The sequence below is a fragment of the Chrysemys picta genome, chromosome 6, assembly GCF_011386835.1.
Source record: "Chrysemys picta bellii isolate R12L10 chromosome 6, ASM1138683v2, whole genome shotgun sequence".
Classification (NCBI taxonomy): Eukaryota; Metazoa; Chordata; order Testudines; family Emydidae; genus Chrysemys; species Chrysemys picta.
Window position 1 is genome coordinate 94,233,714 of NC_088796.1, and position 205,297 is coordinate 94,439,010.

The window sequence follows — 205,297 nt, forward strand, 5'->3', positions numbered from 1 at the left end:
TGGTTGCCTCATTCATTCATTCCTGCTTTTAGTCACTTATCCACTCAATAAATTAGTTTATCCTTCATTAGAACACAACCCAGTCTCTGCAATTACTTTGGAATTTTGTGCACTCAAGCTTTAGTGACTTTGCACATTCAGAACTCAGTTCTGTGCATATGAACTATACTTGCATACACAAATTGATAGAATGGAACTATTGTATTTGCATGCACAAAGCAGCTGTAGTTTGTAACACTGCAGGTGGACACTTCTGAAAATCTGGTCTGAAGTATCGAACATCAATTTCATTCCCAAACACACTCACCACAGTATAATTTCAAAGAATTGCAGAGAGGATAGCTAAATAAGACTCCTTCTCCCTTTCTTGTGATAAATTTAGACAATTTCGCCGATGAAATTTGCTTTCTATACTAGGGAAAAAACAATTTTGTTTAACTTTGTTAATGATTTTGCCCTTAGTGTGGACAAAGATAACTTAAGAACCTCAGTTATTGCACAGGGTGAATAATCTTCTCCTTTAGAACAAATTGTGAAGGAAAGAATAATTCACAGAGATAAATGGTAAAGGGAATGTAATGCAACACACATTTTAAAAAGGTAGGTTGATCACACCAGATTAACACGATTATTTAGAGGAAATTATTTAGTGAAATTAGGGAAGAGGCAGATCAGTACAAGCATTGTAAGATGGATAAGGAACAGGCTAAAGGAGAGAAGGCAATCAGTTATGCTGAAAGGTGAATTATCAGACTGGAAGGAGGTTACTAGTGGAGTTCTTCAAGGATCAATCTTGGGGGGGGAAAGCTTGTTTAATATTTTTTTAGTGACCTTGGCACAAAAAGTAGGAGTGTACTAATGAAATCTGCTGCTGATACAAAGTTGGGAGAAATTGTCAATACAGTGGAAGCTTGGAGTTTTACACAAGAAGATCTGGATGACCCTGAAAATGAGTGACAGAAATGGGATGAAATTCAATAGTACAAAGTACAAGGCCATGAACTTAGGGTCTAATAGTAAAAATTTCTACTGCAAACTGGGGGCTCATCAGTTGGAAATGACAGAGGAGGAGAGAGATACTGGGCATGTGAGCTGATCACAGGATGACTGAGCTACCTGTAAAAAAGGCATATGCGATCCTAGGATATATTAGGTGAGGCATTTCCAATAGAGAGAGAGAAGTATAAATGCTGTTGTACAAAGCACTGATAAGACCTCATTTGGAATACTGTGTACAATTCCAGTCACCTATGTTTAAGAAACATTCTACACCAACTCAAAATGCTGCATTAAAATGGAAAATGGATTGAGTAAGCCATTCAGCATCAAGACAGGTGTAAGGCAAGGGTGTGTCCTGTCTCCCTTTTTGTTTACGCTAGTCATCGACTATGAGTTAAAACAATGCAACAGTGATACAAATGGCCTAAAATGGAATGATTCAAGGCTATTTGATCTGGACTTTGCTGACGACATCGCTCTTATCAGTGAAGATGCCAACGGACTACAAAAATGCACAAACCAACTAAAAGAAGTAATGGAGAAGATAGGTTTGAGATACAATGTAAAGTTATGTTAATTGGGATTATAGGGACAGAAATCAAAATTGAAGAGAAACTCGAGAAGATGGACAATTTTACGTATCTTGGAAGTACCATGAGCCAAGATGGCACTAGTTCCGAGGAAATAAAAAGAATTGGGAAGGCAAAGGCTGCATTTGGAAGACTCAAAAACATCTGGCAACTCAAAAACATCTCCCTCAACACAAAACTGAATGTGTACAAAGCAATTGTTATCGCAATCCCAACATATAGCAGTGAGACATGGCAACTTACCAAGAAAGAGATACAAAAGCTGGATGCATTTCATCACAAATGTCTGAAGAATATTGGGAATAATATATAGACAGGAAGACAAATGAAGAAGTCAGAACCCTCTCACAAATAATCTAGAAAAGAAGACATCAGCGGCTGGGATATGTGCTGAGAATGGAAAAAGAATGCTTACCAAATACCGCCCTTGAATGGAAGCCAGAAAACGCAAGAAGAAAGAGAGGAAGACTGCAATCAACATGGAAACGAACAGTTCTGAACAACATCAAGCACCTCAACTTGAAATGGGAAGATTTGGAGAGAAGGGTAGTTGACTATCAAGGATGGCAAATGTGGGTAGCTCAATGTGCAGCAAAGCACGGGGTGGACAAAGATCTAAGGGTATTTAAGAAAAATTATTTTAAACTGGAACAGGTATGGAGAAGAGCTACTAGGATAATCAGGAGACTAGAGGGCCTATTTGATGAGAAATGACAGGACGAGCTTGGCTTGTTTAGTCTAGCAAAAAGAAGGCTGAGAGGAGATATGATTGCTCTCTTTAGATTGTGGGGGGAAAGGAAGAAAATACCAGGGAGGATGAAGAGCTACTTAAGCTAAACAACAATATTGGTATAAGAACATATGGACATAAACTGACCATGAACAAATTCAGGTTGGAAATTAGAAGAAGGTTTCTAACCATCAGAGGGGTGAGGTTCTGGAACAGCATCTGTGGGGACAAACACTTTAATTAGTTGCAAAAGAGAGCTGGACAAATTTGAGTGCACTGTATAATGGGATTACTTGTGACGGTAGGGGGCAGGGCCCAACACCCCCTGGGCTCGTCTCCAGTTTGTCTATGGGTGGTGGGTGACCAGCAGGCCTATATAGGTTAGCCCTTGGCTAGCTCGCCCATTCTGCCTGGGGTCCTGCCCCTTCCTTCCCCCACCTGGGGAAGATGCAGGGTCCGCAACTCCGTGGCGCCTCACACCTGCCCGTGCAGCTCTTACCATGGCCAAGCTGCGACTCCGAGGCCCCACCCCAGCCGGAATCGGCTCGGAAAGAGCTGCGCAGGCAGCTGTGGGGAGCCGGTATGAAGTTGCGGAACCCACACCTGCCCTGGGTGGGCGGGGAGCTTTGGGGGCAGAGACATGGGCTGGGGGCTGCTCTTAGCCCCCCAGGCACATGGAGGGTCCACTGTGGTTCCCCACAGCTGCCCGGGCTCCACTCTGGCCTGGACAGAGGGTAAGGGGTGGGGTCTGTCCTGGTGAAAACTGGGCGGGTCAGGCCAGTCCACTTTCAAGAAGTACCCTGAGTGAGCCAGAGTTAGAAGCAGCAATCAGTCACTACACAGACTCAGAGAACTTAGAAGTAAGGCTGCATGTTGGTCACGGATTCCGTGACTTTACATGATCTCCGTGAATTTTGCAGTGGTCGATGCGGTTGGCTCAGGGGTTGCCCAAACACGAGGGCAGCTCCTAGGCCAGCAGCAGCAACAGTTTGAGTATGGGAGGGGACTCAGGACTGGGTCAGGGGGTTGGGGTGCGGGGTGGCACTTAGCTGGAGAAGGGGGACTCTGAAGCAGCTGGCATGTCCCTGCAGCTCCTGACCGAAGCGGTTCCCAGCCAATGGGAGTTGCGGAGCTGAGGTTAGTAGCGGGGGCAGCATGTGGACCCCCCGTGGCCTTCCCTCTCCCTAGGAGCTTCAGAGACACATGTAGCTGAGTAGGGAGCCTGCCAGCCCCGCCAACCCTCCTCCCCCCCAAGCACCAGCAGGCGTTCCAGGCTGTGCACTGCTGCCTAGCTCCCCCCCCACCAGTGCCAGCAGAAGGCCTGGGCCGCACACCACTGCCCGCCTCCCCTGAGCCCCTGCAGTTGCAGCCCACACTAGCCCCCTTCCCCAGCACCAGAAAGGGTCCTGGGCCAAACGTCACCACTAGATCCTCCCCCTCCCACCCCAGCACCAGTGGGGGTCCTGGGCCATCACCACCCAGACCGCCCCCCCAGAGCATCCGCAGCCCCCTGCCCAAGTTTTAGTTAGGGGTATATAGTACAAGTCATGGACAGATCATGTGCCGTGAATTTTTGTTTACTGCCTGTGCCCTGTGCATGACTTTTACTAAAAATACCGGTGACTAAAACGTAGCCTCACTTAGAAGTATCCAAAGGTGGGGTCCAATAGAGCAGATTGGTAACTGTCCATCGGGGGGGGGGGGGGCACAAAGATTCACCCAGGACTGTAACAAGCTTCTCAAGTGTTACTGTGGAATTCATTATTGTGGGATGTTACTGAGGCCAAAAGCTTCACAAGATTTACAAAGGAACAAGACACATAGGGATAACAAGAATAACTTGATCGGTCTTTAAGTACCTACATGAGAAACTGTGGCAGGGTGCTGGTTGAGAAGCCCTTAATCATCTCCTGCCACTCCAGCCCTAATCAAGGGGAATGGATTGAGGCTGGGTGAATAGCCTGGCTGTACCTGCCAGTCTTATTAGCCCAACACTATAAAGGCTGGGAGGAAGCCAGAGATTGGGGAGGGAAAGAGAAAGATCAGGCACAGAAGGAAGTGGGAACGGGCTCCTTGTAGTCTGTTGCTGGCCAGCCCTGTTGTAGGCAAAGTAGCTGTGAAGCCTGTATATAGTTGGGAACTGGTGGTGGGAAACCTTTTGAGAATAAAGAGCATGGGTTTGCATTAGACTGAAGTGTCCCTGATTCATTGAAGAGGGAGGCCCAGGGGCTGAATACTCAGGGGCACAGTGTGAACCGTGTTACAGAAACAAAATTTGAACAGTCCTCTGCTATCAATCTAGCAGGCAAAAGTATAACAGGATCCAATAGCTAGAAGTTGAAGCTAGACAAATTCAGACTGGAACTAATGTGCAAATTATTAACAATGAGGGTAATTAACTGTTGGAACAATTTACCAAGGCTTGTGGTGGATTTTCCATCACTGGGAATTTTTAAATAAAAATTGGATGGTTTCTCTAAAAGAGATGCTGCAGTTCAAACAGGATTTAATTCAGGCTGTGTTACACAGGAGGTCAAACTAGATGATCAAATGGTTTATATGATTCTGTAGTTTTATAATCTATGAATATCCAGAGTTATCATAAACACTAACCAATTTTTGGAAGAGAGGTTAAACCTCATGTTTCAGAGTTTAATTTCTAACTATCAGGGAATAGAAGGAGCGCAGGGCGAGTGTACATGGGGGAATTAATAAACTATTCTGCTATTGCTGTTCCAGGATATCTATTCCAGTAATTTCCCTGCATAGACAAACTTTTAATGGGAGAGTGGATTATCCCACATCTGCCTAATATGAGATTTCTTGTACCTTTCTCTGAATCCTCTGATACTGGGCACTGTCAGAGACAGAATACTGCACTAATCAGACCACAGGCCTGATCCAGCCTGGCAATTCTTAGGCTTCTTAATTTGATAATCCTCACCTCTAATTGCCTCTGCTCTACTTTATGGTCAGACCTCATGAGATTAAGCTTTCTAGCAAGATTGGTCTGGGAATTCAATAACAGCCTTTCACCATTTACAACGAGGAGTACTTGTGGCACCTTAGAGACTAACAAATTTATTTGGGCATAAGCTTTTGTGGGCTAAAACCCACTTCATCAGATGCATGGAGTGGAAAATATAGTAGGAAGTTATATATATATGTACACACAGTACATGAAAAGATGGGAGTTGCCTTACCAAGTGGAGGGTCAGTTCTAATGAGACAATTCAATTAAAGTGGGCTATTATCAACAGGAGGAAAAATCACTTTTATAGTGGTAATCAGGGTGGCCCATTTCAAACAGTTGACAAGAAAGTGTGAGTAACACTAGTGCAGGGGTCAGCAACCTTTCAGAAGTGGTGTGCCGAGTCTTCATTTATTCACTCTAATTTAAGGTTTCGTATGCCAGTAATACATTTTAACGTTTTTAGAAGGTCTTTCTATAAGTCTATAATATATAACTAAACTATTGTATGTAAAGTAAATAAGGTTTTAAAAATGTTTAAGAAGCTTCATTTAAAATTAAATTAAAATGCAGAGCCCCCCCCCCCCCCCCCCCCCCCCCCCCCCCCCCCCCACCAGTGGCCAGGACCCGGGCAGTGTGAGTGCCACTGAAAATCAGCTCGCGTGCCGCCTTTGGCACGCGTGCCATAGGTTGCCTACCCCTGAACTAGGGGGAAATTAGCATGGGGAAATTAGTTTTTTAGTAACCCATCCACGCCCAGTCTTTATTCAGGCCTAAATTGATGGAGTCCAGTTTGCAAATTAATTCCAGTTCTGCAGTTCCCTGTTGGAGTCTGTTTTTGAAGTTTTTGTGGAAGAATTGCCACTTTTAAGTCTGTTATCGAGTGACCAGGGAGTTTGAAGTGTTTTCCAACTGGTTTTTGAATGTTACAATTCTTGACGTCTGATTTGTGCCATTTATTCTTTTGCGTAGAGCGTGTCCAGTTTGGCCAATGTACATGGCAGAGGGGCATTGCTGGCACATGATGGCATATATCACATTGGTAGATGTGCAGGTAAACAAGCCCCTGATGGTGTGGCTGATGTGGTTAGGTCCTATGATGCCCACTTTAATTGAATTGTCTCGTTAGAACTGACTCCCCCTTGGTAAGGCAACTCCCATCTTTTCATGTACTGTGTGTATATATATCTTCCTATTGTATTTTCCACTCCATGCATCTGATGAAGTGGGTTTTAGTCCACGAAAGTTTATGCCCAAATAAATTTGTTAGTCTCTAAGGTGCCACAAGTACTACTAGTTGTTTTTGCTGATACAGACTAACACGGCTATCCCTCTGAAACCTTTCAGCATATAGATACTTTCACAGTGAGTTAGAACCAGAAAGTGCAGAGGAAGGGAACAAGTGAAACCATTCTCCTCCCCTCCCCTCCCTTCTCATTTTAAAACTTGTTTAAACCTTACAAAAGATTCATTTCAAATTTTGGGTGAAGGCATGCATATATTAGTGTTTTATCCAAACCATCTCTATTCAGCTAAGTACCAGCAGGAAAAAGCCATATAAGCAGACTTGAAAGTATTTGACAGCAGTTCAAACAGGTACAAATATATCACAATGCTTCGGTCCATACAATTTAAAAGAAACATATTGTGCCTGATGTGCTATATGTATGGTATGGGAGTTAATCCAAATGAAGAAAACCATGTTACATTATGTAGATAGGCCAAATTTTAACCTGGTTAGTACAAACAAACAAACAAACCTTAATATAGATTTTTCTATGACTCTACTAGTGAAATGTCAAAACTGCGGCAACTCGTAGCATGTAAATCCATTGACGAATAAAACTCAGGTTTAATCTCCTGAAAAATAGTTTAAAAAGAAGAAAATTATCTTAATTGCTATTTTTTAAAATCATATTTAAGCACAGATTTTTAAAGGTATTTAGGAATTGCACTCGGTATAACAACACATAACTGATTTAGAAACCTAAATATTTTCAAAAGGGATCTAGGATCTGAAGTGATTTAGACTCCTAAGTGCCTAGATCCCTTTTGAAAATATGTAGGTTCCAAAATCACTAAAGCAGTGCAACACTGCATACAGAAAGGCCTACATACCTTTACAAATCTGGGCCTTACTTTTATGAAACACACCCATTTTGTAGGGGTTATTACTGGATTTGCTTATTAAAGGCAAAACCAAAGAGGTGTTAATGCTAACTGCTGTAGTACAGTTACTGTTCAATTTACATTCAAGGGTAACATGAAAGCAATTTGAAAATGCTTAGAAACTTCTAACTACTTAAGTCATTGTGAGGTCTGTCTAGCACTAGGGAGTAGGAAAACCACCCCTTCAGAAGCTGCAGAAACCATCAACTCAGAACTGCTGAAATCATTCTCCATTACTACTAATCTGATGCATTTAACTTCAGCTGTGTCTTGTAAAGTGCCGGTTCATTAACCTGAACATTGTTGACAAGCTCATTATTTACACAGTCTGCTTGATTAGTGCAAGTGCTAACAATGACGGAGGACATTTCATCTACAGGAATTCATTGATACATCTCAAGCAGAGAGAACCCAACATTTCTCAGTCACGGATTGGAATTTACTGAAGATCTCAGGGAAGCGCTACACTACCAATGTACATCGGTGCAGCTCTCCCGTCGGTTTAATAAATCCACCTTCCCGAGAGGCGGTAGCTATCTCGGCAGGAGACACTCTCCCGCCGACATAGCACTGTCTACAAGAGGGATTAAGGTCAATATAACTACGTCGCTGAAGGCAGTGGATTTTTCAAACCTTGAGTAACATAATTATACTGAAGTAAATCGTGTAGACCAAGCCTAAGGTGGGCACAGTGACCAATGGGCGGGTGGAGCAGGGCAAGCTCCCGCATCCCGACCCCATTTCCATGGCAGGAGTGGGGCAGAGGGTGAACTGCAGGCAGAAGGGATGGGGAGAGGCCCCCACTTGCTCTAGCCCAGAGGCCCCACAAAACCCTAATCTGCCCCTGGGTGAACAGACAGAAATGACCACCAAAAAATACAGTGTTAGAGGATGAAACAGAGAATGAAAACTACATCTAAATGTCGCAAATCCTTTATACTGTGTCCCTCATTACCTTTAGCAAAGAGAGGAGAGACAAGAATATAAAAAAGGAGGATTGGGCCATCTTGAACCAAAATGAGTGTGGGATATTTACACTTTGGAATCAAAAGGTAACAGACACACAATAGCACAGAAATGCAAGCACCTCTAGGATGAGAGGTTGGTAATCAGTCAGTGCAGGGAACTCTGGCTGCTAATAGGGTGAGGTGATTTGCTATGGTTATGAAAAGTATGATGAGGTCTTTGATGGCTCCAGCAAACATTGCTTTTTATGGTCTCATTTGAAAGTTTACTGTGTGTTTGTATATCTAGATGGAGCTTATGTTTCTCTCAATCTAATGAGAGAACGTATTTTTCTGAGAAAACGTATTTTTCTGAGAAAACTGTTATATCGGGTTAAGGAAAACAACAAAAGAACAAAAGTAAAGTCTCTATGAAAGAGCATTGTGTGTGTCTTCTCTGTAACATGCAAAATTTTTCTGCTTCATAAAAGTGCAGCTGCCGTCTCTAGACAGCAGACTCCTAGAAATCTAAAGATGCAGTACACAGAAATCAAAATAATAACTTACTGCTGCAACCTCACAGAATTCAGATTTTAGCTGGGACTGTATTACATTTTAAAATGTCACTCTTCGGAAGAAATGGAAATTACACATTTCTCTGTTTTAACAGGGAAGCTCTTTTTGTAGAGGGGATACTTATTTCCATTACACTTTTCCAACGGAAACCCTACTCACTGTCCCCAGTGAGCCTAGTCTATTTTATTTATTTAGATTCAAATAATAAAAGATGCCAGAGTCTTCACCAGGAATTGAAATTAGATGGGGTGTTCAAATCGATGGGGGGAGGAGGGGATGTTGGAAAATGACTAAATTGGCAACTATTTGACCACTGGGGGCAATGTGGGAGTTCAGGGGGATGTAGGGAAATCCATTGCCTGTATGAAACTTCAGGCACTGTCACACATCATTAACAACAGAATAAAATCCTAGCACTATTTCAATCATCAACTCAGCAGGAACTCAGCCGGCCACCTACAAAAACTCCTTTATTACTCCCTCATTGTTCTGGGAAGCATAACCTCAGCCCTTTCCAGAAACCCTATCAAACAGATTTTTATTTTAGTAGATGGGACATCTTGTCTTCCCTTTACTGGATCAGTGTAAGGGCTTTTCTATACAGGGAAATTGCCCAGAATATCTATTGCAGAATAACTCCCTTCATGGATATTATTCCAGAATGAGTCATTTTTTCCCTGGAATAATTATTCCATTTTGTGAGAGCAGTAATTATGCTGGAATAAAGTCACTTTTATTTTGGAATAGTGTCCACATGGGGAGCCTCAGTAGCTATACCAGTTCATTTTCCTGTGAAGATGAGCCTTAAGATTTAAATAGTATGTTACGAACTGCACACTTTTCCCCCCTACCTACCCAATTAAAATCCTGTAGCAGGATATGTATTCTAGTACACACACCCTGCCGCGTCCAGTAGGGGGAAGTGCAAGCTCTCCATCTACTGGACCATTAGTGAAAAAGCTGCTCTGGGGATGGTAAAATAGATCTCTGGTGAGCAGCAGTGTTCATGCTGAAGTCTGATGCAACAGCAATAGATCTTGTTTTTTTGCTCCACAGAGGAACTTCATTTGTTTTCATCTTACTTGCTGTGTTCTGATATTGTGACTGAACTCAGTAGGATCTGGAAAAAATGACATTCAGATTTTTTTTCCTTCAGGGATGTGTATGGTCTTGTTGTGTGATAACATTTGTGAAAGTTCTTCTCATTTACACAGTTGGGTCAACCACAGTTTGTCTTCAACTGGATGGAAGCGTTTGTTCTTAAGAACATTTCACCAGAAATATTTACATAGGGCAACGTTTTTGAAAGTCAATGGGAGTTGTGCTCCTAAGTCACTTTGTACTTTTGAAAATCCCAAACACAATCTACCAGATTCTGGTGTCCTTCAGGGACATGGTATGGTCCAGGTTGGCAGGGCCGGCTTTAGGAAGTGCGGGGCCCAATTCGAACATTTTCGGTGGGTCCCCAGCAGGGATGACTAAAAAAAAAAAAAAAAAGTAAAAAAAAGCCTTTCATTTCTTCCATGTATTATTTACTTTCCATACATATATAAATAATAAAATTATATATTATGTACATTGCGTCATATATGCTGTTGATCGGTTATTAATGAGCTCCGTTTCACATGTGTGGGTCCCTGCCATTCCCTGGGGTGCTGTGCACATGTGTGAGTCCCAGCTTCTCCCTGCCCCCCTCATTGAAGCAGGTGTGCAGGGTTACTGCCCTGGGAACTGCAGGGCACCACTGGACATGGGGCTGGCTGGAGGCAGGGCAGGGGCTGACTGGAGGTAGGGTCTGGCTGCAGGCAGGGCAAGGGGTGTGGGGCTGGCTGGAGACAGGGGTGTGTGGGGTGGGCTGGCTGGCTTCAGGCAGGGTCACAGGGGGGTGTGGCAGGGGTTGGCAGGGCTGGCGACAGAGGAGTGCGGGACTGGCTGGCTTCAGGCAGGGGGGGTGCGGCAGGGGTTGGCTGGAGACTGGGCAGGGGGTGCGGGGCTGGCTGCAGGCAGGGCAGGGGGTGCAGGGCTGGTGCGGGCAGGGGTGTGTGTGGGGCTGGCTGGCTTCGGGCAGGTCCGCAGGGGGGTGCGGCAGGGGTTGGCTGGAGACAGGGCAGAGGGTGCGGCAAGGGTTGGCTATGGGCAGGGGGTGCAGGGCTGGCTGCAGTCAGAGCGGGGGGGGCGGGACTGGTGCGGGCAGGGCAGGGGGTGCAGCAGAGTCAGCTGGAGCCCTGGCCCTTTAAATAACCCCCAGAGCCCCACAGCCCTACCCCAGGGCTCCAGCACTGGGGCTCTGGTGGCAATTTAAAGGGCCTGGGGCTCCAGCCCCCTCTGGGAGTCCCAGGCCCTTTAAATTGCCCCCTGGGGAAGCTGGGCCACGCCGGTACGCCGTACCGGGGCTTGGGCGTGGGGCCCTCTTAGGCGCGGGGCCCGATTCAGGGAAATTGGTTGAATTGGCCTAAAGCCGGCCCTGCAGGTTGGGGTGCTCCCTTTGCCATGTCCATGAAAGCTGGAAGTGTGGTTGAGTGTGGTTATGGCTGTTGGAAGGGGACAGAAGTGATGGAAACCTTTGGAGACTTTTGGTCCTCATAATGTGAGGTACCCAGTAGTTTGATGAGCGCTGGAAGCAGGACAAGGGAAAAAACAGGAGCTGCAGGATCAGCCCTGAGAATACAGACAGGTGGTCCAACAGCTGCTAAGTCTTCTGTTTTAAGTTCTACTTATCGTAATCATACATATTTTCTGTAGCGTTAAAGCTTTTCTGGACTGTCTCTCTCATTATTTCATACTTCTAAAATATGTATATACTTTATTTCAGAAAGGAATGAAATTGAGTACATTCAATTCAACCTGCACTCTTCTGGGTTTAGATGGAAATTTAGCATGTCTAAGCAGTTATCCCAGGTTTCGCTCTCTTGTAGTGAGTGTGCACTGGGCGGTACAACCAGCCTTGAGTCACATGCTGCCCTCTGTCCCCATAAACAGACTTTTCTAAGCCGGGGAGACCTACCTGCCTCCAGAGCTGGCGGAGGTGAGGCTGCCGCTAGCACTGACTAGTCGGAGCCAGAACTAGTAAAGGCAGGGCCTTGGACCGGCAACGTCCCGAGCGCTGAGCTCCGCCGGCCCCCAAAGCACTGAGAGGCCGAGAGCTGCCCGGCTGGGGGGGACACAAGCAGCCCTAGCCGCGGTGCAGCCCCTGCTGGCCCATGACATTGAGTAGGTGGGGCTCTCGGAATAGCCCCCAGTGGCTCTGGCCGCGGCTCTACAAGGGGGCTCGGGGGTCAGGGCGGCAGCGGACAGCCCCCCGCGCCGCTGGAGGGCGGTAGCTGCGGCGCCGGGCCAGTCCCGGGGAGTTGGGCTGACGCGCGCAGAAGCGGCCGCTGCGGGCGGGCTGAGCCGACTCCTCCTCCGGCGGCGGCGGCGGCATGTGGAGGCCGGGGCCGGCGCGCGCTGCGGTCCGGGGCCTGCGCGAGGCCGCGGGGCTCCGGGGGGCGCTCGGGGGACCCGCCGCCTCCTGCCGCCAGCCCGTGAGTAGCGAGCCGCGCGGCGCCCGCGTGACGCGGCTGGGGCAGGCAGAGCGGTGCCCGGCCCGGCCCGGCCCGCGTGTTGGGGGCAGGGAGCCGCTCCCCCCCCTTCCCCGCCCCCGGAGACTCGCCTCTGGCGCCCCTAAGGATTTGCCGGGAGTCTCTATGAGCTGTTTCAAATTCCCTCGTTCCCATTGTCGCTGAGCCCGAGACGGCCAAGCCCCGCTCCTCCCCCTCCCAGCAGGGTTGCGTTCATGCAGCAACGCAGGACGGAGCTGGAGCAGTGGCGCTCCTAGCCCACGTGAATGCAAAGCGCTGCATAGGGGACTGTTGCACTCTTTTAGTAGTTGAGAGGTGGGGAGTGTCAGACTATGTGGCTTTAAATGCTTTGTCATTGTCTTGAAACTGGATCTCTGCCTGCTGCATGAGTGATCGGGAGTCAGGGCTGGAGGTAACAGCATGCAGAGACAGCAGCAGAAAAAAGTGTTAGCAGGAGGTCGAGGAGATGCTGTTGAGGTTCCCCCCCCCGCCCATTGCATCGTTGGGAGGGAGGCTTTTAAACTCTTTATCTGTGTCTTATTTCATGATCTATTATAGTTGAAGAGTTTTATGAAAAACATTCGTGTTCATAGAATCATAGAATATCAGAGTTGGAAGGGACCTCAAGAGGTCATCTAGTCCAACCCCCTGCTCAAAGCAGGACCAATTCCCAGCTAAATCATCCCAGCCAGGGCTTTGTCAAGCCGGGCCTTAAAAACCTCCAAGGAAGGAGACTCCACCACCTCCCTAGGTAACGCATTCCAGTGTTTCACCACCCTCCTAGTGAAATAGTTTTTCCTGATATCCAACCTGGACCTCCCCCACTGCAACTTGAGACCATTGCTCCTTGTTCTGTCATCTGCCACCACTGAGAACAGCCGAGCTCCATCCTCTTTGGAACCCCCTTTCAGGTAGTTGAAGGCTGCTATCAAATCCCCCCTCATTCTTCTCTTCTGGAGACTAAACAATCCCAGTTCTCTCAGCCTCTCCTCATAAGTCATGTGCTCCAGACCCCTAATCATTTTTGTTGCCCTCCGCTGGACTCTTTCCAATTTTTCCACATCCTTCTTGTAGTGTGGGGCCCAAAACTGGACACAGTATTCCAGATGAGGCCTCACCAATGTTGAATAAAGGGGAACGATCACGTTCCTCGATCTGCTGGCAATGCCCCAACTTATACAGCCCAAAATGCCGTTAGCCTTCTTGGCAACATGAGCACACTGTTGACTCATATCCAGCTTCTCGTCCACTGTGACCCCTAGGTCCTTTTCAGCAGAACTGCTACCTAGCCATTCGGTCCCTAGTCTGTAGCAGTGCATGGGATTCTTCCGTCCTAAGTGCAGGACTCTGCACTTGTCCTTGTTGAACCTCATCAGGTTTTTTTCTGCCCAATCCTCTAATTTGTCTAGGTCCCTCTGTATCCGATCCCTACCCTCTAGTGTATCTACCACGCCTCCTAGTTTAGTGTCATCTGCAAACACTAAAAAGTGTTGTCATGTCCTCGTGTTGGTGTGAGACAAGAAACATCAGCAGCACCCAGCAGTCCTCTGAACACAAATTACTCCTTCAGTGACACTCCGAAAACAGAGTCATTATAGTGTTCGATGTGAGATGAATTTAATGTTCAGTCCATTTTCTAGTGGAGTGAAGTCCACAGACATCACCTCCAAAACTGAATACTTTGTCTATAGGGAGGACATTTCCCCAACAATTCAAACCAATTTTCAAACTAATTAACAACTTTCAGAGCGCTCCAGTTAACAGAACTATTCTAGCCCCTAGAACCTTGTCTGTGCTGTGGGTCCAAAAGGTTTTAACTGGTTTGAATTTTTTGCTAAATTTCCCCAGTGTAGACAAGGCCTGATAAGCCCATCTTCAGTAGAGACAACAGGGAGTGGATGCTCAGTATTCAGCATGCTTGGTGGTGGTCTCAGCTTGTCTGAAGACAAGCAGCATGGTGACTGTAATCCCCAACATGTGAAATTGTGAAGATTAGTTTGGGGAATTAGAATATTTCTGTTAGTGTGCTGCCACTTTAGGCAAGTTTCTAGCTTTCTTTTACATAGCTTATTTATAGGCTTTCTATTGTATTATCTGAGTACTTTAGAAACAATATATAGCTGCAACACCCCATTTTACAGGTATGGAAACCGTGATTAAGACCAACATTTTCAAAAGTGACAGTTAATTCGGGGTACTCACCTTGAGATGTTTAGGACTTAATTTTCAAGAGTGATGAACATCTACGGTTCTCATTGATTTCAGCTAGGGTTGTGGGTGCTCAGCACTGGCCATAATCTGACTCCAGGTGCATGAACTCAGGCGCACCAAATTAGTGGACACTTTTGAAAGTGTTGGCCTAGGTGACTTGTCCCAGGTTGCTTAGGAAGTCTGTGACAAACAAAGGAATAGAACTCAGATCTCCTGTTTTCTAGTCTAGTGCCTTAAACACAACATCATTTTTCCTCTTACTAAATCATAGTAAAAGGCAAGTGTGTTCTAAACATGCATTTCTGCCTCAAGAATACTGATAGATGTATGGACTGGGATTTCTGTGATAGTTTTTGCTTCTTTGTTGGTCCTGTAAGATAACAAATGAACCTTTAACTAGGGGGAAAAAAGTGGCTTTGGGATTCTTTTTCTTAAATATGACAAAAATTGACATTTTGTACCATTACTTTTGTTAACATTTAATTTAACTTATTTTTAGGATTCTCATCTGCAACAATTAGACCATGTTCTAAAGGTTAAAAACAGAAGTGTTCAGTTTATTAATTTAAGAAATGCAGGAACTTTGAATGACAAAAGGTAAGTTTTATTCTGAATTATTTATATGAGAATTCTGACAGTGCATACAGATTCCAGAGAAACCATCTGTAGATGTGGCAGCCATGAAAATTAATATAGTGTGATTGTTGATATGAGCTAAGGGAAAAGGCTAGTCTTGTGGGTAAGGAAAGGACTTGGAATGATCACTTCTGAATTCTATTTCTAGGTTTGCCACAGATTTCCTGTGTGAACTTGGGAAATCACTTAACCTCTCATGCCATAGTTTTCCCATCTGTAAGATAGAATAAATGATTCCCCACTGTACCTCAGATAAGTGGCATGAGGCACTCTTGAATGAAAGATGCTATAGAAATTCAAAGTATTAAGTAACTTTGCAGTATTTTATGGTAACTAGTTACTTTGTGTTGCCACATTTGTTTGATACTGAAAACATTTCTCTGAATTGCGTATTGTTATAAATATACATACACAATACCCAGATGCGCAAACTAGGTTAAAGCGCACCACTGAGATGGATTCAAAATTAATCTTTTTTCTGTGAAGCGACCCAGATTTCCAGGTCTGCAGCTGCCTCCATTTCTTTGTTGGTAAAATGGAGGTGTTGAGAGGTTTACCTAATATTTGTAACATGCTTTGAGATTCTTGGAAGAAAACTACTGTAGAAGTGCACAATTATTATTTTATTGGAATGAATGGGGACTTCCAAAAGAGGAAGTCACTTATGGTATGTAGACAGGATGTGTCTGAATGTTGACATCTTTACAACTTTGTTTATACACACAGTTGCTATTTCCTGTATAATATGTGTCTATAAACAACATACTGTATGTTTATAAATATAAATTATTTAGATTTACCTTAAAGATTAAGCAGTACTTGCATGGACAGAGTACTTCTGCAACAATGTTGTATTTTAAAATCTAGAGATCTACCTTCAGTAACCTTCTGGGCACAGAAGTAACTGGGGAAAGAAACATACTTAGTCCAATTAGCTATCTATAATCTCAGGTTTTAAAATTCTACCTCAATTTATAAGGTGCTTTGTGGCATACGGCAATTTGTGACAAATCACCTCCTCCAATCGCATGTGATTATCTCATGGTTAACATGTTCCCAAGATAATATTGTTCTTGTTTTGTATTTAATTTGTAGGAAAGAGTTTCATGCTAAAGTAATACATATTTTCTCCTAGTAATCTCAGATTTGTTTACGTGCCACTGCAGTTCTTTAGATGAGATTACTTACGAAAAACTTGCTGAAGAAACACTGGACTCATTAGCAGACTTCTTTGAGGATCTAGCAGACAAGCCTTTTACACCTGAAGATTATGATGTCTCCTTTGGGGTATATTTTACAGTTTCTATTCTTGCTGTAATTATTCTAGGGTTTTTCCTTGGTGGAAATATCTTCATTCAACTAATCTTTAGTGCAAAAGTTTAAGATTTAAGAAACAGTTCACACTGAATAAATAAGTGAAATATATCTGAAAATCAGGTTTTTAAATTTGATTTTACTCATTGAGGGAGTGGCAGCATTTTTGATGAAAAAATATATAGTACACTGTTTTAAGATTTAAAGAATTGTAATATTTAGTATTTAAATGATTAAGTTCTTTTTATGAGGATTAAACCATTATTACATGAGGCTGGAAATTGGTTTCCAGTATCTTTTATACTGGTCTCTGATACTGGTGTTACACATGTCACTTTTGAATTATCTTGGTGAAAGTGACAGCTGTAGCTAAAAACTATTTTCAAATACCTATCAGTTTATTTACAGTTGGTGGAATCAATCAAATTGTATGCTGTTGTGCTCTGCTTGAGTTGAGGAGAGTAAAATCTAACCCAGGCCACTGGCTGCAACATAGCTTCTGCACTATTCCGGTCTTTGGACTGAAATAATAGCTGCTTCCTGTTTATATCCCCATGTGGAGGTTCCCAACTACTGGCTCCACCAGATTAGGATTTAGGTGCATATAAACGGGCAGCTGGAGCTTGTGTTCTGTGTATAGAGGCCTTTAGTCTTCAGATCTGTCCATATGTGAGCTTTTCTGAGCACTACATTCACTCTTTATCTCACAGAAGTACATACATAATGGGAAAATAACACCTTAGCCTCTTTTTGTATTGGCAAAACTGATAAGTAATTGATCTGGTCAAATATTCAGTTAATATTTTACCTGTAACTTATCCAGTAAATAATAGCAATGTATTATTCAGCTCCTAGTGTTTTGAATAGATATTGAAAAGCTGTGATTATTAGCCGTTCAATATCTATTCAATATAAAGAATATTTTGAAAACTAAATAGAAAAAATAACACCAAAAAGTTTGGTTTTGTGTTTTTTCTTTAGATTAAATATTTTTGATATGCTTCCTCACTTCAATTGCCTTTCTCTCCAGTAACATTTCAATGTAGTGTTTTTGGCATGTACTTACTGAAAGGTTTAGCGGATTTTTATTTACATCAATCTTAATATGTACATTCTGACTGTTTGGATTCAAATTATGAAAATACTAGTAACATGACAAGCCACAGGGTGGCACACTTGGAAAAGAACTGGCAGAGTTGTAATATCTGTTGACCTTTTAAATTTCTCCATTCAGTTAATATGTGGTGTGCTGGAAAAAGTCTCCCTGAAGAGTAATCCTGTTAGCAGAAATTATTAATGTCCATAACAGCATGCAATAGTTTCATACTAGCTATGCACAAAAATGAAAAATTAGTTTTCAAGTGTTGTTTTATATTAAATTAACGTTTAAAAAAGGTTTTAAAATGTATTTTCCAAAGTTTCATGAATAGTACAGAATGAATGTGTGAATGTTTTGATACCAGGGTTTGAAGATAATCTTTCCATAATTTACAATGTGAAAGCAAAGATCATCTCTCTTATGTCTGACACATCATTGGGGCTTCTGATTTTAGCTTTTAACCTATTAAAGCACCCCGATACCAAAAAAAAAGGTGTTTGTCCATTAAACACTGGAAAAACACCAGAAATGATTACTTGTATCTAAGAGCTTGTCTACAGGAAGCAGTAATGCAGACTGCAGGAGTGTGCTTTCTAAGGTACACTAATCTGTTGTGCATTAATTGGTCCATGTAGACCCTGCTGGCATGCACTGAAGGCTTCCTACTGCATTATAACATAGTGCTGTTTGCAATAGTACTACATTAAAGTGCACTAGGAACCATTACATAGAGATTACTGATTACCATATATACTACTGCAATGAGTAACGTCATCATATATGTTATTAATTTACAATATATAGAAAGAGAGCCCCCAAAGCCCCCAATTTTTGGACATCTACATAAAATTCAAAAAATGCTAAAAAATAAAACCGAAAAAACAGAAGCCCCATAATAATGTAAGTGTTGATGTAGTGTTCTTATTAGATCAGTTGAACCCTATTTGGTACTAGTATACTTTAACATACAGCATGCATTATGGGATAATGCTGAACACTTGTGTTTAGCTCTGAACATTAGCTAATAGAATATACTAACATATTTGTGCAAATGATTTAATTGGAATAGTTTGTAGAATCAAAGCTCTCCAAGGTATTCTTGTTTTACTTGTTTCATTTCATTCTGTTCTTAGAACACTGGGAAATAGTAAGGCGTGAGCTCACAATGAGACTGGGAAGAGGTTAGTTTTAATCCTCATGACACATTAGGCTCAAGCAGTACCTAGTTAAAATAAAATAACTGGCAGGGAAATCAAATGACTCTGTATTAATTAGCACCATCAGAGGTGTGTTTTATTCATTTGCACTTCTTTTCCCCCTATACCATAGAATAATCGATCAATCTTTGTTTCTTTACTGAACTTGGACAGTAGCAGGGCTGGGCTTTAGATTAACACATCACTTGTGAAATAGTACAGTAATCAAAAGGGTTGGCTGATGTTGCAGAGGAAGTGGGCTCTAAACTGCTGCTTTTGCTATGAAATTATGTTGAACTTTCAGTAGCTACTCAGTCAAAAGGTAAAATGCTGCTGAAATTTTAAAACAAATTGTTACCTACAGAAAATTAAAACTGATCTAGCAATTGTCTTCTGGATCAGAAAAAGGTAATGCAGGATCGCGAAAGGTGCTGTGAGACAGTATGGGCTGCAGTGCATTTGGGGAGGCTGTCGGGGGAAAAAGAAATGTGCGGCTATCCTAATGCCTGTAGTAGCCCCACAGTACATAATCTACAATACTGCTATTTTTTTTTTAAGTATAATTGAGGTCACTCTCAGGTTTACTCAGTCCAAGTGGAATCTGTCTTATGCCCTTAAAGTTAGGACTCTCCAAAAGAGTTATAGTTGCCCTCCAAAATTACCTTCTGAAAATGTCAGGCCAATGTAAATCTGTAATTCAGAGATGGAAGGAAGGAAGTACAAAGGAAAGAAACACATCCTTGGAAAATGTTCTATAATTGACATAAGTGAATCAAAACAAACCTCAGATAGTTAGAAGTGGAACATTCCTGAGGTATAATCCAGGATCTGGGCACTTCATCACAAGTTATGTGGGAATGTACTTGTCCCACTCATTTGGAGACCATATACAGTTACAGAAAAGTACAGTAAACCTGGATAGCTCGGAGATTCAGTAATGGGACATGGAGCCTCTTGCCTCTGGCCACCTGTTTTAATCGGTTTCAGGTTGTTAGTGAACAAAAATAGTTGCTTTCTGCTAGCTGTTGAATATTCTCTGAAATTAATTGATGGTCTCAATCCAGTTTCTAGTGGACTGAATGCCCACTTCACAATTGAGCACTAATTAGTGCACATGCTGGCAGTCTCAGAAGAGAAGTCAAAGCTAACAGGAGTATTATTTATTTGAGTCCTAACAATGTGGATGGTACTGTACCAACACACAAGTCCAGATCAGGAGAGCTTAGAGTCTAGATCAGACACAAATGATATATGTGTCACCATGGAGACTGACAAGTTTTCATATCTAACGGCGGTCCCACTGGTCATCAGTGAGGCAGAATGGCATAGCAGATGTGGAGGATTTGAATTTCCACTGATGATGCTTAGGCAGATATCTCACAAGTTGCTGTTTTGATCTTTATATCTACAGTGCCTTATAGAAGAAAAATCATAATTCTTATTAAGTAATGGTACATGGATTCTCCTCCCTCTTCCCTCCTCCCCCCTTTATGCTTTAGAATGGAGTTTTAACAGCTAAACTAGGTGGAGACATGGGAACCTATGTAATCAACAGGCAGACACCGAACAAGCAGATTTGGCTGTCCTCTCCTACTAGGTAAGTAATTATCTGTATGCTAGGAAATGTCTGAAAATTCAGAGATTAATTAAAAGCCTGCCTGCTAGCCCCGTGGAGACTATTTAATGCCCTGATCACATATTTTATGCATTTTCTCAACACATACACCCAATAGGATTTTCCCTAGAGGTATAACAACTAGTTGCTGTTTATACTTCAGGTGGTGACCGACAGAAATGGACAGGCTGACCCACAAACTAGTGCAGTAAAATGTATAATGTAATAAAATGTGTTCCATTTTTTAAATGTCAAATTTCACAAGCACTGTGAACGCGACTGTAGCCTATTCATAGAAGACTAAACAGCTGTGACAAAAGAACTGTCTGGAAGAGAAATGAGATTGTTATGGTCTAACACTGTTCTTTATGGATTGACCCTGTAAGCCTGTGTACGAGTTCCTTGTTTTGTTCGTGTGCATGTTTTCTACAGTTTAACTGAGAGATGTTTTTATCGATCTTGGCCAGTTCTTAATGTGGAGGTCTTGATTGCTGTGTCCTCTGCCTTGTCTTCTACAGCAGTTTGATCCATTCCAGGTTTTGCAGTTGGTTCTGACTGGGAGTGAGATGTACAGAATGTGTTGAAAGAATGTCATGAGTGGCCTCACCAAAAGTTTACAATGAAATCTGCCACTCTCCCAGCAGCAGACTGAGGGTGTCTTTCATCTCTCTGGCATTGTTGATGAATGGTTTAGCTAAAAAGGAAAGACAAAGCATAAAGATTCACTGTACATATGCAGGTAGATTTCTTAGAGGTCATTCAAATAGAACATACTAACTATAAAATCAGGAATGGATCAAGCTATTGTGCAGTAGGATTAACATTTTTTAACGTGAAATTTTAGAGAATCATCTTATTTTAAATAGTCCACCTAAGTAATTAAAATATTGCTTAGTGATTTGCCTTTCAGCCTGCTGTAACTGTTTTTGGTGTACACTTAGTTGGTGTACAGCAGTGACTCTCAACCGTTCCAGACTTATTGTGCCCCTTTGGGGAGTCTGATTTGCCTTGCGTACCCCCCAAGGTTCACCTCACGTAAAAACTACTTGCTTACAAAATCAGACATAAATTCAAAGGTGTCACCGCACACTATTAGTGAAAAATTGCTCACTTTCAATTTTTTTCAACATACATTATAAAATACATCAATTGAAACGAATATTATACTTACATTTCGGTGTATAGTATATAGAGCAGTATAAACAAGTAATTGTCTGTATGAAATTTTAGTTTGTACTGACTTTGCTAGTCATTTATATGTAGCCTATTATAAAATTAGGCAAATATCTAGATGAGTTGATGTACCCCTTGGAAGACTTCAGAGTACCCCCCAGGGGTACGAGTACCCTTGGTTGAGAACCACTGGTGTACATTATAGGCAATATGCAAGAAATCAAACGATCCTTTTTATTTATGTCTAGACACTTGCAGACAGTGCCTCAGAATCAAAGTTATGCATAAGATCTTTTTTTTAACCTCAAGCATAAAACACAAGTTCAGATTATATTACGTCCATATCTGGAGATTAAGAAGTCAGAGAGTTTATATTGTATTTGGATCTATTTAATTTTTATGAGCCAATGCTAGCTGAATGAATAAATACATGTTCCTGAATAACAGATTTGTGGAAAATATAAATAGTAGTTTTCATATTCAGTATGTTCAAGGGATAAAGAAAGGAACACCCAAAGAAATAAATAAATAAAAATAGGCTCTGCTAAAAGCTCCTGACCCGGAGAGAGTTTTTCATATGTTTATTTGTCTAAGAAATCTCTTTCCCTTGTAAAGATTTGGTTTTATGTTCATCTGTGTATGGCAAACATTTGTGTATTTCCTGCAAGAAAACACTACATGTTTACTTAGTTTTCCAACTCCTGCTAAGAGATCTTGTAACTTTTATATGCAAACATGTACTGCATATACTATAACTAACGCTCATAACATCTGTGTCCTGGATGTGATGCGCTATGGAGTGGGAGAAGCAAGCAATGCTGCTAATGATAAACAGTATTTGAATATTGTGGTGTTTGCTACCTCAATACAATAAATGTAAAATTGTTGAGTGTTAATGACCACTTTGGCAACAACACCGAGAGAGAGAGATTACGAGGCAAGAAAAGGAAACTACTATTGAATTTCTCTAGCTCCAGGCTGCTGTGCTTTGTTACACACATGCAGGTGAACTAAGCCTGCATTTGTATGGCAATATACAATTGGCACATTCAAAAGAAGGTGTGCCACCTGCACAAAGTGTCTCTTTTGTGCAGCTCCATTAATTAAAGCTTTTAAACGTTGCAAAATGTCTTTAACAAACAAGGCCTAATTATTTTGGTTGTCATGATCTTTTAACGCTTTACAAAATGTATTCATATTCTCGTGTGAGAAATACACTTACTGTATAGACGCTTGGCATTTTGTTAGAATTCAAAAGATCCTTATTAAAAGGTAGTAAATGTACAGCATTTTGAAGGTGTAAAGCACTATACATGTTTATTATTTTATATTTGTTAAATAATAGCACAGTGATTTGATATTTACTAGGTAACATTTCAAAACAGTTCCCATCATTCATCAAAATATTTTGTTTTAGTCCAGTTGCCCTAAACCATATCCCAGTCTAACTTTTTATAGGCTGTCTTCACTTCCAGAATTGCACGTTACAGTGTAACAGTAAAAAGTTACTTCTTTTTGCAAAGGCCACAGCAGTGAGAAACACATAATAAAATAATTGGAGCACATAATCCTGACTCAAAACAGCCATCAGCTCGAATGCAGCAGAAGAGATGTCCCTATAAGATCCCAGTCATTTTGACTTACCTTTGTGTGTTCTTAATATTTTTAGTTCATGTCCTGAAGGTTATTCATTGTGATACTGTGAATAATTTAAATATTGAGGTGTCAAATTTTTTCTGTTAGTTTTTAGACACTGCAGCCTGGCATGCGTGTACAGAACAGCCTGTCTTCTAGCAGAGTTTGTACTGGAATCACCTCTAATCCCAAGGCAATTTGACCGAGAAATATGATTTCAGAGCTAAGAGTTTCAAGACATCCTTGTATTTCATTCTCTGCAGACATTTTTATTCTTTTGTCTCCTTCCCTTCTTACTACTTCACCAAATGCCCTCCATGGCAGACATAGATTTCTGTGTTGACAAGTCAAAACTGCCTTCATTAATAATTAATACTTCTTAAAGATCCTTGCAATTATTCTTCCCATTTTCCAGGTGCATAACTGAGGCAAAGGCAGATGAGCCTGCCTAAGCTTGGTGGCTGAGTCTGGAAAATAGAATCCAGGTCTCCTTACTGTGTTTGTTGTGGGAGTGAAGCATCTCATGACACCAGGAGCTCCAAATGTCAGATTATTTTTTTATTTAGTAATTCAATCCTATTGTGTTTAACTTGAGAGAGAAAATATTCTTTGCTCTGTGCAGTGAAGCATTTTGGACATTTGCACATTATAGCATTGTGTTAGAATGAATACTTTATATTAATACAGCACTTTACAAACAACTCTTATAACACTCTTAGGAGCTAGGTATTCTTACCACAGTTACAAATTGTGGAGAAGGTAAATCAAGTGAAGGAGAGAAGGACCTTAATGGCCTTGATCCAGTGAAGTGTATAAGCAAAAGTACTCCCATTGAAGTCCATAGGACTACTCACATGTTTTAATTTACATGCATGCTTAAGTGCTTTGCTGGATTTAGGCCTTAATGATTTCTTCAAGGCCACGTGTTAGAACCAGTGTGAGAGTTGGAATTAGAATTTGGTGATGATTGGCTTCTAGTCCATGCTGAGACCATGAGCCACACACCTCTTTCTTGCTGAATATTGTTTTACTTCTGGCTGCTTTATTTAACTTAGTAATTCAAATCCTCCTGGTGTTTTTTGGAGATGGCTGAAATTTCAGAAATGTTTGACCTATGCTCTCACAGTATACATGTTCTGTTTTTTAGTGGGCCCAAACGTTACGACTGGACTGGAAGAAAGTGGGTGTATTCTCATGATGGAGTATCCCTTCATGAACTACTAGCAGTGGAACTCTCAGCGGCACTGAAAACTAAAATAGACTTATCTCCCTTAGTATACTCTGGAAAAGGTGATACTTGATCATTGTCTACCTCAAAGAAATCAAAAGACTTTGTCCTGTTGCCCCTCTTTGGTATATAGTTCCTAAGGTTCACACCTTGTTCTACGTTTGTCTTCATATTTTTGTTTCAACTTCATTATGTTGTGTAACAATAATGTGAACATAATATATTTTTCTTAGCTCTGCATGTTTGGGTTTATGTGTTAGTGTGTGGATTTGTGTTTGTTATATGGATTTTTTTTGTGTCACTGCCTCCAAAATTCATAGCTAGGAGTATGGTATTGGACACTGGTTGCCCCAACTACATTCTGACTGGTTGGTTGGTGATTCATCAGTAGTGCACAGATGGGATCTCATTACCAAAGAAAACTCTGCTACTTACCTTAGGCCATATTGTGGAACCCTTACTCAAGTTCCATTGAAATCAATTAGATGAACTGTGGGGAGTAAGGTAATATTCTATATAAGAGTCTATTGTGCTTAAAAGAAAATAAGGAAAGGGAAAATGTTTTTTTCTTTTCTATAACAGGTGTAATAGGGATTTTCTTCTTAAAATATCACAGGATTTAATCTGAAATTCACATTTCTGCCTTAGCTTAAAAGGATAAGTCTGAAGGGGCAAAGCTTCCAGCTACCAGTTCTGCTATCAGCAGGGGTCCAAATGGTACATGGAGCTGAAAAAAGTGTTTGATTTAGTTTAAATGTCTAATGATATATTCATAGTTGTAGAGAAAGAGATTTATAACCTTTTCTCTATTCCTTTTGCTATGAGTGTCTTCATAGCGTAAGCATACATTGCATAAATATATAACTCTTTAATATTATTATTATTATTATTATTAAGCAAAGCGAGGATGTTCTGTTCCAACAGCAATAAGCCATGCCAATTTTTGCATTGGCATAGCTCATGCTGCACTTCTCATGTAGTTGAAATGAGGCCAAAGGCAAAGTGACAATGCAAGGCTCACACTGATGCAAACCTTGTTGTGTTATTGGTACATTCTTAGGACTGAGAAACTGGAGTCTTCGGACTAGCTGAGAAATAAGAAAGGAGGACAAAATAGGTGATTCACTCTACGTATTACACCAAATAACTTGTAAAAATAATTTAATAAGTGACATGAAAATGTGTGATGCTATAAAATTTGCCTTACTGTAACATTACCATTATTTCTTTTCAAAAATTGTATATAAAAAGGGAGCCCAAATTTGCTGTCACATTTGAAAGACTGAGCCACATTTATGTAAGCTTTTAGCATTACATTAAAAGAGGCCTGGTACTGATTTTGAAATGCAACATTTTCTTGGGTTCGGAGTTCCTCAGACAACTTCCTTGTGTTTAGAATGACATGGCTGTCTGCTTGACTAATACTGTTACTGATGTGTCATTGAAAGATATCTAATAAATATACAGTATTCTTAGATGGTATTGTCCATTATTTAGGATTAAAATGGAATTCTTGATACCAACTCTTGGCCGCTATTAATTAAAATATGAAATATCTCATTGGAGCCAGTTCTGGATTAGATTCTGTGCTGTGTATGTTTCAACCAAAGGAAAAAGGGAGTCAGTCACCTGAAACCTTCTCTGCTAAATTACTTCTGAAATCAAGGAAATACAGTGAGGGCTACCACTATGAGTTGGTGAGACCAAAACACACCACTACGCAAAGCAGAGATAAAACTAGAACAGTTGAAATGGATGGGGGTGAGGAGAGAAATACCTCATTTACAGCAAATGGAAATTTAAGATGTAGCTGTTTAAATTTCACCCCTCGACAACTCACAAAGCTAGATTTAGTCAGACATGTATAGACATTAGTGGTATATTCACACAGCATTTTGGCAGCCACAGGAGCAAGTCTTCCAAGCTGGGTGACGGACTTGAGCTAGTTGGATCCATGCTGGCACTGAAACAATAGCTGTATAGACAGCTGAGTGGAGCGCAGGAGCTGGTCCAAGAGGTAACTATAGCCGGAACACTTGGAAATAGTGACCATAATACAATAGCGTTCAACATCCTTGTGGTGGGAAGAACATCTCAACAGCCCAACACTGTGGCATTTAATTTCAAAAGGGGGAACTATGCAAAAATGAGGGAGTTAGTTAAACAGAAGTTAAAAGGTACAGTGACTAAAGTGAAATCCCTGCAAGCTGCATGGGCGCTTTTTAAAGACACCATAATAGAGGCCCAACTTCAATGTATACCCCAAATTAAGAAACACAGTGTAAAAACTAAAAAAGAGCCACCGTGGCTTAACAACCATGTAAAAAAAGCAGTGAGAGATAAAGACTTCCTTTAAAAAGTGGAAGTCAAATCCTAGTGAGGTAAATAATTTGGCAGCGTTTATGCTCCTTTCTAAGTGCAAGAATGTAATAAGAAAAGCCAAAGAGGAGTTTGAAGAACGGCTAGCCAAAAACTCCAAAGGTAATAACAAAATGTTTTTTAAGTACATCAGAAGCAGGAAGCCTGCTAAACAACCAGTGGGGCCCCTTGATGATCGAGATACAAAAGGAGCGCTTAAAGATGATAAAGTCATTGCGGAGAAATTAAATGGATTCTTTGCTTCAGTCTTCACGGCTGAGGATGTTAGGGAGATTCCCAAACCTGAGCTGGCTTTTGTAGGTGACAAATCTGAGGAACTATCACAGATTGAAGTGTCACGAGAGGAGGTTTTAGAATTAATTGATAAACTTAACATTAACAAGTCACCGGGACCAGATAGCATTCACCCAAGAGTTCTGAAAGAACTCAAATGTGAAGTTGCGGAACTGTTAACTAAGGTTTGTAACCTGTCCTTTAAATCTGCTTCTGTACCCAATGACTGGAAGTTAGCTAATGTAATGCCAATATTTAAAAAGGGCTCTAGAGGTGATCCCGGCAATTACAGACCGGTAAGTCTAACGTCTGTACCGGGCAAATTAGTCGAAACAATAGTTAAGAATAAAATTGTCCGACACATAGAAAAACATAAACTGTTGAGCAATAGTCAATATGGTTTCTGTAAAGGGAAATCGTGTCTTACTAATCTATTAGAATTCTTTGAAGGGGTCAACAAACGTGGACAAGTGGGATCCAGTGGACATAGTGTACTTAGATTTCCAGAAAGCCTTTGACAAGGTTCCTTACCAAAGGCTCTTATGTAAATTAAGCTGCCATCGGATAAAAGGGAAGGTCCTTTCATGGATTGAGAACTGGTTAAAAGACAGGGAACAAAGGGTAGGAATAAATGGTAAATTCTCAGAATGGAGAGGGGTAACTAGTGGTGTTCCCCAAGGGTCAGTCCTTGGACCGATCCTATTCAACTTATTCATAAATGATCTGGAGAAAGGGGTAAACAGTGAGGTGGCAAAGTTTGCAGATGATACTAAACTAAAGATAGTTAAGTCCAAAGCAGACTGTGAAGAACTTCAAAAAGATCTCACAAAACTAAGTGATTGGCAACAAAATGGCAAATGAAATTTAATGTGGATAAATGTAAAGTAATGCACATTGGAAAAAATAACCCCAACTATACATACAATATGATGGGGGCTAAGTTAGCTACAACAAGTCAGGAAAAAGATCTGGGAGTCATCGTGGATAGTTCTCTGAAAATTTCCACGCAGTGTGCAGAGGCGGTCAAAAAAGCAAACAGGATGTTAGGAATCATTAAAAAGGGGATAGTGAATAAGACTGAGAATATATTATTGCCCTTATATAAATCGATGGTACGCCCTCATCTCGAATACTGCGTACAGATGTGGTCTCCTCATCTCAAAAAAAGACATACTGGCACTAGAAAAGGTTCAGAAAAGGGCAACTAAAATGATTAAGGGTTTGGAACTGGTCCCATATGAGGAGAGATTAAAGAGGCTAGGACTCTTCAGCTTGGAAAAGAGGAGACTAAGGGGGGATGTGATAGAGGTATATAAAATCATGAGTGATGTGGAGAAAGTGGATAAGGAAAAGTTGTTTCCTTATTCCCGTAATACAAGAACTAGGGGTCATCAAATGAAATTAATAGGCAGGAGGTTTAAAACAAATAAAAGGAAGTTCTTCTTCACGCAGCGCACAGTCAACTTGTGGAACTCCTTACCTGAGAAGGTTGTGAAGGCTAGAACTATAACAGCGTTTAAAAGAGAACTGGATAAATTCATGGTGGTTAAGTCTATTAATGGCTATTAGCCAGGACGGGTAAGGAATGGTGTCCCTAGCCTCTGTCTGTCAGAGGATGGAGATGGATGGCAGGAGAGAGATCACTTGATCATTGCCTGTTAGGTTCACTCCCTCTGGGGCACCTGGCATTGGCCATTGTCGGTAGACAAGATACTGGGCTAGATGGACCTTTGGTCTGACCCGGTACAGCCTTTCTTATGTTCTTATGACAGCGTTTTGAAGTTGCAGCTCAGGCTCTGAAGCTTAGGGAGGGGCAGGTTGGGAATACAGCTACACTTTACGGGGTCCAGCACAAGACTCTTGGGTGAAGAGCATTTCCAGTGCAGAACTACAGTTGTAGAAAATCTTACTAATGGATGTTAGCGTATGACCAACTGTGCAAGTACTAATCTAAGAGCTGGCTCCACTAATGGCCACTTCCCAGGCCCAACTAATAATTGGGAAAGCCCGGAGAAGAAGTAGAAGATTGCTGCACCCTCTGATCTGTCCCTCTGCACTAAGGCCGCAATATGTTTACACAGTTGATGGGTACCATTACCATGAGGATAGATGCTAAAGCTCCTCTTGTCTCTTGCTCACTTTGCTTCAGTTGTGGCATCATGCTCTCAGACAGATGTGCTGAATTCAAAAAGGTTGAAAATAAAAGGTTAAGAAAAGCCCCAATTTATTAGTTCATCATTTCTTTAGGTCCACTAGTTTCACAGAATGAAAAATCCCACCCCGGAGGGGTTTATAATCTAAATAATGGATAAGACTGACAAGTGAGGATATACACAGAAAAGCTGTGTGAATAACAGATTTTTTTTTCATTTTCTGACTGAACCAAAAATTTTTTAAAGACCAGTTTAGGTTGACCCACAACAAAAATTTCAAGGTTTTGGTTAAACAAAAAAGTTGGGAGGGGGGGATTATGGAGGTGTTTTGGGTTTTTTGGTTGAACAAAACATTTCGTTTCAAAGATTTTTTTTAACCTTTTAAAAAAATATTGAAGTAAAAATCAAAATGAAAAGTTTTAAATCTGAACATTTCATTCAGAAAGTGGTGAAATTAAACAGCTTTACTTCAGATTTTTTTTCCTATGTGTGTGTTTCTGTGTTTGTGGGGGTTTTTTTTTTTCCAAAACCATACAGCACATTTGACATGAATTCACAAATTGTTTTGGTCAACCTGCATATGTTTAAAAAAAATGTCAGTTGAAAAATTTGGCCTCACTCTTATAAGCAGAAATAGGGCAGGGAGAGTAATGAAATGGGATAGAGAGATAAAATTGGATTGTTAGTTCAGTTTAGGCATCTGTTTGGGTTAATGGCTCAGTTTTGAGTGTTTGAGCATAAACCACTCAAGTTTGTAGGGTGTTGCAGAAGTGAGTTCTTGGGAATGATGTAGATGTTTAACTATTCAAAGTATAAGGGTCAGCATAGGAAGAGCAGAGAAGTTAAAGGCAGTTGGAGGTGGGCAAGGCAAAAGGGGACATGAAAGAATAGGTCAGTGACATAGGTGCGAGTTGCATGATGTGAGCTTTGCAAGTGAGGACAAGAAGTTTTAAATTTGCTGCACACAAATGGAGCTATTGTGATCTATCATGTGGATGTTCCATAAAGAACAGAAATGATTTGCACACTGCTATTGAGATTTTTTTAAAACTAGTAAGACAAGGAAAAATTGTTCATATCTATGTTCTTATGTCCCAGACTATGCATATGTTACATAATGTTGAATTCCTGGCAGTTACAAAATAAAGTCCTCACGAGCAGAAATTGGAAGGTTCCCTATCCCCTGCAGAGGATGACAGCAGATACCAGAGATGATGGAAAAATAATATACATTGAGTTGGGCACAAAAAAGAAAGATGTTATTTGCACCCCTTTCCTGGGCTTTTTCTGGAAGATTGACAGGCATAATATCTAGAGAAAGAAAATGTTTAAAACAAGCTCCTCAGCAAGGTAGCTAACCTCTCCAAGTTGCTGAATTATTTTATCAGTTTGTCTTTGGGTAATTGTGTAACACTAAGAAATCAAAATGGTACAATTAATGATTTTGTAGATGTTAATTCACTGATCTTGACTCTGCTCCCATTACTAATTAATATTTTCTGTTCCGTTTGCCTTATTCTATATAAAACACTTTGTAGCATTCTTCATCTTCAAAGCACTTAAAAACCATTAACTAATTCCCATGAGAGAGAAATATTGTCCCCATTTTGCAGATAGAAAATTATATATGGAGATAACTTTTATTAAGGAAAAAAAAATCAGATACCAAAAACCATGTGAAGCAAGTAATGCGAAGGGTCAGACAAACTCAGGAAAGCAAGGACAGTCAGAGATTCCACTCCCCCTATCTGAGGCTATGTCTACACTACCGCGGTAAATCAACCTACGCTATGCAACTCCAGCTACATGAATAACGTAGCTGGAATCGATGTACCTGAGGTGGAGTTACCGCGGGGTCTACACCACGGGGGGTTAATGGGAGAAACTCTCCCATCGACTTACATTATTCTTCTCGTCAGGGGTAGAGTACAGGGGTCAACTGAAGAGTGATCTGCTGTCAATTTGGCAGGTCTTCACTAGACCCACTAAATCAACCGCTGGTGGATCGATCTCAGAGCGTTGAAGCCTGAGTGTCAACACCTATATTAACTCTTGTTTGTTTGGAGGGAGGATGTTAGTCCATTAATGTCACTTAAATTTGGGTTAATGATTGATTATACTTAGAAGCAAGACCTTTACAAAAATTTTAATGCAGTGATATGTTGTCTTAATAGAAGCAGGATCCTTCTGTCTGCTGTGCTTAGTTTCCAAGTCAAGTGGTTTCATTAAAAATATTGTTTCTTATTCTTTCTGTTCACTGCATGGCATATTACACCACATTTAATCAAAAAGCAGTTCTGTGAACCCATGCTCTTGGGAATTCTGAGAATTTCTAACCTTTGGCAATTGCTGCAAAGTGACCTGACTAGCAAATGCACTGCAAATTATTAAAAGTGTTCATTAAGCCCTGTACAGGGTAAAGTCCAACGGCTACAATACATTGTCTTATAAAACTGTTGTTGGGGATTAAACTGTTTGATTTGGGAGAAGTTTGCTTAGATGGGAACGGTGAAGCAAACTAGCCAACAGTTGGTGATTTTATTGGTCCTTTATGATGTGTAAATATTACTTCTTTTTTTTTTTTAAACTCATTTTTCACATTAGTACTACCACGTCTTGACTCTCCCTTTTCAGCTGGGGAACTTTAGCAAAGACCTGGAAAGCTGAAATATCTGGAATTACAGCTTGAAGCACAGGCTTATTTGGGAAGTTTAGGTTTCAGGATCATGTCTGGAAGAGCTGGAGGGTTCAATTACACTTTTTAGCTTGCAACTTGAGCTGCTTTGCCTAAGACTGATATCAGAAGTTTCAGCCTAGAGCTATGAGGTCAACACCCAAAGATTGCTCATGTCCCCCAGCAAAACAGAGTAGTCATTCATAATTCTTCTGTAATAAAGGCAGGGATTAAAATACAAACATCTGAGACCAATATTGTATATCCTGAAAGAAGAGCAAAGGAACCAAGCCCTTTTTAAAAACACAACAGTAAAACTGTCCTAAATTAAGAGGTTTTTAATAATTTGTGATCCCAAATTCATAACAGCACATAGCTAGAGCTTTAAAAATATGCAAATACAAGGGATAGAATGGCATCAGGTATTGGTACTGGGATGTGGGCTAGAGACACTCCATCAGTTTTAATCTGTCCTACACCTGAAATAAATGAAAATTTAATGCCATTTAATGGCTGCTGAATGACATGCTATGAGCTGATGCTCTCAGTCCAATTCCTAGAGATCATTTGCTCACAGAGTGGTCTTAACTGGTACCATTAGCAGACTAAACAGAGATCAGTGTGCGACATCCCATTGAGCATGAACTACCTTCAAAGGGGTGAGGAAAGACAATTGCAGGGCAGATCAGGTAAAATTAGCCCACATTCTGCTCTGCAAAGAGTTTCAAGGTGATTTCACAAAACTTGGTGACTGGGCAATAAAATGGCAGATGAAATTCAATGTTGATAAATGCAAAGTAGTGCACTGGAAAACACAATCCCAACTATAAATATAAAATGATGGGGTCTAAATTAGCTGTTACCACTCAAGAAAGAGATCTTGGAGTCATTGCGGATTGTTCTCTGAAAACATCTGGTCAATGTGCAGCAACAGCCAAAAAAGCTAACAAAATGTTAGGAACCATTAGGAAAAAGATATAAATCCATATATAATCCATGGTATGCCCACACCTTGAATATTGTGTGCAGTTCTGGTCACCCCATCTCAAAAAGATACATTAGAATTGGAAAAGGTACAGAGAAGGGCAACAAAAACGATTAGGGGTATGGTACGGCTTCCATATGAGAAGAGATTAAAAAGACGGGGACTTTTCAGCATGGAAAAGAGTTGACTAAGAGGAGATATGATAGATATCTATGAAATCATGAATGGCATGGAGAAGGTGAATAAGGAAGTGCTATTTACTCCTTCACATAACAAGGACCAAGGTCACACAATGAAATTAATAGACAACAGGTTTAAGACAAAAGAAAGTACTTCTTTGCACAACACGCAGTCAATCTGTGAAACTCTTTGCCAGAGGATGTTGTGAAGGCCAAAACTATAATAGGGATCAAAAAAGAACTAGCTAAATTCCTGGAGGATAGGTCCATCAATGGTGACCCTGTACGCTGAGTGTCCCTAGCCTCTGTTTGCCAGAAGCTAGGAGTGGATGACAGGATGGATCACTCCATGAGTGCGTGATCTGTTAATTCCTTCTGAAGCACCTGGCATTGGCTACTGTCGGAAGAAAGGATACTGGGCTAGATGGACAATTGGTCTGACCCAGTATGGCCGTTCTTATGTTCTTGGACTTTTTCTGTGACTAAACAGAGCCAACAGCTGTCAAATCAGCAGTGCTTTTTAAGAGTAGTATGATTTGTAGAGGCTGCAATTGAGATCCCAAGGAGATTGCAATCTACATAGACAAAGGGTGGGAGGGGAAACAGGCACATAGAGGTGATGTGACTTGCCAAAGGTCACACAGTAGACAGTAGCAGAGACTGGATTAGCATTCATCTCTCCTGAATCCCAGGTTCTCCTCCCCATCCTATGGATCACACTGCATCTCAAACATTTCCTAAGGAAAAAGTTATCAAACTTTTACCCTGTAAAGCCAAGTAGTCAAAGATCAGGGAAGACAGGGCTGTTTTTCTGATATTTTGTTTTGAAATTAATATATTTGTGATTTGTAATTTAACGTAGATTTTAGGGGAGGGAGGGACGCCTCACAAACTTTTCCGCTCACTTATGAGGCAAAACTGTCAGCAAGAGGGTGAGTTTCAGGTCAAAACAATGACTGGTTTAGTGGCTCATTAGATATCATACAGTGACTAAGCTCGGAGTGGAGTTGCTTTCCTCATCGCACCTATTGTACCAGGGCTTTGAACCGGTATTTCCTGTTCCACTCTCTCCAGCCAGAGCCAGTCGCGGGGGTGGCCGGAGGGCGAAGCTGCCAGTAAATGTCTGGAAGAGAAGGCACCGAGTCTGGGGTAAGTTAGCAGATCAGCTCCGGCTGCGGCTCTGTGTTTTGGTGTAAGATCAGCTGGAAGCCGAGCTCGTGCTGGAAAGTTCGTGAGAGTTTTCAGGCAGGATCCCTGCACTTCGGGGGCGAGTTGCCCCGCCAGGGGAAGGCCAGGAGCTGGGCTAATCAAACGCAGGCGGAGCGTTAACGCCCAGTGCGCAGGACTCGGGCACAAACCTCGGGCAGGCAGCGCTTCCGTGCACTGGAGCTCCCGGCTCCACCTTCCTTCCCGCTTGCTGGGCAACCAGCGAGGGCAGGGCCGGGCGCGCGTGTCGCCGCCTGGGCATGGGGCGGGGGAGGTGAGACTCGAGCCGCAGGTGCCTGCTGGGCTTTCCGGGGATCGCTCTAAGGGGCTGGGCCCGTTCCCATCCCGGGCCCCCGAGCGGCGCGCTCACCTGCCCTGCGGGAGCCTGCTAGCGCCGCGGCCCCGGATTAAACACCTCCCCCCTCGCTCCTTTTCCCTCTGCCTCCCACAGGAAATAGCCTGACTCAGAAACACACCGCAGCCGCACCCCCTTCCCTAGACGTCCCGGGCTGCGAGTGAGCGCGGGCAGGGGCCGGCGAGCGCCCAGCTCCATACGGTGCGCGGGCTGCTGCAGGGTCCGTCTGCTCCGGACACGTTTCCCCCCCGCTCAGCGCCAGCGCCAGCGCCAGGTACGTCACTTACCTGGGGAGTGGGAGCGGGGCTGAGCCTTTGGACTCCCGTTTGAAGCGGCTTCTCCGCTAAACTTCTGGTTCCAACCCACCCCCTGAGCTTAGTCCTTAGGAGAAACAACGGGGGGTATTGCGAGACATGGGGCCGAAGGATGTAATACCCACGTGTACGCTAGGCACTTCGCCTGTTTTTTAGCTGGGACTCTTCCAGCGTAGATGACGCTGGGAGCAGGAGTGGGGGAGGAATTGTTCCCGTTTGTTTGTTTCTGTTTTGTTCTGTCAAAACCCCTGTTTTGAATTAGTTCCTTGCGCAGAGGTGCGCAAAGCAGCCCCCTGCCTTTTGGGGAGGCTTGGAACTGGACATCCGGCTCCTGGCGCTGAATGGGGCTGAACAAAACTTCTATTCCCCAGCCAGTGAGGAAGTTCTGCTCCGGAGCCCGGCTTCCCTAAACTTTGGGCATATCTCTGATCTGGATCGGGAAGTTGTAGCTCACCCTCATCTCTGCTTTCCTGCCCTTTTGTGTACGTGCGTAAGCCTTGGTTGAGAGAAGCCTGGATTGGGCGTGTGTGGCTGGCTGCACATTGTACTCTGTTTAGCCTCATGTTAAATTGGAGGCAAGCCTCGGCAGGCTGCCTGCCCCTGGCGTCAGGAGGGAGGGGCTCTTCTTCCTGGCTCATACTACCAACCTCTCCTCTAGGGAGTGTGAATAGCGAGAATCTGATTTACAGATGATCTTTTCTTTAACAGGATTATGGGCCTATATGTTTCTGTTCCCACATTAAGTACTTTCAGGGAGAGTATGATACTAGGTGGGAAGAGCTGTCACTGAGGAATCAGATAGGCTTTGTTAGTTTTCTTTCTTGGAGGGTGGGAGAGAAGCACACACCAAAATAATAGGGATTTAGAATGTCTTTGCAATACAAAGAATTCCCAAGATCTTTATGTTGGCACATCCTCACTGAATTCCAGCTATACTTCAAACTTCTGGATCGGGGACATTTCCGGGTGTCAAAAGTATCTTAGAACAAGGTGTGGCAATTCAGGAGTTCAGAAATACTTTTACGACTTTTCTGTTTCTTCAGTCAGTCCTATTAAGTCCTCATTTCCCCTTTTTATTTCTTGCTAGGTTTAAAATATTTGCTAATCTTAAACACAAACATAATATTACACAGTACCAATATTGCTAATCATAGTATTAGATGAAGTTTCAGACAAGATTTAAAAACAGAGATTGTGACAAGGGCTAAGGTAGTATTTGAAACCTCTAAACCCCAAGGTTGGGCCCCCATAGAAGCCACCGCACGTCTACTTTGATTAAACTCTGGATGTGACTGAGCATGGGTACAAGGAGCCCATTGAGATTAACTAGAATGTATTGGTGCAGTGCCTTGTACAGCGGACTTTCATTTTAATGAGCATCACTTATGGTTCGAGAGACAAGATGGGTGAGGTAATATCTTATATTGACCCAACTTCTGTCGGTGAGAGAGACAAGCTCTTGAGCTCAGGGCAAGTCTACACTACAAAATTAAGTCAACCTAAATTATGTCGACTATTTCCATGGCAGTAATTGAATAGTTTTTTACACCTCCACACTATGCTCCTATGCTCCTTGCATTGGTGGTGTGCATCTTCACCAGGAGTCCTTGCACCAATTTAATTGCCAGTGTGAGAAATTGTGGGACCGTTTCTGAAAGGCAGCAAGTCGATGTAAGCAACCCAGTGTCTATGCTGACACTGCGTCGACTTAAGCGTTATGCATCTCATGGAGGTGTAGTATTTAAGGGCTTATCTACACTACAAAATTAAGTCAATTTAAGTTAATTCAGTGTGCAGCCACCACAGTAAAGTAATGGTTCGTGTTCACACTTGCTCTTTGTCGGTGGTGCATATCCTTACCAGGAGCACTTCCAACAACTGAAGTGGGGCATTGTAGGACACTGAAGCTGGAGCCCGGCAGCCCTGGGGCTGACAGCCTCACCTGTAGGCAGGGGGCTCACACCTGCCCCCCCTAGCTGTCAGATGGGTGCTGGTTCACAGCTAGGGGCCCAGACAGCACAAGCTGTCAGCCCAGTGTGGGGTTCACAGATGGAGCCTCCCAGCTTTGGGGCTGACGGCCAAGAGCCCGAGACAAAATGTGAAATAATAGCCCTGAAAATGACAAGAATGTCAATTTCACTGCTGGTAGGCTCCCTGCTGTGAAATTGAACCCTGCTATCAGCCCCAAAGTCCTGGTAGTGGTGGCTCCTGCTGTTAGCCCTGCTGCCAGGACTGACAGCTGGGAGCTCCACTGGTGCCTGCTGGTGAGGGATTGGAGGGGGGGAGTAGAGCTCTAGCCCAAGCTGCAGGTGGGCTCTGTGGTACAGATCAAGCCTTACTCGGTGTAGTGGGCGAGTTATGTTGGTGGGAGCTACATTTTAGTGTAGACGCTTACAGATATAGGTTGACGTAAGCTGCCTTACGGTGCCCTAACTCTATAGTGTAGACCAGGTTACACAGAGCTCTTCTTCAGGTCACTTATGTTGTCGTTTGGCTATGGATCAAAAATAACTATTCAAAAGCCATTTCTAATTGGTGTTGATGTGTTGCTAATTGGTGCTTGTGGTTATTTAGTGTTGGGCATGACACAAAAATAATAACCATGCCTCGCTCTTATTTAGTGCTTTTCATTAATACACTTTAGTTTCTTTTCTGAAGAGTTTACACTCCAAAGCTCCAATCTGCAACAGCTTGCAATATTGGGGTGACAAGAGACAAAGCCAAAATGCACTGTTGCAGAGGTGGGGATGATTTAATAGCCTTTTCTGTTTTTGTTTAACTTTAACAAATTTGTTCTAATGGGGCCTGCAGTTGTAAGGATGAGAAGGGAAGTAATTATTTTCAAAAATGGGAAAGAATTTCATACTTTTTGGTAATTATGTGATTGCAGATAAAGAATGCTACAGCCTGGTTGCTGATCAGAGCTACTTATAAACCTGACCTACCTGTCTCTATCTCACAATGCTTGCTAAAATTGGTCACATCCTTGTAAGGAGGTTTTTCTTCTGTGAATGTATCTGATTTTAGTAAGCTCACTGACTGAGTGATTTGGATATAATCATCTAAGTGGGGGTTGCCAAACTGCCTGTTATAACATGTCATTGTATAGTATATTCAACACAGTGGGCCATATTCTGTCTGTTTGACACCCCGGATAGCCCTGCTAATCCAAGAACTGTTAAATCTAGAATTTGTGCTTAGTACAGGTGTGAAATTAGAGGGCTGTGTGTGTAATATATCTTGAGAGCCTAGCATGGGTGAAAACTGACCATAATATTGTGCACAAAATGCAATCTCTACAGAGCTCCTTCACATAGCCTTTTAAGTTTAAAATAAGCCGTCACAGTAATTGTCTCCCATATCTTTGCTTAATCTCGCCCTTCCCTAGTTCAGTGTCTCATAAGGAGAAGCAGGAGAGATTTCTTTGATTTTAAAATAGTATGTAGCTGCTGACACTGTTACAGAGTTGGACTGGGTTTTGTTTTGTTTGTATCCAAATTTTCATTTAGTTCTATTTTAAATACAAAATTGGCAAAATGTTTGGCACCAGTAGCTTTCATTAACAGCCAGACAGCTCTAAAAGCGCATGACAGAAATATTTCTAGCCAAATATAGAAAGAGATTATTCTTTGGGGGTGGGGGAGTCGCTTTTATATGAATGGTTCAAAACAGAATATTCTGTTACAAATGTGAAATTTTCCCATTTGTGTGGAGTTGTCTTGTGTTTTGTTCTGGAGTGAATAGAAGAGAGCTCTCTAATACGGTATTTTTAAGTCTTTTTTGATAATTTAATCAGCAGAACTCAGCATTTCCATTCTAAGCATCATAACCAATTCAATTTTTAGTAGCCTCTATCTACATCCAATTAATCCCTTTTTAACCATCTGTGAGTATTATCAGTCATTCCAATTAAAAAAAAAAAGTGCACAATTATGGAGGAACAGCTACAGTGTATTGGGCTTGGAATATATATTTTTTCCTGACACATTCATGTTGTTTTAAACAGACATGAAAGTATCAAGTTTAGTTGAGACAGAGTAAATGTAGTCATTCTGACATGGTTATCTTTCATATCAGATAATTGCGTAAAGTCTGTGAGTTTTAATCCCAACATGCACTAGACTTCAGTAAGCCTTTGATGGCTTTTCCAAGACAGTCCAACCAAGCCACCAGTAAAACAAATGCACACAACAACAGGCATACAAGGGCATGTTTTAACATGATGTGTAGTGAATTAGGCCTTGTCTATATTAACAGAACTAGCATCCATGTAACTACTAAATTAATCTGCTCCAGTATAACTGCTGCCTCACATAGCAGCACCACAGCTACATTAGGTTTGCATTGGTGTAACTACATCAATGTAGGGACATCTATCTGTGTATGTTTTCTTAATGTTGACAAGTCCTTAGACTCACAACTAGTGATGGACAAATATTAAAAAATGTTTGAGAATCCATCAGGTTCAGAGTTTTATCCAAGAAATATCTGACCTGCCCTTCCCAAAACAGAACTGTCCAGCCCCAGGCCACTCCCTCTCCCTCAACTAACCTAGCCTCTTCCTCAAAAAGAACAGCTCCAGGACAGATCCCTTGAGTCCAGCCAACTCTACAATATCCTTACTTGTTAACCCTGATGTCTTTAGAGCTTGTTACTACCCTTTTAAGATCAAATCTACCTTACAACTTCATTCATGTCAGGAGACCTGATTATTAGAGCCGTGCAAATCTGCAGATATCTACTTTATATCTGCAGATATCTGCATCTCCAGGTCGTGTTTGTGGATCGCGGATGTATGTGGATCCAAATTTTCTTTGTAGAGCCCTGCAAATCTGTGGATATCCTCTTTATATCTGCAGACCATGTTTGCGGATCGGATGTGGATACAAATTTTGTTTCCACTCAGGGCACTACCGATTATAATGGTGTTCTGCTTTGGAATGTAGATAAGTCCATAACAGTATCAATATGCTGGGCCTTGGATTGTGTGCTATCTTCTTATTAAGGCCTGGAGAGCTTGTATCTTACACTTACATTATTTTTATTTAAACTGTACATAGCTAACACAACAGCAACCAGAGCTTAGTGTTGACTGCAGCCCAGGAACTGGCCTACCAAAATGGAGGATGAGTCTTGACCTTTGGCCTCTGCAGTCCTCACCCAACATCTTTACACATCAGTGACAGCTATTCCACACATCTTTCCCTATTTACTTAAAATAAATGTATTTGACACTTGTTTTTGGAAAGGCATCAGAGTGGGTGGTTCAGATAAATTTTGTCTAAGAATCCAAATCTTGTGGTTACTCCAAACCTTTCCAGATAGCTTTGGAGGGTTCTGTTCAAATCTGAACATGGCTTGTTCTGAAAACATTCTAAAATAGTACTGTATTATAATGGGGCAGGAGGTCTGGGGAGCTCCTGACACAATTCTGGCTGTCAAGTTGATGAGCACCCTCAGGCCTTGGCTACACTGGCAATTCACAGCGCTGCACTTGCTGCGCTCAGGGGTGTGAAAAAACACCCCCCCCCCCCCCCGAGCGCAGCGAGTGCAGCGCTGTAAAGCGCCAGTGTAATCAGCGCCTGCAGCGCTGCACGCTCGCTCACAGCGCTGCAAGCTAGTCCCCTCGGAGAGGTGGAGTACTTGCAGCGCTGCGAGAGAGCTCTCGCAGCGCTGGCGGCGCGACTACACTCGCACTTCACGCGCTGTGAATCCGCGAGTGTAGCCAAGGCCTTAGTGTGAGCTGAGATCTTGTAGGGTTCCTTCACGACTGTGCACGTTATAGCTGCATGTTTTGCTTTTAGGAAGCATGAGAAATCGTAAGATGCTTAGATTTAGGTTAATTGTGGCAAGAAGGTGCAGCTTGGTCTTGTGAGTCATATGTCCTCATACTTTTTAATTGGAGCTATGCAGAAAAATGAACAAATCCGTATTTTTTTAACCAGATTTTTAACACAGTATAGTTTTCATTCAGCTACAGAGGAGTGCAAACTTGTCAGCGCTGGTTTGGATTTTTCCCCATATTAATTCACACATTCCTACTTGTACTTCTCTTAATATGAGTTACTCATCTATATTCTTCACCCACCACAGTAAACAAACTAATTCCAAAAAGTATTTAGACCACATTGTCTTAAAAACTATGTCTGAACTCCAGTAAGGTGTGCATTCCTCTAACAAAGGTTCCACATGCTTATGCTACACAGCCTACATTTGCTCTGGCCTTGGCTACACTCAGGAATTCACAGTGCTGCCGCGGCAGCCCTGTGAAGCGCGAGTGTAGTTGCGCCGCCAGCACTGCAAGAGAGCTCTCGCAGCGCTGTATGTACTCCACCTCTCTGAGGGGAGTAGCTTGCAGCGCTGCGAGCGAGCGTGCAGCGCTGCAGGCTCTGATTACACTGGCACTTTACAGCGCTGCACTCGCGGGGGGGGCGGGGGGGGGCGTTTTCACACCCCTGAGCGCAGCAAGTTGCAGCGCTGTTCAACGTCAGTGTAGCCAAGGCCTCTGCCTACTTCCTGTAGTCATGTTGAAAAGAAAGGTACTTGCTACTCCTTGAGGTCTGACTGGAGAAACCAGCCAAGAAATCTCCCTTCCATGTAGCCATTAGCAGTGATGGTGTGCACAAACAGTGGCTGATTTCTCTCTCTTCCTTCTAGCATCTGCTTCATCAGCTATCTCTGCTTAATAGCCAGCAGATTTGACTTGCTGTGCCATGGTGTGTCTAGCCTCTTTAGTGCAACTTTATATAAGCTGATTCTGAGAATCTCTGGGACCATATGGGCTGTTCAGGCTAGGGACATTCTCTAAGAAGAGGTCAAAAGCATTTCCAATACATGAAATAATTTAAAGAAGTTTTCTGGCCCTCATCTTCTGTTTCAGTGCCTTCCCTGATTTTTGATATGCCCTTTTTTCCCCACATTATTTCAACAGGGTCTAGCTAAATATGATCAGCACTGGGCATATCTTTACAGGAGAGCACCCATGTTGATTTGTAACTATTAAAAAAAACAGAGTTAAAAAGATTCCTTAACATTCTTTTTTAATCGTTATTTGTCTAATACTGAAACAAGTGTGCAGGTGGGCCAGATGTCTTGTTTCTTTGTCACTTCCATGATTAGTGTCTATAATCTGTACATGCTCAAAGTAAAAGCTGTTAATTTTGGGCATGTGAGGAAGTGAATCTTGTCTTGTATCCAAGACACTTTCTGCACTGGGGAAAATAATCTGTGGCTAATATTATCAGTTAGGGTACGTCTTCGCTACCCGCCGGATCAGCGGGTAGCAATCGATCTACCGGGGATCGATTTATCGCGTCTCATCTAGACACAATAAATCGATCCCCGAACGCGCTCCCCATCGACTCCAGAACTCCACCAGGGTGAGAGGCGGAAGCGGAGTCGACGGGGGAGCCGCAGCCATCGATCCTGTGCCATGAGGACGGGAGGGAAGTCGATCTAAGATATGTCGACTTCAGCTACGCTATTCTCATAGTTGAACTTGCGTATCTTAGATCGATTTCCCCCCCTAGTGTAGACCAGCCCCAAGTTATCTCCCTGTCATCTAGGTCAACTGCTACTAAAATGGTTAAGCCGTGACTATGGTTAGTGAAGACGGGGTCAAATTGCACATCACCCTTTATATTGTGTGTTTGACTCATAGTAGTGTGAGGGATCTAGCACATTTTCTATAACAGGTGTTGAATATGGTTTATCCCTATCTGTGGACTAGATCATGCCTAGCCTCTGCATATGAGTCATTCCTTGCCATAATGCTGTATGTACAAGGTGATCCAAAGGAGATGGGGAGAAGAAAAGGCCATGGCCTCTACAGCAGCATTCTTACCCGGGGTCCACCAAGCAGGGCTAGCGTTAGACTTACTGGGGCCCAGGACTGAAGCTCTGGAGCCTCACGGCGACTGGAGCCCCACTGCCCTGCTATATGAGTTGAAGCACAAGCAACTGAGCTTCATGGGACCCTTGGCAATTACCTTGCTTGCTACCTCCTAACACCAGCTCTGGCATTTATATGCAAAAAGACAGTTGTGGCACAGGCAGGCTGTGGAGTTTTTATAGCATATTGGGGGTGGAGGGGCGTGGAAAGAAAAAGGTTGAGAACCTCTGCTCTACAGCACCTTTGAGGAGTGTAACCTTGGTCATGCTCCTCTTATGTGCCAGGAGCTCTGGGAAGCACAATGCCTCCCTGGCCTCCTGCTGGGGTTGATACCTCTTTGCAGTTTCTCTAATCTGGGCCATAGCTGAAAGTCACATGAGAGCTCTCTGAGAGCATGCGTCTGACGAAGTGGGTATTCACCCACGAAAACTTATGCTCCAATACATCTGTTAGTCTTAAAGGTGCCACAGGACTCTCTGTTGCTTTTTACAGATCCAGACTAACACGGCTACCCCTCTGATACATGAGAGCTCTCTGTTTGTCAAACTATTTTCAATCCGGGTTGAACCACAGATAGTTGTCCTAATGTAGACATTGCTCAGACAACCTTCTTTGGCCTTCTCCTTTCCTTCCATGTTGCATTTCTTCCTGCCTTGTTCTAGTTTCTCTCTCTGTTCCTCATCCCAAAGTTGGAGTGCATCTACACTAGGAGATCTTTCCTGGAGCAGGGTCAGATGACATGGTAGCCCCAACAGTAGTGCATAGCCTTCATTAGAACTTACATGATTGGCTGTACCAGGGCAGCACCACTATTGCTGACAAATGACAATAACATTTCTAGCATAGTCAAGGTTTTGGAGTTTCCTCTTTCATAGAAATTATACGTTGAATTGTTTGCAGGCACCTGTAAATAGGTACTGAAACTGGGAATCAATTTTTATTCTGAGGCATAAAATTCACTAGCCACAAGAGTGCTAAACCTGTAGTGTTCTGGAGTTGAGCAAATCCTTTGGATACTCACTGGGAAGGGTTTATTAGATGCGCCCAGGTGAAAGACTGGAAAATCCATTCATTTTCTACCTTGTATGTGTTAAACAGAGGTGGACAAATACTGGATAAAATTTCTATGCAGGTATGTTTGAATTTTTAAATGAATTTGCTTAAGTCATATTCTCACCTGTCTCATGTTTGCTGCTTGCAGCCATTTATGCAATCAAGTTTCACAAATGTGAATAATCCTCGAAGGTAGATTTTTAAGATTACACTATCAGATACTCACAGGAAAACAAATTAAACATCTTCCTGATTACGAGCTCTCTTAGGGAACAGAAATGCTACTGTGTGACTTACTTAACCAAGCCCAACTAAGCAGCACAGCTCAGGCAAGTCACAGAATAAAGCAAATAAGGGGTGGGCTGGGGAAATGTCATCAAATAATTTAAAATAACAAATATATTTGAGAAAATTATGAACTATGCATATGCTCCACAGACAGACATAAGTGAAATTAACCTATAGCAGTGTCAGTTTGGTGGAAATGTACAGAGTGGATTTTTTTGTAAATCAACGTGATTAATTTTGGGCGTCTCTGTTGAAGTTTTCTACGGGAGTATAAATATGTGGATAAACCAGTAAGGGTTTTTCTTTAACTACATCTGAAGCCTGTTTTTTTTTCTCATTGTTTTAGATGATACAGTGCAGGCCATAATCATGTGTTAATCAAACTGCCACAGAGCTTGTATCATAACCGTTTAATGCTTAGATTGTGCTTGTTTTTTTTCAAAGGGACTACAGAATACTTTTCCAGTTAGTAAAGCTAATTCCTTGTTCTTTCCATTATACCTCCAACATTTTTATCCTAAAAAAAAAAGCAACTCCGAGAGGGGAGGACATAGTACTTTTAATCAGGAAACGCTGTCGCTGTATCTCAAACTATGTTACAGAAGGGATTTTTTCTGCAGAGCAAATAAGGAATGTAATAATTGTTTTAGATGCCTATGTCCTTTGCCATTTTTGCCTATAGCTGAAGAATATTTAGTAACATCTGAGTCTGTCTTCTTTATTTGAAATTTGTGTTGCTTACTCATAGGACCAGATACTTAACTATGAGTAAGAAGCAGTTGGAGTAGCTTGTGACCATACTGCCTTGATCCTGGCTGTACACCAGGCCTGTCCTTCAGCTTGCATTCTAACTTGTGCCAGCTGCAAATGTCTCCACCCTGGCTGGATCACAGCCCCTTAGAAGTGGTGCTCCTGTCCATATGCCTATCTTGGCGGCTAGAAGGGATGGGACCAAATCTCCATAGCACTCCTTTACCACCAGAATTTCCCTTTGTAGGTGAAAAAAAATGTGATGGCCAAATATATCCAGCGTAGGGCCATTTTGTGCCAGTGGAATGGCATAAAATAACCACAATACAGACTAATATGAGCCAATAGTAAACCAGGAGGCTGAAGGCTAAATCTTCTGGGCTGAGATGGAGTTTAGACTTCAAAATTTTTTTACACTTTGCTTAGGACTTTGGTTTTTGAAGATTGCTTCTTGGGAACTGTTTGTAATGAAACTTGTTATCCAGAGCATTCTTTAAGTAAAAAGACACTTTCCAATTAAAACTCCATGAATGAAGTCCAAATCCCAATGTCAAAACTCCCATGGACTTCAAATGAGGCATCCGAAGAAGTGGGCTGTAGTCCACGAAAGCTTATGCTCTAATAAATTTGTTAGTCTCTAAGGTGCCACAAGTCCTCCTGTTCTTCTTTTTAGGATTTCATAGAATATCATGGTTGGAAGGGACCTCAGGAGGTTATCTAGTCCAACCCCCTGCTCAAAGCAGGAGCAATCCCCAACTAGCCTCCTCAAGGATTGAACTCACAATCCTGGGTTTAGCAGGCCAATGATCAAACCACTGAGCTATGACTCAGGGCAACAATTTCCCACCTAAACAAGGACAAATGAATACATTTTAATATTACTGTAGACTATACAAACAGAGAGGAGTTCTACAGTTTTGTTTACTTTTCACCATTTATGCTGTTTACTACTTGTATTTCAGTCATTAGGTGGGGCAGTGAAAATAGACTAGTCAGTTTCTAGTCAACTTCGCTTTCTGGTTCTGTCTTAGCTCAATCCTGCCAAAGGCACTAGAGCTGCCAAAGCTACTAGAAGTGCAGGATGCATGCAAACGGCATGGCATTAGCTGTTCTCACAGACTCTAGGAATAGTTCACTTTCCTGATCTTATTAATATTTTGTATACAGATGTTTAAAGTTGTAGTTAAGTGCTTTTTTGGCTATTGGGCATGTAATTCAATTGCCACAGAATCTGTTTGATTCTAGACAAATATACCCATCTAGAGCCTTAAATTTTTTGAAGATTTTGATTTTTAAAACCAAACAGAGCAGCGAAGGGTCTTTATAGAGAAAAAACATTGTTGCAATGTCAATTTCATTTCTATGTTGCTATTTTAATGTTATAAGAAACTTGACTAAAATATTACATATTTTCACACTTCATATTCTCCACATGTGAATGTATTCAGCTGCAATTATAGTGTGGTTATGCATTTATATAGCTAGTTAAGAAAAAAAAATATTGCTTCCGCCTGCCCATTATCTTTAGTAGCCTCTTACTGAACCCCTGGATGTTGAATTTTGTCTTGTTTGTGTGAGACTGATCCAATAATTGCTATCTAATAATGCACCTGAGACTGTGTGCTACCTTAAAACTTCTCTTCAGTATTCAGTTTCTTTGTGTATCTTGTGGTGCTATGACTAAGGCTACCTGATAAAGTCAACATAGCATGACTAGTCTACATGGAGGTGTGATTTCTAAGCACACTAATGGGTCCATGTAGTTGCTGCTAGTGTGCACTAGAACAGTGCTTCTCAAAGTCGGGCCGCCACTTGTTCAGGGAAAGCCCCTGGCAGTCCAGCCCGGTTTGTTTACCTGCTGCATCCACAGGTTTGGCCGATCGCGGCTCCCACTTGCCGCGGTTCGCTGCTCCAGGCCAATGGGGGCTGCGGAAAGGGCGGCCAGCACATCCCTCGGCCCATGCCACTTCCTGCAGCCCCCATTGGCCTGGGATGGCGAACCGCAGCCAGTGCGAGCCACAATCGGCCGAACCTGCGGATGCGGCAGGTAAACAAACCGGCTCGGACTGCCAGGGGCTTTCCCTAAACAAGCGGCAGACCGGCTTTGAGAAGCACTGCACTAGAAGATCCCTAGTGTGTGTTAACACAGTGCACTACATAATGCACGCTAAGGAACTTCTAATACACACCCGCAGGGTCTTCATGGACCAGTTGGTGTGATTTCTAAAGCACACTCTTGTAGTGCACATAACCCTGCTCTGTAGTCATGCCAATAATGCTGGAAATTACTATAATAAGTAGTAAAGACCTTGCAGTGACTATTCAAGGATTTATTATTTAAGATTGAAGGTAGGAGTGGCCGTACAATAAATAATATGAGGTATAAATGTAAGACAATGCTCTCTGTCCTGAAATATCCCAAAGTGCCTTGCAGACCGTATAAATCCAATACCATTGAAATGGAAGCATCTTAAGGACAGAGGGTACTATTAGGCACGACACACTGCATAACAGTGAGAAGAAGGAAGATTTTGGCCCAGGACTTCAGGGCAAACACTTCCCCTCCTCCTATCCCCTTTTTAAAATAAAGATCTAATCACTCTCATGCATACACTCACACTCAAACGCTGTGTGTGTGTCTACACACAGATTAGACTGAATGTTAGAGCCTTAAGTATTTTTGGAATCAAATGTGATTCTTTGATTTCCCCTGGATAATTTTACCTGTAGGCTTTGGCACTACCCCTGATCTAACATGAAACAGTGCCATCATGCCCACTCCACTCTCTCCACCCTTATAACATACCTGAAGGTATTGGTATCTGCAGTAATTTGCCTCGGTTGGAATAATTTCAACAGATGGAAAATGGTTTCCATAGTTGTGTGAGGTGGCACTTGTACTGTGTAGGGTATAAAAGGTGGCATTATAATGGAGTCTCTAGCTTGCTTAATTCTGTACAAGTAACCACCACTTAAGTGAACATTTCTCCCTTGCCTACCAACTTTGTGCTGAATAGACCATACATAAGCTGAATAGAGCCCTCATATTGTGGGGTTGTGTGTGTGAGAGAGAGAGACAGGGTAGGTGCTTCTATTCTGAAGTATCTGAAACAATATCAACTTTTGTGAATACATCTTTACTAGCCCTTGAGTTGATCTGAGAGAGAAATCACCAATACTCTATTAGTACTTGGAAGATTATAAATCTCAGAGATTTAGCTCAGGATTAGTAAATTGGAAAGTGTACGTTATCAGGCGAGGCTTAGAACCATGATTGTCTCTGAATCGTTTTCATTAGTGCTTTATTCAAAGATCGTTTGAATTATGTAACAATGACGTTTCAGGGGAATCTGGCAGGAGTTTATTTTAGTCTCTTCCCCCCCACCCCCTCCCGCACAAAAAAGTTATTTTTATTACTACAGCTTATAACGTGCAGCACGTTTAGAAAGGCAGAAGCTTGGATCTCTGAGAAGAGATGACTTCAGATGTTGCATCCGAACACTGATTGTAACTTAGCTTGGTGGCAGAATGAGGTACAAGAAATATATAACAATTCTAGAAGCTGCAATTGGCATTACCCCCCTTAATAAGAGAGAACTGCTTCCTGAGGGCAGACATGCAAACCTTTGGCAACATCCAGGGTAAGTGTTGAATAGTTGGTCAATGAGGAATTGCGAAAGACTAACATTTACCTTAAAGCTGCACACTGACCTAGAAAGTTGTGTTCTCTGCAGTGACGAGGAATCATTCATACAAAAATAATTTTCTTTTAAAAATACATAGTGTTATGAAGTAAAAGATGCAGAATGTTGTTTCCCTAGGCAAATGTGTATGCTGTCCTTGACTGGCATGGCCATTTTCAGGTAATTTGGAAGTATCCTCAGTAGTAACACTTAATACTCTGTGCAGACTTCTGATTTAAGAACTGAATAGATAAACTGGAGCATACTCTCTACAATAGCAAATTAAATGGATATTTTGCAGCCTGATTATTCCTTGACTACTTTTCTCCTTAAATATTTAAAACACATTTCTTAAGATCTGTGTTGGAAATCTCACAGCTCCTGAAGATGGAAAAGAAAAGCATTAATTTCTTTAGGGAACTTCATTCAGTATTGCTTTGTCTGCTGAATATCAAAGGTCTCTTATGTTTAAGGTAAATAAATTTCCAGGATTGAATTTATTTTTGTTAAATGAACAGTAAAGTAAAATCCTTTAAGTTGCAATGAAAAAATATGATTAAAAATGGTTGCCTATGTAAAGTCTTGAGATCTTTGGACATCAAGGTAGTGAAAACCCTGGATACGTCGATTTGGCACTGGTCGATTAAATACTACATTTTAAAAAAGATGTGTATTACAAATAACACTTGTTAGAGGGCTAAAGCTGAAAGCTTTAAAAAATCTAAGGTCTCCCTGTTCTTGGTATTTGTTTGCTTTTTGCATTTTACTCCATTTCAAGGATGTAAATAGACCAGATAGTTTCAGTTTAGTTTTGTAGTATGTTTCTAGTCAATTATTTTCATGTTCTCCTACACCAGGATGCTGCAATGTTTTTGTTGGAAACACTGTAGGGGAATGTTAACTTGCTTTATATATTAAAAAAAAAAAAAAAAGAAAAAAAGAAAGAAAGAAAAAAGAAAAAGCTTCTGTTAAAGACCAACTTATGGAAACATTCCTGTGGGTCTTAGATATTTTTAAAGTTTGCTGATACAAAACCTAAACCTGAAACCAGAATTGACAAGACAGTCTCTTTTGGCTGTGTCTACACTGAGCCTTTTTTTTTTTTTTTTTTTAATTTCCTACAATTGTCACTCTACTTATAGTACCAGTGGTGGGAGCAGGGCCGGCTCTAGGCACCAGCAAAACAAGCTGGTGCTTGGGGCGGCACATTTTTAGGGGCGGCATGGCCGGCGCCAGAATGCTGCCCCTAAAAATGTGCCCCAGCCGCCCTAGCTCACCTCCGCTGCTGCTGCCACGGTGCGCGAAACAGCTGACTCGCGCGCCGCGGTGGCTCGGGGTCTCCCCCCCCCCCCCCCAGGCTCTCAAACCTGGGAGGGGGGGGGGAAGACTCCGAGTGGCCGCGGCGCGGGCGCCACTTCTCCCCCTCCCTCCCTCCTAGGCTTGAGAGCCTGGGGGGAGGAGGCAGGGCTGGGGATTTGGAGAAGGGGCGGAGTTGAGGCGGGGCCGGGGGTGGGGTAATTAAAGAACGGGGGGGGGCGGCCAAAATTGTTTTTGCTTTGGGCGGCAAAAATCCTAGAGCCGGCCCTGGGTGGGAGGATTAGAGTAGACAAGGCATCCTGTGCACTTTCCATCGTGTCATCTAATCCTACTCAGAGCACGTTTAGGCAACACGGTAATGCTAGCAGATTTCAGCACTTCATCTATACTAGAGGTCCCCATGTTGGAGCTGCAGTGGTGGTATTGCAACAATGGGAAATTGTTATGAAACAGTTAACTGTGGACAAGGCCTTAAAATGGACCCTTAGATACAAGTTACCTACTGGAAGAGTTCCCAAATGCAAATTTCACTCTATTTAGCAACAGTTCCACCCCATTATTATCATTGCACAAACTATAACTTTTCCTCTGTTTCATGGCTGCACCTACATGCTAATCTGTTTGAGTTTTGCAGCCACTCCTTACTTGCTGATAAACAGATTGTGTGGTTTCTCTGAATACCTTGTGGAGCTGTGTTGGAAAGCAATGGCACATTCTTTCTGCATTTTTCTGTCCTCTGAATGTGTGTGTTGCCCAGTGGAACAAACTTGGTTTTACACAGACGTTGGTTGATAGAAAATTAGGCTAATTTAAAAAAAAAAACACTTGTACAACTGATAAATTTTCAAAGATGCAAAAATTGTCTCTATTATCAAACTTCAGCTAGTATCAAACTACAGATGACAATATCCCATCAATCCACTTATTTGCTTTTCTTTCCAGCAGCATTGATCATACATCTTGGCTCTTCTGGTGAGATATTGAGGATGATACATGTATTATATTTTAAGGGGTTTAGAATTTAAAGTGCATGTTCAGATAACAGAAGTGAGTTTACAACATTGTCATTGGTCTTTTTAATAAAAAGCAAAGAAGATCTTAATGAGGTTATAATGTACCTTAGAGTAAAAGGTCAAAAATATCTTGTGCTACAGTCGGGTATGATTAAGAGGCAGGTGGGTTGTTCTGTTTCCAGTGGCATAAGTCTTCAGGTGCTTAAGAACATCTGAATGGCCATACTGGGACAAACCAAAGGTCCATATAGCCCAGTATCCTGTCTTCCAACAGTGGCCAATGCCAGGTGCCCTAGAGGGAATGAACAGAACAAGTAACCATCAAGTGATCCATCCCCTGTCGCCCATTCCCAGCTTCTGGCAAACAGAGGCTAGGGACACCATCCCTGCCCATCCTGGCTAATAGCCATTGATGAACCCATCCTCCACGAATTTATCTAGTTCTTTTTTTGATCCCTGTTATAGTCTTGGCCTTCACAACATCCTCTGGCAAGGAGTTCCACAGGTTGACTGTGCGTTGTGTGAAAAAATATTTCCTTTTGTTTGTTTTAAACCTGCTGCCTATTAATTTGGTGACCCCTAGTTCTTGTGTTATGAGAAGGAGTAAATAACACTTCATTATTTACTTTCTCCACACCAGTCATGATTTATCCCCCCTTAGTCGTCGCTTTTCCAAGCTGAAAAGTCCCAGTCTTACTAATCTCTCCTCATACGGAAGCCATTCCATACGCCTAATCATTTCTGTTGCCCTTTTCTGAACCTTTCCCAATTCCAATATATCTTTTTTGAGATGGGGCAACCACATCTGCACGCAGTATTCAAGATGTGGGCGTACCATGGATTTATATAGAGCCAGTATGATATTTTCTGTCGTCTTATCTATCCCTTTCTTAATGATTCCCAACGTTCTGTTTGCTTTTTTGACTGCCACTGCACATTGAGTGGATGTTTTAGGAGAACTATTCACAATGATTCCAAGATCTCTTTCTTAAGTGGTAACAGCTAATTTAGACCCCATCATTTTATATGTATAGTTGGGATTATGTTTTCCATTGTGCATTACTTTGTATTTATCAACATTGATAAAGGTTTGCTCCAGTTACTGGTTAATATCTGGGTATAAACTCTTGAAATATTAACTTGTTGATCAGTAAACTTCTAATGATATGATCGAGGTACATAGGTAACTAAATCAAACCACAATTTAAAATCAAACAAATTGTTTTCAATTCCCCTCCTGTACATCATTTTCCAGGGGCTAAGGTTCAGTGGAAGGTTATCTCTCCATGCACCAGCTCTAATGAACATTTATCTAGACGGGTTTTCTAATTTTTCCCAACTCTTAATAACTTCTATAGTAAAAATCAACATTGGGATGTATTCTCAATTGCAGCACTACCACGTGGTAGATGGAGAGTTACTGAGAATAAACAAAACGGAAGAATAAAGCTTAATTTGAAAGGAGAATAACCCATGCTATTTTGATCATGCAATTATTTTTATTTAAAGATCAAAGGCACCATCGGATTTATTTTCTTTACCATTTATGTTTGTCATTGTAGAACAATGATGAGATTTAGGTGGCAGTTGAGTATTTATAACTGTTGACCTCTCTATAAGGAGCCAAAATTATGGCCGTGATGATGTTTTAATTTTTAGCCCAATGTATAACTTTCCCGCGGCTTCCTGGAAAATCAGTATTGTGTGTGCAGCCTGTAACAATAAAATTGACACTAATGTTCATAATGTATCTTTCACTGCTCAAAGGACATGCCGCAGTGTCCTTTTGTCCTGCAGCTGCAAAATCGTGCCATGACTAAAACAATCCTATCCCACGCCCTGGGAATGTTCTTGAGCTGAAAGAGACAGCAGGGGAAAAACCACACACCATCAATCAGTTTTCACATCTTGAATTTGGGTTTGGAAAGTGCTTGTTTTAAGAAGTAAAAACAAGTCTAAATAGATTGTTGTCGTAGACATAGCTATGCTCAAACAGAGGGGTGAAAACTAAAATGATAAATAAAATATGGTTTAGAAATTCTTTAGGTAATAAATAATTGAAGAATTTCTTCTGTTGATTATTTCACAATCCGTTTCTTGCTGCTATCTTGTTAACCAGAGGTGGCTGTGGATTATTAAGCAGAAGGATGTATAAATGATGAGTCCATGTACAGGTGGGTCCACCTCCGCCAAATGACTGTAGGACCATATCTTTCGGCTGAGATTGAGCATATCACTTGCATAAGACGTTTTGGAAAGGAAGGCTGGCCTTATTGTCAAGGCATAGGACAGGACTTAGAGAACCTGGGTTGCGTTTTCAGTTCCGCTACAGGCTTCCTATGTGACCGTGGCAAGTCACATCATCAGTACATACTGCTTCAGGATGGGGATGATAATGCTTCCTTTTTACCAATCTGTCTATCTTGCTTGCTTAGATTGTAAACTGTTTAGGCCAGAGACGGTCTCTTGTGTTCGTACAGCACTTCGCATAATGGGGCTGCGAACTTGGTTAGACACTACCATAGCAAATAATAGTAATGCTGAAGATCCCCTTTGGCAGGCAACATTTCCGCTTTACTGCCAGGGACAGTTCAAGCAGCCAAGCTAACTTAGAAGAAATTGCTTTAATTCCCTTTTCTTATGGATGTCACTATTCCAGGCTTCATGATCACCCTTCTGTGATGCTGACAGGCTAGGTGCCAGCTCATTCCAAGGTCCCTTTGTCTCCACTGAACACTGACAAATACATAGCTGGAATCAGTCTGGCTCACCTGTGTGTTAATATTGTTAAAATATGCATTAGAATGATAAGGGTGTGCTTAGTGTTTAGACATTATGGAATGCTTGTGAGTTGCTGCCTGCATTAATCTCACTTATAATATCGGTATCCATATTGTAAGGTAACATTTGAGCATTTCTATTGTAAGCCTCTGTAATTGTGTAAATCACCAGACCAGTGTGAAACGCTGGTCTCCAACAGAAGGTTTTATGTCCTGCCCATCAAGGAAGGCTCCCCGATACTAGATGGATTAGTGTGGAATGTTCGAGGACTAAAGACTTTGTTGTTTACTCTTCCCCCCCCCAACACCTCCATTAAGATGAGTGATGTAAGAGATTTCCTCCCATCAGCTGAGTCTGCAGCTCAAAGCAGAAGGGGGAAGGGAATTAAAAACTCCTAATAAGGAACCATATCTTTATGTGGCTTGGACCCTGGAGGGTGTAAGCAAAAGATCTCCAGTGCTTAGACAAGGTTAGCCCTAAAGGACCTATAGAGCTCACTTATTATTGAAGTTTCTATTATTTTTTGAATTTTAAGATTGGAGCTAACTTGTAGTTATCTATGTTTACCTGCTTTGACCTTGTAAATAACTGTCATTTCCTTTTCGTATATAATAAATCTTTAGATAATTTATTATAGGATTGGCTACAAGTATTATCTTTTGGTGTGAGATCTAAAGTGCAGTTGGCATGGGGTAAATTACTGGTTCTTTGGGACTGAAGTAACCAGAATATTGCTGTGATACTTGGTGTAAGGGACCATCTATCACAAAGGTAGGCTCACCTGGGTGGCAAGATGGGTTGGTGTATCCAAGGGGACTGTCTGTGACTCCAGGTTAAGTCTGTTATAGTGCCTGAGGAGTTTACACTTGATAATTGGTTGGTGAAATCTAAGTATAGAGCTCATAACCATTTGGGATTCTCAACAGTCTGCCCTGCTTTTGGTGCTCATGCCTTGAGCCAGTGCAGGACAGCTTGACACGTTCATTGTGATTATGCTTGACTTAAATGCAATTTTATTTTTCAGGAAACAGAATACTACCCTGCCATCCCCTTGCGAGTGGGACTGGGTGCACAGCTATACCTCAAGCCCAAAACACTTGACCGGAAATAGACAGAGTGTGTCGAAAAGCAGCATTCCTCACCAGGTACTAGTTAACAGATCCATAAGGTCGGTTAGGAAAAAGTCATCAGCCTGAAATCTGTAAAATGTTATAGTTAATGCTTTATGATACGTGACAAATTATCATTATTTCCTTCAACTGTGGTTTTAAATGGATTTATTAGCCTGTACTCTTCAGGTGGTCATGCAGTGATCCAATGTAATTCTATTGGAATTACCTTATAAGTTAGGAGCAATATATACATGCATACTCTAAAGTTTGGTAGCGCATAACATAGGCTCTTTGAAGTAGAGACCTTGTCTGCAAAACATCAAGTACGTTGGTGACAAGTAAATAATGATACACTGGGTTGGATTAGTTCATCTGTTAGATGCTATTTTAGGAGCAAAACGTTAGCTAAGTACTTGTTTAGTTTCATTTGTGTTAATGTCTTCAACCAACATAAATATTTGGTGTGTGTGGAGAAAATCAATTACTTTAAAGCACACAGGGTAAAATGATTGTGAATTACTCAATTACTGAGTCATGGATAGCTTAGAATACCCAGAGAGAGTAGTGTTGTGCCACATATATTTTCTCAGAGTACATCATTAAGGTAAATGTATCTTTTAGGCATCTTAGAATGCCTAAATGCCGTGCAGCAGCGCCCCACCCCAGCTCACCTCTGCTCCACCTCCTCCCCGAGCACGTTGCCCCCACTCTAATTCTCCTCCCCTCCCAGGCTTGTGGCGCCAATCAGCTGTTTGGCACCGCAAGCCTGGGAGGGGAGGAGAATTAGAGCGGGGGCGGCGTGCTTGGGGAGGAGGCGGAGCAGAGGTGAGCTGGGGTGGGGAGCTGCCGGATGGCTCCCCGGGACATGGGGGGGTGGGGAGCTACTGCGGGGGTGCCTCAGGGTGGGGGGGGGAGAGCTGCCGCAGGGCTCCCCACCCCAGCTCACTTCTGCTACGCCCCCTCCCCGAGCACACTATCGCTGCTCCACTTCTTCCACCTCCCAGGCTTGTGGCGCCAATCAGCTGTTTGGCGCTGCAAGCCTGGGAGGGGAGGAGAATTAGAGCGGGGGCAGCGTGCTTGGGGAGGAGGCGGAGCGGAGGTGAGCTGGGGTGGGGAGCTGCTGCACGGCTCCCCGGGGGGGGGGGGAGCTGCCGCGGGGGGGCGCCTCAGGGCTGGGGGGGGGGGAGCTGCTGCTGGGATGGGGGGTGGGGGCTCAAGGTGGAAGTTTCGCCTAGGGCGTGAAACTTCCTTGCACTGGTCCTGCTGACAGTGGAGAGGTAATGGGCAGGAATGCCCTCCTTGCACTTTCCAACAGATGTGTTAAGAACATAATCCTGAAAACACCCGTGGGAAGGAAAGGCATTGTGCACTGCACATCAGGAACCAGACCCTGTTCTGTTTTAACCTGCACCCACCCGGGCAGGCAAAAAAGCAGATTCTGCTTTCCGCTGTAAAGTTCTGTCTACATTATGGAGTTTAGCCTATTGAAAATCCCCTACTGCTGCCATCAGTTCAGCTGAACTGATGGGAGTCCATTGTAGAAAAGGCTCCAATGACCAGACCCATTTTTTCTGCTGGCACACTCATGAAAATGCATCCAGCTACCGAAGCCTGATGTACGTTTGGGCTCCCAGCAGTTCAGATGAACTGGTGATCGTAAGCGAAGGGTGGTTTGTTTAATTCCCTAGTGAGGATGTAGACGAAGTCAGCGGTCTGGGGATAAAAAGGCTGAAACAACACCCCTGCTGCTGCAGAGAAGACAGTTTTATGCTGGGGGGGGTATTAACTCCAAGAGGAGGGCAGGTAATATTTCCTCATCCCCCTGTTTTGGGGGTTATGCAGGGTTAGGTGCCACTATAATTTTTACACTGTGCTTTGGAGAGGATAACAACAGGGATGTGCTGAATCAGCAGGGGTGATGTGATGAGATACAGTAGATAAGGGGGGAGAGAGAGTGATGTGAAGGTGGATTTATGCTGTCAAGGAAGGACTTAGTTAAAGAGCTGCTAAAGCCTGTTGGAACTTTTTTTTCCCCCTTAACTGATGTTTTTTTACAAGCAAAGCTTTTTTTTTTTTTATTGTATGTCATATACTTTCTGTATTTCTCTCCACTTGCCCTTGATAAATATGGTAGTCTCCATGAAAGCAGGATCTTTCTTTCCACCTGGTGTCTGCTTGTTCTGTTTGTGACTTAAACATTGATTATCGTGGAATGTTCTGTTTGTGACTTAAACATTGATTATTGTGGAAAAGATTTTTAATATTAGTGGAACTTGAGTTCATCAACTCCCATTGCCATTTCTCTCGAACTATTAAGAGACAAAGATCTTAATGTCAAACAGATGTGATTAATAATCAAGAACTGTGGAAGAGAAATGAAGAATACAGGAGATGCACAATGGAAACAAAATCATTTTTAAACACAATGTTTTCATGTCATCTATTCTAAAATAGTCCAGGGGAGTTTTGCCTGTGAAATGAGTGCTGAATAGGTCCTCTTTTTAATGAGGTTCTGCAGAGAGAAGAGCATATATTAATTGTGGCTTTAAAATTGCTCCTCTTTTTGTTCAGAATTTTTAGTAGTACAGTGCATTTAATATTGATTAATAATAATAATACTGGTCTTTTAGCTTAATCACTAGATATCAAAGCATTCTACAAAAGAGGTCAGTATCATTAATCCCATTTTAAGATGGGGAAACTGAGGCACAGAATGGTCATCTAAAAGGCCAGTGGCAGAGTCAGGAATAGATCCCAAGTCTCAGTACCAGTTCAGTGCTCTATCCAGTAGACCAGGGGTAGTCAATTATTTTTTGTCAAGGTCCAGACTCCAGAGAAGATAATTAAAAAAATAACGATGATGATGATGATGATAATGATAATAATAAGTAAATAAAAAGATTTGGGGGTCTGTTCAAAAGCATCTGGCAGTCAGGGTTTGGCCTGCGGTCTGCCCATTGTACAGTAGACTGTACTGCCTCTCCCATTTGCTACGGTTCAGAATGCTATTGCATGTATTTCAACATTATACAGTAGGTGAAAATCTATTCAGAGTAAACAGTTGCTTGGCACTGTACTTCTCTGTGCATTTCATCTCTATTTTTGCAGAGATACAGTTCTTCTTGCTTTGGGTGCTCATGATGTTTTGCATTGTATTTTAGCATAAGAAAATTCTGGGCCCACTGCTAAAAATCTTATGCAAACAAAGTAGCCAAAGACTTCTAAACTAGCACTATAAATGAATTGATAGGTTTGGTATCTTGCTCTTTAAAGTATAATGTTGTTCTTAATGTAGTGATCTCTCTGCAGTGGGTTTTTAATTTAGTCTGTCACAGTGGCTGAAATAATTTTTCACTTTGTGAACTGTAATCAAGTGCCAGTCACAATTCATCATAAAGTTTAGCACACTTTCTCACTCTAAGCTTACATTAATCTAAACTCCTTTAAAATTTTCAGTTCCGTTTGTGTTGCATCTCTACACTGAAAGAGAATAACCTGCTTTTCCCAGCAGAGTTGAAAATGTGTAGATATTTGGTGGTGGGTTTTTTGTAGTCATAGAAGCCAGACTAGGGGTAGCCACAAGTGCCCTATGTAGTTCTACAGTGACTGTTATCCCATTGAGACAACCGATTATGATGTGTGATGAACAATATCAAACATTGTACGCTGGGACCTGTAATCTCTGCATTAAAGCTGAGTACAGCTTCAGTATGCTATGTCTTGTAGCTTGTATGTTGCACCTGTTTGGGCATTCCTGCACTAGCTAATCCTCTAAGCAGTGCTGAAGGCTCATTCTACTGTATTTCCTCCACCCCTCAAATCGCTATAAAAGATATTAATGAATCCATTGCTTTCAATCATTAAGGCTAGACAAACTGTTTTATGTGTAACTTGGAATGCAGTTTGCCATCACCTTTAAAAAGCTATGATGTGGGGAAGGGGAGCTTAATAGCATGGTGGTATTAGAAAATCATTGATAGCACCTTTCATTAGAGGATCTTAAATAATATTACTGTGGTATGTGTTAGCCCCATTTTATGGATAGGGGAAACTGAGAGACACAATTGATGTGCCCAAGATTGTATAGGAATCTGTGGAAGAGCTGGGAATAGAACCCAGATCTTCTGGGCTAAGATTTTTAACACTAGATGCCTAAAATTAAGCTCCTAAATCCTTATTTAGGTGCCCGAATAAGTGGTCTAATTCTCACAAGTGCTGAATGTCCAGCTGTGACAGAATACACCCCTGTAGTCACACCCTACGCACTATTGTAATTATCTTTGTACAAAGTATGCCTTGTAAGGTATGATTTGAAAACTCATTAATTGCTGGTCAATATTGTCCTGGTAAAATGTGTGTGTCAACATAGTATATGAAGTTATAAGATCCCCCTGTATGGTGATATTAACACACGTTCCAAACCCCACAGCCCTACCCAAGCAGAAGTTGGCAAACAGGTCTGTCCTAAACAAAGGAATGTGTGCTCTGGTTAATTTACATTTAAGCAGTAAACAAAGTCATCAAGCAGGAAGGGAATACAAAGGAAGTTGAAGCAGGTGAAAAAACAAGCAGGGAATATCCTTCCACATAGACTCTTTGGCTCCTGGTTCTCAGCTGGAAATGTTTTTCAGGAGAGGGACTGAAACTATAAAGAGGAGGAACAAACACCCCTAAGCATCCTTCTCGCTCTCTGCCCTTCGCATTCACTGCACCTAAAGAGACAAATGGGGAGAAGTAATTGGATTCTGATGGAGGAATCCTGACCTAGAGAGTTTGGCCAGTAATCTGCTGGAGATGAGAAAGTTTTATTGCAACTAAGAGAGTTTCTTAAATCAATACTAGTAAGAGTTTTATCTTTTTCTTGTAACCATTTCTGACTTTTATGCATCATTACTTAAAATCTCTCTTTGTAATTAATAAACTTGTTTTGTTGTTTTATCTAATCCAGTGTGTTCAAATTGAAGTGTCTGGGTAACCTCATTTGGGGTAACAAGTTGTGTGCATATTATTCCCTTAAAGGGAATGTATTTGTACTGTCCAGGAGAGGGTTGGGCAGTGTAGGACATGTATGTTCCTGGGGAAAATCTGAGACTGGGAGTGTTTTGGGGTCACCTTGTGGTGATTTTTTTTTTTTAAGGCTGGTAAGAGCTAAAGTGTAGCTGACTGGGTGCAGCACACACAGAAACATAGCTGAGAGCGACTTACATGCTGAAGGCTGTTTGTGAGCAGCAAGGCATTGTAAAGGGCACCTCAGGTTAGAGAGTAGGGGTCACACAGCTACTCATTAGTCTAGATCCGTGGTTCCTAAACGTTAACAGCCCGCGAACCCCTGTCACTAAATTGTGAAATCTCGTGAACTCCCTCCTAAAAATGAATATTTTCAGGGATTTAAGTTTAAATTTCCTCAGTGTGATGGATGCCCCAACTGCCAGCCCCGCTCTTCCTGGGGCTCGGGCTGGGGTTCGGGCTGCTGGCTCCCCCGCTGATGGGGGCAGGGCTCGGGCTGCCAGCCCCAACTGCCCAGCCCCACTCTCCCTGGGGCTCAGGCTGCCAGCCCCCCGTGGAGCGCTGGGGTTTGGGCTGCCGGTTCCCGCGCTGACCACCAGGACTCAGGCTGTCAGCCCCAACTACCCGGCCCCGCTCTCCCTGGGGCTCGGGGTGTCTGCCCTGCAACCTGGTCCCACCTGCTGTCTCCAATATCCGGGGTCCTCTGTCCGCCATTAGTGATTTTTTTTTCTGGCAAACCCCCTGTAATGTTCTGCAAACCCCAGTTTGGGAACCACTGGTCTAGATTGTACCCTGGTATGTCACACTGGCATCTGTCACTGAAGTGTGTTCCTAGTCCCCTGATTTTACCATTATATATCACTGCCTAGTAGTCATGACATTGACATAAATATTACATGTAAAAATGTTTTCAGAAAATCCAGGAAAAAGGCACAATTCAGAAATAATAAAATACAGCCTAATTCATAACACAACAAATAACCACTTGGTTTTGATTAGTATAACCTGGGGTCGGCAACCTTTCAGGAGTGGTGTGCCGAGTCTTCATTTATTCACTCTAATTTAAGGTTTCGCGTGCCAGTCATACATTTTAACGTTTTTAGAAGGTCTCTTTCTATAAGTCTATAATATATAACTAAACTATTGTGGTATGTAAAGTAAATAAGGTTTTTAAAATGTTTAAGAAACTTCATTTAAAATTAAATTAAAATGCAGAGCCCCCCGGACCAGTGGCCAGGATCCAGGCAGTGTGAGTGCCACTGAAAATCAGCTCGCATGCCGCCTTCGGCACATGTGCCATAGATTGCCTACCCCTGGTATAACCAGTCGCCAGTCAATGGGGGATACTTGTGTGTGTGCTGATTACTACAAGATACGAATTAAAACTAATGTTAAAATATTACAGTCTGGAGTGTTCTTGCTGAAGCTGATGGCTGCACAATTCCTTCATTCACAGTAATATTTGATAATTTGCAGAAGTAATAATGGGTTTCTCATGATCATGTGCTCTAGCAAGTCATCTCTCTAAATTGTTGCTGCATAGAATGTAGATTGTTTGCCCGTGGTCAAATTCAATGTCTGCTTTGTGTATTTAAACTAGAGAGCACAATGGGAGATGTGGTTATGGAGAGAGTTGTTTGCACATTTGTCATATAGTTCAGTGATGTTTAATTCTCCCAGGAATGGGATTGATTTTAAAATATCACTCCTTGCAATGCCCCTGTGCACATGGAGTTGCAGCGGTGGCCTCTTGGATTGTGTAAGCTGTGGTTCACAGATATCACTTCTGTCCCCTCTAGAACAGACAACGAGAATGCTTTACTATTATTTTGAAATGGTAGTTCTGCTCTTGCATAACCCTATCCACTGCAGTATTCTGTGGGACAGGCAAGTGTTCCCACTTAATGATTTTCAAAGAGTTAGGTAACATTCCAGCAGGGCATGCTGCTCTGCCTCAGAATATTCTCTCTCGCAGGTCCCCAGGGCACTGAGCCCTGTGAGAGGGAGAATTAACTGTGGTGTTAGGAAGTGAGCAGGAGAAGCCCTACTTGTGCAGCTGACAGTGGCTTATGTTTTGGCTTAGGAGTGGGTGGGTGTGTTAGTTATGATACAGAATGGATCCCATTGTGGCCAGAGAGTCACTTATGGTCCTCCAGGCACTAAATTGGGGCCTTCAAGGGCAATTGTGAGGGATAGACACATTTTCTTCCTATATGTTTAAAATGTGCTCCCTGAGACATGCCCTCAGACCCTGTGGCTTTGCTTCAGCTTTGATTTATCACTATGGGGAGAAGATTGGGAGCACTGCTTGCTCCACTGCTTTCCCTGCTGCCTCCATAGCAGCTTTGTGGTGAGCCAGGAGTGATCTGCGTGGTTGCTGTCCCTTCCCTGCCATTCCAGGTCAGCACATCCCTGGCACTGCAGAAGAGGGAAGAGAATGGTAGCTGTGGCTACTCCATGGTCTGGTTACCAGCCAGGCTAAGGGAGCTAGGGAGAGCAAGGTAGGAGCTTGACTAGCTGTGCCTGAGCTTAGGAGAGCGCCTAACAAGGGATGGCTCCCCTCCCATCTGCTACCCTCCTCCACCCAGAGTAGCCCAAGAGAGGGAAAAGAAGCGACGCTGAGAGCAGCATGGGGTCTTCTCTAACTTGTGCCAGCTGCTATGGTTCCCAAGGGACCACCTGCTGGCTAGGGATAGCTGGAGCATGCTGCATTCCTGCCCTTAACAAGCCCCATGCTCTATGCCTGTTGGGGGTTCTTTACCCTCCCCTTAGCACCCCCACCCCCACCACATAAATTCCTGGCAGGGAACTTGCAGATGATTTCTCTTCTTTTTACAGTACAAAAAATGAGAGATGGGGATGATGGGCCTCCTGAAATAAGTTTGGCCCTCAGGATGAAAAGATTGGACATTGCTTCTATAAAACATTTGGCTGCAATTCTGCTTTGTTGTTCTCCAATGGAACGAGCTGAAGACAAGTGTGTGTTCTGAATTTAAGTCCTCATTACAAATCTTGCCTTTTCAGGGTGCTGCTGCATAGCAGTGCTCTCTGTGAAGGGTAGTTTAGAAAGAAAGGTCTGGAGACTAAACTAGAGAAGAATTGGGTTACAAGGCTTGGTGTACAGCAGCAGTTCTCAGCCGGGGTCCACAGCTTATTGGGGGGTCTGTGAGCCTTTTCAGGGGGTCTGCCAAGCAGGGCCACCCTGAGCCCCAGTACGCGGCGGCTGAAGCTTGGAGTCCTGAGCCCCGCCCTGTGGGGCTAAAGCCCTGACCCTCAGCACTCCCTGCTCCCCCGGACAGAAGGCCTGAGTCCCGGCTCCCTGTGGGGCAGAACCCCAGAGCTCCAGCAGAAGCTGCCCCTTGGGGCTAAAGTCCCAAGCCACCCCCCGCCCGATGGGGCAGAAGCCCCAAGTCCTCGAGACCCCCCTCAGCCCTGTGGGGCAGAAGCTCCCACCTGTAGCTGAAACCCAGAGCCCTTCCACCACCACCACCTGCAGCTTAAGCCTGGAGCCGCCCCTGCCCCTTGCAGGGCGGTGGCGTTTTTACAGTATGTTGTTGGGGGGGATTCGGAAAGAAAAAGGTTGAGAACCCCTGGTGTACAGGAAATCCTTCATTGTTTTCTCTGTAAGCATGTGCATACATCAAACAAAGTAATATGCTGTTTGCACTTTTCTAAAGTGTTATTACATCTGTACGCTCCCTGTATTACTCAGCTGTTGTCTTCTCTTCCCTTATCTCTGCATCTTATATGCACAGGCAGGCCTCTCTGTCTGGGGTAGGCATAGGGGGGAAGCAATTTTTTTGAAGCTTTAGTTCTTTGCAACCAACTCTTGCCCCATCCTCCTGGAGTTGCGTTGCTCTGGTGGTTGAATGATAGAGCTGGAGAGAGAAAATTACAGTCCCTTTTTCTGAATCAAGCAGTGTGATTTCTATCAGACTCCCTCTTTTCAAAGCTTCTGTACATTCCTTTCTAGTTTCAGCAAGTTTCTGAATATACTATCGAGAAAATATGCTCTTTCACTGCAGACCATACCAGCTTTAGCTTTGTGTTCTATAAACATTGCTGATCTACATCCTTCTCATAGGTTCGAAGGCCAGGAGGGACCATTGTGATCATCTGGTCCAATGGTTCTCAATCTTTTTGGGCTCAGGACCCTACTCAGACTGCTTTCGTCGTGACAGCTGGGCCAAACCTGAGTGGTGCAGGGACCCCAGAAGTTGCAGTCCCTGGAGCAGGGAGGTGAGCCCAGACAGCCACATGGGACAAGAGTTGCCACGCAGTGCTATAACTAGGCATGGTATGATACTGCCACCCTTACTTCTGCGCTGCTGGTGGTGGCAGCACTGCCTTCAGAGCTGGGTGGCCAGAGAGTGGAGGCTGCTGGCCGGGAGCCCAGCTCTGAAAGCAGTGCTGCTGCCAGCAGCAGGACAGAAGTAAGGGTGGCAATACTATGCTTGCTGCAGGGCTTTTATCTTCTACAATTTTTTTCATATTTTTGTCTGTCTGTCTCTCTCTTCCCCCTCCTATCCGCCCCCCTCCCCTGCTTTGCGCCCTGGGTGGCTGGCCAGCTCACCCTGCCCAGGTTATGGCCCTGCTGCCACATGACCCTTCGAAATATTCTGGCAACCCAATTTTGGGTCCCAACACATGGGTTGAGAAACCTGTGACTTCCTGTGTAACATAGGCCATAGAACTTCCCCATAATTATTTCTAACGCTAACCTTTTAGAAAAAATACAATCTTGATTTAAAAATTGTTGGTGATGGAGAATCCACCACAATCCTTGGTAAATAGTTCCAATGGCTAATTTACCTTCACTGTTAAAAGTTTGCTTTATTTCCAGTCTAAATTTGTCTAGCTTCAACTTCCAGCCATTGGATCATGTTATATCTTTATCTGCTCCATTGAGGAGCCCATTATTAAATATTTGTTCCCCATGTAGATATTTATAAACTGTAATCAAGTCACCCCTTAACCACCTTTTTGTTAAGCTAAATAGATGGAACTCCTTGAGTCTATCACTCTAAGGCATGTTTTCTAATCCTTTTAATCATTTTTCTGGCTCTTCTCTGAACCCTCTCCAATTTATTAACATCCTTCTGGAATTGTGGGCACCAGAACTGGACACGTTATTCCAGCAATGGTTGCACCAGCGGCAAATATAGAGGCAGTGCCGGTGCTAGCCAACTGGGGACCCGAAGCAGGAATATTTTGCCCCCACCCCAAATACTAATAATTAATAGGTGGCCCCTTTGAATTGCTCAGTGCTCTAAGCAGTTGTTTAGTCTGCTTATGCCTAGCGCCAGTTCTATAATAGAGGTAAAATAATCTTTCTACTCCTACTCTAGATTCCCTTGTTTGTGCATCTAAGGATTGCATTAGCTCTTTTGGCCACATCATCACGCTAAGATGTATTCAGATGTATATAACATGTATTCAGATGATTATCCATCACAATCCCAAAGTCTTTTTCAGAGTCACTGTATTCCAAGATAGAGTCCCCCCCCCCCCCCCATCCTGTAAGTATGGCCTACATTCTTTGTTCCTAGATGTATACATTTACAGTTAGCTGTATTAAAACCCATGTTTGCTCGTGCCCAGTTTACCAAGTGATCTAGATTGCTCTGTATCTGTGACTTGTCCTATTCATTATTTACCACTCTTCCAATTTTTGTGTCATCTGCAAACTTTATCAGTGAGAATTTGATGTTCCCTTTCAGGTCATTGATTGATAATGTTAAATAGTATAAGGGGCCAAGAACAGATCCTTGTGGGACCGCACAGGAAATACACCTGCTCAATAATGATTCCCCATTTACCATTACAATTTGAAACCTATCAGCTAGCTAGTTTTTAATCCATTTCATGTGTGCCATGTTAATTTTATGTTGTCTGAGTTTTTTAGTCACAATATCGTGTGATACCAAGTCAAATGGCTTAAAGACTTCCAAATATATTATGTCAACACTATTACCTTTATCGACCAAAATTGTAATCTCATAAAAAAAATACCAAGTTAGTTTGACAGGATTTATTTTCCATAAACCCAGGTTGATTTGCATTAATTACATTACCCTCTTTTAATTCTTCATTAATTGAGTCCTGTATCAGCCGCTCCATTATCTTGTCCAGGATCAATGTCAGGCTGACAGGCCTATCATTACCCAGGTCATTCCTTTTGCCCTTTAAAAAAAAAAAAAAAAAAGTACTTCAAGACTTATTGAAAATCCACATTAATGGTTCAGTGAGATCCTCAGCCAGCTCTTTTAAAATCTTGGATGCAAGTTATCTGGACCTGCTGATTTTAAAATGTCTAACTTTAGTAGCTTCTGTTTAACATCCTATTGAGATACTAGTGGAATTAACAGTGTTCTCATCAGCATGTGATGAGATTATATTATCTGTTCCCCCACCCAATGCAGAACAGAGAAGTGTTCAATAAATATTTGGAGGTTTTTTCTGTATTATTATTGGGAATTCTACCATTCCCATCTACTAATGGACCAATACCATTCTTGGGATTCTTAAAACTCCTTATTTGTCCTGTGACATAGTGCAGCGGGTGAACTGGTGAGCCTGCACTCTAATCATTCAGATGTGAATTAGTTCCCCTTGAGAAAGCTGATGGGGGTAATCAGACAATCGGGGCTGGCCAGCTAAATGGGAGAAGGAGCCAATTACCCCATCAGACCAAGGCTGATAAAGAGACAGGAAGGACATGCCAAAGAGGAGAGAGGGGATCAGGGCTAGTTGAGCTCAGCAATTTGGAGGCCTCAAGAGTGGGAGACCTCTGTTCCCCTCAGGTCTTAGGGAGAGGGCCAAAAAGCACAGTTGGTTAGGGTTACCATATTTCCACAAACAAAAAAGAGGACACTGGGGGGGGGGGAAGCCCCGCCCTAGCCCCGCCCCATCCACTCCCTCCCACTTCCCACCCCCTGACTGCTCCCCTCAGAACCCCAACCCCCCCTGCTTCTTGTCCCCTGACTGTCCCCTGCTGAGAACCCCCTACCCTAACTGCCCCCCCCCCCCAGGACCCTACCTGTTCCCTGACTGCCCTGATCCTTATCCACTCGCATGGGTGGCAGGGTTGTAGAAATTTTGGTGGTGCCCAGAACCCCCCACCCCACCTGCCTAAGGCTCTGGGAGGGGGTTTGGGTGGGGGGAGGAGGTCTGGGGTGCAGGTCCTGGGCTGGGGATTAGGGTGCAGGAGGGGTGCAGGTTCTGGGATAGAGTTTGGGTGCTGGGTGCAGGCTCCGGGCTGGGGCAGGGGGTGGGTGTGCAGGAGGGGGTGAGGGGTGCAGGCTCTGGGATGGAGTTTGGGGGTGAGAGGTGGTGCAAAGGGAGGGGGTGCAGGCTTTAGGAGGAAGTTTGAGGGCAGGAGGGGGTGTGTGGGAAGAGGGAGGGGGATTGGGAGGGAGTTTGGGGATAGGAGGGGATGCAGGGGTGAGGGCTGTGGGTCTGGGGATGAGGGGTTCATGATGCAGGAGGGGGCTCAGGGATGGAGCAGAGGATTAGGGTGTGTGGGGATGAAGGCTGGGGGGTTTGGGGGGTTGGAGAGGCTCAGGGCTAGGGTGGAAGGGCAGGGTAAGGGCAGCCTGTCTTCCCATTAGTGGATGGGGGCACTAGGACCCAGGGGCAGCAGACAGCAGTTGTCTGCATGTACTGCCGAGCCAGCAGGCAGACAGGAATGGGGGACCCACCGAGGGGGGGATGCACGGAGGGGGGGTGGCAGGTGGAGGCTGGGGACCCATCCAACACTCCCCCGCTCCCTAACTGCGCACCCCCACTCCCCTTACCATTCTGGCTCCACGTGGGTCTGTTTGTGTGTTACAGAGGACTACAGAGAGAGGGAGGGGGGAGCAGGGGAGGGCTCTGGCTGCTGGAGGCCAATGGGAGTGGGTCAATCGGCCTAGCCGCCCAATCAGCAGCCACACTCTGCATGGAAGGGAGGGAGGGAGGCGAGGGAGAAAAAAACCCGGACATTTTAACCTTGTTACCAATTCCTCCCGGACGGCTATTTAGAGACGCAAAAGCCGGACATGTCCGGGGAAATACGGACGGATGGTAACCCTACAGTTGGTGCTGTAAATAGATTGTTCACAGGGGCTGTTGTAGAAATGGTGGAGGGAAATAAATAAAATAAAAGGGTATGGTGAATGCACAACCACTGGAGTCCATACAGTTTCTGCAGGGAAGAAGGCAGGAGTGGAGCCATGCCCTGTGACAGTTCTGAATTCTGCTAGCCATAGATTTCTCCTTGCTTGCTTTTCTTATCCTTGTACTAGCCCATTCAATTTCTGAACTAATGTAAAAGTTTACATATAAAACAGCTGCCCATGAGCAAAGCATTTTGTTTTGTTCTATTTGTGTTTGTTCTGGATGGGGAGAGAAGTAACATTTTTAGATGATAAACTTTATTAGGAAGAAAAATCAAACTTTCTACACTTAAGCAGGCATAACATATCTGTGTTTGGCATGAAAACTATAATGTTGAGATCTCTGCTGTTGCAAGATATTACTTTGTGGAAAGTGGGGTAACAGTGAATTATTCAGAAATTGTCTAAAACATGTATAATAAAAGATTAGACACTATTGCAGGAATGCTATTACCCATCTAAAAGTCACTGTCTTCCCATTTAGATCTTAAATACATAATAGCTTTTTTCCCTTTTAATAAAAAGTATTAATCTTTTACTAGAAAAGGATATATCAGATGCTAGCCACTGGGGATATAAATGGGTTGCTCAAAAATGAAGTTTTACCAGATAGGGAGGTATAATGATCCAAATCAGGAAAACAGAAATCCCCAGACCAGGAATACCCTGATGTGGAAGGGGAGAGGAATAAATTTAATTACAGTCAGTGGATGCTATTTATGACTACTCAAAGTGAGCTTTGGGCAATGGGAAGGAAGTCCTGGAAACAATGAGTTTTTCAGGGAGGCAGAGATGGGGAAATGTTTTTATAGACTAGAGATGTGCCGAAACTTTTGAGTGACTTAGTCATTTAAAAAAAAACACCCATAAGCTATAAATAACCAATCAAATTTAGATTAGGCTTTTCATATGGTGAGTGTAAATATTCTGCTAAAAATAGGGCCACAAACTTCCCTTTTGATCTTTGGCAAGCCTTTTACATCTCTGTACCTGTTTCCACATCTGTGAAGTAGGCATGACAATACTTCCCTACCCAGTGGGAATGAAAATACTTCCTTACTTCCCAGCGTCATTGTAAGGCTTAATTGGTTAATGTTTGTGAAATGCTCTCAGGTCATTTTTTGGGGTGGCTCTAATAGTACAAAGTCCTATTATTGGCATGGGATTTCATGAGTAGCTTCTCTGTCTCTGACTCAGCTATTCTTCTTGCTTCAGTGTGTGACAGGGGCCAGGGCTTGATGGACAGTATGTCTCTGTGCGCAGCAGTCTAATTACTTTGCAAACTTCCTTAGAAATGGGGTCACCTGATCTGAAAGCGGGCAGCATTTCTGGAGCTAGTGCATTGAATGGATAATTCATTCCCCCCTCCCATCGTGTGAGGCGTAAAGCGAACAATTAATTCCCCGCAGGCGGCTCTCTCTGAACTTCCAAGGGGAAGAAGAAATGTTACAATGGGAGCTGCACAGGGTTCCACCAGGAGCAAACCAATTGGACCAGCAGGGGGGAGGGAACAGGTTTGTAACAAATATCCTCAACCCATCCCTACTTCCCTTCCTGCCTGATTTCCATTCAGCTCAGGGAGGCTTCTTTTGTCCACTTCCCCGTAGAGTAAAGCTGCTGTGAAACAGGGAGATGTATGTGGTTAAGCGACACCCCTGCACAGAAAATGGTAGCGACGTACAGTACAGTGTGTTGCCCCAGGGTGGTCGCACTTGGCGATGGAAGGGTTAGTTACAGTTGCATCGTGGATCTGGGATTAACAGTCCCAGGGGAGGGTGGGGGTGCGGGGGGTTCTGGGGGTGGGATCTCGAGGAAATTATGGCCCAAAGAGCCTAAATTTGTTTAGAGTAGCAAAGTGCAGCTAAGAGACAAGCCACTCCAAAAGGGGGTGGGGTGGGGGTGGGGTGTGTCTGCATCTCCCCTCCCAAGTGCGATACCCCAGAGATGCTGGCCAGAGGAGGAGATCACTTGCTGTACCCTGGGCGGGAGCTCTCAGCATGGCTCGGGGTAAGTGTGCTCTGTTTTGGCATAATTTCTCTCTCTCCCTCCCCCTCTCGTTTAAGGGGGTTCTGTGAAGCTGGAAGGAGTTCAGGGGACTACAGCAGAGATGCTGATCTGCTCAACCCTGCTGTAGCTGGAACTTTCTCAGTTGGCAGGCACTGTTACATCTATAGCAATAAGCCTTTCAATGAATAAAAAGCTGACTATAAAGTTACTTGACTGTTGACAATGGTAATTTTTGTAACAACAATATCCTGCCTTTGTTGACATAAATGCTGCCCTGGTCCTGTTTTCCTCCCCCATTGGTGGTGAAACTCTCTTTGGGATGCATTTGCTTTGTTAATTTCATAGCACTATATGTTTGCATGGTGCTTTAAACAATACAAACAGAGGAATTGTGGATATGAGGAAAAAAAAGTTTCCAGTTATTATGGGCCTGAGTTAGGCTGATTTGTTCTGCTCCAGCAATCGTAGATCTATTTTCTAATTCTTTAGCAGCAGTATGGGTTAATGCTGAAGGATTATGAAACTCCTGGATTTTCAGTTAAATCAAACCCTAATGAGCTTTGTTGTAATTAACATCCTTCCTGGAATGCTCTAAAATATGTTATGGTTTGTTTGTTTTTTTGGTCTGAGATTCAACTTCAATTGCTTGACTTCATGCATTCTATATTTTTAAACATATTATTTGTGCTCTGGACAAAGATAGTTCTTACTGGGAGTAGAGAACTACTGTACATGTAAGCCATTAACTTTATTTTTTTTAAAGAAAATAATTTGCACATTTCATGCAAAAGTATTTGCTTTTTTTGCACTCTCCCAAACTAAAATAACTGACTTAAGTGTTGTACAATTAAATTTCTTTTTTGTTTTTAGTATACATGGATTGTGGGACTTGGGGGGCTCAGGTGATTATTAGTGTGAAATACAGTTTCTTATCTCTAGTTCCCCAGTTAAAATATGACCAACAGCCACAGTAAATAAAAAGTAACTTGTTTAGTGATTTGTGGAATCAGTTGGTAGTCTCAGACCATTTCCTGTATGTTTTGTGGTAGGATTTTTGTATTTTGTTTTTAATAAGTATATAATATGTTAGTATAGTAATGTGGACACACATCAGCTGTCACATAAACTATAATTGTTTTCTTTCCTGTTTTAAAAAAATAAAATAAAAAACACCCTTGAAACATTCAAATTATATACATAAGTAATCTGTGTAATGCTGTGCTCCCATTACTGTTACCCTATTCTCCCCATCCTACTCTCTTTGTTGTCGTCTGCACCCACCTGTTTCAACTTTCAAAATCAAGTTTGTAGTTTTGGGAGAAGAGATGATCTTTCACAATATGTCTGTACAGCACCTAGCACAATCTTGATGTGGAGTCTCTGGGGGCCACTGTAGCAGAAATAACTACAGTTACCTCTGCTGCTAGACTGAATATAGACATATAAGCCCTTGTGAAAACCGACTGATTATCTTATCCCTAGGAGTGGTCCCTCTAGGCTCAATTGTGTCCCTCTAGGCTCGATTTGAGCTACACAGATCAAGGTGAGTGTTGAAGCTTGACCTTGCACAGCCACAGTGTCTGTTCTGGTAGCTCTGGGATCTGAAATCTAGAGATTGGTACTGTGCACAACGATTGCTTTCTCACTTAAAATAAATAAAACAATTGTGCATATTTTCAGTGTCAAAAATGAAGTTATTCCTGGAATAAGACATTCTATGATGAGATTCAGCTCAATAGCCCACTCTTAAATCTCAGAAAAAAGTTCTGTGATGGAAAACTTTGATTAACTGCTGTAGAGCAGTTCTGAAAGCACAGCTATGATTCAGCCTGTGAGAATTCAGATTTTTGATTTTTTTTTTTTTCATTTTAGGAAACCATTTTTCTACATGAATTATTTTACCTAATAATACCACATGTTCAAGGTGTTAAGGGGGCCTGTGGAGTTCTGCATTAATTTAGGGAATCATGGAACAGTTTCTCTCTTTTCCAGCCATTTCAAACTATTTAGATGGCAGAATGTGGCCCTAACTGGCCAACCGAGAATTTCTCTAGAGCAGATTGCAGAAGAGTTCTCAGCTGGCATAAACCCCACATACCCAACTACCACACCAACTTCCCCCAAGCTGTGGTGTAGGACACAAGTTAGGGGAGGGGCAGACCGCATCTGTGCTACACCATTTCATAACTGGCATGGTCCCTTAGAGATCATCACCAACAGGGGTAAGTTAGAGCAGCCCCAAAACTGTTCTAATTTACATGGATGGGCTGTGGCTGGAGCAAATGCATCACGAGAATCAAGGATGTGTGAAACTTGCTCCCTTATGCCCATCCCACACTCAACCAAGAGAGGATGTCAGCACAAGGAGGAAACTGTGCCTATATTTGTAGAAAGACTACATGTACATTGGTGACGCTTATTTAACTTCTGGTGAAATTCTTCAACACTGATTAGCTGTAACTGACCAGAGTTCAGGGAGGACCAAATCCACTTCCGTTGTCCTCATATTTTCAGAGCTCAGCATGTACGAAGCTAGACTAGTGATTTTTAGTGTAATTGTGAGATTTACTGTCAAACTAGTGTTTGATGGGAGAGAAAGATTAAGAGTTTAATAAAATGGATACAAATTTTATTACTGCTTTCAGTGGTGTGAGTAGAATTCTGGAGCTGTTGAATTCTGTGGCAAAACTTCCATTGACTTAAGTGGCACCAGGATTTCACCCTTTGTCTTTATTTGCACTGTGCCACAAACTTTCTTTGCCTTCAGTATCTGATGTGGAGTCAACATCAGAGGAAATTTTGATACTGTCAGGTATCCATTGAATGAAGAGGCTGTTTGAAATAGTTATGATTTAGAAAGCCAGTCACTCTTTGAATACACTGCACTCTCTCTTTGTTTTATATATAGCAGGAAGGGACTAGATACAAAGTTTCTCATCGTTCCAATCCAGCACAGCACCATAATGACTTATGGCAGACACTAAGTAATGGTGGTTGGTCTCAGTCCAGCCGCAGGTTCCCATGTCACCAAACTATCGTTATAACTGGCAGAAAGAATGGAAGGATTGAGCTACTCTCTTGCCCATTAAGGTGATTCTTTTAAAATATGTTCAGAGGCTTGTGTTTCTGTTGTCCCATTTTGTGGACAGAGAATAAAACTTAAGTCTCCAGTGCAATCAATCTGACACCTTTCATGAGCATATTAACTTATGATATTTTAAAAACTCATTGTTAATTATGTTCCTCATATGCTGGCTATTAATGGACACAATAACTTTTCTCTTAGAAAAAAAGGCATCTTAGGCATCATCTTTCCATTTTGTGTTCTTTAAAATAATCTAAAAATGTATCTGAAATTTTCTTTTCGTAGTTTCATGCATATATCTTGTCCTTTGAAGATCTTTATTTAAAAAAGAGAAAAGGTGGCCACAGTTCCCAGGTATTTCTAACTATGAGTCATGAGAAAAGAGAAAACAACGGAGGCACCAGAGCGCTTTTCAAACATATTAAGGTCTTTGTACAACAGTGGTAAGGCAACTTTATTGGGATTTTACGTAAATGATATTGTAGAATTTTTTAAAATTTCCTTTCAGATTAACTGAACTATCTCTTTGAAAAAGTTGTTCAAAATCCTAAATCACTGACAGAATTAATAGGTGGATTTACAATACAAATACATTCATTTTAAAACAGTATTTTGAAAATACTTTCACCCGCCAGACATAAACTCAGAGTTCTGTGTTTTTCCTACCAGCATTGATTACATCTTTCTGTAAATACCTATCATAGAGGAAAATTCTGCTCATGAATTCATGCCCGTAGCTTCCACTGTATGATTTGGTATGTATGAATGATATATATTTATTTAAATTTATAAAATAGCAAGAAGTGCCTTTCTGAATACTCCAGATCCTCTGTCAAATCGTTTAAAAATAAAATAAATAGAGAGGTAATACTAAATAACCAGGCAGCACAAAAATGAGCCAATTTCTTCATCTTCCAAAAACATACCACTATCAATATTTGCTTCATCAGCAGCCCTCCACAATATGTGTGCCTTGCAAGATGTCCTGCTGATATACAGTCAACAGCAACAAAAGAGATTAATGGCAAGATAGTCTTGACCTAATGGTTTCTTGATATAGCTGCAAGAAGTGAGATGCATATATATTATTCAGTTATAGTTTAAATAATGTACATATGCAGTATATGATGTTAGTCTTCCCTTTACTCTCTCTTCTTCAGTCTGTGTTGACAAGGCATTTCAAAGGCTCTTATCTGGTAAAATGTCACTTTTGAAGCTTGAGAAATTTTGAGTGTCTCATGTGCTTGTCAGGGGGTACTTGGGTCATCCAGTTATGCTGTCATACCAGGCTTCACAAAGAGATCTGTGAGAAGTAAATTGTTGGCTTTTTTTTTTTTTTAAGCTGTGCTGCTTGCTTCCAGGCTCAGCAGTTGGCTCAAATTACACCTTGTTCTCTGTTCCAAAGCTGACACTGCAAAATATGTCTGCTATTGTGAAATTATTTGTTGTCGTCTAATGGCCAGGGTTCTTCTGCGTAATTCAGAATATTTATTTGAGATGGACCTATCTCAGGAGACGTGAAATATCTTGGTTCCACCATTAAATGGTTTTATGGATAACCCTCAGTTTCACATGCAATAATCTAGTTGAGTTATTCTAGAGGTAAAAATAGGGACGCTTTTAGATGTTGTGCAATATCAATTTATTTTTAAACAATTATTTATATTATTGCCATGACGATAGCTCAGCAAATCAATAGGGTATGTAACAAGTACAGTCTTGCATTCGGATGCCACTGAAACCTTACATTTCTATAACTAGCTTAACACAAGCATGTGAACTATGTTTATTGTTCAGTTTATCATAATGTTGTTATAGTGATGCTACAGTCCGGGCTGATGCAAGGAAGTTTCGCGCCCTAGGCGAAACTTCCACCTTGCACCACCCCCACCACCCCCACCCAGCTAACCCCGCCCGCCGCAGCAGCTAACCTAGCCCGCGACCCCTCCCACCCGGGGAGCCAGCCATCCCCCCTGCCCAGGGAGCCCTTCCCCCAGGGTAAACACCCCCTCCCCCCGCGGAAGCTAACCCCGCCCAGGGAGCCCGCCCTAGCTCACCTCGGCTCCGCCTCCTCCACTGAGCACGCCGGCGCCGCTCTAATTTTCCTCCCCTCCCAGGCTTGCGGCGCCGATTGGAGGAGAATTAGAGCAGGGCCTGTGTGCTCAGCGCCCCGCATCCCCCCCCCCCCCCCCCCCCCCGCCGCAGCTCACCTCCACTCCACCTACTCACCTGAGCGGGCTTTTAGGCACCCTCAACCACTAAGCGCCCTAGGCGGCCGCTTAGTTCGCCTAGTGGTTGCACCGGCCCTGGCTACAGTCATAGTTGAGAAGACATTTTCATTCTAAACTTCTGTTTTCAAACACTTCTAACTTTCCAAAAATATTACTTAGCATGGAATTATGTATGTTCTTGGCCCAATGTTTAATTTATTTGGCTGCACTTCTGTTGGGCCACTTACTGAGTTATCAGATTTTTGTGTGTGCATTAGCTCAAACAGGATATATTTTTATTTTTATAATCAGCCTTTCTTATCAAGGACTGTTGCATCAGAGATACCCCTCACTGATAATATTCTGCTTCATAGTTCCAGGGGTGGGGTTGAGGCCAGAGGATTATATTCTTCAAAATTGTGTATAAATGCTGTACTTTTTTGGTTTGTCAAATGAAAGGCACTGTGATTTCCACTTTTCCCCTAGTCATGTCATTTTAATATTCTCAGGGCCTGATTTTGGAACCCTAACTCCTGGGGAGCAGTAGTTATTCATGCCAGTAGTCCCATACTACTGATGTGAATAGGTTCTACCCTCTGTAAGTAAGGCTTAGCTAACATTGATTGAAAAGACAGCCCAGAGAAGATGATCAAACAGAAAATAATGTAACATTCCAGTCCAGAGATGGGCAGGATAAAATTCTTGCCATTGGTAGGGAACTTTACCCTCCCTTGCCCTTCTCTCCAATCCCTTGAGAAGGGAGTGGAAAATCCAAGAATTTTCCATTTTGTTACGTTACTCTTATCTCTCTCTGATCCAAAAGCACTAAGGAGGCTGTTGGCAGAGTGAGCATGTAGGTGAGTTGCCCTCACAGCCTCTCACGGAATATTGTCGTAAGCTCACTCAAATGGAGGCAACCTTTTGAAGTAATTTATTTTTTTAGAGTCCTAACATTAAATGTGTGTAAGTTTAAGGATCAACATAATTTTAAATTGGTAAACCGGCTGCTCCTGTGATGCTGTCTCAGAAGATTTAGTTCTTACCTACCCTAAAGGCTCAATATAGGATAGAAATGTGGGTTCACTGCTCCAGGAGGGACCCTGGGGAGGAAATTTAGTTATGGTTCCTTTTCTGCTCCCCTTTGCTCGTGGGGGATAAAGTTAACTTACTACAGCTCTTTATAGGATGTGGTTCACTTAATCCCCCTGCTTCATGGTAGGATAGGAGGTTGGGCAAAATCAAAGCTCCACGCCCTTCATCCTTTCTCTGCCCACCTGCTTGGGAGGAGTGCAAGTACCTGGCATGCAGACCCTGTTTTCCCAAGCCCCCGCACCTATAGCCTTGATGAGGGGTAATGTGATCAAGTATGGGGTGGGCTTGGTCCCAATCTAGCTTTTAGTCAGTATAATCTAAACCTAGTTTGTGTGTGTGTGTGTGTGTGTGTGTGTGTGTAAAACTAGGCTCAACTTTCACCACTTTGGGAATTCTCAATTTGTAAACATGGACCGGTTCATCAGAAGCCAGGTGGATGTTTAAATTGATGAATGACTGAGTCAGGTTCATTGCTGACTCCCCATATGCAATCCCAGTGAAGCATGTGTAGAGCAAGCCCCTGAGACACCTTTGGAGGAAAAGTAGAGCTAACTGAGAGATTTTTTTTGCGGGGGGGGGAGGGGGGTCTGAACTACTGATTTGATGGGCCACAGATCACATAATCCATGTGAGATGAGGCCAAGGAAGAGATGAAAATTCAGGAAGCAGTTAAAGAGCAGCAGAGCGGATAGTTGCAGAATGTGCTGACCAATGGAAACTAGCAGTTTGGTGAAGAGTTTGCTAATGTATCAAACTCACACACTGACACATTCACAATTTTATCTTCTTCCTTTGCCTAGACCTCGCCTGCTGTTGCCAAGATCTAACAATTGCAGCGCAAACAGTTTACAGTGGTTGATACAATAGACAAAGAGGTCAGTGTCTGAATTCTCAAAAATAGCAGAAGTTTTTTGTGGCTATTGCTCTAATTCGCCTCTCTGCGAGGTGACTTAGTGTACTTCCATGGTTCATAATTATTTTAATTGGCCATGTTGAAGTACATATAAAGACATTAACAAATTAATTTAATAGTGTCAGTCAAAATGCCAGAATTATTTTCTTCCAAAGGTATGAATTATTTGAGCAAAAGAGAGAACCTTCAAGTTTGACGAAGTTGAGACTAAAATTTTGTTTTTACCTATGCTATGTGATTGGGGTACTGCCTCGCATGTGGTATGTATATTTTGGAGAGAACAATGTTGTGACCCTAAGTTCTGGGGTGAGTATGTAGTATTGGGGGGAGGGAGGGCGTGGTGGACGTTGGTCTTTGAACACTTTAAAATAAAGACTGTCCAAAGCATATAGAATTTGAGATTGTTCTGTGCGCTTTTATCCTCCAAGAAAAGAGAGCTAAACTGACTGCTTATAATCTGTTTCTTATTGCTACAGAGGAACACTTTTATAACAACAGTAATGCCTGGAAGGGTATGGCCTATCATTCTTCTGTTAATAAAGCTAGAACAAAGGATAAGAGAAATGTTAATGGGAAAAGAGAATCTAATTTGGCTGAGACCAAACTGAAAAACTGACAATTGTTTTGAATTGTCTTATGTTATGACTGGATGATTAGGTATAAATGCTGACCTGCCTGGTTTTTATCCTAGCAATGAATGAGCTAGTGCTGGCTATAGTTTTAGTGCTTAAAGTATTGGATATTGATTTGTTTGGGGAGAGGAAACATTGATTATTTTGTTTATTATTTAAGGCATAATATAATGGTACTCTCATTGTGCAAGAAAATGTAGTTCTGGAGTCGATGATATTCCAATTGAGCAAGAAGAATCTAAACTACTGTTGTGGGTCATGGACACCCATGAGCTATTATATTAACTGAGGCATGTTTGTTTTTATTTATATGCAAGGATAGCATCTGTTTAAAAAACCATGCTCCTGTTTGAACATGTTTACCTGCCCTTGTAACAAGTAACGAATACAATGTCGATGAATAAAATAGTAGAGAGGTGGAAAACTCCTTATTTCTGTCTTAGTTTGTTTACTTTTGTGCACTTATCAGTACTCTGTGCAATCCGTTTTGTTGTTTTCCCTGATCAGTTAGGCCCTGGTCCTGCAAATACATGCCGGGTACTTAACTTTACATCCTGACTACATTCCTACTTGAAGTTAAGCTTGTGTGAAAGTGTTTGCAGGATGGGGGCCTTAAATTATCTTCGCATTTTTTGTGTGTGGGTCTCTTATGCAGCAACAGGGAGAGTAAAACAATGTTAAAAATTAGAAAATATACTTGTGAAACCACAAGAATTGACAGGGAGACACAGGCAGTAACTGAAACTGCTTTTAACATTTGTTTTAATTTAACTAGACTTCAATTTTATGGTGTCCTTTCAATCATGCAACCTTGTTGCAGTACATTTAAAATGAGATTTATACTATACTATTCTGTATAAGTGGTGCAAGATGAGATATAGATAAGGATGAATATCAAGAAAGAGGAAACAGAAATAAAGAAAAAAATCTTAGATCGTCCCCTTTTTTACTTAAGGGGCTTAATTTATTTTCCAACACACATTAGAGTGTATTTAATTTCCAGATCTTTTCAGATATCTTGAAGCTTTGCCCAACTCATCACTATATTCAGAAGGAAAAAAGAGGAAGCCAAGCTATTAATTTTGTCAGATCTTTAGCCATTTGAATATTGTATTACCTGGCATGCCCAAATCTCAAGAAGCAGGCTCTTCATTTTCTGTACAACTGCAACAGCATGATGGGGACATCAATAAACATGCCCAAGATTGTAAAATTACTACTTCCTTCACAGGAGTGATCCTGTACCTCTCAGGATACTTATGACAATCAGTTCCTCCCTTTCTCTCTGATGATAAGCCACCATACACAAAGGAACAAAATTTTGAAAAGGGAATGTTTTAGTTCCCAGAGGCTTATTTCTCAAGAGGAAGAAATGAGCCTCTATAAAAGATAACAAATGTAAAATATTTTGGCTCTATTTTTTAAAACAGGATATAATTTTTTATTGGCTGAAACTGCTGCTTTTTTTTAGTTGAAGTTGTTCCACGTCTAGATTTTGAACAATTTGTTATTTCCTGTTGGGGGAAATAGAGGAACAATTACAGCATGATTCTGTAATGGTTCTTGGTTAGAGTCTTGAAGAAATACAATGTATGAGATATTGAGGGTTGACCTGCCACTGCAACAAACTAAGCCACATTTTTGTCATGGTTTTTTAAAGTTTCTGGTAGGTGTGATCTGTGTCCACCACAGCTATATTTGGATACAACCTGCTCCATTTTTCCAGTGTAAAATAGTTTATTTATATTGACATGGGCATGGGGTATTTGTTGTGCTGGTATGTGATGCACATATACACACAGTAGAATTCTGCTGTTTTGGAAGTAATGTCCATTTTCCAATTCTTTTTGAAATAAAAATCCGACTCAGTCTTTTTTCCCCTTTCTCCTCCAAATTGGGTGCAAGATTGTATGTGAATTTCTTAACTTGAAGAACTACTGCCCAGGTATTGGCTCAGATTTTAAATGCCCAGAGTTCTGTTTTCATTGCTACTTTTTTCTGCCTGCACCCCCAGGTACAAACTCACATTTTCATGGTAAGAATGAAGACCAAGGCCCAAACCCTGTAAGCACTTCAATTCAATGGGACTACTCTCATAGGTAAAGTTATTCCGTGTGTGTAAGTGTTAGTAGGAACAGGGTCTTTTTCAAAAGGTAAAAATTGCTTTACAAGCTTACAGTTAGAAGTAGGAACCCTTTCAGGTCATGGTTTTGTGGTGGGGTGAGGTTTGTTTGTTTGTTTGTTTGTTTTTAATTTGTTTAAAGTATTGAATTTGAGTATTTAGTTTAAATGTAATCCAGAATCCCAGAGCTCAGGCTGCAGCCTGAGGCCCCACTCCCTGAGTCAGCTGACCCAAGCCAGCCGCAGGTTTTTTTATCCCTGTGCAGACTTCCCCTCAGAGCCTGGGTCAACTGACTCAGCCTCATGCTACGGGGCTAAAAATAACTGTGTAGATATTCGGGGTAGAGCCTGGGCTCTGAACCCAGTAAGGGGAGGTTGGGTCTTGGAGTAGGGTTGCCAGGCATCCAGTTTTCAACCGGAATGCCTAGCCAAAAAGGGACCCTGGTGGATCTGGTCAACACAGCTGACTGAGCCATTAAAAGTCTGGTCGGCAGTGCACAGCTCCCAGAAGCAGCAGGCATGTCCGGCTCCTAGGCACAGGGTTGGCCACAGGGGCTCTGCGCGCTGCCCCACTCCATGTGCCAGCTCTGCAGCTCGCATTGGCTGGGAACTGCAGCCAATGGGAGCTGCGGGGGCGGCTGCCTTAGCCCCACTGCATCACCAACTGGGAGCTGAGGTAAGCCCCAGAGCCCGAACCCCATACCCCAGCCCTGAGCCCCCTCGTACACTCCAAACCACTCATCCCCGGCCCCATCCCAGAGCCCTTTCCCCTTCCCGCACCCTTGCCCCAGCCTGGAGCCCCGTCCCATACCCTGAACCCCTCATGTCTCGCCCCACCATGGAGCCCACATCTCAGCCGGAGTCCTCAACCCCCACTCCTACCCCACCCTCACCCCCGTTCCAGCCTGGTGAAAGTGAGTAAGGGTTGGGGAGAGCGAGCAATGGAGGGAGGGGGGATGGAATGAATGGGGGCAGGGCCTTGGAGACTGGGCGGGGCAAGGTTGTTTGGTTTTGTGTGATTAGAAAGTTGGCATCCCTATCTTGGAGCCTGTGCTCCAGCCCAAGCCCGAACATCTACGCTGCTATTTTTAGCCCCATAGCACAAGGCTGAGTCAGTTGACCCATGATCTGAGACTCCCTGCCATGGGTCTTTTTTGCAGTGTAGATGTACCCTGTACAACTCAGGGCCGTCCAAGGGGGGAGGCAAGTGGGGCAATTTGCCCCGGGCCCCACAGGGGCCCCCACGAGAATATAGTATTCTATGGTATTGCAACTTTTTTTTATGGAAGGGGCCCCCGAAATTGCTTTGCCCCAGGCCCACTGAATCCTCTGGGCAGCCCTGGTACGACTTACATATGCATGGCTTAGAGCCTGGGCTCCAGCCATACATAGTATGACAAAGGAGAGATAAATATGGGATTTGAGAGCTTGCTGGATGAAAGCCACTTCAAAAATATAGAGTGGGATTTTCAAAAGTACCAGAGCGATTTAGAAGCACAAGTCCCATTTGTCTACCAGTGGAACTAGTGCTCCTAAATCCTTAGAAGCTTGTGAAAACCTCACCATTAAATTATAGCCACTGTATTTTTGGCCCAAAAATATGTGGCAAAATCTGCAGATTAGTCCAAAAAAGATGACTTTCTATTTATTTTATCTATTCAGATTAAATGTAGTCACGCTCTAGTATTTTACTATCCATTCTAAGTGCTCTTTTATCAACCTGGAAGAATATTAGGTAGAGAAATAAGAAGAAAAGTTCATAGATTGCCCTCTTTTTCTGGAATATAGCTTGAATAATTTTATAATACGCTATTCTCTCAGCTATATTTCGAGTCCACTCTGTTGCAGAGATAATTAAGGAAAGTTATCATTGCACTAGCACCATATAGAGGTATTCTGGCCAAAAATAATATGCAGAAAAATCCAACCAAAGTATGCATTATTCTGCGCCAAATCTGCTTTGTCGTTATCTTCAACGTATTTACCCCCCACACACACATACACACACTTCTAGTTTCCAACATAACTCTGCATATGAGAGAGTCGGTATCCTGACTTGTGTAGTTGTATCATTGCACCATCTAGTGGAATAGGGAGGGTATAATGTACATGCCTTGGATCGGGACACGAAACTGTGCTGATTTATACCTGCTGAGGATCAGGCCCACAGTGTACAGAAGTGAAGTCTAGACAGCTAGTGAACTGTTGGAGGGATTTGGGGGGTTTTATTCTATTTTTGGGTTTTAGCATTTAACTCTATAGTTCCCTTGGTCTCTGAATACACTTCTGTCAATGCATTTAGGTTTCCATGTGAGAGAACATTTCAACTCCTGTTGTTAAATTTTTCACATAATTTTAACATATAGTGTGAGGAACGAGGGAAGGAAATGAGTTGTCTCTTCCATCTAATATTATAGACTTAATTTTATTTTTCCCTTCAGTAATACACATCCCCAGAGATGGAAAATTTTAAGTGAACACCTTTGGAAGGTTAATCCAGGTGGGGTGGGTGGGTGGAGAATGGAAAGGTAAAAGGGGGTGGGTAGAGAGGGTAATTAAGTAATGTAAGAAACGGTGGAACAAGAACTCTGCAAAGAATTTTTTCTGAGTTTTTCAATGTCTCTTAGTGATTTTTGGGTACCAAACTTGAGACATTTTTACATGGATCTGCTTCTCAGCCCCAGGTTTTGAAAATGAGAACTCTTTTGATGTCTCAAGCTGATTGCTCCATATCACTCTTGTAGAGTATCTCGGCCTTCACATTTTTAGATGAAAGTGGGTAAGACTGAAATGTTTTGAACGGGAGTGTCTTACTGGAATCATTTTTTTTTCTTTTTACAAGTTAAGCCGAGATTGGCAACATTTCCATAATATCTTTTATTTACTTATATTTTTCCAAATTGCCCTAATTTTATCACTTCCCAGATAATTATATGCCTGGTCACTAATGTGTTTTATTTAAGGTGTCTTGAGTGGCAGTAAAAAAATAAGTAAAACTATGCCAGGGATATTCCTGAGGGAATTCCGCACCAAAAAATTATGCGCACATTATTTAAAAATTCTGCAAATTTTATTTGTCAATAAATAAATGTGGCTCCAGCATGGCAGTGGGGAGCACAGGCCACTGGCTGCATTGAGATGGGAGATCACCCTGAAGCCCCCACATCCTCTGGTACAGAGACTCGGCAGTGAGGCTGCACCTGACCCCGACACAGTGCAAGGGCTGGGCCTGCCCCAGAAACACCCCGGGACCCTGCCCCTCTGCACCAGATGTGGGTGGACAGGCTCAGCCCAGCAGGATCCAAGAATGGAGGTGCTCAGTGTGAGGGGATCCAGGTGTGGGGTGAGAGGTTTCTGTGTGGGGCAATCTGGGTGCAGGTGGCTCAGTGGGAGATCTGGATGCACAGGGGCTCATTCCAGGGGTCTGGGTGCAGGGTCAATGGGACTCTCCAGGGGATCCAGGTGAAGGTGGTTGGGGCTCAGCGCGGGAGTCTGGGTGGGGGCGTGTAGTGGGTGGGGGGTCCAGGTGCTGGGAGAGTGGGGCTTGATTTGGTGTGGGTCCAAGTGCAGCTGGTTGGGGATCAATGGGGTGGGGGTCAGGGTGTTGGGGGCTTGTCAGAGGGCTCCAGGTGTAGGGGGGTAGACCTGTGTTCTGTTCCTGGTTCTGCCAATGAAATCGGGTATCTCTTCACTAAGCAAAAATGTGTGTCCTTAGTTCTTTATGTCGAGTTAACTAACACAAGGTAAACTCCTAGTGAAGCCAATGCAGTTTTTAGTCTTCACCCATGTTAGCAAGTTGAGTTAGACTATGGGGGAGCCTAGGATTTACCTTGACCTGCTAACTTGTGTGAAAACTATAGGTTACCTTGGAGACACTAAGGTTTTACCTTGTGTTAGTTAACTTGAGCAAGCGAATTCAAAAAGTTAAGGACACACCTTGTTTGTCTCCCTGTGAAGACAAGTCCATCATGGCTAAATCACTCTACCTCCCTATGCCTCAGTGTCTCCGTTGGTAAAATGGGATTTATAAAACTTTATAAAGGAAAAGTGCTTTTCCATGGTGCTATATGAGCCAAGTCTTTAGAAAGATTGTGCACTTGAACAAAACTCTGTGCACCAAATTACTTTCCCTGTGAAAAGCATGCCTTGTTTCTCAAGGACGGCATTCAGTTGCTAAACGAGTGCCATATAGTGGATGTCTATTAATACTTGTATAATAACTAATATTTACTATTTGATTTGGGGTGATATGACATTGACTTTACATTGCAAGTTTGTGTACCCTTGTAATGCATCCATCTGGAGGGAGAGGTAGTTCCTTGCTTTGCTTGAGTGGCAGGTAGCAGCACCAATCATGTTGCATATAGCACTGTGCCGTCATTACTTGCAGTCCTGCCTTGTCGTCTTCCCAGTTTTCTCTGCTTCACTGGGAAGCAGTTGCACACTACTCCTCGTGCTGCTTCTTCTCAACGTCTGTGATGTTAACCAGAATGGACCAGCAAGACAAGAAAGGCAAGAAGTGTTTCCATTGTGATCATCCTTCGCAAGCTACTTTTATGGGTCCAGTTTGTCTCTGTTGTCCAGGAACCTCTGAGCCATTCAGCAATCCGGGACTCTGCTTCTCAATGCCGGTCAGCTGCTCTTTTGAAGGAGTTATTTCAGCAGCACAGAAGTCTGCATGGGAGGTAGGAAATTCTGCTCCTATTCCTCCCTCTGCTCCAAGATTATCTGTGGAAGATGTGACCTTGCCTCCCCCTTTTTTTTGCCAGACCGTGCCTCTCTTATCACTAAGGCATTTGTGAAGGCAAGGGCTCCTTCTGCTTCCCAGGCACTCCCTGTCAAGATTAGCAGACCAATGACTTTACATAGAGCTTTCACAGCTCCACCCTGCACAAAAACAGTTCCTTTTACTTCAGCTCCTAGAGCTCCAAAGGAAGCGAAGATGGATTTCAGAGAGTATAGAAGATTATCAGCCAAAGGGAATTCAGTGCAAGCAATGTCCCTGATTCCTTTCATAAGTGACTCCTTTGAGGAAGGGGAAGTGATGTCCTCTGAGCCTGAGGAAGGGCCATATGAACCACATTCATCCAGCAAATCCCTGATAGAAGTAAAGGGGAGATCCTCTACCAAGGTTACCCAAGTCTCCTCTGACTTCATTGAGGAAGGAGAAGTGGTGTCCTCCGAGCCTGAGGAAACAACTGGTGAAACAGACTCATCTCGAAGATTCCTGATTGAGGATCTACCCTATCTGTGCAAATATTTTATGAAGCAACTCAGGCTAAAACGTTATACCTCACGAAGTGGCTCAAGGAAATTGCCCCATCTTGTGGAGGAGAAGCCAGATGATACCATTCCCCTTCACCCATCCATCAATGCCTTAATTAAAAACATCTGGCAGGCTCCAGATGCTCAGTTTATATTACCTACTCATCTGACTAAGCTTTACAAACTTCCAGCTGGGAAAGGTAACCTGTGGGCCTCTGCACCAAGAGTTGATTCTGCAATAGCATCTCTCTTCACCAAATCTTCACGTCCTGTTGAGGGAGAAACTGTTCTCATGGACCCTTTAGAACGTAAGGTAGATGAGGCTCTTAAGAGTGCCTATGAATTTGCCACTATCCAGCTTTCAGTCTCCATTTACTCCCTGTATGCAGCTAGGTCACTGGTGGAATGGCTAAGGAAATTATTGCCCCACTCTAAGAGGCCTGTTTCTAGGTCATCTCGCAAGGTGTGCACCCTTTGTGATCTGGCATCCCGCTATCTTCATGATGCAGCCCAGGATTCCCTCCACCTGGCTGCCCATAACATAGCAACTCTCACAGTGGCTAGGAGAGCCCTTTGGCTCCGTCCCTTAACAGGTGGGGAACTTTCAGCCAAACTCAAACTTGTTGGCCTTCCTTATGAAGGGGGTCATCTCTTCGGGGAAACCTTAGACCAGGCCTTAAAGGATCTTTCAAAGAGTACAGTTATGCCAGGAGATCAAGAAAAACCTCAGGCCTCTAACTCCTCCCGTGCCTCCAACAGGCTTTACAAGGGTGTCAGGTATCCTCTCTCCTCATATAGACCTGGCAGGTATAGATACAGGTATCTGGTAAACCAGTCTGTTCACTTCTCTGGCTACAGGGGAAGAGGTCGGACCAACAAATACCAGCCTCACCAAGAATTCTGACTCTCTTTCCCCTCAACAGAGGGTGGCAACAAGGAGGAAGCTTTTGGTTTGTCTCAATCAATGGAAAGAAGCAGTCTCCAACAGCAGGCTTCTCTCCTTTATTTTCTGAGACCCTCTAGGTCAAGAACTTCCACCTCTCCCTTATATTTTCCTCTCCTTGCTGCCCCAAATCCTGGGGAAAAGAGACATATTCCTGCTCACTGTGCATCACCTGCAAAACATTCACATCCTCATTCCATTCCACTCAGAGAAGAGGTTCACAAGCATCTAATTTGTTTATTTAGAAGTCCGCAAGGAATCTGGGAGCAACCTTCACATCCTGAAATGGGTAAATCACTTTGTCTCCAAAAAGAGTTCCAAACTAGAATCCACATGAACTGTGGCTCACCAAGATTCTTATCTCCACATGCCATCCACTTCCTAACTGTGGCAATTTTGCCTGGGGAATTATCGCCTGCAGTAATGGACTCCTTCTTTCACCTTTGCCTTGGTCCCAGGTCTCTCTGGCAAGATGAAGAGTGTCTTCACAGCCCACCTGAGAACAGGTGGTGGGGAGCTGTTGATACATCACTTGGAAAGTTGTTTGCTTCAGGGCCCCTTCTTACCAGTGGCTTGGGGAGTTCCAACTGTGAAGATATTAAAATATCTCATTCTGGAGGTGAACAAGTCCAAAAGTCTGCTGTCTCCTACTCAACATATGACTTTGGGTGCCTATTTCCTGATATATGTGGGAAGAGCATCCCTCTGTTTTTCAGCAGAAGCATGAAAAGTTGGGCATTTTGTAGCGATGATTCCGCCAGAGCAAAAAAGCAATCTTTCATCTCTCTTTCCCTCAGTTACTCTGCTGTACAAAAGGTTTGGCAAGACTCAAGCAAACAAGGCCCCCTGTACTGTAATTGCTCCCCCTGGTCCAAGCAGGTGTGGCTTGTAGGTCTGGTTCTATTATTGTTGGATAGATCCTGGTTCCTCCTGCAAGTTTTTAACTTCTCACGGCTAAGCACTGTCAACGTATTTCATTTTTTGTTACATTTTTCCTATTTAGTATTTACTTTGTGTTTGGAACGCTGTGGACACTCAATCTGGGAAAAAGAGGAGAGCCAAGACAGGGCTACCAGTGAGTGCCAAAATCTGTGCTTCTGTGTAATTGTTCCTGCTGCCTGTTGCTTAAATAAAATAAGCAACAAGAAGACATCAGAGATACAGAAACAATATTTACAGGTAAAAAATGTTCTTCTGGGTGGTTTTTTACTTTTGTTTTAAATTCTGTTCCCACAAGCCCTGCCAGATCATTTGTACTTGCCCATTTTACTTTTATTTAACTCATTCTTCTACTTTAATGGGTCTATCCATGCTCTGAATTTGGGTCTCTGATCATTCTGTATTAGTGACGTCAGTCTTTTTACCCATCCCAGACCTGTGCCCTCTCTTTGGATTTCTTGCAACTGACCATTTTTGTTGGTGGTTTTTTTTAATGTAATGTCTGGGGGTGTGGCGGAATATGTGTATTTTACTTGCTTTTGGCCTGTTTTTTTTTTCCTTTTGTTTTGTTTTTTTCAGACTTGCTGAGCATGTACAACTCTTAGGTCTCAAACCTACCAGCTACTGAGCACTCTGTCCCTGATCTAGCAAAGTACATGGCTGCAATGGGACTCCTTGCACGCTTAATATTAAGAGATTTGCCAAGTCAGGCCAGAGAGCCCAGCACCTGCAGGGTGGAGCCCCCATTTTGCTGCACATTATGGGTGAACAGCATTTCTTAAAAGCAGGCCAGCTTTATATTTGCTATGCCACTAGTTGTTTTGGTGGAGGAAAAACTATGAAATTTGAAAACTTTTTTGTGAACTAACTTTTGTTTAAAGTATGAAGTTATTTTTGAGTAACCCCACATTCCTTTGGGATGCAAAGCCCAGCTTGTTAGTCCCAGGTTCCTACAAAACAACTTTATCCTTGTTGGTGCTGAAGGAATGGTCCTTGATGTAGTAGAACGCGTTGTTGGCAGTTATGTCTTGGAAGCTCAGTGTTGTTTCCATTCTAGACCTCCTGGTGAGTGCAGAGAAATATAGGAGATTACATGTGCAAACTTGCAAAGCAAGGCTCTGCATTAAACCTGTCCTGTGGAAAAACGGCCTGATGTTTTCCAATGTTGCATGAATCTTCAACAGTTTACAAATGTGTTCCAACACTGAAAGATGAAATCTACAAGCTATTTTTTGTGTGTGTGAACGTGCTAAACTTGCCACAAATTCCTGTTTCTCTGTGTTTGACGTTTAAGTTAACTCTCTGTGAAGCTTTCTTATATAAAGCCTAGGAGGAAAGATTGTAGGTATAAATCTGCAAAAGTTTACAGCATTCACTGATAATGGACCGATAGTTTATTTTACAGTAAAGTGATCTCTTTAGGGTGTATTGCTAACTTGTTGTCCTGTTTTTATTGATTTAGTATTCAGGAAAAAAACTAAACAGTATTGGCAGTCACTGAGAGATTGGCATGATGTTCCTTTTCAATATTTTGCTCACTTTTTGTTTGCTGGAGCTAAATAAGGCCCTAATCCTGCAAGTATTTATGCATATGAATAATTTTACATACATGAGTAATCACTTGAGTTCAGTGGAATTACTCCCTTGTATAAAGTTAGTCAGGTCCATAAGAATTTGAAGGATTGGGGCCTAGAGTTCAGCTTTAAGATTTATTCTAGTCACAGGTTATTAATATAAAATACTACTAGCATAGTCTGACTTTTTAAATAACCACAAATGCACACCTTGTCTTAAAGTTTCAGGTATACTTATAGGAAAAAATATCATAAGTATTAACTATTTAGAATTAAAAAAAACTCCTGCATATTAATCTGTGTTGAGACATTTAAAATTGTCTTTAATTAAGATTGGTTTTTATGTCTCATAATTGGAGTTTGTTTAGGTATTAGATTTTTCTTCTTTGTGTTTTGATGTGTTACTGTGTGAAATGACAGCAGGATTTGTTGAGTATGTAGGCCACTATTGTATTAGAATTACATAACATTGTTGAGTGGTGGAAACTGATGAAAAGACTGGGATGCACAGAGTCCCCTAACAGATGATATACCCTGCAACAATGAAGACAGCTCAAGCTCTACAGAGAATGTGGGCACATGCAGTGCAAAAGTTGAGGATTTTAAAAGGGCACGTGAGTTGTTTTTACATTATATCTTGTTATAAGCCCTCCCTCAACTTTCATACCCAGGTATTTATTTTTTATTTTTTAAAGTGTGTGTTTGGTAACTCAGTAATAAGAAATTGTATAAATATGTGATAATTATCCGCGAGGGTTGTGTGTTCTGTACACAGTGTAATTTTTATTCTAGCAAACTGTCATTCAAAATTTCCACCGCTGAATAGTTTTGTAATCAAGGGGCTACTGATCCATCTATTCTAGCTATTAATAAGGCATCTGTCACCTTGGTATCTGAGCACCATGAATATTTAAACAAATCCTGATAGTGATATTTTAATTAGAAGTATTGTACTGGCTGAAGTCACTACTGAATTCATATTGGTTAATTATAGTAAGTTTCATTTATATAGAAAACACCACAGTTCTAGTTGAAGGAAAACCTGAAGGAAAACTCGCCAAATAGTTACTTTTAGTAATTTGATAAATAAATAGGATTCATTTCTTTTGCTTGTGCCTCTTGTCAGCAGTTCTTTCTCTGTGTGTGGGTAATGCAGTAACCATTGTGTTCCTGTGAGACTTTTTAAAAGAAACAAAAAACATAGTCTCCCTTTGCATTTCTTTACAGCTAGCCAATGACATGAAAAAGTCTCAAAGATAAAAGGTGCTTTTCTCTTGGTGCATTTAGAGTAGAGACCCATCTTCTGCCTTAGGATAATGATTTCTAACAAAGCAGGAATTTTGTTCTTGTGATAGAGGGTTAAATCCTAGTTCTGATACAGTCAGAGCTCCTCAGCTAGTGATTTATAACATTCGTAGTCTTTCCCTCCCTCTCATTCTCCTTCTTTCCATTAATCTGTCAGTATTGGTTAGCATCTCAGCACTGGCAAGCAGCAGTACATTTTATAATGTTCAAGAGATTATTAGTTGGAGATTTAGGGCAGTGCAGATGTTTTCAGGGCCTGATAGACTACCAAGGATGACCATTCAATACTGTGCATTATATAGCTTGTGTAATTTTATCAGTATTTCAAGAACTAATTCTCCTATCTTGGTAATAGTTTTTTTTCCCCTTAATTTCTTTTCATGACCAGCTAACATATTTCTAAGGGCTGGTCTACACTAGGGGGGGGTCGATCCAAGACACGCAACTTCAGCTACGTGAATAGCGTAGCTGAAGTCGAAGTATCTTGGATCGAATTACCTGGGGTCCACACGGCGCGGGATCGACAGCCGCGGCTCCCCCGTCATCTGCGCTACTGCCGCTCGCTCTGGTGGAGTTCCGGAGTCGACGGTGAGCACGTTCGGGGATCGATATATCACGTCTTAACGAGATGTGATATATCGATCCCGGATAAATCGATTGCTACCCACTGCTACGGCGGGTAGTGAAGGCGTACCCAAAGCATGACTGTCCTTTTCCACTGACACTGATCTGCTCAGGCTCCACTGCTGGCAGTCTACCAGATAGCTGTGAAGAAACCTCGCTGCTGGGTGTTCAGCCTCCAGAGTCTGAACAAAGTCCAGCCACAGTCTCAAGGTGCAGATCCCGTCTAGCACCCTGTCCTGACAGCTGTGACCATGTGGTCCCCAGCCCAGACCCCGAAACCAGTGCTAGCCCCTCCGAATACTGCTGTATCTTTACACACCTTCTCCCAGCACTCTTCCCAAAGTTTACATCTTCAAGGGGCCACATGGTGGGTATAGCATATAACACAGACACTTTGCCCAGAAATCTATCACAGAATTGCTCTTTATTAAATCACGAGACATGTACAGATCTGTTAAAAATAATAATAATTAATAATAAACCCTACGTGCATTTCCCTGCCTCTGTTTCCTCATCACTCTAGAGCATTCTTTGGGCTCGGCTCAGGGTTCGTTCAGAGTCCTTGTGTTGTCATGCATGGCTTGTGTTCTGAAACATGGAGCCTTCTCCCTAGGTCAGCTTGCTTCCTCTGACCTTGGCTAGTCTATTCCTTTCCTCACCATCACTGGACACCTTAATATGCCCAGGGCCGGCCTCAGAATCTTAAGGGGAGGGACAGTAAGACTGTTTGAAATATACACCAAATTTAACTGACTCATTTTACACTAAAAATGTTTTGGCTGTTTGGTGGGAGGAGTCCTTTCAAATTTTACCACTACTAGCCCACAGCCTGTTGCTGCAGAAATTGAGCCCAGCTGCTTGTCCTTCCAATTTTAGAGATCACTTGATATCTGCTCACATTTTTAAGGCTCTCTTCAAGGGAAACTGCTAGATGGAAATGACAGCTGAGATCCCCTGCCCCCAAGCCAGTGCTACATATAGTTTAAAAAACAAACTAGAAAAGCAGAACAGAAGATGCATCAGTTCCCAAGGATTTTTTTCTGTGCAGGATTCTCCCACATGTTGGAATAAGGTAGAGAGAGACAACAAAGTAGCAACTAGCAGCAGCAATTTAACTGTCTAGTTCTACTGGCCAGCTGGTGACATGGGAATAGCTGGAAGCACCATTATTTGATAGATGATGATTTCACTGACCATGTGTTTCAGCAAGTAGGTTAATCTACTCAACCCAGGGCAAGAATGCTTTAATAGTAATGATTTTAACTCCGTAACTCTTTCTCTGTCTGTCTCTGTCATTGTCTCTCTGTCACTAGGCTAGATGAGAAGACAGATATTTAAAAATATTTATTTCTATAGGTTTTAACACTAGCTCCTCTCCTCCATAAAACCTCTTCTTTGACTTTTATAGTGTATTTTTGCTAGCTGTAGTTCTAGATCTTGATTTGTAGGATCTGCTAACTTCTGAATTAGAAAACTTAGATTATCTATCCATTTTTAGAAAGACAGTATTGGTGCATTATTAATATAAATATGCTTGTATTGGTGTATGCTAAGACGTATTTCTGTATTATAAACTGTTTGGGTGTTCCTTAAATAATGTTTGGAGCAGGAACTATAAGCTTTTTTCATCCAGTGACCCCATAGCAAAACATGACCACTTAGTCCCCTTCAAGTGTACCCAGCATCAGCTGTGTGGATTCTTTTCCTGTGACACTTCATGGGGTCTTTGACCATCCAAGAGAACAGAAACAACTGTGTGCTTAATGGTCTGCTTTTGCAATAAAACAACTGTACTGGAAAAATTGGGTACACTTCAAAATAGTTAATTAAGATGGGGATAGTCTAATAGAGGTGGACTTATTGTAGTTAACTGTACTTCTAAAAACACTACACTTACATACTTCCTTCCTTCAGTTCTACCCCTTTCTTGATTAGTTGTCAAAGCTGGTCAAAGTTCTATTTAAATTATTTTTCTATGGAAACTGGGTTTTGTGTAACGGAATTTTTGGCAATTTTTGCTTTCCATGAAACATTCTACTTTCAGTCGAAAAACTGAAGTGAACATCTTTTTTGTTCATAAACAGAAAATTTCCATTCAGAAATGCTACTTTGGTGCCCCACGGGATTGGTAGTTCGGGTACCTCATGCTCCCATTTTTCTCTGTGGGCCAGAGATTACATCTCCTCTGTGCGCAGCAGCCATGTGATTCCTGTGATGCACCACAGCGTCTCAGCAAGAAGGGAAACCGTGGTGCATCTTGGGAGATGTAATCCAGCCAAGTCTGTTACCCTGGCTGTCTAACATCAGTGCTGAGTTTTTCTTATTTTCTTAGGTTTTGGATGCTTTTTTTTCCTTCCTAAAACTTATTGCTGCTAAATTAGCATCTCGGGGAGAGGGTTTCCACTTGTAAATACTCTTTTTAGCACTGGAATCTTATTAACTATGATGTAGAATTCAAAAGTCAGATTTCCAGTCATTGATTAGAAATGTATTCTAAATTGCCCTTGGTCTTGAATTTGCAATATTTTGTCCATTTTCAGAATCCAGACAGTCAATGGCAATATGTTATGATTTTATTTTGTATTGGCCCAGGGAATGTTCACTGCACAGGGTGTTACCAGAGTGTATCTACGTACGTATGTGGGTGCACACACAAAGGTGTGCGTATACATATAACCTGCTAAATTCTAATATATATTCCCTCTCCAATTTTTTTCGGTTAGTCTCATTGTCATTTGACATAAAAACAAATGTGTTCTGTAGCCGACACCATCGAATACTTTAAATAGTTGTTTCAACAGTTTCTGAAATGGGATCTTCCAGATTTTATTTTGGGGTAGTTATTTGTTTATGTTGCTTGTTGGTTAATTGCTTTTTGGTTTTTGTGTAACAGGCCCCAGGCATGGAAGAGCTGATATGGGAACAGTACACTGTGACCTTACAAAAGGTGAGAGCTTGTGTTTATATTTTTAGTTTTCAAATGCTCTATTGCTGCTTTTATTTTAAACGTGTGCTACTACAATTTTTATTAACCTATTTGTGGCTGAAATTTGGTTATTTTTGCTGTCCAAAATGGATATTGCTCATCTTGAGGTTTTTTCAGTGCTGGGTAATCACAAAATTCTCATGATTTTTTTAAATCTATTTTGAAAAGACTCCATTAAAATTCCATCTTTATTACTGTTCAGTTTTGAGTAGTGATGGTCTAAATGCAATATGTACCAGCCAAATAGATAAATATGTAATTGACTAACATAATACAAAAACAGGATAACTCTGTTAGCAGATACAGTTACCAGGAGTACTTCATAATCTCAGATGTGGAGCTGCATTGCAAATACATTGAGAAATCAATGGAAAATGTATACCATTATACTGAAGAGTAGAATCTGATGTAAAAATTATTGTAATCGTGATTAAGGCTGCAATTCTGTCACAGAGGTCATGGAAGTCACAGATTCCATGACTTTCCGTGACCTCCATGACTTCTGCAGCTGCAATGGCCGATGCGGCTGACCCTGGGAAGCGCTCAAGCACCAGCAGTCCCGGGGGCAGCCGGAGCAGCAGCCCCGGGAATCGCCCGAGCATCAGTCCCTGGGGATTGCCTAAGCAGCAGTGGCCCCAGGAGTGGCTGGGGCTGTGGCCCCAGAGGCTGCCAGGAGAGCAGTCCCCAGGGGCCTCAGAGCAGCGGGCCACCAGAGGCAGTCAGCCCCTACCTCTGGAGCAGTGGGGCCCAGGAGCAGAGATTTAGTAATGGGTATTTATAGTAAAAGTCATGGACAGGGCATGACTGTGAATTTTTGTTTATTGCCTGTGACCTGTCCATGACCTTTACTAAAAATACCCATGACTAAATCTTAGTCTTAATCATAATTATCAAATGCATGTGCTGCTATTACATGAGAGAATAGTACAACATGTACAACTCTCATTTTTCCTCTATTAAAGGCAATGTCAGATATTTCTATCTTTTGAAAACAAATTTTATTTCTGTACATTTTGGGGGATTACAAGGATGGTTCTACACACTTTTGCATTGCCTGGATATTCCAGGCCCCGGAGCAAAATCGAGCAGTTCCGATGATGTTCTCTCTCTGTCCTGCCTGACTCTGGCCCCCATAGGCCATTTGGATGGCCAGGGATCAGCTAAAGGTTGCAGCTTACTTATCCTACAATTTATTGCCTGCTCTACTCAAATGAGGGAGAGGTCCTACAGACAACAGCCTCCTTCACAACACAACTCCTAATTCATTCACAGAGCATTATCCCTCCTGTGCCCTGAATAAGGCAAGAGTCTACAAAAATAGCATGTTATCTTGTAATTAAAGATTGTATCATAATACATACACATAAGGGGGGCAAAAATAAGGTTGCACAGGCAGCCTTAATTCTGGTTTCCTAAATTTTGAGTGGTTGGCTTTGCAACCTTAATGTTCTTTTAATGTAATTTTCTGGGGAAATAATGCATCTTACATGCAGTGACCTGCTAGTGTTCATTATCTGCTACAGAAGATGGAGCACACATCTGTATGGCCCCCACAAAGGGAGTGCGTGTAACTTTTCATTTCTTGGAGTTGTAAAGGCAGATTTAAAATCCAGAGGACATTCCCAACTAGATCACCGGTGGTTTCAGTTCTGAAGGGCGGGTGTGTAATGCACATAGACAGATTGACAATGACTTTAGCCTCATTCATGAAAAGGCAGAATAAATTACTCATCTAAATTATTCTTTTCCATGAATATAAATGTAATAATTTTGTGCTAATTATTACAAATGCAAAACCACTTCAAAAACCCACTCTTAAATACAATAGTTAAATTCAGTCAAGAAATGCAAAAGTTGGGGATTGAACAGAAATGTTTACTTGGATGCACTTCACATCCTATGTGCCTTTGATGGTACACATAGGGTGACCAGACGTCCCGATTTTATCGGGATTGTCCCGATATTTCCTTGTTTGTCCCGCGTCCCGACCGACATGCGGTCGGGACACTGGACAAACAAGGAAATGCCCCGGAGCCTAGAGCCCGGAAGTGCTCGCACCCCCCCCCCCGCCCCGACTCCGCCCCCTCCTCCCCCGATTGGCTCCCTCCCCGAATCCCCGCCTCTTCCCCGGGCTCACCATTCCCCCTCCCTCCGCAAGCGCTGGAGGGAGGCCCGGGAGACTCAGAGGAAGCGCGGGGCCGGGGTGAGTAACAGTCCGGCCTGGCCGTAGGGCGAGGAGGGGGGCGGCCCGCGTCACACACACACCCCCCACCCCCACCCCCCCCGCGTCCCGATATTTGTCTTGGGTGATCTGGTCACCCTAGTACACAGTACATTTACACTTTGTTATATCCACACTAAAGTACACATTTAACTGGAAAAACAAGACTAGAAAATACTGTAACACGCAACATGGTTTAGTTAACATTGTTCCCTTGCATTCCCTGATTTGCTGATTAAGTTACTATGCAATCTTAAATTTGCATTTAGCAAAATAAATAAATAAATACATAAATACATAAATGCAAAGGGCCTGATTCTCAGCTTGTGTAAATCAACACAGCTCCATTGGGCCAAGTTGTCAGTTTATACCATCCAAGGCTGCTGCCCAAATGGTCTAGAGCTTGTTGAGATAACAAGCTCCATTAGCTCTGTCAGTGGATCAAGTCTTGATTCTGTGCTGTTTTTAGCCTGAGGCCTCCTGAACCTGGCCAGTGTCAACCAAGGCTCAGTGACTCCAATCAACTTCATACAACTATTTATTGGCCTTCCCCTGCTCCTACTGAGAGAACTGAGTTTTGCCACTGCCGTCAGTGGGAGTATGGCTAGCACAGAAGGGCTGTGAAATACATAAATTAAACCTCTTCTCTAATGTTTCAGTTATAGTGAACTTTGATGTAACAAGTAACTCTAGGTATTTTTTAAACAAACCAGACAGAAATGTGATTTAAATTGTTCCTTTAAATATAGCAGATGCTGCTGGCTCTCCAGCTGTACTAAATGATCAGTCAGAATGTGTACACACACACACACTCTGAGTGTAGAGTGTGCGCGCGCGCACATGTGTATGTGTGTGTCCATATATATATTGCACACTCTGTTGTACTGCTCTGCATTCAGGATTTACTGGTGTTCTGGTTTAGATACAAGTCTTGCTTCCTCTTTCATTGCCCCAGTATTAGGGTTACCATACGTCCTCTTTTTCCCGGGCATGTCCGGCTTTTCTGCAGTCAAACCCCCGTCCGGGGGGAATTGCCAAAAAGCCGAACATGTCTGGGAAAATGGCGGCTCTGCTCCTCCCCTGACTCTTCGGCTCTGTTTAAGAGCCGAGCTGCCCGAGCGCTATGGGCTTCAGGCAGCCCCCTTGCCTCCGGACCCCAGCCGCCGGCCGGGCACTTCCCCTCCCGGGTTTTTGACTTTCACGATGGAAACCTCAAATTGGTTACTTTGTGGATTGTTTTTTCATTCTAGTTTGTGCAACGCTTCATCTGAACTGCATTTTTCTATCTAAAGTGAGTGTTGCTGTGATGACAGTCTGTTGGCTTAATCATAATCTCTGTCTCCATGTTGAAATGTAATAGTGTTCAGTTCTGTTTTATGTATGTGTGTGGGTTTTTTTTTTTTTTTTTAGGATTCAAAAAGAGGGTTTGGGATTGCAGTTTCCGGTGGCAGAGACAATCCTCATTTTGAAAATGGCGAAACGTCCATAGTTATCTCAGATGTCCTCCCAGGTGGCCCAGCAGATGGATTACTTCAGTAAGTGTGCTTCCTTATATCCTCCATGTCTGGAATGTTTTGCAGATAACGGTGCAGGTTTGATTTGAGAGCCTGCCCCAGCAACTTGATCCAGGGTGTTTCTTTCTGTGGACTTGTGTGTCAACTGTCCATATTTTAAATGAAATCATACCTCTTTTTTTATCTCATAAACAAGTTAATCTACTTTAATGGTGGTATATCGTATTGTTCTATACATAGGCATGTCTTCTTTGTGTGTTTTTAAGAAAAAAAACTTTAGCAGGACATTACTTCTCATGGCAGCCTTCTTCACATACATAGTGTCCTTGTTGACAGCTTTCAAATGCTGGCCCTTAACACAACAATATCTGAAGCAATTTCCCTCCACATTTAATATGATTGCATGATGTCTTCATTTAGGCATTGTCTGCACTAAATCTGTTTTCCTGAAACTTTCCATTATTTATGCTGCTTGTGTAGCTCCACCAGCCGTAGGAATGTGGGGATGCTAATGTAGATCAGCCAACAGTGACTGCCTCTGTTTTAGCAACAGTATCATCTAGAATTGCTGTGACCAGGGTCAGACAACACAGAAGTTAAAATGCCAATGGCATTATCTATGCTATGGCGACCTACTTGTGGAGTTGTAGTGGTGAGAAATTTTATAGAAAAAAGGTTGTTCACATCCCCCAGAGATTAATCTTTTTTCCCTGTAAAATTTAGCTAGTTGCTCATATTCACCTAGATTAGCTAGGGGTTAATGTCCAGAGTGTGATTTTTGGCTAGCACGGTTGGTTTACAACAGAAAAATCTTCTTCCAGAGTGGGCAGGAGAACTGTACGATTACCTTGCCAAACAGTTCTTGACAACATTTGTGGAATGTTGTGGCTATAGCAGTTCAAGCTATAGCATCAGGTGGAATAAAGGCTGTAGTTCTAATGTGGCTGTGGAAACCTCTGCTGAAGGTAAAATTCTTAAAATGTGTGTCAAGGTTTAAAAGAATGCACCCATTGATCCTTAACAGATTTTGTAAGTTCTTGTTTACAGTGTTGTAGCCATGTATTCATGGACTGAATAGACGCACTGGATTTATGGCTTATTATAACAATCTATAACACACACACACGTACGTACGTACGTACGTCTTTCCCCTCTATAACTGGAGGGGTGTTAACGGCCATTTGACCTTGAATGGTCCCTTGGAATACAGGTCTGTCGCATCTTACGTGCATTTAACATGCGCGATTTCAGCTTTACACCGTCGGCAAAACCAAAAAAAGAAAAAAAAATAACAATTTTAATACTGTACCTGTAGTGCGGGCGATTTCGCCCGCCATTCAACTCAATGTAATTTTGACTATCCACGGTTTTCGCTTTACGCGCTAACCGCGGAATGGAACCCCCGCATAAGATGAGACTCGCCTGTATATGCTTATGCTAACCAATCTGTTCCACCTTATATTTAGCTGTGACAGTCTGAGTACCCATCCCAGACCTCAAAAAGAGCTCTGTGTAGCTCAAAAACTTGTCTCTCTCACCAACAGAAGTTGGTCCAATAAAAGATCTTACCTCACCCACCTTGTCTTGTAAGTTATTGTCGATCCTGGAATCAGCACATCGATCAATCACACATAGAGGCATTTAAACCAAAAACCACCAACAATTAATGAATTGTTAAAACTGGAAGAAGCATGTGGCCTTATTTAAGCTCTTCCAGTTTATATAAACTAATATGGATGTTTAAGAATAGCTTGTGTTCTGTTTTTTGTTAGTGAATGCACAGGACATTCAGAACAAAAGTGGAATTCAATTTGAAAATTAAAGGATGTCCCTGCTAACCCATCATGTACTTCTTTTGTAGAGAAAATGACCGGGTGGTCATGGTTAATGGGACCCCAATGGAAAATGTTCCCCATTCTTTTGCAGTGCAGCAGTTAAGAAAAAGTGGGAAAGTGGCTGCCATTGTAAGTTAACAATTACTAATTCTTTGCATTATAGTTGTACCTATAACCCCAACCAAGATCAGTACCCGCTGTGCTAGGTTATACACTAGTTCATACACACAGTAAAACCTTCCATGCCTTAGAGCTTGCAATTTAAATAAAAAGCCAAAACTGTATGTGGGGAGAGGAGAATATTATCCCGTTTTATAGATGGAGAACTGAAGCAAGTGGGGAAGGATTAGGTGACGTGTCCAGTGTAACACAAGGAGCCTGTCTATGGCAAAGCAGGAAAATGAGCTCAGATCTCGTGAATCTTAGTGCAGTGTCTTAACCGTATGACCAACCACAGTTAATGTCTCTGTTGTTGCCTATTTATTTATTAATTAATTAATTTAATTAAGATGGAGACAACATGCTGTGCCCTGTACAAGACACACAATGTACAGTTCCTTTCCAAAGAGTTTACATCTAAACAGGTTGAGCACATGTTTCTTACCTCCCTTAAGTAGAGAGTATTGTTTGCTTGGGCACAGCACAGTTTTTAGAAGCTTTAAAAAAAAATTACTTTGTTTATCAACTTATGCCGTTAAAGCAATTTAAAAAAAAACAAACCACTCTTGCTCTGTTTAGATGGATGAAACTAAGGGGATGTTTCTAACAACCGACATAGAATTTTAACCATATCACTTCACAGTGTTTTGAAAACAAAGCTTCTTGAACAATAAGTTGCTTAGAGGCTCTTGCTTTTATGACCTAGCATTTGAGATTTTCAGCATTTGGAATATGATTTAAAATGGATGTTGAGAGAGGTGCTCTTCTTTGTTTTTGTTTTGTGTTTAATACAAACAGGTAGTGAAAAGACCACGGAAAGTGCAGCTCACCGTTCTAAGGAGAAGCCCCTCTCTTGACCATGATGATAGAGCTTTCGATGTACTGGATGACCCAGCAGAGTTTGATGGCAGGAGTGCTCGAAGTGGCTATAGTGATCGGAGCTGGCATAGTGGCCATGGAGGTCGCAGTCAAAGCTGGGGAAACAGCCCTGATAGGAGCTACCGAAGAGATCAAGATAGAGGGCGCAACTACAGGAGAGACCACAGCAGGGAACGCAGCTACAGCCGGGATGGAAGTCGTGGCAGGAGCATCGACAGGGAGAGAAGCTTGGACCGAGAACGCAGAAGAGACCGGAGCAGGGGCAGGAGCATCGACAGGGAGAGAAGCTTGGACCAAGAACGCAGAAGAGACCGGAGCAGGGGCAGGAGCATCGACAGGGATGATGGCTATGAACGTGCCGCTGGTGACTACAGCCCACCCAGGGATTACAGTCACAGACATCAGCCTGACCCTAGATACGACCAGGAAGCAAGGAGTCATAGTCGAGACAGACTGAATTCCCACAGCCCCTTGCTTGAACCACGACGCCAACATGAGTACCCAGGACAACAGGATAGACCTATCAGTGTTCTCCTAACAAAAAGCAAACCAAATGAAGGTAGCTGTGGGGGGGGAGGCAGGAAACGCTTCTGGTGAAGGGATAGATTTAAGGGGAAAATGCTGTTCTCTCCATTGGCTATTGGGTGGGTGGCTTTAATACTCTACGTACAACTGCTTACCTACATTCCTCCTCCACTCCCTTACCGTTGTGTGTGGGTGCCGTCTACTCTTTGTCCTTGGACATGGGATTTCCTCCTTGCCTGTACCATCCACTGCTCTAGTCTCTCTGGGTCACTGTGCACTCTCGTTCATTCCTCCTATGAGCTCACTACCCTTCCAGTTCTGATGGAATCCACGACTTTGATCATGGTTAAATTTACACCAAAGTTAAATTTATACCTGGCACTTACAGATTAAAGAGAACCTGCTGCATCCTGTCTTTTAGTGTTTGGTTTGGCTTAGGTTATTTGCTTTAGTGGAAGGCAGGCGAGGTTTACAAAAGTATAGTTTGGGTGAAATGGGTTCATACATGCCCCTCTAATGGCTCAGGGTTTGGTTCAAACTAGAACTAGTTCATTCATTGTTAGAGTAATTAAAAAGTAAACTTTTAGCAAAACATTGGAGGGTGCCTGTGTGTGTGTGTGTGATGATTTTAATAGCGTCACAAAAATACATATGTCGTGCAACAAAACTACACTTTAGATTGGGTTGTGTCAGCATTTCACTTTATAAATCCTGTTTTCCTGGGATTTATAGAAATCCACTGCGTGGGGGCACTTGGCATATTGTAAATCGTCTCTCCATAGGAGCAAACCTGTTCTTCTAAATCTGGAACACACCACTGCATCTATCTTAATAGCATTGGTGGAAGGGGGAGGCTTATGTTTTGTTTTTTTAAATAAAAATTAATTTTGCACATGACAGGATCACTTTCATTACGAGTTTACAAAAAAAAAAATTATGCTCCCATATGTAAAGATAATGCACACAGAGATACGTACTGTGCATGTAGAGAAAATCTGTTTAACGACTTTGCTTAAGAAGTTTGTACGTAGCTAACAGGTGGTACAAAAACACCATGACCATTCAGAGCTGTAGTAGCCTGTTTTGTATGTGATGGTGTTGAAAATGGGAAAATAGCTTAATTTGACAATTCTAGAACAGGCTTCTTTCAAAACAGATATTTTACTTTTTAAAATAGAATACAGTGGTTTTGGCCCCTCTATGCTGCTGGAGCTGTGCAGGAATCTAGCAACAGCTGTCCTGCTGACAACTCCACTGGCGATGGGACTGTACTGGCATAAAGCCAGAGAGCCAACTCCCTCCCTATCCCCCAATGTAGGGGGTGCATCTGGGGAGGGGAGGGACCATGGCTCCACTTCTCAAATACTGTAGTCTCTTAGGGGCTATGCTAAGTTATCCTAAGTTGGTGCCATGACGAGCCACTACCATTTGAGAGTGGGGGAACCATAAATGCCACCCTAGATGCCCCCACTGCCCTCCCCAGCCTCCTGCACTAGCAGAATATGGCACAGGAGAGAATCTGATCCATTAGGTACAAAAACCTGTCATTTACAAAAGTGAAATGTGAGACCGTTGGCAGTGTAGGACTGATGTCCCGTCCTTGAGTCTCACCATGTTACCTCTGCTTCTTAAGGGGCCTGATTCCCTTTTTACTATAATGTGCTGTGTTGCATGTGATTGTGGTTGATGTGTACACAGCCTAGTTATTAGATGTAAACAATTACTCATTCTGCCAAACTACAGGCTGTGGATTTTTTTTCTTCCTTTTCCAGAGTATGGTCTCCGACTTGGAAGTCAGATTTTCATAAAAGAAATGACCAGTACTGGCCTGGCAACTAAAGATGGTAATCTGTATGAAGGAGACATAATACTCAAGGTGTGTTGTGGACAAAGGCATGCTGAAGCAGCATATATTTATTACAATGCTTCTTTCTGTGCTGAGGTGGTTTTTTTGTTTTGTTTAATTTAAAAACCTAATTAGAACATCTGCTCACTGGAAAGGGGATGAGCAGATTTGATCTTTGACATGACTTCTTATTGCCATTTGTGTTCTTAATTGTTTGCTTATAATAGTACTTCTGCCTTATATGTACAGATTAATGGTACAGTGACAGAGAATATGTCGCTAGCTGATGCCCGAAAATTGATTGAGAAATCACGAGGAAAACTCCAGTTGGTAGTCCTCAGGGACAGAAAACAGACACTGCTCAACATCCCTTCATTGCATGACAGTGACTCAGAAATAGAAGGTGAGGTGTCTTAAGGCCAAAAGGTAATGTCAGTTCTACTCCCTGTATAAACAGAAAGTGAAGCTGTTTATATAAAGTGTTTCTCATAGGATAGTGGTAATGCAAGTACCATATTTGATTGGTACCTATATTGCAGCTATTCTGTAGAAAGACAAAGAAGCAGCAAACTCTTTTCCTTTGGTGTAGGAAGAACCTTCAGTCACTCAGCAGGCCTTGTGTCTTTCAGTGACCTTTCTAGCTGATTCATGAGTAATGTTGACTAAACAAAGCAAAGCCCAACTCACCATGGCCAGAAGGAAAGTCATTTTAATACAAGGCCCGATTCATGACAATGGTGGGATGAGCTCAGTTTTATTTCACTCTAAGGACACTTCCACTCCTTCCAACATTCCAGGGAAGGAGACAGAATTATGGAATCAACAGTCCTGGGGGCTTAGTTTAGCCTCCTCCAAGCAACTTCCTGGATCTTTTTCATATGAATAGTCCCTCTAAGCATAACCTGCATTGGGAAGGGTGCTGGTGCTTCACTGGAAACATGATGCTGTTAATTGATTCAGGAAGTGTGTTTCTGGTATGAGAATATTCAGTGCAGCTTCTTGGAGCTTTTCCTGCTGAGAATGGGTCGTGGCTTGAATTTGTGAGCTACAGGGAAAATTGTTTTTCTCTCTGAAGGACATTTAACAGCTCAGCTTCATGTTGTTTAACAGTGAACCCTCTGGACTTCCAAAGAAGAAATTGGGGAGGGTAATGACAGACAAGCCATTTTCTTTTATTTAATCTTTTACTATGCAAGATTCGGTTTCAGTTCTTCGCAACCACTATCTCTTCATTTTATAGTTCTCTTATTTCTATAACAATAAAGCTAGGCAAGAGCTCAAACCAGTAGGATGTTAATAATAGTTGGGAAAAGTTTACACTTGCTTTTGATGCTCCTTGGAATTTCTTTCTGGATGTTACAAAACCTTCCTGAAATATTTTGTGGGAGACAGAAGCTCTGAGAGGTGCAGGTCACTTCTCTTTCTAGCCCCAGCCACAGTCAAATCTTTTTTCCAGAGCGGGGATAGTTTATAAATACTTCATATTTTCTATCTAGATTATTGCAAGTAAGTAGATGTGGATAAATGTGCAATGAAATTGAAGACCAATATCTTAAACAGACTTACTGTACTGTTCTCTCAATAGATATTTCTGAAATTGAGTCAAACCGATCAAGCTCCCCTCAAGATGACCAAAAATTGCATCACTCTGATTTCGACTCTCATTCCTCCAATGAAAAACTAAAGGAAAAGCCAAAGTAGGAAGTGTTACTCTTCTTTTTCTTACTAAAGAAGACATTTTTAATGTGTACCAAATTTTGTTTTAATGTTCTCAATTTGTTGTTCTTTTTGTTAAGTACAAAAGAGGATCCACCCAACAGGTTGTCCAGGATGGGAGCGATGCCCACGCCTTTTAAATCAACCAGTGATATAGCTGCTGCTGTCATAGTCACCGAGACAAACAAAGAACCAAAATACAAAGATGACCCGCCAGGTCAGAGCTACAAATGTCCCATTTGAGATGTTTTTTTCCTCCAAACAAAACCCATTCGCTGGCGGGAGGAGGGGCGGGGGGTGGGGGGGGGGAGGGAATTCCAAGGGGTATAAACCCTCATGCTTCAGGAATTAAGCCAAACGTGAATTGGAGGGACTTAGGAAGAAACTTTTCCTATGGCTCCCCAGATTATTCCTTAATTGTCGTCTACAGGATTTCTTGCACCTTCCTCACCTGGTACTAGCCACTGTCAGAGATGGGATGCTAGACTAGATGGATTACAGGTCTGATCTGGTATGGCAGTTCCTGTGCAGAGCAGCCTGCAATTCTTCTTATCTATAATAAAGAACTAAATAACCAAGTCTTTATTCCATTGAAAAGAGAGGACAGGAGAGAGCTTAAAGATAAAGCACAAAGGTTAAATGTAGGTTGAGTGCTCTTATCCTCAGAAGTGAATCTATACAATTGTACTGACAAAATCCTGGCTCTGTTATCTCCCAGGAAGGTAGGGTCTGAAGGCATCTCTTATCCACATCTTCCCCAGCTGATTGACAGTTGGCATAAATTGGCTCAAAGGGAATTCACATCCAGCCTTTTTGGCTGGCATAGGCTGACTGGCCTTTGGGGAGACCTTAAAAGAGGACAATTGGAGCAAGAGATTGAATAACAGATTCCTGACAAAAAGAAAATTGTAGGGGGGGAAAAAACCATTTGAAAAGGATTACATAATTGGGAGATGAGCCTGAAATCATAAGTTAATTTACTGCCTTGACATTTGTTCTTTAGTTACTTTTTACTTTTGGACACTGCAGTCAGAGTGCCTTGTGCTTTAGGCTGCAGATCTGCACTCTTTACTGGCATACGTGATGTTGTTGTAACTGCTGCCTGTAACTAAAAACCTTTCATTCTTTTATGTCTTGTTTGTCCAGTTAGATAACTTTATGGTTTTTACACACAGTATTTCAACCAAAAGTAGCCCCAAGAACCTTTCTTCGGCCTAGTCCTGAAGATGAAGCAATATACGGGTATGCTTCTTTCAACACCTGTTTTTTCTCACCATCTATCCATATTGCTTTTTTTGTTTTCTTTGGCTGCTTTCTTCATGCATTCGTAGTGGTTTTCCCCTAAACAGTCCTATGTCAAGAAAAGATAACTTGGGTTCTGTATTAAATAGCTGACTGACAACATTTAGGATGAACTTAGTTTTAAAAAAGGAGGCCTAATGTATATGCACAAGAATGCATGCCCCTATATTTGTATATTCAGTCCCTGATTTCATAGACTGATTGTAAATGCAGATTGCTAGTTAAATACCTACCTTTGCAATTTGCACACACAAACACAATTGCACTTGCAAATGTAGGTATGTATCTTTATGCATGGTCCTTGGACCTCCTCCTCTATTTTAATCTATGGTCTCTAATATCCAAAAATCTAATATGCAGAGAGAAATGTAATCTATAAAAAGGGCATTGATAACTTTGAAAAGGATAAAACTTTAGAGGCTGGATTATCATAAAGTAAGGCCTAAGGTCTGGGTATGGGGGTTTTGTGTGTGTGTGTGTGTGTGTGTGTGTGTGTGTGTGCCTGCTTTTGTACACACCCATTCCACAGTTGTGTATATACAAGCTGGAGATTTTTGCAGCTAAATGTGTATCTTCTCAATCCCTAGTTTGTGTACTGTATGCAGCTGTGTAATCTGCACACTGAAAAGCAGTAACAAAATGTCTGTGGACCTAGGACCTAATTTTTTTTAATCTACCCTCAAGTGAAATGTGATAATGTTGACCTCTAGAACTTTGACTGTCTAGAGTCTAATATTTGAAATCACTAAGGTGCTTTATAGGAATACAACCTGGATACTTTTTTAACATAAATTATTAAATGGGGAAATGGGCTGGTGTTGGGGAGAAAGTAATAAATCAGTTGGAGATTTGGATTAAAGGGGTGATCCCTAAAGAAGGGGAACTGAAGATCTGTTTATTCCATAGTTCCAGTAGATAGTTGGGGTTAAAGATCTGAGAACTGATCAACTTCTGAAAGGCTGTCTCGGGGTCAAGTCCTGTGTATTGCAGATATGGATAATGGGTACAAATTGATATATCAGTGTTTAGTTATGGTTCAGTTGAAGAGAATTTATGGTACAGGCTCTAACTGGTATGTTGAGTGAACGATAACAGAAAGGCAGTGTCCTCCAAGTATGTGAAGGTCATCCAGGCATACAGCATTTCTGGCAGAGAAAAAGCTGAACTTACTCCAGTACTTGCTGTCTCCTTGGAACAAGAGAGGATTGATTCAACTTACCAATTGGGCATTCTTGACACTCTGCCAACAAAAGAAAGTCTGAAGACTTCCATGTTATCTGACTCTCCTATTAATGACCTGGTAGAGTATTACACTGCATTCTGCATAATGTAGAGAGGAGAAAAAAATCTGTGTGTGATTGCTCATAATTCATTTAAACTAGTATATTTTAAAAACAGCTCTCTATGTGAGGCAGATGGCCCAGTGGTTAGGGTTCTAGCTAAGGACTGGGGAGACCTGGGTTCAATTCCCAGTTATGTCACAGACTTTCTCTGTGGCCTTGGGCAAGTCACTTAGCCTCTCTGTACCTCAGTTCCCCATCTGTGCAACAGGGATAATAGCATTACCCTACCTCACAGGGGTATTGTGAGGAGGCATACATGAAAGACTGATAGATGCTCACATAGTACAGTGATGGAGCCATATAAATACCATAGGGGGATTGACAGCAAGCATGCCTAAGTTTACTTCCTACAAATGATGGGTGTCATATGTATAATATTTGGCCTGGCTTTTTCTTTCTGCATTTGAATACTCTAGTCCTAATACAAAGATGGTAAAATTCAAGAAAGGAGACAGTGTGGGTCTGCGGCTGGCAGGTGGGAATGATGTAGGGATATTTGTCGCTGGAATTCAAGAAGGCACCTCAGCTGACCAGGAGGGGCTACAGGAAGGAGATCAGATTCTTAAGGTACCAGTGTAAATGTTCAGCCCTGCAACTAAAACTGCCTGTTCCTTGATACCATGTGAAAGGATTTGCTTTTTGTACTTTTATCAATATGAAAAAAAACATAAATCCATATTACTTTATTCCTAGGGACAAGGTCACTGTTCCTAGAGCATGATTTTTTTTTTATCTGAATTCTTAAATTTTGACTTCTGCTGTTGAAATTGATTAAGACTCAATAGGAGAAGCAGTTGGTAGAAATGTTACACAACACAAATGCCCAAAGATGGAAGTGGATACGCTCACTAGTGACTCTTCCAGTCTCCAGCTGAGAAAACAGACCACAGAGCATGAGACCAGAGTATCTTCCCCTGTCTCCCACGCATCGTTTAGCTGTTGTCCCTCTATGACCTGATTATTTTCTCCCTCCCTTTGCTCACATTTTAGTTAATAAAAGGTGATAGATGTTGTTTTATCAAAACTCCTTAGGTTTCCCTCCTCGTTGTTTTTCTACCCCAAAAATCTCTTCTGAGACTGTGGCTCTCCTTTTTCTGTCTATCATGTCCTCCTCCTGAGTTTTCTCTCCTGTCTAAATCAATTGGGCCTGATCCGAAAGCACTCTGAAGTCAATAAAGATTCTAACTTGATTTCAATGGGGTCTGTCTCAGTCCCCTAGTCCCCTGCTTCTCAGGTTTTCATTTCTCTAATTGGTTGCTGGCCTGAACAGGTTTTGAAATAGTAACTCCTTTTCTGAAGCGTGTTGATTCTCCTTCACTGTCTCATTTTTCTCTCTCAACTTTCCTCCTGCAAATAGACCCTGACTGGCCCAAAGACCTTGCACTGGGAATCACTGCACTCTAGTACAGCTCTTCCCCTAGCGTCTCATAGTTTGTCCAAGGGAGTGGACATCACTTCTATGTCCAAATAAACAGCTGAGACACACATGGAAAAGGGGGTAGGGTGAGTCCAATTGAGAGGCAACCACAAGGATGTGCTCACAACTCTAGGTGACCAGAATGCGTCTGGATGATATTGAAACTAGGGTACAATCCTGTGATGAATTATAACCATCTGGAGCACACCAGTGCATCAGATTACTTGAAGTTCCTTGATTACTTAGCACAACACTATACTTGGAATACGTGGGGTTTTAACTACAGAACAGCATAATATGTGGAAACAGATATATCCTTACCTGGAAATGAACCTTTTCTTATGTACCCTGGCCATCTGTGCCCATGTTCAGGCATTTTGTAGCCCTTCACAAAGTTCCCTTAACAGTAGGGCACTTTCAGGACGTCACTCGTAGTTACAGGTAATCCATTTTCTGCATACCTATAATGTCCATTGGCATAAGCCAATGAACCTCTGTATTGATGATACTTTTTTTTTTTTTTTAACCATAATAAAACAGCCTTTTCCTTTCCTCTTTTAGGGCTTTATTAGACTAACTTTTTCCTAAAACATTTCTTTTGCATCAGGTAAACACGCAGGATTTTAGAGGCATTGTGCGGGAGGATGCTGTTCTCTACCTGTTAGAAATTCCCAAAGGTGAAACTGTGACCATTTTGGCTCAGAGCAAATATGAAGGTAGGCACCTGGCACCAAAGGTGTGACAATGTTTGTTATGATTCAGTATGACAGGCATTGAAAAGAACAGTAGGCCTTTCAACTCAGCTGTGTTTTGCTGGGGACATCACAGATGCTCTTTCTCATTTCTCACTTTTCAAAACACTTTTTAATTGCCCTCATTTTAAGTATTGTAGAAAATTATTGCTTTTGTGTCCAGCTGACTCCCATCCTGGACATGTGGAGGAGGAGAGGTGGGCTGGCCGCTTCACCGTTTAGCTGGTCAAAGAAGAGCCCTGCTCTACTCATCCACCCAGCCTGTAATACGCACCTCTTGCTAGCTCTGAACCTCCGCCATTTAGTTCTTGTCCCCCATGCCCAGTAGCTTGGGCGGCCAAGATGCTGCTCCTTGCTGCCTTCCCCTTCAGCCATGGGATCTGTAGCGGGATTGTTGTCAGCAATGCAGGGCTTTTATCCATGAGGCAATAAGCAAATACAAATGTTTGCTTGGTTTTAGATATTACTCTGTGTGTGTGTGTGTGTGTGTGTGTGTGTGTGTGTGTGTGTGTGTGTGCGCGTGCGCGTGTGTATGTGCTAGAACACTTAGTAATATACAAATTATTTTAAAATTGGAAATATAGGGAGAGAGCTGGGAAAGCTGACAGGACTGCATGAAGAATCAGTTCAAATATCCAGTTCCCTGTGCTGGAAGTGGTTGGGAATGCTATGGATGCAAACCCTGAGGCAGGGAAAACAGTTTTGTGTTGCTCTGCAGTACAACGCACCTCTCACTTCCATTTAGGGTGACCAGACATCCCGATAAAATCAGGACCATCCCGATATTTCAGTGTCTGTCCCAAAGATCGGTCGGGATGCAATTTGTCCCAATATCCGCCGGCAGCACTGTTTGTTTTTGTTTATTTGTTTGTTTTTTTGTTTGTTTTTTTTGCTAGCCGGCAGGACTCAGCCCCGCCACCCCCCCCACCCCCCCATGTGTCCCAATATTTTCTTCCCCTCATCTGGTCACCCTACTTCCATTGGCTGACTAAAGCAATGATGTTGACAACTTCCAGAGCGAATCAGATGGAATGAAGGGCGGGAGATGGGGGAGATTTTAGGGAATAAAAGGGTGGGCAGGCATGGGAACATGCCAGTTCACCTTTTCTTTCCCACCCTGAGGATGAAGAAGAGAAATTTCAAAGTTTTTGGACTAGAATAACAGCTTAATCTCTCCTTCACTAATTTACAGTATTTAAGTTACTGTTGCATCTGAAGAAGTGAGGTTTTTACCCACGAAAGCTTATGCCCAAATAAATCTGTTAGTCTTTAAGGTGCCACCAGACTCCTTGTTGTTTTAGTATTTAAGGTTGTAGGCTTGAAGTGCAGGTGAGTAAAACACCACCCATAGAAGACTGTCACAGCAAGGTATAGGACATCTATTTAGCAAAGTTAAACTAAATGATGTCATGTCTTGTCTTTCAGTGTATAGAGACATAATGGCCTGTGGCAGAGGGGATTCATTTTTCATAAGGAGTCACTTTGAATGTGAGAAGGAATCTCCACAGAGTTTAGCATTCACCAGAGGGGAGATCTTCCGAGTAGTTGATACACTGTACGATGGCAAACTGGGTAACTGGCTGGCTGTGAGAATTGGAAATGAACTGGAAAAGGGCATCATTCCAAATAAAAGCAGGTACATTGATTTCACACCTGCCCACCCAATGTTTAAAATAAGAGATTCCCCTCCCCCCCCCTCCCCCCCCCCTCCCCCCCCCACACACACCTACTTTTTATTCTCACCCTATTCACCATTTGTATAAACCATTTGGGAGAGGAAGAAGGGGAAAAGAGGGATGGATGGTGTCCATGTTCAAGCGATCACATTCATAGCAATAGTGTGTGTAAAATCAACTTTTAAAACTATGGAATTAGTCGGTAACAGCTGAGCAAAGATGGCCTTGTAGCGAAGATACTGCAGTCAGACTTGTGAGATCTGGGTTCTAATCCCAGCTCTGCTGTAGACTTCCTAGGAGATCTTGCACTAGGTGTGTACTTTTTCCATGCCTTAGTTCTCCATCTGACAAATGGGAATAATACTTTCCTACCTCAAATGAGAGAGGAGAGGGTAAGATAAATAGCATATGTGAGGCACTCCAGTATTACAGCGATAAGTGTTATGGAAAAAGCCTCTAATACTTTTCTGTATGCTGCATGTTCTTAGGGAAAGTGTGTTTTCGTGGCTTGACAATTTTAATTGTATTCTATGAAGTACTAAGGGTGACTGTACTGTTGTGAGAATTTTTTTTGCTAAATTTGCTTTTACAAACCCAGTTAATGCAGACATATTTTAAAAAGTAATTGGTTATCTGATAAAAGCAACAGAGGGTCCTGTGGCACCTTTGAGACTAACAGAAGTACTGGGAGCATAAGCTTTCGTGGGTAAGAACCTCACTTCTTCAGATGCAAGTGCATCTGTTAGTCTCAAAGGTGCCACAGGACCCTCTGTTGCTTTTTACAGATTCAGACTAACACGGCTACCCCTCTGATACATGGTTATCTGATGTGCTTTTAATGAAGAATTTCGGAGTGCAGCAAAGTCGTATCTAAGTGATATAACTTTCAATATAGTTGCAGTTTTATTTTAAGAAAAAATCTTCAATTCTCCTACACAAATGTTCCTAAAGTTACTTTTAAAGTGACTTTACAGTGTACTTCCATGCGGTCCTGCTTGGTTTTTCTTTCCTATGTGGTGCACCTTAGTCTATTCCTTGTTATACTGATCTGACCAAGGGGGCTTTACCTTTTGGATTCAATTTAAGATATCTGAGGAAGAGATGATGGACAACAGGAGGTGGTCGTTAGGCAATTTGCCCATCATTTCATGATGGGTTGCTTCCTCTCTTTCCATCTCCACATACACCACCTTTTCCTTGAGCAGCTACTTGGCATGCATTACGTTTGTCATTTGCCTTAGCAGCCAGAGGATTGATTCATGCACAATAAACCTTGCTGCTGAGGCAAGTCAGAGCATCTCTCTGATATTAATTTTGCCTGCTTCATGGCAAGAGTCCCTGGATACCCCTCCACAGATTGCCTACCTGCCGAGTTGTCCACTGTATTTACAAATTCATATCCTGGATTCTGCTGAGGTTCTTCCTTTAGTGTGGCATGTTTTCCCTTTGATTGCATTTTTCAAATGGATTCCATGCTGTTCCTTTCAGAGCTGACCAGATGGCCAGTGTTCAGAATGCCCAAAGAGATGGCTCGAGTGACAGGGCAGATTTCTGGAGAATGCGTGGCCAACGATCTGGAATGAAAAAGAATCTGAGAAAGAGTCGTGAAGATCTGACAGCGATTGCATCTGTTAGCACAAAGTTCCCAGCCTACGAGCGAGTTCTGCTGCGAGAGGGTGAGTGAAACTTTACAGAACTGAACACCTATTCACAGCTTGCTGTTATTGCCCAAGTTTTACTGTCATTTATGTGGCGACTTAATAAGTGTCACCACCCATCTTGGGCTCTAGGCTAAATGTAAAGTATAACAGAAAGTGGTAACATGCTATTCTCCTGGTCAAGATTCTAACTTCTGAGTGCAGCTGTTTTCTGCTCTAAAAAGTGTCACTGCAAACACTGCTTCTTGGAAGTCCATGTTTGTCTCTTCTTTACTTCTACATCAAATTTGCTCACTTCACAAGTAAACAGATGTGTTTTGGTTTTGGTATGTTTTGGCCAGCCTTGCAAACATTACCTGGGATATGAAAGTTTAGTTGTGTTCTTTCTGGCTCATTCATAGACACCTGTAATAATGATTCTTTAGGGCAAATTCAGTCCTCAGTTACACTGGTGTAATCCCATTGCCTTTATTAATAGAGTTGCCTGGATGTAACAGAGGGAAGAATTTTTGTCCCCGTAATAATTCTCCTGATGTTGCATGAGTCAGGATAGTTTCTATTCTCCTGTGCTGTGTTGGTTCTACTGTACTAACAGGAACAAAAAGTAGTAAAAACACTCATGGGGTCACCGAGCACAATATGGCCTTCTCCCACTGGCTTACGAGGACCATTATGTTACTGCGTTGGCCTCAGAATAACAACACTCTCTCATCTCTTTGCCACTGTAAAGTGCTCTGATCCTGCAAATGCTTAAGCATGTTTGTAACTTTAATCATAAGAGTAGTCTCACGGCATTTAGTGTGGCTTCGAGGGCAGTCTGCAGGGCAGACTAGTGAAATTGTACTATACGTGCTCAAATGGCAGAATCATCTCAGCTGTTCTTGATTCTGAATAATGTGAAGGACTATCTAAGCTTTTCTTTTTTTCATTCTTCTCCCTTCCAACTTTTTATAATTGTGTGTGTGGAGGGTGTGTGTGTGAATGACTCACTTTTCCCCATTGGTAAGTCATACATGAAGTCCCTTCGCATTAGGAAGGGTCCTGCATGAATCACTGGGAACCAAAAGGTAGGTAGGTAGGTAGAGGGGTGTGTGTGTGTGTGTGTGTGTGTGTGTGTGTGTGTGTGTGTGTGTGTGTGTGTAGGATATTAGTCTTAAAGATTAAATTGAGCCTTTTCTGCATGCTTGTTTCAATACGTATTGCCATGGTGATTTTATATGTAAAGACCTTCTTTCTCAATATTTTTTTCTTCAGCTGGTTTTAAGAGACCTGTGGTGATATTTGGCCCCATTGCAGATCTAGCGATGGAAAAGCTGTCAAATGACTTGCCTGATCTGTATCAAACTGCCAGTAAGTCATTCATTACTTTTTCTTCAGCAGTTTGGCTCTTCAGCATTGAATTTTGGGGGAAGGGTAATTTGAACACTCATTTCACAACCGAAAAAAAAATCTGTTATCATTGCAGAGACAGAACCCAAAGATGCAGGTTCAGAGAAATCAACTGGTGTGGTGCGTTTGAACACTGTGAGGCAAATTATTGAGCAGGTAAAGTATTTCTGTTTGAAAAATGTTTGCTATCAAAAGCAGATTATTTGTTTGTTTTATTTTATTCCTAAAAACTTGGAGAAAGAATTCTAACATATTAATATGCAAGAAAATAAATGTGTTAATGTGCATTTGAAATGAAGCTGGAACTGTGGGGAAACTGGATCACCAGTCTTACTTGATTTTTGTTTTCTTATTTCATTAATTTCCTGTGAATGTGTACTTCAGAGACAACATTAGAAATGAGCCCACTTATGTTAGCCATGAATTTGGCCCCATATTAATCCAATTAAAATGTTCAGATTTTTAAAAAAGCTATTTGTGGACTTGCCTAAGTTTAAACCACACCAGGATCCAGTGCTTGAACAGAGCTGGAATGTTCCAAAATGTCCTCCTGGCTCTACTGTATCTGTAGGTACATCTACACCGCAAGTGAAGTGTAATTGTAGAACAGGTAGGCATTTTCACGCTAGCTTTAACCTAGTTAGAATGGGTAACAAGAGTAGTGAAGATGTGACGGCCCCAGTACAAACCTGCTGAGGACTCTGGTTATGTACATGAGTTGATAGTCCCGGATAAAGTCTTTGCCGCCACGTCTTCGCAACTGTTGTTAGCCATGCCAACTGGATTAAAGCTAACGGTGGGTTTGCAATACACTTATATCTTTGTTTGTGGTGGAGACATACCCTATAACTGCCAGGGCCACCTTTACCTTCATCCTAAGCTCCAACTGCAGTCATGGCCATTACAAAGTCAATATTTGACAACAGTTACTACCTATGTATTTGAAATAGGAAATAGCTATGGTAACTGTGTGAAATGACTTTTTAAAGATTACCACTGGAGCTCAAGAGTCCAGGGATGGCAACCAGGACGCCTGAGGGAGAGAGAACCCCTGTATGCAAAAGAAATATGTGCTGAGGTGAAAACGTGACCCCATTGAAGTCTATGGCAAAACTCCCATTGACTTAAGTGGGGTCAGGATTTCACCCCAGAAGCCTTTCCCAGAGTGTAGTTTCCATGGGATGTGGCCTACGGAGGATATTTGCTTTAAGTTTTGGCAGTATAGGTATGAGGCTCTAATCAGCAGAAAATGTGAGCTGTGTCCTGGCTATTCACTCAACATGAATAGCAGCCCAAAGACTGAGAAAATAATTCTGGTGATGGAAGATGATGAGTGGGCAGGGGCACACTAAAGAGATGGGGAGGGTGGGGAAAGAAAAGAAAATCTCTGTGACAAGTTGGATCACAGAAACCCCCTTGGGAGCGGCCACCCGATGTGCTAAGACAACTTCTATCCCTGCTTTCCCTGCCAGCTCAGGACTCCAGCACCGTCTTGCTGAGCCAGACACTTCCATCTGCTCCAACACAGACCCAGGGTCTGAATTACTTGCCCCAAAGCTGCAGGTTTACCTGAAAGCAGCTAACAGAAGTGTTCCTGCCTTTAAAACTCCGATGCCCAACTCCCAATGGGGTCTAAACCCAAATCAATCAGTTTTACCCTGTATAAAGCTTATACAGGGTAAACTCATAAATCGTTTGCCCTCTATAACACTGGTAGAGAGATATGCACAGTTGTTTGCTCCCCCAGGTATTAATACGTACTCTGAGTTAATTAATAAGTAAAAAGTGATTTTATTAAATACAGAAAGTAGGGTTTAAGTGGTCTCAAGTAGTAACAGACAGAACAAAGTAAGTCACCGAGCAAAATAAAATAAAATGCGCAAATCTATGTCTAATCAAACTGAATACAGACAATCTCACCCTCAGAGATGCTTCAGTAAGTTTTTTCCTCAGACTGGACACCTTCCAGGCCTGGGCACAATTCTTTCCCTGGTACAGCTCTTGTTCTAGCTCAGGTGGTAGCTAGGGGATTCTTAATGATGGCTCCTCTCCCTCTTTGTTCTGTTCCACCCCTTTATATATCTTTTGCATAAGGTGGGAATCCTTTGTCTCTCTCTGGGTTTCCACCCCCCATCACTAGAAAAGCACCAGGTTAAAGATGGATTCCAGTTCATGTGACATGATCACATGTCACTGTAAGACCCCAAGCCTTCATTCCTCCCAGCCTGACTCACAGGAAGGCTTGCTTGCAAACAGAGCGCCAGTCAATTGTCCTGGTTGATAGGAACCATTAAGATTCCAAACCATCATTAATGGCCCACATGTTGCATAATTACAATAGGCCCTCAGAGTTATATTTCATATTTCTAGTTTTAGATACAAGAGTGGTACATTTATACAAATAGGATGATCACACTCCGTAGATTATAAGGTCTCTTGTAAGGTATCCTTACAAAGCTTTTGCATGAAGCATATTCCAGTTACATTATATTTTTATAAAACCATATAGACTGCACAACATCACAATCTCTATGCAAATAAAAGGAAGATAATGAAAACAAGTGTGAAGGGAATAAAGAAATGGGAAACAGAGTACGAAAGGTGCACACAATGTCAGAGTTAGTATATTTATATCTGAGTCATAGATTCCAAGGACTGAAGGGACCACTGTGATTATGTAGACCAGGGGTCGGCAACGTTTGGCACGCGGCTCGCCAGGGTAAGCACCCTGGCGGGCCAGGCCAGTTTTATTTACCTGCTGACACGGCAGGTTCGGCAGATCGTGGCCCCCACTGGCTGCGGTTCGCCGTCCCGGGCCAATGGGGGCGGCGGGAAGCGGCGCGGGTGAGCGATGTGCTGGCTGCGGCTTCTCAGTGGGGGCCACGATCTGCCGAACCTGCCGTGTCAGCAGGTAAATAGAATTGGCCCGGCCCGCCAGCGTGCTTACCCTGGCAAACCGCGCGCCAAACGTTGCCGACCCCTGATCTAGATTGACTTCCTGTCTTAGGCAGGCCATAGAACTTCCACAAAATATCAGATCTTTTGGATGTTTCTAATCTTGATTTAAAAATGGTCAGTGATGGAGAATCCACCATGACCCTTGGTAAATTGTTCCAGTGGTTAATTACTCTCATTGTTAAAAAGGTATATCTTATATCCAGTCTGAATGTATTTAGCTTTAACTTTCAGCCATTGGATCGTGTTATACCTTTCTCTGCTACATTTAATTGCCCAATATTAAATACTATGTTCATATACTGTTTTATTTGTAAGTCCAAAAACATGTAGGTGAAAGGAGAGGGGAAGGTGCCCATTGTAGTCCCAGCATGTGGTGGGATTTTGGGGAGATTTGGGCCAGTTATGGCCCTGGTTGGGAGGGCCATAACTGGCCTTTTTTGTTTTCTCAGCTCTTTTGTTTTCCAACTACAGCACTGACTTGGGCCTTGCTGCTAATAAAGGCTTTTTACCAGACAACATTCCGGTTGTGCATTCAAATCCGTAGGCTCTACAGCTTTAGTAATTCTAATAATGTCAGACCATCTGCATCATCTCCCCAACAGGAGGTTTTCCATTACTTTCATATCCTCTTCTTGTTAACAGAATAAACATGCTTTGTTGGATGTGACTCCTAAAGCGGTGGATCTGTTGAACTATACCCAGTGGTTCCCAATTGTAGTCTTCTTCAACCCAGACAGTAAACAGGGTGTGAAAACTATGAGACAAAGGCTAAGTCCCACATCTAACAAGAGTTCCCGGAAGCTTTACGATCAAGCAAATAAGCTGAAGAAGACTTGCTCCTATCTTTTTACAGGTAAGCAAGAATCTGTCTCTAATTCCTCTTCCAAAAGAGTGGTGGATGTAGGAGAAAGAATGTGTGTGTTTGAGAAACTAAATTAATACTGTTCAGAGTAAGAGATCATCTTGTACAGTAACCTGTGGTCATGTGAAAACCCTTCCTAGGCAATTAGGAGTTCACTATCTTGATGTATTTCATTATAAAGAAATGTTCATATTGAACTTTACTACTGTAATAAAACTATTTCTGGAAAAAAGTGAATAATGAAAGGGATGGCATTTATTCAGCCTTTTTTCCCCCCCACAAGCCAACAAAAGTGCACACGTTGTCCTTTAGAAAGTGGTCTAGTAAAAATGACCATATAATTTTCTTGCATTACCCAATACCTTGTCACATGGAAAAGGTTGGATAAAGTAGGTGCACTGAGATTTTAGAATGAATAGAAAAAATATATGAAAACACTAATGCATATATTTTTTTAAATGTCTACAGCTACCATCAATTTGAATTCAGCCAATGATAGCTGGTACGGCAGCCTCAAAGATATAATTCAGCAACAGCAAGTTGAAGCAGTATGGGTATCGGAAGGAAAGGTATGTGGTCAAACAGTTCATACTGTACATGCTAAATTGTTTTTCTGTTCTGGGAATAATCCCCCTTCAAAGTGGTCAGATGGCAAACTCATCACCCTAAATACTGAACACATGTATATATTGAAAAGTTATACTAATCTGAAATCTTTGCAGTGGGTAACTAAGAGAGAAAAAATAGTACAGGATAAAAGTTTATTTTTTTTTATAACTTTATCATGTTGCTCCTGTTATTAAAACCAAGGCATATAGCTGCTGCTAGGGCATACATATTAATTTTTTATTGGAGCTATTTTCATGTTCCTGGGAGACCCAGAATTCTTGCAGTTTCATGTGCTTCTGTTTCTTAGGTGTTGCGTACCATAAATGTTACTGCAAACTAAAATGGGGGATGAAGTCAAATCTAATCCTTCCACTTTTATAGATGGAAGGAATGGATGACGACATGGAAGATCGCATGTCATACCTAACAGCTATGGGTGCTGACTACCTGAGCTGTGACAGCCGCTTGATCAGTGACTTGGAAGACACAGATGGAGAAGGAGGTGCATACACGGACAATGAGCTTGATGAGCCATCAGATGAACCAAGTGTTTCCTCTATTAGCCGATCTTCTGAGCCTGTGCAGCATGAGGAGGTAAGATATTGGGACTGTTGGCAAGACAGTGACTTCCTGAAAGTCATGTGCGTCGTAAAATGGTAACAGAAAATGTCCCTTGTAATTGGTGCCTGAGAAAAGTATGATTACAGCTGCAGCATTATGCTAGCTCCAGTACAAAATTATAAAGTCATATTAATTCTAGCATAAAAGTTAAGCTGCTTCCCTGACTCTCTAGTTTCATTGATAGTGTCACCTGGAGTGCAGGTGTTCACTTTTACAGTGATAGTAGTCATGTCATTGCCAGTCATGTGACTACTGGTAATTGGCCCACAAGGCTAGGATTAAAACAAGTCAAGAATTACTTGAATATTCTTGTGATTAACTTCTTATATTTTCGTAGAGTATAAGAAAACCCAGCCCAGAACCAAAAGCTCAAATGAGAAGGGCTGGTAGCAGAGAGATACTTAGAGATCCCAGCCCACCTCCAGCGTTCAAGCCCGAGCCACCTAAGGTAATTTGTGGAAATCAATTTGAAGATAGAGTTCATCTTTCTAAAGAACCCACCTGGTGCTGTACATCGTGGGCTATGTTTCTTCTATTAGGGTAACCTGCTGTTGGAAGCTAAAATGCAAGTTGGGAAGAGGAAGGAAGGGGAATTGACAAAGAAGAGGATTGTGAGCTGTCAAAAGAGCTTGGCAGCTGGTTGGGAAGAGAATTCTTGAGATTTAGAAGTGGTACCATGTGTTTCATTAGAGGGTTTGGTGACTAGCTGGAAAACTACCCATTTCTCTCCTGATCTCTTGCCCAGGGGAATTCTGGCACTCTTGCTCCCTTACCAAGCCCAAAACAAAGATCTTCCTGAATGTCTCAGCTGAGGAGAAGTTCAGACACACTCCTTCTTGATTTTAATAAGCTCTCTGCTGGGAGCTGGTTCAGAATGGCAGTGGAATGGCAGGAAATCCTTTTGGCTTTTTTATTTTTACCTTTTAAGTAGTAGTGCCGAACTGTGCTCCAGGGTCACTTCAAGAAAGGTGTTGCAGCTATTAATGAAATCCTGTGTTCAACCCTCTGACTTTCTTCATGGAGGTGGACACCAACATTGGTCTGCGTTGTGCAAAATACACCTACTAGACAGTTAAACAACCATACTTTCAAATATGCCTTGGCAATAGAGTTTGGGCTGGGTAGCAGTACACGTAAGTGAAATGATGATTGCAGGGAGAATAGGCGTGTGTCCTGTGTAATAGTTTCAGCTCAGAAGAATATTCTCCATATAATCCAGAAAAACCTCTTGCTCTGGTTCTTCCTGTTCTTTCTCTTTTTCTTTCCAGAAATCTTTTAAGAATTAAATAGACTGGTCAGATTTTACTGCTCATTATAACACTGCATACAATGTAAGACTTTGTCCCTATTCAAGTCAGTGACCAAGCTCCTATATATTTAAATACTCAGTGCTGTGATCCCTTATGAACAAAGATGGGCAATACAAAAATGCACAAGCAATATAACCAATTTCAAATGAAAATATTTATCTAAAGATGCTGAAGTTGCTGCTATGTGTAAACTTCAGTGTGTTCTTAATACCTATAGGGTAAACTACAAAACAAAGAGGATGTATATGACTTTCCCAAGAACTATGACTCCAAACCAAATAGCTCTAGCACTGTCAGCAATGAGACTTCAGCCGTATTATCCAAGGCAGCAGCACCTCCTGTTTCTGTGAAACCTGCCTTTGGGCGTCCTATACTGAAGACCTCTCAGCCAGCAGTTTCAGCCGCAGAGGAGGAGGAAAAGGCAGAGGAAGATGTAGATGGACGAGAGAATGCTCCAAAATCTGTACTGGGGAAAGTTAAAATATTTGAGAAGATGGATCACAAGGCAAGGTTGCAAAGAATACAGGAGCTACAAGAGGCACAGAATGCCAGGGTAGGTAGTAACCTACTTTTTCAGTCTGTCCTGTATATTTGTTTAGATATAGTAATACAAACACACATTCTGTGCTATAAGCACCCTCAATATTGAATTTAAAAAATCATTAAAAACAAAAACAGTAGCACATTTCTCCCTCTCCTTCCAACCTACCATTATACCAACCAGCAGTGAGCATACACATTAGGAATCAAAATTTCCCTCGACATCACATTATTCCTATATTTAAAAAAATATATATATAGAGAGAGAGAGAGTTAGTTAGTTAGTTAGTTATATTTTGGGGAGGAGTAGGTAGGGAGGAAAGGGGATATAAAATATGTTCTATGAAGAGGTTTCCTATAGTAGCTACTATAGGTTAATGGCTTTGTTCTTTTTTTATTTCTGTTATTTTGGCAGTACAGTGTTTTACTTTAAATTAAAAACTATCTCAATGTGGGAGCAGGAAATAAGACCAATCATCCATTTGTATTTTAATTCCTTTACAGAGAAACTGAGCTACATTGCTCAGTCTCAGATCTCCTGACTGTATAAACTGAAAGGCATTTTTTTTTCTTCTGCTCTTTTTAAAGCTGGAAATAGCCCAGAAACACCCAGATATCTATGCTGTCCCAATCAAAACACAGAAGCCAGACCAGAACTGGCCCCAACCCATGAGGTAAGACAGATCCACTTGAAAATACTCCTCTGGTTTATATTTACTACGCCAGCAAGAGCAACTTAATTATGCAGCTCTTACTCATGCAAGTAGTGCCCTGACACTACCAATGATTCCTGAAATTTACACGGTGTCAAAGATGAGAAGCTGTAGGGCTGACCTGCCTTGACAGTAGACGCTTCTGCAAGGCCTTCCTTTCAGAATCTTTCCTTTATCTCTCTTTTTCAGACTGGTCCATACTACTGCACTTGAATTACTCAGAGAGAATTTCACAGATATTGTATATTACTAAGAGATTCGTGGTGCCAGTTCATTTTGTGTCTCATAATTAGATGTACACACAAGATCACTTGTACTTCAACCCTTCAAGGCTTTCCCTTATGTGTCCAAGACTGGATTGTTGTTGTGTTATACTAATCAATATTTGAAAGTGATTTGACAAGTTTCACAGCTTACAGTGGGACTACTTGGGGTATAAGGTAGTACTCAACATCAGTAAGGGTGGTAAAGTCTGATTTTACACAGTCCATTATTATATGCATTTTATGGGTGAGGAAAATGGTGTTAAGTTACTTGCCCAACGGGAGACAGTGAGTCACTACAGAGTCAGGAGAAGAACCATGGGCCTGATCCAAAGTTCACTGATGTTAATGAGAGTGTTTCCATTGAATCTGGTGAGTTATGGATTAGTTCCCAGATATCCAATCTTGGTGCCTTACCCACTCTACTATGCTTATTCACTAGTATGACTTGGACAGTGGCCTAAGCAAAACCTTGCAACAAACAATTTGAAGGATCTGTGTTGATTTTCATTTGGAAATGTTCTAGTTCTCTCACCCTTCTCATTTGTAACTCTTTTGGGTACAGGGAAGGCCTAATGAGTTGTGAGGTTTTTCTTTTATTTTTTTTACAGTCAGCTCCTTTGGTGGATTAAAGTATAATCAAATTGGGAAGGCCCCAAAACAGTCACTGCAGCATTTTCCTGATGAATTTATTATTGCAAAGCTATAGGAATTGTAAGCTTATAGCATCTGTAGTGGTGTTTTTAGGGAGGAGTAAAATATTTAGTTTAGCCAAATATGAAGATAAAAGAAACAAGCAACTGACAATTTAGAATGAGTGTTCGTAGGAAGTGTAATTAAATTGGCTAAATCAACACTATTAAACAGCATCGTTGCTTTATTCTAAGTCATTCAGGATCTTAAAAGAATGTGGGGGGGAAATGCTTCCTCTTGCCAGTGCTCAGTATGGAGTCTAGAATGATAGCTGCTGAAAATCAGTGAAATCCCCCTCCTTTCCTATGTAGAGAATTATTACATGTGCTGTGCAGCGCTGTTTATATTCTATATAAATAGTTAGCTTTATAACCTATACAACTTTTTTCAAACCACTTAACACTAGTTCCCTGTATAAAAGGGCTTACCATCTAACTCTTAGAAATGTTCATGAGGTCTGTGGAGGAGTAGATACCTCTTCGGTGGGGAGATCAATATAGGAAGCCTTCAGGCAAAGAGTAGAAGGCTGTTCGAAGATATGAACCAGCATGAAGGCAAGAGAGGAAGGACACCAAGTAGTCAGTATGGAAAGTAACGGAGTGGAGTAAAAGAGAGAGCGGTGGCAGAGGGGAGAAGGGAGTAGTGGTGTGCAGAGTGCTGAAGGACAGGGTCATGGTTAGCCTTGCTAGCATATAATTGGTGTGTCCTCATATCTTAGTGAACAGGTTGCAGTTGTTTACAGGTTTGTGTTCTTCCACTTTTCAGACCAGAAATTGCTGACATCTTTACTCTTGTTTTTTGCTGTGCTAGTTCCAGACCTCCAGAGCCTCAGAAACCCCCTGCCAGGCCTTACCTAGAAAACCGAGGAAGTTATGGCAGTGACGCAGAGGAGGAAGACTACCGTCGGCAGCTATCAGACAACTCCAAGCGTGGATATTACGGACAGCCATCCAGATATAGGGACACAGAATTATAGACTCAATAGCACATGCATCTATAATGCTCTTTTGAGACTCTTTTCCTTCAACAGCCAAAATGGAGTTCTGGTTAGTTATAAAGTTATATTTTTGTTGGAGGTCATAGGGTGGTCTACGGGAACTTGGACATATCCACACACTGGAACTGGAGGACTTACTTTTTGAGACTATTTTGAGTATCTAAGAAAAGAAATCACTTTTGCCTGAATGTTGTTGCCTGTTTTATAAGGACCAATACCCATTTGAAAACTTGTATTAATTCTTGGTATTTTCATAGTTTAACATTTGTTAAAAAAATTTAAACTTTTTTCTCTTACTTAAAACTGCTTTTTTAGACTGTTCCGCTGTTATGAAAATGTGATCAAAGACATAACACTTTTTAATGCAAGAACTAAATTAAAAAAAGAACTATAAGTGCCTTTAACAAGAAGTGTCTTAAATTGTTCATATTGATATCTGATACTTGTGCAAAGCCATAATTTACTAAAGGGTGTTTTACTCTGTTGCCTAACTTTTGTATCTGTTTCATGGCTATAATTTCCCTGATATGTTATTTTTCTAAGATAATAGATCGGTATACTGCTTTTCATAAATATTGACTGTACAGGGGGAAGGTGTGTACCTTTGTATACTAGCTTGTATGAGGCCAGGAAGGGTTGAAATTGAGAAAATGATGTAGAAATTCAATTAATTATGTCTTTAAATTGATATGGACCACAAAATAATAAATGGATATATTCTAGACAGACATCTCACACCTATCTTTTTTATTTCAAGAAGTAAATATTTTGGTAACGCCTTTTACATTTTTATTAACTATTGCATTTAAGGTGCTTGTTTGGTTTGGCTCTAGTCTTGCACTATTGAAATCAGGGAAGGTTTGCTGTTGATGTCATCGGAAGCAGATTTAGCCCCTATTGGTTTTGCTTAGTGTTCTGAAGCTCCTAATCTTCAACATGCTGAATCTGGAAAAAAGGTAGTGCTACAGTGAGACTTTAAACATGTAGCACTTGAATCTTAGGGCATTTTATTTCTCTCTCCGCTCCACTGAGAAAAAAAATGCTTAGAGGGATAATAGAGAAGTTTCTTCTTTTATAAAATTTTCACTTACCCATAGAAAATGGTCTAATTTAAAACACACCAAAATATAAGTTCCATAGTGTTTTGTTAGGCATGACATTTCACACAGTAGAATTTCACTGCTTTACTAAGGGAATAGATCAAAACAATCTTAGGTGGGTTGGGGGGGAGGGTTACTGTGTAGCTCAAAACTTGAAGGAAAAACAAAATTGCCAAGGGTGAGTTATTAAACTCTTCTGCATAATTAATTCTTCCATTTAAAGATTTGAACTGGTCTAAGCTTTATAACATTCATTGTATCTGAGCATCTTGCATAACTATCCCTTCATTTGTTATAGTCCCTTATATGTTCTAATGTAGTTTAGTCCTCTTTTTATAGGCAGAGGAATCCCATAAATATTAGTGTAGTCATTCTGAGTCTGAAGTCAAAAGGTCTTGGCCCTTTGTTTTATACAGTCTGGGAGACCCCAAAAATGTGGCACCATGTACCTCCCCACACATTACCAGTCCAGCCCAGTTAGTACAGTATTCTTTATATTATTTATATATAATTTACCAAAAAAAAAAAAATTAAAAGAATGTTAAGGCTGCAAAGTCAAGCACTCAAAAGTTAGGATATGTCATTTGCGGTTGCCTGTGCAACCTTAATTCACCTCCCCCTTGTATGTATGTATTATGAGACCATCTTTAATTACATGATTACATACTATTTTTTCCACAGGACTCCTGCCTTAGTCAGTGCACACTGAATGAGTAGTCATTCAATATTTATTTTTATCCTAATCATTCAGTGTGTAGCTCCAGGCCTTGTATGACCCTACCATTTATTTACTTTAATATTGGATTCAATTTAGTTTTGATTGCCTCAGATTCAATGTGCTGTGAATCTTGTATGGATGACCAGTAACTGAGTTGTAGAAGTTGACTGAGGAGCACAGAAGGCCTTCATAGCTGAGTAAGGGTCCATTAAGTCTTTTGGTGCCCAGAAAGATGAGGTAATTTGATGTTTTGGTACCCAGGAGACATTTGAGGGTTAGGTACCAAGCAGGAAATACATTTCCGCTTTCCCTCCCTCCTTTCTTTTCAGCTTGGAAAAGAGATGACTGGGGGTGGAGGGAGGGGGGAATTAATAGAGGTCTATACATTCATGACTGGTATGGAAAAAGTAAATAAGGAAGTGTTATTTACTCCTCATATCACGAGAATTAGGGGTCACCCAATGAAATTAATAGGCAGCAGATTTAAAACAAACAAAAGGAAGTACTACTTCACACAATGCGCAGTCAACCTGTGGAACTATTTTGCCAGAGAATGTTGTGAAGGCCAAAACTATAACAGAATTAAAAAAAGAACTAGATAAGTTCATGGAGGATGGGTCCATCAGTATTAGCCAGGATGGCCAGGGATGTTGTCCCTAGCCTCTGTTTGCCAGAAACTGGGAGTAGATGACAGGGATGGATCACTCAGTTGCCTGTTCTGTTGATTTCCTCTGAAGCAACTGGCACTGGCCACTGTCAGAAGACAGGATACTGGGCTAGATGCACCATGGGTCTGACTCAATGTGGCTGTTCTTATGGAAGGGACAGAGATGGCAGAAAACTTGAGGTATGGATGATAATAGGATTGGAATTAGTTATTCTCCACCCCAGCAATTGGTTGCCCCCCTGCACACCCCACCTCAAGATCTGCCATTGCATCCAGAAACAATGGGTAATCAGATGAGCTTAATGTTTTGGCTAAAATGATCAGCAGTAAAACATTTACTATTGACTTTAAATTGTCGTCAGTCTTTAGTATTAACAATCCATTGAGACGAATAGAGCAGTTCAGACCTCTCGGAGCATTGTTTCAGACACTCTGCAGATTCAGTTTCTACTTTGATCTATCAGTTTCTGCTTGGTTCATGTTCTGAACATTTTTTTTCTGTAACAATGAGGGATAGAGACTTAATTTTTTTAATAACATATTCAGTTCAGGAGCAGAGTTATTCAGCAGGTTAAGCAGCATTGAATTTGGTCCACTAGTTTCAACGGAGGTGGAGTGGGTGTAACTGAGGTCAGAATTTGACTCTCTTTTCAGTTAAAAGCTATTTAGTTCCAGATGTAGGGTTCAGTGAGAGAATATTAATGTAAGAGCTCAACTGTTTGTTGGCACAATGGGGCTCAACTACTGTTTAGATGGAGAGCTTTTGTAAGAATTATGATAGATATTATTGTGAGCCTCAGTATAGTGGATTATCTCTTGTTAAATACATAATTGCTATTTAATTTTGCTTTTCTTTTACTCTAGCCAACATTTAAACTGGAAAATCCTAGCTGTTGCAAACTATGCACCGCTTATCTCTATTATTGTTTTCAGGGTCTTGCTTATCTCAGCAGTTGCTTTAGACTCTAAGAAGGTTAGCGAAATTAAGGGGGAGAGAAGTGTCAAATGATGACCTTGAAAAATCCTGCAATGCCTTCAAAAAAAAGGGTTACAAATTTTTTCTAACCCACATTCCATTTGACACTTTTTTTCCACCTCCCTCTCCAGTTAAGCTATTGGATTGCTAGATTAGTAAATATTATTAAATAGTTACTGATTCATCCTGATCTGTACAAAGGCTTTTAATGGATTTTAATTTATTTTTTAAATTGTTTACCTGAAACTTCTAATAATCAACACATTTTGGCCTGAATAGGTGAAGACTATGTGCTAACTTTGTGGGAATAATTAAGAGAATGCATTAAGAGGAGTCTGAAACAGAAATAGGAAGAATACATGGAAACAGGTATTCCTTTCTTCCAATAAGAATTGCTATTGTTATGGCTCAGATAGTTGCCCTGAATGTATAACTAGACTTTTTTGTACGTCCTGCAACAACAGAATGATTGAGGGCATCATCTTAACTATGCCTTCATATTTTTGTGAGGTGGGGGGGAAGTGTCAATTTTCCTTTAGCATAATCAAGAAGAGAGTTCTCATATTGTCTGCAGGACACTACTCCAGCCAGATGATCCTTATCACAAACAGATATCCTTGGCAGTATGCAGGTAGGTTAACAAGTAATTCTCTTACTATTAACATGGAATGTATAATTGCACTATAGATGAGTTTGAAGATGGTGCTTTAATTCTAAACCGCAAATTTTAATTTATTTCTGAGTTACTCAGAAATTACCCTTTAGAGGTAGTTTCACATGCCTGATAAACATCCATTATTTAAAAAGGGGAGGAGGGGAACAATTTAACACAGCTTTTATAAGGAGGCAACTGTGCTCAGAAAGCACTCCATCGGATTATGGCTGCTTCGAATAGGCAGCCAACTAAGTCTGCATTCTTAGGGTTACCATATTTCAGCAAGCAAAAAAGAGGACAGGAGGAGCCCCGCCCTAGCCCCTCCCACTTCCCGCCCCCCCAGAACCCCCAACCCTCCCCCCGTTCCTTGTCCCCTGACTGCCCCCTCCTGGGACCCCTGCCCCTAACTGCCCCCCAGGACTCCACTCCCTATCTAAGCCTCCCTGCCTCTTGTCCCCTGACTGCCCCAACCCTTATCCACACCCCCACCCCCAGACAGACCTCTGGGACTCCCACACCCCATCCAACCACTCCCCACCCCCTGACAGCCCCCCCAGAACTCCCAACCCATCTAAACCCCTCTGCTCCCTGTCCCCTGACTGCTCCGATCCCTCTCCCCACTCCTGCCCCCTGACAGCTCCCCCCCAGAACTCCCAGCCCCCCACCCCCCCGCTCCTTGTCCCCTGACTGCCCCCTCCTGGGACCCCTGCTCCTAACTGCCCTCCAGAACCCCACCCCCTACCTAAGCCTCCCTGTTCCTTGTCCCCTAACTGCCCCCTCCTAAGACCCCCCAACTGCCCCCCAGGACCCTACCCCCTACCTGTACCCTGACTGCCCAAAACTTTCTCCACTCCCCCCAAAAAGCCCCCCCCCCGTTTCTTGACTGCCCCCTCCAGAACCTCCCTGCCCCTTCTCCTGCCCCCTGGCCCCCTTACCCTGCTGCTCAGAACAGGGTGTTGGGCTCTGTGCCAGCCGGACACGCGGCTGCGCTCCCCAGCACAACAAAACCCGGTCCCTGGCCCTGCACAGTGCTGCCGGACCAGGCTGCAGGGGAGAGCTGCCCTTGTATCAGCACAAAGTGCTCTCCCTCCCGTTTTGCTACGCTGCATGGCAGAAACCGCTCCCAGTTGCAAAAGGGGAGGGCTGCACTTTGTGCTGATACACTTGCTCAGAATGCAGGGCGGAGCTCCTCTACAGCTGCTCCTGAGTCCAGCCCGGGACTTTCCTGTAGCCCTCCCAGCCCCTCGCTCTGCTCTGCCGGGGGAGGGGGGAAATCCCGGACATTTTGAGTGCTTTACAAATTCCCCCCGGACGCTATTTTTAGCACAAAAAGGAGGACATGTCGGGGTAAATCCGGACGAATGGTAACCCTAGCATTCTGCCTCAGCCCCCAGCTTCATGAGCAGAAGCCATGGGGTCCCCTTAAGCAAGGATGTCCCAGGTTTCCTTGTAAAACCTACCTAGGTGAAACACAGACTGGTTCAACTGCCAATTTTTAGCTGGGTGCTCAAATTTTGCAATCGGCCTTTTGATTCCCTGGTTGTCTCTGCTGCAGCCACATTTTTTGGCCAGCTGCTATGTTTAGCCAACAGGCAGCTAATCTTGTACCCCCCACTATGAGACCTCTCACAGAGGGGGTAAGGGAGGAGTTCAGGGCAGGGAACACTGATAACTAAGCCAGGAGGGGAAGGAGAGAGGGGAGTAGGGTGAGAGAGTCACTTTATCACTTATACCACAACTTCTGAGCAGGGAGCACAGCCCAGTCTGTGAGAGAGGTTATTGGGAAGGCAGGAGGAGAACTGGAAGCATGGATGGATGGGGGAGGGGATAGAGGGAGAAATGAAGGGCTGAGGGAGAGGAAAGAGACTTAGGGGGAATTTGGGAAACTAAGGGCTAGTCTACATTACCGGGGGAGGGAAATGGATCTAAGTTATGCAACTTCAACTACGTGAATAACGTAGCTGAAGTCGACGTACTTAGATCTACTTACCGTGGTGTGTCAACAGGAGACGCTCTCCCGTCGATTCCTCTTGCGCTTCTCATTGAGGTGGAGTACCAGAGTTGACGCTAAAGTGATCTGCGGTTGATTGATCAACCCCTGCTGGATTGATCACTGCCCGTCAATCCGGCCGGTAGCGTACACAAGCCCTAACACACCGGGGAAGGAAAGAATTAATGAGAAAGGAAACACTGACTCGGAGAGGAGGGAGGGGAAAGGGGAGAAATGACAGAATGGCAGGAAGAGTTATAAATTTATCTGGGGGTAATTGGCCCTTTAAATTTTGCATTAAAATCATACATAAATGTATGCATTTTTCCAGGCTTTTAGTTGCACCATTGTAGGCAGATCTAGTGGCTTCGCAGACTTCCATAAAATGATTAATGGCTCAGGGTTTAAGGCTAAGCCATTTCAAGGGATGTCCTTGCTGATCATTTCCTCCAAGAGATAATCAATATCATCCTGTTTGGGTAGAGAAGCACACTTGGTTCAGGGCTTCGTTCAGGAGCAGTGGTAGCAGAAAGAATTAAAGAGGAGTATGAAATGGCTGGAAACTGGAGCCTTCTGACTTCCTCCCCAGGCCTTGCATATGGACCTATGACACCACTGCATGTTGTGACAGATAATACACTTGTATGTTTTGTGCACAAGATTACCTGTTTGCACATAAATATTTTGCAAGTCAAACTTGGACACCAGTGTTCCAAATTTAGTCCACATATTACAGATATGATTGGATGTTGTTTGCTCCATTTGCTAAAAACAGCAGGGTTAAGGGACAAGTTAAGCACTCCTTTCTCAGGTGAAATTCCCATTGTAGTGAATTACGAGTCTTATGAACTGAATAGGGCTGTAATCATAAAGTTGAACCCTGCAGACCAACTACAGGCTGAAGAAGGCCCTGAATGTAACAGAAGTGGTGCAGTCTATTACTAGATGCAGTGCCTTGCACAGCAAGGGTCTTTTGGGAAGGGGAGGAAGGGGTGGGAAGAATGTATTCAAAATCTGCTAATTCACTAGGAAGAGGATTGTCTCTGAGACCATTTGGATTACTGTATATTTTGCTCAATATAACAAATGGACTTTGAGGCCTCTGCTGTCTCAAAAGTATTAAAACATCTTGAAAAAATAGACACCTCTGCTTTTCAGAATAGTAGAAAGTAAATTTAAAAAGTTGGGTTTTGTTTTAATAATTAACCACACTTTCTGCAGACAGAACAAAGGTGTCCCACTTCTCCCTTCTTTCTCCCCCTGCCCCCCCCCTTTTTTTGGACGGCATATATCCAAGTATGGAAAGTGAATTAATTAGCCTGAAAAACATTAGTTGTGCCAATGAAGATAAAAGTAAGCATCTGAGACTGAGTGAAATGGTTTATCAGATTAATAGTGGAAAAACTAAAACTAGATGCACCAGAACAGCTGCATAATACTAGTGAGCCTTATTTAATTATATTTATTTGTTTGGCAGAGTGGAATCACATAATTATTAAATAAATAAATAAAACTCAGTCACAGACACACTAACTGGAAGTGCTATTCTGTAATAATCAGACTGGATATGATATTTAAGGCCCAATCTGCAAACCCTTACTACTGGGCCTAGCACGTAGTGCTGTGAGTAACCCATTGAAATTAGTGGGATGATCCACTTTAGTAAGCACTGTGCCTGATTGTCTTTGTAGTGTCAGATGCTAAGATGATAAATGGTATAGATGTATCAGGATTTATCTATAATAGATATCAAGGATCTGATCGAGAGCATTCCCAAATCTCACTGAAGTCAAGCACTACACAAAAATAACTGTTTATAGGATTTTGAAATCAATGGGAGTTGTGTGGCCTTGAAGGGTTACCCTTGATAAGAGCCTGTTTTTCTCCTAGCTATACTAGACAGTTGTGACAGTAGGCAATCCTGTATTCACACCCTGCACACTGTTGTAATACTCTTTGTGCAAAATATGCCTGGTTAGGTATCATTGGAAAACTAGCAACAGAGGGTCCTGTGGCACCTTTGAGACTAACAGAAGTACTGGGAGCATAAGCTTTCGTGGGTAAGAACCTCACTTCTTCAGATGCAAGTGGAAAACTAATTCACTAATAATTTTCTTTCATGATGTATGTATGTGGTGGGTATTAAGAGTTATGAATATATGCTGGAATTATGACTAAAGTGTGTCTAAAGCGGGTATGTCTAAGTAATGGTTCAACAGGTCTGTCCTACACAGAGGAATGTGTGTTTATCTCAATTTTCAAATTAGCAATAATCAGGATCATCAAGACAGCAAGGAGAGATGGCAGGAAACTGAAAAGTTTGCATTTCAGCAAATGCAAGGAGAAAGAGCATGGAGCTTCCTTCACCACCAGACTCCATGCCACCTTCCTGACAGCTTGAATAAACTTTACTTTGAGGGGTACTCTCAGAAGAATCCATTTCAAAGATTTGCTGGTCTACTGCTCTGAACCTCAAGTGATAATACAATATTACTGTATTATAAGAGTACATAGAATCAGGTCTTTTCTGAAAGCTAATGATCCACTGCTGATTATACATACATTTCACAATTATACCAAACATTATATGAGGTAATATGGATACTTAATTATATTGTGTTTTAAAGTCTGTGGCCACATAGGGAGGAACAGCTTTCCTCCCAGAGAGGAGGGAAGCTAGCTATTGATAGGTCTGCTGTGGAAATTAAGCATGGTGCAATCAAAACAATGGAAGCCCTATTTAAATACAAGGGGATGGGAAGACCAGCATGAGGTCATCCTGCCTCTTGAAACAAAGTCAATGAACTTTGCAAAATACAAGCAAAGACAGAAGCCATCTTTGGCACCCATTACTAGACAATCACAAGGAAACAGCTCTTGTAAGCTGAGAAAGATGGGTCCTTCAACAAAGGACAGGTCAAAGTCTCTGAAAACTGAAGGTAAATGAGAAACCATTTTAAACAATGCCTGTACCTTGCTAAATTAAGTTTTATATGCATGTTTTCACTTTTATTTGCTTGTAACCATTTCTAACGTTATTCTCCTTTCTTGAGATCACTTAACCTAAGTCCTATTGGTAATAAATTTGTTTTATTTTTACTATAAGCCAACTCCGTGCTGTACTTAAATGAAAGGGTGTATTTACCCCAGTTAAGTCAATAAGCTGTGATGTGCTTGTGTGTCTTTAGAGGAACAAACAGACCATATCACTTCTCCGAACTGCCCAGGACGGGGCAGGACATTACAGAGCACACAGTTTTGGGGAAATTCAAGACTGGGAGTATGTTGGGGGTCACCTTGCTGGTTATAACCAAGGCTAGTAGAAGCCTCAGTGGGGGTGTAAACAGGCAGCTGGGGTCAGAACTGCTGAACCAGGGCTGTCTAGCACACACATACTGTGTGACTTGTATGCTTGTTGACTAGCTGTGAGCTACAGCAGCAAAGCATTGCTAAGCACCCAGGCTTGCAGGGCAAGTGGTAACACAATGCCTCACTGGTCTGGATTGTATCCAACACTGTCACAGCAGTGATGCAGCATTTTTCATCTTCAAAGGACTTTACAATCACTTAAAATGATCATCCTTAAGAATCATACCTAGTATGAAAATTAATTCTTTTCTCTCCAGGGCATGCCCCTGAGCTCACAAGATCTCCCTGCTTTTTTTCTTTTACTCCCCGTTAAAGCTATTGCATTGCAATAATTATGGAAGTCTGGCTGTCACTCCCTCTAGAGCAGTGGTTCTCAATCTATTTACCATTATGGGCCGCGTATGCAGCTCTCTCTGGGTTATGTGGGCCACATCCACACAATATATATACTCAGCGGTACCAGATGACAAAACAAGGAGTAATGGTCTCAAGTTGCAGTGGGGGAGGTTTGAGTTGGATATTAGGAAAAACTTTTTCACTGGGAGGGTGGTAAAGCACTGGAATGGGAGGTGGTGGGATCTCTTTTCTTAAAGGTTTTTAAGGTCAGGTTTGACGAAGCCCTGGCTGGGATGATTTAGTTGGGGATTGATCCTGCTTTGAGCAGAGGGTTGGGCTAGATGACCTCCTGAGGTCCCTTCCAACCCTGATATTCTATAATTCTACCTCTATGGTCCTTAGGATGTCACATGGGCCACAACTGTGTGCTGATTGGACCACAAGTGGCCCATGGGTTGAAAGTACTGCTCTAGAGCCTATACATGATGCTCTGCAAATTGCCCAGGGAATCACTGTGGATGCTTATAAAAGTTCTTGAAGGTAAAGTTGAATTCAGTGTAGTAGAACTATCTATTTCAGTCAGGGCCGGCTCCCGGGCTTTTGCCGCCCCAAGCGGCAAAAAAAAAAAAAAAAAAAAGCCGCGATCGTGATCTGCAGCGGCAATTCAGCGGAAGGCCCTTCGCTCCAAGTGGGAGTGAGGGACCGTCCGCCGAATTGCCGCCGAATAGCTGGATGTGCCGCCCCAAGCACCTGCTTGGCAAGCTGGTGCCTGGAGCCAGCCCTGGTTTCAGTCTTATGGCCCAATCATGCAAGTAGACTTCTGTGCCCATGTGGAGTCATGACCAATCTACAGACGCAAACACTTATTAAACCAAAGTTCTGATTCTAAGAATGAAGGCCAAGATTAAGAACATAAGAACAGCCATCCTGGGTCACATCTGCACAAAGTATTCAAGATGTGGGCATACCATGAATTTATATAGAGGCAATATGATATTTTCTATCTTCTTATCTATCTTAATAAATCCCAACCTTCTGTTTGCTTTTTTGACTGCCACTGCACAGTGAGTGGATGTTTCAAGAGAACTATTCACAAGGACTTCAAGATCTCTTTCTTGAGTGGTAACAGCTAATTTAGACCCCATCCCTTTATATGCATAGTTGGGATTATGTTTTCCAATGTGCGTTACTTTGCATTATCAAAATTGAATTTCATCTGCCGTTTTGTGAGATCCTTTTGTAACTCTTCGCAGTCTGCCTGGGGCTTCACTATCTTGAGTAGTTTTGTATAGGCTGCAAATTTTGCCACCTCACTGTTTACCCCTTTTTGCAGATCATTTATAAATGCTGAATAGGACTGGTCCCAGTACAGACTCCTGGGGGGACACCACTATTTACCTCTCTCCATTCTGAGAGCAGACCATTTATTCCTACCCTTTGTTTCCTGAGAGGACCTTCCCTCTTATTCCATGACTGCTTACTTTGCTTCAGAGCCTTTTGTGAGGGATCTTGTCAAAGGCTTTCTGAAAATCTAAGTACAATCTAAGATTTTTAAAAGTGAAATTGTATTTTGGGTACCTCACTTTTGCAGTTCCCAACTTGACACCTTAAAGAGCCCTGAATTTCAGTAAGTGCTGAGCATCCACCCTCTGAAAATTAGGCCCCTTTAAGGTGTTTCATATTGGGCACCCAAAAATGAAGGCACTTACATATGTTGTATCTTATTTAGTTTTGAGATATGCTATCCCCAGGGCCTCCTGAGATCAGTCGTCACTACTATGGTATCTGACCTAAGTTTCCTTTGTGGACTCAATTTCTGGACTAAAAGAGAACAGAGATGCTCCAAAGGTACATGTAGGCACAAGGTTTTGCCCATCCAGAAAAACTTGCAAGATTGGGGTCTAAGACGATACTCAGTGAACTATTATCCCACTTCTTAGATAGAGAAACTGAGGCACAAAAGTCAGATGATTTGTCCAAACTCACACAGCAGATGTCTTGATTTTCAAATACTTTTTTTACAAGTCCCTAGATGCTGCTTATTTCCTATATATTATGTCAGTTGTCATTTTGTTTTCAATTTTTAAAAAAGGGGGAAAAAGTCATCTGCTTTTAGAAAAGCCTCAAATCCAGGCAGGGTCTCTCTGAAACGGTTCCATGCTTATATTTGATTTACGTCAGGAATAGTAACGAAGCAATGTTAGATCCTGTTAATGAAGTTTTATATCTTAATTTTTTTATACAGAGCCAAAGTTGTTCTTGCTTTAGAAATGTTTAATGTGTATGTTCTAATGTGGTATTATGAAGGGATATATTTAATGGTTTACTTATTATGAGCATGATGCTTTATGTAAAATGTTATGCTTGCTTTAATTGCATAGTAAGGGTGCCAGAATCTGGTCATGTTGAAATAAATCTGCTCGAGAGAGAGATTATATCAGCATGTAACTCTTAATGTAGGTGTACCTTTTGTCTCAAGAAAAAGTATCATGGCAGATTGACCTAACTCAGTTCTTTTTAAAGGAAGAAGATATATTGGTTTAAGTTGAACAAACTCTGTTTGTTCTAGGACTTACATTTAGCCATAATATTAGGTCTTCTCAACAAATCCTCCCTCAATTTCTCTGGAAAAGATGTTTTCCCCAACTTCAATGTGAGTTTAAAAGTCTAGGAAAAAGTTGATTAAACAATTACTTCTATACAAACTCTAAGAGTTAAATATTTTTAAGCAGAGTATTAAAAATGAGGAAATATTTGTAAAATGTATTAGTGTTTACTGTCAACTAATGCCTTTATTTAGAGGTGAAAACTTCTTGTTCTTATCCTTAATAATTAGCACAAACTTGTGCGTTTTTTTCTTTATGTTTTCTAAGTTGCTTATTTTTTTAACTGCAAATATTTCACTTCTCACTGTAAACATTCTTCAATTACTTGGTGTTATTTCAACAACTACACTGGCTAGAAACCTAGAACCAAAGATGTTATAACTATTAATACTTTCTTCATTTGATACTTGAGAAACTGTTTGTATAGACACCTTTAAGTAAGGAATTGGGGGGAGGGGGAATACTTCTACATCTTACTCCACAAGACTTAGAAAGATGCAAGATGTATCCTGAAGAACAGTTTAAAAGAAAAGCCTACCCTTTTTGAGAGACTACATCAGTAAAATAAGCTTCTAAAGTACTATACTGTATCTAAAGATCCAAATGATAGTATGCTTATACCATCTATCTATCTAGGGCACTTGCATAGCCCCATTACTGTAGTATCTGAGTACCTCCCAATCTTTAATATACTTATCCTCTCAACATTCTGTGTGGTAGGGAAATACTGTTATTCCCATTTTACAGATGGGGAACTGATGCACTGAAAGACTCGGAGTATGTGTACACTGCAAAGAAAAATCCGTGGTACCAAGTCTCAGATCCCAGGTCAATTGGCTTGAACTCAGGCTGTGGAGATAAAAAAAAAAGCAATGTAGACATTCCTGCTTGGTTTGGAACCCAGCCTCTGAAAACTGGTAAAGGGGGAGGGTCTTGGAGCATGGGTGGGAATGTCTGCACTGCTATTTTTAGCCCTGCAGCCCTAGCCCTGCAAGCCCCAGTCAATTCACCAGGGCTCCAAGACTCGGTACCATGGGTTTTTCTTTGTCGTGCAGACATACACGAAGGAACCTGCCCAGAGTTACAGGAAGTCTGGTGGAGCTGGAAATTTAATCCAGGCTAGAACTCTAACCACTGGGCCATCCTTATTTTCTTTTTATATTTATTCAAAATTGCTCATTGCTTGCTCAAATGAGTGTAGAATTGAAATTATATTTCAAAAAACGAACTAAATAAGAGTTTTAAAGGTAAAACCTTAGTGGTTGCAAGAGCCATCTCTGGCCAGGACAGAAGGTCGTACATTTTCTTTGCCAATAAATGTATTAATCCTTTTGCATACACATTTGTTCCAATTCAGCAAAACATTTAAGCAGGTGCTTTGCTAGGGCTATCTTCACTAACTGAAGAAATTATTGAAACCAGACCATAAGACTTGCCAATGAGAAAGTGTAAGTTTGCATGGGCCCTTCCTCGAAGTCCTGTTAGTAGAGGCTGCTGAGGGGTGTGCTAAATCAGCACATCCTAGCCACTCTTGCCTCCCCACCAGTACTGTTTATTTTGGAAGCAATGCTAATGTGGTCTGTGTAATAAAGGAGGAAGTTATAGATACTTATACCTCTATAACTCCTTTCTCAGAAAGACCTTCTGCTCATCAGGGCACTTCTGCCAAGCAGAAACTGGTGCAGACCTGTGTGAATTTAGCCTACCAGATGTGCTGAAGCTCAATTTAGAATATACATACCTTGCTGATTATGGCAGCTATAAGTAATGCAACTGCCCCATCATCTGATAATAAATCGAGTGTGGTAGTGGTTGGTGGGGGTGTTTTCTAAATTACACAAGTATGTCAAGCTAGGGACCTATCTTTATTGTTCTTCAATATGACAAACTCACTTGTAATGCTGTATAGATAAATAGCTAATGACACCAGAAAGTTTGATAATCAACTCTGTGTCAGCAAGGCAACTTAACCTCCTGACTCATAGTCATTCCAATTGTACACATTTTTTGCTTAGTTAACACTCACACAATAGTCTCACAACAAAGCAAAGCAGCATATAAATGTCTTCCTTCATTACCCATCAACACATTACACTGGAATATGGGCATAGTGAGGTTTCCACTGTAAAGAAACCACTACCATCTCTTCTATTTTCCACTGCAAAAAATGCATAGTCATATTCATCATTGTCTAGCTATAGCCTCCATCATAAACAAAGTTATTTCTCTTTTGGTAATAATGTACTGTGGTCATCTGAAGAACACAGCGGTATAATGCTTGTTCTCTGGAGGTAATTACTTGATAAATGTTAGAACAGAGATTAAACAGTGCAATATCTATCCCACCTGCAACTGAATCTCTTGGTTATCTTCCAAGTAGGGAGACAACACACTGACATTTCTAGGGTTTAGTGTTTGGGGTAATAGATAATTTGCTTCCATGATAAGAAACTGTAGCAATCATTTCCTCATTTGGTGTAGGAGTTTTTAAAATGTAAGTACTAATGATGCGCAATTTAGTGCAGCCCGATCAAAGCTTTGCACAAACTCCTCCCACCACCCACTATTATGATGTATAAAAAGGAGACAAAGTAATCCTAAAAATATTATGCCATTATATGTCTGGCATCTAGAATATTGTCTTCAGTTCTGGTCCCATTTCTGTAGCAGAAAAAAAACTGAACTAGAAATGGGTGACAAAAATGATTAAAGGGATAGAATGACTTTCATACCATAAAGAGACTGAAAAGAGTGGGGGTGTTTAGAGAGGGTTTGGACTGGAATTTGCTAGTTGGGGACCCTGCAGAATTCTGCTCTCTTAGGCGTTGAAAGCCATACTGGGGTGGTGGGACTAGAGGTGGTGTGGTGGCTGGCACCCTGCTATTCTATTCATTCCCCCAAGACACAGGTAGTGCTGGGAGTATGATCACCCTGCAACCTCTCCCCAAAAATACAAACAAGCATGTTAGCACATCACTACCACTATCCTGAGTAACAGAGGCAGGGATAGAGAAGACTTCAAAAGCCATAAAGGGGGAATAAGACAGAAAGATCCTCATTCCAAGTTGACTAAAGCTCCTGCCTAACTCTCTCATGGGACCAAAGATACCGAGTTGCCATTACCCCAAAACTGCTGGGAGGAGAGGGGGAAGAATCATAAACTTTGTACCTTCTGTAGGCCAAGCTCATTGCACACACCAAGGGCTCCTTGCATTCTTTCACATACTCCAAGCTCCTGGTGTGCCACCCACCCTGTTCCCTTCTAAGATGAAGGATATTATGCTGAAAGGTGTTAACAACTGTGACCAACTAACAGTTACAAATCTCGTTGAAACCGGTAGCTCTGCTAAGTAGATGCCAGGGTTCTGTGTGTCCTCTATTGCCACCTTTAGTTTTCCCCCAATTTCCCCCCAAATCAGTAGTGTTCTGGCCACTGATGCCTAAAATATTCCCTTACATTTTTGAATTAATTTGCTGTGATGTACAAATGTTATTACATTACATCCAAACAGAGAAACATCATCAAGTTGAGTGTAAGGCCTCGAAAACTCAGCCAATGGACTGACTCCCTCTCCTACCTGCCAAACCCCACCTGACCACCTAAATTGCAACTCTCTCTTATCCCCACCAAATGGTTGTGGCCACATAAAATAAATGTTAAAACAGAGGTTTTGATTGTATCAGTAGTTTATTAACCTCCCCACTGCCCTTTTGGCATTTTCTATTGTCACCAAATGTTCTGTTTTTGTTGCAAAATCTAGCGTTGGCGTATTTCAGAAATCAGGGCTCCTTTACCCAGAATTACTGGTCCTCTGCCTTCCATTTACTCTGTCTGGAGTAGCATCCAGCCCAGCTAGGCCAGGAGGACAGTAGCTATGTTTTTACTGTTATTTCTTCCCTACCCCACCTCACAACATAGGCACTTTGAATTCCTAGTTTAAAACTTTAGATATGTCTAACACAGAGGCAAGATTTTAGTTGCATATTAAACTACTGCCATCCATCCAGTTTTCATCACCGTGGTATCAAACACTGGTCACAGAGTGGGCAGGTAAAGCCATTTTAAATCAGTACATTATGATCTTTACATGCGGCTGTTAATTGGCTTTGTTGCAACATTTAGAAGTTTATTTTGCCTACCTACTTTCAGATGAACCCAATTTCAACTGCAGTTACTCTACCTCTTTAAATGAATCCCAGTTAAATAGTCACCTGACCTCTCCAGGGCTCTTAGGTGCTGGATACATTTAGAAATGGAGATAAAACCATAACGGCCAAGCAGAACCACTCTTTCGATCTTGGGAACAGAGTCCATATCACTTACAAGGTTTGCATCAGTTTATAATTGCTGGTTTTTGCTTTGTTACTCTTTGCTCTATACCTGGTTTTCCTGCTCTGTCCCTTGATAAAATGCCAAGTAGAAACAAAATATTTTTGCAATGCTGCCAACAACTTCTGTTCCCTGCTCTATTCCCGTGCAACCATTCAGTCTCTCCTAACAAAAACAAAAAACAAACAACCACAGGAGTGAGGAAAGGAAAGAGATTAAGCTATTCAAACTTTAGTGAGAGTCCTTGAGACATCTTCTCCTCTCTCTTGCACTGATGAAAATCTGGAGTAACTCAACTGACGTCATGGGAGTGTCTCCAGATTTACACTGATCAGAGAACAGATTTGGCCCAGGCTTGTGGGTCAAAAGCAAGAGCTGATAGTTGATGATGGCAACAACATTTCAAGACAGGAAAAAAGACTGGTGGCTGGGTCTGTAATGTCATACCATAACGACTTGGGCAGCACAGAGGCCTACAACTGTATGTGGAGGGCATGGATGGGGCAGCAGCAGGGAATGTGACTTCCTCAAACTATTTTTAAAGAGCTATTTAGAAGGGTGTTGATTTTAAGACCCTGCCTACCCTACAAAATAACAGTTATGGCGAAGTGTGTTCTAGCATGGCTTACTCATTGACACCAGGGTTTAAACATGGTTATAAACTATTGGGGAGGGAGGGTGTTATAACCCGTGTATACAGAAAAACAATTTTATCAAATTGTTTGATCACAAACATGTTACATAACTTTGTGAGGATGGGGAAGCAATTCCTACCAAAGGTGATGTGGGGAAGAAATAGGTGACTCCATCCTGAAAGGAAACTTTCAGGGTCTTCCACAATTCTTAAGGTTTTCTCCTCCACAGCTTTTGTGTTTAATTTTATTCATAAGGTGTGGAGAATACTGAATATTTATGACTCAAAATTTCAATACATCAGTAAAGATTGAGGGAGGGGGGGGGAAATCAACCAGTGATTCTGCCACTGACTCACCATTGACAGCAGAGAAGCTAATCCAGAGTTCTACTGCATGGGAGGGCTGGTGCAGCTTCCAGTATCTGTTAGGGTGATAATTATGATTGCAGTGAATTAGTAGCAATGAGTTTTTCTAGCTCCTTTCATTAGTCAGTATTCAGTCCTTCCAAAATTGACACCTGAAGAGGAGGAAAGAAGCAGAACAAATAAGATATTAAATAAACACACTTCTGACATGAGTCAACAGAAGTCTATTGTGAGAGAGCCTTCAACAATGCAGCAGTTGATCAATGAATGTTACAGCAGAAAAGTTCAGTGTGAACCTAAGTGATGTGGAATAAAAACAGAGATGAAAGAAATGGTGCTGCTTTTGCACACTTAAAAAATTTCATCTGTTCACTAGCAGCAATTCTTTAATGGGCAACAATGTATTTTTCACCCTGGGTACAATCTTTTTGTTATTTTACTTGCCATTTTCTTTAGATTGTCCACCAATGTAAATTCCCCCCCCTTAGCATTCCCCCCTCCTTTTTCCCTCCACACCTATAAGTACTCTCTCTCTCTCACACACACACACACACACACACACACACACACACACGCTCTGCACTTGGTTTTTAAATTGTTGCTCAGATCTACTTGGTAATTAAGGATTTGTTATTAGATGAATTTTTATTGTACATTAGCACTTATACAGTAGAAAACACTTTCAAAGTATTGTACAAACACTGGGCTAGATCCCCAATGGGTGTGAATCAGCACAGCTCCATGAGGTTCTACTGAGGATCTAGCTTCTTAACTAATCAATCCACCTGACATCCTGTAAGAGCGGTAAGTGATTGTTATTCTCCAGATAGGGGGAAAAAAGAAAGGTGAAGCTGTTCATACAATAAGTCAGTAGCAGAGCTGGAATTGGAACTTTGAATCTGCTGATTCCCACTCCTCTGCTTGTACCGCATCACCACAGTGCCTCAACAGTAAAATAACCTGAATCTTAGTCACTGCATTACAGCAGTAAAATATGAAATATTTAATGTACCAAAAAAACCCAGAGTGTAAGAAGTAATTTTAAATCTCTTAAGTATCCTGAAAAATAACCACAGAACAGCATGACAGGCTGTCCCATTAGAAATAAAAGCAACAAGCATGGCACTTCTAACCAGGGCCAGCTCCAGGCACCAGGCAACCAAGCACATGCTTGGGGCGGCACCTGGTAAGGGGTGGCCAATCTTGGAGTGGTGGGTGGCAGCAGGGCGTGGCATTCCGTGGGGGGGGGCACTCTGGCGGTGCGGGGTGTGGCGCTGGGGGGGGGTTCCGGTGGCTCGGCGGGGGAGGGGGAGTGGGCTCCGGTGGCGCGGCGCTCGGGGGGGGGTGTGTGTTTCCGGCTGCGTGGCACTCGGCGGGGGGGGGTAGTTCCGGCGGCGTGGCGCTTTTTTTTGCTGCTTGGGGCAGCAAAAAAGTTAGAGCTGGCCCTGCTTCTAACGTTAGCTCTTCTAGTGCCTGCTGCTAATCATTAGAAAGTGTTACTAGAATTTGACATCTATCACTGATAACAGGAACAAAGAAACTGCTGTGCTAGATCAGACTCATGGTCCATCTAGTCCAGTAACATGTCTTCAAGTGGCCTGCACTAGAGGCTTCAGAGGAAGGTGCAAGAAACCTCACAATAGGTAGATGTGGGATAATCTGCTCTACTAGTTAGAGGTTGGCTTAAAGCCTGAAGCTTGCAGACAAGGTCTGTCTCTTTGACAGACAAGACAATTCAAGCTCTAGGATTAATTAAAAAATTAATTAATTAATGGAGATATCCCATCTCCTAGAACTGGAAGGGACCTTGAAGGTCATTGAGTCCAGCCCCCTGCCTTCACTAGCAGGACCAAGTACTGATTTTGCCCCAGATCCCTAAGTGGCCCCCTCAAGGATTGAACTCACAACCCTGGGTTTAAGCAGGCCAATGCGCAAACCACTGAGCTATCCCTCCCCCCCAAGGATGTAACAGAAGCGACAGTGGTAGAGTTGAACTGCCTGATTTAAGGGCCAGGATTTTAAAAATGGGCGCCTAAATGTAGTCTCTTAATTCTTGTATTTAGGAATCTAAATAAGCTGCTTGACTTTCAAAGGTGCTGAATACCCAGTGGTTTCCAATTGTTAATTTTGCTCAACATTTTTGAAAACTAGGCCACTTATTTAGGTGTGTAAATATGCACTAAGGAGATGAAATTAGACACCCATTTAAAAAAAAAATCTTACCCAAGTCAAGAAAATGATGAATCAAAGGTCTTGTTTACTTTTTGTATATTTGTAAAGGCACTTAGATGTCACAGGGATGACTGTGGTATATCTATTATCAGGGGGCAGCCGTGTTAGTCTGTATCCACAGAAACAACAAGGAGTTCGGTGGTACCTTAAAGACTAACAGATGTATTTGGGGATAAACTTTCATGGGTAAAAAAACAACTTCTTCAGATGCACCTGAAGAAGTGGGTTTTTTACCCACAAAAGCTTATGCCCAAATACATCTGTTTGTCTTTAAGGTGCCACCGGACTCCTTTGTTTTTGTGGTATATCTAGAGAGATTAGACAGCATAATTCTGAAGAGTTTGGATTGCAAATGTAACCCCAACCAAAATCACCTTGATTGTGTTAGTTATCCGTTCATCTGCTCTTCCATGAGGTGCCATATTGTTGAACTAAAATGGAGAATGTAGCTGTAAAGATAAACTTAGGCAGCTAGCTTCCCCTCCCAAAGTTGGTGGTGAGACAGAAAGAAAGGCTGCTCAGAGGATTCTCAGAGAGATGGGTGTGTAATAGCTTTGGGCCTAGAAACTGAGGCAGAATTGGTGTGTTTGGGTTTGGATGAGCTGCAGTGGTTGAAGTTTTCTGTGTGTATGGAGAAGTAAACTATGGGTTAGACCAAAAAGTAATTTTCTGTTTTAACCTATATTTTGAGTATATAGACTGTTGTAATTATGCCACTATGATCCTGTTATCTTTGGTATGGTTTTGTGTGTGATTATGCCATGGATTATGTGGGCACTAAGATTAACCTATCTAGACCCCATTGCAGTAAGGTTATAATGTACTCTTTTCAAGAAGTGCTAGGAGATCTTTAATTTCCAGCTGGACAACCCACAGAAAGAAGCAGAAAAGGCTCTCATCCAAAGGGCACTGCCTCTAATGCTGCAGCTCCTCCCCTCTTTGCTACTACATTGCAGTGTCAGCATCAGGTCTGCACTAAAGTCCTAGTTGAGTGTTGAACCTACAATCTTCTTCTACAAAGGGGTAAGTGCTGCCAAAAGAACCAATGACACCTTTATAGTGGTATGTTTTCCTAGCTAGCTAACACCTATATTTTTCATGACTGAGATTATCTATTTTTCTAAGTCATGTTCAGACATTCCCAACATGTTCAAACTGTAGTGACTGAACTGGAACAGCAGCACACAGGCCTAAGCCTACTCTCATCTAACATTTCAACAAGTTGAACAGAAGAACAAACATAGCCTGAGCAATGGCACACTGAAGGTCCGACACACAAATGAGATACTGAAGGTACTTCACTTGAAAGATAAATTCCCCTGCCCTGATCCGTATTCAGGCAGAATTGCATTTGGTGTGTGTGTGTGTGTGTGTGTGTGTGCGCACGCACGCGCGTGCACACACACACACACACACACACACACTGCCAAACCTTCTCCTCCTGGGAAGAAAGCCAACAATGCGAAATGCAATCCAGTTGCTTCCCCCATCCCTCCTCCCAAGGGGAGTTATTTTAAAACTTCAAGCTCAATGTGTAACAACACTGACCAAAGGAAAAAAAGAGCAAGGGCCTGGGGGGTTCAACACAGAAACAAGGAGGAAAAAAATAAAGGAGAAGAAATAATTGTGGACAATAAAAAGGAAAGGCTAATGCTAACCAGTGATCAGTGTCACTGCACAGAAGCAGAGTGGTTTAGTGGGAGGAGGATTGGTTAGGAAAGGGGTTGCAAGCAGTAGCAGTAAATGGGTTAGTTTGAGAGGAAGCAGACAGTAGAGATTGAACCTCTCTAATCCGGCACTCCCTGGTCCGGCAACATCTGTGGGCAGGAATAGGTGCCGACTCCATGGATGCTCTGGGGCTGAAGCACCCATGGGGAAAAGTTAGTGGGTGCAGAGCATCCACCAGCACCAAGCTCTCCCCCCATGCCTCTCGCACGTAGGGTGACCAGATGTCCCGATTTTATAGGGACGGTCCTGGTTTTGGGGTCTTTTTCTTACATAGACTCCTATTACCCCCCACCTACTGTCCCGATTTTTCACACTTGCTGTCTGGTCACCCTACTCGCACGCCGGCAGCCCCGCACTTACCAACTCCTCCTCCTCTCTCCCAGTGCCTCCGGAGTGCCGCGAACAGCTGATTCATGGTGTTCAATCTCCGGAAGGGAAAGGGAGGACCTGGCACTGGCGACTGGGACCCCAGGCGAGTGGCCAGCAGCTAGGACCTGGGGCCAGCATTGGAGCCCCCAGGTGGGGGGCCAGCGGCCAGGACTCTGGGTGGCAGTGGGGCCCCTGGGCAAGGGACCATGCTGGGCACAAAGCCTGGGGGTACTACACCTATGGAGACCTGCATCCACTGGCACTCTGCTTTGACCTCCCGTGGTTTGGCACCCATCAGGTCCAGAGGGTCAACTAGAGAGGTTCAACCTGTAGTAGAAGGTAAGGGGCAGGCTAGAGATGGGGATGGCTGAAGTGGCAGCCGAGTGATTGGAGAAGAGAGTAAGGAAGGACTTGGCACCAGCAGCTGAACGTGGTTTGGTACACTATTAAAGAGGAGTTTGGTGGTCAGGTGGGGTTTGGCAGTGGCAGCGGAATGCTTTCTTTGGTAGAGAGTGTTTGGCATGGCAGAGTGGAGAGGGACAGGTTAAGCGCTGGCCAGAGGCGTAGCGAGCGCCCTCCGTACCCTCCGACCGGAGGGGGCCCCGCAAGGAAGGGGGTCCCCTAAAAGTGGCAAAAAAATGTAAGGGGCCCTGCCCGGACATATGTTCGGAGGGGGCCATGTTCTTTGTTGCTACGGCCCTGGTGCTGGCAGCAGGGAATAGGTTGGGGGTGGGGGCTAGGGAGAGATTTGACACTAGCAGGAGAGTGGTTAAGCCTGAGGAGTGGGTTGGCATAGGCATTTGGTGGAGGGGCTGGCACAGGGATTTAAGAGAAATTAAGGGGGTGGCATGGCACAGGGGGCTAGCCTAGGAGGTTTGAGGGGTTTTGGGAGGGCTAGCATGGAAAGTTTAAGGGGGTTGCACAGAATGTGTACCACAGAGGGATTAAGGGGGGTTAGCATGGGGATTAAGGAGGTGTTTGAGGGTGGCTCAGGGAGTGGCATGGGGGGCTAGCCCTGGGTGGTTAAGGGAGCAGCGGGAGGTTAAAGGGACATTTGGGGGCTAGTCCAGGGCGAATAAGGGGACGGTGTGGGGGGTAAGGGTTTTGGGGGGCTAGCTCAGTGTGGTTAAGGGGATGGCAGAGGTGGGTTAAGGGGGCATTTGGGGACTAGCCCGGGAGGGTTAAGGGGGCGGCAGGTAGGAGGGTTAAAGTGACGTTTGGGGGCTAGCCTGGGTAGATAAGGCAGTGGTGGAGCGGGATTAAGGGAATGTTTGGGGGCTAGTCCAGGGTGGTTAAGGGGGAAGTGTGGGAATATTAAGGGCGCTTTGGGGGCCAGCCCGAGGCAATTCAGGGGATATTTGGGGACCAGCCCAGGGTAGTTAAGGGAGCAGTGGGGGCAAAGGGAGCAGTGTGGGGGCTAGGAGTAGCAAGGGGTATTAAGGGAGCATTTTGGGGGCAGCGGGTATTAAGGGGGCATTTGGGGGCTAGCCTGGGAGGGCTAGGGGGGCAGTGTGTGGGCTAAAGGGGCAGTGTGGGGGTATTAAAGGGGCATTTGGGGGCCAGCCTGGGGCAGTTAAGGGGATGTTTGGGGGCCAATCCAGGACGGTTAAGGGAGTGGGGAGTATTAAGGGGACATTTGGCTAGCTTGGGAGGGTAAAGGGGGCAGTGTGGGGGCTAAAGGGGCACGGTGGGCATCAGCCCAGGGTGGTTAAGGGGGCATTTGGGGGCCAGGCGGAGGGGTATTAAGGGGGCATTTGGGGCCTAGCCCTGGGTGGTTAAGGGGGTGTTTGGGGGCCAGCTTGGGGCGATTAAGGGGGTGGCCCTTGTCGGTTAAGGTGGCAGGGGGTATTAAGAGGGTGTTTGGGGGCAAGCCCGGGGCGGTTAAGGGGGCAGTGTGGGGGCCAGACCGGGGTGGTTAAGGGGGCAGTGTGGGGGCCAACCTTGTGGGGTACTAAGGGGGGGCTTGGGGGTCAGCCCGGGGGTGGTTAAGGGGACAGGGGCTATTAAGGGGGGGTTTGGGGGCCAGCCCGGGGGTGGTTGAGGGGACGGGGGGTATTGGGGACCAGCCCGGGGCGGTTGAGGGGACAGGGGGGGGTTTAAGGAGGGGTTGGGGGCCAGCTCAGGGGCGGTTAAGGGGGCAGTGGGTATTAAGGGGGGGTTTGGGGGCCAGCCCGGAGCGGTTGAGGGAACAGGGGGGTATTAGGGGGCCAGCCCAGGGTGGTTGAGGGGACGGGGGGGTATTAATGGGGGGTTTGGGGGCCAGCCTGGGGTGGTTGAGAGAACAGGGGGGTATTAGGGGGCCAGCCCGGGGCAGTTGAGGGGACAGGGGGGTATTAATGGGTAGCGTTGGGGGTCAGCCCGGGACGGTTGAGGGAACGGGAGGGGTACAAAGGGGGGGGGGGGTTGGGGGCCAGCCCGGGGCGGTTGAGGGGACGGGAGGGGTACAAAGGGGGGGGTTGGGGGCCAGCCCGGGGCGGTTAGGGATTGGCCCGGGGGAGCCTGGGCACTGGCAGCAGCAGCAGCGCGCTGTGGGGAAGGGCTTGGCAGCGGCAGCGGGGAGGCAGCCCGCGGTGCCTGCCCAGCGCCGCCCGCTGCCGGCGGAGCGCCCACACTCCGCTCCTGCCCTCGGAGCGGAGCGGCCGCCGCCCCCCTCCCATGTCGCTGCCTGTGGTGCTGCCGGGCTCCTGCTGCCCCATGGCCGGGCTCTCCGCTGCGCTTCAGGCAGCGGCTCCCGGCCCCGCCACCTCTCCGGCCCCGCCGCTGCCGCCTCTCCGGCGCTTCCAGCACTATCGGCCTCCCCCGGCGGCGCTCTCCCCTCTGTCCGCCCGCCGGGCCGCCGCCGCCGGGGCCCACGGGCTGCTGCCGGCCAGACCGCTGCTGTCCCTGGGGCTGCTGCAGCTCATCCTGGGCTGCTGCATGGTGGCGCTGAGCTTCGGGGCGCTGTCCCTCAGCGGCTCCCCGCAGGTGAAGAACTCCTGCCCCTTCTGGGCTGGCTCCTCGGTAAGTGGCCCGGGGAGCTGGGGGCGGCCGGGCAGCAACAGCTGCTACTGACACAGCCATGGGACTGGACACGGAAGCCTGGATCGTCCTTAGGCCGACTAGTCTGTCATCTCATATAGTGTCTGATGCCTGCTTGCCTGCTCTGTCTATAGCTACCTATGCCACCTAGCCAATCGATTAGCTATCACATGTCTGTTCAATCTAATCTGTTATCAATCTAGCCAATCTATTAGCCATCACATCTCTAATCTGTTATGTATCAGATCCATCTAGCTATCTATTAGCTACCACATTTGATCAATCTAGCTAATCTCTTAGCTATTACATGTCAGAACAATCTAAGCAATCTATTCTCTAACTAGCTAATCTATTAGCTAATATATTTTTGGGGAGATGCTATGGCCTGTGTTATACAGGAGGTCAGACTAGATCACAATGGTCCCTTCCCGTCTTGGAATCTATGAATCTATATATCTCTCTAATGTATCTAGGTAGCTCTCTATGGCAGAGACGGTGTCTTCTAGTTGTTTGTAAAGTGCCTCAGACATTTTAGGCACTGCATACATAATAATAATAAATTGTCTGTTGCTGCTAACATTCACAGGGTGTTAGGCTTTTCAGCATAAATTTTGGATTTAAGGGATTAGCTCCTCTCTTTTATTGTAGAAGATTTACTGAATTTAACAAGACTTGCAAAGTCTGATCTCAGGCCCTAATCCTACAAGGAGCTTTACACAGCCAGACCCTTGCAATGCCATTGACGTTCCAAATGGGAGCAGGGATCTTCCAACACAGAGCTCCTTGAAAGATTGGGGCCTAGGTGATTAGAGCAGGGGAAAGGGAAATGGTAGTCAGGATGCTTGGGTTCTATTCTAGTTCTGCTTCTGATTTGCAGTGTGACATTCAGCAAGCCACTTAACCTCACTGTGTGTCAGTTTCCCTGTCTGTAAAATAGGAAGATTAATAATTCCTTACCTCAGAGGTATGTCATCAAGAGTGTTCATTAATGTTTGTAAAACACATTGAAATCTTCAGGTAAAAGGTGCTATATATATGTTAAGTATAAAATTACTTTTATAACAAATTACACCCTTCTTTGCCAATTTACAATTCAGTTATCAGAAGCTATATATTGTTATTTGTTCAGTAAAGAAGCTAGAACACAATTTTGTCCTGCAGAAATAATAAATAGTAATATAAATAATATTTTAGACTGTTGTCTATTGGTCTTACTTCAGTAGCAGCACATACTGTAACAAATAGATTATTACAGAAGAATAAACAAATATAAAGAGGAGGCCAAATTGACATTTTATAGCTGATTATTTTAAATGTTTTTCCTTATAAAATCTTAATCAGTCTATCAAACCTTGTATACAATAAGAAACAACACTTCCCACCTATAGTAGTATATGCACATATTGCATGCAGCATTTTACTGCATTTTAACACTGCTACTCTGACAAGACTGGATAAATAAATAGTGATATTCCTACAAAAACTGTAAGGGGGAGGGAATTAGGATTTTATTATGGACAGTAAGGCAAGTTATTACTGCTGCTGATTTCTATTTAAACTTCACTTTTTCTGTGCAAGTGATTTTACATAGCAATTTGTACTAGGGAATGAAAGCCCATATTATAAGTCTTACATATAAAGGAACAGAGACAAGTTTACTGTGGAAACCTGATGAAGATCCCTTCAACTCTAACCTTCCCAAATACATGTATGCGTAGTCTTTCACATATTTACCGCTGCAGGTATTCACAGCCTTAGACCCTGAAGTAAGGAAACAAATGCACTGTCGAAGCTCACTATACCTCCTTTTAAACACTGTAACTTTATTAATATAGTTCAAAACCAGATTGCTTCAAATATGGCTAAAACAGTGTCCCATTTAGGACTGCATACAAACCAAGCTTGCACTTATGCAACAAATTAGATTTTAAATTACTCGAGTGCAGAATAAATATGTGATCCGTTGCTCAGTGGAAAATGCCTTTTCCCTCGTGTTCCTGCAGTTCCAAAATAACATTACATTCGACTATGAAATTTACCAAAATCATTGTATGTATTTACATGGGGAAGATGGACCAGAGCCCTCCAGGAACTAAAAATATTGGCAACAAATTCGCTCGGTTTGTAACATCTCCCGAGAGGTACAACCACCTGGAAAGGTTTGCATATAGGGATTCAAACTGGATTCTCTAGAGAAAGGACTTTCTCTACTATGCTTTCACCTTGAGAATAAATGTGCTTGCTTAGGAAACGCTGTGTGATGCCTTATAACTGTGGGCAATTATGCTGTTCGTAGCATCTGAAGAGAAAAGCAAAACAGGCATACTTAGGCAGTCTGACTCGCTGGGAAATTCACAGTGGAGGCAGGGAACCATGCAGCCTCGAAATACTCCAGTCAGAAGGGAATGAGATGTGTGTCTCCGCCTGAGAGAGATGATGGCCGGGGAACCAGGACCCTAAAAGTAGATGCTCTTATACAATCATAGAATATCAGGGTTGGAAGGGACCTCACTAGGTCATCTAGTCCAACCCCCTGCTCAAAGCAGGACCAATCCCCAACTAAATCTAAATTTAATCTGGCTGGACCACCGATGGTAATACGGTTCAGTTGCCCTGAACTGTGACAGACATCAGTGATGCGCTTTAATTATAACATCACATGATTATCTTGCACTTAGATAATTCACAAACTATTTTGTTACGAAACTGCAAAGTTATGTATGTAGTTTTGAAAGAGGAATGGTAATGTCAATGGATGTTTTGGCCAAATCATGTATGCACATGTGCTAGGCCAGATTCATCACCAGTCCAGAAGTCATTGGAGTTATAGAAGGTATTTACTTATTTAAAAATGCTAATGGGTGCCGATCCATTTGCTCTAGCCTACCCTTTTCTGGTGCAGGCTATAATCTTGAAGTTCTATGTTCATTAACCTAATCACATTGGCCCAGATCCTCAAAGGAATTTAGGCTTCTAGCTTCCATTGATTTCAATAGGAGTTAGGAGCCTAAATTACTTTGAAGATATGGGCCATTAACTGTAAATTGCAGCGAGTTTCTGTTATCTACAGGGCACAGCCGAAAATCTGTTCTGCCCTGCCTAGCTTTCCCCCACACACATATATCACGCCCCCAATAATATGTCAATAAAATGTGTTGTCCTTTCAATTCTACAGCAGGATTTATTCCTGATCTGACTGAATGGAACAAGTTATGTACGTATGTGTCTATAAATTTTAGCCATAGTTCCTTCAGAGTTGTTCTCTTGATTGAAATACTGAATTAAGTGGTAAAATAAGGCAACATAATACAAACATTTCTTTGTCTTTTGGCTTCCCTCCAGCAAAACGATTGAACATGACCATAACTTTGAAGTTAATGGGATTACCCACATATTTAAAATTATACATGTGTGTAAGAGGTTTGCTGGATAGGGGTCTAAGTTAGTAGAAACGTTGCTTTGTAGTCAGCTGAGGAGGTTGAGTTTACTGAAAAATTAGGAAAAAATGTGTACATTTCTGGAAAGTTGTGTATATGGACTAAAAAGTAACAAGAAGGACAATGAGAAAAAATCTGATTATGTTATTAGGTAAGACATCATAAGTGAAGTGTCTTATCAACATTGGCTCTGATTCTCCATTTATGGCAAGGTTACACTGGTATATTTCTTCTGAAGACAGTGGAGTTATTCCTATCTGAGAGGACAGTCAGACCCACTCTCTTAAACAAGGAGTTCCTTCTAGAACTCTAAAGTTAACAGTTTCTTTCAATGTATTAGTGTTGGGTGATGAGGACTGTAATGGGGCTCTGCGCTTCAGTCCTGCATAATCGTTTTTTTGCTCTTTCAGGTGATCTTGTCCGGAATCATAGGATTAACTACGTGGAAGAGACCAGTGGTACTTTTGGTATGTATCTGCTAAAATGTGTTCTAAGGGAAATGTCCCAAGATGCTCTTGATATAACAGAGATACTGGTAAAGAGGTTAATTTCCTTCCCCTTTAAAAAATGCTGGAATTATTGAATGCTCTATCAATGCACACAAAGGGGTATATTCTTCTCTCTGTGCACACAGCTCTTGTTAGCAGTAATAGGAGTTACGGGACTATACTGAGAGGAAGCAATACTATTGTAATTTTCACAGAGCTTTTCACATTCATGTAGATATTTCCTAATAAGAAATTATAGGTATAGAATAACCATTCAAATCTTTGTATCCTGTGTTGTTTCCTGGCCCTACGTTTTTTCCATTCTGCTTTGTCAGCACGCCAGCAGAGTATATAATTTGTCATTTGGGGATAATGCTATTGAAGTTTCCATAAAGGGAGTGGTTTCAGGACTGATCCCTCAGCTGTAATATACCAGTGCCTACTAGTACAGCGGAGAGGTCACCCTAAATACGACTGTCTTATATAATTTGACTTTGTTCTGTCACAGATATTTAAGAAATTAAGATATCACACTCCTTAGACAGAAGTAAATAAATGTACAGGGTATGTATCTAGATATAAACTAACTCAAGAGCTCTTTGTGTCTCTGGGTCTTGACGTTTCAGGGGACTGGAAATAGGATATGAAGCCTTTCATCACTAGATCGCTGTTTCAGCTCTGTTCCAGGACAAGAGTAACCAAAAGTGCCATATGACACTTTTTTGGCGGGCTGTGTAAACTGGGGTGGTCTCAATCCAGCTCCAATAGTTGTCTAGGAAGACAGGCTAAGGACTGACTAGGTATGTAGAGCGAGTTACTTTCTCACATTGGTGGGACAGTGTGTAATTTGCTCTGCTACTGTCTATGTCGTTCCAGTTCTGTGAATAAATAGAGAAGTTCAGTATCTAGGGCTTTCAATCTGGCAGTTTACACAAGCACTAAATTTCTTTAAAAATAAATATAAATGCCATCTGTCTTTAAGAATTTCAACCCTGTAAGGAGCTTGGTCTTTCTGTATCTGAAAAAAATGATTACACCAATTGCTGTCTACTACTGTTCCTTATTATCTCCTTCTCTTCTACTGTCTAATCCTTCTTTCATATCCTCCTTTCTATAGCTTACATGGATCATTTCTTGTTGTACCTGAGCACTGAATCAGCACATTTACCCTTTTATTTACATTCATAACAAGTATGGCTTTTCAGGATTTTTCATTTTTGTACGTGTGTATGTTTTATTGAAGTGTGATTAACACCCCCACTCCACCCAGATCCAGGACAGAAAGTTAATGGTTCAAAAAGCATCAACATTCATACCACATGGGTTCCTTAGTGCAGATGGATTGATTTCATACATTTTCAGTTTTCAAGACTTCTGTAGAATTTAGATATTTTTTGAATTGGACACCAGTGCCATTCCAGAAATCTGAGAAATCAGGACGGTATCAGGTATATGCTTTGAATTGCCAGGGGTTGTATTGCATCACAGTTTGTTAGCATTTGCACCATCTATGTGAAGAGATTTGGGACAGTGTGGAATAGTTATAACATTAGTTGTTGTTGGGTTAATGATGATCATTATTCTTTCTTCTATAGTTGTGACAACATGAAAACCCTCTCTCATGCTCATAAGATAAAAGCTTATTATCATCTTTCTTTTTATGCATAACTATGCTTTGAGCTGCTGTTTCTTCAGATAATTCTCTACTATTTTAAGTGCTTTTAAAATTCTCTCTGGTTCCTGAAAAACAAGTGCTGCAGTTGTCTTGAAGCTTCCAAACCAAATGTTAAAGGTGATGAAATTGTTTAATTTGATGTAGATTAGAAGCTCTCAAATATAGTAATTAAAAATTGTCCAAAGAGCTATTTGGGCTTATTCTTTTCATATTAATAAAATAAATCTTTATTTCCTACTGATTGCTTGAATTATTCTGCTTCTGAAGTTAGTTATCACCTAGCAATATTTAGGCAATCTTATAAAGGAGCACACATTTTTCTTAACTCTCCTTTCTATTCACATGTTTAGGTAAATGTCACTGCCTCAGTGTTTTATTTGTATGTCACCAAATGAGGATAAATTTGACACAGCTTTTTTAGGCCCCATCTATACTATAAACAGAACTGTGAGGGGGACCCAGTGTGACAGGGTGGCTTGTCCTAGGGGCTGGAAAGCCTGGTGCTAAGCCAACTTGATCACAGAATGAGTCCCACCTGAGGGAAATCAGGCAACTTGCCACAAAGAACAGAAGGTGAATACAGTAATGGGAAGGAGAGCCTGGCTTAAGTGATGATAAAGAGCTGGAGTGAGAGCCAGGTAGGAAACTTGGAGCAGGAAGAAAAGCTTTCCAGGAAGGGAGGCCTGGGAAGAGACCCTGACTAACCAGAGAAGTGACTGCGAGACCTGGAAGAGATCTTAAGAGGCTGGGTAGGAAGTAGCCCAGGTTAAAACTGCAGCACAGGTAAAGGAGCACACCTACCTGGTCAGTACAGGGCCCTGGACTAGAATCCAGCATAGAAGGTGGTACTGTGTTTCCCTAACAGCCCCAAGGAAGGAGGTGTACAAGCCCCCTGCAAAGGATATGGAGCCCATCAAGGGAGCTAAAGGCTAAGCCAAAGACAGGCTGAGGAATTGCTCAGATTGGGTGGAAGGATTTTGTTTCTGTTAAAGACATTTTTAGACTTTTAAGTTTGGACAATGGTGACCCCAGAATGGGTAGACTTAAGATGGTAACCTGGCTGGAGGGCCGAGTTACTGACCGAGAAACTGCCACTGTGCTGGAGTGACCATTGGCAGGGGGTGCTGACCTAGGGAGAGAGATGCTATGCCATGCCTGGCCCTGAGGGAATGCCTAGTGCTGAGTGAACTGATTTACACTCAGTTACAAATTTGCAGCACAGTTGTCCCGTCCCCCTCCCACATTCCTCTGTTTAGATGGGAGCTGCTTGTGATCCTGAATCATGGAAATCGTGATGCAACCCAGGCTTTAGCACAGATGGGGAACATAGTAAAAAAATAAATAAAAAGGTAGCTCTTATATACACTACACCTATGTTGTAACTGCGTTCCTGGAGATGGGCCTATTTGTAGAGTAGGCAAGGCCTTCCATGGTGTATCAGTGTGGATGCTTTGGCAGTCTGAAACATACTGTGATTTTAGCTTTGAGTCTTTCAGTTCTTAGGCTCAGTCACCAAACATCTTTGCAATTCAGTTTTTAGCATTTGACGAGTAGTTTTCCTGTTTTTTTGGGTGTGTGTGTGGGGGGGGAGTATTTCCCCCAAAGCTGGCTGGAGATGTTGGCTTCCACAGTACTGAGTTAGGCATCGCTCACCTCTTTATGGAAACTATTCCTTCCTGTCATGAGCTCCTTCCTGCCATGAGCTCTTACATTTGACCTTTAACTGAAGTGTTCCTTTCTAAAATCACATCAGTGGCTCAACTGGTTGGGTAACAGACAAGCAATGTGGTCAACACCCATCTCTAACGCGTCACATTGGTCGCAGCAAGATCCTCAGTCCTTATGTGTGGTCTCTCTTGCTCTCTCTTTCCTGCTTGTGTTTAGCCAGTGGTTTTTCATCTATGGCCCATACACCACTGGGGCTTCATGCAGCACTTTCAAATGATCCCTGTAGCTGTCTGTGTCCTATTGGTGAAAGCATCTATCCATTTTCAAGCAGTGATGCATAGTGTTAGTTGCAGTCCTGTTCAGGATGCTTTCTAAAACTTTTCCTTGGCTTGTCGAGCAACTACAATAAACTGCTAAAATCACACACATCTCTGCATACTCTGTGGCTGCTTTGTAACTCTTATTGTTTAAATTTTCTCTCAAGGAAAAAACAAGCCTGTCTTCAAATATATGGATGACGCTGCAATTGGAGGGATTGCAGACACATGAGAGGACAGAACCAAACTGTTAAGTGACCTGGAAAGATTAAAGCTGAAGGCAATGGAGGGAGATTCAGTAAAAATAAATAAAAAGTCCTATGCCCAGGGAGAAGAAATTAACAGTATAGATACAAACTGGGTGGCTATAACTGCTCCAGGCAACTCCACCAAACACATTACGGTTCTTCTAAAAAGTGATTGTAAAAATGGCATTGCATGCTTCTGTATGCAGTGCCAGTCAGTGATTTCCATTTCAAATGTGCTCAGCTTTAGAGGTCCTTGATTCCCTACTCGCTCACCTGCTGGGGCAGGGGCTGCTGGAGACCTAGGGTTCCCAGGGTCTGGGGCTGTAGGGCAGCTCCTCCCTGGGGACTGCTCTGGTTCACTACTCTGGAACAGCCCTGCCATGTGGACTGTCCTGGGGCTGGGGACCTTGAATTCCAGAGAGCTGGGAGTTAGGTAGCCTTGGGAGCTAGCTGGCCTGGGAGTCTGAAAGCCCTGAGATCGTATATATGGCAGAGCTGTCCTGGAGCTGCAGACCTTGGCAGCTTCTGACTGAATTTGACATTCTTCTTGTCAATGTCAGTTTCACTCAACAGCTGCCAGTCTCAGTTAGCATATTTCATTTTGGAAACAGCATGTCAGTGTTTTTGGAGCACTTTCTGGGGGGAATTACAGTTTTAGAAACATTTGGTCTCAGTCCAATTTGGAATGCAACAAAATTTCAAAATATCAAAACGTCTTACGAACTGGAAATCTCAAATTTTGGCCAACTCTAGTCAGCATACAAGTAACAAAAGATATTTTTCTAACTATTTACCCTGCAACCTCAGTCTGGGTTCTGAAAGTCAACCTGGGTTCTTTCCAACTTTTGCAGTGTAACTAATAATTTGGAGCAGTTTGAAATTTTTTGTTCAAAACATTTTCAATTAAAAATGTTTTTTCCCGTCAAAATAGAAATCTCTGCAAGAAATTTTTGCTTTTAATTACATTTTCCAAGTTTGTGTTTGAAAAAAAAACAGAACTGAAACACTTTGGGGTTTGGGTATTTTTATGAAAACCTGAAAAATTTTGAAGAAAAGCTTTGATGAAATGTGTTTGAAATATTTCACAGGAACAAATATTATTTCCTGACTAGCTTTTATAATAAAGATTCTGCAGGGCAAACAATGTTCTTAGTGACATCTGTGTATCTTCATTGCCTTGAAGAGATTTGAACCAGAGGAACAGAGTGGAATTAAATAAACAATTCTGTTTATTTGATATAGACTCCACCTTTCTTACTCTTATCTATGTAGGCGCTGTGCTAACTGGAGGGAGAAGCAGTGAAAATGGAAGCTATGGACACAGGCCCCAATCCTGCAAATGCCTATGCAAGCACTTAACTTTTAAGCACATAAGTAGGAGCTCAGACTTAAGCATATGTGTAAATATTTGTAGTATTGCGGGACAGGGTGAAGTGTTTTTGTGCTCTGTGCTCATCTGGATTTAGGAAGTAAATAACTGAAAATATTACTAAATTAGTTAAGTATAAATCTGACTCCTTCCTCCTCTGCCATCCAGAATGCCTATTGATATCAAAGGGAGTTGGGTTCATATAAAAGCTGCAGGATTGATTCCTATATGCAATAATAAATATAATTTAGATCTATGACACACTAAAGTATTTTACATGTAGTTTGAACTAATTTTTATATATTCAAATTATTCCACACTTAAAAAAAAAATACCCTTCACCAATGGATTTTAGGAGTCTGGCTACTGCATCTAAAATATGGCATAATATTGCTTTTGAAAGAAATTATTTATTTGATACTTCTAAATTAGTATATTTTGTCTTGAGCTTTATCACAAATCTCTGTAAAATCTCTCATAGTTCCCATGGCTAATGGGAAAATTAGCAAGATTATAATATTAGTGTTTGCTATTGCAGCTGTGTATCTAAAAGAAAATGAATACATTGACTTGTTTTCTTTAGAAGGATGTTTGTTTACACTGGTATAATATTTAATGATTATGAAAGAAGCATTTTTATTTCATTTACTATCAAAGTGCTTGTTTGGGCCCTGATCCAGCAATATGTTGTGTGTGTGAAAGTCAGTTCAGCTCTATGCCGGTACAGCAGGCTACCTGTGCATGGTGAATTGCCAGGTTATGGCCTTATCTTGTAAGTTATTTCTGTCACTTGGGCTGTTCCTGCTCTTGTTGAAGTCAGTGGCCAAACTCTCATTGAGAGCTTCAGTGAGAGCAGGACCGGCCTCATTGACTGAGAGCATTTAGATCCATCCTGTGTGTATAAGTTCTTTTTTGCTGGAAAAATCATTCAACCAAGACTTTAATATAATATTTTATTTTCATATAGTCTAATTCATACAAAAGTACCACAACACTCTTCACAGCTTTGTACAATCCATACATATCTAGTACTAAAAGGATTAAGGGCAGTAGGCCAAACTGGGCATGCAGCGGATGCCAGAATTTGGCCTGCTTCTATTTTTATCACTGCAGTTCAAACTTGGTCCCATGTATTTTGACTTTTAAAATAGCTTGTTTATCTTCACTAGTGTCTTCCATATGTTAACTCTCCTTTATTCAAATAAATTTGCCTTATCTGACTGCAGAGAAAGTGGTGCTACCTGGGTTTGATGCATAGCCCTACTTATCCTTGTGTACTGAGATCCAGGGTCCAATTAGCCCATATAAAGGTCTTCTTTTTTCCTTGGGTATCTGCATAGTCCAAGTTAAATTTAGCAGTAAACAGTCATAGAATAATTTGCTTGAAAATTGTAATCAATTAGCTAAGTGTCTTGACACTTTCAAAAATTTGCTCCAACCCACCTTTAACCCAAGTCAAGTTATGGTCATGTACTAAGCCAAGAAATACTAAGAAGTGAGGGTATTTCAAATGTCTTTCTGGAACTTATCAATCAAACTTCACTATCTTCAAGTTTAAACTGCTTCCTGATGCTTCTTCTCACCAAGAGATGCTCATTCATCTCCAAAAAAAAAAAAATCTTGGACACTTGGACACAGCTTTTTGTTGTGGTGTTTTAATGCTTGCAAAATGAATGGAGCATTACAGTGGGTAATATACACCAAGCTGTGCAGAGAGCAGGAGGAAGTGAATGGATTTGCTTCCTCTCTGGACCACCTTTGATAAACTCTTATTTCTACACGCAGGTGATTGTTAGTGAACATCATAGTTGAACTTCCAGCCATTGTAAACAGAACGCTTCACTGTCAGATTGGATATAGTAGCTAGTTTCTATAGTCATAAGAAGATTCTATGCATGTAACAAAACCCAGACCAGAGCTGTCTCCATGTAAACTAGGATTTATTGAGAAGACTTTCCAAAGTACTTGCTGGTATACTTTTTTTGTACATGTGACAGAGTAAGATTTCTCTCTTTGACTGATCCTTAATTATTGGTTTTTAACTTCTGAATTTCATTACTCCTTCTGAAACTGGAAACCTGCATTTGAAACTAGGAGGAAAGGGTTAAGCTTTTACTGACTAAGATATGATGGCTCAGTTGGATTCCATGCAGAATAAGCAATTGAGTACTAATGTATCCTTGGCATTGTCTGTGTTGAAGTTAAGGTCACTGAAGACAATGAATCCTGGCGGATTCCAGTACCATGCTGAACAGTCGGTCCATTAGTTGCTCCAGGAAATTGGCATGGTTTTCATCTGAGACCTGTAGATCACTGGGAATGTTTTTGTTTGTGGGGTGGAATATCTTTTGTGTCTGAGCTTGAAGGAGGAAATGAATACTGTTTCACCTTCTCTTTTCTCCTTTTGACCTTGTTCTGAGGTCTTTCATGGCTTGTCACCATGGGCAAGTAACGTCACCCCTCAGTGCCTCAGTTTCCCCATCTATTACAAGGGAATAATGATACTTGCCCCCCTTTGTAAAGTGTCTTGAGATTTATGACTGAAAAGTGCTACTTAAGAGCTAACTATTATTATTTCTTTAAGAAACCTTAATTCTTGATTATTTTTTTTAGACTTTTCCTTGAAGTGTATGTCATTTGTTTCTTTTTATTTTAATAAAGGCAATAGAATCTGAATGACCTCACTTTAGATGGACACATTTCACAAAAAGGGTCTTAAGTGACACAGCTTAAAAAAAAAAAGACTTCCACTTTTTTTAACTTGCTATAGATAACCCCATTTTAAGGGATAGTTTTATTTGGCATTTCCCCCCCCCCTTTGTGTGTGTGTGTGTGTGTATTTGGCAGCACTCTGGGTTAGATGCACAAAGGGGATTTAGACTCAGTGTTGTAATGCTTAACTTTTAGGTGCCCTGCTGCCTAGTGAAATCTGCAGTCCTGAGTGAGATGCCCAGGCTGCCTAGAGAATGCATGGGGAGAGTTAGCTGCCTAAGAATGGGATTCAAAGAAGCCGATGAGCTGGGTGTGGGTTCGCCTAAGGTAGCCAATAGGAAATGCTGAAGAGAGGAGTGTCCCTAAGGGCCTGAGGTACCTAAATCCAGGCTGGAGTGAGACACCTATCTCCGCTTGAGATTCACAGCCATGAAGCCTCTCCTGGAGTAAGGTGCCTAAACCCTTTCTTGCTAAAAACAATGGGGGGTGGTGCCCTCCCCCTTGTAACTTTTAGCCCAATGGTCAGGGTACTGACCCACAATGTGCAAGACCCAGACAGACCTGCCCCAGAACACCCTATAGCACTGTGGTTAGGGCATTCACCTGAGAAGTGGAAGACCTGTGTTTAAATCCCTATTCCACATCAGGCAGAGAGGGAAACCAAATACGTGTCTCCCACATCCTGGGTAAATGCTCTAACCACTGGGTTAAAGGTTATAAGTGGAGTGGCAGCAGCACCACCACCACCTCCTCTGGCTGTTTTGTTAGGGGCCTGATTTGTTAGGCAGCTTTTGAGCATGTCTACTGTATCAGGCCTTGCAAATGAGGTAGGTGAGGCAATGCCTAGTTTGAGGATCCTATAGGGGCTTAGGTGGGAGCGAGGTGCCTGGATTGAGGTGGCTGTGCTTATGTCCCAGGGTCAATTTTTTTTTTAGGTGCTTAAGGGATTTTATTCCTAGAAACTTAAGAGCTTAGGGACTTTAGGAGCTTACAGGGTTAGGTGGCAGCAGAGCAGGGATTTTGAGGGTCTAAATATTGGATTTAGGCACCTAAAATGGCATTAGGTACCTAAATTCTTTTTTGGAACAAGGCATTTTTTGTAGAGTCACTTTGTTTTCTCAGTGTAGTGAGTCAGTTTTGCTTGGTGTCTGTGTGTGTTTCACATGGCAACAGTGGAGTGAAAATAGGAAAATTCAAATATAATATTATAAAAATTGGCAGGAGGTCTCAAGGACAGGTATATTACATGGAACTACTTTTAACTCATTTATTAAATTGGCTAGGTTTCCAGTGTTCCTGTAGCAAATGGAGTTTAAAAGCATATTTTATATAAGATGTCTATGTGTTCTTTTATGTTCTCTGATTCAGTTTTGAGTTGAGGTAATTCAGGTAACCTTGATGAATGTATAGGAAGTGGGCATTGATTCAGTGCAGCTCTTAGCATGAATTAGCTACAAGAAATGTTTAAATCAATTCAGTATTGGGGTGGAAAACAAATAGATGATTTTTTCTTATGTTCTTATGATGGTTTTGCAGATCAGAAGCATTGTCTGTTACATGAATGGAGGGATTCTCATTCTGGTAGCAGAAGGGAAATAAAATATTAGAATTGAAACTCTTTTAATATGTCTGTTTTCTAGTTGTATTACGTCAGATACTTTGAAGTATTTGCCCTGCAAAACAGTTTTGAAAATTGCCTGTGTTGAATAAATGGTGCTGCAAGATGTTTCCGCCTCAAATTTCCTAATGAGCCAGTTGTGTTGAGAGGCTAATCTAAAATGGAAGTTGGGAACTCTACAAATCACTCTTTGCACCTGCAGGATCATCTTTCAACTAGTCTGGATGCTGGCCTTCTAGGGCTTTTAGACAATTTGCAGGAATCTACTGAAAATCTCTGTCTCCCACCAGTAGAAAAATAACCTTTTAAAAACTGGTTCAAAAGCTCCTTCAGCTCTTTTAAACTGCACTAAACTAGGGTTACCATATTTCCACAATCAAAAAAGAGGACTCTTGGTGGGGGGGAAGTCCTGCCCTAGCCCCGCCCCCGCCCTGCCCCCATCCACTCCCTCCCACTTCCCACCCCCGACTGCCCCCCTCAGAACCCCAATCCCCCCTGCTTCTTGTCCCCTGACTGCCCCGACCCTTATCCACTCGCATGGGTGGCAGGGTTGTAGAAATTTTGGTGGTGCCCAGAACCCACCCCCCCACCTGCCTAAGGCTCTGGGAGGGGGGTTGGGTGTGGGGAGGAGGTCTGGGGTGCAGGTCCTGGGCTGGGGATTAGGGTGCAGGAGGGGTGCAGAGTGCAGGCTCTGGGATAGAGTTTGGGTGCTGGGTGCAGGCTCCGGGCTGGGGTAGGGGGTGGGTGTCCAGGAGGGGGTGAGGGGTGCAGGCTCTGGGATGGAGTTTGGGGGTGGGAGGCAGTGCAAAGGGAGGGGGTGCAGGCTTTGGGAGGGAGTTTGAGGACAGGAGGGGGTGTGTGGGAAGGGGAGAGGGGGTTTGGGAGGGAGTTTGGGGATAGGAGGGGATGCAGGGGTGAGGGCTGTGGGTCTGAGGATGAGGGGTTCATGATGCAGGAGGGGGCTCAGGGATGGAGCAGAGGATTAGGGTATGGGGGATGAGGGCTCTGGCTGAGGCTGAGGGGTTCATGATGCAGGAAGAGGCTCAGGGCTGGGACAGAGGATTAGGGTGCAGGGGGATGAGGGCTGGGGCTGAGGGGTTTGGGGCATTGGAGAGGCTCAGGGCTAGGGTGGAAGGGCAGGGTAAGGACAGCCTGTCTTCCCATTAGTGGATGGGGGACGCTAGGACCCGGGGGCAGCAGACAGCAGTTGCTGCTGGCTCTGGCAGTACAAGCAGGCAAGGGAGAGGCAGGCAGGGAGGGGTGGGTCCACGGGGGGGGGGGGGGTGAGCAGAGGGGGGTTGGCAGGTGAAGGCCGGGGACCCATCCAACCCTCCCCTGCTCCTTGACTGCTTCCCCTGGGCTCCTCTTACCATTCTGGCTCCACAAGTAGGCAAAACACGCTGCCCGGTGGGTCGGTTTGTGTGTTACACAGGGCTGCAGACAGAGGGAGGGGGGGCAGGGGAGGGCTCTGGCTGCTGGAGGTCAATGGGAGCGACTCAATCGGCCCAGCCACCCAATCAGCAGCCGCACTCTGCATGGAAGGGAGGGAGGGAGGCGAGGGAGAAAAAAAACCCAGACATTTTAACCTTGTTACCAATTCCTCCCAGACGGCTATTTAGAGACGCAAAAGCCAGACATGTCCGGGGAAATACGGACAGATGGTAACCCTAACTAAACACCAAAGTAACCAACTATTTCTTGCAGTGCTAATAAGAGAATATTACTGTACCTATAGGTCTCTGTACTTGACCTGCAGGGCATATAGTCTGCTGCTGTACAGACTCTGAGGAAAAAGGGGTAGACAACAAGTTTTGCACAAAGTTCATGTCCAAAATAATTGACAAGGTCAGTCCTTTTTGATGAGATACCAGGGATGAAATCCTAGCCCCATTGAAGTCAATGGGAGTTTTGCCCTTGACTTCAATATAGCCAGGATTAGTTCACTTATTAGTGCACTATAGTTCACTTCATTATCTTTTTTCCATTGCTGTTAACTATGTTTTTCTGTTTCAGGTTAACCTGTTTGTTTTGCTGTCTGTTGTCTGTGTTCTTTTGAACCTGGCTGGATTTATCCTAGGATGTCAAGGTGCTCAGTTTGTGTCCAGTGTACCAAGATGTGACCTGGTGAGCAGACTTGGTAACTCCGTGTTCTTCTTGACTACATGTCAAGTACTGCAACTGGCATTGCTGGGTTCCTAAGTGTGATTAATCTATGCAGCAAATCAAGATGTTGTGAAGTGCAACCACAGAATAGCAAAAATAAAAATAATACATATTGATTTTGGCTTCGATTCAGCAAAACACTTAAACATATGCTTAACTTTAAGCATGTGACATATTTCCTTATAGCATGGAATAAAGCCATTACAAGTAAGATTAATGCATGCAGCAACTTACAAGCATTTCACAGAGTCTAAACACTAAATACATTCTTATAAAACGTACCTATTTTGACCAAATCTAACATACAGGTGAGCTGGTGTGGTTTCCAGCTGCGAATTTGTCAGTTCTTAGCCAGCACCTATGGCCTCGGCCAGAGCTGGCACTTGGTTTACGAGTGTCACAATATCACTGGGTAGCGCTCTTTAAAACAAGTTTAAAATAAATAAAATTGGCTATTGAAAAGTGTCAGACACAAATCTTAATAACTATAGGACTAGGGGAAATATTATTTTAAAGTGTGTTATTGAAACAGTCATTGCATTGGCCACATCAGGAGCTTCCATGCATGCATACAGGGCTGGCTCCAGGCACCAGCCGACCAAGCACATGCTTGGGGCGGCACCTTGTAAGGGGCGGCGCGCGGTTTTGTTTGTTTGTTTGTTTGTTTTGTTTCGGTGGGGCGGTGCTTGGGGTATTTTGTTGTTGTTTTTGGTTCAGGAGGATGCTGCTGGGGAGGTTGTTTTTGGTTCGGCGGGGTAGCGCTGGGGTTTTTTGTTTTTGGTTCGGCGGGGCAGTGCTGGGGTTTTTTTTGTTTGTTTGTTTGTTTTTGGTTTGGCGGGGCGGCGCTGGGGTCTTTATTTGTTTTTGGTTCGGCGGAGTTGTGCTGGAGGGGGTTGTTTTTGGTTCGGCGGGGCAGCGCTGGGGTTTTTTTTTTTTGTTTCGGTGGGGCGGCTCTCGGGGGGGGGGTCGTTTTTGGTTCAGCAGGGCGGCACTGAGGGGGGGTTCTTACGGCGGGTTTTTTTTTTTTTTTTGCTTGGGGCAGCAAAAAACGTTAGAGCCGGCCCTGTATGCATATGATCCAAGTTCGGGCTGTTGGTTCCTGCTGGTCGTGCTGAGGAGGCACTGTGCTCAGTCCTTAGGCAATAGGATGCCCCTTGCTCTTTAGCAAACCTCTGTGGCTGGCCCAGAAGTGGCTTTCTTGGACACAGTAGGAGCCATGTCCTGCCTTTCACAGCCTGAAGTACAAGTTGATTCAACATGGAGCTGGTCAGTCACATTTAGAAGAGAATGTGGGACGGAATCCCAGAGATACCTCTGCCTCCGAAATGTTGGTGAACAGAATCCTGACAGGCTGATATACTGATTTCATATAGTGGATAACAGCATGATTGTGATAAAGGGTTTGTTTTATTATCTGGAGAGGATAAGCAGTCCGAGAAGCATGAAAGAGCAATCAGGCCTAATTCTTATAAACTAGGAAAATCATATTTAATTAAGATGACTTACAAGACAGCGTTCTTTTTTCAGTCCATTACACTTAGTAGAACTCATGAAAATAAAATATTAAAAGGTGCGACCAAATAAACTACATATTAATAATTGACTTGTTTTACCAGATATTCAGAACAATGACTATAAAAGGGGGGAGCATTCTGTAGAAAAAGGGGGAGAAGGCAAAAGAGTTCTCAGTAATGTAAAGAAACAGCAAAATGATTTAAACTAAACTGAAGTGTATAGGATAGTGGAGATCCCACAGATTTGATAGGTGTTGATATGTTGGGGCTTATAAAGTCTTTGATTCCCCATCCCCTAGATTTTATTATTAACATATAATCCTTTGCTTCACAGGAAGCCAATGCAGCTTCCAGAACATATCAGTTGGAGTAATGGTATCGGATTCTGGTGCTTACAAGCAGTTTGGCGGTCAAAGTCTGCACAAGCCCCAACCTATTGAGAGATATATTGCAGAGGAGAATAATAATTCAGACAAGAAATTTTAAATGCTTTATTGAGAATCTCAGTGCTCATCTCTTCAAGAAACCATAGGCTGCAGCTCAGAAAAGTCCTGGACATATGATAACTATATGATCTGGTACACATGGGGAAATACCTCCAAAGTTGTGACTGGGGAGAGTTAATCAGTTAATTAAAAGCATTGAAGAGACCTGCCTCTTCTACTTGGAAATTGAGGTGATAACATGAACCTGAAAGTTCCAAACACAATTATGGAGCATAGGTATAGTCTTACCGGGTTGTCAAGGAAAGAAATATTGTTCTGGGTGGCAGAAATATTTATTATTGGTGTAGTATTGTGCTAAAGACCGCCCAATGGGAGCATATACTACAGATACAAAATATGGTACATGTTACATGTTAGGTAAAAAAAGGCTAGCTGCTCCAAAAGTAAACCTGCTAGTGTAGAATCAAAGGGGATCATTTCACTCTATGCATCTGAAGAAGTGAGGTTTTTACTCACGAAAGCTTATGCCCAAATAAATCTGTTAGTCTTTAAGGTGCCACCAGACTCCTTGTTGTTTTTGTAGATACAGACTAACACGGCTACCCCCTGATACTTGACATTCAGATATTGATGTCATTGTGAAGAATAAGACTGTGATTAAATATAAAGTAAATTCAAAAGACTTCATTGATAAATTCAAAGATTCGTTTAGATAAGAGAGAAACAAATATATCTAATGTGACGGTAATGGAACAGATAAATCACTGGCATACTGAACTATGCAAATTTGATTTTGTATACATATGATTAGATCAGTCAGATATATTGTAGAGCATATCCAGCTGTGTATTAGACATCAAGATCTGTTGTGTGAAATTGCTCTATAAATTAAATCATAATTCACATTATTTTTTTTCCTGTTAAAGGTGGACCTAGGTGAAAGCAAGATTTGTTTCTGCTGTGAAGAGTTTCACCCAGCCAAATGCACAGAGAAAGAGAATGCATTGAAGCTGTACCCAGTCCAGTCATGTAGCGCTGTTCACCTTCTACTCAAGGTACTGTGAAAGCAACACCAAAGAGCTAATGCTTTGAGAATCTTTACATCACAGGGAGAAAATACAGTATTAAAGTGTGTTGCTCTTTGCCATGCAGCAATTCCCATTGACTTCTAGCCCATTTCCTTGCCCAGAAACTGCTTCTGGCTCCAGTGTAGTTTGTTCTTGATCTGCAGACCATGCTGCTGACAAGTACCTCCTCTAGGGTTACCATATCTATTAAATAAAAAAAGAGGACCCTCCACGGGCCCTGGCCCCACCCATTTCCCCACCCCCAGCCCAGCCCCAACTCCGCCCCTTCCCCACCCTAACTCCGCCCCTCCTCCCTCCCACTCCCAGCCACGGGGAAAGGGCTGCCCGAGCGATACCGGCTTCACGGTTTGCCAGGCAGCCCCCAGACCCTGCGCCCCCGGCCGGCGCTTGCCCAGCGCAGCTGGAGCCCAGGAGGGGAAGCGCCCAGCCGGGGGCGCAGGGTCTGGAGGCTGCCCGGCAAACCGTGAAGCCGGTAGTGCTTGGGCTTCGGGCAGCCCCCTTGCCTCCGGACCCTGCGCCCCCAGCCAGGCACTTCCCCTCCCGGGCTCCGGCAGCACAGGGTCCGGAGGCATGGGGGCTGCCCGAAGCCGGTAGTGCTCGGGCAGCCCGGCTCTGTTTAAGAGCCGGGCTGCCCGAGCGCTACCGGCTTCGGGCAGCCCCCATGCCCGGCTCTTAAACAGAGCCGAAGAGTCAGGGGAGGAGCAGAGCCGCGGAGGCTCTGCTCCTCCCCTGACTCTTCGGCTCTGTTTAAGAGCCGAGCTGCCCCAGCGCTACCGGCTTCGGGCAGCCCCCGTGCCTCCGGACCCTGCGACGCCGGAGCCCGGGAGGGGAAGTGCCAGGCCGGCGGCTGGGGTCCGGAGGCAAGGGGGCTGCCTGAAGCCCATAGCGCTCGGGCAGCTCGGCTCTTAAACAGAGCCGAAGAGTCAGGGGAGGAGCAGAGCCGCGGAGGCTCTGCTCCTCCCCTGACTCTTCGGCTCTGTTTAAGAGCCGAGCTGCACCAGCGCTACCGGCTTCGGGCAGCCCCCATGCCTCCGGACCCTGCGACGCCGGAGCCCGGGAGGGGAAGTGCCAGGCCGGCGGCTGGGGTCCGGAGGCACGGGGGCTGCCTGAAGCCCATAGCGCTCAGGCAGCTCGGCTCTTAAACAGAGCCGAAGAGTCAGGGGAGGAGCAGAGCCGCCATTTTCCCGGACATGTTCGGCTTTTTGGCAATTCCCCCCGGACGGGGGTTTGACTGCCGAAAAGCCGGACATGTCCGGGGAAAAAGAGGACGTATGGTAACCCTAACCTCCTCCTCTCTCCTGGTTCTTGGCCTAGTTAGGAAAGCATGTGAGTTCCTGGCCCAAGGAATGAGGGAAGGGTTCCCACAGCAAGTTGGTGAGGAGGGTCAGAACTCCTGCTTGGAGAAGATTTGACCCTCTTTTCAGCAACCTGAAACTCCTCTGATTTCCCCCTCTCCTTCATTCTGGGCCCCCCAGTGGATCCTAGGGCTGCTTTCAACTACCTGAAAGGGGATGGATCTAGACTGTTCTCAGTAGTAGCAGATGACAGAACAAGGAGTAATGGTCTCAAGTTGCAGTAGGGGAGGTTTAGGTTGGATATTAGGAAAAACTTTTTCACTAGGAGGGTGGTGAAGCACTGGAATGGGTTGCCTAGGGTGGTGGTGGAATCTCCTTCCTTAGAGGTTTTTAAGGTCAGGCTTGACAAAGCCCAGGCTGGGATGATTTAGTTGGGGATTGGTCCTGCTTTGAGCAAGGGGTTGGACTAGATGACCTCCTGAGGTCCCTTCCAACCTTGATATTCTATGATTCTAATAAACCCTTAAAAATTAGCCAGATCCCACAGATCATCTGGAAGATTGAGTCAAAATATAGATTGTAAAGATTATTACTGTTATCCTCCTCCTTCTCCCTTGCCTTTCGCAGATGTTTGATGTATTACTTTCATAATCTTTTTGCTCTTCAGAAAGTTCTCTTTGCTCTGTGTGCCCTCAATGCTCTGACAACCACGGTATGCTTGGTAGCAGCTGCCCTGCGTTACTTGCAGATATTTGCAACAAGAAGATCCTGCATAGTAAGTGAGTGCAAGGCACTATCTAATAAAATACAGCAGTAATGATCATAGAACTGCAGAACCAGTAGCCAGATCTTCTGTATAATCTAGTCATGCTTATTTGTACATTATACCAGCGTAGAGAAGTTTGTTGGTTAACAGAGATTATGTTTGATTAGGATGAATCTCAGGTGTCTGTAGAGGAAATTGAAGAACAAGGCCGCATTTCTGATCCTGAGGACTTTGTACCACCTGTGCCACCTCCATCATATTTTGCTACGTTCTACTCTTGCACACCCAGAATGAATCGCAGGTAAAAAGCACGAAACCATCGTCTTTTCTACGTGTCTCTTACAGCAGGGGTTCTCGACCTTTTTCTTTCTGAGCCATTCCCCCCCCACCCAAACATGCTATAAAAACTCCAAGGCCCAGCGGAGGGTGAGGGGGCTCAGGGCTCCTGGCTTAAGCCACCAGGTGTGCAGGAGCCTTTGGGCTTCAGCCACAGAGTGGGTGGCTTGGGGTGCCAGACTGCAGGCCATGGGGGAGGGGCATCTCTGGGCTCCGGGCTTCAGCCCCATGGCTCCACTCCCAACTTTAGCCCCGCAGGGAGCCCCATAGCGCTGGGGTTAGGGGCTTTGGGCTTCAGCCACACAGCTCCACTCCTTATTTCAGCCCCACATGAGCAACAGGGCTTAGGGCACTGGTCTTCAGCACCATGCCTCCTCTCCTGGCTTCAGTTTTGCTGGGGCACCAGGGTGCGGAGTTTTAGCCCCGCGGGAAATGCTGAGGCTCGGGCCTTCCCGCGGCTCTGCTCCCAGTTTCAGCCCCATGGGGGCACCGGTGCTTTAGACACACTGGGGCTCAGAGTGCTGGACTTCAACCCTATGGCTCCTCTCATAGCTTCAGCCCCACGGGGAGTGCTGGGGCTTGGGGCTTCAGCCCCGTGGCTCTGGCTTCAGCCCCATTGGGGGCGCTGTGCTCGGGACTCTAGTACCTGGGTTAGCCTAGCCTGGGTGTGAGCTACACTGCAAAGCCCTATCTATGTTACTGGGCCCACACTGGTTCTGCATTCACTTGTTTGTCTCTAGGACTTCTGGGGTGATAGCTCATAGCTTTCAGTGCTGCAGTAAGAAGAATCACTCCATTCTCGCTAATGAATTGTGGGAGAACTTGTCTGTCCTTCTGGGCCCATGGATGGAATTGTGTGAAGGCTTAGGAGGGCTATCAGTGGTTTAGACTGCATCCTCACTGCACAGTGGGCAGTTACCAGCCCCAGTGAAAGCAGCATTTGGGCTTTAGCCTATAGCTTCAGATGAGCCAGCTAGCTCAGAATAAAAGCACCACCAAACTTGGGAGAAAGGGTTTTTTGTGTGGATAGGATGGGGTTAGGGCCAAATCCTGCGTAAGAGCCTAGCTTAACTCTGCTATGAAGACTTACCCTAAATTGACTGGACCAGAGCCTGGCAGCGTAAGGATCAGAGAGTTGCAAAGGTACCAATGTTGCCCCTTTCCCAAGATGTGCCAGGCACCAAATGGACAATCCTGAGGATCTGTGAGGACAGCATGGCCTGAGGCCTACTGTAGGCCATAGAGATAGAGATTAGTCATTTCAGTTCAGTGGAGGGCTTTGCATTTTATTGCCCGCAAAGTACCTTTCCCAAGCACGAAGAGAGGATTTCAGTTTCCAGGGCTGCCAAACTTAGATAAAGAGACAAGGCAGCACGAACACGAGGGAGGGAAGACAGCATAGCAGACAGAGACAGACACACACCTTGTGTGTGGGAGAGAGAGAGAGATGCACACTGCCCCTTTAAGTAAGCTGACCCCAGGGGTGAAAGTAACTTAAAGGACTTACCGGTACACCAGAGTCCTGAGCGGGGGTGTGGCCTCAACCAGAAGAGGCAGGGCATTTCAAGATTTAAAATCCCTGGAGCTCCGGCTGTGGCCGGGAGCACCAGGGCCTTTAAATCACCCCAGAGCTACCAGCTGCAGAGAGGGGTGAATTAAAGGGCACAGAGCTCCGGGCCCTTTAAATCACCGCGGGAGCCCGGCTGCCAGAGCTCTGGCGGGGATTTAAAGGGCCCAGGGTCCCCACAGTGGCAGGAGAACCGGGCCCTGTAAATTCCCGCCCGAATCCGGCTGCCGGAGCTCCGGCGGCGCTTTAAAGGGCCCGGGGCTCCCCGCAGCGGCTGGAGCCCTGGGCCCTTTAAATCACCGCCGCAGAAGCCGGTCCAGTCCGGCAAGGCATACTGGCTCTTGCCGGTACGCCGTGCCGTACCAGACCGGACCAGCTTACTTTCACCTCTGGCTGACCCACTCTGAAGTGCATTGTCTTTTTAAGTGGATCAGGAAGTTGAGACAGCAGCTGCTGCCCCTGTCTCTCTCCGTCCGTGTCCCTTCCTGCTCTATATGGAGAAGGGGTAAGCGGGGTGCAGGAGCAGGGGGGAGGGGGACACCCTGACATTAGCTCCCCCCCTTTCCCCCTCTGCACAGCAAGCAGGAGTCTCTGGGAGCAGCTCCAAGGCAGAGGGCAGGAGCAGCACATGGCAGTGGGGGGAGGGACAGCGGACCTGCCCGGCAATTGATAGCCTGCTGGGCGGCTGCAGCACAGGGAACTTAGGGGAGCGGGGAGCTGATAGGGAGGCTGCCGATCCACCCTGGTTACAAGCCCCCACCACCAAGCTTCAACGGCTGCTCTTCCTGCGAGCAGTGGACAAAGCAGGCGGCTGCCAAACGACATTAGAAGGGAGCATTGCACAACTTTAAACGAGCATGTTCCCTAATTGATCAGCAATGTAACAACAAAACAACGTTAACCGGCACGACTTTAAGTGAGAAGTTACTGTAATAGATATCATAGATGTTTCAAAAAAACCCACCCGTGAATATTTGTAATAGTCACAGATTTAGAATACGGAAGTAATTCCTCACCAAATTACACCAGTTTAAGGTAGGTCACAGTATGGCACTAAAGGATAGAGAACTGCTGGAGATGTTGTCTGTGAGATGATAGATATAACCAAGGCCGTGACCCTTGTAGCTATTAAAGATCCTATGGGATGATCCCATGTACTTTTCACAAGTGTGTGTATATTAACTCTTGTGTCTTAGGCAAAAGCAAACTAGGTTAATTACATTCTGAGAGGAAATTAGGGCAGGCCCTAAAATAGCAGTTTCTGGCACCTGTATTCAGTTGAACACTTCCAGGCAGAGCTTCAGATCCTTCAGTCCCAGAATTGTGAGGTTTTATTTTTTTGTAATTCTACAGTAAGGACTTTCATTAGGTAAATAAAATATTCTTATTGCTATTAATCTGTTCTAGAGATGGGCTTCAGGCTAGCAGAAAATGGAAATGTAATTTCATGACTTGCTGATGAAAAGGGTGATTCTGTGGTGTTACGAGGGCTGTGTTCAGTTATGGTGCATTTTTGATGGTGTAGTGAGCTCAGAAGTAGAAAGCAACAGACAGATTTAATTTCCTCTCTTGGGAGACTGGGAAACATGACTCACCCTAGATCAGATCCACAGTGTCCAGCAGTGTGTGATTTAGATTTGACCTGACCTTTTCTCCTCCATTACCCTGTCCCTCCCCCTGCTTGTGTATTGAATGCCAAGCAGGCTCAGTGACCTGCTTTTCTATCCTGGAACTACAGTGGGTTCAGCTTCCAAAATCAGATCAGCATTGTTCAGAAGTGAATAGATCAGGAGCTACCTCCAGGCGATGGAAATGCCATCAGTGAAGCACATTTGGGGAACTTCCAAAACAGAGATACCTCTAGTATAAAGGAAACATTGCAGAGACCAAAATGCATGCCAAGAACACATTTGGAATGAGCACACATCCTCCTCCACCCTTCAAATTGCAGAGCCAAATCCATTGTTTTTGAAGCCAGTGGATTTTTGTTTGTTTGTACATCCATGCGATGTGCTCTCCCTGAAACCTTTTAAATTTCTTATTTAATGTCAGACACAGACAACAAACTAGTATTACAGATGCGGTATGTTTTACTCCTACCTGTAATCTTGTTGTCTTACAAGGAAGCAGACATAGTAATTAAGTAATTTTTCAAGATTAGCATAATATCAGTAACTGTTCTAGATTAGATGGGACCTTCCATAGGAAGAATATGGTAGAAAGGAAACACCCAGATGATATTTTTCTGGGTGCGCACTTAGGGGCTGGAGGGAGTTCTTGCTCATGAGGCCATTAACTCCATTGATGTTTGGCTTTAAATTTTATTTGGGGGTTGGAGGGATTTCCCACAATGAAGATCAAGTTATTAAAAAAAAAAACCCCATGATATTAAAAACCCGTCATGCATTTTCAAACCTCAGTCCACGTCCTGGTGACTGATGTTGTTTTTATGGTCACTGGACTTGCCACCATCATCAAATCTAAAGAGATTCTGGAAAGTCAATGTCCCAGTGACATGGTTGAACTGAGAGTATGACAACGCCACCCTCAAGTTTGGTTTTGCAGCTCTTGAATCTCCAGCCAGCATGAGTTAAAGGTCACTACAGAGATGACAGTCCCTGGCTTTTTAGAGCAGTGGTTCTCAACCTTTCCAGATTACTGTATCCCTTTCAGGAGTCTGATTTGTCTTGCATACCCCAAGTTTTACCTCACTTAAAAACTACTTGCTTACAAAATCAGACATAAAAATACAAAAGTGTCACAGCACACCATGACTGAAAAATTGCTTACTTTCTCATTTTTACTATATAATTATAAAATACATTGATTGGAATATAAATATTGTACTTACATTTCAGTGTGATACTTGAACCTGTTTTTCACTTGTGAGCCTTGTCTGAAGCCCAAGCCCTGCCACCTGGGGCTAAAGCATGTCACTTAGCTTCGCGTGGCCTCCTGTGGTGTGGGGCCCCGGGCAGTTGCCCTGTTTGCCACTCCCTAATGACAGCCCTGCACTTGTGACGCTCCCCTAAACCCATCCCCATGACCCCTCCTGAGAGCTGCATCCCCAGGTTAAGCAACAGTGATCTAGATAAGTTGAGTACTCCCTGGAAGACCTCTGATTACCCCTGGTTGAGAACCTCTGGCCTATGATGCGTTAGTCAACAGCCATGCTCTAAGAGGAAAGCATATAACCATGGCTGTAGAATCCACAAACTTATAAATGAGGCAAAGAATTGCTTGAAATGGATGGCACTTGGCCACTGCATGAACAATGATGTTCTCCCAGAAGATGAGATGAGACTCATCTTGGAGAAAGCTCAAACATTCAGTGAAGCATTTGAAGATGTGGAGAAGGCACACAGAAAAGAGAATGGAAGCACAGAATGGTCTGGCAGCACCCAGTCACTTGCTTGTAATATGGAACAAGTTGACTCAGTCTCAACTCCCCTCTGTCTTAGTACTAAGGGACTTAGGTGTTATCCTGACATTTGTGCTGCCCCAAAATCATAGTTAAATAAAGTGGAACAGCTCCAACAGGAAAGACTGAGGACACTTCCTGTTCAAATGAAATGCCTTTGCCCACATGTAATTTAGCTTCGCATGGCCCCCTGTGGCATGGGGCCCTGAGCAATTGCTCTGCTTGTCACCCCCTACTGCCAGCACTGCACTTGCAACCCCCATAAACCTAGCCCGTGATTCCTCACTGGAGACTGCAACCCCCAGGTTGAGAAACACTGATCTAGATGAGTTGAGTACCCCCTGGAAGACCTCTGAATTCCCCCAGGGGTACATGTACCCCTGGCTGAGAGCCACTGTTTTAGAGGAAGAAGATGACAAAGGTTCCAAACCTTTTTGCTCTAAAGCCACAACCAATAGAGAACTATGTCATAGTCTGGGAGCAGTGTACCAGCCCTAATGACCATGGGGTTCCCATACAAAAAAAGTGCTGGGGCCAGTACACTATTATTTTTCTACCCTCATGTAGTCCCTACTCAGAAAGCTACCCCAACCCCTGCCTTGTGATTTTTAGCATAAGATTTTACTGCAAATGAACATCTTAATCTGTAAATGTCTTCCACCTTTGATGCGCTCCCTGAGATAGTCTGATGGCTTCTCCACCTCACTAAAATCTTGGGGCAAGTCCTGTGACGACAGGCATTTGTACTGTGATGCAGATGCTGGTAAAGGAGAATAGAAGGAATATCTCTTGATGGACAGGGAAATATTGCCTAGAATAGAAGGTTAGATGAATAGTGATCCTAGTTCCTCACTTAAACTGATACAAATTCCATGAGTCACTACTACCTGAATTCCTCTCACCACCATAAAAATAGAGCATGGAAATAAAAAATCATGAACAAACTAAAAAACAAACACACAGAACCTGCCCCCCAGCATTCATGGGAACTGCTTAGTATTAAACAGAGGAACTCTTTTTTTTTTAAATGCTTTTTTAATCCTATGTCTCCAAGTAAAATTTTACATAATGTTGAATCCAAGACTCTATATTAACAAACAAGGAACACCTTCGCTAAGTAAGATTAGATTAGTTTCAGAATAAAACTGAAAGGTTCAGTAAGGCCTTTCTTTACACAAAATAAATGTACAAGGGACACATGTTCCATTATCATGGGTGATATTAAAACAAACATACCCAGATTCAGTGTACATATGGAATTCCTGAGAATTACCCAGAGATCATGTAAAATGAGTCTAATGACAACTCATTATTTTTAGGGATGGCTGCAGTAGTTTGGTTCAAATGAGAACCAGCTTGAACTTCATGCTTTTCCCCAAAGTGAACTGATCCCAAACTTTTTTAGTTTTATAAAGGTTTGGTGAAGGAGTCACCTTGCTTTTCTTTCCCTGCTTCCCACTCCATCTCCTTGACCACGAACCTTCACCAACTGATTCCTAAATTTCTTTCTCCTCCCATGTTGCAAGCAGCTGACTATGTTCCTCTTTTCCCCTCTGCAATTCTTTTTAAGCATTTCCATTCCTGCTCCAGTTCGTCTGGATTTCCTCAATAATACTTTCACAGACATTTCTCATCCCTCACCTGTTCCACAACCCACTGCCGCCCCACTCCCAACAGGCTCCGAAAATTTAGGGCGAAATGTGTCAAACATACAGAATATTTCTCTGCCATAGACAGCTAAACAGCTCGAGCCACAAAGTTTGGACTGGATCTGGACTAGGGGGCTCTGGTTTTGTTTTAGGCACAAACTCTATTGTCCACACACCATATAGGGGATGCTTGTTGAATTCTTTTTTTTTTTTTTTTTTTTTTTTGGTGAGCTATTGCATGCGATATAAAATTATGTTCCCACAATCTGGAAATAGAAAATGTGAACAGCAGTTGGAGGTCAGTGAAAATGCGGGTTTTAGTGGAGATTTCAAAACCCAGTGACTCTCAAAGTCAGTCCTTGTGAGGAAACCAGCCGTTGAGATGTCAATGACTAGTTTTTGTTTATTCAGACGTTAAATATGGCATGATAATAACATGCAATCAAAAGTAACATTTACAACAACAGACTCAGCAGACATAGAAAACAGAGCTCCACTCCCTTATCCTGGCTTAGATATCTCTAAGGGAAATGTAGGAGGGAAGGGTTGATTGAGATTTCTGTTGTACTTTTGGGTTACTGGGATCTCCTTGCATCAAAGACTCAACAGTGACCTAATAGGATTCATCAATCATATCTGTGTCTACTCACTGACTAAAGTGTTAGGGCCTAACTTTTCAAAAGTAGACTCTAAGCATGGTGCCAGTTTTTGTGTGCCTGTATTTAGACATCTAAGGGTACGTCTATACCCAGCCGCTAGTTCGGCGGCTGGCAATCGAACTTCTGGGTTCGACTTATCGCGTCTTGTCTGGACGCGATAAGTCGAACCCGGAAGTGCTCGCCGTCGACTGCGGTACTCCAGCTCGGCGAGAGGAGTACCGCGGAGTCGACGGGGGAGCCTGCCTGCCACGTGTGGACCGAGGTAAGTTCGAACTAAGGTACTTCGAACTTCAGCTACGTTATTCACGTAGTTGAAGTTGCGTACCTTAGTTCGATTTGGGGGTTTAGTGTAGACCAAGCCTAAGGCATGTGGTCATGAGCTTTAAGAGTTGCTGAACTCCCATTGACTTCAGTTAGAATTAAATTCAGATCACAGATATCTAATTTTGGCTGCCCCCATTTTTGGATGTCCAACCTGAGAGGATTATTTTTGAATGTTTGGACCCAAAACTCTCATATCTGCATGAAGTGGATTCAGTATAAACTGAGCGGGGATTCTCTTGGGGCAGTCTCTTCTTTGGCTGTTTCAAAGTCCTTTTGAAGATTCTGAGACATTAGTTTCCCATTGCATTCTGGAAAAATCTCTTGCTGGTCTCTGAGTTCATTAACTTTCACTGTGAGCCTGCACAGCAGAACCAATGAAATTCTCTAGCTAATCATATCTTTTTGCAGGTATAAAGCTGCATGAAGGAGGAGAATAATACAAAATTATTTTTCCTAGGATGCTTGGATCGGATGTTATTCCATTACCACATATTTATGGAGCTAGAATTAAAGGAGTTGAAGTGTTCTGTCCTTTGGATCCCCCTCCTCCATATGAAGCTGTGGTGAGCCAGATCAGTCGTGAGCAGGTATAGTCCATGGGATTCTAGCAACCTAACTTTTTTTTACTACAGAGATAAGATTGAACTGAGAGCTAGACGAACTGAATTTGTACATCCAGTAGTTCTCTAGTTGAGAACAGCAGGATAGTAACTTTGGGTTACATAATCTTGTATCACTGCAAACATCAGTAGGTAAAGGCTACCAGACTCACTTTTGCAGATAGTGGGAAATCCAGCAGAGACATTTCCCTCATTTGGATTCTTAAGCATTTGTGGGGGTCATTTTTTAAGAGCAAGTAAAACTGGATACAACTTTCAAATGGATCATTCCTAAACATAAATCCATTAGCCTTTCACATATTTCTCCTCATTGCTGTTAGCATATTTGCTAGCGACAGCAGCTGTTTTCATGTAAAGCAGGGTATGCTGCTCACAGCCCTCCTCATCTTATAATAAAATAAAGTCCACATCTTCTTGTAGCTCCTTTTTAGGTCAATATAACTCTGCAGCCATTCGTGGCGGTCTTCTGTAATGTGAGCACCCGGCTAAGGAAAGGATTTGCCTTGTGGAGGAGTGAATTAAACTGATCTTGGAGTGTTGAGCACTAGTAATTGAATATGATTGTTCCTGACACTTGTACCACTACTTGTGCAAAGAGTGATTGGCAAACAGAACTACTGATCCTCTGCTTGTACATGCAAGAAACAGCGAAGTCATGGCTGGAGAGGGGCAGAAGTGGAGGTGGGAGTTTGAGATCTGCTGCATGATCTCACTTCCCCCAGAGCCTTTGGATGCCCTTTCACAGTGTTGTAGCACCATGGGGTTTCTGGGGGGTGGAGTGAGGAGGAGCTGCTCTCCACAACATTCCCTCTCACTAATTAGGGAATACTAATGGTTGCCACTGCTTGAAACAGTAGTAACTCAGGTTCCATACCAGCAACGTTCTCACTAAGGAATTGTATGCACAAGCATGGCAGTATACCCAGAGGAAAGGGGCCTAAAGGGCAGCATGGTGGGACAGCTCCTCAGTGGGAACGGGTAGTCTTTTCCCTGGAGATCCGTGGGGTTGGGAGTCCTCACCCCACAGCCAACATGGGAAACCTCACCTGGCCCGGACACGGAAAGGATTGACAGATTGATAGTTCTATGACTCACTGCTGCCCTAAATTCTTCTCACATGAAAATGTTTCAAGGAAGCTCTGCAAGGTATAATCTAGTCCTAAAACAGCTGTATAATAATATTGTCTGAACTGGACAATGGATGTCATTTGTAGAAATGTATCAGTCTGGTTGTTGCAGAGGAATACATACATACTGTATGTGATTATTTTTATAAAGCATTGCTGTGCACTGTTAAGCTGTTGTGGTTTCACTGTGGTAGATGCTGCTATCTCTACATGGTAAATGTTTGTAAAGTACAAAGGGAACTTTTCAAAGGAAAGAGATTAATAATTTTTACTATTGCTAATTGTGTATGCCAGGGAGGTGCATTCCAAATTCCAGATGTGGCAGAAGCTGTCGTTGGGCCACCAGAACCAAACGATACACAAGTCTCTCAAGGTAACTTAGACTGATAGAACCTTTCTAAGTAATCCAAACTATCCAGCCCAGCGTTTCACAGCAAAACTAATTGAACACAGCCGCAGCAGTATCTTGCTGTGTGCTTATTGCTTTGAGGATGGGCACAGATTTACAAGCCTACCGATATAGAATGGCACATAAAAAATTAATATTCTTTAAAATGCAGGCAAGTTAGCTGTTATCCACACACTAGAGTGTGAGCCAGGATTAGCAATTGAATTAGAGAGCAATGTGGTGGAAAAGCATTTTCCTTTTTTATAAATATCTAGCCTCGATGTTCCCCTGTCTGTGCCATGGCATGGGTGGTGTCCGGATACTGCTGTGGTATGTATAGCCCATTGTGGCTCATTACAGTGCAGTGTCTCTAAACTGGGACTTCCTCTTTGGCTTGGTCTGCACTGGAAAAATTACCCATTGCTGACAATGAGCATGAGCAAGGGGTGCAGTTGAACGTGGCTGGAACAGCAGTATAGGCCAGGACAAGCTCTATTTAACATTGTTTTAGAAAACCAGGGTTGAGAGTTGTTCTAAGTAGGTTTTAATCTTGTTTTACTAAATCTACTCTGGATGTGGTTTGTCTTGGTCTAACTTGCAGTTAAACCACATTCAGTACCAGTTCATCTACACCCCTTGCTGTCATCCATTCAGCAGTGGGAATTAGAGGACTGGAAGGGACCTCGAGAGGTCTTCTAGTCCAGTCCCCTGCACTTAAGGCAGGACTAAGTATTATCTAGACATAAATGTACCAGTCGGTCTGGAACCTCTGAAAACAAGCACTTCTGCTCTTCTAAGACATGCCGTGTAGCAGTGAGCCAAACGGAGAGAAATACAAAAGACTGGTAGTGAATGCATGAGGCTAAATCCTGAGGTACTTACATAGGCAAACACCTATTGCTTCCCAATGGCATGTTGCCTAAGTAAGAACTGAGTGAGGACCTTGGAACTTCATTGCATAATGAGCAACCAAGCTCTGAGAACAGAACACAAGAAGACTATAGTATAGGTAAGGCCAAGATTATGTCATGGAGGTCATGGACGTCACGGAATCCGTGACGTCCAGCGACTTTGTTTCACTGGGGGGCCCCACAGCTGACCAGCTGCTGCCAGCAGCGGGGGACCCCGCAGCAGCCCAGCATCCGTGAGTGGCGGGGGACTCTCCAGCTGCAGATGGCAGGACCCCCACAACTGACTGACTGCCGTCTCCCCTGTCGATCCCTGAGCTGCCTAGCCGCCACTGCTGGCAGGGGTCCCACCTGCAGTGGCTCAGCCGCCGCAGGCAGCCAGGACCCCCCTGCTGCTCCCAGCCAGCGGCAGCAGAGGGACCCCAGAACTGGCAGGGAGCCCCCCTGCAGCTGCTCAGCGACCACGAGCAGCCAGCCCCTCCCCACGGCTCCCAGCCGGCGGCAGCAACAGAGGGGACCCCAGAGCTTTCCAGCAGCTGTGGGGGGGCCCCCCGCATCTCTCCAGTGGCCACTGGCAGTGCCGCCCCTGCAGCTGCTCAGCTGCTGTGAGCAGCTGCCCCCCCCAACCCCCCACAGTTCCCAGCTACCAGAAACTGCAGCAGAGGGACCCTGGAGCTGCTCAGTGGCCAGGGCAGGGGGCCCCCTGCAGCTCCACTGTCATCGCAGGCAGTGGGGGACCCCTCCCAGCCACTGGGCAATAGGGTCCCTGCCCTCCCAGCTGCTGCAGGGGGGGGACAGGATGCTGGACCCTCCTCCCTCCCCATTTTGTCAGGGATGTTTTTAGTAAAAGTCAGGGACAGGTCACGGCTTCCGTGATTTTTTGTTTGTTTGTTTTTTGTTTATTGCCCGTGACCCAGCCATGACTTTTACTAAAAATACTCATGACAAAATCGTAGCCTTAAATATAGGCAATTGTCATACATTACATGAAAGATCATTCTGTGTGTTGCCTGCAATGTCTCCAGAAAATAAGCTGTAATCAACTTCTTGCTAATATTTCAAATCTACTTTGTAAGACCCAGTACATCTGTAGTCACATGCACATGGTCTAATCTGCACGGTTCCATGATTATTGAAGTGTCTTCACCATTTAAACCTCAGAATGTCTGTAAGTTCTGATACTACAGGAAACTGAGGCCCAGATCAAAGGTATTTAGGCACGTAACTCCCATAACTCTGCCTAAATACCACTGAGGATCTGTGCCTGCCTGTCTTGATAAAGAAAGGTGTCAATTCCACGGGCGGGGGCCTGTGCTTTTAGGGTAACGTTTCTTCTCTTTATTGTTGTGCAGATAGAGGAAGATGTAATCTAATGAGCAGGTTTGCTAGTTTCATGAAAGAATCTGAGTGGAATGATTTTGTGTGATCTCTCAGTTGTCGGAGGAGAACAAATAGACATAATGCTGCATTTATGCCTGGTTTACTGTAGCTGCTTCCAGTATAAACTCAGCACAGTCAGAAAAGCGGGTGGTACTGGCAGGGAAGAGGGCCTGGTTAAGGCAGCTGGGGCATGTGCTGATTCAGTGCATTCCTTTGGCGGCAGTCACCAGCGAGACTGATTTCTCCCTTCCCCTTTCAACAATGGAGTCCCTGTTGGAAATAGTTATCTACCCCCAGCAGAGCCTCTGAGGGAGGCAGCAGTGAAGCATCGCCAGATGGTGCAGCAGAGATCCATAGGCCAGCTAGTGTGTATTTGGCCCACAGGGCCTGAGATTTCTCCTTCTGATATAAATGGGAGTTTTCCAACTGATAGCTGCGCAAGCAGGCTCAAGCCCTTTATTGACAGCTGATGACATGTGGCAGTTACCCTTCATCACCATGTAATCCTAGAAGCAAGTATACTTCTGCTGTCATCCCAGCTTCTAGCTACTGTAATCTTTTTACCTTGGGAATTTAGAAGGTTGAAACTAAGATTACAGATAACTAGACATCAGAGAGTCACTAGACCAAATTAATCCCTGCCTTTATTTAAAACACATTTCACCGCAGTAACACTCTTGCAAATTGTAGGATCATTACTGTACTGTAATACTCAAAGGTTAGTGTAACTCCACTGGCTTGAGTTCAGTTACACCAGGGAGGGGCTTGGCTCTTTGATTCTATTCTACCCATTTCCTGATTCCTTGTCTGCTATAGTTTGTTACTGTGTTCCTGGGCTCTGTATCTTAACTAAGGAGAAGATGAAACTAGATTTTAAGACATAGCAAACTGGTGTGCAAATGGCTGGCTTGTTAATACAAATCTGTAAACACAAGTATTGGGTTTTCTGGTTTCCCACAATACATCAAATGCCATCGTACTCAGATATAGCCACTGAAATGCAGGACTTCAGCTAAGTATTTTTTTCTTTCTCTAAGAAGGTTTGAATCTTGGTATCTTCCAGGGGTGCTGACCAGTTTGTTCTGGTCTAAACTTTCAGTTAAACAATTTGGCCACAGTTCAGCTGTGCCCACTGGTGAGTTTGACACTGGTTGTAAGAAGTGGATCATTTTTTGACAAGGCCTATGAGGAAGATTTTTAGAGTTGTACAGGTTTCGGATTTTTTTTTTCTTCAAGCCTTGTAACTTCCACTGAGATCAATGGCAATCGTTAATGTGTCCCTTAAGTGCAAGTTTAATCTGTTATTTGCTGGAGGATATTTCATAACGGATTTATTCTGGTTTGTTTTCCTTCATCTTTACCTGTTATGCAGTAGGTGGGGATATTCCTGACTCTTCCAATAGAGAGAGCCTTTCAACTTCAAATCCGAGCTCAGTGCCTGCAGAACAAAAGCCTGCATGCAAGAGAGCCTTCAACCCTCTGAGGAAGAGATCAAAAAGCGACCCTGTGCTACACGGCTTGCCACCTAGAGGTGATTAATTTTCTATATCAACACTATCATGCATTGCACTCATTTTCTTAAGGCTGTATTTGTCAGACTATGCCAGTGCCTTGAATTTGATATAGTAATCTGGCAGATGTTGAATGTATCATATAGAGCAGGGGTCGGCAACCTTTCAGAAGTGGTGTGCCGAGTCTTCATTTATTCACTCTCATTTAAGGTTTCGCGTGCCAGTCATACATTTTAACGTTTTTAGAAGGTCTCTTTCTATAAGTCTGTAATATATAACTAAACGATTGTTGTAAAGTAAATAAGGTTTTTAAAATGTTTAAGAAGCTTCACTCAAAATTAAATTAAAATGCAGAGCCCCCCGGACCGGTGGCCAGGACACAGGCAGTGTGAGTGCCACTGAAAATCAGCTCGTGTGCCGCCTTTGGCATGCATGCCATAGGTTGCCTACCCCTGATCTAGAGGCTTTGGGGAGACCACAAGAAAACAAGTATATGAGTTAAGAGCAAACATGTACACACCCTTCCAAAGACATGTATTGGCGCTTTTAGCTTCTACATCTGTTTTTTTTTTTTTTTTTTTTTTTGGTATTTGTAGCTACTAGTAAAAAAGGGAAAAATACTGGGTGTTTTTCCCCTTTCAGTGTATTTATTTTTCACTTAAGTGATATTTGCATCTAATGAGCATGTTCTATCTTGCGCACTTTGTTTCACAGGGATGTCAGCAATTTCTGAGCCACCATCTCCTGCCCACTCACCCTTCCCCACCTTGTAACCTCAGTACCCTTTCATTAACAGCATCTACGTTCTCACTGGTCTCAAGCCCAAATCCGGATTTCCACTTAGGCACAGTAGGCACGTGCTGAAGATGCTGTGCCTAGGGGCGCGTAAGGTGTAAATCCAGCCCTGCCCGAACCTAAGGAGACACTACTGTTTCCAAGGACATCTGATGCAGGATTGGGTGCTCTGGGATGTGCTGGCTACAGCTCATTCCCCTTTGCAGTTCTAAAAATCCCCACTAACTACAGCCTCCCAACTTTCAGTCTGGGTTGCTGGAATTCTACCAGGAGCTGCTGATGCGTATTAAATTCTCACAGAATAAGTTATCTGTGGGTTTTAATAACTGATGCTTGCTTAAGATAATAAAATAACTGCAATTTCTGTCTGTCTCTAGCGTTTAAGGAACCTGTCACTGTGTTGTACTTACCAGTCTATATAGCACTCAGCATATTCTCATCTGATCATCTTTCCCCCCCAGGTTCATGTTTTTCTCCTGCATGCATTTTTTCCATTCCATCTTTTTTCCTCCTCCCCTTCTTTCACAGTGCTCCTGAAGCAATGGTTAAATGGCATGAAACAGTCATCTATTAATAGCAGATTAGATATGGTGGAAGCAGGGGATGCTCTGTGCTAACATAAAAGCAGCTTTTAGGCACTTAAAACCACACCATCAGGAACCCAGTTTATAATTGTTTCTATACAGTGTGGCCTTGAACCACCTGAAAGTGAAATACTCAGCTGCTGCAGAGATGGAAGTCAGCTGCCACACTAACTAGGGAAGTCACTTCCATTTAGTTTGAGCTCCCCTGATGAGAGGTATCGGAGTTCCTCCTGGAATTATTGTTATCCCTGGCATAATGCTCGCATTACAGAGCTGCTTTATTAACCTGTGGGTGCTTTTCTCTTAATCAAAACAGTAGTAACAATTTTATTTACACAACATGCCTTGGAATAGATTTTTTTTTCCTGTTAAGTTCTCCCAAAGTCAGTGGGAATGGAATCTTCAGTAAATTAAAAAAACAACAACAGGATGTATGGTTATTTTTAGTTTTTGAACAAAAAATCTGGATTGTTCATAAGCAATCTTTTTGATCAATGATTATTACCCACAGAAGAAACCAAAGAATGCATTAGAACATGAAAGGTACAATATAGCTTGCAGGAGTACACAAAATGAACAAAGGAGCTATGAATGTATTGGCATTAGTTGTCTGTCTGGTTATGTCTGGCCTCAGGTTGCTTTCTTTTCCATACATTTGTCAAAATTAACAGAATACAGTGTGAGTGGGGGAAAAATCAGTGGTACTTAAGGGGAACTACTATTCACAAATTGTGAAAATCACTGTAATTTAGAAGGGATCATACAGGCCCTGAACAGTACCCCATGAAGGACCTTTGGTGTAGAGAATGCAACAGCTTAGTTTAATCTGTGGATTTGTCTACCTGGTAAATTACTGCACGGCAAATGCACCAGCTTGCTGTGCAGTAACCCACCATGTGGACCCTGCTACAGCTACAGCAAGTGCCAGACTACGGCTTAGTATATTACAACTTTCACACCGCTGTAGCAGGGTCCACGCTGGTGAGTTACTGCATGGCAAACTGGTGCACTGTAGATTCACACCTTGGCTTGCCATGCATCTACGCACTGTGCAGACAAGCCTTGTCCCATGATTCCTATGTAGTACAGAGTAGAATTAATGTTAGAAGGATTATAGAAACCCTCTTTCTTTAAAAACAGTCAGAGCTTGTTTCATGTTGACAGGCACAGCCCATTAACATGCTACTCTTGGGGGCATTCTGCCCCCCAAAATTAAAAATTCTGCTCAGAATATTTTAAAATTCTCAAAAATTCTGCAAATTTTATTTGTCAAAATAACAATACATAAACACCCAGTTTCAATTAATTTATTTCAAAATACCTGTCAGCAAGTATGTCTGTAACAATACAGACCGACACAAAATTTCTCCCAGGAGTAGAGAGTTAAAGAAACCCCTGTGACAACCCAGTTCCTATTTCTCTGCTCCCATCCACCCTACCCCCAGAGGCACCTTGTGGGGCCAGACACCCGCACCTCCTCCCCCAGAGCCCACCTGCATGGCCCCCCCCAGCTAATACACCCAAACCCCCCTCCTTCCCAAAGTCCAACCATGGGGGCCCCCCAGCCCAGATACCCACACCTCGTTCCCCCCCTTGCCCAACCACCTGTCCCCCTCCAGTCTCCAGAGCCCAAGGATCCAGAAGGAGAAACAGCCTGATGATCAGTCCCAGGTTGCATAGAGTTTCCTGCGCGCCACCTTCTCCTCTCAAGGCATGGGAACTGTAGCTGCCAGGAACCGTCTAGCTCCCCCCAACAGAGTCTTCTTTGTGCAAGCTGGGCTCTGCCAAGTCCAGTGGCGGCCAGCAGCGCTGCAGCCCATTTCTGTCAGGGAAAGGAAATTCTGTGTGCACACCATTAATTTCTGCAAAATTCTGCATTGCACAGTGGCACAGAATTTCCCCAGGAGTAACATGCAAAAGAGTGGTAACTAGGAGAGAAAAAAGGGGTCTGTAGCCCTAAGAAGATGACAGAAGGACATGACCCACAGGCTGGAGTATGGGCTTGGAGCAGCTACAATGCAGCCCTGATCCCCATCACCTGGTTGCAGGCCCAGAGCTATTTCTTTTTCTTCCCTATGCATGTATAATTTTTCTCTCTCTAATGTGCATTCTCTACCTGGAGTAAATTTGACACAAAGCACAAATATTTATCTGGGGTGGATGGGGGAATTGATGCATGTTACCACTGGTGCTAGCATGACAATTAAATTTCACTGGTTACCATGATGTCACATTGTGCAATGTATCAGTGTTGAATTACTGTCAGTGCTGACATCTCATTTTGACATTGTTTTTTCAACTGCCCAGATAAAGTAAATGGGCTTTGATTATTTTGTTTTTGCCTTCAGGTCCGGTACTAAGCTGTGAAGCTGCAACTCAGACTGAATTAAAACCAAAACTGGCCACTGTCATTTTGCGAAAAGGTTTGAGAGCAAGAGCTTTGAAAGCAAGACCCCGGTCTTTGGTAGACTACAAGTCATACATAGACACTAAGCTGCTTGTGGCAAGGTTCCTAGAGCAGTCCTCCTGCAGTATGACCCCTGACATACATGAACTGGTGGAAAATATCAAATCTGTTTTAAAGTCGGACGAAGAACACATGGAGGAAGCCATCACCAGTGCCAGCTTCCTGGAGCAGGTAGATTATTATTGTAGTTGGGATGAACCGGAGAGCTAAATATTTCCTCACTTTGTTAATTGGCTTCTCTAGCATACAAAACACTAGTACAGTTTACAGCTTCACTCTCTGGATAGCAGCAAGAGTCAGAGTTTGGCCTCTAACAGGGTTTGCTGGTATGTCACGTTGGTTCTGGGAAAGAATGAGAAGCCAAGCAGTGATGTATCTAAAGTACATTTGCAAAACATAGAGCTAACCAAGATTCAGGGGAGGGGAAGTGGAACAAGAAAACATTTCTCAAAATAGTGTGAACACCATGCATACATAAAATTAAGAGGCAGATGAATATTAGCCTCCTCCCCACCCCCAAAAACAGGGCAAAATCCCTTGTGGCAGAAACGGCCTACAAAGAGACATGAGAGTAGGGTTACCATACGTCCGGTTTTTCCCGGACATGTCCGGCTTTTTGGTAATCAAACCCCCGTCCAGGGGGAATTGCCAAAAAGCCAAACATGTCCGGGAAAATACCAGCCAGGCACTTCCCCTCCCGTGGCTGCTCTGCTCCTCCCCTGACTCTTCGGCTCTGTTTAAGAGCCGAGCTGCCCGAGCGCTATCAGCTTCGGGCAGCCCCCTTGCCTCCGGACCCCAGCCGCCGGCCGGGCACTTCCCCTCCCAGGCTCCAGTTGCTCTGCTCCGGCGGCGCAGGGTCCGGAGGCATGGGGGCTGCCTGAAGCCCGAGCGCTACCGGCTTCACGGTTTGCCGGGCAGCCTCCAGACCCTGCGCCCCCGGCTGGGCGCTTCCCCTCCCGAGCTCCAGCTGCGCTGGGGAAGCGCCGGCCGGGGGTGCAGGGTCTGGGGGCTGCCCGTCAAACCATGAAGCCGGTAGCGCTTGGGCAGCCCTTTTCGCGTGGCTGGGAGGGAGGAGGGGGAGTTAGGGCGGGGACTTTGGGGAAGGGGTGGAGTTGGGGCGGGGCCGGGGGTGGGAAAGGGGCGGGGCCCGGGCCCCGTGAAGCATCCTCTTTTTTTATTTTTTAAATATCGTAACCCTACATGAGAATATTATACTTCACACAGAAAAAAGGTTGTAGAAGATTGTAAAACAGGAGTAAATTGAAATTATAATTTATTACCCCATCGCAAAAAAATAAATAAAAAATTCCAGTGTCGTATGTGTCCAGAGCTAATTGAATTTAGTGAAGACACAAAAATGTTAATTACTGCCACCATCTAAGAACATAACTAAAATATCTGTTACCTTCACGTTTTACAAGTTACTGTAAAATAGCTACGCCTCTTGGTTTCTCTATAATCAGTTGTTTCTAGTGCGAACTTTCTGCTACACCTTCCTAAAACTCCAGTGCCATTTTTAAAGCCAATGGGCTAATTCAGTCTTGATCACACTGACTTTATTTGTATTTTACAACTTGGCTGCAAATCACATTATGCAAAAATACGTCTGCATTATAAAAAGAGGCCCAGACTCATCCTTATTTCCCCAAGTCCTCAACCAGGGCTAGAACTGTCAGCAGCTTTCCAAAAGTATTTGTATTTATCTGTATTACCATAGCCCCTAGGAGTCCGAGTCATGTTCCAGGACCCCACTGTGCTAGGTGCCGTACACACACAGAACAAAAAGACAGTCCTGCCCCAAAGAGCTTCCAATCTAAGTGTAAGGCAAGAGACAACAGGTGGATACCGACAGGTGGGGGAGTACAAAGAACAATGAGCCAGTATTGAAAAATTGGGGGGGGGGGGAGAACAGGTGTAAAAATGCACTAATCCTGCACACATGCTGTGAGAAGTGGGGTGGAAGATGTTCCCACCCCCCATGGCCCAAGCCCCATCAGTGATTGGGCCGATGTACGCTTTTCAATGTAGTCCCTGCCACATCATGATATACATTAATGAACTGTCAACAAGTCTGGCATAGAATCAGAACTGGAAGGGACCTCAAGAGGTCATCTAGTCCAGTCTCCTGCACTCAAGGCAGGACCAAGTATTATCTAGACCATCCCTGACAGGTGTTTGTCCAACCTGCTCTTAAATATCCCCAATGATGGAGATTCCACAACCTCCCTAGGCAAGGGCTTAACACCCTGACAGGAAATTTTTCCTAATGTCCAACCTAAACTGCCCTTGCTTCAATTTAACCCCATTGCTTCTTGTCCTATCCTCAGAAATTAAGAACAATTTTTCTCCGTCCTCCTTGTAACAACCTTTTATGTACTTGAAAAGTACATGTGGTTATCCAAGAAATATTACAGAAAGCTACAGCTTGCAGCGTCCTACCCCCAGGAAGTTGGGCCAGGGGTGACTTCAGTAGAATATATTTTTAAAAGCAACAACTGAGAAGCCAAAAGAAATGAAGTTTAACTCTTTTCCATTTCTTTGAAGGTTATGACTCCAGCTCAGCCATCTACATCAAGGACACATACACTCCCATTTAGAAGACACCCTGGGCTGCTGCACCTAGAGAGCTGTGGCGATCTGAGTACTTTCACTACATCAGAAAACCAGGTAGCAGAGAGGAAAACCCAGAGACTAGAGCACGAACGGCCCCATAGTCTCATTGGAGTTGTACGGGAAACTGTGCTCTGACTTGGTCTTGTTGCTTATCTGAGTTCGTGGGTGAGACAAACCAACAGGGCTGGAAAATCATCTCTGACAAGCAGGTTGATGGGAATATCACAAATACATTTTTTCACGCTTTTGGAGCTCCCCACTGGAGACTCTTTGAGAAAGTTAATTCTAGAAAACTTTTCTCTTTGTTGTTCTGGTTCCCAGGTGGCTTTAAAACAAGGATATCCATGTGCAATTAGTTATTCCTGGATCATTGTTTTGGTGCACTGTTGTAGTTTTTCAGTTCTTGGAATTTATTAATTCTTGTTACTAAACCACATGTTGTACAGTGGCTAAAGTTGAATGACTATACCTTGACTTTTGAGATAGGCATGGTTATGCATAAATTCATTCATTTTTGTCTTATGGGGGAGTATAGTCCAAATTCTTCTCTCATGCCTGTATAAATCTGAAATGAAACCATTGAAGTCAATGGAACTGCTCCTCAGTTGAGTTCAGCTGAGGGATGCAAATTTATACCCGCAGCGGCCCTATGGCTTTACTCCATACTAGAGCTATGCAAATACTGCAGAACAGTATGTACTTTCACAAGTAGCCTTGGTGAAAGTGTTTTGTGCTGCCATCTTGAAAACTCTTTGTCAGTCATTTAGTCAGGGAACTGAAACACTATCCTGGGCTTTTGGTGACCTCAGTCACAGAGCACAAATAGTGAATTAGCAACAGCAAATACTCAAAGCACAGTGAACAGTTCGTGAGCAATCCATGAGCTGAAATACACTGGCATCAAATATTTGTCATTTTGAATAATGTACAACTTCATGAGTCAGTCTGTTGTTTGCAGATAATTCATGAGTGGAAAAAGGCACTACATTTGTAAAATTGCTGACTACTAATAGTTTGGCAAATTCTATTGCATTTATGTTGGTAACTAAGAACAGAATTTAGCCCCATTTCTCTATTTTGGAAGGATACAGCTCATGATCAAAAGCCCTCTACAGCCACTGGGAATCTTTCCATTGGCTTTAATGGGCTTTGGATAAGGCTTATTGTTTGTAGCATCAAGGCTATTTATAGCAGCCTACAGCTTCCTGTATTGCAGCAAGATACACGTTGTCCTTTAAGTCGGATGGTTAAATATTCCTGCTGTTATTGAAATGATAAAGCCTTACTTAGGGTAACTATTAAATCACTTTCCTTGGGAAAAACTAAAAGCTTTACACTGTAAGTGCTAATTAAGCTTGATTAGAAGAAGAAAGAGTTGATTCTTGCTTGAAGGAAGAGACATAGTTAATAAACTGTTTAATTTGTATTTCTGGAATCAGTGTTTTTTGTTTTGTTTACACAGCTTGTTCATGGTAATGTTGATCTCTAGCTAGAACCTTCTGCTTGGGGAAAGCAGCTGATGCACTCAGGCAGGTGCCTGCATCCATCTGCAGCTCAGAGCAGAATCAGCACCTACCTTTTTAATAATAATTATCAAGCAGTAAAACTGTGTCCTCGATTTTGCTGTGGGAAGCAATTGTCTAGTGTCAAAGTCAAAGTCATTAATCACTTAACTTTGCCCCAAGCTGTTCACTTGTAAATGATTAGCATCACTCACTGTGGCCTCGGCTACACTTGCAGATGTACAGCGCTGTGAGTTAAACCTGACTTGTGCAGCTGAGTAGGGAAAGCGCTGCAGTCTGTCCACACTGACAGCTGCCCAGCGCACTGTCGTGGCCAAATTTGTGGCAATTGCAGCGCTATTGGGAGTGGTGCATTATGGGCAGCTATCCCACAGAGCACCTCTTCCCATTCTGGCGCCATGGCTTGTGGGAAGGGGGCGTGGGTGCGGGGCATTCTGGGTCCTGTCCCAACACCCCGTGATGCATCGCTTCGCATCCCAGAAATCTCTTTGTTTCCGTCCACCTTTGGCGCCATCTTTCAACGGTTTCTGTGCAGCGCGATCGGTCTACGGGAAATGGAGCCCGAACTGCTGAGACGTATGCTGACTTATCTCGCCAGCACGTCACGTTTGGCTGTCGAACTATTCCTTAAGATCCAGTGACAGTGAGAGTGAGGAGTCCGACGATGCTATCGAGCCGGGTAACGCGTACAACACGAAATTGCTTGTGGCATTCATGGACATGCTCAGCACCGTGGAACGCCGCTTTTGGGCTTGGGAAACGAGCACCGAGTGGTGGGATCACATCATCATGGAAGTCTGGGATGACGAGCAGTGGCTGCAGAACTTTCGGATGAGAAAAGCCACTTTCATGGGACTGTGTGAGGAGCTCGCCCCCACCCTGCGGCGCAAGGACACGAGATTGAGAGCTGCCCTGCCAGTGAAGAAGCGGGTGGCTATTGCAATCTGGAAGCTGGCAACTCCAGACAGCTACCGGTCGGTCGCAAACCAGTTTGGAGTGGGAAAGTCGACTGTTGGAATCGTGTTGATGCAAGTTTGCAAGGCCATTAATCACATCCTACTCAGAAGAACCATGACTCTGGGTAACGTGCAGGACATAGTGGATGGCTTTGCACAAATGGGGTTCCCTAACTGTGGAGGGGCAATAGATGGGACGCACATTCCTATTCTGGCACCACCCCACCTAGGATCCGAGGCGCTTGTGGATCACCGTGGGCATTTCATTGACATTAACACAGGCTGGCCCGGAACTTGGCTGTTCAGGAAGATGCAGGCTGGGACTTTTTTCCCAGAGCGGAAGATCACGGTAGGGGAAGTTCAAATGCCCATTGTGATCCTTGGAGATCCCGCTTGCCCGTTAATGCCGTGGCTCATGAAACCCTACACAGGGAGCCTTGACAGCAGCAAGGAATGGTTCAACTACAGGCTGAGCTGGTGCCGAATGACCGTGGAGTGTGCCTTTGGCCGTTTAAAGGCCCGCTGGCGATCTCTGTATGGGAAGCTGGACTTGGCCGAAAACAGCATCCCCGCGGTTATATCCGCGTGCTGTGCTCTCCATAATATTTGTGAAGGGAAGGGTGAAAGCTTCACTCAGGCATGGACCTCCGAGGTTCAACATCTAGAGGCTGAATTTGCACAGCCAGAGAGCAGGGCTATTACAGGGGCCCAGCGCGGGGCTGCAAGGATTAGGAATGCCTTGAGGGAGCAATTTGAGGCTGAAAACCAGCAGTGATATCTGGTGCCCTGCACGGGAGTGAAGTGCAGTAGTTCCAATCTTTGGGAATCAGTGTTTGCTAAGCAGACAAGCAGACTTGCAGTGCCTGTTTATTTCCTGGGCTAAGGAGTCTTTAAAGAATGCTTTCAAAGCCAAAAAATCCATTTATTGAAAAGGAAAAAAAAATCTTTATTGAAAAGAAACAAGGAGGTGGAGTGGGGAACAGTACAATCACAGATTCGCATATGTCCTATCTGGTGTGCTGTGCAGTGAGTGCTGCACTTCAGGATAGCTATACTGCATGGTGATGGGGGTTGAGTGCAGAGGGTAAGGGTTGTGGTTTTCAGGGTGGGTGGTGAAAATACTGGTGTTGGAGGCAACAGGTGGCGTGAAGAACACGGAAGTTGGGGAATGTGGGTTGGAGGTGACAGTGGGGCACAACGGAAAGAGTTTTGGGACAAGGGCTGTGGGGGAGGTGGCGTTTGCGGTACTGCTCCTCTTTCTGCATGGCTACGAGCTCCTGGATAGCGTCTGCTTGGCGCTCCGGAATGCTTATGAGCCAATCGGTGCTTTGCCGCCGGTGCATGGGTTTTCCTGGTGGATCCTGCTTTCTCTCTCCCTCCAGTTCTGTGCTTTCTCATTCTCTTTAATAGATTGCCACATCACTTCTTGCAGCATGTTTTCTTTGATTTTTCGTGGTCTTTTCCTGGGTCTTTCCAGTCTCTGAGCAGGCAATAAAAGGGACGGCTGAGATCTCAAGGTTGATGCTGCTGTATAGGCAAAATGCAACAGTTAACAGAGGCAGCATTGTTTATACCAGACAGAGTAATGATTCCCCCCACACTTAAGGAGTAGAAAACACACAGGGTCTACACAATTGCATAATTTTCCCATCCAAAACAGAGCAGGGTTTCTGTGCCTTGGGGAGAGCCAACAGCTTCAGGGGGCACTTACACTGAACACTGTCCCAACATTTTCCACAGGAGTTCGTCCTGGACGATATCTCTCTGCTGAGAGTGACCTGGGAAGCAAGGGAGGGTCTTCTACTGCAATGCGGCTTCCCCCCTGGCCCATAATGCAGCTTGCCTGTGTGCAGCAATGGGTCCCCCCGCCCCTCGCGGCACAGTGGCGCAGACACGTTAGCCTGGTTGGGACAAGGACCACGGTGGCTCTCCCGACAAACCTGCGCAAGCGCATTGCACAGGTTCTGGATGAGATATTCAAGGAGATTACCGAGGCCGATTACCGCGATGTGATAAACCACATCAATGCACTATTCTGCATCTAGGCCTGCATGCCTAACCCTCCTCTCCCAAAGAGCCTGCACCGAAAAAAATCCTTCCCGAAAAAAAAAATGCTTACCAGGAACCTGCTCTTCTGTTTGTCCTCCACCAAGTACTGGCCGCTGCGACTGGCTACCTTCCTCCTGGCTCGAGAAGAGCTCCTGGCTGCATGGCTCCAGGGATTCTGAGGTGTCTCCATCTGGCCCAGCACCCTCACTCCCGTTTTCCTCCTCCTTCCCCCCCCCCCACACTGGCTCTGGTCCATGGTGGTGCTCGGAGTGGAGGTGGGGTTAACCCCAAGTATCACATCCAGCTCTTTGTAGAATCGGCAGGTCGCGGGGGGAGCACCCGAGCATCCATTTGCTTCACGGGCTTTGCAGTAGGCACTCCGCAGCTCCTTCACTTTAATCCTGCACTGCAGGGTGTCCCGGTCATGGCCCCTTTCCATCATGTCCTTTGATACCTTCCCGAAGGTATCGTAATTCCTACGGCTGGAGCGCAGCTGGGACTGGACAGCTTCCTCCCCCCAAACACTGATGAGCTCCAGCAACTCACCATTGCTCCAGGCTGGGGCTCGCTTGGCACGTGGAGGCATGGTCACCTGGAAAGATTTGCTGATAGCACTCCACACCACGCCAGGCTGAGCAAACAGGAAGGGGATTTTTTAAAATTCTCGGGAAATGTAAAGGGTGGGTCACATGGTTGCTTACCTGAGGCCAGGGCAGTAGAATTTGAACTGATGACCAGAGTGGCTAGAACAGGCATTGTGGGATACTGCCGAATACTTCTGGAGGCCAGCCACAGCACATTGGGCAGCCACACTGGCACTGCAGTGGCAGCGCACTACACGCTATTCCTCTCGGGGATGTGGAGTACATGCAGCGCTGCAACCACGGAGATACAGCGCTGCAAATGCCTTGCCAGTGTGGATGGGGCGTGAGTTACAGTGCTGGGGGCGGCTTTACAGTGCTGCAACTTGCAAGTGTAGCCAAGGCCTGTGTTTCATAGAGATGTGCATGTACTGGAGCACCTGGGCTTCAAGGGCAATTTCTGATTACCATAAGAGTGCCTTCCAGGAGTAAGACCTTTGATCCATTTTGAATAGAGTATTTTTTTAATAGGCTCTGTTAGGTTCAGTACTGCAAGGTGACAAGGATTGGTAGCATGAAAGGAATTGAGGTAACATCACAAAATGCAGTTTGATAGAAGTGTGGCCTACTTTGTTCAGCCAAAAGAAAATACAATGTAGGTGTGGTGACAATTCACCTCTCATGGTTTATAGCTTCTTTTTTGTGACTTCCTTGTCATATAGCCCAGGGTCAATTCTGCCCTCTTATCCCTTCAGGGAGAGGGGGAATAGAATGGGAAGTCCTTAACACTGCAGAGCTGGCTGAATGAGAGGATAGGAGTAGTTGTCTGAAGAGCAGAAATGGTGCCAGAGAGTATCTACAAATCTACCACCCACCCCCTTTGCATAGGAGTGATGGGAGGAAACAGAATGGAAGCTCCAAGGTGGTTTTGACCATCGTGCACTGCAAGCTGAGAGGAAGAACCTGTCCCCCTGAATACTCCAGAACCTCACTGTGCCAAACTTTGCACAGCGAGCAGAATTTGGCCACCAGTAAATCCCTGAGGGTAATGACTTACAAGACCAATTGTTCTATGCAGTGACATCAAATCCACCTGTGGTAGGGCACATGTGCTGTAGCTTTAAGGACAGATGGGAATCATTCAATGTCTCTCCCATTTCCCTAACTAAAATATGTTTGTCATGGAGAATAAACAAAGGTTTTCACCTCATCTGCCAAAGAGAAATTCGTAGCATGATAAGCAGTGGAATAAGGGCCTTCTTAGGAGAACAAGACATTGAACTGGGGAGTTTTGTATGTAACCAGAGTCTGATGTTCTGGGCATAAATGGTTGATGACAAGCAAGTCAAATATCTTCCAGTCAGTTTTGAGAATGCTGCCCCTTGTTGAGTTTTCATTATCTCATAATGTTGCACATGCTCAGAAGAATTAGGCTAGCACTCTACTAGAGAGAGAGATTTGTCTCAGATTTAATGGCACTTGCTTACTTGGGGCCAGATTAATCTCATTGCTCTGGTGTCCTTGGGGGCTGAATTTGGTTCTCTAGCTGCAGATGCTAGGATTCCCCACATTAATGTTCCACACAGACTGAAGGTTAAAATGTGTGTGCACAAGCTAAAGCGCATGCACATTTCCTGCGAAACCGTCCCTAGGCCTGCAGCAGACTGACCACTCAAGTGTTTTTCAGAAACGTGCTTAGAGAAGTATATTCTTGTCAGTTTGGGAGAAGGGGGAGGGAGGTGAAATCAAAAGCACCTAACTCACAAGCTTTACCGTGACCTTCCTTTTCCAGTCATCCATGTTGGAATCCAGTGACAGTTGGGAGTCAGATATCCTTCCCTGTCTGTGGGATTGAAGTTGGCAATAGCCATGATTCTCAATAATTTCTACAGCAAATGTAGCTTGAAGGCAGAATGGGAGCCTTTGGGCCGTGTGGCAGGAGTAATTTGTCTTGAAACAAAGCTTGTCAGGTTACAGTCCTGATACACCCCTTCCCTGCGGATCAGTCCCTGGCTACAGTGGGCTGGTTCATATTTGGTCATCTTTAATAGCAAGGTAGCGTTGCCAATGCTGGGAAGCAGGTCTCCCTGAACAGGAGTGTCAGCCTTACATAGTATCACATGTCACACCATAATGTGTCAGCCATTGAACAGGAAAGTAAGATTTTAATCCTGATCTCTAGCTTTAGACAACTAAAGTCAGTTACCACAGAGTTAAACTGGTGTAGGTGGGAGCAGGGTCTAGCTCTTCTACAGCAGTCAATACAAAGCGGTTTCACATACAAGCGCCTCCCTGGGCTTCAGGGCCTGAGCCCTAACATTGACTCAGCTCTTTCTGCACTGTAGTCTGAGCACCAGGCTGTAGCCCCAGACTCATCACAGGGGGGTTCTGCTTGCTATGTAGATGTGGCCTGAAGCTAATAAAAGATTGCAGCACAGCCTGTAGCTGGCCCAAGTCAATTGACTCAGGCATGTGAAGGGGGAGGGTCTCGGAGCCTGGGCTCCAGCCTGAGCCTGTATGTCTACACTGTTGTTTTTAACTCCACAGCCCGAGACAACTGACCCAGGCTCTGAGACTCACTGCTACAGGCTTTTTATTGCAGCGTTGATGTCCATTAGGCTATGTCTACATTGCAATTTGAAGGGTGCTGACGGTGAAGAATGATCTGGCCTCTCGGAGCTGGGGCTCTGGTCCTCCTCTGCCAATCCATTTCCTGGTATACCTGAAGAGGGGCTTCTGCTGGGTTAGGGAAAGGGTCATAATTTGTCAGGGTTAGCACTCTCCTTCCATCACTCCATCCTATATCTTCCCAATCTCGGGCATGGAAGCAGCTGGGAATGGCAGTTATATCCTACCAGCAGAAATACTGTACATAAAGATGCTGACAGGTGGAGTTTGTCACTCCATTCAATATTTCTTTGAGCCTCAAGAAACAAGGGACTAGGGCAGAGGAGGTGGCACAGAGAAAACTCTAACAGCCAAATTGAAGTTGAGTTTATGTTTAGATACTATATTATTTAAGTTACCTGTAAAGTCAAACCTCAGGGAATAAGTTTACACACACAGAGCAGGGGCGGGCAAACTTTTTGGCCTGAGGGCTGCATCGGGTTTCGGAAATTGTATGGAGGGCCAGTTAGGGGAGGAGGTTGTGGCCCGGTCCCCACCTCCTATCTGCCCCTGTTCCCTGATGGCCCCTCCCAGGACCTCTACCCCATCCACACACCCCTGCTCCCTGACTGCCCCCGGACTCCTGCCGCCCCATCCAACCCCTCCTCTCATTCTGGACAGCCCCCCCAGGATCCCTACCCCATCCAACCATCCCTTCTCCCTGTCCCCTGACTGACCCTACCACCCCATCCAACCCCCACTTCCTACACCCCGCAGGACCCTGCCTCCATTCAATCCCGTTTTCCCCTGACCACAATCCACACCCCTGCCCACCACCCCAAACTCCCCTGCTCTCTATCCAACCCCCCTGCTCCCTGTCCCGGTACCAGTGGCTGGCGGCGCTACAGACATGCAGCTGGGCCACGCTGCTGCCGCCACCACCACCACGCAGCACAGAGACTGGGTCAGGCCGGGTTCTGCAGCTGCGCTGCCCCAGGAGCTCACAGCCCCGCCACCAGAGCATTGCGCTGGCGGCGGAGCAAGTGAGCTGAGGCTGTGGCCAAGGGCGAGCCTCCCGGGCCAGGAGCTCGGGCCGTAGTTTGCCCATCCCTGTCCTAGCTCCTGATTGCTCTGCAGAGTTAAATAGTATGGCTAGAGAACTAAAATAAAAAAGAAAGAGACAAATTTAAAAAATGGCTTGTGTTAAGATCTGAAACAAGCTGATGAGCTGACAAGGAAGTGTTCAGGCAGGTCACTCCAGATGGCAGAAGCTGCACAGGAAAGGGCATTCATCCACCCAGTAAATAAATATTTACTTGTAGCATGAGTCTTCCATGATGTTCTTTCCAAAAAACCCCCGATAATGTACACAATTAAGAACTAAACCCATTAAAGGGCTTGAGCCGAGTTATTCTTCACCGTTTGTATGTAGATCTATATCCCTGTTTCTATGCACATCATCATGTCTGCCTGGACCAAACAAATTGCCAACTCATGATTTTGTCATGAGTCTCATGATAATTATTATTTTCCTTAAAGCTCCAGCTCCTGGAGTCAAGTGGACATGCTGATTTCAGCCTTCATTCTTAAAGAAAAAGTAAGTTTCTAGCCCTCGTGGCTGTAGAGAAAGCTTCAAAGTGTGACCCCCACGCACCCTAAAGACTCAAAAAGCAGACAGCAAATAAAGACCAAATCTATTATTTTTACATAATCTCGTGATTTTAAAGCCAATCTCATGATATTTAAACATTTGGGATTGGCAATACTGTAATATGTAACTTACTTTATTATTATTTCCATTATGGTAGCACCCCATTAAATGGTGGGGCCCCTTTGCACTAGGTGCTGTACAGACATAAAAAAGGTAATTCATCGTCTCTCAGTCATAGACTTCAAACAAGAAACTCAACACTCCATCGCAAAGTTGATTTTGGTTTAGAATGTTCCCTTCTAGCAGCATCAATGGTATCTTGTGTCTCCTCCATCCGATAAGGCATTAGAACTAATACAGAAATTGGAGCCTGCAATCCTTTCCTTTTTCCTAGATTTGTTTACACGGAGTCTCACACAGACCTAAGCCAGCAGATATTCCATCTGCACAACCGTGAACATTCTTAGCACTTAAACTATGCTATTTACCTTCTACTTCCTTTGCAAATATTAGCTAAAAGTGACTCACCTACCCTTGTTCCAGGGGCGTTCTGAATTATCTGCATTTTCCAAATGGGAAACAGGCACAGAAGTTAAGTGTCTTACCCTAACCTAGAGAGGGATTCAGTATATGAGCTGGAATTGGATACCAGAAGTTCCTGTTTCACAATCCCATGTGCAGAACACTGAGGCTAGGTCCACACTACCCACCCGATTCGGCGGGTAGAGATCGATCTTCTGGGATCGATTTATCGCGTCTCATCTGGACGCGATAAATCAATCCCAGAAGCGCTCCCCCGTCGACAGCGGAACTCCTGCTCGCCGAGAGGAGGAAGCACTGTCGACGGGGGAGCTTGCCTGCGCCGCGTGGACCCGCAGTAAGTAAACTTAGTTCAATCGAGGAAACGTCGACTTCAGCTACGCTATTCTCGTAGCTGAAGTTGCGTTTCCTAGATCGATCCCCCGCCCCAGTGTGGAGCAGCCCTGAAAGATGCCAATCACAATAGTTTAGCTAGGCTATGCCAAAGTCCACTGAAGTTAATGATAAGGAATTGCAGGACTTTCCCCCTAAATAATCAGTACCATATCTTTTCCTCAAATCCTTTGACTACATCCCAAATCGCCATATTTTTTCAGCTATAGTTGCCAGCAGTTTACTAACGTTCATTTCCTAATTCTGTTTACACCTCCTTACCTGCTTTTAATCAAGAGCCAAATTGATTAGGCTTTAATTTCTAATTCTCCACTAGACCCCTTTTTCTCCATTTTGGTTGGAAAAGACAGATTTTTTTTAAAAAGGAAAAACTAAAGACTGCGCTTCCCCAGAACAATCAATACATAGTAAAGCCACCAGATAGCAGAAATCCTACTAAAACAGTGTACATAATTTATGAACTATCAGGGAGAAGAGACTCACTTTTCCAAACTCTCTCTAGCACATTGTTCTGTCCAACATTTATAGATAAATCCTAAAATGGAAGGTCAGGAAACTATAAGAATAGGTTTATTGAGGACCGGCCAGATGATCTAGCATATTAAGAGAAGGTGAAAAAGAGGTGAGCTACAGCTAGAGAGAATAAAGAGTCAAGGGAGACTTGAGATAAGAAGGCTGGATCAGTTGCTTGGTTCTCTCTCTCAGGTTTCGGATGTGACTGTTATTCATTTAACTACCTCTGCAGAAATTCTAAAATACTCATGGATTTCAAGAGCTCCAAACTGTCCAACAGCTAACTTCAATCATACAATTCTACCCCATTGTTAGATGCCAGACTAAATACTAAGGGTAGGTCTACACTTACCTCCGGGTCCGGCGGTAAGCAATCGATCTTCTGGGATCTATTTATCGCATCTTGTCTAGACGCAATAAATCGATCCCAGAAGTGCTCGCCGTCGACGCCGGTACTCCAGCTCGGCAAGAGGAGTATGTGGCATCGACGGGGGAGCCTGCCTGCCACGTCTGGACCCGTGGTAAGTTCAAACTAAGGTACTTCGAATTCAGCTACGTTATTAACGTAGCTGAATTTGTGTACCTTAGTTAGAAGTGGGGGGTTAGTGTGGACCAGGCCTTATAGTAAAAAGAGATCAATGTTTATCATCTTAGATTTTTTTGTATGCTAACTTTATTACTGCATATGGGCTTAGAAGAGGAAACAGACAGTGCAGCTGTTGGCATAGAGAAAAACTTCAGGAAGAGATTCGTTGTTTTGGTTTTTTTTAACTTTTTCCAGACGAGGGTTATACTTGCACATGCTAAATGTCATCTTATTAGTCTGATCTGAATCTGCCAACGCTGCCCTGCTTTAAACTCTCTCAGACCAGGCCTCTGTAATCACAGTTAATAGCTCTTTTGAGTTTAAGAAAGCTAACCTCATACACACATTTTTCTTACACTCTGTTTGAAGCTACAAATGGGCCTCTCTGTGACCACAAGGGGGCATTCATTAAAGTGGTCAGATCAATTACCTTTTCAGAACTGGAGCCGTTCTCAACATTTTTGCTAAATCAAAATGGAAAACAAAACAAAACAAAACAAAACTACAATCCCCCTTCCCTACCTCCCAATAAAATAAAGTTGCAGTTGGAACAATGAGCATTTGTTTGGGTGAGGGTGTAATTGGATGCTATATTTACACAGAGAAACATTTCAGCTAGTCAAGTGGATGTGGCCTCCCCTCCTCCTCCTTCCACCTGAGGGGGTTGGAGAGCTCTAGATTGCCCCTTCTGCCCAGATTTTCCCACTCCCATAAGGAGGAGCAGAAAGCCCGTCAGCACAGGCCCATCCCTGCACTCCACACACAGAGTGAGAATAAATGCAATGGAGGCCATCTTCTCCTCGGCTTCTCCCCTTAGCTGGGGAGGCAGAGGCATTTGCCTCAGTTCCTTAGATGTGAAGGGGGAGTAACAAAATGCCCTTCCCCCCAAGGACTGAAGTGGAGGGAATACAAGGAACATGGAGAGAGAAGGAAAAGAGCAGCAATAAAAGGGATGGGGAGCAAAAGAGCAGAGAAGGAAAAAGAGGGAATGTGGAGAAAGGCCAAAAGGGTACAGCTACAGAGGTAACAGGGAGCATTGGGATGAGAAAGAAGATGGGAACTGGGGAAAAACCGCACACACCTTAACGTTCAGCCACTCGCCGGCGCCATGTGTAACATACCTCACCCGAGGTAGTAACAGCCGTACCTGGCTGTGCGTTAAGGTATCTTAAAGAGAACACAGCTCTTGTATGACGGAGGCCCTGTAGTCAGGCCAAATTGGTGCAGAACTCTGACCTGCTAGTAGCAACCCTGCAACCTACTGTGTATCAGGCGTGCATGACATGGTCAGAAAGAACTGTAGCCTAATGCAACGGTACACCACAGAAAAGCATTGGAACCAAGGGAAACAGAGGGTGTTGAATACAGTGAGAAAGTTTCCCCCAGTTACCTTAGGCAGTAAGGAAAAAAGGGCTAAAGGAGTGAAGGGCCACTAAGGAGCTAACTGTAGCTACACAAATATTAAAAACAGACTACAAAGAATTGTTCTCTTTAGCCCATACACTCCTGCAGCATCGTGACTGCAAGATGCATAACCCATGGGAATTATACCAGCATGTTGGGGTAATCCTGCTGTTTTGATGGACCCCATTTGGGCTTCAGTTAGGGTCTGCTCGAGCCCCACAGAAGTCAGAGTTTGTCCTATTGAGTCCAGTAAGAGCAGGGCCTTATCGCGCCATGCCAGATGCCCCCCAGGAGTTCTGTGGGAGGGCCCTCTTACATCTTCAGGGTTGCCTCTGACCAAGCATAACAGATTACTTCACTTTACTGAGTGAACACTGACAATCTACTCAGCCCCGGTACAAGAAACAAAGAGACAGCGCCTGTCCTGTGAGGATAATGCAAAATGTCAGTACAACTTCCATTTATATTTTACACCCTGCCACCCCCTAGCTTGGGTTGCTGCTACCTGAACAGCCAGTTCAGCAATGCAGCAGCTAGGGGCCAAAAGGTGAAAGCTGCAAGCTAGGCCGTCTATTACAGCCTCTGCTGCACAAGACCAACCTTGCCACAGCACTTTGGAGAGTCCTTAGTGCTACAATAGCCAGATGACATATGGCTCATTCCCTATGTGCATAACAGCATCCCAGCACAATTCAGCTGTACGTGGTAATGACTAATGTGATTAGCACTAGAAAGAGAGAGAGAGAACTGAAGTTAAATTCAGAGAGACCAGGGTAATAAAACATTTTTAATAGCTTTAAAACATCCCAGCATGGGTAAGACAGGAGGAGAACATAAGAGAGTTTTTGTGCTGAAGAAGATATGCTCATTTATTAGCCTGTTCATTTATAAGCCGACCCCCAAGCTAGATAGGTAAAAACAGCAAAAACTGTAGCACCCTTTTATAAGCCGACCCTATATTTCAGTGGTTGGCAAACTTTGGCTCCTGGCCCGTTAGGGTAAGCCACTAGCGGGCCTGGATGTTTTGTTTACCTGGAGCATTCACAGGCACGGAGCCCCTCAGCTCCCAGTGGCCGCAGTTTGCCATTCCCAGCCAATGGGAGCTGCGGGAAGTGGTGCTTCCCACGGCTCCCATTGGCTGGGAATCGTGGCCACAGGCAGCTGAGGGGCTCCATGCCTGCAGACGCTCCAGGTAAACAAAACGACTATGTATTAGATATTCAATTCAATGATTCCATAGAGTTTAAAATAATCAAATTTTGGTGTAGACCCATTTATAAGCCGACCCCCGCTCTTTGATGCGTCACTTTTTTACCAAAAATATTCAGCTTATGAACGAGTATATATGGTAAATAGAAAAAACCCACCCAAAATATTCTTGTTTCGACAAAAGATCTTTCACATATCTGTGTTGCAGCTCAGCAAGGGAGACGGTGTGCTGCAGGAGGTAGTGCATAGGACTGGGTATCAGGGAGTTCCCAGTTCTATACTAACTCTCTGTGTGACCTTGGGGAAATTGCTTCACCTCTCTCTACTGCAATTTCCCCATCTGCAACAAAGTGTCCAGATATGAGTGCAGCATAAAGGTTATTGCAGAGACATTACAGAAATATTAGTACAAATCATTCATACATAGTTTGGCAGAGTCTAAGAAGCAGCATTTTTATAGACATTAGGTTTCACTATTCCAAATGAGCAATTCAGGAGATATGGGTGGTTCCCACAAAAGGAGTTGTATTAGGTCATCAACAAAGCTGATTGAGACGGGGTGTCCACAAAAGACTGAGGAACTGATTTTTTCCATTTGCAGAGTAAAGTATATTATGGAGGCACAAGAGTTAAGGTTGAATTGAGTTTTACACTTAGAGCACCACTGAAACTCTTTATATCTTTCACACATAACAATGCATCTTCCCCCAAGTGTACAGCACTTATGGTCTGTGCATTGAGTGAATTTTCTAAGAATTTACAAGTATAGCTGTTAATGAGTTAAAATGGGTCCTTTTATCTCCTATCAGCCTAGGGCAGTGGTTCTCAAACTTTTTTTTTCGCGGACCACTTGAAAATTGCTGAGGATCTCAGTGGACCACTTAATGATCTTTCCAAATGTTTGTACCGTTAGCTAACTATTGTAAAGCGCTTTGGATAAAAGCACTATATAAAAAAACCCCAATAATAAACAACGTTTTTTTGTTCTACAAATAAAAGCACACAACTCCCAGCTGGGGCTGGGAAGGAGGGGGGGGGTCTCTCCCCCACTGTGGCAGCCCCTGAGCTGGGGCTGGGAAGGACAGGGGGTCTCTCCCTCTCTCCCCCGCTGTGGCAGCCCCCGAGCTGGGGCTGGGAAGGAGAGGGGGGTCTCTCCCTCTCTCCCCCGCTGTGGCAGCCCCCGAGCTGGGGCTGGGAAGGAGGGCTGTCTCTCCCTGGCAGTTGCAGCCCTGGAGCTGGGGAAAGACGCCTCTTTCTCTGGCCACCACAGCTCTGCACATCCCAAATTCCCCCTACCCCCTCGCCCCCGCCAACCTACCCCTTCTTCCCCCC

The 205,297-nt window shown here is 43.4% G+C and overlaps 3 protein-coding genes and 5 long non-coding RNA genes across 37 annotated transcripts; 3 read left to right on the forward strand and 5 right to left on the reverse strand.

Annotated features, from left to right (window-relative positions):
• Positions 1-6,768: 6,768 nt before the first annotated feature.
• On the reverse strand, positions 6,769-12,222 carry LOC122173744 (uncharacterized). Its single transcript, XR_006174489.2, has 2 exons — positions 11,984-12,222; positions 6,769-10,457 (listed from the first exon to the last, which is right to left on the reverse strand). It is a non-coding gene; the product is annotated as an uncharacterized LOC122173744 (long non-coding RNA).
• Positions 12,223-12,353: 131 nt separating this feature from the next.
• FXN (frataxin) lies at positions 12,354-26,118 on the forward strand. Its single transcript, XM_005296911.5, has 5 exons — positions 12,354-12,500; positions 15,247-15,344; positions 16,550-16,670; positions 20,492-20,589; positions 24,563-26,118. Exons 1-5 carry the CDS (start codon positions 12,399-12,401, stop codon positions 24,714-24,716), a joined length of 573 nt encoding a protein of 190 aa, XP_005296968.3. The 5' UTR covers positions 12,354-12,398; the 3' UTR covers positions 24,717-26,118.
• A 6,326-nt stretch (positions 26,119-32,444) lies between these two features.
• On the reverse strand, positions 32,445-35,585 carry LOC135972425 (uncharacterized). Its single transcript, XR_010588876.1, has 2 exons — positions 35,135-35,585; positions 32,445-34,409 (listed from the first exon to the last, which is right to left on the reverse strand). It is a non-coding gene; the product is annotated as an uncharacterized LOC135972425 (long non-coding RNA).
• Positions 34,296-124,436, forward strand: TJP2 (tight junction protein 2). Of its 25 annotated transcripts, none has more exons than XM_065550463.1 (26): positions 34,296-34,435; positions 34,944-35,121; positions 54,962-55,082; positions 77,407-77,825; positions 93,816-93,869; positions 97,540-97,664; positions 99,505-99,607; positions 100,436-101,075; positions 102,814-102,917; positions 103,137-103,290; positions 104,473-104,584; positions 104,684-104,820; positions 105,779-105,845; positions 107,665-107,815; positions 109,273-109,381; positions 110,843-111,053; positions 112,582-112,769; positions 114,006-114,101; positions 114,217-114,296; positions 117,741-117,951; positions 118,429-118,529; positions 118,951-119,163; positions 119,528-119,638; positions 120,718-121,053; positions 121,629-121,714; positions 123,520-124,436. In XM_065550463.1, exons 4-26 carry the CDS (start codon positions 77,775-77,777, stop codon positions 123,683-123,685), a joined length of 3,606 nt encoding a protein of 1,201 aa, XP_065406535.1. In that variant the 5' UTR covers positions 34,296-34,435; positions 34,944-35,121; positions 54,962-55,082; positions 77,407-77,774; the 3' UTR covers positions 123,686-124,436. The 25 variants fall into 25 exon arrangements, with proteins under 25 accessions (XP_065406535.1, XP_065406538.1, XP_065406541.1 ...); XM_065550466.1 differs by having other exon boundaries at positions 77,407-77,779; XM_065550469.1 differs by having other exon boundaries at positions 77,407-77,481.
• LOC135972426 (uncharacterized) lies at positions 51,011-68,125 on the reverse strand. Its single transcript, XR_010588877.1, has 3 exons — positions 67,853-68,125; positions 66,131-66,239; positions 51,011-51,448 (listed from the first exon to the last, which is right to left on the reverse strand). It is a non-coding gene; the product is annotated as an uncharacterized LOC135972426 (long non-coding RNA).
• On the reverse strand, positions 98,362-112,585 carry LOC122173746 (uncharacterized). Its single transcript, XR_006174492.2, has 2 exons — positions 112,459-112,585; positions 98,362-98,894 (listed from the first exon to the last, which is right to left on the reverse strand). It is a non-coding gene; the product is annotated as an uncharacterized LOC122173746 (long non-coding RNA).
• LOC112059228 (uncharacterized) lies at positions 118,424-147,667 on the reverse strand. 3 transcript variants are annotated; one of them, XR_002888479.3, is made up of 5 exons: positions 144,060-147,667; positions 141,445-141,605; positions 136,094-136,184; positions 129,813-129,970; positions 118,424-120,961 (listed from the first exon to the last, which is right to left on the reverse strand). It is a non-coding gene; the product is annotated as an uncharacterized LOC112059228 (long non-coding RNA). The 3 variants fall into 3 exon arrangements; XR_010588874.1 differs by having other exon boundaries at positions 141,445-147,659; XR_010588875.1 differs by lacking the exon at positions 118,424-120,961 and adding an exon at positions 123,106-124,651 and having other exon boundaries at positions 141,445-147,666.
• Positions 147,668-148,276: 609 nt separating this feature from the next.
• ENTREP1 (endosomal transmembrane epsin interactor 1) lies at positions 148,277-191,379 on the forward strand. 4 transcript variants are annotated; one of them, XM_008165991.4, is made up of 11 exons: positions 148,277-148,782; positions 152,648-152,704; positions 164,346-164,456; positions 167,382-167,510; positions 169,506-169,613; positions 169,772-169,905; positions 178,018-178,147; positions 179,602-179,680; positions 183,359-183,514; positions 187,222-187,511; positions 189,885-191,379. In XM_008165991.4, the coding sequence occupies exons 1-11, from the start codon at positions 148,438-148,440 to the stop codon at positions 190,086-190,088; spliced, it is 1,743 nt and encodes a 580-aa protein (XP_008164213.1). In that variant the 5' UTR covers positions 148,277-148,437; the 3' UTR covers positions 190,089-191,379. The 4 variants fall into 4 exon arrangements, with proteins under 4 accessions (XP_008164213.1, XP_042706543.1, XP_023959102.1 ...); XM_024103334.3 differs by having other exon boundaries at positions 148,278-148,782; positions 183,356-183,514; XM_042850609.2 differs by lacking the exon at positions 164,346-164,456 and having other exon boundaries at positions 183,356-183,514.
• Positions 191,380-205,297: the final 13,918 nt, after the last annotated feature.

What these genes read in the sequence shown, in the direction of transcription:
- ENTREP1 (XM_024103334.3), top strand. Translation starts at nt 148,438, where the DNA reads ATGTCGCTGCCTGTGGTGCTGCCGGGCTCCTGCTGCCCCATGGCCGGG. An exon ending in AGAGACCAGTGGTACTTTTG is followed by an intron (nt 152,705 to 164,345) that starts GTATGTATCTGC and finishes TTTCTGTTTCAG; the next exon opens with GTTAACCTGTTTGTTTTGCT. An exon ending in CTGTTCACCTTCTACTCAAG is followed by an intron (nt 167,511 to 169,505) that starts GTACTGTGAAAG and finishes TTTGCTCTTCAG; the next exon opens with AAAGTTCTCTTTGCTCTGTG.
- TJP2 (XM_008165992.4), top strand. Translation starts at nt 86,502, where the DNA reads ATGGAAAGAAGCAGTCTCCAACAGCAGGCTTCTCTCCTTTATTTTCTG. An exon ending in CAGTGACTCAGAAATAGAAG is followed by an intron (nt 103,291 to 104,472) that starts GTGAGGTGTCTT and finishes TTCTCTCAATAG; the next exon opens with ATATTTCTGAAATTGAGTCA. An exon ending in GGCTCAGAGCAAATATGAAG is followed by an intron (nt 109,382 to 110,842) that starts GTAGGCACCTGG and finishes CTTGTCTTTCAG; the next exon opens with TGTATAGAGACATAATGGCC.
- FXN (XM_005296911.5), top strand. Translation starts at nt 12,399, where the DNA reads ATGTGGAGGCCGGGGCCGGCGCGCGCTGCGGTCCGGGGCCTGCGCGAG. An exon ending in CCGCCTCCTGCCGCCAGCCC is followed by an intron (nt 12,501 to 15,246) that starts GTGAGTAGCGAG and finishes ACTTATTTTTAG; the next exon opens with GATTCTCATCTGCAACAATT. An exon ending in TGGCTGTCCTCTCCTACTAG is followed by an intron (nt 20,590 to 24,562) that starts GTAAGTAATTAT and finishes TCTGTTTTTTAG; the next exon opens with TGGGCCCAAACGTTACGACT.